A 288,358-nucleotide genomic window follows, 5' to 3' on the forward strand; every position below is an offset into this window, starting at 1 on the left:
TGTTTACTTTCGCCGAGCCACAAATCACATTGTATATTGATGCGCGTCATCATACTAAAGATCTAGACCCCATCGTTGTTGAATACTCCGCGTCACAATCGGGAGATCATATTTCAGCACCGACTACAAATTCTTTGGTTTTGGGAACATTTCTAAATGTCGAAATTTCCAGAGAAGGGTCGCTCGGAAGTGGTAGTTCTGTGTGTGTCTCTGCTAGAGGTGTTGTGGACCCAGGGCCCGACTGATTTGGGGCTCGGCTCCACAGCTCCGCGATTGTTTTTACTGTCTCTACCCCCTCCCCCAGTTGACAGAATCAGTGTGGGCACAGCCTGTAGGTGGATTGAACCAATCATGAGACAATAGGAGGTGAAGACTGCAGCGGTCTTGGAGCTGTCTATGTCTTGTAGAGCACCTTTTCTTCCCATAAAAAAAAAAAAAAAGAAAAAATAGAGGTTTAATTCGGTATCTGCGTTATTATAGTTTTGGGATTTTTTATTTTAAGCATAAATGGTTACTATTTCATTTGTGTTGCTTTAAAATTTGTCAATTAACAGTCAAAATTGGAGCGTTAGCTCGAGGCTTAATTTGTAATCTCGGAACACAGTTAGATATTTGAACTCAGTGAACTCAGCATCACTGGAGTCGGACATCACTCCGTACATCAACCTCCGGGTGCTTTCCCGGAGGTGGACTCATTCTCGCTGATAAGGACAGTTTAGAGTTCTGGCTAGAACCTCACACGCCATCCAATTGGGAACTACGGGACAAAAGTGGTACCATAACTCACAGTTGCGCCCGGCCCCAGTATTTGTGCCCGCCATGGTTGAGCTTAGAGGTTGACCGCCCGGACGGGCAGGTCAAGAGAGGGAATGTGTAGATGGCATGAATTGGATCAAAGTCAGACACTTTCGAGTCTGAACAAAGACGATGACGATGCAAATGTTTAACTTATTGACTATTTTACCTGCTGGCGTGTGCTTTGTGTGGACGATGTTGGCGTTTGAACATAGGATGCGGGATGACAGAAGTGATGGAGCGAAAGGAGCATGTAATGGAATGGTATGGTATGGAGCAGAGCGAGATGATGGTAAGACGCTGACACAGACACAACAACTACTGCTAAATCTGAAATGTAAACAACCGACACAGGTGAACACTTGGGTGACAATTTTAATTGGACACACCCATGGAATGATGTGGGAATAAAAAAGAAAGCCTATTTTTGACACCCAAGTTGCAAAACAAAAGTTCACCTGCCTAAAAGTTAAATGGGACGGGTCCTGAGATTGGAAATATCCAGGAGTCATGGTGTAATGAAAATGTGTCTTTGCCAGTAGGAATCCCTCTCGCTCGTGATGATGTTTGGCTGTGGTGTGGAGAGAAAGTGCTGTACGATAGGCTTCCCACCAATGCCTCAGGTAAGTGCGCCCTGGTAACGCTGATCATGCCAGTTAGTGTGACAGCCTTAGATCTGGCCAAAATGGAGTGGGAAGGTGTTGGACAATGACGAAGAATCCCCTTCCTTAACAGGAAGAGAAGGGACATGCAAGAATGGTTGAATGCAGGAGATCCCACGTATATAGATGCAATTGGAGTTCCAAGAGGGATCCCTGACGAGTATAAATTGGTGGATCAAATTGCGGCAGGATGGGAGAGCCTTTTCCTGTTCGTTACAGTAAACAAAAATGTGGACCGGATTAATTATGTCCACTATAATGTCCAACGATTGGCGAATTTTACCACCTCAGCACTCCAGGCAGTGCATGAGCAATTGGCTGCCACGTCTCTTATGGCATTCCAGAACAGAATAAGCTTAGATATGTTGTTAGCCGAAAGAGGAGGGGTGTGTAGTATTTTTGGGGATCAGTGTTGTACTCTGATTCCCAACAATACATCTCCTGACGGTCGCCTTACCAAGGCATTGGAGGGTCTGCGCACGTTAAGTGACAAAATGAAGGAGCACTCAGGTGTGGACACCAGTTGGTACTCTGACTGGTTAAACATCTTTGGCAAATATAAAAGCTTGATTGCATAAGTACTGATTTCTATCGCTGTGTTTGCCGCTATTATGGTGTTATGTGGATGTTGTTGTATTCCATGTATCAGATCATTAACTGTTAAGACAATTGAACGCACGTTGGGGCCACTCCCTCCTGGTGGCCAGTACATTATGATCCCTCAGAAGGACCCCCAGGAGGGGGGGGGGACAGCTGTGGCCCTACGGGAGTCCGGGATGTGAGTATGTGTAGGTGGCCTCAGCGACCTGAGGCCATGAGGAGGAAATGAAATTTTCTACGGATTTTCTACTAGAATGACATTTTCTATTGATTTTTAAGTTTTACTAATTTTCTATTGATTTTTAATTTTTACTAATTTTCTATTGATTTTTAATTTTTACTAATTTTCTATTGAGCTTTACCTCACCTTCTATGGATTTATAGTTGTTACTAATTTTTCGTTGTTTGATTTTTAGCTCGTGTTTAACAATAAAATAAGGGGTTCGAGTGATGACCTCAGTTGTCTGAGGTCATGAGAGGGAATAAAGGAGTGGAAGAGTTTAAACCTGGCTAGTTTTATTCGATGTCCTGCATCTTGTGTCACTGTTATTCTGTGGAATGCTGAGTGTGTGGCTGGTGAAGTTGGAAAAAGAAAGTGAAAGAATGTGAGGTTTGGGAGGTTTTAGGTCGGTGCCTGGCGCAGACAGATACCTCGAGGGGGAAGGGATGCACAAGAAACTGGACCCTTCAGCCACAAGCAGGAGGGGCCACCACTTGAAGAAAGACCAAGAGAAGCAAGCTAAAGTTAACTGCAGCATACACATAGCCAATAGGATCATGCCAGGATGCCTTTGTCTCTGTGTCATTTGCATATTGTGTCTATAAATTAATGCTGAACAGCGAAGACAAAGAGAGCTGTATTGAGAGGGACCCAAACTCAAGTTGTATATTTGTGTGTTAGGAATAAATCCACTCGTGTGTGAAAATGCCGGCTTCCTGATACCTTTCTATTGCAGAACGAGCGCGCATATTGTTGGATGAATGAGAGTTGGGTAAAGTCACAAATTGGAGTCAGATTATTAATTTGAGTTTACATTGGTTTAAAATTAAATTCTAACATTGATTTAAAGATAAATTCCAACAATATCTATATATATATATATATATATATATATATATATATATATATATATATATATATATATATATATATATACGTATATATATATATATATATATATACGGGGAGAGAGAGAGTGAAATTCATGTTATAACAAAAAAAACAAATTATTATTTAAACGTATTATTTTTTTATTCCCCAGCCATTCTTTTTGTATTTATTTAATTACTCCGACTTTTACCTGCTGGTACGCCGTCCGGTGTGCCCTGTGAAATGAAAGGTGGCATTCTTTATTTATTTATTTATTTATTCATTTATTCATTCATAACTGACAGCTTCGCGCTCCGCTCGTGCCCGGGCGGAAGAGGTGCTCCAATTCGGCTTAACTGTGACACACGCCCACCCTCCTCCCCCGGAGCTTCCATTCGGTTAAACTTAGGGGCCGCTTGGCACCGCCCGTGCCCGGGGAAGGTGCTCCTCTTCGGCTTACTGTGTCGCGAGCATGCCCTCCTCCTCCGGAGCTTCCATTCGGTTAAACTTTGGGGCCGCTTGGAACCGCCCGTGCCCGGGGAAGGTGCTCCTCTTCGGCTTACTGTGACGCGAGCATGCCCTCCTCCTCCGGAGCTTCCATTCGGTTAAACTTAGGGGCCGCTTGGCACCGCCCGTGCCCGGGGAAATTGCTCCTCTACGGCTTAACTGCCACGCACGCCGGCCGGAGCTCTGGTACGGTCCGAACCGCGCGAAACGTCGTCACCGATCGTGTCCGGGGGAACGTGCTCTTCTTCGTCCACTCTCCTCTTCGCCCACGCTCTTCTTCGGCGCACGCCGGCCGTCTAACCGCTCCAGCGCCCCGTCGTGCCGCTCGGCGAAACTACAATGCCCCCGAATATTTTTTATACCCGCGAAGCACTGAACCCGCGAAAGGTGAACCGCGAAGTAGCGAGGGTTCACTGTATGTATAAGACCAAGACCTACAAAAAAGTCTCTTGGAGCAATAAGCTAGGTTTTACAGGAAGTCGGCCATTTTGAATTTACTTAAAAGGGGGCGGGTCACCACAATGGACTTTGTGTAGAAATTATTATTGGGGCCCGAGCAGCGACCGCGGCGAGGTCCCTATTGTTTATGTAGAAATTATTATTAGGGCCCGAGCAGCGACCGCTACGAGGTCCCCATTGTTTTTGTGGAAATTATTATTATTATTATTATTAGGGCCCGAGCAGTGACCGCTGCGAGGTCCCTATTGTTTTTCTAGAAATTGTTATTAGGGCCCGAGCTGCGACGGCTGCGAGGTCCCTATTGTTTTTGTAGAAAATATTATTACTTTTATTATTATTATTATTATTATTATTAGGGCCTGAGCAGCGACCGCTGCGAAGTCCCTGTTGTTTTTGTAGAAATTATTATTATTATTATTTTTCCGATTGTACGATCGCATTTTTGACCCCGAAACATGCACAAAAACTCACCAAACTTGGCAGTCTCATCGGGCATGGCGAGAAATTTGATATTTTAACGTCTAATATGAACAGGAAGTGAGTTATGAATTTTTGAAAGTCCGACTTTTGCCCTTTTTTGCATGTTTACAGGGGTCATTCTTTTGCACCCTGATCCTAAAGGCTTCATCTGATTGCCTTAAAATTCTGTCTGTAGCATCTTAAGACCTGGGACAAACACTGGGGCTAAAATCTTTTGTTTCCGAAATACTATATGACGGGGGCGGGGCTTCAAAGTTTTCACTTAAGATTTCCTTCGCCGCAATGGACAAAATGCTTAATAACTCTCCTGCACATGCTGCTAAAAATCCAAAACTTCACATGTACATAAAGAGTCGGTACCTGAAGACATCTATATGTTTATATTCTGTTATACACCTTGCGCCAATCAATAACATTTTTTACATTTTGACGTACTGCACGGTGCCCTTTTAACGAATCCGATTGAAAATTGGCTAGAAAAGACTCAAGACATTGATCTTACTCTATCCCTATTTTTGTGACTTTCCTTCGAAGGGCGTGGCTATTGCGGTGCCGCAGAGTCTGATTATTCTCCGTGGCAACAAAAGTTCCTGCAAAATGATTCAGATGATCCATCTTCTCGAAATTTTTCACATTTGAGGATATTCAGGCCCTGAAGACGGCTGCCAACTTATTTTTGATCGCAGTGGTAGCGCCATGTCAGGTTCGCCAATTTGACATATCGTGTTCGAAAGCTAAAAGGAGAGACAGACAGCTCAAGTGGAGACAGAAAGGTTAACAAAGTTTATTTGGCAACTTCATCTTCCTTCTGTTCCTCGATGCTTTTCACACATTCCCTTTTATAACATCGGGGAATCAGATTACACTCAAGGGTGGTACAGTTCGTCTTCTCAAAAGCTGGTTTGGTCCGGTTCATCATTGGTGTGTCGTCGTGGGTCGCAGCTGACTTTGACGTCAGCATCTCTTATCAGGACCTAGCACGATGTTGCTTGCTTCAGACTCACTTCTGAAGAAGTGCCACCGCCCTTCTTTTCAACATGATATGTGCACCATGTATTGAAATAAAGTTGCGTCATGGCAAATGTATAATAACCTCCAAATATTATTCTAACATTCCCCCCTGTTTATTCTACATTTGCCCCAAATATTATCATCAATGGAATTTCCAAAGATTTAATTCCATCAAATCATTAGCTTGATAGCAAATGTAAACCCCTCTATTTTTCTTTGTTTAACTTTAATGTATTTGAGCGTTTTGGATTAACGAATAGGATCTCCCAGGTAAATTCAGTCGTCGTCATCAACTTGGTCATCACTGTCTCCTCCATCACCAGCACTTCTGTAATTAATCAAAGGATATATTTCCTGTCGTTTGGAATTTGTTGGAGCGAGAGCTGTTGAGATAAGTCGGAAAAGCAAAACGCGAATGCAGGGAATACAACAACATCCATACAGTACAAGGATTGAGGTGAACATTGTTATAGAAATCATTACAGAAAATACCATATTTTTATATTTACCAAACGTTTTGTTCCACCACTCATCCCATGCAGAGGTAGTCACACCTGAGTGTTCCTTCAGCTTATGCTTCAGGGTGCGCAAGCCTGCAATGGCTCTTGTGAGGGACCCTTCCGGAGAAGTGTTGTTAGGAATGAAAGTACAACCATTGATCCCCAATCATGGCGCAAACCCCTCCTCTCTCTGCCAACAGCATGTCCACCGCGATGCGGTTTTGAAATGCCATGAGTGATGTTGCTGCCAATTGTTCTTTTGGACCAATTTTACGTCACCCCAGATGGAAGGACGACGTAGGACCAATTGTTCTTTAATAGCTATAAATCCTTCTTCAATGAAGTTCCCCAATCTTTGCACGTTATAGTGTATGTAATTTATTCGATCCACATTCTTATTCGGTGTAATCCAAAGAAGAATGGACTCGAACCCCGCTGCGATTTGATTTACCAATTTATACTCATCTGGTACGCCCCTTGGTTGGCCAATTGCATCCAAATAAGTCATATCACCATCCCTCCAGGAAGCACTTCGTCTTTTCCTGGCGTAATAATAGGGGTATTCGTCGGCTTCAACTGCCCTTTGAATATCCCTTGCTGTGGATGGAAAAATAGACACTGGTAAGAGAAGTGACACCAATGCACAAGTTCCAACTGCGTCCTTTAATGAATCAAATAATTTAGTACCCCGCACCACCACCACACATCGCTGCGTGGCAGTAGTGTACCTGCTTGGAGTACAGTTGTCTTACACCACTTGTGTTCCTGTGAGATTAACACAAGTAAAGTTAGCCACTGCCACATCGGTAGAAAAGATAGACTTATCTTTCGTTGCCTTAATCGCAGCGTACACATCATTCCAAGCAATGCAGTCCGCATTAGGTGTTAATTTCATCATTACTTCTAAAAGGCATGTTGATGGAAGCTGTTGGAATTACTCATAGTAATGGTCTCGGACACATGCATGAAACACAGCTTTAAGTGCAACCAAACCTACACAACACAAAATCTCAATTTTTTATCCACGCGAAAATCATGTCAACCGAGAGACCCCTAATAGGGTAGGGTTGAGATGACTTTTTACAATGCACAAGGTGTATGTTGCTTGGGGAAACTGTCCTCGTTTTGGGCTTATGTTTCCCTGACAATTGTGTCGAGCACAGATCATACAGGCTCTTCAAAAAATCTTTTGAGAAAAAATTAAAACCCATATGTTGTATAAAATTGGTTTGGTTTGTCTTACCATACCATCCCTCCTGTTTGACATGTGTGTCAACATGTGTCAATATTGCGAAAAATATTTTTTGGAAGAATTTTTTTTTTTTTTTTTTTTTTTTTTTTTTTCTCTCTCTTCTCTTCGTTTTATTTTGTAAGTATTTTTGTGTACTAAGCTGACCAGTGAATTCATATTTTGTTATCCATGAGTTTAAATGTTTTACTTTTTCCGGACATTGGCTTTCTATAAATTTCTAGTCCTTACACGTCAATTGTTGTTTCGGATCCTTTTTGCTAGCTTTTTTACTGTTTGATTTCCCCATGTTTTCCTAAACTGTTCTCCAATCCCTGAACAGGCTGACAATTACTCTGTTTTAGGTAATTCCCAAGCTTCTGCTTCCCAGACAGTTGTCGGTTAAATTTCCTGTTCCAAAATGAGGTTGCAAGCCTCCATACACACTTATTCATTCACACTATTTTTCCCTTTTTATTTATTTTTTTTTTTCCCTCGTCTTTTTTTTCCCCTTATTTCTCTTTTTTTCCCCTTTCAAACGCGCGTGGAGGATACACCCCTGTTATCCTTTATCAGTGTTATAGACTATCTCTGTCTCTTCACGTAACATTGACTAGTATTCTTACGGTTTTACACAGTTTTAAAGACTTACTCTGTCTAGTCCCCACAATATCCCCACGGAATTTAACTACTTACTTGCAGAGGAGTCCGCCCTCCTGTTAACGCAGAATTTAACTACGTACCCCTTCAAATGCCCACATTTATCACACTCATTCATCACATTCGGACTTCACACACTCACCCAAGATGAGCTGAACGTCTCTCTCCGCAGCCTCCCTTCAACTTTCAGCATCCAGTAGCAAAGTCGAGGACCAGGTCCAAAAAAAGAAAGAATCCTCATCTTGTCGTGGCCACGATTGTCCCCGGTCGTCGGCTTCGCCCCTGGACGCCTCCAGTATGTTGGGTTCACGGCTCTGAAGGACCAATTTTATGTCAGGTTCGCCAATTTGACATATCGTGTTCGAAAGCTAAAAGGAGAGACAGACAGCTCAAGTGGAGACAGAAAGGTTAACAAAGTTTATTTGGCAACTTCATCTTCCTTCTGTTCCTCGATGCTTTTCACACATTCCCTTTTATAACATCGGGGAATCAGATTACACTCAAGGGTGGTACAGTTCGTCTTCTCAAAAGCTGGTTTGGTCCGGTTCATCATTGGTGTGTCGTCGTGGGTCGCAGCTGACTTTGACGTCAGCATCTCTTATCAGGACCTAGCACGATGTTGCTTGCTTCAGACTCACTTCTGAAGAAGTGCCACCGCCCTTCTTTTCAACATGATATGTGCACCATGTATTGAAATAAAGTTGCGTCATGGCAAATGTATAATAACCTCCAAATATTATTCTAACACGCCACCAACTGGTTAAAACAAATACTAATTATTTTCGTTGATGTTTTTCTCCGGGCAGGTTCACAAAATCTACCTTATATTTGCTCGGATGAGTGTTTAGGCCTTGAGGATGTCACAATACGAAAGTCTTTCGCCTTCTTCAGAGTGTCACATGATGGTGTCTTGTGACCCGTCTTTATCAGCTGATGTTCCATGAGGGCGTGACTTACCTGTCACAAGAATGAAGGCAAGTCACACCCCCCGCTGTCCGTTCACTCCGCCAAGATGCTGCTCTAGGTGGTAGAGAGGATGAAGGCTCCCTTGTCTCTGTTCATGGTTTTTATGCCTCGCTTGCAGATCTCAATGGCCTCTCTGATCCAGCGCTGTTGTTTGTTCTCTTCGGTGCGGATGACCCTGCCCTTCTCCCGGTCCATGATGTGGTTTTCCCTTTTGCAGTGGTCAGTGATTGCTGATTTGTAATGTTCATGTTGTGCTTGTTCTTTTACTGCTCTGATTTTTCATTTTTTTGACAGGTAAGTCACACCCTCATGGAACATCAGCTGATAAAGACGGGTCTCAAGACACCATCATGCGACACTCTGAAGAAGGCGAAAGACTCGCCGAAACATGTCAGGTAAAAAATTAACCTAAAACATAATTGTCTGCTTTTAATGAATCAGTCAAATATCAATAATAAGAAGACAAAATGAACCTAATACAAATAAATGAATGCTTAATAACTCCCCTGCACATGCTCCTGAAAATCCAAACCTTCACCTGTAAATAAAACGTCCCGACCTGAAGACATCTTAATGTTATTATTTTGTTATACACACAGCGCCGCCAAGTGGAATCAAAAATGTGTTTTTATTTTAATTTTCACATCCTGCACGGTGCCCTTTTGACAAATCCGACTGAAAATTAGTCAGAAAAGACTCAAGACAATGATCTTTCTCTCTGCCGAATTTTGTGACGTTTTGGCAAAAGGCGTGGCTATTACGGTGCTGAAAAGTCAGATTGTACTCTGTGGCAACAAAAGCTCCGGCAACATGACTCAGATGATCCTATCTTCTCGAAGTTGTACACATTTGAGGATACTTCAGCCCTGAAGACATCTACCAACTTATTTTTCATCGTAGTAGTAGCGCCACCAACTGGTAAAAGCTAATACAAGTTATTTTCTTGGATGTTTTTCTCCGTGCAACTCAACAAGGCCGCCCTCATATATGCTCGGATGACTGTTTCGGCCATGAGGATGTCACAATACGAAATTCGTCCTTTTTCGTGTAAAGTTGTGGGAGTGGCATTGCACTGTTCGGCAATAAAACAACGCTGATTATGAGGTTCTAAATATGAACGACAACTCGTGAAACTTTACACACACATCAGGCCGAGCAAATTTATCAATATTTTATACGTTAGTTGTGCAGCTTTTTTGAAATGGCTCGCCATGGCCCTCGAGAAATGTTAAAAAAAAGCAGCCCTGGTTGAGTGTTTCACCTCGCTTTTTGTAAATTTTATGGAGTACAGTGAACCCTCGGTAATCGCGGTTAATGGGGACAGAGACCACCCGCGAAAACTGAAAATCCGCGAAGTAGCGGCGCACCTTCAAAAATGCTTAAAAAAATATACAATATATATAATAAATATATAAATATATATATATATATATATATATATATATATATATATATACGGGGAGAGAGAGAGTGAAATTCATGTTATAACAAAAAAAAACAAATTATTATTAAAACGTATTATTTTTTTATTCCCCAGCCATTCTTTTTGTATTTATTTAATTACTCCGACTTTTATCTGCTGGTACGCCGTCCGGTGTGCCCTGTGAAATGAAAGGTGGCATTCTTTATTCATTTATTTATTTATTCTTTTATACATTCATAACTGACAGCTTCGCGCTCCGCTCGTGCCCGGGCGGAAGAGGTGCTCCAATTCGGCTTAACTGTGACACACACCCGCCCTCCTCCCCCGGAGCTTCCATTCGGTTAAACTTAGGGGCCGCTTGGCACCGCCCGTGCCCGGGGAAGGTGCTCCTCTTCGGCTTACTGTGACGCGAGCATGCCCTCCTCCTCCGGAGCTTCCATTCGGTTAAACTTAGGGGCCGCTTGGAATCGCCCGTGCCCGGGGAAGGTGCTCCTCTTCGGCTTACTGTGACGCGAGCATGCCCTCCTCCTCCGGAGCTTCCATTCGGTTAAACTTAGGGGCCGGTTGGAACCGCCCGTGCCCGGGGAAGGTTCTCCTCTACGGCTTAACTGCCACGCACGCCGGCCGGAGCTCTGGTACTGTCCGAACCGCGCGAAACGTCGCCACCGATCGTGTCCGGGGGAACGTGCTCTTCTTCGTCCACTCTCCTCTTCGCCCACGCTCTTCTTCGGCGCACACTGGCCGTCTAACCGCTCCAGCGCCCCGTCGTGCCGCTCGGCGAAACTACAATGCCCCCGAATATTTTTTAGACCCGCGAAGCACTGAACCCGCGAAAGGTGAACCGCCAAGTAGCGAGGGTTCACTGTATGTATAAGACCAAGACCTACAAAAAAGTCTCTTGGAGCAATGAGCTAGGTTTTACAGGAAGTCAGCCATTTTGAATTTACTTAAAAGGGGGCGGGTCACCACAATGGACTTTGTGTAGAAATTATAATTGGGGCCCGAGCAGCGACCGCGGCGAGGTCCCCATTGTTTTTGTGGAAATTATTATTATTATTATTATTAGGGCCCGAGCAGTGACCGCTGCGAGGTCCCTATTGTTTTTGTGGAAATTATTATTATTATTATTATTAGGGCCCGAGCAGTGACCGCTGCGAGGTCCCTATTGTTTTTCTAGAAATTGTTATTAGGGCCCGAGCTGCGACGGCTGCAAGGTCCCTATTGTTTTTGTAGAAATTATTATTAGGGCCCGAGCAGCGACCGCTACGAGGTCCCCATTGTTTTTGTGGAAATTATTATTATTATTATTATTAGGGCCCGAGCAGTGACCGCTGCGAGGTCCCTATTGTTTTTCTAGAAATTGTTATTAGGGCCCGAGCTGCGACGGCTGCAAGGTCCCTATTGTTTTTGTAGAAAATATTATTACTTTTATTATTATTATTATTATTATTATTATTAGGGCCTGAGCAGCGACCGCTGCGAAGTCCCTGTTGTTTTTGTAGAAATTATTATTATTATTATTTTTCCGATTGTTCGATTGCATTTTTGACCCCCGAAACATGCACAAAAACTCACCAAACTTGGCAGTCTCATCGGGCATGGCGAGAAATTTGATATTTTAACGTCTAATATGAACAGGAAGTGAGTTATGAATCTTTGAAAGTCCGACTTTTGCCCTTTTTTGCATGTTTACAGGGGTCATTCTTTTGCACCCTGATCCTAAAGGCTTCATCTGATTGCCTTAAAATTCTGTCTGTAGCATCTTAAGACCTGGGACAAACACTGGGGCTAAAATTGGGGCTAAAATCTTTTGTTTCCGAAATACTATATGACGGGGGCGGGGCTTCAAAGTTTTCACTTCAGATTTCCTTCGCCGCAATGGACAAAATGCTTAATAACTCTCCTGCACATGCTGCTAAAAATCCAAAACTTCACATGTACATAAAGAGTCGGTACCTGAAGACATCTATATGTTTATACTCTGTTATACACCTTGCGCCAATCAATATAATTTTTTACATTTTGACGTACTGCACGGTGCCCTTTTAACGAATCCGATTGAAAATTGGCTAGAAAAGACTCAAGACATTGATCTTACTCTATCCCTATTTTTGTGACTTTCCTTCGAAGGGCGTGGCTATTACGGTGCCGCAGAGTCTGATTATTCTCCGTGGCAACAAAAGTTCCTGCAAAATTATTCAGATGATCCATCTTCTCGAAATTTTTCACATTTGAGGATATTCAGGCCCTGAAGACGGCTGCCAACTTATTTTTGATCACAGTGGTAGCGCCACCAACTGGTTAAAACAAATACAAATTATTTTCGTTGATTTTTTTCTCCGGGCAGGTTAACAAAATCTACCTTATATTTGCTCGGATGAGTGTTTAGGCCTTGAGGATGTCACAATACGAAAGTCTTTCGCCTTCTTCAGAGTGTCACATGATGGTGTCTTGTGACCCGTCTTTATCAGCTGATGTTCCATGAGGGCGTGACTTACCTGTCACAAGAATGAAGGCAAGTCACGCCCCCCGCTGTCCGTTCACTCCGCCAAGATGCTGGTCCAGGTGGTAGAGAGGATGAAGGCTCCCTTGTCTCTGTTCATGGTTTTTATGCCTCGCTTGCAGATCTCAATGGCCTCTCTGATCCAGCGCTGTTGTTTGTTCTCTTCGGTGCGGATGACCCTGCCCTTCTCCCGGTCCATGATGTGGTTTTCCCTTTTGCAGTGGTCAGTGATTGCTGATTTGTAATGTTCATGTTGTGCTTGTTCTTTTACTGCTCTGATTTTTCATTTTTTTGACAGGTAAGTCACACCCACATGGAACATCAGCTGATAAAGACGGGTCTCAAGACACCATCATGCGACACTCTGAAGAAGGCGAAAGACTCGCCGAAACATGTCAGGTAAAAAATTCACCTAAAACATAATTGTCTGCTTTTAATGAATCAGTCAAATATCAATAATAAGAAGACAAAATGAACCTAATACAAATAAATGAATGCTTAATAACTCCCCTGCACATGCTCCTGAAAATCCAAACCTTCACCTGTAAATAAAACGTCCCGACCTGAAGACATCTTAATGTTATTATTTTGTTATACACACAGCGCCGCCAAGTGGAATCAAAAATGTGTTTTTATTTTAATTTTCACGTACTGCACGGTGCCCTTTTGACGAATCCGACTGAAAATTAGTCAGAAAAGACTCAAGACAATGATCTTACTCTCTGCCGAATTTTGTGACGTTTTGGCAAAAGGCGTGGCTATTACGGTGCTGAAAAGTCCGATTGTACTTTGTGGCAACAAAAGCTCCGGCAACATGACTCAGATGATCCTATCTTCTCGAAGTTGTACACATTTGAGGATACTTCAGCCCTGAAGACATCTACCAACTTATTTTTCATCGTAGTAGTAGCGCCACCAACTGGTAAAAGCTAATACAAGTTATTTTCTTGGATGTTTTTCTCCGTGCAACTCAACAAGGCCGCCCTCATATATGCTCGGATGACTGTTTCGGCCATGAGGATGTCACAATACGAAATTCGTCCTTTTTCGTGTAAAGTTGTGGGAGTGGCATTGCACTGTTCGGCAATAAAACAACGCTGATTATGAGGTTCTAAATATGAACGACAACTCGTGAAACTTTACACACACATCAGGCAGAGCAAATTTATCAATATTTTATACGTTAGTTGTGCAGCTTTTTTGAAATGGCTCGCCATGGCCCTCGAGAAAAGTTAAAAAAAGAATAGAATAGAAATAGAAATCCCTTTATTGTCATTGTACTCAAGTGTGCAACGAGATTAGAGGGCTCCCCTCTCCAGTGCAATACAACAATAATACAGACAATATATAAATTAGATAAATAAATAAGACAGTGCAATGGAATTCAGTACTGAATAGGGCATATAGAAACACATCACAATGCTGTTTTGCAAGGTTAGGGTGGTCTCGTGTGTGTGTGAGAGTTCAGTATGGAGATGGCTCTCGGAAAGAAACTGTTTCTCAGTCGATTGGTCCTTGATTTGATGCATCTGTAGCGCCTGCCAGAGGGCAACCGGTCGAACAGGTGTGAGTTTGGGTGGGTATTGTCTTTGACGATGTTGAGAGCCCTTCTGAGGCACCGGGCGGTGTAGATGTCCGACAGCGAGGGGAGAGGGCAGCCAATAATCCTTTGCGCTGTTTTGACTGTCCTCTGGAGCCTCACTCTGTCCGCCTCAGTGCAGCCGCTGTACCAGGTGGAGACACAGTACGTCAGCAGGCTCTCGATGGACGAGTGGTAGAAGGCCAGCAGCAGCTTCCTGTCCAGGTTGAATTTCCTGAGGACTCTCAGGAAGTGCAGACGTTGGCGGACCTTCTTTACCACTGCTGTGGTGTTGTGACTCCAAGAAAGGTCATCGGAGATCTGTACTCCCAGGAACTTGAACGTGTGGACCCTCTCCACACACACGCCTTCGATGCAGAGGGGGGGCGGCAGCGTCTTGTTCCTCCTGAAGTCGACGACAATCTCCTTTGTTTTAGCAGAGTTAAGGTGCAGTCTGTTGTCCTTGCACCAAGTTGTCAGTCTCCCTACCTCCTCTCTGTAGGCTGTCTCGTCACCTTCCGAGATCAGACCGACCACTGTCGTGTCGTCAGCAAACTTGACGATGGTGTTGTTGCCGTGGGCCGGGCTGCAGTCGTAGGTGTAGAGGGCGTACAGGAGAGGGCTCAGCACGCATCCTTGGGGGGAACCGGTGCTCACCATGAGGGTGGAGGACGTGTAGGGGCCGAGCAACACAGTCTGGGGTCTGTTGGTCAGAAAGTCCTTAATCCAGAAGTGTGTGAGGGCAGGGAGGCCGAGAGTGTCCAGTTTGGCGACGAGGATGTCTGGGATGATCGTGTTGAATGCCGAGCTGTAGTCCACAAAGAGCATCCTTGCATAGCTCCGCTGTTGTTCCAGGTGGCCCAGCACAACATGCAGAGCAGCCCTGGTTGAGTGTTTCACCTCGCTTTTTGTAAATTTTATGGAGTACAGTGAACCCTCGGTTATCGCGGTTAATGGGGACCGAGACCACCCGCGAAAACTGAAAATCCGCGAAGTAGCGGCGCACCTTCAAAAATGCTTAAAAAAAAAATACAATATATATATATATATATATATATATATATATATACGGGGAGAGAGAGAGTGAAATTCATGTTATAACAAAAAAAACAAATTATTATTAAAACGTATTATTTTTTTATTCCCCAGCCATTCTTTTTGTATTTATTTAATTACTCCGACTTTTACCTGCTGGTACGCCGTCCGGTGTGCCCTCTGCAATGAAAGGTGCCATTCTTTATTTATTTATTTATTTATTCATTTATTCATTCATAACTGACAGCTTCGCGCTCCGCTCGTGCCCGGGCGGAAGAGGTGCTCCAATTCGGCTTAACTGTGACACACGCCCACCCTCCTCCCCCGGAGCTTCCATTCGGTTAAACTTAGGGGCCGCTTGGCACCGCCCGTGCCCGGGGAAGGTGCTCCTCGTCGGCTTACTGTGTCGCGAGCATGCCCTCCTCCTCCGGAGCTTCCATTCGGTTAAACTTAGGGGCCGCTTGGAACCGCCCGTGCCCGGGGAAGGTGCTCCTCTTCGGCTTACTGTGACGCGAGCATGCCCTCCTCCTCCGGAGCTTCCATTCCATTAAACTTAGGGGCCGCTTGGCACCGCCCGTGCCCGGGGAAGGTGCTCCTCTTCGGCTTACTGTGACGCGAGCATGCCCGCCTCCTCCGGAGCTTCCATTCGGTTAAACTTAGGGGCCGCTTGGAACCGCCCGTGCCCGGCAAAGGTGCTCCTCTTCGGCTTACTGTGACGCGAGCATGCCCTCCTCCTCCGGAGCTTCCATTTGGTTAAACTTAGGGGCCGCTTGGAACCGCCCGTGCCTGGGGAAGGTGCTCCTCTTCGGCTTACTGTGACGCGAGCATGCCCTCCTCCTCCGGAGCTTCCATTCGGTTAAACTTAGGGGCCGCTTGGCACCGCCCGTGCCCGGGGACGGTGCTCCTCTACGGCTTAACTGCCACGCACGCCGGCCGGAGCCCTGGTACGGTCCGAACCGCGCGAAACGTCGCCACCGATCGTGTCCGGGGGAACGTGCTCTTCTTCGTCCACTCTCCTCTTCGCCCACGCTCTTCTTCGGCGCACGCCGGCCGTCTAACCGCTCCAGCGCCCGTCGTGCCGCTCGGCGAAACTACAATGCCCCCGAATATTTTTTATACCCGCGAAGCACTGAACCCGCGAAAGGTGAACCGCGAAGTAGCGAGGGTTCACTGTATGTATAAGACCAAGACCTACAAAAAAGTCTCTTGGAGCAATGAGCTAGGTTTTACAGGAAGTCGGCCATTTTGAATTTACTTAAAAGGGGCGGGTCACCACAATGGACTTTGTGTAGAAATTATTATTGGGGCCCGAGCCGCGACCGCGGCGAGGTCCCTATTGTTTATGTAGAAATTATTATTAGGGCCCGAGCAGCGACCGCTACGAGGTCCCCATTGTTTTTGTGGAAATTATTATTATTATTATTATTAGGGCCCGAGCAGTGACCGCTGCGAGGTCCCTATTGTTTTTCTAGAAATTGTTATTAGGGCCCGAGCTTCGACGGCTGCGAGGTCCCTATTGTTTTTGTAGAAAATATTATTACTTTTATTATTATTATTATTATTATTATTAGGGCCTGAGCAGCGACCGCTGCGAAGTCCCTGTTGTTTTTGTAGAAATTATTATTATTATTATTTTTCCGATTGTTCGATCGCATTTTTGACCCCGAAACATGCACAAAAACTCACCAAACTTGGCAGTCTCATCGGGCATGGCGAGAAATTTGATATTTTAACGTCTAATATGAACAGGAAGTGAGTTATGAATTTTTGAAAGTCCGACTTTTGCCCTTTTTTGCATGTTTACAGGGGTCATTCTTTTGCACCCTGATCCTAAAGGCTTCATCTGATTGCCTTAAAATTCTGTCTGTAGCATCTTAAGACCTAGGACAAACACTGGGGCTAAAATTGGGGCTAAAATCTTTTGTTTCCGAAATACTATATGACGGGGGCGGGGCTTCAAAGTTTTCACTTAAGATTTACTTCGCCGCAATGGACAAAATGCTTAATAACTCTCCTGCACATGCTGCTAAAAATCCAAAACTTCACATGTACATAAAGAGTTGGTACCTGAAGACATCTATATGTTTATATTCTGTTATACACCTTGCGCCAATCAATATAATTTTTTACATTTTGACGTACTGCACGGTGCCCTTTTAACGAATCCGATTGAAAATTGGCTAGAAAAGACTCAAGACATTGATCTTACTCTATCCCTATTTTTGTGACTTTCCTTCGAAGGGCGTGGCTATTCGGTGCCGCAGAGTCTGATTATTCTCCGTGGCAACAAAAGTTCCTGCAAAATTATTCAGATGATCCATCTTCTCGAAATTTTTCACATTTGAGGATATTCAGGCCCTGAAGACGGCTGCCAACTTATTTTTGATCGCAGTGGTAGCGCCACCAACTGGTTAAAACAAATACAAATTATTTTCGTTGATTTTTTTCTCCGGGCAGGTTAACAAAATCTACCTTATATTTGCTCGGATGAGTGTTTAGGCCTTGAGGATGTCACAATACGAAAGTCTTTCGCCTTCTTCAGAGTGTCACATGATGGTGTCTTGTGACCCGTCTTTATCAGCTGATGTTCCATGAGGGCGTGACTTACCTGTCACAAGAATGAAGGCAAGTCACGCCCCCCGCTGTCCGTTCACTCCGCCAAGATGCTGCTCCAGGTGGTAGAGAGGATGAAGGCTCCCTTGTCTCTGTTCATGGTTTTTATGCCTCGCTTGCAGATCTCAATGGCCTCTCTGATCCAGCGCTGTTGTTTGTTCTCTTCGGTGCGGATGACCCTGCCCTTCTCCCGGTCCATGATGTGGTTTTCCCTTTTGCAGTGGTTAGTGATTGCTGATTTGTAATGTTCATGTTGTGCTTGTTCTTTTACTGCTCTGATTTTTCATTTTTTTGACAGGTAAGTCACACCCTCATGGAACATCAGCTGATAAAGACGGGTCTCAAGACACCATCATGCGACACTCTGAAGAAGGCGAAAGACTCGCCGAAACATGTCAGGTAAAAAATTAACTGTCGCGGTTCTATGAACCGTGTGGGAAGGAAGGAGGACCCAAAGGCGACAGGTGAGGGGGTAACAGGGTTTATTGAAGGCTGGAGTGGGGAGGCGAGCTGGAGAGAGTCCACCACTAGGCAGGCGTCGTCAGGGACAGCGTTGAATGAAGCCGACGGGCAAGTGCCGGGTGGCACGGACGAGGGGGCGGCCGAGCGGGGCGCGCCGGGAGGCGAAGTCGGGCTGGCGTGGTAGCGGGAAGCACGGCGGAGCGGAGAGCGCTGGCGGGATGCTTGCCGGGCAGGATCTCGGAGGCGCTGGCGTGCGGAGCGGGACCAGACGGGTTCAGGTCGGCTAGAGGGGGGAAACGGAAGAGCAGGGGTCAAGCAGGCACGAGAGCACGACGAGTCAGGCGATCGGGAAACAGGACGAGACATGAGCCAGTACCACGTGAGGTGACGAGATAATCCGGCGTCGGACTCCTGGCGTGGCTGGTTCTTAAGCCGGCGCTGATTGCCGGCAACGAGCTGCAGGTGCGCCGGAGCCGACGCCCACTTTCTCCGGAGGAGGGCCTGGCTGGGTGGATCGCGAATCTGTAAACAAGCAGAACTGCCACGCCCTCCTCCCCGACCCGAACCGTCACAGTACCCCCCCCCTAACGGACGCCTCCTGGCGTCCTACCCGGCTTGTCCGGGTGAAGTGCGTAGAACTCCCTGATGGGGGCGTCGGTCAAAAACAGTTTTCGGGAGATCCAGGAGCGCTCCTCCGGACCGTAGCCCTCCCAGTCCACAAGGTACTGGTAGCCCCGGCCCCGGCGCCGCACGTCCAGGACTTTTGCCACCGTGTAAGCCGGGTGGTCGTCTATTATCATGGGGGGTGGGGGGGGTAAAGCCGGAGGGCTCAGAGGGCTGGAGGATACCGGTTTGAGGAGGGAGACATGGAATGTAGGGTGAATTTTCAGGGAGTCGGGAAGCTTGAGTCGAACAGAGCACGGGTTAATGATTCTCTCGACGGGAAAAGGACCGATAAAGCGAGGGGCCAGCTTACGAGACTCGACTTGGAGGGGAAGGTCGCGTGAGGAGAGCCACACCATCTGGCCAGGCACGTAGTCCGGGGCTGGGGACCGGTGGCGATCAGCCAGTCGTTTGGTCCTCTGGGCTGTTCGGATGAGGGCGGCCCTCGCCTCGGCCCACACCCCCCGGATCCGGCGGAGGTGCTCCTCAACGGATGGAATGGCCACGGTATGCTCCTGGTCTTTGAAGAGAGGTGGTTGGTAACCAAAACAAACCATGAAGGGAGACATACCTGTGGCCGTGGTGGAGAGGGAGTTATGGGCGTACTCGACCCAGGGTAGTGCGTCGCTCCAGGAGTCCGGGTTGCGGGCCACCACGCATCGGAGGGCGGCTTCCAGGTCCTGGTTGGCCCGCTCCGTCTGGCCGTTGGATTGGGGGTGGTAGCCCGAGGAGAGACTGGCGGTGGCCCCGACAGCCTTGCAGAATTCCTGCCAAACTTGTGAAGCGAACTGGGGGCCCCGGTCGGACACGATGTCCTCCGGGATGCCGTGGGGTCGGAAAACGTGTTGGGTGATGAGTTTGGCGGTCTCAAGCGCGGTGGGCAGCTTGGGCAGGGGGACGTAGTGGACGCACTTGGAAAACCTGTCGACCAGGGTGAGGATGACTGTGTGTCCGTTGGACGGAGGGAGGCCGGTGACAAAGTCTAGGGCGATGTGCGACCAGGGACGACTTGGGATAGGCAGGGGCTGGAGGAGGCCGGCGGGGACCGCGTGGGAGGCCTTTCCGCGGGCGCAGACGGAGCAGGCTCGCACGAATTCCCGGGTATCCTTTGCCATCCGGGGCCACCAGAAACGCTGCTGGAGGAAGCGGAGAGTGCGTGCCACCCCCGGGTGGCAGGTGAGTGTGGATGAGTGCCCCCATTGCAGTACCTGTGACCGCACGGTGTCGGGAACGAACAAGCGGTCGGAAGGGACTGGGCGCGGGTCCGGTTGCTGCTCCTGAGCGTTGCGGACGACCTGCTCGATGTCCCAGGTGGCCGCTCCCAGTAGACAGGCCGAGGGAAGAATGGGCTCCGGAGCGTCAGGGCTGGCGGGGGGCGAGAACTGACGTGAGAGGGCGTCCGCCTTCCCATTGTTCGAGCCGGGGCGGAAGGAGAGGGTAAAGTTAAAACGGCTCAAGAACAAGTTCCAGCGTGCCTGGCGGGGGTTGAGTCTCTTGGCGGACTGCAGGTATGCCAGGTTCTTGTGGTCGGTCCAGACCAAGAAGGGGGTCGAGGTGCCCTCGAGCCAGTGCCGCCACTCCTGGAGAGCCCATACCACCGCGAGGAGTTCTCGGTTGCCCACGTCGTAGTTTCGCTCGGCGGGGGATAGGCGCCTGGAAAAAAAGGCACACGGATGGACTACCTGGGTACCGGGATCCCGCTGGGAGAGGACGGCCCCCGCCCCTGTGTCGGAGGCGTCCACCTCCGCGATGAACTGGAGAGCGGGGTCTGGGTGCCGGAGTACGGGGGCGCTGGTGAAGGCCTTCTTCAGGTGGGTGAAGGCCTGGGCGGCCGCCGGGGTCCACTGGAATGTGGTGGCTGTGGACGTAAGCGCGGTGAGTGGACTGGCGACCTTACTGTAGTCCCGGATGAAACGGCGGTAGAAATTTGCGAATCCGAGAAAACGTTGAAGCTCCTTCCGGGTGGTGGGCTGGGGCCACTCCGCCACGGCCTGGATCTTGGCCGGGTCGGGACGAAGTTGCCCCCGGGCGATGATATAGCCCAGGAAGGGCACCGAAGGGACGTGGAACTCGCATTTCTCGGGCTTCACGTAGAGGCGGTTCTCCAGGAGGCGCTGGAGGACCAGTCGGACATGCCGGCGGTGATCTGCGAGAGAGCGGGAGAATATGAGGATGTCGTCGAGATATATGAACACGAACCGGTTGAGCATGTCGCGGAAAACGTCTGTCATGAGGGCCTGGAAGACGGCGGGGGCGTTGGTAAGTCCGAAAGGCATCACCAGATACTCGAAGTGCCCCAATGGTGTGTTGAACGCCGTCTTCCACTCGTCCCCCTCCCTGATGCGGACCAGGTGGTACGCATTTCGTAAGTCCAACTTTGAGAAAATCTGGGCCTCACATAGAGGTTCGAACGACGGGTCGATGAGGGGGAGCGAAGACTTGTTTTTGACAGTTATCTGGTTTAGGGGTTTGAAGTCGATGCAGGGGCGGAACGAGGCGTCCTTCTTTTTCACAAAAAAGAAGCCCGCGCCCAGAGGAGAAGACGAGGGGCGGATGAGACCGGTCGCAAGCGACTCACGGATGTACGTCTCCATGGACTCCTTCTCTGGCCTGGAGATGTTGTATAGGCGGGTGTTGGGCAGGGGGGCCCCCGGGAGGAGGTCGATGGCGCAGTCGTACGGACGATGGGGGGGAAGGGTACGGGCAAGGTCCTTGCTGAAGACCTGCGCCAGGTCGTGGTAGTCCGGGGGGACGGAGGAGACGTCAGGTGGAGGGGGGGGGGGGGGGGCGTAGAGGAAGGGGCCGGATCCGCTGAACGCAGGCAGTGGGAGTGGCAGAACTCACTCCATCCGGTCAGCACGCACCTCCTCCAATCGATGGCGGGGTTGTGGGTCTGGAGCCAGGGGAAACCTAAGACCAGGGGGACCTGGGGAGAGTGGATCAGAAAAAATCTGATGGACTCCCGGTGATTACCCGAGACGATGAGGGTCAGGGGAGCGGTCTGTTGGGAGACCCGGGCGATGAGATGCCCGTCCAGCGCGACCACCCTTCGGGGGGACAGAATGGGTTCCATGGTGATGCCGAGCTGGCGGGCAAGGGTCAGGTCCAAGAAGCTGCCGTCGGCCCCCGAGTCGACCAGCGCGGTGACCGAGCGGGGGGTGTGTTGACCCAGCAGCCGGGCGGAGATGGACATCCGGGAAGAAGAGCCAGAAGCGGATACCAGCAGGCTCGGCGTTGGGCTCTCCCTCAGCGACGAGCCTGCTCTTTTGGTTTACTGGGACAGTGGATCAAGAAGTGGCCGGGGAGACCGCAATACAGGCAGAGCTGATGGGACCGACGGCGCTGGCGCTCCAGAGGGTCCAGAGTAGTTCTTCCTACCTGCATAGGCTCCTCCGCGCCGGTGGATAGCTGAACTGGCGATGGCGAGCGAACCTCGGGTCGGGGAATGGCTGCCCGGGCGGCGACTCTGGAGGGGCGTCGGAACCGATCGGCCTGCCGGTCCCGCAAACGGTGGTCCACCTTGATGGCCAGGGCGATTAATTCTTCAAGAGTCGTGGTTTCGTCACGGATCGCCAGCTCGTCCTTGAGGGCGTCGGTCAGCCCGTTGAGAAACGCCTCGCGGAGAGCCGGCTCGTTCCAACGGCTCTCGTGGGCCAGGATGCGGAATTCCACCGAGAAGTCGGCCGCGGAGCGGGAACCCTGTCGGAGGGAGAGGAGCCGGCGGGACGCCTCGCGCCCCTGCACCGGGTGGTCGAAGACACGGCGTAACTCCTGGCTGAAATCCGCGTAAGTAGACATCACCGGTGACGCCGCCTCCCACAATGCGGTTGCCCACTTGGCGGCGCGGCCGCGAAGCAAGTTGATGGTATAGGCGATCCTGGCCCGCTCGGTAGCGTAACTGTGGGGCTGAAGGGAGGTGCTGAGCAAGAATTGGCTACACGAGCCCAAGTCCCCGGAGTAGGGTTCGGGAGTAGGAACGTGGGGCTCTCGACCGCCCGCATAATGCAATGCGGCGGCCGGGGGAGCCAGGGTCGCGTCCCTGGGGAGGTTGGGGGGGGGAGCGAGTGAACCCACCTGGTTAGAGAGGTGCGAGAGCTGGTGTTGGATGGCCTGGAGGGAGCCCGGAACTTCCTGCAGCATCCGATCATGGCGCTCGAGCACGCTGCCCTGGTGGGCAAGCGCTTCTCCCAGGGGGTCCGTGGTCGCGGGGTCCATTAACTTGGCCGGATTATTCTGTCGCGGTTCTATGAACCGTGTGGGAAGGAAGGAGGACCCAAAGGCGACAGGTGAGGGGGTAACAGGGTTTATTGAAGGCTGGAGTGGGGAGGCGAGCTGGAGAGAGTCCACCACTAGGCAGGCGTCGTCAGGGACAGCGTTGAATGAAGCCGACGGGCAAGTGCCGGGTGGCACGGACGAGGGGGCGGCCGAGCGGGGCGCGCCGGGAGGCGAAGTCGGGCTGGCGTGGTAGCGGGAAGCACGGCGGAGCGGAGAGCGCTGGCGGGATGCTTGCCGGGCAGGATCTCGGAGGCGCTGGCGTGCGGAGCGGGACCAGACGGGTTCAGGTCGGCTAGAGGGGGGAAACGGAAGAGCAGGGGTCAAGCAGGCACGAGAGCACGACGAGTCAGGCGATCGGGAAACAGGACGAGACATGAGCCAGTACCACGTGAGGTGACGAGATAATCCGGCGTCGGACTCCTGGCGTGGCTGGTTCTTAAGCCGGCGCTGATTGCCGGCAACGAGCTGCAGGTGCGCCGGAGCCGACGCCCACTTTCTCCGGAGGAGGGCCTGGCTGGGTGGATCGCGAATCTGTAAACAAGCAGAACTGCCACGCCCTCCTCCCCGACCCGAACCGTCACATTAACCTAAAACATAATTGTCTGCTTTTAATGAATCAGTCAAATATCAATAATAAGAAGACAAAATGAACCTAATACAAATAAATGAATGCTTAATAACTCCCCTGCACATGCTCCTGAAAATCCAAACCTTCACCTGTAAATAAAACGTCCCGACCTGAAGACATCTTAATGTTATTATTTTGTTATACACACAGCGCCGCCAAGTGGAATCAAAAATGTGTTTTTATTTTAATTTTCACATCCTGCACGGTGCCTGTGCTGAAGGTTTGCATGTTTATAGAAAAACCCATTTGAGTTCTGATTAGGAAGGGAATATTTTCTGAATGAATGTTATTTGTTTTGGCTTTATGATATACACAGTTATATGATTAATAATTGTGCATCGTTTGACATTCTGCTGTATTGTTAATACTGTTTGCCTTTGATATTGGTGTGGCGCATATGATGGACAATGTGCTTATTTGCCGGTCGCGGGATGTCTCGCGCGATCCCGATTGATGACTAGATAGATTGTACACTTGAAGAAAGGAGTGTGCACTTGACGAGAAGAGAAGGAAGTGTGCGAGTCGCGGCAAGAAGTCAGTTGGAAATATCCGTTCTCATCGCCGAGAAGGATCCCTAACTCGAACGCCAGCAAAGTGGATCGGCGACGTTAACCCACGTCATCCAACGAACGAAGTGTCGCCTCAGAAAAGGAGGTTTCGGCGCGGAGGATTGTGCCGCCTTGTGTGTGGCGTCTCTGTCGGAGATCGAGCTAGCGAGCATCCGGGCTAGTTAGCTTCAGCGGGCTAAGTACAGCCATTCCCCTCGCGGCAGAGCCCCGTTGTACTCGGACAATTCACCCAAGCCTTTCCCTCGCCAGTGAGGATCGACCTTCGCCCCCCCCCCTCTCGGATTGAGGATCGACCGTCGCCGCCCCCCCCCCCCCCTCTCGGATTAAGACAATTCTCCGCTCGCACCGGCGCATTCTACCCCCCCCCTCGAGAATTGCGCACTTGGATCTACCTTCTTCGCCGCGCATAGCTTGGAATACATCAAAGGGGAGGATTTCCACAACGTCAGCCTCCATTCATGAGCTCCACCAACCCGGGCATCAAATTGGTACCATTTAATGTTATACAAGGACATTGAGTTCAACTGCATTTATATAAGGGTGAATTGGATATTGTAATTTGGCTGAATAATTATTTCTAAGAATATTAAATGTGTATTCTTGCTAATTGAATATTCATGGTGTTATTGTGCCTAAGTGATTGTCATTATTGCATGTTAATTTCCCTCAATTATTATAGCGACAAGTGAAGAGTAAATTATTCGATTGTTAATTTGGTAAATAGGTCATCACCTCAGGTAAATATACAGTCCTCTATAGGCTCCGGCACATTTTGGTCCTTCGAGCCGGATCTGAACTAGGTAGGATGTCCAAAGAGTTAGAGAGTCACACTCTTAGCCCCCCAACCCCTTCCCCTGAAGTACCAACACGCTCTTCCCGAGAGCGCCGATTACCAACCAAGCTAGCGGACTATCACCTGGGCACGCCAGACGAGAATGATAGCCCCAGCAGCGTACAGAGCAACACACAACAGACTAAGGGTGCTACTGTAGCACCAGGGCTTGAGCTGTTTACGCAAGCTAGTCCACCATCCCCTCCCCCACTGCCAAGCGAAGAAGAGGATGCAGCAGGAGATGCCTGCTCGCCGACCGGCGAGGAGATGATTCCTCCCGATATTGTGGTTCCACCAGATGGGCCCAACCCCCTAAGCTTCCAACCAGGAGAGTTCTTCACCGACTCCAATTCCCAAGGCAAACCTAGGAAATCTCATTCATCCCACAGCCGACAGGGCAGCGTCCGTAGCATCCGAACAGGTAGTTATCGTAGTCACCGATCAGAACGATCAAGCATTGCAAGTGCACTCTCAGAGAAGGTAATCCAGCAGATGATTGACACCCAGGAGCATCTGCGCCAGGATGGTCTCGCCAGAGAGGAGCGCCTGCGACAAGAAGCTCGCGCGGACAAGGAGCGCCTGCGACAAGAAGCCCGCGCTGACAAGGAGCGCTTAGAGAGACAAGCACAGATCACGGCGGAGGCACTACAAAGGGCGACTGCCCAGAACTTGGAACTCGCCAAGCTAGCGTTTGTCCGCCGATCAGAGCCCGAGCCCCCCGAACAGATATTAAGAACGCGCCCTAGGCCGGGTTCCCAGCACGACAGTGAGAAGAATAAGGAAGGGTTATGTACCACATGCCAAACCCCCCAGCGCGCCCCTGAGAATGAGCAACAGGAGCTCAACCAACGCCGAGGCTCTTTGCTAGATTGTCCAGTGCAATACACTCCGCCGCTTTCCCCCTCCACACCCTCGCAAGCAACCCGTCACAGTGCCCGGCAATATGACCCGCTCCCTCTTCATCCGCCCGGCTCAATCGTCCCTTTCTTCACCTTAGACGACAGGGAGAACTACAGGGAGATGCGTCTGAGCCTAGAGTACCTGTTAGGAGAACCACAGGCATATCACAGTGAGCAGCAGAAGTGGCTAACGCTCCATCTACACTGCAAACTACCAATAGCTAAGAGATTGTGTTTCTCCCACGCCAAGTCCCTCACCCCCTACACCGACAGCATTCGTGAACTGGACCGTCGCTGGGGATGTCCATGGGACCACATCCTTGATGAGGTTGAGGCACTTGGAGAGTTAGGTGACATCAGAAGTGATGCGGCCCTGGATGACTATGCCCTCCGCATCCGTTCCCTTGTTACAATGCTGAAGCTACAAGGATCAACTGGAGCCAGGGAACTGAACACAGGCTCCACTGTTGAGCGCTTCATAAGGAAGCTCCCCCGACACAGAGAGGAGCGATTCAGACGGCGCCATGACCTGCTATATCCTGATCAGCCAGCAGCCAGCTTAGAGGAGCTGTCTGACTTTCTCCGAGGCGAGGTGAAGCACATCCGTCTCCCTAAGAAAGATGAGCAGAAGAACAACAGAAACGAACGGTCTGCTCGAGCCTTCAACAAGAGGGAAGGATCCGCCCGAGTGTTGACGGCCATCCCAGAGGCTGAGACCAAAGAGAAGGACGTGCCCCAAAGGAAACCGGGTGGCACCCTGCAGGGCGATAAGAGACCTCCACCGCCTTGCCCGTGTTGCTCGGAGTCGCACTGGCTTGACCGCTGTCCTGAGTTCAAGAAGAAGAACACTGATGAAAGGAAACAGTGGATCAAAGACAACAAGCGGTGTTGGAGATGCGCACGTGAACATATGGCCAAACAGTGCACACTGAAGAAGCCTTGCCGCATAAAGGAATGTGGTAGGACACACCTCACAGTCCTTCACGACATCAACACAAGAGAAGCTAAGCCAGAGACTGAGGAGTCCCCCCAAGACCCATCCATTGAGACTGAGGAGGGTCGCACCTACTACGTAGGCCCAGCGCGTGGCCACAACCCCCGAGTGTTACTCAAGATGGTGCCTGTTGTCCTACGCCATGACAGTAAAGAGATGTCAACCTATGCAATCATCGACGATGGTGCAGAGCACACCCTTCTCCTTAAGGAAGCAGCCATCGCTTTGGGACTTAAAGGCCTTCCTTATCAGATGAAGATCCTTACCGTCAGTCCTAAGCCCACCCAAGTCGCGGGTGAGAAAGTGTCCCTGGAAATCATGGCAAGGGGACGACCAGGAGAGGCGCACCCCTTGCGCAATGTGTTCACGGCCGCCGGATTGAGTCTTTCGAAATACGGATATCCTATGAAGGCGCTCAAGGCGAGGTACCCCCATCTGTCGGAGTTGTGTCTTGATCAAGAAGAGGAAGTAGCACCAACTATCCTACTTGGGTCTGATTACGCGAAGCTGACCCTCCCAAGGCGCATTCTCCCGGGCCCGAATGGCTGTCCGTTTGCCCTGGACACCCCACTTGGCTGGACTCTTCAAGGCCCCATCCACCTCAAGAGCCACGAGACCAGCCACACCCGGACTCACTTCCTCGGAGTTGAACACGACGACGGTGTCCTTATGGAGAACGTTCGTAAGTTATGGCAACTGGATGTTACTCCGTTTAAGAATGCGAAGCTGCACATGCGCTCCAAAGAAGATGAGATGGCCATAGCACTTCTGAATGAGAATACCCGTCGTGTAGAGATGCGTGGCGCCCTTCGCTATGCCACACCGCTACTGCGGAGGGAACCTATGCCAACCTTCCGCGTCTCACGTGAAGTGGCCATGCCCTGCTTGCGAAGCACAGAGAAGAGGCTGAGTAAGGACCCAGAATCAGCAGCTGCTTACGCCGAAGAAATGAGGAAGCTAATTGAGTCCGGATTGGTCAAGAAATTGAAACCTGCGGAGGAGGAAGCTACCGCCGAGTCTTGGTACCTCCCACATCATAACGTGAAACACAATGGCAAGAATCGAGTTGTATTCAACTGTAGCTTCCAGGTTCGCGAACAAAACCTAAACAAGCACCTGCTCCCTGGCCCGACGCTGACTCCTTCCCTGCTCGGAGTCATGATGCGCTTTCGCCAGAAGCAGACGGCGATCAGCGGTGACATTAGACGCATGTTCCACCAGGTCCTGTTGCTGGATGAGGATAAACCACTCATGAGGTTTGTGTGGCGAGAGAACCCCAGTGAGACTCCCTCGACCTACCAGTGGGAAGTGCTTCCATTCGGGACCACCTGCAGCCCATGCTGCGCCACATATGCTCTGCAGGCCCATGTGAAGGAGGGAGCTGTACCTGAAGGAGTAGCTGATGTAGTCCTGAACAGTTTTTACGTGGATAACTGTCTCCACAGCACTGAGACCCCAGAAGAGGCACGTCGCCTGATTTCCGATCTGCGTGCCCACCTGGCCACCGCTGGCTTCGATGTTTGCCAGTGGGCAAGCAATGACCCTGAAGTCTTGAGAGACCTCCCTGCCGAAGCAAAGTCTAACAGCAGCGAGACTTGGGTCACTCAGTCGAGTGACGATGTACATGAGATGACATTGGGCCTTCAGTGGAACTTCAAATCAGATAGACTGTGCTATCGGTGTAAAGAGATTGAGCCCCACCGTTATGTCACGATGCGTGCAATCTACCGAACCATGGCCAGCCAATACGACCCCCTCGGCTACATCAATCCATTCACCACCCGAGCAAAGATGCTAGTGAGGGAGCTGTGGACTGAGAAGAGGGGCTGGGATGACCCCCTCCCGGAGTCACTCGGAGCCAGGTGGTCCGAGTGGGAAGAGGAGCTCCCTGCTCTCCGAGAAATCAACTTCCCCAGACGCTACTTTCCCCCCGGTGTGTGCTGGAAGGATAGCCAAGTCTCCCTGCACATCTTCTGCGATGCCTCCGAGCTCGCCTATGGGGCAGTAGCTTACCTACGTGCGGTCGAATCCAACGGCACAATCCATGTGTCATTCACCCTCGCTCGGAGCCGAGTCGCGCCAAAGAAGCTCCAATCAATTCCCCGTCTGGAACTATGCGCCGCAGTCAGTGGAGCACAGATGGGACGCCTGTTGCAGGAGGAGCTACACCTCAAGGAACACGAGGTGTCAATGTGGTCAGACTCGACCACAGTCAAGTCAGTGAAAGCGGCTCTCAACTTCGCACTTGGAGGACAGGTTCCCAAAGCTGAAGTTTTCGCTACAGTATTGGTCGAAGTTGAAGCGATCCTGAACTCTAAACCGTTGGGGTACACTAGTAGTGACCTGGCTGACCTGGATCCCATCACACCAAACTCCCTCCTCATGGGGCGGCCAGACACAGCTCTTTCCCTGGCCACCTATGGATCAACAGATGACATCAGTGATCGTACATGGAGGTACAGTCAGGCCATAGCTGACCAGTTCTGGAAGAGGTACACCTCAGAGTATCTTCCCAATATGCAATGCCGTCGCAAGTGGCAAAGAGAACGCAGTAACTTGGAGATTGGCACTCCCGTCATGATCGTGGATCCAGCGCTACCCAGAGCGCATTGGCTCCTGGGCAGAGTGAAGACAGTCATCAAGGGAAAGGATGGAAGAGTCCGCTCAGCTATGGTAGACACCGGCCATAGAACCTACCACCGACCAGTGGCCCGCCTAATCGAGCTCCCCCCGCACTCCGACCCTGCTCCTACTTGATAGCAAACCTTCATTTAAAACTGATTTCCTTCCCGTAAATCAGGGGGCGGCTGTGCTGAAGGTTTGCATGTTTATAGAAAAACCCATTTGAGTTCTGATTAGGAAGGGAATATTTTCTGAATGAATGTTATTTGTTTTGGCTTTATGATATACACAGTTATATGATTAATAATTGTGCATCGTTTGACATTCTGCTGTATTGTTAATACTGTTTGCCTTTGATATTGGTGTGGCGCATATGATGGACAATGTGCTTATTTGCCGGTCGCGGGATGTCTCGCGCGATCCCGATTGATGACTAGATAGATTGTACACTTGAAGAAAGGAGTGTGCACTTGACGAGAAGAGAAGGAAGTGTGCGAGTCGCGGCAAGAAGTCAGTTGGAAATATCCGTTCTCATCGCCGAGAAGGATCCCTAACTCGAACGCCAGCAAAGTGGATCGGCGACGTTAACCCACGTCATCCAACGAACGAAGTGTCGCCTCAGAAAAGGAGGTTTCGGCGCGGAGGATTGTGCCGCCTTGTGTGTGGCGTCTCTGTCGGAGATCGAGCTAGCGAGCATCCGGGCTAGTTAGCTTCAGCGGGCTAAGTACAGCCATTCCCCTCGCGGCAGAGCCCCGTTGTACTCGGACAATTCACCCAAGCCTTTCCCTCGCCAGTGAGGATCGACCTTCGCCCCCCCCCCCCTCTCGGATTGAGGATCGACCGTCGCCGCCCCCCCCCCCCCCTCTCGGATTAAGACAATTCTCCGCTCGCACCGGCGCATTCTACCCCCCCCCTCGAGAATTGCGCACTTGGATCTACCTTCTTCGCCGCGCATAGCTTGGAATACATCAAAGGGGAGGATTTCCACAACGTCAGCCTCCATTCATGAGCTCCACCAACCCGGGCATCAAATTGGTACCATTTAATGTTATACAAGGACATTGAGTTCAACTGCATTTATATAAGGGTGAATTGGATATTGTAATTTGGCTGAATAATTATTTCTAAGAATATTAAATGTGTATTCTTGCTAATTGAATATTCATGGTGTTATTGTGCCTAAGTGATTGTCATTATTGCATGTTAATTTCCCTCAATTATTATAGCGACAAGTGAAGAGTAAATTATTCGATTGTTAATTTGGTAAATAGGTCATCACCTCAGGTAAATATACAGTCCTCTATAGGCTCCGGCACAGTGCCCTTTTGACGAATCCGACTGAAAATTAGTCAGAAAAGACTCAAGACAATGATCTTACTCTCTGCCGAATTTTGTGACGTTTTGGCAAAAGGCGTGGCTATTACGGTGCTGAAAAGTCAGATTGTACTCTGTGGCAACAAAAGCTCCGGCAACATGACTCAGATGATCCTATCTTCTCGAAGTTGTACACATTTGAGGATACTTCAGCCCTGAAGACATCTACCAACTTATTTTTCATCGTAGTAGTAGCGCCACCAACTGGTAAAAGCTAATACAAGTTATTTTCTTGGATGTTTTTCTCCGTGCAACTCAACAAGGCCGCCCTCATATATGCTCGGATGACTGTTTCGGCCATGAGGATGTCACAATACGAAATTCGTCCTTTTTCGTGTAAAGTTGTGGGAGTGGCATTGCACTGTTCGGCAATAAAACAACGCTGATTATGAGGTTCTAAATATGAACGACAACTCGTGAAACTTTACACACACATCAGGCCGAGCAAATTTATCAATATTTTATACGTTAGTTGTGCAGCTTTTTTGAAATGGCTCGCCATGGCCCTCGAGAAATGTTAAAAAAAGCAGCCCTGGTTGAGTGTTTCACCTCGCTTTTTGTAAATTTTATGGAGTACAGTGAACCCTCGGTAATCGCGGTTAATGGGGACAGAGACCACCCGCGAAAACTGAAAATCCGCGAAGTAGCGGCGCACCTTCAAAAATGCTTAAAAAAATATACAATATATATAATATATATATATATATATATATATATACGGGGAGAGAGAGAGTGAAATTCATGTTATAACAAAAAAACCAAATTATTATTAAAACGTATTATTTTTTTATTCCCCAGCCATTCTTTTTGTATTTATTTAATTACTCCGACCTTTATCTGCTGGTACGCCGTCCGGTGTGCCCTGTGAAATGAAAGGTGGCATTCTTTATTCATTTATTTATTTATTCTTTTATACATTCATAACTGACAGCTTCGCGCTCCGCTCGTGCCCGGGCGGAAGAGGTGCTCCAATTCGGCTTAACTGTGACACACACCCGCCCTCCTCCCCCGGAGCTTCCATTCGGTTAAACTTAGGGGCCGCTTGGCACCGCCCGTGCCCGGGGAAGGTGCTCCTCTTCGGCTTACTGTGACGCGAGCATGCCCTCCTCCTCCGGAGCTTCCATTCGGTTAAACTTAGGGGCCGCTTGGAATCGCCCGTGCCCGGGGAAGGTGCTCCTCTTCGGCTTACTGTGACGCGAGCATGCCCTCCTCCTCCTCCGGAACTTCCATTCGGTTAAACTTAGGGGCCGCTTGGCACCGCCCGTGCCCGGGGAAGGTTCTCCTCTACGGCTTACGGTATATTCCAAGATGGCGGCGCGCATGGACGCAGCGGCTAACAGCTCCCCCTCACAGTGCTCCTTTTTACTTTTTATTAGTGTTTGCTTGCTCTTATTGGCATCAACTGAGGCACAACATCGATATACCCGCCAAGACATCGTGAACATTGGATATCGATGCGAAATAACCATCACAGAGGAATTTTGCTATGATCGCAAAATTCCGAACGAACTGGCGAGGCTGCCCGGCTCACCATGGCTGGTCATCGGGGCCGGGAGGCGGCGCAGGCGACGCAGAGAGAGGAAGCAGAAGCGAGGCTGCAGGTCCGGTGTCTTGCAACGGCTGCGACGGCAGCCCCATAGGCAACCACTACCGAGTCTGCACCTCACCAACGCCAGATCCGTGGTCCACAAAATCGACGACCTGGGATTACAAATCCTGGGAAACCGCTATGTGCGCGATAGCAGTGTGATCGTCGTCACGGAAACCTGGCTGCACGCAGACGTCCCCGACGCTAGCATCCAGCTACATCGCGCGGATCGGACGAGGGACACCGGTAAGAGGAGGGGCGGGGGGCTCTGTGTTTACGTGCATGAGAACTGGTGCGGCGATAGCACGATCGTCGAGAAGCACTCTTCCCCCGACATCGAGTTCATGTCCGTTAAATGCCGGCCTTATTTTCTCCCGAGGGAGCTAACGGTAGTGATTCTCACAGCTGTTTACATCCCTCCCGACGCTAGCACTAGCACGGCGCTCTCGCTACTCGCGTGCGTCATCAATAAACATCAGCGGGCCCACCCTGATGGCGTTCACGTAGTAGCGGGAGACTTTAATAAGGCCAATTTAAAGACTGTACTCCCAGAGTTTCACCAGCATGTCAAGTGCCCAACGAGGGGAGACAACACTCTCGACCATGTGTACTCGAACATCAAGCACGCATACAGAGCCCTCCCACTCGCCCCTCTCGGCCAGTCAGACCACCTGTCCTTGCAGCTCGCACCTGCGTACACCCCTCTCAGGCGCAGATTCAGGCCTACCACAAAGACTGTGAAAACCTGGCGTGACGACGCCATGAGTGAATTACAGGACTGCTTTCATGACACAAACTGGGACCTCTTTGATCATCAGGACCTTGATGTCTACACGCATTGTGTACTGGACTACATCAAGTTCTGCATGGAAACTGTGTCCCAACATAAGACTATACGGACCTTTCCAAATGCGAAGCCCTGGATGTCCAGCAGGGTTCGCTCTCTCCTCAAGGCCCGTGACGCTGCCTTCAGGTCAGGCGACAAAGCCCAGTACAGGGTGGCTCGTGCTGACCTGAGCAAAGGCATCAAGCTAGCCAAGGCAACCTACAAGGGGAGGCTGGAGGCCCACCTTGCCAGTAACAGGCCACGGGAGGTGTGGCAGGGTCTACGGAGCATCACCAACTTCCGTGGCAGCAGCACGACCTCTGTAGACCCGAGTGCATCGCTGGCAGAGGAGCTTAACTGCTTCTTCGCTCGCTTTGACTCGCCCCAACCGTCACACCCCCGCACTTCAAGCTCCAACTCCCCCCCACTCATCGTAGAGGAACACGATGTGAGGCGCGCGCTCCTGGCGGTCAACCCCAGGAAAGCTACTGGACCTGACGGAATACCAGGCAAGGTCCTCAGAGCATGTGCCCACCAACTGTCACATGTTTTCTGCAGGATCTTCAACCGCTCCCTGGCTCAGGCAGTCATCCCCTCCTGCTTGAAAACTTCCACCATTATTCCTGTCCCCAAAAAGTCACCAGCCGTCCACCTGAATGACTACCGTCCTGTTGCTCTCACACCAGTCATTATGAAGTGCTTCGAGAGGCTGGTTCTCCAGCACATCAGGGACTGCCTTCCTCCCACTCTGGACCCCTACCAGTTTGCATACCGGGCTAACAGATCCACTGAGGACGCCATCGACACTGCTCTGCATGTTGTGCTGGGCCACCTGGAACGACAGCAGAGCTATGCAAGGATGCTCTTTGTGGACTACAGCTCGGCATTCAACACGATCATCCCAGACATCCTCGTCGCCAAACTGGACACTCTCGGCCTCCCTGCCCTCACACGCATCTGGATTAAGGACTTTCTGACCAACAGACCCCAGACTGTGTTGCTCGGCCCCTACACGTCCTCCACCCTCATGCTGAGCACCGGTTCCCCCCAAGGATGCGTGCTGAGCCCTCTCCTGTACGCCCTCTACACCTACGACTGCAGCCCGGCCCACGGCAACAACACCATCGTCAAGTTTGCTGACGACACGACAGTGGTCGGTCTGATCTCGGAAGGTGACGAGACAGCCTACAGAGAGGAGGTAAAGAGACTGACAACTTGGTGCAAGGACAACAGACTGCACCTTAACTCTGCTAAAACAAAGGAGATTGTCGTCGACTTCAGGAGGAACAAGACGCTGCCGCCCCCCCTCTGCATCGAAGGCGTGTGTGTGGAGAGGGTCCACACGTTCAAGTTCCTGGGAGTACAGATCTCCGATGACCTTTCTTGGAGTCACAACACCACAGCAGTGGTAAAGAAGGTCCGCCAACGTCTGCACTTCCTGAGAGTCCTCAGGAAATTCAACCTGGACAGGAAGCTGCTGCTGGCCTTCTACCACTCGTCCATCGAGAGCCTGCTGACGTACTGTGTCTCCACCTGGTACAGCGGCTGCACTGAGGCGGACAGAGTGAGGCTCCAGAGGACAGTCAAAACAGCGCAAAGGATTATTGGCTGCCCTCTCCCCCCACTGTCGGACATCTACACCGCCCGGTGCCTCAGAAGGGCTCTCAACATCGTCAATGACAATACCCACCCAAACTCACACCTGTTCGACCTGTTGCCCTCTGGCAGGCGCTACAGATGCATCAAATCAAGGACCAATAGACTGAGAAACAGTTTCTTTCCGAGAGCCATCTCCATACTGAACTCTCACACACACACGAGACCACCCTAACCTCGCAAAACAGCATTGTGATGTGTTTCTATATGCCCTATTCAGTACTGAATTCCATTGCACTGTCTTCTTTATTTATCTAATTTATATATTTGTCTGTATTATTGTTGTATTGCACTGGAGAGGGGAGCCCTCTAATCTCGTTGCACACTTGAGTACAATGACAATAAAGGGATTTCTATTTCTATTCCTATTCTATTCTTAACTGCCACGCACGCCGGCCGGAGCTCTGGTACTGTCCGAACCGCGCGAAACGTCGCCACCGATCGTGTCCGGGGGAACGTGCTCTTCTTCGTCCACTCTCCTCTTCGCCCACGCTCTTCTTCGGCGCACACCGGCCGTCTAACCGCTCCAGCGCCCCGTCGTGCCGCTCGGCGAAACTACAATGCCCCCGAATATTTTTTAGACCCGCGAAGCACTGAACCCGCGAAAGGTGAACCGCCAAGTAGCGAGGGTTCACTGTATGTATAAGACCAAGACCTACAAAAAAGTCTCTTGGAGCAATGAGCTAGGTTTTACAGGAAGTCGGCCATTTTGAATTTACTTAAAAGGGGGCGGGTCACCACAATGGACTTTGTGTAGAAATTATAATTGGGGCCCGAGCAGCGACCGCGGCGAGGTCCCTATTGTTTTTGTAGAAATTATTATTAGGGCCCGAGCAGCGACCGCTACGAGGTCCCCATTGTTTTTGTGGAAATTATTATTATTATTATTATTAGGGCCCGAGCAGTGACCGCTGCGAGGTCCCTATTGTTTTTCTAGAAATTGTTATTAGGGCCCGAGCTGCGACGGCTGCGAGGTCCCTATTGTTTTTCTAGAAAATATTATTACTTTTATTATTATTATTATTATTATTATTAGGGCCTGAGCAGCGACCGCTGCGAAGTCCCTGTTGTTTTTGTAGAAATTATTATTATTATTATTTTTCCGATTGTTCGATCGCATTTTTGACCCCCGAAACATGCACAAAAACTCACCAAACTTGGCAGTCTCATCGGGCATGGCGAGAAATTTGATATTTTAACGTCTAATATGAACAGGAAGTGAGTTATGAATTTTTGAAAGTCCGACTTTTGCCCTTTTTTGCATGTTTACAGGGGTCATTCTTTTGCACCCTGATCCTAAAGGCTTCATCTGATTGCCTTAAAATTCTGTCTGTAGCGTCTTAAGACCTGGGACAAACACTGGGGCTAAAATCTTTTGTTTCCGAAATACGATATGACGGGGGCGGGACTTCAAAGTTTTCACTTAAGATTTCCTTCGCCGCAATGGACAAAATGCTTAATAACTCTCCTGCACATGCTGCTAAAAATCCAAAACTTCACATGTACATAAAGAGTCGGTACCTGAAGACATCTATATGTTTATATTCTGTTATACACCTTGCGCCAATCAATATCATTTTTTACATTTTGACGTACTGCACGGTGCCCTTTTAACGAATCCGATTGAAAATTGGCTAGAAAAGACTCAAGACATTGATCTTACTCTATCCCTATTTTTGTGACTTTCCTTCGAAGGGCGTGGCTATTGCGGTGCCGCAGAGTCTGATTATTCTCCGTGGCAACAAAAGTTCCTGCAAAATGATTCAGATGATCAATCTTCTCGAAAATTTTCACATTTGAGGATATTCAGGCCCTGAAGACGGCTGCCAACTTCTTTTTGATCGCAGTGGTAGCGCCACCAACTGGTTAAAACAAATACAAATTATTTTCGTTGATGTTTTTCTCCGGGCAGGTTCACAAAATCTACCTTATATTTGCTCAGATGAGTGTTTAGGACTTGAGGATGTCACAATACGAAAGTCTTTCGCCTTCTTCAGAGTGTCACATGATGGTGTCTTGTGACCTGTCTTTATCAGCTGATGTTCCATGAGGGCGTGACTTACCTGTCACAAGAATGAAGGCAAGTCACACCCCCCGTTTTCCGTTCACTCCGCCAAGATGCTGCTCCAGGTGGTAGAGAGGATGAAGGCTCCCTTGTCTCTGTTCATGGTTTTTATGCCTCGCTTGCAGATCTCAATGGCCTCTCTGATCCAGCGCTGTTGTTTGTTCTCTTCGGTGCGGATGACCCTGCCCTTCACCCGGTCCATGATGTGGTTTTCCCTTTTGCAGTGGTCAGTGATTGCTGATTTGTAATGTTCATGTTGTGCTTGTTCTTTTACTGCTCTGATTTTTCATTTTTTTGACAGGTAAGTCACACCCTCATGGAACATCAGCTGATAAAGACGGACGGGTCTCAAGACACCATCATGCGACACTCTGAAGAAGGCGAAAGACTCGCCGAAACATGTCAGGTAAAAAATTAACCTAAAACATAATTGTCTGCTTTTAATGAATCAGTCAAATATCAATAATAAGAAGACAAAATGAACCTAATACAAATAAATGAATGCTTAATAACTCCCCTGCACATGCTCCTAAAAATCCAAACCTTCACCTGTAAATAAAACGTCCCGACCTGAAGACATCTTAATGTTATTATTTTGTTATACACACAGCGCCGCCAAGTGGAATCAAAAATGTGTTTTTATTTTAATTTTCACGTACTGCACGGTGCCCTTTTGACGAATCCGACTGAAAATTAGTCAGAAAAGACTCAAGACAATGATCTTACTCTCTGCCGAATTTTGTGACGTTTTGGCAAAAGGCGTGGCTATTACGGTGCTGAAAAGTCCGATTGTACTTTGTGGCAACAAAAGCTCTGGCAACATGACTCAGATGATCCTATCTTCTCGAAGTTGTACATATATATATATATATATATATATATATATATATATATATATATATATATATATATACGGGGAGAGAGAGAGTGAAATTCATGTTATAACAAAAAAAACAAATTATTATTAAAACGTATTATTTTTTTATTCCCCAGCCATTCTTTTTGTATTTATTTAATTACTCCGACTTTTACCTGCTGGTACGCCGTCCGGTGTGCCCTGTGAAATGAAAGGTGGCATTCTTTATTTATTTATTTATTTATTCATTTATTCATTCATAACTGACAGCTTCGCGCTCCGCTCGTGCCCGGGCGGAAGAGGTGCTCCAATTCGGCTTAACTGTGACACACGCCCACCCTCCTCCCCCGGAGCTTCCATTCGGTTAAACTTAGGGGCCGCTTGGCACCGCCCGTGCCCGGGGAAGGTGCTCCTCTTCGGCTTACTGTGTCGCGAGCATGCCCTCCTCCTCCGGAGCTTCCATTCGGTTAAACTTAGGGGCCGCTTGGAACCGCCCGTGCCCGGGGAAGGTGCTCCTCTTCGGCTTACTGTGTCGCGAGCATGCCCTCCTCCTCCGGAGCTTCCATTCGGTTAAACTTAGGGGCCGCTTGGAACCGCCCGTGTACACAAGTTGTACACATTTGAGGATACTTCAGCCCTGAAGACATCTACATACTTATTTTTCATCGTAGTAGTAGCGCCACTAACTGGTAAAAGCTAATACAAGTTATTTTCTTGGATGTTTTTCTCTGTGCAACTCAACAAGGTCGCCCTCATATATGCTCGGATGACTGTTTCGGCCATGAGGATGTCACAATACGAAATTCGTCCTTTTTCGTGAAAAGTTGCGGGAGTGGCATTGCACTGTTCGGCAATAAAACAACGCTGATTATGAGGTTCTAAATATGAACGACAACTCGTGAAACTTTACACACACATCAGGCAGAGCAAATTTATCAATATTTTATACGTTAGTTGTGCAGCTTTTTTTAAATGGCTCGCCATGGCCCTCGAGAAATGTTCAAAAAAGCAGCCCTGGTTGAGTGTTTCACCTCGCTTTTTGTAAATTTTATGGAGTACAGTGAACCCTCGGTTATCGCGGTTAATGGGGACAGAGACCACCCGCGAAAACTGAAAATCCGCGAAGTAGCGGCGCACCTTCAAAAATGCTTAAAAAAAAAATACAATATATATATATATAAATATATATATATACATATATATATATATATATATATATATATATATATATATATATATATATATATATATATACATATATACATATATATATATATATGTATATATATATATATATATATATATATATATATGTATATATATATATGTATATATATATATATATATACGGGGAGAGAGAGAGTGAAAATTCATGTTATAACAAACAAATTATTATTAAAACGTATTATTTTTTTATTCCCCAGCCATTCTTTTTGTATTTATTTAATTACTCCGACTTTTACCTGCTGGTACGCCGTCCGGTGTGCCCTGTGAAATGAAAGGTGGCATTCTTTATTTATTTATTTATTTATTCATTTATTCATTCATAACTGACAGCTTCGCGCTCCGCTCGTGCCCGGGCGCAAGAGGTGCTCCAATTCGGCTTAACTGTGACACACGCCCACCCTCCTCCCCCGGAGCTTCCATTCGGTTAAACTTAGGGGCCGCTTGGCACCGCCCGTGCCCGGGGAAGGTGCTCCTCTTCGGCTTACTGTGTCGCGAGCATGCCCTCCTCCTCCGGAGCTTCCATTCGGTTAAACTTAGGGGCCGCTTGGAACCGCCCGTGCCCGGGGAAGGTGCTCCTCTTCGGCTTACTGTGACGCGAGCATGCCCTCCTCCTCCGGAGCTTCCATTCGGTTAAACTTAGGGGCCGCTTGGCACCGCCCGTGCCCGGGGAAATTGCTCCTCTACGGCTTAACTGCCACGCACGCCGGCCGGAGCTCTGGTACGGTCCGAACCGCGCGAAACGTCGTCACCGATCGTGTCCGGGGGAACGTGCTCTTCTTCGTCCACTCTCCTCTTCGCCCACGCTCTTCTTCGGCGCACGCCGGCCGTCTAACCGCTCCAGCGCCCCGTCGTGCCGCTCGACGAAACTACAATGCCCCCGAATATTTTTTATACCCGCGAAGCACTGAACCCGCGAAAGGTGAACCGCGAAGTAGCGAGGGTTCACTGTATGTATAAGACCAAGACCTACAAAAAAGTCTCTTGGAGCAATAAGCTAGGTTTTACAGGAAGTCGGCCATTTTGAATTTACTTAAAAGGGGGCGGGTCACCACAATGGACTTTGTGTAGAAATTATTATTGGGGCCCGAGCAGCGACCGCGGCGAGGTCCCTATTGTTTATGTAGAAATTATTATTAGGGCCCGAGCAGCGACCGCTACGAGGTCCCCATTGTTTTTGTGGAAATTATTATTATTATTATTATTAGGGCCCGAGCAGTGACCGCTGCGAGGTCCCTATTGTTTTTCTAGAAATTGTTATTAGGGCCCGAGCTGCGACGGCTGCGAGGTCCCTATTGTTTTTGTAGAAAATATTATTACTTTTATTATTATTATTATTATTATTATTAGGGCCTGAGCAGCGACCGCTGCGAAGTCCCTGTTGTTTTTGTAGAAATTATTATTATTATTATTTTTCCGATTGTACGATCGCATTTTTGACCCCGAAACATGCACAAAAACTCACCAAACTTGGCAGTCTCATCGGGCATGGCGAGAAATTTGATATTTTAACATCTAATATGAACAGGAAGTGAGTTATGAATTTTTGAAAGTCCGACTTTTGCCCTTTTTTGCATGTTTACAGGGGTCATTCTTTTGCACCCTGATCCTAAAGGCTTCATCTGATTGCCTTAAAATTCTGTCTGTAGCATCTTAAGACCTGGGACAAACACTGGGGCTAAAATCTTTTGTTTCCGAAATACTATATGACGGGGGCGGGGCTTCAAAGTTTTCACTTAAGATTTCCTTCGCCGCAATGGACAAAATGCTTAATAACTCTCCTGCACATGCTGCTAAAAATCCAAAACTTCACATGTACATAAAGAGTCGGTACCTGAAGACATCTATATGTTTATATTCTGTTATACACCTTGCGCCAATCAATAACATTTTTTACATTTTGACGTACTGCACGGTGCCCTTTTAACGAATCCGATTGAAAATTGGCTAGAAAAGACTCAAGACATTGATCTTACTCTATCCCTATTTTTGTGACTTTCCTTCGAAGGGCGTGGCTATTGCGGTGCCGCAGAGTCTGATTATTCTCCGTGGCAACAAAAGTTCCTGCAAAATGATTCAGATGATCCATCTTCTCGAAATTTTTCACATTTGAGGATATTCAGGCCCTGAAGACGGCTGCCAACTTATTTTTGATCGCAGTGGTAGCGCCACCAACTGGTTAAAACAAATACAAATTATTTTCGTTGATGTTTTTCTCCGGGCAGGTTCACAAAATCTACCTTATATTTGCTCGGATGAGTGTTTAGGCCTTGAGGATGTCACAATACGAAAGTCTTTCGCCTTCTTCAGAGTGTCACATGATGGTGTCTTGTGACCCGTCTTTATCAGCTGATGTTCCATGAGGGCGTGACTTACCTGTCACAAGAATGAAGGCAAGTCACACCCCCCGCTGTCCGTTCACTCCGCCAAGATGCTGCTCTAGGTGGTAGAGAGGATGAAGGCTCCCTTGTCTCTGTTCATGGTTTTTATGCCTCGCTTGCAGATCTCAATGGCCTCTCTGATCCAGCGCTGTTGTTTGTTCTCTTCGGTGCGGATGACCCTGCCCTTCTCCCGGTCCATGATGTGGTTTTCCCTTTTGCAGTGGTCAGTGATTGCTGATTTGTAATGTTCATGTTGTGCTTGTTCTTTTACTGCTCTGATTTTTCATTTTTTTGACAGGTAAGTCACACCCTCATGGAACATCAGCTGATAAAGACGGGTCTCAAGACACCATCATGCGACACTCTGAAGAAGGCGAAAGACTCGCCGAAACATGTCAGGTAAAAAATTAACCTAAAACATAATTGTCTGCTTTTAATGAATCAGTCAAATATCAATAATAAGAAGACAAAATGAACCTAATACAAATAAATGAATGCTTAATAACTCCCCTGCACATGCTCCTGAAAATCCAAACCTTCACCTGTAAATAAAACGTCCCGACCTGAAGACATCTTAATGTTATTATTTTGTTATACACACAGCGCCGCCAAGTGGAATCAAAAATGTGTTTTTATTTTAATTTTCACATCCTGCACGGTGCCCTTTTGACAAATCCGACTGAAAATTAGTCAGAAAAGACTCAAGACAATGATCTTTCTCTCTGCCGAATTTTGTGACGTTTTGGCAAAAGGCGTGGCTATTACGGTGCTGAAAAGTCAGATTGTACTCTGTGGCAACAAAAGCTCCGGCAACATGACTCAGATGATCCTATCTTCTCGAAGTTGTACACATTTGAGGATACTTCAGCCCTGAAGACATCTACCAACTTATTTTTCATCGTAGTAGTAGCGCCACCAACTGGTAAAAGCTAATACAAGTTATTTTCTTGGATGTTTTTCTCCGTGCAACTCAACAAGGCCGCCCTCATATATGCTCGGATGACTGTTTCGGCCATGAGGATGTCACAATACGAAATTCGTCCTTTTTCGTGTAAAGTTGTGGGAGTGGCATTGCACTGTTCGGCAATAAAACAACGCTGATTATGAGGTTCTAAATATGAACGACAACTCGTGAAACTTTACACACACATCAGGCCGAGCAAATTTATCAATATTTTATACGTTAGTTGTGCAGCTTTTTTGAAATGGCTCGCCATGGCCCTCGAGAAATGTTAAAAAAAGCAGCCCTGGTTGAGTGTTTCACCTCGCTTTTTGTAAATTTTATGGAGTACAGTGAACCCTCGGTAATCGCGGTTAATGGGGACAGAGACCACCCGCGAAAACTGAAAATCCGCGAAGTAGCGGCGCACCTTCAAAAATGCTTAAAAAAATATACAATATATATAATAAATATATAAATATATATATATATATATATATTTATATACGGGGAGAGAGAGAGAGAGTGAAATTCATGTTATAACAAAAAAACCAAATTATTATTCAAACGTATTATTTTTTTATTTCCCAGCCATTCTTTTTTAATTTATTTAATTACTCTGACTTTTACCTGCTGGTACGCCGTCCGGTGTGCCCTGTGAAATGAAAGGTGCCATTCTTTATTTATTTATTTATTTATTCATTTATTCATTCATAACTGACAGCTTCGCGCTCCGCTCGTGCGCGGAAGAGGTGCTCCGATTCGGCTTAACTGTGACACACGCCCACCCTCCTCCCCCGGAGCTTCCATTCGGTTAAACTTAGGGGCCGCTTGGCACCGCCCGTGCCCGGGGAAGGTGCTCCTCTTCGGCTTACTGTGTCGCGAGCATGCCCTCCTCCTCCGGAGCTTCCATTCGGTTAAACTTAGGGGCCGCTTGGCACCGCCCGTGCCCGGGGAAGGTGCTCCTCTACGGCTTAACTGCCACGCACGCCGGCCGGAGCTCTGGTACGGTCCGAACCGCGCGAAACGTCGCCACCGATCGTGTCCGGGGGAACGTGCTCTTCTTCGTCGACTCTCCTCTTCGCCCACGCTCTTCTTCGGCGCACGCCGGCCGTCTAACCGCTCCAGCGCCCCGTCGTGCCGCTCGGCGAAACTACAATGCCCCCGAATATTTTTTATACCCGCGAAGCACTGAACCCGCGAAAGGTGAACCGCGAAGTAGCGAGGGTTCACTGTATGTATAAGACCAAGACCTACAAAAAAGTCTCTTGGAGCAATGAGATAGGTTTTACAGGAAGTCGGCCATTTTGAATTTACTTAAAAGGGGGCGGGTCACCACAATGGACTTTGTGTAGAAATTATTATTGGGGCCCGAGCAGCGACCGCGGCGAGGTCCCTATTGTTTATGTAGAAATTATTATTAGGGCCCGAGCAGCGACCGCTACGAGGTCCCCATTGTTTTTGTGGAAATTATTATTATTATTATTATTAGGGCCCGAGCAGTGACCGCTGCGAGGTCCCTATTGTTATTAGGGCCCGAGCTGCGACGGCTGCGAGGTCCCTATTGTTTTTGTAGAAAATATTATTACTTTTATTATTATTATTATTATTATTATTAGGGCCTGAGCAGCGACCGCTGCGAAGTCCCTATTGTTTTTGTAGAAATTATTCTTATTATTATTTTTCCGATTGTTCGATCGCATTTTTGACCCCCGAAACATGCACAAAAATTCACCAAACTTGGCAGTCTCATCGGGCATGGCGAAAAATTTGATATTTTAACGTCTAATATGAACAGGAAGTGAGTTATGAATTTTTGAAAGTCCGACTTTTGCCCTTTTTTGCATGTTTACAGGGGTCATTCTTTTGCACCCTGATCCTAAAGGCTTCATCTGATTGCCTTAAAATTCTGTCTGTAGCATCTTAAGACCTGGGACAAACACTGGGGCTAAAATTTTTTGTTTCCGAAATACTATATGAACGGGGGCGGGGCTTCGAAGTTTTCACTTAAGATTTCCTTCGCCGCAATGGACAAAATGCTTTATAACTCTCCTGCACATGCTGCTAAAAATCCAAAACTTCACATGTACATAAAGAGTCGGTACCTGAAAACATCTATATGTTTATATTCAGTTATACACCTTGCGCCAATCAATATCATTTTTTACATTTTGACGTACTGCACGGTGCCCTTTTAACGAATCCGATTGAAAATTGGCTAGAAAAGACTCAAGACATTGATCTTACTCTATCCCTATTTTTGTGACTTTCCTTCGAAGGGCGTGGCTATTACGGTGCCGCAGAGTCTGATTATTCTCCGTGGCAACAAAAGTTCCTGCAAAATGATTCAGATGATCCATCTTCTTGAAATTTTTCACATTTGAGGATATTCAGGCCCTGAAGACGGCTGCCAACTTATTTTTGATCGCAGTGGTAGCGCCACCAACTGGTTAAAACAAATACAAATTATTTTCGTTGATGTTTTTCTCCGGGCAGGTTAACAAAATCTACCTTATATTTGCTCGGATGAGTGTTTAAGCCTTGAGGATGTCACAATACGAAAGTCTTTCGCCTTCTTCAGAGTGTCACATGATGGTGTCTTGTGGCCCGTCTTTATCAGCTGATGTTCCATGAGGGCGTGACTTACCATTCACAAGAATGAAGGCAAGTCACGCCCCCCGCTGTCCGTTCACTCCGCCAAGATGCTGCTCCAGGTGGTAGAGAGGATGAAGGCTCCCTTGTCTCTGTTCATGGTTTTTATGCCTCGCTTGCAGATCTCAATGGCCTCTCTGATCCAGCGCTGTTGTTTGTTCTCTTCGGTGCGGATGACCCTGCCCTTCTCCCGGTCCATGATGTGGTTTTCCCTTTTGCAGTGGTCAGTGATTGCTGATTTGTAATGTTCATGTTGTGCTTGTTCTTTTACTGCTCTGATTTTTCATTTTTTTGACAGGTAAGTCACACCCTCATGGAACATCAGCTGATAAAGACGGGTCTCAAGACACCATCATGCGACACTCTGAAGAAGGCGAAAGACTCGCCGAAACATGTCAGGTAAAAAATTAACCTAAAACATAATTGTCTGCTTTTAATGAATCAGTCAAATATCAATAATAAGAAGACAAAATGAACCTAATACAAATAAACGAATGCTTAATAACTCCCCTGCACATGCTCCTAAAAATCCAAACCTTCACCTGTAAATAAAACGTCCCGACCTGAAGACATCTTAATGTTATTATTTTGTTATACACACAGCGCCGCCAAGTGGAATCAAAAATCAAAAATGTGTTTTTATTTTAATTTTCACATACTGCACGGTGCCCTTTTGACGAATCCGACTGAAAATTAGTCAGAAAAGACTCAAGACAATGATCTTACTCTCTGCCGAATTTTGTGACGTTTTGGCAAAAGGCGTGGCTATTACGGTGCTGAAAAGTCCGATTGTACTTTGTGGCAACAAAAGCTCCGGCAACATGACTCAGATGATCCTATCTTCTCGAAGTTGTACACATTTGAGGATACTTCAGCCCTGAAGACATCTACCAACTTATTTTTCATCGTAGTAGTAGCGCCACCAACTGGTAAAAGCTAATACAAGTTATTTTCTTGGATGTTTTTCTCCATGCAACTCAACAAGGCCGCCCTCATATATGCTCGGATGACTGTTTCGGCCATGAGGATGTCACAATACGAAATTCGTCCTTTTTCGTGTAAAGTTGTGGGAGTGGCATTGCACTGTTCGGCAATAAAACAACGCTGATTATGAGGTTCTAAATATGAACGACAACTCGTGAAACTTTACACACACATCAGGCAGAGCAAATTTATCAATATTTTATACGTTAGTTGTGCAGCTTTTTTGAAATGGCTCGCCATGGCCCTCGAGAAAAGTTAAAAAAAGAATAGAATAGAAATAGAAATCCCTTTATTGTCATTGTACTCAAGTGTGCAACGAGATTAGAGGGCTCCCCTCTCCAGTGCAATACAACAATAATACAGACAATATATAAATTAGATAAATAAATAAGACAGTGCAATGGAATTCAGTACTGAATAGGGCATATAGAAACACATCACAATGCTGTTTTGCAAGGTTAGGGTGGTCTCGTGTGTGTGTGAGAGTTCAGTATGGAGATGGCTCTCGGAAAGAAACTGTTTCTCAGTCGATTGGTCCTTGATTTGATGCATCTGTAGCGCCTGCCAGAGGGCAACCGGTCGAACAGGTGTGAGTTTGGGTGGGTATTGTCTTTGACGATGTTGAGAGCCCTTCTGAGGCACCGGGCGGTGTAGATGTCCGACAGCGAGGGGAGAGGGCAGCCAATAATCCTTTGCGCTGTTTTGACTGTCCTCTGGAGCCTCACTCTGTCCGCCTCAGTGCAGCCGCTGTACCAGGTGGAGACACAGTACGTCAGCAGGCTCTCGATGGACGAGTGGTAGAAGGCCAGCAGCAGCTTCCTGTCCAGGTTGAATTTCCTGAGGACTCTCAGGAAGTGCAGACGTTGGCGGACCTTCTTTACCACTGCTGTGGTGTTGTGACTCCAAGAAAGGTCATCGGAGATCTGTACTCCCAGGAACTTGAACGTGTGGACCCTCTCCACACACACGCCTTCGATGCAGAGGGGGGGCGGCAGCGTCTTGTTCCTCCTGAAGTCGACGACAATCTCCTTTGTTTTAGCAGAGTTAAGGTGCAGTCTGTTGTCCTTGCACCAAGTTGTCAGTCTCCCTACCTCCTCTCTGTAGGCTGTCTCGTCACCTTCCGAGATCAGACCGACCACTGTCGTGTCGTCAGCAAACTTGACGATGGTGTTGTTGCCGTGGGCCGGGCTGCAGTCGTAGGTGTAGAGGGCGTACAGGAGAGGGCTCAGCACGCATCCTTGGGGGGAACCGGTGCTCACCATGAGGGTGGAGGACGTGTAGGGGCCGAGCAACACAGTCTGGGGTCTGTTGGTCAGAAAGTCCTTAATCCAGAAGTGTGTGAGGGCAGGGAGGCCGAGAGTGTCCAGTTTGGCGACGAGGATGTCTGGGATGATCGTGTTGAATGCCGAGCTGTAGTCCACAAAGAGCATCCTTGCATAGCTCCGCTGTTGTTCCAGGTGGCCCAGCACAACATGCAGAGCAGCCCTGGTTGAGTGTTTCACCTCGCTTTTTGTAAATTTTATGGAGTACAGTGAACCCTCGGTTATCGCGGTTAATGGGGACCGAGACCACCCGCGAAAACTGAAAATCCGCGAAGTAGCGGCGCACCTTCAAAAATGCTTAAAAAAAAAATACAATATATATATATATATATATATATATATATATATACGGGGAGAGAGAGAGTGAAATTCATGTTATAACAAAAAAAACAAATTATTATTAAAACGTATTATTTTTTTATTCCCCAGCCATTCTTTTTGTATTTATTTAATTACTCCGACTTTTACCTGCTGGTACGCCGTCCGGTGTGCCCTCTGCAATGAAAGGTGCCATTCTTTATTTATTTATTTATTTATTCATTTATTCATTCATAACTGACAGCTTCGCGCTCCGCTCGTGCCCGGGCGGAAGAGGTGCTCCAATTCGGCTTAACTGTGACACACGCCCACCCTCCTCCCCCGGAGCTTCCATTCGGTTAAACTTAGGGGCCGCTTGGCACCGCCCGTGCCCGGGGAAGGTGCTCCTCGTCGGCTTACTGTGTCGCGAGCATGCCCTCCTCCTCCGGAGCTTCCATTCGGTTAAACTTAGGGGCCGCTTGGAACCGCCCGTGCCCGGGGAAGGTGCTCCTCTTCGGCTTACTGTGACGCGAGCATGCCCTCCTCCTCCGGAGCTTCCATTCCATTAAACTTAGGGGCCGCTTGGCACCGCCCGTGCCCGGGGAAGGTGCTCCTCTTCGGCTTACTGTGATGCGAGCATGCCCGCCTCCTCCGGAGCTTCCATTCGGTTAAACTTAGGGGCCGCTTGGAACCGCCCGTGCCCGGCAAAGGTGCTCCTCTTCGGCTTACTGTGACGCGAGCATGCCCTCCTCCTCCGGAGCTTCCATTTGGTTAAACTTAGGGGCCGCTTGGAACCGCCCGTGCCTGGGGAAGGTGCTCCTCTTCGGCTTACTGTGACGCGAGCATGCCCTCCTCCTCCGGAGCTTCCATTCGGTTAAACTTAGGGGCCGCTTGGCACCGCCCGTGCCCGGGGACGGTGCTCCTCTACGGCTTAACTGCCACGCACGGCGGCCGGAGCCCTGGTACGGTCCGAACCGCGCGAAACGTCGCCACCGATCGTGTCCGGGGGAACGTGCTCTTCTTCGTCCACTCTCCTCTTCGCCCACGCTCTTCTTCGGCGCACGCCGGCCGTCTAACCGCTCCAGCGCCCGTCGTGCCGCTCGGCGAAACTACAATGCCCCCGAATATTTTTTATACCCGCGAAGCACTGAACCCGCGAAAGGTGAACCGCGAAGTAGCGAGGGTTCACTGTATGTATAAGACCAAGACCTACAAAAAAGTCTCTTGGAGCAATGAGCTAGGTTTTACAGGAAGTCGGCCATTTTGAATTTACTTAAAAGGGGCGGGTCACCACAATGGACTTTGTGTAGAAATTATTATTGGGGCCCGAGCCGCGACCGCGGCGAGGTCCCTATTGTTTATGTAGAAATTATTATTAGGGCCCGAGCAGCGACCGCTACGAGGTCCCCATTGTTTTTGTGGAAATTATTATTATTATTATTATTAGGGCCCGAGCAGTGACCGCTGCGAGGTCCCTATTGTTTTTCTAGAAATTGTTATTAGGGCCCGAGCTTCGACGGCTGCGAGGTCCCTATTGTTTTTGTAGAAAATATTATTACTTTTATTATTATTATTATTATTATTATTAGGGCCTGAGCAGCGACCGCTGCGAAGTCCCTGTTGTTTTTGTAGAAATTATTATTATTATTATTTTTCCGATTGTTCGATCGCATTTTTGACCCCGAAACATGCACAAAAACTCACCAAACTTGGCAGTCTCATCGGGCATGGCGAGAAATTTGATATTTTAACGTCTAATATGAACAGGAAGTGAGTTATGAATTTTTGAAAGTCCGACTTTTGCCCTTTTTTGCATGTTTACAGGGGTCATTCTTTTGCACCCTGATCCTAAAGGCTTCATCTGATTGCCTTAAAATTCTGTCTGTAGCATCTTAAGACCTAGGACAAACACTGGGGCTAAAATTGGGGCTAAAATCTTTTGTTTCCGAAATACTATATGACGGGGGCGGGGCTTCAAAGTTTTCACTTAAGATTTACTTCGCCGCAATGGACAAAATGCTTAATAACTCTCCTGCACATGCTGCTAAAAATCCAAAACTTCACATGTACATAAAGAGTCGGTACCTGAAGACATCTATATGTTTATATTCTGTTATACACCTTGCGCCAATCAATATAATTTTTTACATTTTGACGTACTGCACGGTGCCCTTTTAACGAATCCGATTGAAAATTGGCTAGAAAAGACTCAAGACATTGATCTTACTCTATCCCTATTTTTGTGACTTTCCTTCGAAGGGCGTGGCTATTCGGTGCCGCAGAGTCTGATTATTCTCCGTGGCAACAAAAGTTCCTGCAAAATTATTCAGATGATCCATCTTCTCGAAATTTTTCACATTTGAGGATATTCAGGCCCTGAAGACGGCTGCCAACTTATTTTTGATCGCAGTGGTAGCGCCACCAACTGGTTAAAACAAATACAAATTATTTTCGTTGATTTTTTTCTCCGGGCAGGTTAACAAAATCTACCTTATATTTGCTCGGATGAGTGTTTAGGCCTTGAGGATGTCACAATACGAAAGTCTTTCGCCTTCTTCAGAGTGTCACATGATGGTGTCTTGTGACCCGTCTTTATCAGCTGATGTTCCATGAGGGCGTGACTTACCTGTCACAAGAATGAAGGCAAGTCACGCCCCCCGCTGTCCGTTCACTCCGCCAAGATGCTGCTCCAGGTGGTAGAGAGGATGAAGGCTCCCTTGTCTCTGTTCATGGTTTTTATGCCTCGCTTGCAGATCTCAATGGCCTCTCTGATCCAGCGCTGTTGTTTGTTCTCTTCGGTGCGGATGACCCTGCCCTTCTCCCGGTCCATGATGTGGTTTTCCCTTTTGCAGTGGTTAGTGATTGCTGATTTGTAATGTTCATGTTGTGCTTGTTCTTTTACTGCTCTGATTTTTCATTTTTTTGACAGGTAAGTCACACCCTCATGGAACATCAGCTGATAAAGACGGGTCTCAAGACACCATCATGCGACACTCTGAAGAAGGCGAAAGACTCGCCGAAACATGTCAGGTAAAAAATTAACTGTCGCGGTTCTATGAACCGTGTGGGAAGGAAGGAGGACCCAAAGGCGACAGGTGAGGGGGTAACAGGGTTTATTGAAGGCTGGAGTGGGGAGGCGAGCTGGAGAGAGTCCACCACTAGGCAGGCGTCGTCAGGGACAGCGTTGAATGAAGCCGACGGGCAAGTGCCGGGTGGCACGGACGAGGGGGCGGCCGAGCGGGGCGCGCCGGGAGGCGAAGTCGGGCTGGCGTGGTAGCGGGAAGCACGGCGGAGCGGAGAGCGCTGGCGGGATGCTTGCCGGGCAGGATCTCGGAGGCGCTGGCGTGCGGAGCGGGACCAGACGGGTTCAGGTCGGCTAGAGGGGGGAAACGGAAGAGCAGGGGTCAAGCAGGCACGAGAGCACGACGAGTCAGGCGATCGGGAAACAGGACGAGACATGAGCCAGTACCACGTGAGGTGACGAGATAATCCGGCGTCGGACTCCTGGCGTGGCTGGTTCTTAAGCCGGCGCTGATTGCCGGCAACGAGCTGCAGGTGCGCCGGAGCCGACGCCCACTTTCTCCGGAGGAGGGCCTGGCTGGGTGGATCGCGAATCTGTAAACAAGCAGAACTGCCACGCCCTCCTCCCCGACCCGAACCGTCACAGTACCCCCCCCCTAACGGACGCCTCCTGGCGTCCTACCCGGCTTGTCCGGGTGAAGTGCGTAGAACTCCCTGATGGGGGCGTCGGTCAAAAACAGTTTTCGGGAGATCCAGGAGCGCTCCTCCGGACCGTAGCCCTCCCAGTCCACAAGGTACTGGTAGCCCCGGCCCCGGCGCCGCACGTCCAGGACTTTTGCCACCGTGTAAGCCGGGTGGTCGTCTATTATCATGGGGGGTGGGGGGGGTAAAGCCGGAGGGCTCAGAGGGCTGGAGGATACCGGTTTGAGGAGGGAGACATGGAATGTAGGGTGAATTTTCAGGGAGTCGGGAAGCTTGAGTCGAACAGAGCACGGGTTAATGATTCTCTCGACGGGAAAAGGACCGATAAAGCGAGGGGCCAGCTTACGAGACTCGACTTGGAGGGGAAGGTCGCGTGAGGAGAGCCACACCATCTGGCCAGGCACGTAGTCCGGGGCTGGGGACCGGTGGCGATCAGCCAGTCGTTTGGTCCTCTGGGCTGTTCGGATGAGGGCGGCCCTCGCCTCGGCCCACACCCCCCGGATCCGGCGGAGGTGCTCCTCAACGGATGGAATGGCCACGGTATGCTCCTGGTCTTTGAAGAGAGGTGGTTGGTAACCAAAACAAACCATGAAGGGAGACATACCTGTGGCCGTGGTGGAGAGGGAGTTATGGGCGTACTCGACCCAGGGTAGTGCGTCGCTCCAGGAGTCCGGGTTGCGGGCCACCACGCATCGGAGGGCGGCTTCCAGGTCCTGGTTGGCCCGCTCCGTCTGGCCGTTGGATTGGGGGTGGTAGCCCGAGGAGAGACTGGCGGTGGCCCCGACAGCCTTGCAGAATTCCTGCCAAACTTGTGAAGCGAACTGGGGGCCCCGGTCGGACACGATGTCCTCCGGGATGCCGTGGGGTCGGAAAACGTGTTGGGTGATGAGTTTGGCGGTCTCAAGCGCGGTGGGCAGCTTGGGCAGGGGGACGTAGTGGACGCACTTGGAAAACCTGTCGACCAGGGTGAGGATGACTGTGTGTCCGTTGGACGGAGGGAGGCCGGTGACAAAGTCTAGGGCGATGTGCGACCAGGGACGACTTGGGATAGGCAGGGGCTGGAGGAGGCCGGCGGGGACCGCGTGGGAGGCCTTTCCGCGGGCGCAGACGGAGCAGGCTCGCACGAATTCCCGGGTATCCTTTGCCATCCGGGGCCACCAGAAACGCTGCTGGAGGAAGCGGAGAGTGCGTGCCACCCCCGGGTGGCAGGTGAGTGTGGATGAGTGCCCCCATTGCAGTACCTGTGACCGCACGGTGTCGGGAACGAACAAGCGGTCGGAAGGGACTGGGCGCGGGTCCGGTTGCTGCTCCTGAGCGTTGCGGACGACCTGCTCGATGTCCCAGGTGGCCGCTCCCAGTAGACAGGCCGAGGGAAGAATGGGCTCCGGAGCGTCAGGGCTGGCGGGGGGCGAGAACTGACGTGAGAGGGCGTCCGCCTTCCCATTGTTCGAGCCGGGGCGGAAGGAGAGGGTAAAGTTAAAACGGCTCAAGAACAAGTTCCAGCGTGCCTGGCGGGGGTTGAGTCTCTTGGCGGACTGCAGGTATGCCAGGTTCTTGTGGTCGGTCCAGACCAAGAAGGGGGTCGAGGTGCCCTCGAGCCAGTGCCGCCACTCCTGGAGAGCCCATACCACCGCGAGGAGTTCTCGGTTGCCCACGTCGTAGTTTCGCTCGGCGGGGGATAGGCGCCTGGAAAAAAAGGCACACGGATGGACTACCTGGGTACCGGGATCCCGCTGGGAGAGGACGGCCCCCGCCCCTGTGTCGGAGGCGTCCACCTCCGCGATGAACTGGAGAGCGGGGTCTGGGTGCCGGAGTACGGGGGCGCTGGTGAAGGCCTTCTTCAGGTGGGTGAAGGCCTGGGCGGCCGCCGGGGTCCACTGGAATGTGGTGGCTGTGGACGTAAGCGCGGTGAGTGGACTGGCGACCTTACTGTAGTCCCGGATGAAACGGCGGTAGAAATTTGCGAATCCGAGAAAACGTTGAAGCTCCTTCCGGGTGGTGGGCTGGGGCCACTCCGCCACGGCCTGGATCTTGGCCGGGTCGGGACGAAGTTGCCCCCGGGCGATGATATAGCCCAGGAAGGGCACCGAAGGGACGTGGAACTCGCATTTCTCGGGCTTCACGTAGAGGCGGTTCTCCAGGAGGCGCTGGAGGACCAGTCGGACATGCCGGCGGTGATCTGCGAGAGAGCGGGAGAATATGAGGATGTCGTCGAGATATATGAACACGAACCGGTTGAGCATGTCGCGGAAAACGTCTGTCATGAGGGCCTGGAAGACGGCGGGGGCGTTGGTAAGTCCGAAAGGCATCACCAGATACTCGAAGTGCCCCAATGGTGTGTTGAACGCCGTCTTCCACTCGTCCCCCTCCCTGATGCGGACCAGGTGGTACGCATTTCGTAAGTCCAACTTTGAGAAAATCTGGGCCTCACATAGAGGTTCGAACGACGGGTCGATGAGGGGGAGCGAAGACTTGTTTTTGACAGTTATCTGGTTTAGGGGTTTGAAGTCGATGCAGGGGCGGAACGAGGCGTCCTTCTTTTTCACAAAAAAGAAGCCCGCGCCCAGAGGAGAAGACGAGGGGCGGATGAGACCGGTCGCAAGCGACTCACGGATGTACGTCTCCATGGACTCCTTCTCTGGCCTGGAGATGTTGTATAGGCGGGTGTTGGGCAGGGGGGCCCCCGGGAGGAGGTCGATGGCGCAGTCGTACGGACGATGGGGGGGAAGGGTACGGGCAAGGTCCTTGCTGAAGACCTGCGCCAGGTCGTGGTAGTCCGGGGGGACGGAGGAGACGTCAGGTGGAGGGGGGGGGGGGGGGGCGTAGAGGAAGGGGCCGGATCCGCTGAACGCAGGCAGTGGGAGTGGCAGAACTCACTCCATCCGGTCAGCACGCACCTCCTCCAATCGATGGCGGGGTTGTGGGTCTGGAGCCAGGGGAAACCTAAGACCAGGGGGACCTGGGGAGAGTGGATCAGAAAAAATCTGATGGACTCCCGGTGATTACCCGAGACGATGAGGGTCAGGGGAGCGGTCTGTTGGGAGACCCGGGCGATGAGATGCCCGTCCAGCGCGACCACCCTTCGGGGGGACAGAATGGGTTCCATGGTGATGCCGAGCTGGCGGGCAAGGGTCAGGTCCAAGAAGCTGCCGTCGGCCCCCGAGTCGACCAGCGCGGTGACCGAGCGGGGGGTGTGTTGACCCAGCAGCCGGGCGGAGATGGACATCCGGGAAGAAGAGCCAGAAGCGGATACCAGCAGGCTCGGCGTTGGGCTCTCCCTCAGCGACGAGCCTGCTCTTTTGGTTTACTGGGACAGTGGATCAAGAAGTGGCCGGGGAGACCGCAATACAGGCAGAGCTGATGGGACCGACGGCGCTGGCGCTCCAGAGGGTCCAGAGTAGTTCTTCCTACCTGCATAGGCTCCTCCGCGCCGGTGGATAGCTGAACTGGCGATGGCGAGCGAACCTCGGGTCGGGGAATGGCTGCCCGGGCGGCGACTCTGGAGGGGCGTCGGAACCGATCGGCCTGCCGGTCCCGCAAACGGTGGTCCACCTTGATGGCCAGGGCGATTAATTCTTCAAGAGTCGTGGTTTCGTCACGGATCGCCAGCTCGTCCTTGAGGGCGTCGGTCAGCCCGTTGAGAAACGCCTCGCGGAGAGCCGGCTCGTTCCAACGGCTCTCGTGGGCCAGGATGCGGAATTCCACCGAGAAGTCGGCCGCGGAGCGGGAACCCTGTCGGAGGGAGAGGAGCCGGCGGGACGCCTCGCGCCCCTGCACCGGGTGGTCGAAGACACGGCGTAACTCCTGGCTGAAATCCGCGTAAGTAGACATCACCGGTGACGCCGCCTCCCACAATGCGGTTGCCCACTTGGCGGCGCGGCCGCGAAGCAAGTTGATGGTATAGGCGATCCTGGCCCGCTCGGTAGCGTAACTGTGGGGCTGAAGGGAGGTGCTGAGCAAGAATTGGCTACACGAGCCCAAGTCCCCGGAGTAGGGTTCGGGAGTAGGAACGTGGGGCTCTCGACCGCCCGCATAATGCAATGCGGCGGCCGGGGGAGCCAGGGTCGCGTCCCTGGGGAGGTTGGGGGGGGGAGCGAGTGAACCCACCTGGTTAGAGAGGTGCGAGAGCTGGTGTTGGATGGCCTGGAGGGAGCCCGGAACTTCCTGCAGCATCCGATCATGGCGCTCGAGCACGCTGCCCTGGTGGGCAAGCGCTTCTCCCAGGGGGTCCGTGGTCGCGGGGTCCATTAACTTGGCCGGATTATTCTGTCGCGGTTCTATGAACCGTGTGGGAAGGAAGGAGGACCCAAAGGCGACAGGTGAGGGGGTAACAGGGTTTATTGAAGGCTGGAGTGGGGAGGCGAGCTGGAGAGAGTCCACCACTAGGCAGGCGTCGTCAGGGACAGCGTTGAATGAAGCCGACGGGCAAGTGCCGGGTGGCACGGACGAGGGGGCGGCCGAGCGGGGCGCGCCGGGAGGCGAAGTCGGGCTGGCGTGGTAGCGGGAAGCACGGCGGAGCGGAGAGCGCTGGCGGGATGCTTGCCGGGCAGGATCTCGGAGGCGCTGGCGTGCGGAGCGGGACCAGACGGGTTCAGGTCGGCTAGAGGGGGGAAACGGAAGAGCAGGGGTCAAGCAGGCACGAGAGCACGACGAGTCAGGCGATCGGGAAACAGGACGAGACATGAGCCAGTACCACGTGAGGTGACGAGATAATCCGGCGTCGGACTCCTGGCGTGGCTGGTTCTTAAGCCGGCGCTGATTGCCGGCAACGAGCTGCAGGTGCGCCGGAGCCGACGCCCACTTTCTCCGGAGGAGGGCCTGGCTGGGTGGATCGCGAATCTGTAAACAAGCAGAACTGCCACGCCCTCCTCCCCGACCCGAACCGTCACATTAACCTAAAACATAATTGTCTGCTTTTAATGAATCAGTCAAATATCAATAATAAGAAGACAAAATGAACCTAATACAAATAAATGAATGCTTAATAACTCCCCTGCACATGCTCCTGAAAATCCAAACCTTCACCTGTAAATAAAACGTCCCGACCTGAAGACATCTTAATGTTATTATTTTGTTATACACACAGCGCCGCCAAGTGGAATCAAAAATGTGTTTTTATTTTAATTTTCACATCCTGCACGGTGCCTGTGCTGAAGGTTTGCATGTTTATAGAAAAACCCATTTGAGTTCTGATTAGGAAGGGAATATTTTCTGAATGAATGTTATTTGTTTTGGCTTTATGATATACACAGTTATATGATTAATAATTGTGCATCGTTTGACATTCTGCTGTATTGTTAATACTGTTTGCCTTTGATATTGGTGTGGCGCATATGATGGACAATGTGCTTATTTGCCGGTCGCGGGATGTCTCGCGCGATCCCGATTGATGACTAGATAGATTGTACACTTGAAGAAAGGAGTGTGCACTTGACGAGAAGAGAAGGAAGTGTGCGAGTCGCGGCAAGAAGTCAGTTGGAAATATCCGTTCTCATCGCCGAGAAGGATCCCTAACTCGAACGCCAGCAAAGTGGATCGGCGACGTTAACCCACGTCATCCAACGAACGAAGTGTCGCCTCAGAAAAGGAGGTTTCGGCGCGGAGGATTGTGCCGCCTTGTGTGTGGCGTCTCTGTCGGAGATCGAGCTAGCGAGCATCCGGGCTAGTTAGCTTCAGCGGGCTAAGTACAGCCATTCCCCTCGCGGCAGAGCCCCGTTGTACTCGGACAATTCACCCAAGCCTTTCCCTCGCCAGTGAGGATCGACCTTCGCCCCCCCCCCCTCTCGGATTGAGGATCGACCGTCGCCGCCCCCCCCCCCCCCTCTCGGATTAAGACAATTCTCCGCTCGCACCGGCGCATTCTACCCCCCCCCCTCGAGAATTGCGCACTTGGATCTACCTTCTTCGCCGCGCATAGCTTGGAATACATCAAAGGGGAGGATTTCCACAACGTCAGCCTCCATTCATGAGCTCCACCAACCCGGGCATCAAATTGGTACCATTTAATGTTATACAAGGACATTGAGTTCAACTGCATTTATATAAGGGTGAATTGGATATTGTAATTTGGCTGAATAATTATTTCTAAGAATATTAAATGTGTATTCTTGCTAATTGAATATTCATGGTGTTATTGTGCCTAAGTGATTGTCATTATTGCATGTTAATTTCCCTCAATTATTATAGCGACAAGTGAAGAGTAAATTATTCGATTGTTAATTTGGTAAATAGGTCATCACCTCAGGTAAATATACAGTCCTCTATAGGCTCCGGCACATTTTGGTCCTTCGAGCCGGATCTGAACTAGGTAGGATGTCCAAAGAGTTAGAGAGTCACACTCTTAGCCCCCCAACCCCTTCCCCTGAAGTACCAACACGCTCTTCCCGAGAGCGCCGATTACCAACCAAGCTAGCGGACTATCACCTGGGCACGCCAGACGAGAATGATAGCCCCAGCAGCGTACAGAGCAACACACAACAGACTAAGGGTGCTACTGTAGCACCAGGGCTTGAGCTGTTCACGCAAGCTAGTCCACCATCCCCTCCCCCACTGCCAAGCGAAGAAGAGGATGCAGCAGGAGATGCCTGCTCGCCGACCGGCGAGGAGATGATTCCTCCCGATATTGTGGTTCCACCAGATGGGCCCAACCCCCTAAGCTTCCAACCAGGAGAGTTCTTCACCGACTCCAATTCCCAAGGCAAACCTAGGAAATCTCATTCATCCCACAGCCGACAGGGCAGCGTCCGTAGCATCCGAACAGGTAGTTATCGTAGTCACCGATCAGAACGATCAAGCATTGCAAGTGCACTCTCAGAGAAGGTAATCCAGCAGATGATTGACACCCAGGAGCATCTGCGCCAGGATGGTCTCGCCAGAGAGGAGCGCCTGCGACAAGAAGCTCGCGCGGACAAGGAGCGCCTGCGACAAGAAGCCCGCGCTGACAAGGAGCGCTTAGAGAGACAAGCACAGATCACGGCGGAGGCACTACAAAGGGCGACTGCCCAGAACTTGGAACTCGCCAAGCTAGCGTTTGTCCGCCGATCAGAGCCCGAGCCCCCCGAACAGATATTAAGAACGCGCCCTAGGCCGGGTTCCCAGCACGACAGTGAGAAGAATAAGGAAGGGTTATGTACCACATGCCAAACCCCCCAGCGCGCCCCTGAGAATGAGCAACAGGAGCTCAACCAACGCCGAGGCTCTTTGCTAGATTGTCCAGTGCAATACACTCCGCCGCTTTCCCCCTCCACACCCTCGCAAGCAACCCGTCACAGTGCCCGGCAATATGACCCGCTCCCTCTTCATCCGCCCGGCTCAATCGTCCCTTTCTTCACCTTAGACGACAGGGAGAACTACAGGGAGATGCGTCTGAGCCTAGAGTACCTGTTAGGAGAACCACAGGCATATCACAGTGAGCAGCAGAAGTGGCTAACGCTCCATCTACACTGCAAACTACCAATAGCTAAGAGATTGTGTTTCTCCCACGCCAAGTCCCTCACCCCCTACACCGACAGCATTCGTGAACTGGACCGTCGCTGGGGATGTCCATGGGACCACATCCTTGATGAGGTTGAGGCACTTGGAGAGTTAGGTGACATCAGAAGTGATGCGGCCCTGGATGACTATGCCCTCCGCATCCGTTCCCTTGTTACAATGCTGAAGCTACAAGGATCAACTGGAGCCAGGGAACTGAACACAGGCTCCACTGTTGAGCGCTTCATAAGGAAGCTCCCCCGACACAGAGAGGAGCGATTCAGACGGCGCCATGACCTGCTATATCCTGATCAGCCAGCAGCCAGCTTAGAGGAGCTGTCTGACTTTCTCCGAGGCGAGGTGAAGCACATCCGTCTCCCTAAGAAAGATGAGCAGAAGAACAACAGAAACGAACGGTCTGCTCGAGCCTTCAACAAGAGGGAAGGATCCGCCCGAGTGTTGACGGCCATCCCAGAGGCTGAGACCAAAGAGAAGGACGTGCCCCAAAGGAAACCGGGTGGCACCCTGCAGGGCGATAAGAGACCTCCACCGCCTTGCCCGTGTTGCTCGGAGTCGCACTGGCTTGACCGCTGTCCTGAGTTCAAGAAGAAGAACACTGATGAAAGGAAACAGTGGATCAAAGACAACAAGCGGTGTTGGAGATGCGCACGTGAACATATGGCCAAACAGTGCACACTGAAGAAGCCTTGCCGCATAAAGGAATGTGGTAGGACACACCTCACAGTCCTTCACGACATCAACACAAGAGAAGCTAAGCCAGAGACTGAGGAGTCCCCCCAAGACCCATCCATTGAGACTGAGGAGGGTCGCACCTACTACGTAGGCCCAGCGCGTGGCCACAACCCCCGAGTGTTACTCAAGATGGTGCCTGTTGTCCTACGCCATGACAGTAAAGAGATGTCAACCTATGCAATCATCGACGATGGTGCAGAGCACACCCTTCTCCTTAAGGAAGCAGCCATCGCTTTGGGACTTAAAGGCCTTCCTTATCAGATGAAGATCCTTACCGTCAGTCCTAAGCCCACCCAAGTCGCGGGTGAGAAAGTGTCCCTGGAAATCATGGCAAGGGGACGACCAGGAGAGGCGCACCCCTTGCGCAATGTGTTCACGGCCGCCGGATTGAGTCTTTCGAAATACGGATATCCTATGAAGGCGCTCAAGGCGAGGTACCCCCATCTGTCGGAGTTGTGTCTTGATCAAGAAGAGGAAGTAGCACCAACTATCCTACTTGGGTCTGATTACGCGAAGCTGACCCTCCCAAGGCGCATTCTCCCGGGCCCGAATGGCTGTCCGTTTGCCCTGGACACCCCACTTGGCTGGACTCTTCAAGGCCCCATCCACCTCAAGAGCCACGAGACCAGCCACACCCGGACTCACTTCCTCGGAGTTGAACACGACGACGGTGTCCTTATGGAGAACGTTCGTAAGTTATGGCAACTGGATGTTACTCCGTTTAAGAATGCGAAGCTGCACATGCGCTCCAAAGAAGATGAGATGGCCATAGCACTTCTGAATGAGAATACCCGTCGTGTAGAGATGCGTGGCGCCCTTCGCTATGCCACACCGCTACTGCGGAGGGAACCTATGCCAACCTTCCGCGTCTCACGTGAAGTGGCCATGCCCTGCTTGCGAAGCACAGAGAAGAGGCTGAGTAAGGACCCAGAATCAGCAGCTGCTTACGCCGAAGAAATGAGGAAGCTAATTGAGTCCGGATTGGTCAAGAAATTGAAACCTGCGGAGGAGGAAGCTACCGCCGAGTCTTGGTACCTCCCACATCATAACGTGAAACACAATGGCAAGAATCGAGTTGTATTCAACTGTAGCTTCCAGGTTCGCGAACAAAACCTAAACAAGCACCTGCTCCCTGGCCCGACGCTGACTCCTTCCCTGCTCGGAGTCATGATGCGCTTTCGCCAGAAGCAGACGGCGATCAGCGGTGACATTAGACGCATGTTCCACCAGGTCCTGTTGCTGGATGAGGATAAACCACTCATGAGGTTTGTGTGGCGAGAGAACCCCAGTGAGACTCCCTCGACCTACCAGTGGGAAGTGCTTCCATTCGGGACCACCTGCAGCCCATGCTGCGCCACATATGCTCTGCAGGCCCATGTGAAGGAGGGAGCTGTACCTGAAGGAGTAGCTGATGTAGTCCTGAACAGTTTTTACGTGGATAACTGTCTCCACAGCACTGAGACCCCAGAAGAGGCACGTCGCCTGATTTCCGATCTGCGTGCCCACCTGGCCACCGCTGGCTTCGATGTTTGCCAGTGGGCAAGCAATGACCCTGAAGTCTTGAGAGACCTCCCTGCCGAAGCAAAGTCTAACAGCAGCGAGACTTGGGTCACTCAGTCGAGTGACGATGTACATGAGATGACATTGGGCCTTCAGTGGAACTTCAAATCAGATAGACTGTGCTATCGGTGTAAAGAGATTGAGCCCCACCGTTATGTCACGATGCGTGCAATCTACCGAACCATGGCCAGCCAATACGACCCCCTCGGCTACATCAATCCATTCACCACCCGAGCAAAGATGCTAGTGAGGGAGCTGTGGACTGAGAAGAGGGGCTGGGATGACCCCCTCCCGGAGTCACTCGGAGCCAGGTGGTCCGAGTGGGAAGAGGAGCTCCCTGCTCTCCGAGAAATCAACTTCCCCAGACGCTACTTTCCCCCCGGTGTGTGCTGGAAGGATAGCCAAGTCTCCCTGCACATCTTCTGCGATGCCTCCGAGCTCGCCTATGGGGCAGTAGCTTACCTACGTGCGGTCGAATCCAACGGCACAATCCATGTGTCATTCACCCTCGCTCGGAGCCGAGTCGCGCCAAAGAAGCTCCAATCAATTCCCCATCTGGAACTATGCGCCGCAGTCAGTGGAGCACAGATGGGACGCCTGTTGCAGGAGGAGCTACACCTCAAGGAACACGAGGTGTCAATGTGGTCAGACTCGACCACAGTCAAGTCAGTGAAAGCGGCTCTCAACTTCGCACTTGGAGGACAGGTTCCCAAAGCTGAAGTTTTCGCTACAGTATTGGTCGAAGTTGAAGCGATCCTGAACTCTAAACCGTTGGGGTACACTAGTAGTGACCTGGCTGACCTGGATCCCATCACACCAAACTCCCTCCTCATGGGGCGGCCAGACACAGCTCTTTCCCTGGCCACCTATGGATCAACAGATGACATCAGTGATCGTACATGGAGGTACAGTCAGGCCATAGCTGACCAGTTCTGGAAGAGGTACACCTCAGAGTATCTTCCCAATATGCAATGCCGTCGCAAGTGGCAAAGAGAACGCAGTAACTTGGAGATTGGCACTCCCGTCATGATCGTGGATCCAGCGCTACCCAGAGCGCATTGGCTCCTGGGCAGAGTGAAGACAGTCATCAAGGGAAAGGATGGAAGAGTCCGCTCAGCTATGGTAGACACCGGCCATAGAACCTACCACCGACCAGTGGCCCGCCTAATCGAGCTCCCCCCGCACTCCGACCCTGCTCCTACTTGATAGCAAACCTTCATTTAAAACTGATTTCCTTCCCGTAAATCAGGGGGCGGCTGTGCTGAAGGTTTGCATGTTTATAGAAAAACCCATTTGAGTTCTGATTAGGAAGGGAATATTTTCTGAATGAATGTTATTTGTTTTGGCTTTATGATATACACAGTTATATGATTAATAATTGTGCATCGTTTGACATTCTGCTGTATTGTTAATACTGTTTGCCTTTGATATTGGTGTGGCGCATATGATGGACAATGTGCTTATTTGCCGGTCGCGGGATGTCTCGCGCGATCCCGATTGATGACTAGATAGATTGTACACTTGAAGAAAGGAGTGTGCACTTGACGAGAAGAGAAGGAAGTGTGCGAGTCGCGGCAAGAAGTCAGTTGGAAATATCCGTTCTCATCGCCGAGAAGGATCCCTAACTCGAACGCCAGCAAAGTGGATCGGCGACGTTAACCCACGTCATCCAACGAACGAAGTGTCGCCTCAGAAAAGGAGGTTTCGGCGCGGAGGATTGTGCCGCCTTGTGTGTGGCGTCTCTGTCGGAGATCGAGCTAGCGAGCATCCGGGCTAGTTAGCTTCAGCGGGCTAAGTACAGCCATTCCCCTCGCGGCAGAGCCCCGTTGTACTCGGACAATTCACCCAAGCCTTTCCCTCGCCAGTGAGGATCGACCTTCGCCCCCCCCCCCCTCTCGGATTGAGGATCGACCGTCGCCGCCCCCCCCCCCCCTCTCGGATTAAGACAATTCTCCGCTCGCACCGGCGCATTCTACCCCCCCCCTCGAGAATTGCGCACTTGGATCTACCTTCTTCGCCGCGCATAGCTTGGAATACATCAAAGGGGAGGATTTCCACAACGTCAGCCTCCATTCATGAGCTCCACCAACCCGGGCATCAAATTGGTACCATTTAATGTTATACAAGGACATTGAGTTCAACTGCATTTATATAAGGGTGAATTGGATATTGTAATTTGGCTGAATAATTATTTCTAAGAATATTAAATGTGTATTCTTGCTAATTGAATATTCATGGTGTTATTGTGCCTAAGTGATTGTCATTATTGCATGTTAATTTCCCTCAATTATTATAGCGACAAGTGAAGAGTAAATTATTCGATTGTTAATTTGGTAAATAGGTCATCACCTCAGGTAAATATACAGTCCTCTATAGGCTCCGGCACAGTGCCCTTTTGACGAATCCGACTGAAAATTAGTCAGAAAAGACTCAAGACAATGATCTTACTCTCTGCCGAATTTTGTGACGTTTTGGCAAAAGGCGTGGCTATTACGGTGCTGAAAAGTCAGATTGTACTCTGTGGCAACAAAAGCTCCGGCAACATGACTCAGATGATCCTATCTTCTCGAAGTTGTACACATTTGAGGATACTTCAGCCCTGAAGACATCTACCAACTTATTTTTCATCGTAGTAGTAGCGCCACCAACTGGTAAAAGCTAATACAAGTTATTTTCTTGGATGTTTTTCTCCGTGCAACTCAACAAGGCCGCCCTCATATATGCTCGGATGACTGTTTCGGCCATGAGGATGTCACAATACGAAATTCGTCCTTTTTCGTGTAAAGTTGTGGGAGTGGCATTGCACTGTTCGGCAATAAAACAACGCTGATTATGAGGTTCTAAATATGAACGACAACTCGTGAAACTTTACACACACATCAGGCCGAGCAAATTTATCAATATTTTATACGTTAGTTGTGCAGCTTTTTTGAAATGGCTCGCCATGGCCCTCGAGAAATGTTAAAAAAAGCAGCCCTGGTTGAGTGTTTCACCTCGCTTTTTGTAAATTTTATGGAGTACAGTGAACCCTCGGTAATCGCGGTTAATGGGGACAGAGACCACCCGCGAAAACTGAAAATCCGCGAAGTAGCGGCGCACCTTCAAAAATGCTTAAAAAAATATACAATATATATAATATATATATATATATATATATATATACGGGGAGAGAGAGAGTGAAATTCATGTTATAACAAAAAAACCAAATTATTATTAAAACGTATTATTTTTTTATTCCCCAGCCATTCTTTTTGTATTTATTTAATTACTCCGACTTTTATCTGCTGGTACGCCGTCCGGTGTGCCCTGTGAAATGAAAGGTGGCATTCTTTATTCATTTATTTATTTATTCTTTTATACATTCATAACTGACAGCTTCGCGCTCCGCTCGTGCCCGGGCGGAAGAGGTGCTCCAATTCGGCTTAACTGTGACACACACCCGCCCTCCTCCCCCGGAGCTTCCATTCGGTTAAACTTAGGGGCCGCTTGGCACCGCCCGTGCCCGGGGAAGGTGCTCCTCTTCGGCTTACTGTGACGCGAGCATGCCCTCCTCCTCCGGAGCTTCCATTCGGTTAAACTTAGGGGCCGCTTGGAATCGCCCGTGCCCGGGGAAGGTGCTCCTCTTCGGCTTACTGTGACGCGAGCATGCCCTCCTCCTCCTCCGGAACTTCCATTCGGTTAAACTTAGGGGCCGCTTGGCACCGCCCGTGCCCGGGGAAGGTTCTCCTCTACGGCTTACGGTATATTCCAAGATGGCGGCGCGCATGGACGCAGCGGCTAACAGCTCCCCCTCACAGTGCTCCTTTTTACTTTTTATTAGTGTTTGCTTGCTCTTATTGGCATCAACTGAGGCACAACATCGATATACCCGCCAAGACATCGTGAACATTGGATATCGATGCGAAATAACCATCACAGAGGAATTTTGCTATGATCGCAAAATTCCGAACGAACTGGCGAGGCTGCCCGGCTCACCATGGCTGGTCATCGGGGCCGGGAGGCGGCGCAGGCGACGCAGAGAGAGGAAGCAGAAGCGAGGCTGCAGGTCCGGTGTCTTGCAACGGCTGCGACGGCAGCCCCATAGGCAACCACTACCGAGTCTGCACCTCACCAACGCCAGATCCGTGGTCCACAAAATCGACGACCTGGGATTACAAATCCTGGGAAACCGCTATGTGCGCGATAGCAGTGTGATCGTCGTCACGGAAACCTGGCTGCACGCAGACGTCCCCGACGCTAGCATCCAGCTGGCCGGGCGCTCGCTACATCGCGCGGATCGGACGAGGGACACCGGTAAGAGGAGGGGCGGGGGGCTCTGTGTTTACGTGCATGAGAACTGGTGCGGCGATAGCACGATCGTCGAGAAGCACTCTTCCCCCGACATCGAGTTCATGTCCGTTAAATGCCGGCCTTATTTTCTCCCGAGGGAGCTAACGGTAGTGATTCTCACAGCTGTTTACATCCCTCCCGACGCTAGCACTAGCACGGCGCTCTCGCTACTCGCGTGCGTCATCAATAAACATCAGCGGGCCCACCCTGATGGCGTTCACGTAGTAGCGGGAGACTTTAATAAGGCCAATTTAAAGACTGTACTCCCAGAGTTTCACCAGCATGTCAAGTGCCCAACGAGGGGAGACAACACTCTCGACCATGTGTACTCGAACATCAAGCACGCATACAGAGCCCTCCCACTCGCCCCTCTCGGCCAGTCAGACCACCTGTCCTTGCAGCTCGCACCTGCGTACACCCCTCTCAGGCGCAGATTCAGGCCTACCACAAAGACTGTGAAAACCTGGCGTGACGACGCCATGAGTGAATTACAGGACTGCTTTCATGACACAAACTGGGACCTCTTTGATCATCAGGACCTTGATGTCTACACGCATTGTGTACTGGACTACATCAAGTTCTGCATGGAAACTGTGTCCCAACATAAGACTATACGGACCTTTCCAAATGCGAAGCCCTGGATGTCCAGCAGGGTTCGCTCTCTCCTCAAGGCCCGTGACGCTGCCTTCAGGTCAGGCGACAAAGCCCAGTACAGGGTGGCTCGTGCTGACCTGAGCAAAGGCATCAAGCTAGCCAAGGCAACCTACAAGGGGAGGCTGGAGGCCCACCTTGCCAGTAACAGGCCACGGGAGGTGTGGCAGGGTCTACGGAGCATCACCAACTTCCGTGGCAGCAGCACGACCTCTGTAGACCCGAGTGCATCGCTGGCAGAGGAGCTTAACTGCTTCTTCGCTCGCTTTGACTCGCCCCAACCGTCACACCCCCGCACTTCAAGCTCCAACTCCCCCCCACTCATCGTAGAGGAACACGATGTGAGGCGCGCGCTCCTGGCGGTCAACCCCAGGAAAGCTACTGGACCTGACGGAATACCAGGCAAGGTCCTCAGAGCATGTGCCCACCAACTGTCACATGTTTTCTGCAGGATCTTCAACCGCTCCCTGGCTCAGGCAGTCATCCCCTCCTGCTTGAAAACTTCCACCATTATTCCTGTCCCCAAAAAGTCACCAGCCGTCCACCTGAATGACTACCGTCCTGTTGCTCTCACACCAGTCATTATGAAGTGCTTCGAGAGGCTGGTTCTCCAGCACATCAGGGACTGCCTTCCTCCCACTCTGGACCCCTACCAGTTTGCATACCGGGCTAACAGATCCACTGAGGACGCCATCGACACTGCTCTGCATGTTGTGCTGGGCCACCTGGAACGACAGCAGAGCTATGCAAGGATGCTCTTTGTGGACTACAGCTCGGCATTCAACACGATCATCCCAGACATCCTCGTCGCCAAACTGGACACTCTCGGCCTCCCTGCCCTCACACGCATCTGGATTAAGGACTTTCTGACCAACAGACCCCAGACTGTGTTGCTCGGCCCCTACACGTCCTCCACCCTCATGCTGAGCACCGGTTCCCCCCAAGGATGCGTGCTGAGCCCTCTCCTGTACGCCCTCTACACCTACGACTGCAGCCCGGCCCACGGCAACAACACCATCGTCAAGTTTGCTGACGACACGACAGTGGTCGGTCTGATCTCGGAAGGTGACGAGACAGCCTACAGAGAGGAGGTAAAGAGACTGACAACTTGGTGCAAGGACAACAGACTGCACCTTAACTCTGCTAAAACAAAGGAGATTGTCGTCGACTTCAGGAGGAACAAGACGCTGCCGCCCCCCCTCTGCATCGAAGGCGTGTGTGTGGAGAGGGTCCACACGTTCAAGTTCCTGGGAGTACAGATCTCCGATGACCTTTCTTGGAGTCACAACACCACAGCAGTGGTAAAGAAGGTCCGCCAACGTCTGCACTTCCTGAGAGTCCTCAGGAAATTCAACCTGGACAGGAAGCTGCTGCTGGCCTTCTACCACTCGTCCATCGAGAGCCTGCTGACGTACTGTGTCTCCACCTGGTACAGCGGCTGCACTGAGGCGGACAGAGTGAGGCTCCAGAGGACAGTCAAAACAGCGCAAAGGATTATTGGCTGCCCTCTCCCCCCACTGTCGGACATCTACACCGCCCGGTGCCTCAGAAGGGCTCTCAACATCGTCAATGACAATACCCACCCAAACTCACACCTGTTCGACCTGTTGCCCTCTGGCAGGCGCTACAGATGCATCAAATCAAGGACCAATAGACTGAGAAACAGTTTCTTTCCGAGAGCCATCTCCATACTGAACTCTCACACACACACGAGACCACCCTAACCTCGCAAAACAGCATTGTGATGTGTTTCTATATGCCCTATTCAGTACTGAATTCCATTGCACTGTCTTCTTTATTTATCTAATTTATATATTTGTCTGTATTATTGTTGTATTGCACTGGAGAGGGGAGCCCTCTAATCTCGTTGCACACTTGAGTACAATGACAATAAAGGGATTTCTATTTCTATTCCTATTCTATTCTTAACTGCCACGCACGCCGGCCGGAGCTCTGGTACTGTCCGAACCGCGCGAAACGTCGCCACCGATCGTGTCCGGGGGAACGTGCTCTTCTTCGTCCACTCTCCTCTTCGCCCACGCTCTTCTTCGGCGCACACCGGCCGTCTAACCGCTCCAGCGCCCCGTCGTGCCGCTCGGCGAAACTACAATGCCCCCGAATATTTTTTAGACCCGCGAAGCACTGAACCCGCGAAAGGTGAACCGCCAAGTAGCGAGGGTTCACTGTATGTATAAGACCAAGACCTACAAAAAAGTCTCTTGGAGCAATGAGCTAGGTTTTACAGGAAGTCGGCCATTTTGAATTTACTTAAAAGGGGGCGGGTCACCACAATGGACTTTGTGTAGAAATTATAATTGGGGCCCGAGCAGCGACCGCGGCGAGGTCCCTATTGTTTTTGTAGAAATTATTATTAGGGCCCGAGCAGCGACCGCTACGAGGTCCCCATTGTTTTTGTGGAAATTATTATTATTATTATTATTAGGGCCCGAGCAGTGACCGCTGCGAGGTCCCTATTGTTTTTCTAGAAATTGTTATTAGGGCCCGAGCTGCGACGGCTGCGAGGTCCCTATTGTTTTTCTAGAAAATATTATTACTTTTATTATTATTATTATTATTATTATTAGGGCCTGAGCAGCGACCGCTGCGAAGTCCCTGTTGTTTTTGTAGAAATTATTATTATTATTATTTTTCCGATTGTTCGATCGCATTTTTGACCCCCGAAACATGCACAAAAACTCACCAAACTTGGCAGTCTCATCGGGCATGGCGAGAAATTTGATATTTTAACGTCTAATATGAACAGGAAGTGAGTTATGAATTTTTGAAAGTCCGACTTTTGCCCTTTTTTGCATGTTTACAGGGGTCATTCTTTTGCACCCTGATCCTAAAGGCTTCATCTGATTGCCTTAAAATTCTGTCTGTAGCGTCTTAAGACCTGGGACAAACACTGGGGCTAAAATCTTTTGTTTCCGAAATACGATATGACGGGGGCGGGACTTCAAAGTTTTCACTTAAGATTTCCTTCGCCGCAATGGACAAAATGCTTAATAACTCTCCTGCACATGCTGCTAAAAATCCAAAACTTCACATGTACATAAAGAGTCGGTACCTGAAGACATCTATATGTTTATATTCTGTTATACACCTTGCGCCAATCAATATCATTTTTTACATTTTGACGTACTGCACGGTGCCCTTTTAACGAATCCGATTGAAAATTGGCTAGAAAAGACTCAAGACATTGATCTTACTCTATCCCTATTTTTGTGACTTTCCTTCGAAGGGCGTGGCTATTGCGGTGCCGCAGAGTCTGATTATTCTCCGTGGCAACAAAAGTTCCTGCAAAATGATTCAGATGATCAATCTTCTCGAAAATTTTCACATTTGAGGATATTCAGGCCCTGAAGACGGCTGCCAACTTCTTTTTGATCGCAGTGGTAGCGCCACCAACTGGTTAAAACAAATACAAATTATTTTCGTTGATGTTTTTCTCCGGGCAGGTTCACAAAATCTACCTTATATTTGCTCAGATGAGTGTTTAGGACTTGAGGATGTCACAATACGAAAGTCTTTCGCCTTCTTCAGAGTGTCACATGATGGTGTCTTGTGACCTGTCTTTATCAGCTGATGTTCCATGAGGGCGTGACTTACCTGTCACAAGAATGAAGGCAAGTCACACCCCCCGTTTTCCGTTCACTCCGCCAAGATGCTGCTCCAGGTGGTAGAGAGGATGAAGGCTCCCTTGTCTCTGTTCATGGTTTTTATGCCTCGCTTGCAGATCTCAATGGCCTCTCTGATCCAGCGCTGTTGTTTGTTCTCTTCGGTGCGGATGACCCTGCCCTTCACCCGGTCCATGATGTGGTTTTCCCTTTTGCAGTGGTCAGTGATTGCTGATTTGTAATGTTCATGTTGTGCTTGTTCTTTTACTGCTCTGATTTTTCATTTTTTTGACAGGTAAGTCACACCCTCATGGAACATCAGCTGATAAAGACGGACGGGTCTCAAGACACCATCATGCGACACTCTGAAGAAGGCGAAAGACTCGCCGAAACATGTCAGGTAAAAAATTAACCTAAAACATAATTGTCTGCTTTTAATGAATCAGTCAAATATCAATAATAAGAAGACAAAATGAACCTAATACAAATAAATGAATGCTTAATAACTCCCCTGCACATGCTCCTAAAAATCCAAACCTTCACCTGTAAATAAAACGTCCCGACCTGAAGACATCTTAATGTTATTATTTTGTTATACACACAGCGCCGCCAAGTGGAATCAAAAATGTGTTTTTATTTTAATTTTCACGTACTGCACGGTGCCCTTTTGACGAATCCGACTGAAAATTAGTCAGAAAAGACTCAAGACAATGATCTTACTCTCTGCCGAATTTTGTGACGTTTTGGCAAAAGGCGTGGCTATTACGGTGCTGAAAAGTCCGATTGTACTTTGTGGCAACAAAAGCTCTGGCAACATGACTCAGATGATCCTATCTTCTCGAAGTTGTACATATATATATATATATATATATATATATATATATATATATATATATATATATATATACGGGGAGAGAGAGAGTGAAATTCATGTTATAACAAAAAAAACAAATTATTATTAAAACGTATTATTTTTTTATTCCCCAGCCATTCTTTTTGTATTTATTTAATTACTCCGACTTTTACCTGCTGGTACGCCGTCCGGTGTGCCCTGTGAAATGAAAGGTGGCATTCTTTATTTATTTATTTATTTATTCATTTATTCATTCATAACTGACAGCTTCGCGCTCCGCTCGTGCCCGGGCGGAAGAGGTGCTCCAATTCGGCTTAACTGTGACACACGCCCACCCTCCTCCCCCGGAGCTTCCATTCGGTTAAACTTAGGGGCCGCTTGGCACCGCCCGTGCCCGGGGAAGGTGCTCCTCTTCGGCTTACTGTGTCGCGAGCATGCCCTCCTCCTCCGGAGCTTCCATTCGGTTAAACTTAGGGGCCGCTTGGAACCGCCCGTGCCCGGGGAAGGTGCTCCTCTTCGGCTTACTGTGTCGCGAGCATGCCCTCCTCCTCCGGAGCTTCCATTCGGTTAAACTTAGGGGCCGCTTGGAACCGCCCGTGTACACAAGTTGTACACATTTGAGGATACTTCAGCCCTGAAGACATCTACATACTTATTTTTCATCGTAGTAGTAGCGCCACTAACTGGTAAAAGCTAATACAAGTTATTTTCTTGGATGTTTTTCTCTGTGCAACTCAACAAGGTCGCCCTCATATATGCTCGGATGACTGTTTCGGCCATGAGGATGTCACAATACGAAATTCGTCCTTTTTCGTGAAAAGTTGCGGGAGTGGCATTGCACTGTTCGGCAATAAAACAACGCTGATTATGAGGTTCTAAATATGAACGACAACTCGTGAAACTTTACACACACATCAGGCAGAGCAAATTTATCAATATTTTATACGTTAGTTGTGCAGCTTTTTTTAAATGGCTCGCCATGGCCCTCGAGAAATGTTCAAAAAAGCAGCCCTGGTTGAGTGTTTCACCTCGCTTTTTGTAAATTTTATGGAGTACAGTGAACCCTCGGTTATCGCGGTTAATGGGGACAGAGACCACCCGCGAAAACTGAAAATCCGCGAAGTAGCGGCGCACCTTCAAAAATGCTTAAAAAAAAAATACAATATATATATATATAAATATATATATATACATATATATATATATATATATATATATATATATATATATATATATATATATATATATATATATACATATATACATATATATATATATATGTATATATATATATATATATATATATATATATATGTATATATATATATGTATATATATATATATATATACGGGGAGAGAGAGAGTGAAAATTCATGTTATAACAAACAAATTATTATTAAAACGTATTATTTTTTTATTCCCCAGCCATTCTTTTTGTATTTATTTAATTACTCCGACTTTTACCTGCTGGTACGCCGTCCGGTGTGCCCTGTGAAATGAAAGGTGGCATTCTTTATTTATTTATTTATTTATTCATTTATTCATTCATAACTGACAGCTTCGCGCTCCGCTCGTGCCCGGGCGCAAGAGGTGCTCCAATTCGGCTTAACTGTGACACACGCCCACCCTCCTCCCCCGGAGCTTCCATTCGGTTAAACTTAGGGGCCGCTTGGCACCGCCCGTGCCCGGGGAAGGTGCTCCTCTTCGGCTTACTGTGTCGCGAGCATGCCCTCCTCCTCCGGAGCTTCCATTCGGTTAAACTTAGGGGCCGCTTGGAACCGCCCGTGCCCGGGGAAGGTGCTCCTCTTCGGCTTACTGTGACGCGAGCATGCCCTCCTCCTCCGGAGCTTCCATTCGGTTAAACTTAGGGGCCGCTTGGCACCGCCCGTGCCCGGGGAAATTGCTCCTCTACGGCTTAACTGCCACGCACGCCGGCCGGAGCTCTGGTACGGTCCGAACCGCGCGAAACGTCGTCACCGATCGTGTCCGGGGGAACGTGCTCTTCTTCGTCCACTCTCCTCTTCGCCCACGCTCTTCTTCGGCGCACGCCGGCCGTCTAACCGCTCCAGCGCCCCGTCGTGCCGCTCGACGAAACTACAATGCCCCCGAATATTTTTTATACCCGCGAAGCACTGAACCCGCGAAAGGTGAACCGCGAAGTAGCGAGGGTTCACTGTATGTATAAGACCAAGACCTACAAAAAAGTCTCTTGGAGCAATAAGCTAGGTTTTACAGGAAGTCGGCCATTTTGAATTTACTTAAAAGGGGGCGGGTCACCACAATGGACTTTGTGTAGAAATTATTATTGGGGCCCGAGCAGCGACCGCGGCGAGGTCCCTATTGTTTATGTAGAAATTATTATTAGGGCCCGAGCAGCGACCGCTACGAGGTCCCCATTGTTTTTGTGGAAATTATTATTATTATTATTATTAGGGCCCGAGCAGTGACCGCTGCGAGGTCCCTATTGTTTTTCTAGAAATTGTTATTAGGGCCCGAGCTGCGACGGCTGCGAGGTCCCTATTGTTTTTGTAGAAAATATTATTACTTTTATTATTATTATTATTATTATTATTAGGGCCTGAGCAGCGACCGCTGCGAAGTCCCTGTTGTTTTTGTAGAAATTATTATTATTATTATTTTTCCGATTGTACGATCGCATTTTTGACCCCGAAACATGCACAAAAACTCACCAAACTTGGCAGTCTCATCGGGCATGGCGAGAAATTTGATATTTTAACATCTAATATGAACAGGAAGTGAGTTATGAATTTTTGAAAGTCCGACTTTTGCCCTTTTTTGCATGTTTACAGGGGTCATTCTTTTGCACCCTGATCCTAAAGGCTTCATCTGATTGCCTTAAAATTCTGTCTGTAGCATCTTAAGACCTGGGACAAACACTGGGGCTAAAATCTTTTGTTTCCGAAATACTATATGACGGGGGCGGGGCTTCAAAGTTTTCACTTAAGATTTCCTTCGCCGCAATGGACAAAATGCTTAATAACTCTCCTGCACATGCTGCTAAAAATCCAAAACTTCACATGTACATAAAGAGTCGGTACCTGAAGACATCTATATGTTTATATTCTGTTATACACCTTGCGCCAATCAATAACATTTTTTACATTTTGACGTACTGCACGGTGCCCTTTTAACGAATCCGATTGAAAATTGGCTAGAAAAGACTCAAGACATTGATCTTACTCTATCCCTATTTTTGTGACTTTCCTTCGAAGGGCGTGGCTATTGCGGTGCCGCAGAGTCTGATTATTCTCCGTGGCAACAAAAGTTCCTGCAAAATGATTCAGATGATCCATCTTCTCGAAATTTTTCACATTTGAGGATATTCAGGCCCTGAAGACGGCTGCCAACTTATTTTTGATCGCAGTGGTAGCGCCACCAACTGGTTAAAACAAATACAAATTATTTTCGTTGATGTTTTTCTCCGGGCAGGTTCACAAAATCTACCTTATATTTGCTCGGATGAGTGTTTAGGCCTTGAGGATGTCACAATACGAAAGTCTTTCGCCTTCTTCAGAGTGTCACATGATGGTGTCTTGTGACCCGTCTTTATCAGCTGATGTTCCATGAGGGCGTGACTTACCTGTCACAAGAATGAAGGCAAGTCACACCCCCCGCTGTCCGTTCACTCCGCCAAGATGCTGCTCTAGGTGGTAGAGAGGATGAAGGCTCCCTTGTCTCTGTTCATGGTTTTTATGCCTCGCTTGCAGATCTCAATGGCCTCTCTGATCCAGCGCTGTTGTTTGTTCTCTTCGGTGCGGATGACCCTGCCCTTCTCCCGGTCCATGATGTGGTTTTCCCTTTTGCAGTGGTCAGTGATTGCTGATTTGTAATGTTCATGTTGTGCTTGTTCTTTTACTGCTCTGATTTTTCATTTTTTTGACAGGTAAGTCACACCCTCATGGAACATCAGCTGATAAAGACGGGTCTCAAGACACCATCATGCGACACTCTGAAGAAGGCGAAAGACTCGCCGAAACATGTCAGGTAAAAAATTAACCTAAAACATAATTGTCTGCTTTTAATGAATCAGTCAAATATCAATAATAAGAAGACAAAATGAACCTAATACAAATAAATGAATGCTTAATAACTCCCCTGCACATGCTCCTGAAAATCCAAACCTTCACCTGTAAATAAAACGTCCCGACCTGAAGACATCTTAATGTTATTATTTTGTTATACACACAGCGCCGCCAAGTGGAATCAAAAATGTGTTTTTATTTTAATTTTCACATCCTGCACGGTGCCCTTTTGACAAATCCGACTGAAAATTAGTCAGAAAAGACTCAAGACAATGATCTTTCTCTCTGCCGAATTTTGTGACGTTTTGGCAAAAGGCGTGGCTATTACGGTGCTGAAAAGTCAGATTGTACTCTGTGGCAACAAAAGCTCCGGCAACATGACTCAGATGATCCTATCTTCTCGAAGTTGTACACATTTGAGGATACTTCAGCCCTGAAGACATCTACCAACTTATTTTTCATCGTAGTAGTAGCGCCACCAACTGGTAAAAGCTAATACAAGTTATTTTCTTGGATGTTTTTCTCCGTGCAACTCAACAAGGCCGCCCTCATATATGCTCGGATGACTGTTTCGGCCATGAGGATGTCACAATACGAAATTCGTCCTTTTTCGTGTAAAGTTGTGGGAGTGGCATTGCACTGTTCGGCAATAAAACAACGCTGATTATGAGGTTCTAAATATGAACGACAACTCGTGAAACTTTACACACACATCAGGCCGAGCAAATTTATCAATATTTTATACGTTAGTTGTGCAGCTTTTTTGAAATGGCTCGCCATGGCCCTCGAGAAATGTTAAAAAAAGCAGCCCTGGTTGAGTGTTTCACCTCGCTTTTTGTAAATTTTATGGAGTACAGTGAACCCTCGGTAATCGCGGTTAATGGGGACAGAGACCACCCGCGAAAACTGAAAATCCGCGAAGTAGCGGCGCACCTTCAAAAATGCTTAAAAAAATATACAATATATATAATAAATATATAAATATATATATATATATATATATTTATATACGGGGAGAGAGAGAGAGAGTGAAATTCATGTTATAACAAAAAAACCAAATTATTATTCAAACGTATTATTTTTTTATTTCCCAGCCATTCTTTTTTAATTTATTTAATTACTCTGACTTTTACCTGCTGGTACGCCGTCCGGTGTGCCCTGTGAAATGAAAGGTGCCATTCTTTATTTATTTATTTATTTATTCATTTATTCATTCATAACTGACAGCTTCGCGCTCCGCTCGTGCGCGGAAGAGGTGCTCCGATTCGGCTTAACTGTGACACACGCCCACCCTCCTCCCCCGGAGCTTCCATTCGGTTAAACTTAGGGGCCGCTTGGCACCGCCCGTGCCCGGGGAAGGTGCTCCTCTTCGGCTTACTGTGTCGCGAGCATGCCCTCCTCCTCCGGAGCTTCCATTCGGTTAAACTTAGGGGCCGCTTGGCACCGCCCGTGCCCGGGGAAGGTGCTCCTCTACGGCTTAACTGCCACGCACGCCGGCCGGAGCTCTGGTACGGTCCGAACCGCGCGAAACGTCGCCACCGATCGTGTCCGGGGGAACGTGCTCTTCTTCGTCGACTCTCCTCTTCGCCCACGCTCTTCTTCGGCGCACGCCGGCCGTCTAACCGCTCCAGCGCCCCGTCGTGCCGCTCGGCGAAACTACAATGCCCCCGAATATTTTTTATACCCGCGAAGCACTGAACCCGCGAAAGGTGAACCGCGAAGTAGCGAGGGTTCACTGTATGTATAAGACCAAGACCTACAAAAAAGTCTCTTGGAGCAATGAGATAGGTTTTACAGGAAGTCGGCCATTTTGAATTTACTTAAAAGGGGGCGGGTCACCACAATGGACTTTGTGTAGAAATTATTATTGGGGCCCGAGCAGCGACCGCGGCGAGGTCCCTATTGTTTATGTAGAAATTATTATTAGGGCCCGAGCAGCGACCGCTACGAGGTCCCCATTGTTTTTGTGGAAATTATTATTATTATTATTATTAGGGCCCGAGCAGTGACCGCTGCGAGGTCCCTATTGTTATTAGGGCCCGAGCTGCGACGGCTGCGAGGTCCCTATTGTTTTTGTAGAAAATATTATTACTTTTATTATTATTATTATTATTATTATTAGGGCCTGAGCAGCGACCGCTGCGAAGTCCCTATTGTTTTTGTAGAAATTATTCTTATTATTATTTTTCCGATTGTTCGATCGCATTTTTGACCCCCGAAACATGCACAAAAATTCACCAAACTTGGCAGTCTCATCGGGCATGGCGAAAAATTTGATATTTTAACGTCTAATATGAACAGGAAGTGAGTTATGAATTTTTGAAAGTCCGACTTTTGCCCTTTTTTGCATGTTTACAGGGGTCATTCTTTTGCACCCTGATCCTAAAGGCTTCATCTGATTGCCTTAAAATTCTGTCTGTAGCATCTTAAGACCTGGGACAAACACTGGGGCTAAAATTTTTTGTTTCCGAAATACTATATGAACGGGGGCGGGGCTTCGAAGTTTTCACTTAAGATTTCCTTCGCCGCAATGGACAAAATGCTTTATAACTCTCCTGCACATGCTGCTAAAAATCCAAAACTTCACATGTACATAAAGAGTCGGTACCTGAAAACATCTATATGTTTATATTCAGTTATACACCTTGCGCCAATCAATATCATTTTTTACATTTTGACGTACTGCACGGTGCCCTTTTAACGAATCCGATTGAAAATTGGCTAGAAAAGACTCAAGACATTGATCTTACTCTATCCCTATTTTTGTGACTTTCCTTCGAAGGGCGTGGCTATTACGGTGCCGCAGAGTCTGATTATTCTCCGTGGCAACAAAAGTTCCTGCAAAATGATTCAGATGATCCATCTTCTTGAAATTTTTCACATTTGAGGATATTCAGGCCCTGAAGACGGCTGCCAACTTATTTTTGATCGCAGTGGTAGCGCCACCAACTGGTTAAAACAAATACAAATTATTTTCGTTGATGTTTTTCTCCGGGCAGGTTAACAAAATCTACCTTATATTTGCTCGGATGAGTGTTTAAGCCTTGAGGATGTCACAATACGAAAGTCTTTCGCCTTCTTCAGAGTGTCACATGATGGTGTCTTGTGGCCCGTCTTTATCAGCTGATGTTCCATGAGGGCGTGACTTACCATTCACAAGAATGAAGGCAAGTCACGCCCCCCGCTGTCCGTTCACTCCGCCAAGATGCTGCTCCAGGTGGTAGAGAGGATGAAGGCTCCCTTGTCTCTGTTCATGGTTTTTATGCCTCGCTTGCAGATCTCAATGGCCTCTCTGATCCAGCGCTGTTGTTTGTTCTCTTCGGTGCGGATGACCCTGCCCTTCTCCCGGTCCATGATGTGGTTTTCCCTTTTGCAGTGGTCAGTGATTGCTGATTTGTAATGTTCATGTTGTGCTTGTTCTTTTACTGCTCTGATTTTTCATTTTTTTGACAGGTAAGTCACACCCTCATGGAACATCAGCTGATAAAGACGGGTCTCAAGACACCATCATGCGACACTCTGAAGAAGGCGAAAGACTCGCCGAAACATGTCAGGTAAAAAATTAACCTAAAACATAATTGTCTGCTTTTAATGAATCAGTCAAATATCAATAATAAGAAGACAAAATGAACCTAATACAAATAAACGAATGCTTAATAACTCCCCTGCACATGCTCCTAAAAATCCAAACCTTCACCTGTAAATAAAACGTCCCGACCTGAAGACATCTTAATGTTATTATTTTGTTATACACACAGCGCCGCCAAGTGGAATCAAAAATCAAAAATGTGTTTTTATTTTAATTTTCACATACTGCACGGTGCCCTTTTGACGAATCCGACTGAAAATTAGTCAGAAAAGACTCAAGACAATGATCTTACTCTCTGCCGAATTTTGTGACGTTTTGGCAAAAGGCGTGGCTATTACGGTGCTGAAAAGTCAGATTGTACTCTGTGGCAATAAAAGCTCCGGCAACATGACTCAGATGATCCTATCTTCTCGAAGTTGTACACATTTGAGGATACTTCAGCCCTGAAGACATCTACCAACTTATTTTTCATCGTAGTAGTAGCGCCACCAACTGGTAAAAGCTAATACAAGTTATTTTCTTGGATGTTTTTCTCCGTGCAACTCAACAAGGTCGCCCTCATATATGCTCGGATGACTGTTTCGGCCATGAGGATGTCACAATACGAAATTCGTCCTTTTTCTTGTAAAGTTGTGGGAGTGGCATTGCACTGTTCGGCAATAAAACAACGCTGATTATGAGGTTCTAAATATGAACGACAACTCGTGAAACTTTACACACACATCAGGCCGAGCAAATTTATCAATATTTTATACGTTAGTTGTGCAGCCTTTTTGAAATGGCTCGCCATGGCCCTCGAGAAATGTTAAAAAAAGCAGCCCTGGTTGAGTGTTTCACCTCGCTTTTTGTAAATTTTATGGAGTACAGTGAATCCTCGGTTATCGCGGTTAATGGGGACAGAGACCACCCGCGAAAACTGAAAATCCGCGAAGTAGCGGCGCACCTTCAAAAATGCTTAAAAAAATATACAATATATATAATAAATATATATATATATATATATATATATATATATATATATATATATATACGGGGAGAGAGAGAGTGAAATTCATGTTATAACAAAAAAAACAAATTATTATTAAAACGTATTATTTTTTTATTCCCCAGCCATTCTTTTTGTATTTATTTAATTACTCCGACTTTTACCTGCTGGTACGCCGTCCGGTGTGCCCTGTGAAATGAAAGGTGGCATTCTTTATTTATTTATTTATTTATTCTTTTATACATTCATAACTGACAGCTTCGCGCTCCGCTCGTGCCCGGGCGGAAGAGGTGCTCCAATTCGGCTTAACTGTGACACACACCCGCCCTCCTCCCCCGGAGCTTCCATTCGGTTAAACTTAGGGGCCGCTTGGCACCGCCCGTGCCCGGGGAAGGTGCTCCTCTTCGGCTTACTGTGACGCGAGCATGCCCTCCTCCTCCGGAGCTTCCATTCGGTTAAACTTAGGGGCCGCTTGGAACCGCCCGTGCCCGGGGAAGGTGCTCCTCTTCGGCTTACTGTGTCGCGAGCATGCCCTCCTCCTCCGGAGCTTCCATTCGGTTAAACTTAGGGGCCGCTTGGAACCGCCCGTGCCCGGGGAAGGTGCTCCTCTTCGGCTTACTGTGACGCGAGCATGCCCTCCTCCTCCGGAGCTTCCATTCGGTTAAACTTAGGGGCCGCTTGGCACCGCCCGTGCCCGGGGAAGGTGCTCCTCTACGGCTTAACTGCCACGCACGCCGGCCGGAGCTCTGGTACGGTCCGAACCGCGCGAAACGTCGCCACCGATCGTGTCCGGGGGAACGTGCTCTTCTTCGTCCACTCTCCTCTTCGCCCACGCTCTTCTTCGGCGCACGCCGGCCGTCTAACCGCTCCAGCGCCCCGTCGTGCCGCTCGGCGAAACTACAATGCCCCCGAATATTTTTTATACCCGCGAAGCACTGAACCCGCGAAAGGTGAACCGCGAAGTAGCGAGGGTTCACTGTATGTATAAGACCAAGACCTACAAAAAAGTCTCTTGGAGCAATGAGCTAGGTTTTACAGGAAGTCGGCCATTTTGAATTTATTAAAAGGGGGCGGGTCACCACAATGGACTTTGTGTAGAAATTATTATTGGGGCCCGAGCAGCGACCGCGGCGAGGTCCCTATTGTTTATGTAGAAATTATTATTAGGGCCCGAGCAGCGACCGCTACGAGGTCCCCATTGTTTTTGTGGAAATTATTATTATTATTATTATTAGGGCCCGAGCAGTGACCGCTGCGAGGTCCCTATTGTTTTTCTAGAAATTGTTATTAGGGCCCGAGCTGCGACGGCTGCGAGGTCCCTATTGTTTTTGTAGAAAATATTATTACTTTCAAATTTCCCCATTGTGGGACTAATAAAGGACATCTTATCTTATCTTCTCTTATTATTATTATTATTATTAGGGCCTGAGCAGCGACCGCTGCGAAGTCCCTATTGTTTTTGTAGAAATTATTATTATTATTATTTTTCCGATTGTTCGATTGCATTTTTGACCCCCGAAACATGCACAAAAATTCACCAAACTTGGCAGTCTCATCGGGCATGGCGAAAAATTTGATATTTTAATGTCTAATATGAATAGGAAGTGAGTTATGAATTTTTGAAAGTCCGACTTTTGCCCTTTTTTGCATGTTTACAGGGGTCATTCTTTTGCACCCTGATCCTAAAGGCTTCATCTGATTGCCTTAAAATTCTGTCTGTAGCATCTTAAGACCTGGGACAAACACTGGGGCTAAAATTTTTTGTTTCCGAAATACTATATGACGGGGGCGGGGCTTCGAAGTTTTCACTTAAGATTTCCTTCGCCGCAATGGACAAAATGCTTAATAACTCTCTTGCACATGCTGCTAAAAATCCAAAACTTCACATGTACATAAAGAGTCGGTACCTGAAAACATCTATATGTTTATATTCAGTTATACACCTTGCGCCAATCAATATCATTTTTTACATTTTGACGTACTGCACGGTGCCCTTTTAACGAATCCGATTGAAAATTGGCTAGAAAAGACTCAAGACATTGATCTTACTCTATCCCTATTTTTGTGACTTTCCTTCGAAGGGCGAGGCTATTACGGTGCCGCAGAGTCTGATTATTCTCCGTGGCAACAAAAGTTCCTGCAAAATGATTCAGATGATCCATCTTCTTGAAATTTTTCACATTTGAGGATATTCAGGCCCTGAAGACGGCTGCCAACTTATTTTTGATCGCAGTGGTAGCGCCACCAACTGGTTAAAACAAATACAAATTATTTTCGTTGATGTTTTTCTCCGGGCAGGTTTACAAAATCTACCTTATATTTGCTCGGATGAGTGTTTAAGCCTTGAGGATGTCACAATACGAAAGTCTTTCGCCTTCTTCAGAGTGTCACATGATGGTGTCTTGTGGCCCGTCTTTATCAGCTGATGTTCCATGAGGGCGTGACTTACCATTCACAAGAATGAAGGCAAGTCACGCCCCCCGCTGTCCGTTCACTCCGCCAAGATGTTGCTCCAGGTGGTAGAGAGGATGAAGGCTCCCTTGTCTCTGTTCATGGTTTTTATGCCTCGCTTGCAGATCTCAATGGCCTTCTGATCCAGCGCTGTTGTTTGTTCTCTTCGGTGCGGATGACCCTGCCCTTCTCCCGGTCCATGATGTGGTTTTCCCTTTTGCAGTGGTCAGTGATTGCTGATTTGTAATGTTCATGTTGTGCTTGTTCTTTTACTGCTCTGATTTTTCATTTTTTTGACAGGTAAGTCACACCCTCATGGAACATCAGCTGATAAAGACGGGTCTCAAGACACCATCATGCGACACTCTGAAGAAGGCGAAAGACTCGCCGAAACATGTCAGGTAAAAAATTAACCTAAAACATAATTGTCTGCTTTTAATGAATCAGTCAAATATCAATAATAAGAAGACAAAATGTACCTAATACAAATAAATGAATGCTTAATAACTCCCCTGCACATGCTCCTAAAAATCCAAACCTTCACCTGTAAATAAAACGTCCCGACCTGAAGACATCTTAATGTTATTATTTTGTTATACACACAGCGCCGCCAAGTGGAATAAAAAATGTGTTTTTATTTTAATTTTCACGTACTGCAACGTGCCCTTTTGACGAATCCGACTGAAAATTAGTCAGAAAAGACTCAAGACAATGATCTTACTCTCTGCCGAATTTTGTGACGTTTTGGCAAAAGGCGTGGCTATTACGGTGCTGAAAAGTCCGATTGTACTTTGTGGCAACAAAAGCTCCGGCAACATGACTCAGATGATCCTATCTTCTCGAAGTTGTACACATTTGAGGATACTTCAGCCCTGAAGACATCTACCAACTTATTTTTCATCGTAGTAGTAGCGCCACCAACTGGTAAAAGCTAATACAAGTTATTTTCTTGGATGTTTTTCTCCGTGCAACTCAACAAGGTCGCCCTCATATATGCTCGGATGACTGTTTCGGCCATGAGGATGTCACAATACGAAATTCATCCTTTTTCGTGAAAAGTTGTGGGAGTGGCATTGCACTGTTCGGCAATAAAACAACGCTGATTATGAGGTTCTAAATATGAACGACAACTCGTGAAACTTTACACACACATCAGGCCGAGCAAATTTATCAATATTTTATACGTTAGTTGTGCAGCTTTTTTGAAATGGCTCGCCATGGCCCTCGAGAAATGTTCAAAAAAGCAGCCCTGGTTGAGTGTTTCACCTCGCTTTTTGTAAATTTTATGGAGTACAGTGAATCCTCGGTTATCGCGGTTAATGGGGACCGAGACCACCCGCGAAAACTGAAAATCCGCGAAGTAGCGGCGCACCTTCAAAAATGCTTAAAAAAAATACAATATATATAATAAATATATAAATATATATATATATATATATATATATATACGGGGAGAGAGAGAGAGAGTGAAATTCATGTTATAACAAAAAAACCAAATTATTATTCAAACGTATTATTTTTTTATTCCCCAGCCATTCTTTTTTAATTTATTTAATTACTCTGACTTTTACCTGCTGGTACGCCGTCCGGTGTGCCCTGTGAAATGAAAGGTGCCATTCTTTATTTATTTATTTATTTATTCATTTATTCATTCATAACTGACAGCTTCGCGCTCCGCTCGTGCGCGGAAGAGGTGCTCCGATTCGGCTTAACTGTGACACACGCCCACCCTCCTCCCCCGGAGCTTCCATTCGGTTAAACTTAGGGGCCGCTTGGCACCGCCCGTGCCCGGGGAAGGTGCTCCTCTTCGGCTTACTGTGTCGCGAGCATGCCCTCCTCCTCCGGAGCTTCCATTCGGTTAAACTTAGGGGCCGCTTGGCACCGCCCGTGCCCGGGGAAGGTGCTCCTCTACGGCTTAACTGCCACGCACGCCGGCCGGAGCTCTGGTACGGTCCGAACCGCGCGAAACGTCGCCACCGATCGTGTCCGGGGGAACGTGCTCTTCTTCGTCCACTCTCCTCTTCGCCCACGCTCTTCTTCGGCGCACGCCGGCCGTCTAACCGCTCCAGCGCCCCGTCGTGCCGCTCGGCGAAACTACAATGCCCCCGAATATTTTTTATACCCGCGAAGCACTGAACCCGCGAAAGGTGAACCGCGAAGTAGCGAGGGTTCACTGTATGTATAAGACCAAGACCTACAAAAAAGTCTCTTGGAGCAATGAGATAGGTTTTACAGGAAGTCGGCCATTTTGAATTTACTTAAAAGGGGGCGGGTCACCACAATGGACTTTGTGTAGAAATTATTATTGGGGCCCGAGCAGCGACCGCGGCGAGGTCCCTATTGTTTATGTAGAAATTATTATTAGGGCCCGAGCAGCGACCGCTACGAGGTCCCCATTGTTTTTGTGGAAATTATTATTACTTTTATTATTATTATTATTATTATTATTAGGGCCTGAGCAGCGACCGCTGCGAAGTCGCTATTGTTTTTGTAGAAATTGTTATTAGGGCCCGAGCTGCGACGGCTGCGAGGTCCCTAATGTTTTTGTAGAAAATATTATTACTTTTATTATTATTATTATTATTATTATTAGGGCCTGAGCAGCGACCGCTGCGAAGTCGCTATTGTTTCTGTTGAAATTATTATTATTATTATTTTTCCGATTGTTCGATCGCATTTTTGACCCCCGAAACATGCACAAAAACTCACCAAACTTGGCAGTCTCATCGGGCATGGCGAAAAATTTGATATTTTAACGTCTAATATGAACAGGAAGTGAGTTATGAATTTTTGAAAGTCCGACTTTTGCCCTTTTTTGCATGTTTACAGGGGTCATTCTTTTGCACCCTGATCCTAAAGGCTTCATCTGATTGCCTTAAAATTCTGTCTGTAGCATCTTAAGACCTGGGACAAACACTGGGGCTAAAATCTTTTGTTTCCGAAATACGATATGACGGGGGCGGGGCTTCAAAGTTTTCACTTAAGATTTCCTTCGCCGCAATGGACAAAATGCTTAATAACTCTCATGCACATGCTGCTAAAAATCCAAAACTTCACATGTACATAAAGAGTTGGTACCTGAAGACATCTATATGTTTATATTCGTTTCCTGTCTTTTTTACGTCATAGTGTACATAAGGGTCTGATGCAACCTCTGACTGAGAATCAGCCTTGTCCGCATTGTGAATCATGTAAAAATCACCCAGCAGGGGGCAGAGGTGCAAAAGATCCGCCTTGAATCTGCGCCAGAGGTACAAATGGGGGGCGGGATCCTGGGGTAGACTTATAAGTGTGGAGAGCAGCGTGGGTAGCAGCAGCATCGGCAGCACTAGCAGCAGTCGTATTAGTAGCGTTAGCAATGAAATCCTCCAAGCAAATGACGATCGAGGAATGCTTTTTTGTAAAAAAAAAAAAGCTTCCTAAAAGCATCAAGGCGATGGAGACGCTTTGGTTGAGAGGATGACGCTTCGTCGTCGTCTCAACAAACAGGCGTCTAAAGAGGGTGCGCGTGCCTTGCGGCCTGCATCGCCTGCCTTCGGACAATAGCCAAAGCAGCTGAGAGTCCTCACCAGATCCCCCCGAACGAGGAGGTAAGCGCTCGCAAGTTACCATTGAACATGTGGTTTTACCCCTCATGCTTTTATTGTACATATCATGCATCTTGCGGGCAGAAAATGTCGCATAAATGTGCAGTTAGACGCGAGCGTATCTCCTCCCCGACGAGGAAACAACAATACTGAATGGTGTGGTAATCATGCATACTTTCTAAAATTCACAGATTGTGCATCCCGCGGCAAGAAAGTTCCTCCTCGTCTTGTTGGTGTAAAGAAAGGTAAATTATAATATGAAACTTCACACGCCAGCAATAAAATGCAGCAATAAATATATATTTCCAATTGTTTATATTTCTGTAATTTACAGGTTGTGCATCAGGAAGCAGTGGTTCCGGATGGCGTCACACTGGATGGCAACCGAGGAAAATCGACTTTACAGCAACCCCTGGACCACTGAATGCCGCTGCCCATTTGGAGTCTGAGGAGCCAGCTGATTTCCTGCAGCTGTTTCTCACGGATGAGCTTCTGCAGCACATCGCGGATGCCAGCAATCACTTCCCAGACAATTATTTTCACACAAACCCCAGTGGACAAACACAAGCTCGCCTATTTTCCACGGACCAGCAAAGCCAGACCACAACGAAAGTGTCGGGTCTGTTTGCGCAAAGGCAAACGGAGTGAAACAAGAATGTGGTGTGAACTATGTTGTGTGCCCTTGCATCAAGGCAACTGTTTTATTTTATATCACACAAAAAAAAGTATGTATGACACTGATGTATTTCATTTTTGTACATAGTTCAACAGTTCAGTCGTTTAGTGTTATGTGCAAATAAATTTATTTTATCAAAAACATGTTTTTTGTGCTTTTTTTTATTTTATAGAAGGCATGCATTATTTAGATGTTAGAGGTGTCATAAAAGCCATAAATAATAGTGTCAAAGTTCAAATTATGGTCAAAATGCATCAGTTTACAAAAAGCTCATTTTCTCAGTTTTTTCCCCAGGGATTGGAGTTTTCATGAAATTTAGCTATTTTCAAATGCCGATTGTTCAAGAATGGAAAAAGATAGGAACAAACATTTTTTTTCTGTTGAAAGAAGAGAGTCTCATCTTTCTTCGGGTGTGCTCCATGTCTATATAGCATTAGAATACAATATTCTGTGGGCCTTGCAATATTAGTCAAAACCCAGGAAAACTCTGGGATTGAGTGGGTTGCTCCAGTGAAAATGGCTGGTATTTAATGAGTTAAGACTGGTTAGGACATCCGGCTCGCAGTCCCAAGGTGCAGGGTTCGATCCCGGGACCCAGCTTTCCTGTGTGGGGGTTGCATTTGTGAGTGAGTTTGAGCGCAGATGGTTGTTCGTCTTTGCGTGCCCTGCGATTGGCTGGCAACCACTTCAGGGTGTGCCCCGCCTACTGCCCGTTGACAGCTGGGTAGGCTCCAGCACGCTATCCTTGTGAGAATAAGCGGATTGGATTTTACATGTATGTGTTTATGCCCTAGGCCAGGCGAGGGCAAACTACGGCCCGGGGGCCACATGCGGCCCGTTAAAAGTTTTAATCCGGGCCGCCGAACTTGAAAAAAATTTAATGAATAAACCTTGTTAATGTTTTATTTTCTAAACACTGTGGTTTTCAAAGACAAATATTATTGTTGGAATGCTTTTATTCACTTTCATATAAAATTAAATGTATTTTTTTTCTCAGATGAGGTGAGGTTTCCAAAACACTCCATCCATCTGCTCCTGGTCCGGCCCCTCTGTCATATTTTAGAACCCATTGTGGTCCTCCAATCAAAAAGTTTGCCCGCCCCTGCCCTAGGCTTTGTGTCTTTGCTTGGTTGACTGTGTAATGAGTGTATGAATGCATTTCTTTCTACCAGACACCTTGGACTTCCCATGGCAGATTAATAATCTATTTTATCTATCCATCAGAGTCACGAATGTCATTTGATGAGTAGAGAATTTAGAGTCTCCAATTAACCTAATATACATGGATTTGCGCATGGAAACCTGAGAAAAAGCCCTTAGTCCTACTTTTCCATCTGAACCACTTTATCCTCACGAGGGTCACAGCCGTGACATCCCAGCTGACTTCAGAAAGTAAGTGGGCGACGACTCATGATCTCTTGGTTGAATAATATTGTTAGGGGCTCAAAATGGCCCTCTACAATAAAATGGCAGAAGAATATTACATACTCTCTGGCAGAAGAATATTGCGTTTTTTTGTTTTGTCCAATTAACTTAAATAAAACTTGGGAAAATTTAATGATTACATGTAAACCAGCTGGTCTTCCCCATACCAAGCCCTGGCTAAAACTGACTGAAAAATGCATGATGTGTGCCTTTTAAACTCCTCGGCCCATCCACTATGCCAGGGATGGGCAAACTTTTTGATTGGGAGGGGGGGGGGCACAATGAGTCCTAAAATACATTTAATTTTAAACGAAAGTGAACAAAAGCATTACAACAATATATATGTCTTTGAAAAACCACAGTATTTAGAAAATAAACCATTAACAAGGCTTATTCATTTAATTTTTTTCAAGTTTGGGGGGCTGGATTGAAACGTTTAACGGGCCACAAGTGGCCCCCGGGCCGTAGTTTGCCCAAGTGCCCTAAGCCAATTGATTCTAAAAAATAACAGTTTTCTTCATCAAAACAACATTTTATGATCAACATAAATGTTAGTGAGTACATAAAGGTATACTCATTCGATCTATCATAACCCCATGCACTTAGACTGTACAAAAAAAAGAAAATTTTTATTTTAAAACCTAGTATTTCGCCATGACGTCACACGCTAGCGTCAAGTGCTTGGCGCTAAAAACCCGGAAGTAACAGCGGCGCTCGGTTTGAAAGTGGAGAGTTGTGCATGGTAGGCGAATTCGGGAGAAATGTTTGTTGAACACGAGGACTGTGGCGTAGAAGATGGTTTAACAGCGATCTAGTGCGCACCCAACCGTGATGGCTGACCAACGAAATAAATGCGGACCGACGGAGTGGACTGACAGGACGTGGAAAACAGGTGTGTGGCATGTGTGCGTGTGCACGAATGTGGGAGCGCGTTCACTATGGTGGCAGCGATCGCAAAGCAGCAGCACCACTCCTTGACAAAAGTATTGTACTTTCTCTGATGTTTTGGGTTTGCTCTGCTTTGGGGTTTGTAGTTCTGGCCACGCAAAAGTAACAAAGCAAGTTCTTGGATGTCTGCTTTTTTCTTGAACTGTTAATTGGTTAACATCGTGGCTCTTATTTTTATCTAATGTATGGAGTTTGGTGGCTATCTATATGCACAACTATATTAGTTGCACTTGAAATTGCATACAGAAAATTTGTATAAATAGGTTACGCTATAAAGTATAACAATATTAACAATCGTTATTGTTGTTACTGTTTATTTATTTTATTTTGCAATAACTGTGCTCCAAGCTTAGCTGTTGTGCCAGCTGCCAAGTAAAAATATGTAATCTCACTCAATAATAGGAATAAATACTTAACTAACATCTCAATTTTTCGGGTTGGGCTGTGGGGGAGGGGAGGGTGGCTGCCTGACAAAAAGCAGACTGTCCTGCACATGCGCAGACCAGCCGAGTGTGTGAAGTGTGCGTAAGTGCAGTACCGGGACCGACCACTAGACAGCGATCCTGAGTAATTTTTCGCACACACATTTCTAGCACACTCGTCTTGTTTTTGTGACCTTCCTGGGAAGCCCTGAAACTTTGACAGGACCTCCCCCTGAGCTTCTTATCACTGAATTCAATGCTCTTTTTTTGTGGGGCCCAGATTTTTGGTCCCCACAAAAATTTTGGTCCCCTACAGTGGGTGTGCTGTCCGATGTTGGTCCCCAACATGTAGCTTATACAAACACACACACACACCCCTACTTGTTTTTTTTGACATTGTTGGGCCACCTGAGCAAAACTCACATTGTGGGAACCACCCTTTCTAGTGGTTGTACAGCTCTGAAAAAAATCAGGCAGTGTCCAGGAATTTAGTTAAACACAAAAACCACTTCAAATTACCAATTAATGACCTGGAGGTCAAATGAGTGACTCAAGTGCATGTAATTCAGTCACTGTAGCCCAAAGATTCTCTGGGCCAGTGGATGAACCATTATTCGTCTTGGACAGCATTGAAGCAGGCCGTAGCCTGGTTTCTAAAGCTGAAAGACTTACTGACAGAGTAAAGGAAAATAGAAAGGAGTTAATCACATTAGGTGAAGAAGGCAAGATGAATTTATTCAAGAGAACTGTTAAAGGAAAGTATTTGACCTGCGACGACTTGGATAAAGCAGAAAGAGAACTTGTGAAATACTGTCAAAGGCGAAGTTTCAAAAAAGATTTAGCCATATTTGAAAAACAAAAAAGGGTGAAGAAAAGTAGCCCACTTTACAAGTTCAATATAGTACTTCAAGATGGTGTCATGAGGGTTGGTGGACAGTTGAGCCACGCAGCCATGCCTGAAACAGCAAAACAGCAAGCCATCTTGCCAAGGATTCACATAACACAAAGCTAGTCCTGAGATACATTCATGAGATTACAGCTCACGCTGGAAGGAACCACATGATGGCTAATCTGCATCAACAGTTTTGGATACCTCGAGCTGCTAGAGTCATCAGAAGAGTGCTACCTGACGATCCGCCTTTCAAGAGAATTGGCGTTGATTATTTTGGTCCATTCTAAGTAAGTAGGGTTAGAGGACAAGTAAAGAGATACGGCGTGATTTTTACATGTCTCGCTGTACGAGCCGTACATCTGGAAATTGCATCTTCACGTGACACAGATGCTTGTCTCAACGCAATCCGAAGATTTCTTGTCAGAAGAGGACAAGTGAGAGAGATGTATTCTGATAACGGAACCAACTTTAGATCAGCTGACAGTGAAATGAAGAAATCAATCAAAGAATGGAACACTAAGTAAATCGAGAAACACATGCTGCAAAAAGGTATTCAGTGGCATAGCAATCCCCCAGCAGGTTCCCACCACGGAGGAAGCTGTGAGCGACTTATTTGGTCTGTGAGAAAAATCCTGAATGTCACTGTAAAAGAACAAATTTCGGGTGAAGAAAGTCAATATACCTTGCTTGGTGAGGCTGAAGCAGTTATAAACAGCAGGCCTATCACAAGGACATCTTCCGACCTCAACGACTTGGAAGCACTCACACCCAACACTCTGTTGTGGCTGAAGGTCAAACCTGAGTTACCTCCTGGAGTCTTCTGTAAAGACGACCAATACGCCCCAATACGTACCTCTGGGAATGAGCTGGTCAGCTCTTTAAAGAGTATTATGTAAGTTGAAATACATTAATCCATTTTTCTTTTTTGGACCATCTTTAACTGTGTAGTGTGTAATGTCTAAAATACAAAATGATCTGATTTTAGGGTGCAGTTGACGACTGTGGCACAGGTCCTCGCTCTACAAGTGCTAATAGTCTTCGGCAAAGAGAAAAATCTGCCATAAGGTACAGGCATCAGAGTAAATGGATGCATGTTTTTGCAATGTGCGAGGAAACTGGCGAACTCAGAGAAAACTACGCAGGCTTGGGAGAACATGCAAACTCTACACAGGAAGGCCGGAGCCGGAATCAATCCCACAACCTCTGCATTGTGAGACCATCGTGCTCACAAGTCGCCCACCGTGGCGGCCGTCCATTATGAATGCCATCCCACCATCCATTATCTGTACGGCTTCTCCTCACAAGGGTTGCGGGGGGTGCTGGAGCCTATCCCAGCTATCTTGGGGCAGTAGGTGGGGTACACCCTAAACTGGTTGCCAGCCAATCGCAGGTCACACAAAGACAAACAACCATCCGCGCTCACACTCACACCAATTTAGGGTGTCCAAACAACCTGCCATGCATGTGTTTGGAATGTGGGAGGAAACCGGAGAACCCACGCAGGCGTGTGGGAAACATGCAAACTCCAAACAGGAAAGCCGGAATCAATCCCGCGACCTCTGCATTGTGAGACCATCGTGCTAACAAGTCGCCCACCATGCATCCCTGCTAAATAAATGATTAATTTTTACATTTTAGTATTTGTAAGCGATCTTGTGTTCATGACAGCATTTTCAACAGTGTGGGTGTTTGTATGAAAGCATTTCACTCGTGTATGGGCATGAGCATGTTTCAGTTGTATTTATGAATAACAATAATTTCACAATTGTGCCTGAGCGCCTTTCACTGGTGTGTATGAGAATGTTTCACCTATGTGTATGAGCGCATTTGACGAGTGTATGAGCAACAACTATTTCACTAGTGTGTATGAGAGCGTTTCACTCGTATGTATGATAGCGTTTCATAAGTATGCATGAGCAACAACAATTTCACTGGTGTGTAAGAGTGCATTTCAGAAGTGTGAAGCGATTCCTGACTTTTGTCCCCAACGGCACCTCATACTCCCCATCTCCCGCTCACTTCTCCTGACCCCATGAGCCATCCCCGTTGCTACTACATGGAGATTTGATGTGTTTTTTTGTTTTTTTTGTTATTAGCTTCTTCAACATCTCTTCTGATTCTCATCTCTTCTCTGGCGCTCGTCTCCGCCTGTCTGATTTGAAGTCGACCTCAGAATTTGCACTATTTTGACATGACTTCTGTGGTAATCACTACTGACATATTGTGTCATTTGCTCAATAATACATTAAAATTATAATAAATAATAAAAATCGGTCCGGTGCCGAGCTCTGGCTTCATATCTTTAAAAGTGGTCTTCTCAAATCTGTTACTAATGGCCTCTAAATCGGTTGTGGTAGAGAAGGGGCAAATTAGACCTTATGGCATCTTAATTTGGTCAAGTCTTGTACCCATTTTCAAGGCCAGCGACTATTGCTTTAGCTATATACAAGAAAAGGATTACTCTGAATATACACAACAACAAATCCCAGATGTCCATCCCAAATGTTGTTTCAAAATAATCCAGTTCAGATGATAAACAAATGTATTGGTATGTTGAGGTCATTATTTCAAATCAAAATATACACTTCTTTTTCAGACAATGGGGAGGATCGAAGAAGTGGAAAAGTTGCAGGAGTAACTTCAAAACAATGCAAAGAGACAGAATCTGGAAGAATGTCAAGTTTGTCCATGTTTATATTTCTGGAATTTAGTGGGCGTGCATCTCGAAATGTTTGGGGATGGTTCGGGCTGCCAGACAAGACTTTCACTGCGAGCGCTGGACCACTGGATGCTGCGGCAAACAGCGGACTTCTTGCAGCTATTTATTACCAACAAGCTACTCCTGCACATCAATGATGCGGATGGCACAGACTGCTTTGCAGACAATTATTTTGAGGCAAAACCAAGAGGTCTGTAAGCACTCTGAAAACAAAGTAAAATATTTGACACCCACGGCAAAGAAAGCCATGCTACAGCATAGGGCTGGGCGATAAACCGAAAATTTACCGTTACCGAAATTTATTACAATGACCGAAATCATTTTGCCCATGTCGGTAAATTCGATGAATAAAAAAAGAAAAGCCTTTTGTCTGCGGCAATGTTCATGCCCCTTTAAGACCGCTACAGCGCCTCTAGTCATGTGACTCCACCCGTCTGTCGCTCTCGTTGCTGGCGATTCAAATCCAGAAGCTTTCTCACCACCCACAACACAACCATGCTGTGCTGAAAGTTCAAAGTGAGAAGCAAGGTTCGACAAGTGACAACAGCCCATGAACGGAGGCGACACCATACGAGAGAACGTCTCAGAGGTGGACGCGATAGCCTAGCACATAGCTAAAGATAAAGCTCCTCTAGTTACGTGGCGCGCACAGGATTTAAACGCTTCATGAAAGCCGTATTTCCCTATATGGACTACATCGGGCCGGGAGCTTAGACATGTCAAGCATTTTGCATCTACATCCGACTTGTGGTCGGGTCGCAACATGGATCCCTGATTGAGCCTAACTGTGCATTACATAGATGACAAGTGGCGACTGCGCAGCAGAGTACTCGAGACGGCACATTTTCCCCGATAATACCCACTTGTTTATTTGGCTTGCATTGACATTTTCTTTCATTTTATTTCGCGTTTTTTTATTTGCCATTATTTACATCATGAGAGCATCTTGGCGCAATCTATTTGCAGAAAAAGATTTCGCAAGAGGTACCCTTTTTCTTTGTGACATTGTTCAAGTCATGCAAAGCAAGCTCAGGGTTCGCGGTTAACCGCTTCCCGATTGCCCGGGGCAAGTGAAATTTGGCCACGGGCAAGGTAAAATTATGGGCAACTTGCCCGACCGGGCAAGCATTTTTTAAAGCAGCCAAATATCTTTAATTTTGACGAAAACGGTGGTGTGATCTGTTTGTGTGCACTGTATGGTGATGGTTTAACCCAGACAACCCCTTATGTTTTGGTATGGTCCATTGGCCTCATCGGGGGTAATGGGCGGGCGCTACGGGGATCAGTTAGTTCAGTGAATGTCGAGTTAAAGTGGACGTCAATAAATCCCGCAGTATTGGAACTCGCTGTCGTAGCATCCTCATTTGAAGTTTGAAAAACACAACAAAAACCTACGATATTTTGGCCGAAAATTGACAGCCGGAAGTTTTCTTACCTTCTGCGCATGTTTACGAGTGGCGACGAGTTCGTTCAAATCCGAACATTTCGGATTCCTCTGACATGACTAAAATAGCTCGAATATTTTTAAGTAGACAATTCAGTTGTGAGTAAGGAAGGGAGTAATATTTGATTATTGGCTGTTAATTCATTAGCTCCATGATGTGACCTGACATAGTGTCAGTGACTGTGTTCTGTTTATGCTATGAAACTTATGGAGGCAGCACCACAGGCACTGGTCTTAAAGGAATACACAAATTTGCCACACTCATAATTTACTCATGTGATTCCTCAATTAATACGCTCTCCTGGACTTAAAATTGATCATCTGGATTGCTGTAATATCATTTTCCCAATTTAACATGCAGATTTGTTAATTATTAAAACTGCAATTAACATTTTCAATAACTGCACAGGATGATACATTTGCTCTTGTGAGTAGGGTTTCATGGTTGATGATGAAAACAAGATTAATTTATGCTTATCAGATTATATGTTTATTTACATTTGTGGCGCACATTTTACAACCATAAACATTTTATTCTTAGAGAAAAAAAATTGTCACTTGCCCAAGTCGGGCAAGTAATTTGGCCACTCGGGCAAGGCAAATTTTAGTGGCACTTGCCCTATGGGCAAGCAGTTTTTAAAGTTAACCGCGAACCCTGCAAGCTATTTGGAATGTTCATACAAATGATTTTTGTACTTTTATTTTTCATTGAAAGTAAAGTGTACCAGTTGGTCAATAAAAAAACAGTCAATATGCAATTCCTGCATTTATTTTGATTTTAGTCCACGTGGGAATTTATTGTGCATTTATCGTTATCGAGGTAAAATTGCTCGATTTCTCGCGATATTGATTTGAGGTCATATCGCCCAGCCCTTCTACAGCATGTATACAGTGTGAGACGTGTTGTGTTCACTTGCTCCAAGGCAATTGTTTTTAAGTGTATACCACATACCCAACGAATTGTGTAATTTGTATGGCGGGGTGTACACATGCGTTGCAAAAACACATGCACACACTGTCACTCACGCACTTCCGTATATAGTTTATTTCAGCACCTTTTGTCATGCTGTTTTTATTTTATAGAAGGAAAGCATTATTTTGATGTCTGAGCTGTCACAAAAGAAAAAATAGAACTGTTGAAGTCAAGTCAAGCTTGTGCTTGAAATGTTTGTTCTTAGTTTCTCAGTTTTTCGTGAGCAATGGGAATTCAGTTATATTCAAACGCTGTCAGGTAAAGGCTCCATATTTTTATAGCATTATAGCACACTATTCTGTGGGCGCTAGAATTGAAGGGTTTGCGTTAGTAAAAATAGGTGGGATTAAATGAGCTGAAGTGTATCTCTTGAGTGCTCCTTAAATATTTGCCTGTGTTGGTATATTTTATTTTGGTCGTGTCATGTTTATTCTTACGCTGAAAGAAACATGAGGTGTTCGAAAAAAATAAATGATTTTTTTTTTTCCCGGTCAAAACTACCAATGGTGTCTGTTTTTTTTCCCTCCGTGAAATGTACGAGTTATCACTTTGACGCGCATGATGTCACGTGGCTGGAGGACTGGAAACTTGCACGAACAACATTTACGTTGAAATGTAACAATGACACATATATCGACATCGAACAAACATGCATGGGCATCTAACATTGACACTTACATTGACGTCTATAACATAAACCATTACAATCACATCTAACAAACACGGACATCTAACAGACACATCGACATCCATCATAAACATTTACATAGACATCGACATCTAACCAACCTCTACATAGACATCTTACACACATCGACATCTAACAAACATTTACATAGACATCTAACATAAACACATCTAATATAGACACATAGATTGACATCTAACATCGACACATTGAGATCTAACATAGACATACATTGACATCTAACATAGACTGTTACATCGACAACTAACATCGACACAAGGCTTTGTCAAATGACACGTCATGACGACATATACAGAGACACAAGGCACAACAGCATATTTTTGGTACAAATTGAACCCGATATGTTAGCTACCTCGTTCGACTTAAAGGGTTAACGAACTTGTTATGGTGGTTGAGGCGTGGTGGCTACCCAGCTCGTGTAGTGTATATTAAACTTAAGTTAATAATTTATGACCAGTAAACACGGATGTTGTAACGCAAAACAATGTTCAAATGTTAGTTTTTTTTCAACACATTTCATGAGAAAAAGCTCTACTTGTCTGTGAGAAATGTATGTTGTAGACCCATTATATAACACAATATTACACAATTTTACATTGGAATTTCATTTAATAAAACATTGACAATTATCTTTACAAACACTGTGTATGATTCATCTTTTCATTTGTTGTTCAATGAGCAAAACAGTGGCGATCAAAACAGTGCAAATTAAATGACATTTTATAGGTATCTGGTTGCAATACAGTGAACCCTCGCTACTTCGCGGTTCACCTTTCGCGGGTTCAGTGCTTCGCGGGTCTAAAAAATATTCGGGGGCATTGTAGTTTCGCCGAGCGGCACGACGGGGCGCTGGAGTGGTTAGACGGCTGGCGTCCGCCGAAGAAGAACGTGGGCGAAGAGGAGAGTGGACAAAGAAGAGCACGTTCCCCCGGGCACGATTTGGGGCGACGTTTCGCGCGGTTCGGACCGTACCAGAGCTCCGGCCAGCGTGCGTGGCAGTTAAGCCGAAGAGGAACAACTTCCGCCCGGGCACTAGCGGGGCGACATTTCGCTCCGTTCGGGACCGTGCGAGAGCTCCGGAGGAGACCGGCCGGCGTGCGTGGTTGTTAAGCCGAAGAGGAACACCTTCCGCCCGGGCATGAGCGGAGCGCGAGGCTGTCAGTTATGAATGAATAAATGAATAAATAAATGAAGAATGCCAGGGCACACCGGACGGCGTACCAGCAGGTAAAAGTCGAAGTAATTAAATAAATACAAAAAGAAGTAATTGAATAAATACAAAAATAATGGCTGGGGAATAAAAAAATGTTTTAATAATTTTTTTTTTTTGTTATAACATGAATTTCACCCTCTCTCTGTCTACCCGTATATATATATATATATTATTTTATTTATTTATTTTTTTAAGCATTTTTGAAGGTGCGCCGCTACTTCGCACTTTTTTTTAAAAGCATTTTTGAAGGTGCGCCGCTACTTCGCACTTTTTTTTTTTTAAGCATTTTTGAAGGTGCGCCGCTACTTCGCGGATTTTCAGTTTTCGCGGGTGGTCTCGGTCCCCATTAACCGCGATAACCGAGGGTTCACTGTAGTAAGTTACATTCTAATTTACATTGACAGGTAATGGAAATGACTACTGGTAACCTCAATTGAACTGTATTTCAGTCAGAATGCCTCAAACATCATAAAAAAATAAAACGTTGAGTATTATTTCTCCTTCAAAATGTCAGAAGAAATACTCTATAATGGCCTGACGACATTAACATAGCTTATAGTATATAGCAGGGGTGGGAAAACTTTTTTATTGGCGGGCCACAATGGGTTCTAAAATTTGACAGAGGGGCTGGACCAGGAGCAGATGGATGGAGTGTTTTGGTAACCTCATCTCATCTGAGAAAAAAAATACATTTAATTTTAAATGAAAGTGAACAAAAGCTTGTCTTTGAAAAACCACACTATTTTGAAAATAAAACATTAACAAGGTTTTTTTTTTTTTTTTCAAATTCGGCGGGCCGGATTAAAACGTTTAACGGGCCGCATGTGGCCCCCGGGCCGTAGTTTTCTCACGTCGGTATATAGCATAGCGGCATAGGTTCCCTCGTCAACATCAAGTGAGTTACCCTCTTACCAAGACCAAAATACGGGGCTCTCCATCTCCCGGTCACTTCTCCAGACCCCAACAGTCACCCTCGTTGCGAGAACTTGGAGATTCGATGTTTATTTTTTTTCGCTTCTTCAACTTCGTGTCTGATTCTTTTCTCTTCTCTGGCTCCAGGATTCCGCTGTCAATCAGATGACGATTGAGGCGGGACTTCCGGTTCAAAGTCACCCTCAGAGTTTGCAACCATTTGAGATGGCTTCTGTGGTAATAACAACTGTCATAGGTGCAATTTGCTCTATAAAGCATTAAAAAAAAAAAAATAATAATAAATTACAAAAAATAGTCAAGTACAGCACTCGTCTCATAAACTAGGTAAGAATTTAGCGTTACTAACGTTGCTACACTATAAAGAGTGTTTTACTGACTAGCTAAACCCAGTTTGCTTAAACTGATCGTACACTGGACGAAATCTTACCGTTGTCTTTTTACAAATGGATTATGAAATTGTTGCAGAAATTGTTTTGCTGTGACGGAGGGCAAGTTTTATAAGGTTCGTTCATCGGGAAGGTTTTATATTAGACGAGGATGGTCTTGTTCTTCGGATTTTTTTTTTATTTATAAAAGGCCGAGCATTTGTATTTGCGCTCAGACTGTGTTGCACAGTGCACACGAACCAAAAGCTCTAAAGAAAACACAATACCCGATCCAAACGGAGGGACGTGTTATCTTTATCTTCCACACCGCCTATCTTGTACTGGCTTGCGGGGAGGTGCTGCCGCCTATCCCGTCTGACTTTGGGCGAAATGCGGGAGGGACGACCTGAACAGAGAAATACAAAAAGAAGCAGTACAGCGTCAGTGTAACTCCTTACGGGATAATATCCTCGTCGCATAAAAAAGGTAAGAATTTCACGGTATGCATTTTGGTGAACTATAAAGCGTGCTTTACTGACTGGAGCGACGTCGAGTTAGCCTAAATGTATCGTGCATTGGACTAAATCTAGCAAGTTAGAATTATACGATTTGTTCTTCGGGAAGGTTTTATATTAGAGGAGGAATTAAGATCTTGCCCTTCGGACATTTTTTGTGATAAAAGGCCGAGCATTTGCATTTGCGCACAGTATTAGTCCACGAAACAAGAAATACCCATGTACAAATAACTTGCAATTATAATAGTTGGAGCTGTAACAAAGTGTTTTTCATACGGTGTTGTATAAATTAGCAGGAAATTAGAACACAAATTAAAACACGTACAGTAGATACAAGAAGAACAACGACAGTCACATGTTGAGTCGAAAGCTAAAGAATAAAAATGTGTCTTCAAAACGTTTTAAAAGTGGACAGAGAGGGGGCTTGCCTAACATTCAATGGAGAGTCAGGGAATGGACTCCGAGTGCAAGTTTCAGGCCATCTATCTCAAGAAAGAGCTTCTGATGCACCTCAAACGGGTACTGCAAATTTAGTAAGTTCAGCGCATAGTTAATTCCCATGAGCAGGAGACTGGCAACATTTCCACAACCTCATTTTCTTAAGCAACAATGGAAACAGAGGCATGGGATGTGTCTTCTTGTCCCTCACTTGCTTGGAAGACATAGAGTACGTGTGTCAAACTCAAGGCCCGGGGCCAGATCTGGCCCACAACCTAATTTTATGTTGCCCGCAAAGGGCAAATCATCTGCATCAACTTCCTGTTTCTAGCATATTTTCTTCACAACAACACTGAGATATGAGATATTGCCAATTATTTGTTACCAATCCTCCCCTTTTAAAATAAATTGAAAAATTGTTGAACAATTACTTACTAGCTTCTGATTTCAAAACTGGCTTTCCAATCAATTTATATGGGTTCACAGTCCCTCTGAGGGAAACCACAACTACGATGTGGCCCGTCCATAAAAATGAGTTTGACACCCCTGACATAGACCTTCAGTACTTGCTTGGCCTGGTACTCTTTTGCTTGTTCTCTGCTGACTTCCTGAAAGAGCATATACATCCATGGTTAGGTGCATAATGTCCCAAATTTGTGTTTGCTTTTTATAGTTCTGAATATCGCTGTCTTCAGGCAGTATCCAAGAAGCTCCAGAATCTTCACCTTGCAGGAGACTTCCAATGGCACGTTTTTGCAATCATTAACACTGCATCATCCAAAGAGAGCAAACCATTTTCAACATTTGAGATTGGTCAGTAATATTTACAAGTAACACCCACTCGTGTGGATTGACCAATAGATTAGATCTAGAAAAACATGAAATTACTCAAATTATGACAACATGTTTCAGCCGGACACCAGTGATATGTGACAGTATTTGCAATCTGCATTACATGTTTATAACAGCATATATGAGAATCAAAAAATAAATAAAAAGGGCAATGAAAACGGAAATTAAAATAGAAACCTCAACCTCAAGGATAGGATTTTTGTCGAAATCTCAAAATCGAAACTTTGGACCTTCTGATTTATTTTGTCAATTACCCGAAAGTAACCTTTGCCAAATGCCAACCCTTTAGCCAGAGCAGGTCACATACTGGCAGCAATTAATTTATTTGAATATTGTGACAAATAAAAATGTTTGCTGCACAGTCTATGAGTTAATTGCAGCTTTAAAAACGTAATACTGTTGTAATTTACCTGGTAGTCCGTGATGAGTTCCTCTGCAGACTGTCCGAGGAATTTCATCAAGGAATGGATTATGCCTTCCAGCTTCAACGTTTTGCTATTTAAAAAGACACAAGATGATTAAGTGTCTTAAATAAATAAAAGCTCACATATGCATTGCTTACATCCCAAAAAGTGCATCTCAACTTTAAATAAAAAAAATAGCAAGATATCCATAAGCTCTAACAGATCTTTTATTGTTTTATTCTGTTAATGCTTATGATGGACTTATCCAAAATAGTTTGATGCAAATTATATTTGCAGTAATAAAACACAACCCTCTTACATGACTGAGTGAACTGAGCATAGGTATTATTTCAGTGCCAGTAACTCGGCCTTTTTTTCCAAGTATCTCCTTCAATTCCAGGGTGTAAAGTTCCATCTTGGTTAGCCAGGTTCTCTCAAATTGAACATATGTAATTTGTTTGAACTCTTTCTTAATCTGAAACATTTTTCCCTCAATTAGAACATTTTCAAAATTAAGAAATCTAAATCACGATTTAAATTTTGATTAATCGTCCAGCACTAGAAGATACAGCAGCAGGTATTACTCCTCCTCTAAAATAATAAAGGCAGTACAATCATCACTTAATTTGACACAGAGTTTGGATTAATTGCTGGACAATGGTCTGATATTTGTCCCACTTGAAACTAAATCTGAATATTGGTTATTTGAATGTGAATATCTTAACTTTGATATTTGAATTGAAACCTGAATGTTTTGAATTGAACACTGAATTATTGAATTGAAAAACTGAATTCGAATTACATAAATTGTATATTTTTAATTTGATTCTGAATTTTTCGATCATAATGTTTTTGTTAAGAACTATATCCCAATAAACTTGAATGTAGGACTTTAAAATGCGTTTTTAATTCCTCAAAAAAAAGGTCTCCTCACCAAAAATTCAATACTGCATATGCTCAAATTCAGTTTACTAAGTAAAAATTCAAGACTCAGTGACAGACATACGGGAGCTTTAGGGTGCCTCAAGGATGTGCAATGGATTCCAATCACCTTCCACCTATCACATCAACCCCCCATCCTTCAGCAGATCCACTGGCTTCCAGTCAATCAACAAATCATTTTCAAAATTCTTCTATATATTTTCAAATCTATGGCTGGCGACCAGTTCAGGGTGTAGTGCGCCTTTCGCCCGTAGTCAGCTGGGATAGGCTCCAGCACCCTCCCGTGACCCTGTACCGGATAAGCGGTGTGGATAATGACATGACACATGACTTTCAAATCTCTTCACAACCTCGCCCCTCCCTACCTTTCAGACATCATCCATATTCCCACTCCATCCCGCGCTCTCCGGTCTTCATCCTCCTCACTCCACCCCTTGCCTGCCACCATGGGGGACAGAGCCTTCAGCGATTCGGTTCTCCAGCTCTGGAACTCTCTCCACCTGACCTCTGTAATTGCACCACCCTCCCTGTGTTTAAAACTAAACTCAAAACCAATCTGTTCCGCCTTAATTACTCTCTCCAATTCCAGATATGTCCCTCATCCACTTTATTGTATTTTATCCTGCTTGATTTACGTGTTGGTGTTTCTACCCGTATTTGTGTTTTTACTTTCGTATTTTACTCTGTACAGCGGCCTTGAGTGTCCTGAAAGATGCTTCCAAAAAAAAAAAAAAAAAATATATATATATATATATAAACACACACACACACACACACACACACATATATATGTTGTTTGTTTTTTTTTCATGGTGGAAAAAAATTTCATCTAAATAACTCTAATGAATTTGTCTTTTATCATGGTGGTCTGTAGGATGAATTGGATCAAGAGCCTGCCAAGTGCACCATGGTGGTGTTTGTTGTCCGGGAGGAAGAGGATCTTCAGCCACCACATTACATCGGGGCAGTTATTGTAGGTGTGAAGGTTCTTTGTCAGTTGCCATCTCTTGCACATAGATGTGTGATGCTGTTTGGCCTCATCTCTCCACTAAACCTGTCTTACCTAAGTAAGTTAAAACACGCTTTTGATGCACCACAAAAAAATACTCATGGAGATAGAACCAAACAAATTGACACGAATAGTGTGCGGTTTGAGTGTCAAACTAAATATTTGATAGCCCAAAAAAAACCCATTTCAGAATGTCCTTTTTAACCGTTTGTAGGTTGTATTCAGAGAAAAAAACTACAGCATTTTTCTAAAACAAAATTACATCAATTTAATGTCTTTATTCCAAAGTAACAAATATATATATATATATATATAAATATATATATGTGTATATATATGTGTATATATATATATATACACAGACCAGTTGTCCTTTCATTTTACCATGAAGAGTCCTGAGACCTCTATGGCCCTGGTTAGACGACCACCCACCGCTGTGTTGTTGGGAATAAATGTGCAACATTGTTCACCGAACATAGCACAAACACCACCTCTCTCATTCAACAATACATCAACAGTCATCCTGTTTCGGAATGCCATTAGAGATTGGTTGATAGCCGTTCATGCACAGTTTCAAACCCACTTTGCGTCCAATTACCTAATTTTTGCACGTTGTGATGATGCAGTTGACCTGTCTGCGTTCTTTGTTCTTCGTTCGAGGACTCAAATCCTGTTACTTGATCTGTTAATTTACACTTACTTACTTACTTACACTAAGGAGAACACCGATGGCTTCCATGTATGTTGAATCATTTTTTTTTTTTTTTTTGCCGTGATACTCTGCTTTCTCTTTTTTAACGTCACCGATGTCCTGTCATGACATTGGACAGTTCACACAGTTTATTAACAAACAATATAAAACATACCATTTACGATCAATCAATTACATTTTGTGAAATGGCACTCTCCAGAAACTACCAATAATTTATAAGCAGGGCCTAGTTATGAAAAACACATACAGATATGCACTAAGTCTCAAAACCTTTTACATTTTTGGGTGATTTATCAAATGATCTATCATATCCACACCACCACCAGATTTCCCCTCTTGATAGTGATTGAAGTTTATTTCAACCACTATCAAAACCAGACACAGTGGTGGTGAAAAGATTCCTAACCGCTTAGCTCTGTCAGCAACATTAATGCTATTTAAATTTTCAAGAGCAACTATCATAGAAAACATGTTCATCTACATCAACTCTAGTCACAGGATACACGCTGACCCAATCCATACATGTATTATCAAGATAAGCATTAATATAATATCAATAATACAATTTCATTTGCTTATTTTGGATATCTCGTTGTCCAATTGCTATCTTTTCACGAAAGTACAGACTTTCTCCTGTAACTTTGTTCTGTGGACCAATAGTTGCCCACTTGAGTATTACTCATGGTTCCAACTCAAATCTATCAACATGTCGTCCAAGCTCCACAAATATGTCCCATCACTTTTTTTTTTTCAATTATCTGCTTGGTGTTTGCAAATCCATTTTGATTAGTAATTGGGATTCTTACTGTTGGTATTGTACTATAGTCACATCATAGTTTGTTTATGTAACTCTGGGTTGTTCCCACATATAACACAACAACAAAAATATCAGAATAAAATTGTATACATCCAACATAGAACAGCTGCTTTTAACCACTTCAGGGTCATTTTGTCTGAAATATCCCCTCTACTTAGTCTGGTGTCTTATGAAATAAGACCACCCTATCATCAGACTTCCGCTCATCTCCTTTGTAGGAGATTTCAACCAAAATGACCTTTTTACATGTGTCAAATGAACCAATGTTGACTCTTCTACTATATTTACAGCTGTGAGAGCTGTCAATAAAACTAAACATGGCATTCCCCCTTGGGTAATTACATATGTCTTATCTTCAAACTTCTTTCAAGCATCCAGTCTCCTGGCTCCACTAGTTTAGTGCCCTGCTAGGAGACAGAAAGATCCTCACCACTCTAAATTTGTGCCTGTCTTTGTTTTTCTAACACTTTTCACATGTAGTCAGCTAAAGTTGCTTCAGCATCTATTTCCCATTTGTTCTTAAATTTGAGGTATTCTATAAGGCCTTCCAAACAATGTTTTACAACGTCTCTGTCCTAAATACAATGAAATACAATACAGTGCAACTCTCTGTATATAACTCAAATTAACTCACATAAACACATTTATAGTAGATACCAGAAAAACAACAGAACAGCAACAGTCTCATGCTGAGTCAAAGGCCCGAATATTCATCTTCAAGCGAGGTTTAAAAGTGGACAGAGAGGCGACTCGCATAACATTCAATGGAAAGTCACAGTGCTTGTCGTTTTTACAAACAGTTTTACTAATTTCCATACACTGTGTCCACTGCCTCCCCGTTTCCTCAATGCATAGCCTTTTCACTTTTTTTTTTTTGTTCATTCTTTTCACCAATCCAGAGCTTTGAGGGTGGTAAGCACAATTATCTTTCAAATCAACGTGAAACATTCCTATCTCTTTCACAAGTTAGTTAACAAAATGGGTACTATTATCACTGTTTATTATTTTCAGGAATACCATATCTCGGAATGATATCCTTACAAAGTACTTTTGCCACTGTCAATGCATCTGGATTTGTTGGTTAGAAAGAGTTCTAACCATTTCGAATTCACATCTATGATGACCAAACATTTATTTTATTTTTTTTCTTCACTTTGGTTTTTATCAAATAAGTCCATATGAATAATTTGAAATGGATATTGTGGTGTAGGAAAGCGTCCTCTGCGTGGACTCAAATTACCTTGTGAATTGTGTTTCGCACACGTTAAACATGCCCTACAAAAATGTTTCGAATAAGCATTAAAGCCGTAAGCCGTATAATAACGTAATATCTGATGCACCATTTCCCCTGTTGAGACATGTGTTATCCCATGACTCAATATAGCAGCCCATTTGTAAAGATTATTGTTTGGTCATACAGAGATCACGTAGCGATGTTACACCATTTTCCTCCAAAGCCTTTGTTTAACTTTGGGACTTCTATCACTAAAACGTGTATGTCCGCAACAGCTTCTTTAGCTGTATTGTCTGCAATGTGTATTCAAGGAAAACACTTATGCAATGTATGCGCTACACATTTTAAGACGACTATATGTGTAAATAGTAACACAATTTACTCTCTTTAGTTTACACGCTTTTGTTTAAGATACTAATTCTGTTGCATGAGCTGAGTAATTTGAGGAGTAACTGCTAAGTTCTTTTTCCCAGTGTCATTTGATACAACTACAGTATTTTATTCATTTATTTATTTATTTATTTCCATCTACAAATAGCACTTCTCCGTTTTCTGAAGGCGAATCTTTTTGATGCCTTTACTTTTGGTTACTTTTTTCTACTAACTCATAACAATCTAGTTTTGTACCATCCTCCTGACATAATAATGACAGCCGTGTTTAATGTTGTACATCTCTCTATAATCAGATGTGGTTTTGATAACAATGTATTCATACACTATAAATGTCCCGCCGGTGACAAAAACGTCATGTTCATCAGCAAAAGCAATGCAGAAACCGCACGTGGTACTCTCAAAACCAGAGGATGGAACAAAACTATGGTTGCACTTGTTTCTGCAATTTCCAGATTGTGGGACTAATAAAAGACCATCTTTATCTTAATCTTATATCTACAGCAATAGATACTGCATTAACTGTTCTCATGCAGTGCTTCAATGCACATTCTACGTTGTCTAGTTTGGAATAGAAGTATGCGATTGGTTTCATCTTATCTCCATGTTTCTACACTAAAACTAAGGCCTTTTGCATCTGGACAAAGGGTCAGTGCCATACTTAATACGAACACTTGTTTCCTTTCACAAAAGCTGAATATGCTTTATCAGTCCAGTGTAAGGACAATGTCATTTAGAGGTTTTCCTCATTCATCATTTTACTCAGTGGCACAGTAATTTCTGCATAATTTGGAACTCAGACTTTACAATAATTTGTTAATCTTAAGCATGTTAATTTTATTTTTATTTCCTATTTTTCTAACTTTATGACTCATTTTACTTCAACCAGTTCTACCTCAAAGTGAACAAGTACACATCAATGTTATTTGTAGTCTCTAATTTCTTCTCTGCTTTAATTCCTTGGATGTTAAGATGGCGGCGCGCATGGACGCAGCGGCTAACAGCTCCCCCTCACAGTGCTCCTTATTACTTTTTATTAGTGTTTGCTTGCTCTTATTGGCATCAACTGAGGCACAACATCGATATACCCGCCAGGACATCGTGAACATTGGATATCGATGCGAAATAACCATCACAGAGGAATTTTGCTATGATCGCAAAATTCCGAACAAACTGGCGAGGCTGCCCGGCTCACCGTGGCTGGTCATCGGGACCGGGAGGCGGCGCAGGCGACGCAGAGAGAGGAAGCAGAAGCGAGGCTGCAGGTCCGGTGTCTTGCAACGGCTGCGACGGCAGCCCCATAGGCAACCACTACCGAGTCTGCACCTCACCAACGCCAGATCCGTGGTCCACAAAATCGACGACCTGGGATTACAAATCCTGGGAAACCGCTATGTGCGCGATAGCAGTGTGATCGTCGTCACGGAAACCTGGCTGCACGCAGACGTCCCCGACGCTAGCATCCAGCTGGCCGGGCGCTCGCTACATCGCGCGGATCGGACGAGGGACACCGGTAAGAGGAGGGGCGGGGGGCTCTGTGTTTACGTGCATGAGAACTGGTGCGGCGATAGCACGATCGTCGAGAAGCACTCTTCCCCCGACATCGAGTTCATGTCCGTTAAATGCCGGCCTTATTTTCTCCCGAGGGAGCTAACGGTAGTGATTCTCACAGCTGTTTACATCCCTCCCGACGCTAGCACTAGCACGGCGCTCTCGCTACTCGCGTGCGTCATCAATAAACATCAGCGGGCGCACCCTGATGGCGGTCACATTGTAGCGGGAGACTTTAATAAGGCCAATTTAAAGACTGTACTCCCAGAGTTTCACCAGCATGTCAAGTGCCCGACGAGGGGAGACAACACTCTCGACCATGTGTACTCGAACATCAAGCACGCATACAGAGCCCTCCCACTCGCCCCCCTCGGCCAGTCAGACCACCTGTCCTTGCAGCTCGCACCTGCGTACACCCCTCTCAGGCGCAGATTCAGGCCTACCACAAAGACTGTGAAAACCTGGCGTGACGACGCCATGAGTGAATTACAGGACTGCTTTCATGACACAAACTGGGACCTCTTTGATCATCAGGACCTTGATGTCTACACGCATTGTGTACTGGACTACATCAAGTTCTGCATGGAAACTGTGTCCCAACAAAAGACTATACGGACCTTCCCAAATGCGAAGCCCTGGATGTCCAGCAGGGTTCGCGCTCTCCTCAAGGCCCGTGACGCTGCCTTCAGGTCAGGCGACAAAGCCCAGTACAGGGTGGCTCGTGCTGACCTGAGCAAAGGCATCAAGCTAGCAAAGGCAACCTACAAGGGGAGGCTGGAGGCCCACCTTGCCAGTAACAGACCACGGGAGGTGTGGCAGGGTCTACGGAGCATCACCAACTTCCGTGGCAGCAGCACGACCTCTGTAGACCCGAGTGCATCGCTGGCAGAGGAGCTTAACTGCTTCTTCGCTCGCTTTGACTCGCCCCAACCATCACACCCCCGCACTTCAAGCTCCAACTCCCCCCCACTCATCGTAGAGGAACACGGTCAACCCCAGGAAAAGCTACTGGATCCGACGGAATACCAGGCAAGGTCCTCAGAGCATGTGCCCACCAACTGTCACATGTTTTCTGCAGGATCTTCAACCGCTCCCTGGCTCAGGCAGTCATCCCCTCCTGCTTGAAAACCTCCACCATTATTCCTGTCCCCAAAAAGTCACCAGCCGTCCACCTGAATGACTACCGTCCTGTTGCTCTCACACCAGTCATTATGAAGTGCTTCGAGAGGCTGGTTCTCCAGCACATCAGGGACTGCCTTCCTCCCACTCTGGACCCCTACCAGTTTGCATACCGGGCTAACAGATCCACTGAGGACGCCATCGACACTGCTCTGCATGTTGTACTGGGCCACCTGGAACAACAGCGGAGCTATGCAAGGATGCTCTTTGTGGACTACAGCTCGGCATTCAACACGATCATCCCAGACATCCTCGTCGCCAAACTGGACACTCTCGGCCTCCCTGCCCTCACACGCATCTGGATTAAGGACTTTCTGACCAACAGGCCCCAGACTGTGTTGCTCGGCCCCTACACGTCCTCCACCCTCATGCTGAGCACCGGTTCCCCCCAAGGATGCGTGCTGAGCCCTCTCCTGTACGCCCTCTACACCTACGACTGCAGCCCGGCCCACGGCAACAACACCATCGTCAAGTTTGCTGACGACACGACAGTGGTCGGTCTGATCTCGGAAGGTTACGAGACAGCCTACAGAGAGGAGGTAAAGAGACTGACAACTTGGTGCAAGGACAACAGACTGCACCTTAACTCTGCTAAAACAAAGGAGATTGTCGTCGACTTCAGGAGGAACAAGACGCTGCCGCCCCCCCTCTGCATCGAAGGCGTGTGTGTGGAGAGGGTCCACACGTTCAAGTTCCTGGGAGTACAGATCTCCGATGACCTTTCTTGGAGTCACAACACCACAGCAGTGGTAAAGAAGGTCCGCCAACGTCTGCACTTCCTGAGAGTCCTCAGGAAATTCAACCTGGACAGGAAGCTGCTGCTGGCCTTCTACCACTCGTCCATCGAGAGCCTGCTGACGTACTCTGTCTCCACCTGGTACAGCGGCTGCACTGAGGCGGACAGAGTGAGGCTCCAGAGGACAGTCAAAACAGCGCAAAGGATTATTGGCTGCCCTCTCCCCTCGCTGTCGGACATCTACACCGCCCGGTGCCTCAGAAGGGCTCTCAACATCGTCAAAGACAATACCCACCCAAACTCACACCTGTTCGACCTGTTGCCCTCTGGCAGGCGCTACAGATGCATCAAATCAAGGACCAATAGACTGAGAAACAGTTTCTTTCCGAGAGCCATCTCCATACTGAACTCTCACACACACACGAGACCACCCTAACCTTGCAAAACAGCATTGTGATGTGTTTCTATATGCCCTATTCAGTCTTATTTATTTATCTAATTTATATATTTGTCTGTATTATTGTTGTATTGCACTGGAGAGGGGAGCCCTCTAATCTCGTTGCACACTTGAGTACAATGACAATAAAGGGATTTCTATTTCTATTTCTATTTCTATTTCTAATGTAAATACTAGCCCTTCTTATCAAATTACCATCTTTTTTTTCCGTGTCATTTCCATCTGTGCATTTCATTCCAGTTACTAACTACAGTTACCTTAATAGAAAGATCATCAACTGAAGTATGAAACATAACATATTTATTTCTTCAAATCATCCTTACAGCAGAACCTAATTCTTATCCTTATTCATTTGTTCAAGTCACACCTTCTTCAATCACCAAACTCTCTCTCTGACTTCCTCCCCCTACTTGGGAACGAGCATCTAACTTCAAAGAGCTGTTAACTCTTTGTTACAGCACACTCATGAGTTACGATTACACCAATACCCATTGCCCTCTGTCAAACTTTCCTCACTCCTTTTTTTTTTTTAATTTTCCAAATTCACTGTAGCCTTACCAAAGCCACTCAAAACTATCAAGGTATCAAATCAAAAACTACAAAATCAGGAAACACCTATGCTCCTACAAGGGTTTCTCATGCTCACTTCTTCATTCAATTAAGATTTCACAACACCTACTCCTCTCTTTCTGAAAAAGACACAAGTATACAATTAAGTAAAACAGATCATCAGAATGATATACCTTGTCTGTCGGATCATGTAAGTATAAATTGTGCCATCAATAATCTTTTTCTGTAAATTAATCACATCCCCACAACTTGGGCTCTCATTGTTCTGTAAAAGTAAACCTAATTTCAATTCATGCAACCAACTCAGTGTCCTTCTGGGTCCCTCAACCACACAGGTTCTAATTCTGTTACTCTAGACAGTTTTCCACTTGCAAATCTGACTATGACACATTTCTCTTGCTCTATCATTTGGAATTAATTTATTACAAGCAATCCTACATGCACCAGTGTCACATAAAAAGGTAATTGGTGACCCATTTACCAATAAGGTTATTTCAGCTCAGTTATTTCATCAAAGGCCAATATCTCTTGTAAATTTAGGAGGACCTCTTCATCTAGAAACTCATCTGTTCCTTGATCAGCCTCTAAATCCTGTTTAGATGCTTCCTATCCTAGTCATGCTGAAGGTTGCTTTTTCTCAGGGCAATCTCTTGCTATATGGCCTTCTTTACCACAACGCCAGCAGCCTGATGTATTTTGCCTGTTTGCTCCTCTTCCTATTCTTCCTCCTCTCTGTCGTCTGCCCCTTTGTCCTCTAAAGCTACCTAGGCCCTTTCCACCTCGATAAAAGACCTCCTGTCCTACCTGTCCTACCTGACCTGTCCTGTCTATAGACCTCTGCTTCTTTTTATTTTCTATCTTCTCAGCATGGAGGGCGTGATTTACATACTCCTCCAGGGTACCTGTTGGCAGGCAAATGAAATGTTTATTTACCCACTTATGAATTACCTCTCTTGAGCCTGCATGTAAAGCATTCTTCAACTGCTGTTGAAATGGCCCATTTACATTACCATTTTCCTGTAGCCCGCTGTGATTTTTAAACACAGCTGTCATTCTCACTTTGTGTTGCTCAAAAGTCTCATCATCCTTTTGTTTTACTCTTCCTATTTCAGTGTAATTTGCTCTATCTGACTTTTCGCATTCCTTTCCTTTGCTTATTTTGTTTTCATTCTCTTTTTGTTTCCTGTATCCCTCTTCTCTTTTTAAGGCTACCCTCATCCAATATTCTGTTTCCTCAAAGCCATTTTTCTTCATCTTTTTGGGGTCTTTTTCGTCTTTCCTATGATTGATCCCTGCAATGCGGCTATTTTTTGTGTATTTAACTGACCATTAAAGCCATGTTCAGTTATCCATGTATCTAAATACTGAGTTTTATCAGGATCCTGTTTTTCGATGAACTTCCAATCTCTACACTGCAGCGTATCCCTGGGTTTTATTTTACTACCTAATATCCCCATTTTAGAAAATTTGGACCAGTTTGTCAACACCTAAGGTGTTCTAAAAACTGGTTTCTCATCAGTAGGACAGCAACTCAAATTTCCTGTTGTGGTAATTCTCAATTCAACCTTTTCAGGTGGAGAATTATTGCCTTTGCATCCACACCAGTCTGCTGTGTACAACCCTACTGTATTACATCGGATAAAATACCAAGTGGTATTTGTAATCCCCAATCACACCGTTCACTCACTTTACATACGGTTTGCGCAAACATTCACACACGGAATTTAAGTGTACACACAGACTCCGCCGTCCTACTTTCTCCACGGAATTTCTCGGACTCCGCCGTCATATACCTGCCATTGACTAGTATTCACAGGGTTTTTTTATTTCTCACTCCACTGTCCTTCATGGACCTGCCATCGACTAGTATGCACAGGATTTCTTATCTATACACAATTTCTTTCTCTTTTCTCTATCTATCTTTCTTTCTTTCTCTTTTCTTATTTCATCTCTACTTCATGTCTTTCTTTGCTTTTTTTTCTTTTTTATGTTTTATTTTTATTTATTTATTCTTAATGCTCATTTATTTATTCTGAACACTTATTTATTTATTCTTAACGCGCAATGACCTCCAGTCAGTCACTTCCCCCCTAAAAAAAAATATCTCACCACTGTTGTCTTCCCTCCATTGGATCGCCGTCAACCGCCAGATCCCAGCTGGTGGGGTGAGGTCCAGTCCTGGAAAAGGATTTTTAGGCTCTCTCTAGTGAGCCTGCCATGGCCATGGTCTTTCTGGAGTTCACCACACCCGCTGGAATCCTCAGGTATCTTGGCTTCCCGCTCGAAGGACCAAAATAATGTCAGGTTCAATCACCTAAGCATTCACTGAACAAAGGCAAAATGAATGAAAGGAAGACAAGAGTTGATCTTTTACTCGCGAGGAGAACGAACGGAGGTGTGCTCAGTTACATCTCCAACTTCGTTCTGGAGCACACTCCGCCGAGCCCTCTATTTTATTTGGGAAGTCCCTAAACAATACAATGTATTTGCACTAAGGAACGAAGGGGGGAGCACCAGCAGGAACATGTAAACATTTCAGACACAAGAGGAAAGACAGACATCAATGGCAGTCATTTACTGATTGAAAAGGCAGATATGCCTTTTAGTGCTCTGGCACTAAAGTCTCAGTCCTTTTGGTTCAGAGGTGTGTCTCGGCACACCTCCTTTGATGTTGTAGACGTTGATCCTGTCTTCAGGCATCCGCTTCTCTTGAAGTCTTCTCATCCATATGGTCAAACATAGGTCACGCTGTGGAACAATTCTTTTGCAATACTAATAGAGTAAAATATGGGATAAAATATATCTTCAACCTAACAATAGTGTAAACTGACATACTGAAGACTGGACAGTCATTAATTTGATTGTCCAGTCTTTCCCTCATGAGATAATGCTTCACTTAGAAAATGTGTACAGCGCGAGCTGAAAATGCATTTGCAGTACTAAACTACCACATTTCTATAACACTTAATTCAACGTTTCCAATGTAAATTTCTTCCTTTATATAGTGTAAACTGACATACTGAAGACTGGACAGTCATTAATTTGATTGTCCAGTATTTCCCTTATGAGATATTGCCTCACTTTGCAAATGTGCACAGCGCAAGCTGAAAATGCATTTGCAGCACAATAAAAACCCAAACTTCTATAACAGCTAAACCAAACGTTTCCAATGAAAGATTCCACCTTTATATCGTGGAAAAAGACATCCTGAAGCCTGGACAGTCATTAATTTGATTGTCCAGTATTTCCCTTATGAGATAATGCCTCACATAGCAGAATCATAAAAACATGGACGTGATGGTAAACTGTCCATTGTGCCGATAGATGGTATTCTCATGAGGTTAGGCTTGCTATGGAGAGTGGCATGGGGGTTGTGTCTCATGGTTGGAATGGGAAAGATGTCAATTTGGGACACATCGTCAGTAGTGTTCCATCAAATCACTGGGTGTTTCGGCCTTTATCACTAGACACCCTCATCGATGGTGGCCAGCGGCCGGTTGATCACGCCCGCGCTTATGTCCCATGCCCAATTAACTGTGGTGGATGGTTCTGCCCTGGGTACTCAAGTGGGATGACGCAGATTAGTGGTGGGATGGGGAGGGGGGACGGGGGTCATGTTGCTGATCTATGAGCCCAGTAGGGGTCCTTCCTCTTCATCCAGATCCACTGGCTGCTTCTTTCAGCCGCTTTAGAGAGCGATCTGACTGTGTGCCGCAGAGCCTGTCCATGGATTCCCAGGTCTTTCAGCAGCTTGATGGTTGATGAGGCCAGAAACCCTCTGCATCCAACTTCGACGGGATAGACCTTGGCTTTCCACCCTCGTTGTTGTGCGTCCGCCGCCAGTTCAGTGTAGCGCAACTTCTTACGCTCATAGGCCTCTTCAACTGCATTTTCCCACGGGACTGTGAGCTCTGCAATGTAGACAGTCTTCAATGAATGGGACCACAGCACTAAGTCTGGCCTTAGGGTGGTGGTTGCAATCTCTGCTGGGAAGATTAGTTGCTGACCTATATCGACCAGCATCTTCCAATCCCGAGCCTTGGTTAGCTGACCAACTTCTGGCTTGAGAAAAGGATGGTTGGGCTTTTCCTGTCCCTCTCGGACAAATTTTGGTGCTGTAATGGTAGTGGTGGCTCTTAAGGGCAAGGAGTTGATGGTAGTTCTCCTGCTTTCAAGCACTGCTGCCAAGCTCTTGAGGACCTGGTTGTGCCTCCAGGTATAGCGGCCTTGTGTGAGGCTGGTCTTACAACCAGTCAGGATGTGTTTGAGAGTTGCTGGTGTTGGGCAGAGGGCACAGGTTGGATCTTCGCCATACCACTGGTGGAGGTTTTTTGGGGATGGCAGCACGTCATTGGTAGCTCTGATGATGAAGCTGATGTTGCTAGCTTCCATCTCCCAGAGATCCCTCCAGCCAAGCTTTCTTTTCTCCAGGCCTTCCCACCTCATCCACTGTCCCTGCTTGGCAAGCGAGACAGCCTTTGCAGACCTTTCAGCCTCTTCCTGGCGGCGCACCTCCTCCACGACCATTTTTTTCCTCTCTGCGGTTGAGGCCTTACACCAAGTTGGTTTGCTTGCTGTAAGGCCAAAGCCTCCTCTTCCCCTCTGGACGTGTCCCACAATATCGCTGTGCCTCAGGGCTGCTGTGGCATGCTGCACTGCACTGGATGGTGTCCATTTCCGTGCAGTTGACAGGGGTGGTGCCGTTTCACTGATGGTCCGGTCTCTGGAGTCCGTCAGCGTCATCTGTAGTCTCACTTTAGAGCACTTGTATTCTTCAGTGAGACTTGTGATGGGCAGTTCGAGGACTCCTTTGCCATAGAGGCTGATGTTATTCAGACAGCGTGGGACACCAAGCCACTGTTTCACATATACTGTGATGGCTCGCTCCATCTTCTCCACAGTTGTTAGTGGGACCTCGTAGACAGTGAGTGGCCACATCACGAGAGGGAGAAGCCCAAATTGCAGACACCAGAGCTTGAGCTTCCCTGGTAGTGGAGTCTTGTTGATGTTGTTCAGGTCGTTGATGATATCCTGTCTTAGCTGCTGCACCTGGTTTTTATCCTTAAGACTTGAGTCATACCATCTGCCCAGGCTTTTGACAGGTTGTTCTGCCACCGTTGGTATTGGTTCGTCACCAATGCAGAACTTCACGTCTTTTAGCTCTCCCTTGATTATCGAGATGCTACGTGACTTGTTCGGCTTGATTTTCATCCGGGCCCAGCTGATGTTTTCCTGCAGCTTACCAAGTAGCCGCCTGGTGCAAGCTGCAGTGGTGGTCAGAGTGGTCATGTCGTCCATATATACTCGGACGGTGGAAGGCGGATCCCGTTCCTGGTTCGCTCACCCCGCCACCCATTTTGAGGCCCTGATGATGACCTCCATGGCCATTGTAAAGGCCAGGGGTGAGATCGTGCAACCTGCCATGATGCCTACTTCTACTTGCTGCCATGATGTTTTGAAGTCGGGTGTTGTGAAGCACAGCTGCAGGTCTTCAAAGTAGGATTTTACCAAGGTAGTGATGGATGTTGGAACGCGGAAGAAGTTGAAGGACTCCCAGAGAAGGCTATGCGGAACTGAACCAAAGGCATTGGCTAGGTCGAGAAAGATGACATGAAGATCCCCTTTGTTCTTCTTCGCTGCTTGAATCTGATGCCAGATCATACTGGTGTGCTCCAAGCAGCCAGAGAATCCAGAAATTCCAGCCTTTTGTACGGATGTGTCAATGTACTCGTTTTTTCTCCAGGTAGGTGGTGTGTGTCAAGACGCTGAAAAAGATTTTCCCTTCAACGTTGAGAAGGCTGATTGGCCGAAATTGACTGATATCTGCGTCCTTCTCTTTTGGAATTAGTACACCTCCAGCCCTTCGCCATGCCTTTGGTATTATCCCCTTCTGCCAGACGATTCTCATTAGCCTCCAAAGATAGCGTAGGACATCTGGTGAGTTCTTGTAGAGCTTATATGACACTCCATTTGGTCCTGGTGCAGATCCTGATCTTGCACGCCCACCATGTTCTCCACTTCTTTCCATTTTGGAGGGCCGGTCTCGATGTTGACCTCTGGTGGTCGAATGGGGGGGATATCATGTGGGATGGCTAGCTGTTCATGCCTTTTCGTGTCTTGGTAGACCTTTTCCAGGTGCTCTTCAAGTTCCTTCTTTGAAGTTTGCAGGAACCCGCTTTTGTCCTTAGCGAAGAGATCTTTGACAAACTTGAAGGGATTTTTATAGAACAGGGTTCTTGTGTGTTCCTTCTTCCTGCGAAGTTTCCTCAAGTTCTCTGCTCTTCGTAAGGTTTTCAACCGGAGCTTGATGTCCCCATGGAGCAGCATGAGACCTTCTCTCTCTGGATCAGAGGCTTTTCTCCACTGTTTCCGCAGGTCCCTTCTTTCCCTGATCAGTCTCTCTATCTCTTGTTGCCTCCTAGGTTTGGTTGGTGGTGGTATTTTGTTGGTGGTTTTCCAGCTGTTCACTCCAAAGCGCTCCTCTCCATAGTGGTAGATGATGTCACCGATGTGTTCCAGCTTTCTCTCTGCAGTGCCCACTTGTTGCTCCAACATTTTCACCAGGTCGTTATTGACGGTTTCCCACTCTCTCTTCTCAATAGTTTTGGGCCACCTCACACTCTGTCTGTGCCCTTTGATCTTGTTCTCTTTGGGAGGTCTCTGTGGCTGGGTGGGTTCTACCTCCTGCAATTCTGTGTTTATAATACCCTCCTCAGTGACAGGGGGGCTGATGCTCTGCGAACTTTGGTTTTTTTCCCGTCGCTGTGCTTCACTCGACTGATTTGACGCATTACTTCGTAAGAAGTATTGGTCAATGCGAGGCCCTTGACTCGGCTTTCCCAAACACCGCTTCTTTCCTTGGTGGATCTTCAACCCTGTAACTGATGTTACTTTTGCCCAGCCACAGGTGCAGACCTGAAGTGAGTGTCCTGCTGCCATTGTCTCATGCACCGTGTTCTTGCTCGTAGTCATGTTTGTTCCTAGGTCTGTAACCGTGTGGTCAGTCATTGAGCCATCTTGCGCCCCCGCTCTCGCAGGCTGTAGGGGTGTCATTCTTTGTAGACTTTCTGTAGCACTTGGCGGGTGTCTCCAACAAACTGAACACAGTGTCAGAGACTGCCAGCATGGGTAGCTAGCCCATGTCAGCCCCAGTGGGGTCTATTCCCTCCTGTCAGCAGTCTCTCCAGGCTGTCACACAGACTTTTTCTAAGTGTTGCTGTATCTCATGAAGGAAATACTGGACAAAGAAATTAATGACTTCCCAGGCTTCAGGATGCATTTTTACACTATATAAATGTGGAAATTTACATTGGAAACGTTTGGTTTAGCTGTTAATGAAGTTTCGTTTTTTTAGTGCTGCAAATTCATTGTCTGCTGGCGCTGTACACTTTTTCTAAGTGTTGCAATATCTCATGAAGGAAATACTGGACAATCAAATTAATGACTTCCCAGGCTTCAGGATGCCTTTTTACACTATATAAATGTGGAAATTTACATTGGAAACGTTTGGTTTAGCTGTTAATGAAGTTTCGTTTTTTTAGTGCTGCAAATTCATTGTCTGCTGGCGCTGTACACTTTTTCTAAGTGTTGCAATATCTCATGAAGGAAATACTGGACAATCAAATTAATGACTTTCCAGGCTTCAGGATGCCTTTCTACACTATATAAAGGTGGAAATTTACATTGGAAACGTTTGGTTTAGCTGTTATAAAAGTTTGTTTTTTTAGTGCTGTAAATGCATTCTCAGCTCGCGCTGTACACATTTGCTATGTGAGGCATTATCTCATAAGGGAAATACTGGACAATCAAATTAATGACTTCCCAGGCTTCAGGATGCCTTTTTACACTATATAAAGGTGGAAATTTACATTGGAAACGTTTGGTTTAGCTGTTATAAAAGTTTGGTTTTTTAGTGCTGTAAATGCATTTTCAGCTCGCGCTGTACACATTTGCTATGTGAGGCATTATCTCAAAAGGGAAATACTGGACAATCAAATTAATGACTTCCCAGGCTTCAGGATGCCTTTTTACACTATATAAAGGTGGAAATTTACATTGGAAACGTTTGGTTTAGCTGTTATAAAAGTTTGGTTTTTTAGTGCTGTAAATGCATTTTCAGCTCGCGCTGTACACATTTGCTATGGTGAGGCATTATCTCATAAGGGAAATACTGGACAATCAAATTAATGACTTCCCAGGCTTCAGGATGTCTTTTTACACTATATAAAGGTGAAAATTTACATTGGAAACGTTTAGTTTAGCTGTTATAAAAGTTTGTTTTTTTAGTGCTGTAAATGCATTTTCAGCTCGCGCTGTACACATTTGCTATGTGAGGCATTATCTCATAAGGGAAATACTGGACAATCAAATTAATGACTTCCCAGGCTTCAGGATGCCTTTTTACACTATATAAATGTGGAAATTTACATTGGAAACGTTTGGTTTAGCTGGAAATGAAGTTTCGTTTTTTTAGTGCTGCAAATTCATTGTCTGCTGGCGCTGTACACTTTTTCTAAGTGTTGCAATATCTCATGAAGGAAATACTGGACAATCAAATTAATGACTTCCCAGGCTTCAGGATGCCTTTTTACACTATATAAAGGTGGAAATGTACATTGGAAACGTTTGGTTTAGCTGTTATAAAAGTTTGGTTTTTTAGTGCTGTAAATGCATTTTCAGCTCGCGCTGTACTCATTTTCTATGTGAGGCATTATCTCATAAGGGAAATACTGGACAATCAAATTAATGACTTCCCAGGGTTCAGGATGCCTTTTTACACTATATAAATGTGGAAATTTATATTGGAAACGTTTGGTTTAGCTGTTAATGAAGTTTCGTTTTTTTAGTGCTGAAAATTCATTGTCTGCTGGCGCTGTACACTTTTTCTAAGTGTTGCAATATCTCATGAAGGAAATACTGGACAATCAAATTAATGACTTTCCAGGCTTCAGGATGCCTTTCTACACTATATATAGGTGGAAATTTACATTGGAAACGTTTGGTTTAGCTGTTATAAAAGTTTGGTTTTTAGTGCTGTAAATGCTATGTGAGGCATTATCTCATAAGGGAAATATTGGACAATCAAATTAATGACTGCCCAGGCTTCAGGATGTCTTTTTTACACTATATAAAGGTGGAAATTTACATTGGAAACGTTTAGTTTAGCTGTTATAAAAGTTAGTTTTTTTAGTGCTGTAAATGCATTTTCAGCTCGCGCTGTACACATTTGCTATGTGAGGCATTATCTCATAAGGGAAATACTGGACAATCAAATTAATGACTTCCCAGGCTTCAGGATGCCTTTTTACACTATATAAATGTGGAAATTTACATTGGAAACGTTTGGTTTAGCTGTTAATGAAGTTTCGTTTTTTTAGTGCTGCAAATTCATTGTCTGCTGGCGCTGTACACTTTTTCTAAGTGTTGCAATATCTCATGAAGGAAATACTGGACAATCAAATTAATGACTTCCCAGGCTTCAGGATGCCTTTTTACACTATATAAATGTGGAAATTTACATTGGAAACGTTTGGTTTAGCTGTTAATGAAGTTTCGTTTTTTTAGTGCTGCAAATTCATTGTCTGCTGGCGCTGTACACTTTTTCTAAGTGTTGCAATATCTCATGAAGGAAATACTGGACAATCAAATTAATGACTTTCCAGGCTTCAGGATGCCTTTTTACACTATATAAAGGTGGAAATTTACATTGGAAACGTTTGGTTTAGCTGTTATAAACATAAGATAAGATAAGATAAGATAAGATAAGATAAGATGTCCTTTATTAGTCCCACAATGGGGAAATTTGAGGTGTTACAGCAGCAAAGATATAGATCACACAGAGTCGGCGGCGTAATGTAGCCGTTAATGTATAACATTAGCAGCAGACATTCAGAAAAAGCATGCAAATATACACAGTATAAACGTATCTAAGTGTAAGGAAACACTCCTAACGTTTGGTTTTTTAGTGCTGTAAATGCATTTTCAGCTCGCGCTGTACACATTTGCTATGTGAGGCATTATCCCATAAGGGAAATACTGGACAATCAAATTAATGACTTACCAGGCTTCAGTAGACCTTTTTACACTATATAGAGGTGGAAATTTACATTGGAAACGTTTAGTTTAGCTGTTATAAAAGTTTGTTTTTTTAGTGCTGTAAATGCATTTTCAGCTCGCGCTGTACACATTTGCTATGTGAGGCATTATCTCATAAGGGAAATAATGGACAATCAAATTAATGACTTCCCAGGCTTCAGGATGCCTTTTTACACTATATAAATGTGGAAATTTACATTGGAAACGTTTGGTTTAGCTGTTAATGAAGTTTCGTTTTTTTAGTGCTGCATATTCATTGTCTGCTGGCGCTGTACACTTTTTCTAAGTGTTGCATTTTCTCATGAAGGAAATACTGGACAATCAAATTAATGACTTTCCAGGCTTCAGGATGCCTTTTTACACTATATAAAGGTGGAAATTTACATTGTAAACGTTTGGTTTAGCTGTTATAAAAGTTTGGTTTTTTAGTGCTGTAAATGCATTTTCAGCTCGCGCTGTACACATTTGCTATGTGAGACATTATCTCATAATGGAAATGCTGGACAATCAAATTAATGACTTCCCAGGCTTCAGGAGACCTTTTTACACTATATAATTGTGGAAATTTACATTGGAAACGTTTGGTTTAGCTGTTATAAAAGTTTGGTTTTTTAGTGCTGTAAATGCATTTTCAGCTCGCGCTGTACACATTTGCTATGAGAGGCATTATCTCATAAGGAAAATATTGGACAATCAAATTAATGACTGCCCAGGCTTCAGGATATCTTTTTACACTATATAAAGGTGGAAATTTACATTGGAAACGTTTGGTTTAGCTGTTAATGAAGTTTCGTTTTTTTAGTGCTGCAAATTCATTGTCTGCTGGCGCTGTACACTTTTTCTAAGTGTTGCAATATCTCATGAAGGAAATACTGGACAATCAAATTAATGACTTTCCAGGCTTCAGGATGCCTTTCTACACTATATAAAGGTGGAAATTTACATTGGAAACGTTTGGTTTAGCTGTTATAAAAGTTTGGTTTTTTAGTGCTGTAAATGCATTTTCAGCTCGCGCTGTACACATTTGCTATGAGAGGCATTATCTCATTAGGGAAATATTGGACAATCAAATTAATGACTGCCCATGCTTCAGGATGTCTTTTTACACTATATAAAGGTGAAAATTTACATTGGAAACGTTTAGTTTAGCTGTTATAAAAGTTTGTTTTTTTAGTGCTGTAAATGCATTTTCAGCTCGCGCTGTACACATTTGCTATGTGAGGCATTATCTCATAAGGGAAATACTGGACAATCAAATTATTTGACTTCCCAGGCTTCAGGATGCCTTTTTACACTATATAAATGTGGAAATTTACATTGGAAACGTTTGGTTTAGCTGTAAATGAAGTTTCGTTTTTTTAGTGCTGCAAATTCATTGTCTGCTGGCGCTGTACACTTTTTCTAAGTGTTGCAATATCTCATGTAGGAAATACTGGACAATCAAATTAATGACTTTCCAGGCTTCAGGATGCCTTTCTACACTATATAAAGGTGGAAATTTACATTGGAAACGTTTGGTTTAGCTGTTATAAAAGTTTGGTTTTTTAGTGCTGTAAATGCATTTTCAGCTCGCGCTGTACACATTTGCTATGAGAGGCATTATCTCATAAGGGAAATATTGGACAATCAAATTAATGACTGCCCAGGCTTCAGGATGTTTTTTTACACTATATAAAGGTGGAAATTTACATTGGAAACGTTTGGTTTAGCTGTTATAAAAGTTTGGTTTTTTAGTGCTGTAAATGCATTTTCAGCTCGCGCTGTACACATTTTCTATGAGAGGCATTATCTCATAAGGGAAATATTGGACAATCAAATTAATGACTGCCCAGGCTTCAGGATGTCTTTTTACACTATATAAAGGTGGAAATTTACATTGGAAACGTTTAGTTTAGCTGTTATAAAAGTTTGTTTTTTTAGTGCTGTAAATGCATTTTCAGCTCGCGCTGTACACATTTGCTATGTGAGGCATTATCTCATAAGGGAAATACTGGACAATCAAATTAATGACTTCCCAGGCTTCAGGATGCCTTTTTACACTATATAAATGTGGAAATTTACATTGGAAACGTTTGGTTTAGCTGTTATAAAAGTTTGTTTTTTTCGTGCTGTAAATGCATTTTCAGCACTAAAAAACCATACTTTTATAACAGCTAAACCAAACGTTTCCAATGTAAATTTCCACCTTTATATAGTGTAAAAAGACATCCTGAAGCCTGGGCAGTCATTAATTTGATTGTCCAATATTTCCCTTATGAGATAATGCCTCTCATAGCAAATGTGTACAGCGCGAGCTGAAAATGCATTTACAGCACTAAAAAACCAAACTTTTATAACAGCTAAACCAAACGTTTCCAATGTAAATTTCCACCTTTATATAGTGTAAAAAGGCATCCTGAAGCCTGGAAAGTCATTAATTTGATTGTCCAGTATTTCCTTCATGAGATATTGCAACACTTAGAAAAAGTGTACAGCGCCAGCAGACAATGAATTTTCAGCACTAAAAAAACGAAACTTCATTAACAGCTAAACCAAACGTTTCCAATGTAAATTTCCACATTTATAGAGTGTAAAAAGGCATCCTGAAGCCTGGGAAGTCATTAATTTGATTGTCCAGTATTTCCCTTATGAGATAATGCCTCACATAGCAAATGTGTACAGTGCGAGCTGAAAATGCATTTTCAGCACTAAAAAACCAAACTTTTATTACAGCTAAACCAAACGTTTCCAATGTAAATTTCCACCTTTATATAGTGTAAAAAGACATCCTGAAGCCTGGGCAGTCATTAATTTGATTATCCAGTATTTCCCTTATGAGATAATGCCTCACATAGCAAATGTGTACAGCGCGAGCTGAAAATGCATTTACAGCACTAAAAAAACAAACTTTTATAACAGCTAAACCAAACGTTTCCAATGTAAATTTCCACCTTTATATAGTGTAGAAAGGCATCCTGAAGCCTGGGCAGTCATTAATTTGATTGTCCAATATTTCCCTTATGAGATAATGCCTCTCATAGCAAATGTGTACAGCGCGAGCTGAAAATGCATTTACAGCACTAAAAAACCAAACTTTTATAACAGCTAAACCAAACGTTTCCAATGTAAATTTCCACCTTTATAAAGTGTAGAAAGGCATCCTGAAGCCTGGAAAGTCATTAATTTGATTGTCCAGTATTTCCTACATGAGATATTGCAAAACTTAGAAAAAGTGTACAGCGCCAGCAGACAATGAATTTTCAGCAATAAAAAAACGAAACTTCATTAACAGCTAAACCAAACGTTTCCAATGTAAATTTCCACATTTATAGAGTGTAAAAAGGCATCCTGAAGCCTGGGAAGTCATTAATTTGATTGTCCAGTATTTCCCTTATGAGATAATGCCTCACATAGCAAATGTGTACAGTGCGAGCTGAAAATGCATTTTCAGCACTAAAAAACCAAACTTTTATAACTCCTAAACCAAACGTTTCCAATGTAAATTTCCACCTTTATATAGTGTAAAAAGACATCCTGAAGCCTGGGCAGTCATTAATTTGATTGTCCAACATTTCCCTTATGAGATAATGCCTCTCATAGCAAATGTGTACAGCGCGAGCTGAAAATGCATTTACAGCACTAAAAAACCAAACTTTTATAACAGCTAAACCAAACGTTTCCAATGTACATTTCCACCTTTATATAGTGTAGAAAGGCATCCTGAAGCCTGGAAAGTCATTAATTTGATTGTCCAGTATTTCCTTCATGAGATATTGCAACATTTAGAAAAATTGTACAGCGCCAGCAGACAATGAATTTTCAGCACTAAAAAAACGAAACTTCATTAACAGCTAAACTAAACGTTTCCAATGTAAATTTCCACCTTTATATAGTGTAAAAAGACATCCTGAAGCCCGGGCAGCCATTAATTTGATTGTCCAATATTTCCCTTATGAGATAATGCCTCTCATAGCAAATGTGTACAGCGCGAGCTGAAAATGCATTTACAGCACTAAAAAACCAAACTTTTATAACAGCTAAACCAAACGTTTCCAAAGTAAATTTCCACATTTATATAGTGTAAAAAGACATCCTGAAGCCTGGGCAGTCATTAATTTCATTGTCCAATATTTCCCTTATGAGATAATGCCTCTCATAGCAAATGTGTACAGCGCGAGCTGAAAATGCATTTACAGCACTAAAATTTACATTTTAAGGACTTTTGCCCTTTTTTGCATGTTTACAGGGGTCATTCTTTTGCACCCTGATCCTAAAGGCTTCATCTGATTGCCTTAAAATTCTGTCTGTAGCATCTTAAGACCTGGGACAAACACTGGGGCTAAAATTTTTTGTTTCCGAAATACTATATGAACGGGGGCGGGGCTTCGAAGTTTTCACTTAAGATTTCCTTCGCCGCAATGGACAAAATGCTTAATAACTCTCCTGCACATGCTGCTAAAAATCCAAAACTTCACATGTACATAAAGAGTCGGTACCTGAAGACATCTATATGTTTATATTCAGTTATACACCTTGCGCCAATCAATATCATTTTTTACATTTTGACGTACTGCACGGTGCCCTTTTAACGAATCCGATTGAAAATTGGCTAGAAAAGACTCAAGACATTGATCTTACTCTATCCCTATTTTTGTGACTTTCCTTCGAAGGGCGTGGCTATTACGGTGCCGCAGAGTCTGATTAATCTCCGTGGCAACAAAAGTTCCTGCAAAATGATTCAGATGATCCATCTTCTCGAAATTTTTCACATTTGAGGATATTCAGGCCCTGAAGACGGCTGCCAACTTATTTTTGATCGCAGTGGTAGCGCCACCAACTGGTTAAAACAAATACAAATTATTTTCGTTGATGTTTTTCTCCGGGCAGGTTAACAAAATCTACCTTATATTTGCTCGGATGAGTGTTTAGGCCTTGAGGATGTCACAATACGAAAGTCTTTCGCCTTCTTCAGAGTGTCACATGATGGTGTCTTGTGACCCGTCTTTATCAGCTGATGTTCCATGAGGGCGTGACTTACCTGTCACAAGAATGAAGGCAAGTCACGCCCCCCGCTGTCCGTTCACTCCGCCAAGATGCTGCTCCAGGTGGTAGAGAGGATGAAGGCTCCCTTGTCTCTGTTCATGGTTTTTATGCCTCGCTTGCAGATCTCAATGGCCTCTCTGATCCAGCGCTGTTGTTTGTTCTCTTCGGTGCGGATGACCCTGCCCTTCTCCCGGTCCATGATGTGGTTTTCCCTTTTGCAGTGGTCAGTGATTGCTGATTTGTAATGTTCATGTTGTGCTTGTTCTTTTACTGCTATGATTTTTCATTTTTTTGACAGGTAATTCACACCCTCATGGAACATCAGCTGATAAAGACGGGTCTCAAGACACCATCATGCGACACTCTGAAGAAGGCGAAAGACTCGCCGAAACATGTCAGGTAAAAAATTTACCTAAAACATAATTGTCTGCTTTTAATGAATCTGTCAAATATCAATAATAAGAAGACAAAATGAACCTAATACAAATAAATGAATGCTTAATAACTCCCCTGCACATGCTCCTAAAAATCCAAACCTTCACCTGTAAATAAAATGTCCCGACCTGAAGACATCTTAATGTTATTATTTTGTTATACACACAGCGCCGCCAAGTGGAATAAAAAATTTGTTTTTATTTTAATTTTCACGTACTGCACGGTGCCCTTTTGACGAATCCGACTGAAAATTAGTCAGAAAAGACTCAAGACAATGATCTTACTCTCTGCGGAGTTTTGTGACGTTTTGGCAAAAGGCGTGGCTATTACGGTGCTGAAAAGTCCGATTGTACTTTGTGGCAACAAAAGCTCCGGCAACATGACTGAGATGATCCTATCTTCTCGAAGTTGTACACATTTGAGGATACTTCAACCCTGAAGACATCTACCAACCTATTTTTCATCGTAGTAGTAGCGCCACCAACTGGTAAAAGCTAATACAAGTTATTTTCTTGGATGTTTTTCTCCGTGCAACTCAACAAGGTCGCCCTCATATATGCTCGGAGGACTGTTTCGTCCATGAGGATGTCACAATACGAAATTCATCCTTTTTCGTGAAAAGTTGTGGGAGTGGCATTGCACTGTTCGGCAATAAAACAACGCTGATTATGAGGTTCTAAATATGAACGACAACTCGTGAAACTTGACACACACATCAGGCAGAGCAAATTTATCAATATTTTATACGTTAGTTGTGCAGCTTTTTTTAAATGGCTCGCCATGGCCCTCGAGAAATGTTCAAAAAAGCAGCCCTGGTTGAGTGTTTCACCTCGCTTTTTGTAAATTTTATGGAGTACAGTGAACCCTCGGTTGTCGCGGTTAATGGGGACCGAGACCACCATCGGAAACTGAAAATCCGCGAAGTAGCGGCGCACCTTCAAAAATGCTTAAAAAAAAATACAATATATATAATAAATATATATATATATATATATATATATATATATATATATATATATATATATATATATATATATATATATATACACAGAGAGAGAGAGAGAGTGAAATTCATGTGATAACAAAAAAACCAAATTATTATTAAAACGTATTATTTTTTTATTCCCCAGCCATTCTTTTTGTATTTATTTAATTACTCCGACTATTACCTGCTGGTACGCCGTCCGGTGTGCCCTGTGAAATGAAAGGTGGCATTCTTTATTTATTTATTTATTTATTCATTTATTCATTCATAACTGACAGCTTCGCGCTCCGTTCGTGCCCGGGCGGAAGAGGTGTTCCAATTCGGCTTAACTGTGACACACGCCCGCCCTCCTCCCCCGGAGCTTCCATTCGGTTAAACTTAGGGGCCGCTTGGCACCGCCCGTGCCCGGGGAAGGTGCTCCTCTTCGGCTTACTGTGACGCGAGCATGCCCGCCTCCTCCGGAGCTTCCATTCGGTTAAACTTAGGGGCCGCTTGGAACCGCCCGTGCCCGGCGAAGGTGCTCCTCTTCGGCTTACTGTGACGCGAGCATGCCCTCCTCCTCCGGAGCTTCCATTTGGTTAAACTTAGGGGCCGCTTGGAACCGCCCGTGCCCGGGGAAGGTGCTCCTCTTCGGCTTACTGTGACGCGAGCATGCCCTCCTCCTCCGGAGCTTCCATTCGGTTAAACTTCGGGGCCGCTTGGCACCGCCCGTGCCCGGGGAAGGTGCTCCTCTACGGCTTAACTGCCACGCACGCCGGCCGGAGCTCTGGTACGGTCCGAACCGCGCGAAACGTCGCCACCGATCGTGTCCGGGGGAACGTGCTCTTCTTCGTCCACTCTCCTCTTCGCCCACGCTCTTCTTCGGCGCACGCCGGCCGTCTAACCGCTCCAGCGCCCGTCGTGCCGCTCGGCGAAACTACAATGCCCCCGAATATTTTTTATACCCGCGAAGCACTGAACCCGCGAAAGGTGAACCGCGAAGTAGCGAGGGTTCACTGTATGTATAAGACCAAGACCTACAAAAAAGTCTCTTGGAGCAATGAGCTAGGTTTTACAGGAAGTCGGCCATTTTGAATTTACTTAAAAGGGGCGGGTCACCACAATGGACTTTGTGTAGAAATTATTATTGGGGCCCGAGCAGCGACCGCGGCGAGGTCCCTATTGTTTATGTAGAAATTATTATTAGGGCCCGAGCAGCGACCGCTACGAGGTCCCCATTGTTTTTGTGGAAATTATTATTATTATTATTATTAGGGCCCGAGCAGTGACCGCTGCGAGGTCCCTATTGTTTTTCTAGAAATTGTTATTAGGGCCCGAGCTGCGACGGCTGCGAGGTCCCTATTGTTTTTGTAGAAAATATTAATACTTTTATTATTATTGTTATTATTATTATTAGGGCCTGAGCAGCGACCGCTGCGAAGTCCCTGTTGTTTTTGTAGAAATTATTATTATTATTTTTCCGATTGTTCGATTACATTTTTGCCCCCCCGAAACATGCACAAAAATTCACCAAACTTGGCAGTCTCATCGGGCATGGCGAAAAATTTGATATTTTAACGTCTAATATGAATAGGAAGTGAGTTATGAATTTTTGAAAGTCCGACTTTTGCCCTTTTTTGCATGTTTACAGGGGTCATTCTTTTGCACCCTGATCCTAAAGGCTTCATCTGATTGCCTTAAAATTCTGTCTGTAGCATCTTAAGACCTGGGACAAACACTGGGGCTAAAATTTTTTGTTTCCGAAATACTATATGACGGGGGCGGGGCTTTGAAGTTTTCACTTAAGATTTCCTTCGCCGCAATGGACAAAATGCTTAATAACTCTCTTGCACATGCTGCTAAAAATCCAAAACTTCACATGTACATCAAGAGTCGGTACCTGAAGACATCTATATGTTTATATTCTGTTATACACCTTGCGCCAATCAATATCATTTTTTACATTTTGACGTCCTGCACGGTGCCCTTTTAACGAATCCGATTGAAAATTGGCTAGAAAAGACTCAAGACATTGATCTTACTCTATCCCTATTTTTGTGACTTTCCTTCGAAGGGCGTGGCTATTACGGTGCCGCAGAGTCTGATTATTCTCCGTGGCAACAAAAGTTCCTGCAAAATGATTCAGATGATCCATCTTCTCGAAATTTTTCACATTTGAGGATATTCAGGCCCTGAAGACGGCTGCCAACTTATTTTTGATCGCAGTGGTAGCGCCACCAACTGGTTAAAACAAATACAAATTATTTTCGTTGATGTTTTTCTCCGGGCAGGTTCACAAAATCTACCTTATATTTGCTCGGATGAGTGTTTAGGCCTTGAGGATGTCACAATACGAAAGTCTTTCGCCTTCTTCAGAGTGTCACATGATGGTGTCTTGTGACCCGTCTTTATCAGCTGATGTTCCATGAGGGCGTGACTTACCTGTCACAAGAATGAAGGCAAGTCACACCCCCCGCTGTCCGTTCACTCCGCCAAGATGCTGCTCTAGGTGGTAGAGAGGATGAAGGCTCCCTTGTCTCTGTTCATGGTTTTTATGCCTCGCTTGCAGATCTCAATGGCCTCTCTGATCCAGCGCTGTTGTTTGTTCTCTTCGGTGCGGATGACCCTGCCCTTCTCCCGGTCCATGATGTGGTTTTCCTTGCAGTGGTCAGTGATTGCTGATTTGTAATGTTCATGTTGTGCTTGTTCTTTTACTGCTCTGATTTTTCATTTTTTTGACAGGTAAGTCACACCCTCATGGAACATCAGCTGATAAAGACGGGTCTCAAGACACCATCATGCGACACTCTGAAGAAGGCGAAAGACTCGCCGAAACATGTCAGGTAAAAAATTAACCTAAAACATAATTGTCTGCTTTTAATGAATCAGTCAAATATCAATAATAAGAAGACAAAATGAACCTAATACAAATAAATGAATGCTTAATAACGCCCCTGCACATGCTCCTAAAAATCCAAACCTTCACCTGTAAATAAAACGTCCCGACCTGAAGACATCTTAATGTTATTATTTTGTTATACACACAGCGCCGCCAAGTGGAATCAAAAATGTGTTTTTATTTTAATTTTCACGTACTGCACGGTGCCCTTTTGACGAATCCGACTGAAAATTAGTCAGAAAAGACTCAAGACAATGATCTTACTCTCTGCCGAATTTTGTGACGTTTTGGCAAAAGGCGTGGCTATTACGGTGCTGAAAAGTCCGATTGTACTTTGTGGCAACAAAAGCTCCGGCAACATGACTCAGATGATCCTATCTTCTCGAAGTTGTACACATTTGAGGATACTTCAGCCCTGAAGACATCTACCAACTTATTTTTCATCGTAGTAGTAGCGCCACCAACTGGTAAAAGCTAATACAAGTTATTTTCTTGGATGTTTTTCTCCGTGCAACTCAACAAGGTCGCCCTCATATATGCTCGGATGACTGTTTCGGCCATGAGGATGTCACAATACGAAATTCATCCTTTTTCGTGAAAAGTTGTGGGAGTGGCATTGCACTGTTCGGCAATAAAACAACGCTGATTATGAGGTTCTAAATATGAACGACAACTCGTGAAACTTTACACACACATCAGGCAGAGCAAATTTATCAATATTTTATACGTTAGTTGTGCAGCTTTTTTGAAATGGCTCGCCATGGCCCTCGAGAAATGTTCAAAAAAGCAGCCCTGGTTGAGTGTTTCACCTCGCTTTTTGTAAATTTTATGGAGTACAGTGAACCCTCGGTTGTCGCGGTTAATGGGGACCGAGACCACCCGCGGAAACTGAAAATCCGCGAAGTAGCGGCGCACCTTCAAAAATGCTTAAAAAAAAATACAATATATATAATAAATATATATATATATCTATATATATATAGATATATATATATAGATATATATATATATATACAGAGAGAGAGAGAGAGTGAAATTCATGTTATAACAAAAAAAACAAATTATTATTAAAACGTATTATTTTTTTATTCCCCAGCCATTCTTTTTGTATTTATTTAATTACTCCGACTTTTACCTGCTGGTACGCCGTCCGGTGTGCCCTGTGAAATGAAAGGTGGCATTCTTTATTTATTTATTTATTTATTCATTTATTCATTCATAACTGACAGCTTCGCGCTCCGTTCGTGCCCGGGCGGAAGAGGTGTTCCAATTCGGCTTAACTGTGACACACGCCCGCCCTCCTCCCCCGGAGCTTCCATTCGGTTAAACTTAGGGGCCGCTTGGCACCGCCCGTGCCCGGGGAAGGTGCTCCTCTTCGGCTTACTGTGACGCGAGCATGCCCGCCTCCTCCGGAGCTTCCATTCGGTTAAACTTAGGGGCCGCTTGGAACCGCCCGTGCCCGGCGAAGGTGCTCCTCTTCGGCTTACTGTGACGCGAGCATGCCCTCCTCCTCCGGAGCTTCCATTCGGTTAAACTTAGGGGCCGCTTGGCACCGCCCGTGCCCGGGGAAGGTGCTCCTCTTCGGCTTACTGTGACGCGAGCATGCCCGCCTCCTCCGGAGCTTCCATTCGGTTAAACTTAGGGGCCGCTTGGAACCGCCCGTGCCCGGCGAAGGTGCTCCTCTTCGGCTTACTGTGACGCGAGAATGCCCTCCTCCTCCGGAGCTTCCATTTGGTTAAACTTAGGGGCCGCTTGGAACCGCCCGTGCCCGGGGAAGGTGCTCCTCTTCGGCTTACTGTGACGCGAGCATGCCCTCCTCCTCCGGAGCTTCCATTCGGTTAAACTTAGGGGCCGCTTGGCACCGCCCGTGCCCGGGGAAGGTGCTCCTCTACGGCTTAACTGCCACGCACGCCGGCCGGAGCTCTGGTACGGTCCGAACCGCGCGAAACGTCGCCACCGATCGTGTCCGGGGGAACGTGCTCTTCTTCGTCCACTCTCCTCTTCGCCCACGCTCTTCTTCGGCGCACGCCGGCCGTCTAACCGCTCCAGCGCCCGTCGTGCCGCTCGGCGAAACTACAATGCCCCCGAATATTTTTTATACCCGCGAAGCACTGAACCCGCGAAAGGTGAACCGCGAAGTATCGAGGGTTCACTGTATGTATAAGACCAAGACCTACAAAAAAGTCTCTTGGAGCAATGAGCTAGGTTTTACAGGAAGTCGGCCATTTTGAATTTACTTAAAAGGGGCGGGTCACCACAATGGACTTTGTGTAGAAATTATTATTGGGGCCCGAGCAGCGACTGCGGCGAGGTCCCTATTGTTTATGTAGAAATTATTATTAGGGCCCGAGCAGCGACCGCTACGAGGTCCCCATTGTTTTTGTGGAAATTATTATTATTATTATTATTAGGGCCCGAGCAGTGACCGCTGCGAGGTCCCTATTGTTTTTCTAGAAATTGTTATTAGGGCCCGAGCTGCGACGGCTGCGAGGTCCCTATTGTTTTTCTAGAAAATATTATTACTTTTATTATTATTATTATTATTATTATTAGGGCCTGAGCAGCGACCGCTGCGAAGTCCCTGTTGTTTTTGTAGAAATTATTATTATTATTATTTTTCCGATTGTTCGATCGCATTTTTGACCCCCGAAACATGCACAAAAACTCACCAAACTTGGCAGTCTCATCGGGCATGGCGAGAAATTTGATATTTTAACGTCTAATATGAACAGGAAGTGAGTTATGAATTTTTGAAAGTCCGACTTTTGCCCTTTTTTGCATGTTTACAGGGGTCATTCTTTTGCACCCTGATCCTAAAGGCTTCATCTGATTGCCTTAAAATTCTGTCTGTAGCGTCTTAAGACCTGGGACAAACACTGGGGCTAAAATCTTTTGTTTCCGAAATACGATATGACGGGGGCGGGACTTCAAAGTTTTCACTTAAGATTTCCTTCGCCGCAATGGACAAAATGCTTAATAACTCTCCTGCACATGCTGCTAAAAATCCAAAACTTCACATGTACATAAAGAGTCGGTACCTGAAGACATCTATATGTTTATATTCTGTTATACACCTTGCGCCAATCAATATCATTTTTTACATTTTGACGTACTGCACGGTGCCCTTTTAACGAATCCGATTGAAAATTGGCTAGAAAAGACTCAAGACATTGATCTTACTCTATCCCTATTTTTGTGACTTTCCTTCGAAGGGCGTGGCTATTGCGGTGCCGCAGAGTCTGATTATTCTCCGTGGCAACAAAAGTTCCTGCAAAATGATTCAGATGATCAATCTTCTCGAAAATTTTCACATTTGAGGATATTCAGGCCCTGAAGACGGCTGCCAACTTCTTTTTGATCGCAGTGGTAGCGCCACCAACTGGTTAAAACAAATACAAATTATTTTCGTTGATGTTTTTCTCCGGGCAGGTTCACAAAATCTACCTTATATTTGCTCAGATGAGTGTTTAGGACTTGAGGATGTCACAATACGAAAGTCTTTCGCCTTCTTCAGAGTGTCACATGATGGTGTCTTGTGACCTGTCTTTATCAGCTGATGTTCCATGAGGGCGTGACTTACCTGTCACAAGAATGAAGGCAAGTCACACCCCCCGTTTTCCGTTCACTCCGCCAAGATGCTGCTCCAGGTGGTAGAGAGGATGAAGGCTCCCTTGTCTCTGTTCATGGTTTTTATGCCTCGCTTGCAGATCTCAATGGCCTCTCTGATCCAGCGCTGTTGTTTGTTCTCTTCGGTGCGGATGACCCTGCCCTTCACCCGGTCCATGATGTGGTTTTCCCTTTTGCAGTGGTCAGTGATTGCTGATTTGTAATGTTCATGTTGTGCTTGTTCTTTTACTGCTCTGATTTTTCATTTTTTTGACAGGTAAGTCACACCCTCATGGAACATCAGCTGATAAAGACGGACGGGTCTCAAGACACCATCATGCGACACTCTGAAGAAGGCGAAAGACTCGCCGAAACATGTCAGGTAAAAAATTAACCTAAAACATAATTGTCTGCTTTTAATGAATCAGTCAAATATCAATAATAAGAAGACAAAATGAACCTAATACAAATAAATGAATGCTTAATAACTCCCCTGCACATGCTCCTAAAAATCCAAACCTTCACCTGTAAATAAAACGTCCCGACCTGAAGACATCTTAATGTTATTATTTTGTTATACACACAGCGCCGCCAAGTGGAATCAAAAATGTGTTTTTATTTTAATTTTCACGTACTGCACGGTGCCCTTTTGACGAATCCGACTGAAAATTAGTCAGAAAAGACTCAAGACAATGATCTTACTCTCTGCCGAATTTTGTGACGTTTTGGCAAAAGGCGTGGCTATTACGGTGCTGAAAAGTCCGATTGTACTTTGTGGCAACAAAAGCTCTGGCAACATGACTCAGATGATCCTATCTTCTCGAAGTTGTACATATATATATATATATATATATATATATATATATATATATATATATATATACGGGGAGAGAGAGAGTGAAATTCATGTTATAACAAAAAAAACAAATTATTATTAAAACGTATTATTTTTTTATTCCCCAGCCATTCTTTTTGTATTTATTTAATTACTCCGACTTTTACCTGCTGGTACGCCGTCCGGTGTGCCCTGTGAAATGAAAGGTGGCATTCTTTATTTATTTATTTATTTATTCATTTATTCATTCATAACTGACAGCTTCGCGCTCCGCTCGTGCCCGGGCGGAAGAGGTGCTCCAATTCGGCTTAACTGTGACACACGCCCACCCTCCTCCCCCGGAGCTTCCATTCGGTTAAACTTAGGGGCCGCTTGGCACCGCCCGTGCCCGGGGAAGGTGCTCCTCTTCGGCTTACTGTGTCGCGAGCATGCCCTCCTCCTCCGGAGCTTCCATTCGGTTAAACTTAGGGGCCGCTTGGAACCGCCCGTGCCCGGGGAAGGTGCTCCTCTTCGGCTTACTGTGTCGCGAGCATGCCCTCCTCCTCCGGAGCTTCCATTCGGTTAAACTTAGGGGCCGCTTGGAACCGCCCGTGTACACAAGTTGTACACATTTGAGGATACTTCAGCCCTGAAGACATCTACATACTTATTTTTCATCGTAGTAGTAGCGCCACTAACTGGTAAAAGCTAATACAAGTTATTTTCTTGGATGTTTTTCTCTGTGCAACTCAACAAGGTCGCCCTCATATATGCTCGGATGACTGTTTCGGCCATGAGGATGTCACAATACGAAATTCGTCCTTTTTCGTGAAAAGTTGCGGGAGTGGCATTGCACTGTTCGGCAATAAAACAACGCTGATTATGAGGTTCTAAATATGAACGACAACTCGTGAAACTTTACACACACATCAGGCAGAGCAAATTTATCAATATTTTATACGTTAGTTGTGCAGCTTTTTTTAAATGGCTCGCCATGGCCCTCGAGAAATGTTCAAAAAAGCAGCCCTGGTTGAGTGTTTCACCTCGCTTTTTGTAAATTTTATGGAGTACAGTGAACCCTCGGTTATCGCGGTTAATGGGGACAGAGACCACCCGCGAAAACTGAAAATCCGCGAAGTAGCGGCGCACCTTCAAAAATGCTTAAAAAAAAAATACAATATATATATATATAAATATATATATATACATATATATATATATATATATATATATATATATATATATATATATATATATATATATACATATATACATATATATATATATATATGTATATATATATATATATATATATATATATATATGTATATATATATATGTATATATATATATATATATACGGGGAGAGAGAGAGTGAAAATTCATGTTATAACAAACAAATTATTATTAAAACGTATTATTTTTTTATTCCCCAGCCATTCTTTTTGTATTTATTTAATTACTCCGACTTTTACCTGCTGGTACGCCGTCCGGTGTGCCCTGTGAAATGAAAGGTGGCATTCTTTATTTATTTATTTATTTATTCATTTATTCATTCATAACTGACAGCTTCGCGCTCCGCTCGTGCCCGGGCGCAAGAGGTGCTCCAATTCGGCTTAACTGTGACACACGCCCACCCTCCTCCCCCGGAGCTTCCATTCGGTTAAACTTAGGGGCCGCTTGGCACCGCCCGTGCCCGGGGAAGGTGCTCCTCTTCGGCTTACTGTGTCGCGAGCATGCCCTCCTCCTCCGGAGCTTCCATTCGGTTAAACTTAGGGGCCGCTTGGAACCGCCCGTGCCCGGGGAAGGTGCTCCTCTTCGGCTTACTGTGACGCGAGCATGCCCTCCTCCTCCGGAGCTTCCATTCGGTTAAACTTAGGGGCCGCTTGGCACCGCCCGTGCCCGGGGAAATTGCTCCTCTACGGCTTAACTGCCACGCACGCCGGCCGGAGCTCTGGTACGGTCCGAACCGCGCGAAACGTCGTCACCGATCGTGTCCGGGGGAACGTGCTCTTCTTCGTCCACTCTCCTCTTCGCCCACGCTCTTCTTCGGCGCACGCCGGCCGTCTAACCGCTCCAGCGCCCCGTCGTGCCGCTCGACGAAACTACAATGCCCCCGAATATTTTTTATACCCGCGAAGCACTGAACCCGCGAAAGGTGAACCGCGAAGTAGCGAGGGTTCACTGTATGTATAAGACCAAGACCTACAAAAAAGTCTCTTGGAGCAATAAGCTAGGTTTTACAGGAAGTCGGCCATTTTGAATTTACTTAAAAGGGGGCGGGTCACCACAATGGACTTTGTGTAGAAATTATTATTGGGGCCCGAGCAGCGACCGCGGCGAGGTCCCTATTGTTTATGTAGAAATTATTATTAGGGCCCGAGCAGCGACCGCTACGAGGTCCCCATTGTTTTTGTGAAAATTATTATTATTATTATTATTAGGGCCCGAGCAGTGACCGCTGCGAGGTCCCTATTGTTTTTCTAGAAATTGTTATTAGGGCCCGAGCTGCGACGGCTGCGAGGTCCCTATTGTTTTTGTAGAAAATATTATTACTTTTATTATTATTATTATTATTATTATTAGGGCCTGAGCAGCGACCGCTGCGAAGTCCCTGTTGTTTTTGTAGAAATTATTATTATTATTATTTTTCCGATTGTACGATCGCATTTTTGACCCCGAAACATGCACAAAAACTCACCAAACTTGGCAGTCTCATCGGGCATGGCGAGAAATTTGATATTTTAACATCTAATATGAACAGGAAGTGAGTTATGAATTTTTGAAAGTCCGACTTTTGCCCTTTTTTGCATGTTTACAGGGGTCATTCTTTTGCACCCTGATCCTAAAGGCTTCATCTGATTGCCTTAAAATTCTGTCTGTAGCATCTTAAGACCTGGGACAAACACTGGGGCTAAAATCTTTTGTTTCCGAAATACTATATGACGGGGGCGGGGCTTCGAAGTTTTCACTTAAGATTTCCTTCGCCGCAATGGACAAAATGCTTTATAACTCTCTTGCACATGCTGCTAAAAATCCAAAACTTCACATGTACATAAAGAGTCGGTACCTGAAAACATCTATATGTTTATATTCAGTTATACACCTTGCGCCAATCAATATCATTTTTTACATTTTGACGTACTGCACGGTGCCCTTTTAACGAATCTGATTGAAAATTGGCTAGAAAAGACTCAAGACATTGATCTTACTCTATCCCTATTTTTGTGACTTTCCTTCGAAGGGCGTGGCTATTACGGTGCCGCAGAGTCTGATTATTCTCCGTGGCAACAAAAGTTCCTGCAAAATGATTCAGATGATCCATCTTCTTGAAATTTTTCACATTTGAGGATATTCAGGCCCTGAAGACGGCTGCCAACTTATTTTTGATCGCAGTGGTAGCGCCACCAACTGGTTAAAACAAATACAAATTATTTTCGTTGATGTTTTTCTCCGGGCAGGTTAACAAAATCTACCTTATATTTGCTCGGATGAGTGTTTAAGCCTTGAGGATGTCACAATACGAAAGTCTTTCGCCTTCTTCAGAGTGTCACATGATGGTGTCTTGTGGCCCGTCTTTATCAGCTGATGTTCCATGAGGGCGTGACTTACCATTCACAAGAATGAAGGCAAGTCACGCCCCCCGCTGTCCGTTCACTCCGCCAAGATGCTGCTCCAGGTGGTAGAGAGGATGAAGGCTCCCTTGTCTCTGTTCATGGTTTTTATGCCTCGCTTGCAGATCTCAATGGCCTCTCTGATCCAGCGCTGTTGTTTGTTCTCTTCGGTGCGGATGACCCTGCCCTTCTCCCGGTCCATGATGTGGTTTTCCCTTTTGCAGTGGTCAGTGATTGCTGATTTGTAATGTTCATGTTGTGCTTGTTCTTTTACTGCTCTGATTTTTCATTTTTTTGACAGGTAAGTCACACCCTCATGGAACATCAGCTGATAAAGACGGGTCTTTAGACACCATCATGCGACACTCTGAAGAAGGCGAAAGACTCGCCGAAACATGTCAGGTAAAAAATTAACCTAAAACATAATTGTCTGCTTTTAATGAATCAGTCAAATATCAATAATAAGAAGACAAAATGAACCTAATACAAATAAACGAATGCTTAATAACTCCCCTGCACATGCTCCTAAAAATCCAAACCTTCACCTGTAAATAAAACGTCCCGACCTGAAGACATCTTAATGTTATTATTTTGTTATACACACAGCGCCGCCAAGTGGAATCAAAAATCAAAAATGTGTTTTTATTTTAATTTTCACATACTGCACGGTGCCCTTTTGACGAATCCGACTGAAAATTAGTCAGAAAAGACTCAAGACAATGATCTTACTCTCTGCCGAATTTTGTGACGTTTTGGCAAAAGGCGTGGCTATTACGGTGCTGAAAAGTCAGATTGTACTCTGTGGCAATAAAAGCTCCGGCAACATGACTCAGATGATCCTATCTTCTCGAAGTTGTACACATTTGAGGATACTTCAGCCCTGAAGACATCTACCAACTTATTTTTCATCGTAGTAGTAGCGCCACCAACTGGTAAAAGCTAATACAAGTTATTTTCTTGGATGTTTTTCTCCGTGCAACTCAACAAGGTCGCCCTCATATATGCTCGGATGACTGTTTCGGCCATGAGGATGTCACAATACGAAATTCGTCCTTTTTCTTGTAAAGTTGTGGGAGTGGCATTGCACTGTTCGGCAATAAAACAACGCTGATTATGAGGTTCTAAATATGAACGACAACTCGTGAAACTTTACACACACATCAGGCCGAGCAAATTTATCAATATTTTATACGTTAGTTGTGCAGCCTTTTTGAAATGGCTCGCCATGGCCCTCGAGAAATGTTAAAAAAAGCAGCCCTGGTTGAGTGTTTCACCTCGCTTTTTGTAAATTTTATGGAGTACAGTGAATCCTCGGTTATCGCGGTTAATGGGGACAGAGACCACCCGCGAAAACTGAAAATCCGCGAAGTAGCGGCGCACCTTCAAAAATGCTTAAAAAAATATACAATATATATAATAAATATATATATATATATATATATATATATATATATATATATACGGGGAGAGAGAGAGTGAAATTCATGTTATAACAAAAAAAACAAATTATTATTAAAACGTATTATTTTTTTATTCCCCAGCCATTCTTTTTGTATTTATTTAATTACTCCGACTTTTACCTGCTGGTACGCCGTCCGGTGTGCCCTGTGAAATGAAAGGTGGCATTCTTTATTTATTTATTTATTTATTCTTTTATACATTCATAACTGACAGCTTCGCGCTCCGCTCGTGCCCGGGCGGAAGAGGTGCTCCAATTCGGCTTAACTGTGACACACACCCGCCCTCCTCCCCCGGAGCTTCCATTCGGTTAAACTTAGGGGCCGCTTGGCACCGCCCGTGCCCGGGGAAGGTGCTCCTCTTCGGCTTACTGTGACGCGAGCATGCCCTCCTCCTCCGGAGCTTCCATTCGGTTAAACTTAGGGGCCGCTTGGAACCGCCCGTGCCCGGGGAAGGTGCTCCTCTTCGGCTTACTGTGTCGCGAGCATGCCCTCCTCCTCCGGAGCTTCCATTCGGTTAAACTTAGGGGCCGCTTGGAACCGCCCGTGCCCGGGGAAGGTGCTCCTCTTCGGCTTACTGTGACGCGAGCATGCCCTCCTCCTCCGGAGCTTCCATTCGGTTAAACTTAGGGGCCGCTTGGCACCGCCCGTGCCCGGGGAAGGTGCTCCTCTACGGCTTAACTGCCACGCACGCCGGCCGGAGCTCTGGTACGGTCCGAACCGCGCGAAACGTCGCCACCGATCGTGTCCGGGGGAACGTGCTCTTCTTCGTCCACTCTCCTCTTCGCCCACGCTCTTCTTCGGCGCACGCCGGCCGTCTAACCGCTCCAGCGCCCCGTCGTGCCGCTCGGCGAAACTACAATGCCCCCGAATATTTTTTATACCCGCGAAGCACTGAACCCGCGAAAGGTGAACCGCGAAGTAGCGAGGGTTCACTGTATGTATAAGACCAAGACCTACAAAAAAGTCTCTTGGAGCAATGAGCTAGGTTTTACAGGAAGTCGGCCATTTTGAATTTATTAAAAGGGGGCGGGTCACCACAATGGACTTTGTGTAGAAATTATTATTGGGGCCCGAGCAGCGACCGCGGCGAGGTCCCTATTGTTTATGTAGAAATTATTATTAGGGCCCGAGCAGCGACCGCTACGAGGTCCCCATTGTTTTTGTGGAAATTATTATTATTATTATTATTAGGGCCCGAGCAGTGACCGCTGCGAGGTCCCTATTGTTTTTCTAGAAATTGTTATTAGGGCCCGAGCTGCGACGGCTGCGAGGTCCCTATTGTTTTTGTAGAAAATATTATTACTTTCAAATTTCCCCATTGTGGGACTAATAAAGGACATCTTATCTTATCTTCTCTTATTATTATTATTATTATTAGGGCCTGAGCAGCGACCGCTGCGAAGTCCCTATTGTTTTTGTAGAAATTATTATTATTATTATTTTTCCGATTGTTCGATTGCATTTTTGACCCCCGAAACATGCACAAAAATTCACCAAACTTGGCAGTCTCATCGGGCATGGCGAAAAATTTGATATTTTAATGTCTAATATGAATAGGAAGTGAGTTATGAATTTTTGAAAGTCCGACTTTTGCCCTTTTTTGCATGTTTACAGGGGTCATTCTTTTGCACCCTGATCCTAAAGGCTTCATCTGATTGCCTTAAAATTCTGTCTGTAGCATCTTAAGACCTGGGACAAACACTGGGGCTAAAATTTTTTGTTTCCGAAATACTATATGACGGGGGCGGGGCTTCGAAGTTTTCACTTAAGATTTCCTTCGCCGCAATGGACAAAATGCTTAATAACTCTCTTGCACATGCTGCTAAAAATCCAAAACTTCACATGTACATAAAGAGTCGGTACCTGAAAACATCTATATGTTTATATTCAGTTATACACCTTGCGCCAATCAATATCATTTTTTACATTTTGACGTACTGCACGGTGCCCTTTTAACGAATCCGATTGAAAATTGGCTAGAAAAGACTCAAGACATTGATCTTACTCTATCCCTATTTTTGTGACTTTCCTTCGAAGGGCGTGGCTATTACGGTGCCGCAGAGTCTGATTATTCTCCGTGGCAACAAAAGTTCCTGCAAAATGATTCAGATGATCCATCTTCTTGAAATTTTTCACATTTGAGGATATTCAGGCCCTGAAGACGGCTGCCAACTTATTTTTGATCGCAGTGGTAGCGCCACCAACTGGTTAAAACAAATACAAATTATTTTCGTTGATGTTTTTCTCCGGGCAGGTTTACAAAATCTACCTTATATTTGCTCGGATGAGTGTTTAAGCCTTGAGGATGTCACAATACGAAAGTCTTTCGCCTTCTTCAGAGTGTCACATGATGGTGTCTTGTGGCCCGTCTTTATCAGCTGATGTTCCATGAGGGCGTGACTTACCATTCACAAGAATGAAGGCAAGTCACGCCCCCCGCTGTCCGTTCACTCCGCCAAGATGTTGCTCCAGGTGGTAGAGAGGATGAAGGCTCCCTTGTCTCTGTTCATGGTTTTTATGCCTCGCTTGCAGATCTCAATGGCCTTCTGATCCAGCGCTGTTGTTTGTTCTCTTCGGTGCGGATGACCCTGCCCTTCTCCCGGTCCATGATGTGGTTTTCCCTTTTGCAGTGGTCAGTGATTGCTGATTTGTAATGTTCATGTTGTGCTTGTTCTTTTACTGCTCTGATTTTTCATTTTTTTGACAGGTAAGTCACACCCTCATGGAACATCAGCTGATAAAGACGGGTCTCAAGACACCATCATGCGACACTCTGAAGAAGGCGAAAGACTCGCCGAAACATGTCAGGTAAAAAATTAACCTAAAACATAATTGTCTGCTTTTAATGAATCAGTCAAATATCAATAATAAGAAGACAAAATGTACCTAATACAAATAAATGAATGCTTAATAACTCCCCTGCACATGCTCCTAAAAATCCAAACCTTCACCTGTAAATAAAACGTCCCGACCTGAAGACATCTTAATGTTATTATTTTGTTATACACACAGCGCCGCCAAGTGGAATAAAAAATGTGTTTTTATTTTAATTTTCACGTACTGCAACGTGCCCTTTTGACGAATCCGACTGAAAATTAGTCAGAAAAGACTCAAGACAATGATCTTACTCTCTGCCGAATTTTGTGACGTTTTGGCAAAAGGCGTGGCTATTACGGTGCTGAAAAGTCCGATTGTACTTTGTGGCAACAAAAGCTCCGGCAACATGACTCAGATGATCCTATCTTCTCGAAGTTGTACACATTTGAGGATACTTCAGCCCTGAAGACATCTACCAACTTATTTTTCATCGTAGTAGTAGCGCCACCAACTGGTAAAAGCTAATACAAGTTATTTTCTTGGATGTTTTTCTCCGTGCAACTCAACAAGGTCGCCCTCATATATGCTCGGATGACTGTTTCGGCCATGAGGATGTCACAATACGAAATTCATCCTTTTTCGTGAAAAGTTGTGGGAGTGGCATTGCACTGTTCGGCAATAAAACAACGCTGATTATGAGGTTCTAAATATGAACGACAACTCGTGAAACTTTACACACACATCAGGCCGAGCAAATTTATCAATATTTTATACGTTAGTTGTGCAGCTTTTTTGAAATGGCTCGCCATGGCCCTCGAGAAATGTTCAAAAAAGCAGCCCTGGTTGAGTGTTTCACCTCGCTTTTTGTAAATTTTATGGAGTACAGTGAATCCTCGGTTATCGCGGTTAATGGGGACCGAGACCACCCGCGAAAACTGAAAATCCGCGAAGTAGCGGCGCACCTTCAAAAATGCTTAAAAAAAAATACAATATATATAATAAATATATAAATATATATATATATATATATATATATATATACGGGGAGAGAGAGAGAGAGTGAAATTCATGTTATAACAAAAAAACCAAATTATTATTCAAACGTATTATTTTTTTATTCCCCAGCCATTCTTTTTTAATTTATTTAATTACTCTGACTTTTACCTGCTGGTACGCCGTCCGGTGTGCCCTGTGAAATGAAAGGTGCCATTCTTTATTTATTTATTTATTTATTCATTTATTCATTCATAACTGACAGCTTCGCGCTCCGCTCGTGCGCGGAAGAGGTGCTCCGATTCGGCTTAACTGTGACACACGCCCACCCTCCTCCCCCGGAGCTTCCATTCGGTTAAACTTAGGGGCCGCTTGGCACCGCCCGTGCCCGGGGAAGGTGCTCCTCTTCGGCTTACTGTGTCGCGAGCATGCCCTCCTCCTCCGGAGCTTCCATTCGGTTAAACTTAGGGGCCGCTTGGCACCGCCCGTGCCCGGGGAAGGTGCTCCTCTACGGCTTAACTGCCACGCACGCCGGCCGGAGCTCTGGTACGGTCCGAACCGCGCGAAACGTCGCCACCGATCGTGTCCGGGGGAACGTGCTCTTCTTCGTCCACTCTCCTCTTCGCCCACGCTCTTCTTCGGCGCACGCCGGCCGTCTAACCGCTCCAGCGCCCCGTCGTGCCGCTCGGCGAAACTACAATGCCCCCGAATATTTTTTATACCCGCGAAGCACTGAACCCGCGAAAGGTGAACCGCGAAGTAGCGAGGGTTCACTGTATGTATAAGACCAAGACCTACAAAAAAGTCTCTTGGAGCAATGAGATAGGTTTTACAGGAAGTCGGCCATTTTGAATTTACTTAAAAGGGGGCGGGTCACCACAATGGACTTTGTGTAGAAATTATTATTGGGGCCCGAGCAGCGACCGCGGCGAGGTCCCTATTGTTTATGTAGAAATTATTATTAGGGCCCGAGCAGCGACCGCTACGAGGTCCCCATTGTTTTTGTGGAAATTATTATTACTTTTATTATTATTATTATTATTATTATTAGGGCCTGAGCAGCGACCGCTGCGAAGTCGCTATTGTTTTTGTAGAAATTGTTATTAGGGCCCGAGCTGCGACGGCTGCGAGGTCCCTAATGTTTTTGTAGAAAATATTATTACTTTTATTATTATTATTATTATTATTATTAGGGCCTGAGCAGCGACCGCTGCGAAGTCGCTATTGTTTCTGTTGAAATTATTATTATTATTATTTTTCCGATTGTTCGATCGCATTTTTGACCCCCGAAACATGCACAAAAACTCACCAAACTTGGCAGTCTCATCGGGCATGGCGAAAAATTTGATATTTTAACGTCTAATATGAACAGGAAGTGAGTTATGAATTTTTGAAAGTCCGACTTTTGCCCTTTTTTGCATGTTTACAGGGGTCATTCTTTTGCACCCTGATCCTAAAGGCTTCATCTGATTGCCTTAAAATTCTGTCTGTAGCATCTTAAGACCTGGGACAAACACTGGGGCTAAAATCTTTTGTTTCCGAAATACGATATGACGGGGGCGGGGCTTCAAAGTTTTCACTTAAGATTTCCTTCGCCGCAATGGACAAAATGCTTAATAACTCTCATGCACATGCTGCTAAAAATCCAAAACTTCACATGTACATAAAGAGTCGGTACCTGAAGACATCTATATGTTTATATTCGTTTCCTGTCTTTTTTACGTCATAGTGTACATAAGGGTCTGATGCAACCTCTGACTGAGAATCAGCCTTGTCCGCATTGTGAATCATGTAAAAATCACCCAGCAGGGGGCAGAGGTGCAAAAGATCCGCCTTGAATCTGCGCCAGAGGTACAAATGGGGGGCGGGATCCTGGGGTAGACTTATAAGTGTGGAGAGCAGCGTGGGTAGCAGCAGCATCGGCAGCACTAGCAGCAGTCGTATTAGTAGCGTTAGCAATGAAATCCTCCAAGCAAATGACGATCGAGGAATGCTTTTTTGTAAAAAAAAAAGCTTCCTAAAAGCATCAAGGCGATGGAGACGCTTTGGTTGAGAGGATGACGCTTCGTCGTCGTCTCAACAAACAGGCGTCTAAAGAGGGTGCGCGTGCCTTGCGGCCTGCATCGCCTGCCTTCGGACAATAGCCAAAGCAGCTGAGAGTCCTCACCAGATCCCCCCGAACGAGGAGGTAAGCGCTCGCAAGTTACCATTGAACATGTGGTTTTACCCCTCATGCTTTTATTGTACATATCATGCATCTTGCGGGCAGAAAATGTCGCATAAATGTGCAGTTAGACGCGAGCGTATCTCCTCCCCGACGAGGAAACAACAATACTGAATGGTGTGGTAATCATGCATACTTTCTAAAATTCACAGATTGTGCATCCCGCGGCAAGAAAGTTCCTCCTCGTCTTGTTGGTGTAAAGAAAGGTAAATTATAATATGAAACTTCACACGCCAGCAATAAAATGCAGCAATAAATATATATTTCCAATTGTTTATATTTCTGTAATTTACAGGTTGTGCATCAGGAAGCAGTGGTTCCGGATGGCGTCACACTGGATGGCAACCGAGGAAAATCGACTTTACAGCAACCCCTGGACCACTGAATGCCGCTGCCCATTTGGAGTCTGAGGAGCCAGCTGATTTCCTGCAGCTGTTTCTCACGGATGAGCTTCTGCAGCACATCGCGGATGCCAGCAATCACTTCCCAGACAATTATTTTCACACAAACCCCAGTGGACAAACACAAGCTCGCCTATTTTCCACGGACCAGCAAAGCCAGACCACAACGAAAGTGTCGGGTCTGTTTGCGCAAAGGCAAACGGAGTGAAACAAGAATGTGGTGTGAACTATGTTGTGTGCCCTTGCATCAAGGCAACTGTTTTATTTTATATCACACAAAAAAAAGTATGTATGACACTGATGTATTTCATTTTTGTACATAGTTCAACAGTTCAGTCGTTTAGTGTTATGTGCAAATAAATTTATTTTATCAAAAACATGTTTTTTGTGCTTTTTTTTATTTTATAGAAGGCATGCATTATTTAGATGTTAGAGGTGTCATAAAAGCCATAAATAATAGTGTCAAAGTTCAAATTATGGTCAAAATGCATCAGTTTACAAAAAGCTCATTTTCTCAGTTTTTTCCCCAGGGATTGGAGTTTTCATGAAATTTAGCTATTTTCAAATGCCGATTGTTCAAGAATGGAAAAAGATAGGAACAAACATTTTTTTTCTGTTGAAAGAAGAGAGTCTCATCTTTCTTCGGGTGTGCTCCATGTCTATATAGCATTAGAATACAATATTCTGTGGGCCTTGCAATATTAGTCAAAACCCAGGAAAACTCTGGGATTGAGTGGGTTGCTCCAGTGAAAATGGCTGGTATTTAATGAGTTAAGACTGGTTAGGACATCCGGCTCGCAGTCCCAAGGTGCAGGGTTCGATCCCGGGACCCAGCTTTCCTGTGTGGGGGTTGCATTTGTGAGTGAGTTTGAGCGCAGATGGTTGTTCGTCTTTGCGTGCCCTGCGATTGGCTGGCAACCACTTCAGGGTGTGCCCCGCCTACTGCCCGTTGACAGCTGGGTAGGCTCCAGCACGCTATCCTTGTGAGAATAAGCGGATTGGATTTTACATGTATGTGTTTATGCCCTAGGCCAGGCGAGGGCAAACTACGGCCCGGGGGCCACATGCGGCCCGTTAAAAGTTTTAATCCGGGCCGCCGAACTTGAAAAAAATTTAATGAATAAACCTTGTTAATGTTTTATTTTCTAAACACTGTGGTTTTCAAAGACAAATATTATTGTTGGAATGCTTTTATTCACTTTCATATAAAATTAAATGTATTTTTTTTCTCAGATGAGGTGAGGTTTCCAAAACACTCCATCCATCTGCTCCTGGTCCGGCCCCTCTGTCATATTTTAGAACCCATTGTGGTCCTCCAATCAAAAAGTTTGCCCGCCCCTGCCCTAGGCTTTGTGTCTTTGCTTGGTTGACTGTGTAATGAGTGTATGAATGCATTTCTTTCTACCAGACACCTTGGACTTCCCATGGCAGATTAATAATCTATTTTATCTATCCATCAGAGTCACGAATGTCATTTGATGAGTAGAGAATTTAGAGTCTCCAATTAACCTAATATACATGGATTTGCGCATGGAAACCTGAGAAAAAGCCCTTAGTCCTACTTTTCCATCTGAACCACTTTATCCTCACGAGGGTCACAGCCGTGACATCCCAGCTGACTTCAGAAAGTAAGTGGGCGACGACTCATGATCTCTTGGTTGAATAATATTGTTAGGGGCTCAAAATGGCCCTCTACAATAAAATGGCAGAAGAATATTACATACTCTCTGGCAGAAGAATATTGCGTTTTTTTGTTTTGTCCAATTAACTTAAATAAAACTTGGGAAAATTTAATGATTACATGTAAACCAGCTGGTCTTCCCCATACCAAGCCCTGGCTAAAACTGACTGAAAAATGCATGATGTGTGCCTTTTAAACTCCTCGGCCCATCCACTATGCCAGGGATGGGCAAACTTTTTGATTGGGAGGGGGGGGGGCACAATGAGTCCTAAAATACATTTAATTTTAAACGAAAGTGAACAAAAGCATTACAACAATATATATGTCTTTGAAAAACCACAGTATTTAGAAAATAAACCATTAACAAGGCTTATTCATTTAATTTTTTTCAAGTTTGGGGGGCTGGATTGAAACGTTTAACGGGCCACAAGTGGCCCCCGGGCCGTAGTTTGCCCAAGTGCCCTAAGCCAATTGATTCTAAAAAATAACAGTTTTCTTCATCAAAACAACATTTTATGATCAACATAAATGTTAGTGAGTACATAAAGGTATACTCATTCGATCTATCATAACCCCATGCACTTAGACTGTACAAAAAAAAGAAAATTTTTATTTTAAAACCTAGTATTTCGCCATGACGTCACACGCTAGCGTCAAGTGCTTGGCGCTAAAAACCCGGAAGTAACAGCGGCGCTCGGTTTGAAAGTGGAGAGTTGTGCATGGTAGGCGAATTCGGGAGAAATGTTTGTTGAACACGAGGACTGTGGCGTAGAAGATGGTTTAACAGCGATCTAGTGCGCACCCAACCGTGATGGCTGACCAACGAAATAAATGCGGACCGACGGAGTGGACTGACAGGACGTGGAAAACAGGTGTGTGGCATGTGTGCGTGTGCACGAATGTGGGAGCGCGTTCACTATGGTGGCAGCGATCGCAAAGCAGCAGCACCACTCCTTGACAAAAGTATTGTACTTTCTCTGATGTTTTGGGTTTGCTCTGCTTTGGGGTTTGTAGTTCTGGCCACGCAAAAGTAACAAAGCAAGTTCTTGGATGTCTGCTTTTTTCTTGAACTGTTAATTGGTTAACATCGTGGCTCTTATTTTTATCTAATGTATGGAGTTTGGTGGCTATCTATATGCACAACTATATTAGTTGCACTTGAAATTGCATACAGAAAATTTGTATAAATAGGTTACGCTATAAAGTATAACAATATTAACAATCGTTATTGTTGTTACTGTTTATTTATTTTATTTTGCAATAACTGTGCTCCAAGCTTAGCTGTTGTGCCAGCTGCCAAGTAAAAATATGTAATCTCACTCAATAATAGGAATAAATACTTAACTAACATCTCAATTTTTCGGGTTGGGCTGTGGGGGAGGGGAGGGTGGCTGCCTGACAAAAAGCAGACTGTCCTGCACATGCGCAGACCAGCCGAGTGTGTGAAGTGTGCGTAAGTGCAGTACCGGGACCGACCACTAGACAGCGATCCTGAGTAATTTTTCGCACACACATTTCTAGCACACTCGTCTTGTTTTTGTGACCTTCCTGGGAAGCCCTGAAACTTTGACAGGACCTCCCCCTGAGCTTCTTATCACTGAATTCAATGCTCTTTTTTTGTGGGGCCCAGATTTTTGGTCCCCACAAAAATTTTGGTCCCCTACAGTGGGTGTGCTGTCCGATGTTGGTCCCCAACATGTAGCTTATACAAACACACACACACACCCCTACTTGTTTTTTTTGACATTGTTGGGCCACCTGAGCAAAACTCACATTGTGGGAACCACCCTTTCTAGTGGTTGTACAGCTCTGAAAAAAATCAGGCAGTGTCCAGGAATTTAGTTAAACACAAAAACCACTTCAAATTACCAATTAATGACCTGGAGGTCAAATGAGTGACTCAAGTGCATGTAATTCAGTCACTGTAGCCCAAAGATTCTCTGGGCCAGTGGATGAACCATTATTCGTCTTGGACAGCATTGAAGCAGGCCGTAGCCTGGTTTCTAAAGCTGAAAGACTTACTGACAGAGTAAAGGAAAATAGAAAGGAGTTAATCACATTAGGTGAAGAAGGCAAGATGAATTTATTCAAGAGAACTGTTAAAGGAAAGTATTTGACCTGCGACGACTTGGATAAAGCAGAAAGAGAACTTGTGAAATACTGTCAAAGGCGAAGTTTCAAAAAAGATTTAGCCATATTTGAAAAACAAAAAAGGGTGAAGAAAAGTAGCCCACTTTACAAGTTCAATATAGTACTTCAAGATGGTGTCATGAGGGTTGGTGGACAGTTGAGCCACGCAGCCATGCCTGAAACAGCAAAACAGCAAGCCATCTTGCCAAGGATTCACATAACACAAAGCTAGTCCTGAGATACATTCATGAGATTACAGCTCACGCTGGAAGGAACCACATGATGGCTAATCTGCATCAACAGTTTTGGATACCTCGAGCTGCTAGAGTCATCAGAAGAGTGCTACCTGACGATCCGCCTTTCAAGAGAATTGGCGTTGATTATTTTGGTCCATTCTAAGTAAGTAGGGTTAGAGGACAAGTAAAGAGATACGGCGTGATTTTTACATGTCTCGCTGTACGAGCCGTACATCTGGAAATTGCATCTTCACGTGACACAGATGCTTGTCTCAACGCAATCCGAAGATTTCTTGTCAGAAGAGGACAAGTGAGAGAGATGTATTCTGATAACGGAACCAACTTTAGATCAGCTGACAGTGAAATGAAGAAATCAATCAAAGAATGGAACACTAAGTAAATCGAGAAACACATGCTGCAAAAAGGTATTCAGTGGCATAGCAATCCCCCAGCAGGTTCCCACCACGGAGGAAGCTGTGAGCGACTTATTTGGTCTGTGAGAAAAATCCTGAATGTCACTGTAAAAGAACAAATTTCGGGTGAAGAAAGTCAATATACCTTGCTTGGTGAGGCTGAAGCAGTTATAAACAGCAGGCCTATCACAAGGACATCTTCCGACCTCAACGACTTGGAAGCACTCACACCCAACACTCTGTTGTGGCTGAAGGTCAAACCTGAGTTACCTCCTGGAGTCTTCTGTAAAGACGACCAATACGCCCCAATACGTACCTCTGGGAATGAGCTGGTCAGCTCTTTAAAGAGTATTATGTAAGTTGAAATACATTAATCCATTTTTCTTTTTTGGACCATCTTTAACTGTGTAGTGTGTAATGTCTAAAATACAAAATGATCTGATTTTAGGGTGCAGTTGACGACTGTGGCACAGGTCCTCGCTCTACAAGTGCTAATAGTCTTCGGCAAAGAGAAAAATCTGCCATAAGGTACAGGCATCAGAGTAAATGGATGCATGTTTTTGCAATGTGCGAGGAAACTGGCGAACTCAGAGAAAACTACGCAGGCTTGGGAGAACATGCAAACTCTACACAGGAAGGCCGGAGCCGGAATCAATCCCACAACCTCTGCATTGTGAGACCATCGTGCTCACAAGTCGCCCACCGTGGCGGCCGTCCATTATGAATGCCATCCCACCATCCATTATCTGTACGGCTTCTCCTCACAAGGGTTGCGGGGGGTGCTGGAGCCTATCCCAGCTATCTTGGGGCAGTAGGTGGGGTACACCCTAAACTGGTTGCCAGCCAATCGCAGGTCACACAAAGACAAACAACCATCCGCGCTCACACTCACACCAATTTAGGGTGTCCAAACAACCTGCCATGCATGTGTTTGGAATGTGGGAGGAAACCGGAGAACCCACGCAGGCGTGTGGGAAACATGCAAACTCCAAACAGGAAAGCCGGAATCAATCCCGCGACCTCTGCATTGTGAGACCATCGTGCTAACAAGTCGCCCACCATGCATCCCTGCTAAATAAATGATTAATTTTTACATTTTAGTATTTGTAAGCGATCTTGTGTTCATGACAGCATTTTCAACAGTGTGGGTGTTTGTATGAAAGCATTTCACTCGTGTATGGGCATGAGCATGTTTCAGTTGTATTTATGAATAACAATAATTTCACAATTGTGCCTGAGCGCCTTTCACTGGTGTGTATGAGAATGTTTCACCTATGTGTATGAGCGCATTTGACGAGTGTATGAGCAACAACTATTTCACTAGTGTGTATGAGAGCGTTTCACTCGTATGTATGATAGCGTTTCATAAGTATGCATGAGCAACAACAATTTCACTGGTGTGTAAGAGTGCATTTCAGAAGTGTGAAGCGATTCCTGACTTTTGTCCCCAACGGCACCTCATACTCCCCATCTCCCGCTCACTTCTCCTGACCCCATGAGCCATCCCCGTTGCTACTACATGGAGATTTGATGTGTTTTTTTGTTTTTTTTGTTATTAGCTTCTTCAACATCTCTTCTGATTCTCATCTCTTCTCTGGCGCTCGTCTCCGCCTGTCTGATTTGAAGTCGACCTCAGAATTTGCACTATTTTGACATGACTTCTGTGGTAATCACTACTGACATATTGTGTCATTTGCTCAATAATACATTAAAATTATAATAAATAATAAAAATCGGTCCGGTGCCGAGCTCTGGCTTCATATCTTTAAAAGTGGTCTTCTCAAATCTGTTACTAATGGCCTCTAAATCGGTTGTGGTAGAGAAGGGGCAAATTAGACCTTATGGCATCTTAATTTGGTCAAGTCTTGTACCCATTTTCAAGGCCAGCGACTATTGCTTTAGCTATATACAAGAAAAGGATTACTCTGAATATACACAACAACAAATCCCAGATGTCCATCCCAAATGTTGTTTCAAAATAATCCAGTTCAGATGATAAACAAATGTATTGGTATGTTGAGGTCATTATTTCAAATCAAAATATACACTTCTTTTTCAGACAATGGGGAGGATCGAAGAAGTGGAAAAGTTGCAGGAGTAACTTCAAAACAATGCAAAGAGACAGAATCTGGAAGAATGTCAAGTTTGTCCATGTTTATATTTCTGGAATTTAGTGGGCGTGCATCTCGAAATGTTTGGGGATGGTTCGGGCTGCCAGACAAGACTTTCACTGCGAGCGCTGGACCACTGGATGCTGCGGCAAACAGCGGACTTCTTGCAGCTATTTATTACCAACAAGCTACTCCTGCACATCAATGATGCGGATGGCACAGACTGCTTTGCAGACAATTATTTTGAGGCAAAACCAAGAGGTCTGTAAGCACTCTGAAAACAAAGTAAAATATTTGACACCCACGGCAAAGAAAGCCATGCTACAGCATAGGGCTGGGCGATAAACCGAAAATTTACCGTTACCGAAATTTATTACAATGACCGAAATCATTTTGCCCATGTCGGTAAATTCGATGAATAAAAAAAGAAAAGCCTTTTGTCTGCGGCAATGTTCATGCCCCTTTAAGACCGCTACAGCGCCTCTAGTCATGTGACTCCACCCGTCTGTCGCTCTCGTTGCTGGCGATTCAAATCCAGAAGCTTTCTCACCACCCACAACACAACCATGCTGTGCTGAAAGTTCAAAGTGAGAAGCAAGGTTCGACAAGTGACAACAGCCCATGAACGGAGGCGACACCATACGAGAGAACGTCTCAGAGGTGGACGCGATAGCCTAGCACATAGCTAAAGATAAAGCTCCTCTAGTTACGTGGCGCGCACAGGATTTAAACGCTTCATGAAAGCCGTATTTCCCTATATGGACTACATCGGGCCGGGAGCTTAGACATGTCAAGCATTTTGCATCTACATCCGACTTGTGGTCGGGTCGCAACATGGATCCCTGATTGAGCCTAACTGTGCATTACATAGATGACAAGTGGCGACTGCGCAGCAGAGTACTCGAGACGGCACATTTTCCCCGATAATACCCACTTGTTTATTTGGCTTGCATTGACATTTTCTTTCATTTTATTTCGCGTTTTTTTATTTGCCATTATTTACATCATGAGAGCATCTTGGCGCAATCTATTTGCAGAAAAAGATTTCGCAAGAGGTACCCTTTTTCTTTGTGACATTGTTCAAGTCATGCAAAGCAAGCTCAGGGTTCGCGGTTAACCGCTTCCCGATTGCCCGGGGCAAGTGAAATTTGGCCACGGGCAAGGTAAAATTATGGGCAACTTGCCCGACCGGGCAAGCATTTTTTAAAGCAGCCAAATATCTTTAATTTTGACGAAAACGGTGGTGTGATCTGTTTGTGTGCACTGTATGGTGATGGTTTAACCCAGACAACCCCTTATGTTTTGGTATGGTCCATTGGCCTTATCGGGGGTAATGGGCGGGCGCTACGGGGATCAGTTAGTTCAGTGAATGTCGAGTTAAAGTGGACGTCAATAAATCCCGCAGTATTGGAACTCGCTGTCGTAGCATCCTCATTTGAAGTTTGAAAAACACAACAAAAACCTACGATATTTTGGCCGAAAATTGACAGCCGGAAGTTTTCTTACCTTCTGCGCATGTTTACGAGTGGCGACGAGTTCGTTCAAATCCGAACATTTCGGATTCCTCTGACATGACTAAAATAGCTCGAATATTTTTAAGTAGACAATTCAGTTGTGAGTAAGGAAGGGAGTAATATTTGATTATTGGCTGTTAATTCATTAGCTCCATGATGTGACCTGACATAGTGTCAGTGACTGTGTTCTGTTTATGCTATGAAACTTATGGAGGCAGCACCACAGGCACTGGTCTTAAAGGAATACACAAATTTGCCACACTCATAATTTACTCATGTGATTCCTCAATTAATACGCTCTCCTGGACTTAAAATTGATCATCTGGATTGCTGTAATATCATTTTCCCAATTTAACATGCAGATTTGTTAATTATTAAAACTGCAATTAACATTTTCAATAACTGCACAGGATGATACATTTGCTCTTGTGAGTAGGGTTTCATGGTTGATGATGAAAACAAGATTAATTTATGCTTATCAGATTATATGTTTATTTACATTTGTGGCGCACATTTTACAACCATAAACATTTTATTCTTAGAGAAAAAAAATTGTCACTTGCCCAAGTCGGGCAAGTAATTTGGCCACTCGGGCAAGGCAAATTTTAGTGGCACTTGCCCTATGGGCAAGCAGTTTTTAAAGTTAACCGCGAACCCTGCAAGCTATTTGGAATGTTCATACAAATGATTTTTGTACTTTTATTTTTCATTGAAAGTAAAGTGTACCAGTTGGTCAATAAAAAAACAGTCAATATGCAATTCCTGCATTTATTTTGATTTTAGTCCACGTGGGAATTTATTGTGCATTTATCGTTATCGAGGTAAAATTGCTCGATTTCTCGCGATATTGATTTGAGGTCATATCGCCCAGCCCTTCTACAGCATGTATACAGTGTGAGACGTGTTGTGTTCACTTGCTCCAAGGCAATTGTTTTTAAGTGTATACCACATACCCAACGAATTGTGTAATTTGTATGGCGGGGTGTACACATGCGTTGCAAAAACACATGCACACACTGTCACTCACGCACTTCCGTATATAGTTTATTTCAGCACCTTTTGTCATGCTGTTTTTATTTTATAGAAGGAAAGCATTATTTTGATGTCTGAGCTGTCACAAAAGAAAAAATAGAACTGTTGAAGTCAAGTCAAGCTTGTGCTTGAAATGTTTGTTCTTAGTTTCTCAGTTTTTCGTGAGCAATGGGAATTCAGTTATATTCAAACGCTGTCAGGTAAAGGCTCCATATTTTTATAGCATTATAGCACACTATTCTGTGGGCGCTAGAATTGAAGGGTTTGCGTTAGTAAAAATAGGTGGGATTAAATGAGCTGAAGTGTATCTCTTGAGTGCTCCTTAAATATTTGCCTGTGTTGGTATATTTTATTTTGGTCGTGTCATGTTTATTCTTACGCTGAAAGAAACATGAGGTGTTCGAAAAAAATAAATGATTTTTTTTTTTCCCGGTCAAAACTACCAATGGTGTCTGTTTTTTTTCCCTCCGTGAAATGTACGAGTTATCACTTTGACGCGCATGATGTCACGTGGCTGGAGGACTGGAAACTTGCACGAACAACATTTACGTTGAAATGTAACAATGACACATATATCGACATCGAACAAACATGCATGGGCATCTAACATTGACACTTACATTGACGTCTATAACATAAACCATTACAATCACATCTAACAAACACGGACATCTAACAGACACATCGACATCCATCATAAACATTTACATAGACATCGACATCTAACCAACCTCTACATAGACATCTTACACACATCGACATCTAACAAACATTTACATAGACATCTAACATAAACACATCTAATATAGACACATAGATTGACATCTAACATCGACACATTGAGATCTAACATAGACATACATTGACATCTAACATAGACTGTTACATCGACAACTAACATCGACACAAGGCTTTGTCAAATGACACGTCATGACGACATATACAGAGACACAAGGCACAACAGCATATTTTTGGTACAAATTGAACCCGATATGTTAGCTACCTCGTTCGACTTAAAGGGTTAACGAACTTGTTATGGTGGTTGAGGCGTGGTGGCTACCCAGCTCGTGTAGTGTATATTAAACTTAAGTTAATAATTTATGACCAGTAAACACGGATGTTGTAACGCAAAACAATGTTCAAATGTTAGTTTTTTTTCAACACATTTCATGAGAAAAAGCTCTACTTGTCTGTGAGAAATGTATGTTGTAGACCCATTATATAACACAATATTACACAATTTTACATTGGAATTTCATTTAATAAAACATTGACAATTATCTTTACAAACACTGTGTATGATTCATCTTTTCATTTGTTGTTCAATGAGCAAAACAGTGGCGATCAAAACAGTGCAAATTAAATGACATTTTATAGGTATCTGGTTGCAATACAGTGAACCCTCGCTACTTCGCGGTTCACCTTTCGCGGGTTCAGTGCTTCGCGGGTCTAAAAAATATTCGGGGGCATTGTAGTTTCGCCGAGCGGCACGACGGGGCGCTGGAGTGGTTAGACGGCTGGCGTCCGCCGAAGAAGAACGTGGGCGAAGAGGAGAGTGGACAAAGAAGAGCACGTTCCCCCGGGCACGATTTGGGGCGACGTTTCGCGCGGTTCGGACCGTACCAGAGCTCCGGCCAGCGTGCGTGGCAGTTAAGCCGAAGAGGAACAACTTCCGCCCGGGCACTAGCGGGGCGACATTTCGCTCCGTTCGGGACCGTGCGAGAGCTCCGGAGGAGACCGGCCGGCGTGCGTGGTTGTTAAGCCGAAGAGGAACACCTTCCGCCCGGGCATGAGCGGAGCGCGAGGCTGTCAGTTATGAATGAATAAATAAATGAAGAATGCCAGGGCACACCGGACGGCGTACCAGCAGGTAAAAGTCGAAGTAATTAAATAAATACAAAAAGAAGTAATTGAATAAATACAAAAATAATGGCTGGGGAATAAAAAAATGTTTTAATAATTTTTTTTTTTTGTTATAACATGAATTTCACCCTCTCTCTGTCTACCCGTATATATATATATATATATATATATATATATTATTTTATTTATTTATTTTTTTAAGCATTTTTGAAGGTGCGCCGCTACTTCGCACTTTTTTTTAAAAGCATTTTTGAAGGTGCGCCGCTACTTCGCACTTTTTTTTTTTTAAGCATTTTTGACGGTGCGCCGCTACTTCGCGGATTTTCAGTTTTCGCGGGTGGTCTCGGTCCCCATTAACCGCGATAACCGAGGGTTCACTGTAGTAAGTTACATTCTAATTTACATTGACAGGTAATGGAAATGACTACTGGTAACCTCAATTGAACTGTATTTCAGTCAGAATGCCTCAAACATCATAAAAAAATAAAACGTTGAGTATTATTTCTCCTTCAAAATGTCAGAAGAAATACTCTATAATGGCCTGACGACATTAACATAGCTTATAGTATATAGCAGGGGTGGGAAAACTTTTTTATTGGCGGGCCACAATGGGTTCTAAAATTTGACAGAGGGGCTGGACCAGGAGCAGATGGATGGAGTGTTTTGGTAACCTCATCTCATCTGAGAAAAAAAATACATTTAATTTTAAATGAAAGTGAACAAAAGCTTGTCTTTGAAAAACCACACTATTTTGAAAATAAAACATTAACAAGGTTTTTTTTTTTTTTTTCAAATTCGGCGGGCCGGATTAAAACGTTTAACGGGCCGCATGTGGCCCCCGGGCCGTAGTTTTCTCACGTCGGTATATAGCATAGCGGCATAGGTTCCCTCGTCAACATCAAGTGAGTTACCCTCTTACCAAGACCAAAATACGGGGCTCTCCATCTCCCGGTCACTTCTCCAGACCCCAACAGTCACCCTCGTTGCGAGAACTTGGAGATTCGATGTTTATTTTTTTTCGCTTCTTCAACTTCGTGTCTGATTCTTTTCTCTTCTCTGGCTCCAGGATTCCGCTGTCAATCAGATGACGATTGAGGCGGGACTTCCGGTTCAAAGTCACCCTCAGAGTTTGCAACCATTTGAGATGGCTTCTGTGGTAATAACAACTGTCATAGGTGCAATTTGCTCTATAAAGCATTAAAAAAAAAAAAATAATAATAAATTACAAAAAATAGTCAAGTACAGCACTCGTCTCATAAACTAGGTAAGAATTTAGCGTTACTAACGTTGCTACACTATAAAGAGTGTTTTACTGACTAGCTAAACCCAGTTTGCTTAAACTGATCGTACACTGGACGAAATCTTACCGTTGTCTTTTTACAAATGGATTATGAAATTGTTGCAGAAATTGTTTTGCTGTGACGGAGGGCAAGTTTTATAAGGTTCGTTCATCGGGAAGGTTTTATATTAGACGAGGATGGTCTTGTTCTTCGGATTTTTTTTTTATTTATAAAAGGCCGAGCATTTGTATTTGCGCTCAGACTGTGTTGCACAGTGCACACGAACCAAAAGCTCTAAAGAAAACACAATACCCGATCCAAACGGAGGGACGTGTTATCTTTATCTTCCACACCGCCTATCTTGTACTGGCTTGCGGGGAGGTGCTGCCGCCTATCCCGTCTGACTTTGGGCGAAATGCGGGAGGGACGACCTGAACAGAGAAATACAAAAAGAAGCAGTACAGCGTCAGTGTAACTCCTTACGGGATAATATCCTCGTCGCATAAACAAGGTAAGAATTTCACGGTATGCATTTTGGTGAACTATAAAGCGTGCTTTACTGACTGGAGCGACGTCGAGTTAGCCTAAATGTATCGTGCATTGGACTAAATCTAGCAAGTTAGAATTATACGATTTGTTCTTCGGGAAGGTTTTATATTAGAGGAGGAATTAAGATCTTGCCCTTCGGACATTTTTTGTGATAAAAGGCCGAGCATTTGCATTTGCGCACAGTATTAGTCCACGAAACAAGAAATACCCATGTACAAATAACTTGCAATTATAATAGTTGGAGCTGTAACAAAGTGTTTTTCATACGGTGTTGTATAAATTAGCAGGAAATTAGAACACAAATTAAAACACGTACAGTAGATACAAGAAGAACAACGACAGTCACATGTTGAGTCGAAAGCTAAAGAATAAAAATGTGTCTTCAAAACGTTTTAAAAGTGGACAGAGAGGGGGCTTGCCTAACATTCAATGGAGAGTCAGGGAATGGACTCCGAGTGCAAGTTTCAGGCCATCTATCTCAAGAAAGAGCTTCTGATGCACCTCAAACGGGTACTGCAAATTTAGTAAGTTCAGCGCATAGTTAATTCCCATGAGCAGGAGACTGGCAACATTTCCACAACCTCATTTTCTTAAGCAACAATGGAAACAGAGGCATGGGATGTGTCTTCTTGTCCCTCACTTGCTTGGAAGACATAGAGTACGTGTGTCAAACTCAAGGCCCGGGGCCAGATCTGGCCCACAACCTAATTTTATGTTGCCCGCAAAGGGCAAATCATCTGCATCAACTTCCTGTTTCTAGCATATTTTCTTCACAACAACACTGAGATATGAGATATTGCCAATTATTTGTTACCAATCCTCCCCTTTTAAAATAAATTGAAAAATTGTTGAACAATTACTTACTAGCTTCTGATTTCAAAACTGGCTTTCCAATCAATTTATATGGGTTCACAGTCCCTCTGAGGGAAACCACAACTACGATGTGGCCCGTCCATAAAAATGAGTTTGACACCCCTGACATAGACCTTCAGTACTTGCTTGGCCTGGTACTCTTTTGCTTGTTCTCTGCTGACTTCCTGAAAGAGCATATACATCCATGGTTAGGTGCATAATGTCCCAAATTTGTGTTTGCTTTTTATAGTTCTGAATATCGCTGTCTTCAGGCAGTATCCAAGAAGCTCCAGAATCTTCACCTTGCAGGAGACTTCCAATGGCACGTTTTTGCAATCATTAACACTGCATCATCCAAAGAGAGCAAACCATTTTCAACATTTGAGATTGGTCAGTAATATTTACAAGTAACACCCACTCGTGTGGATTGACCAATAGATTAGATCTAGAAAAACATGAAATTACTCAAATTATGACAACATGTTTCAGCCGGACACCAGTGATATGTGACAGTATTTGCAATCTGCATTACATGTTTATAACAGCATATATGAGAATCAAAAAATAAATAAAAAGGGCAATGAAAACGGAAATTAAAATAGAAACCTCAACCTCAAGGATAGGATTTTTGTCGAAATCTCAAAATCGAAACTTTGGACCTTCTGATTTATTTTGTCAATTACCCGAAAGTAACCTTTGCCAAATGCCAACCCTTTAGCCAGAGCAGGTCACATACTGGCAGCAATTAATTTATTTGAATATTGTGACAAATAAAAATGTTTGCTGCACAGTCTATGAGTTAATTGCAGCTTTAAAAACGTAATACTGTTGTAATTTACCTGGTAGTCCGTGATGAGTTCCTCTGCAGACTGTCCGAGGAATTTCATCAAGGAATGGATTATGCCTTCCAGCTTCAACGTTTTGCTATTTAAAAAGACACAAGATGATTAAGTGTCTTAAATAAATAAAAGCTCACATATGCATTGCTTACATCCCAAAAAGTGCATCTCAACTTTAAATAAAAAAAATAGCAAGATATCCATAAGCTCTAACAGATCTTTTATTGTTTTATTCTGTTAATGCTTATGATGGACTTATCCAAAATAGTTTGATGCAAATTATATTTGCAGTAATAAAACACAACCCTCTTACATGACTGAGTGAACTGAGCATAGGTATTATTTCAGTGCCAGTAACTCGGCCTTTTTTTCCAAGTATCTCCTTCAATTCCAGGGTGTAAAGTTCCATCTTGGTTAGCCAGGTTCTCTCAAATTGAACATATGTAATTTGTTTGAACTCTTTCTTAATCTGAAACATTTTTCCCTCAATTAGAACATTTTCAAAATTAAGAAATCTAAATCACGATTTAAATTTTGATTAATCGTCCAGCACTAGAAGATACAGCAGCAGGTATTACTCCTCCTCTAAAATAATAAAGGCAGTACAATCATCACTTAATTTGACACAGAGTTTGGATTAATTGCTGGACAATGGTCTGATATTTGTCCCACTTGAAACTAAATCTGAATATTGGTTATTTGAATGTGAATATCTTAACTTTGATATTTGAATTGAAACCTGAATGTTTTGAATTGAACACTGAATTATTGAATTGAAAAACTGAATTCGAATTACATAAATTGTATATTTTTAATTTGATTCTGAATTTTTCGATCATAATGTTTTTGTTAAGAACTATATCCCAATAAACTTGAATGTAGGACTTTAAAATGCGTTTTTAATTCCTCAAAAAAAAGGTCTCCTCACCAAAAATTCAATACTGCATATGCTCAAATTCAGTTTACTAAGTAAAAATTCAAGACTCAGTGACAGACATACGGGAGCTTTAGGGTGCCTCAAGGATGTGCAATGGATTCCAATCACCTTCCACCTATCACATCAACCCCCCATCCTTCAGCAGATCCACTGGCTTCCAGTCAATCAACAAATCATTTTCAAAATTCTTCTATATATTTTCAAATCTATGGCTGGCGACCAGTTCAGGGTGTAGTGCGCCTTTCGCCCGTAGTCAGCTGGGATAGGCTCCAGCACCCTCCCGTGACCCTGTACCGGATAAGCGGTGTGGATAATGACATGACACATGACTTTCAAATCTCTTCACAACCTCGCCCCTCCCTACCTTTCAGACATCATCCATATTCCCACTCCATCCCGCGCTCTCCGGTCTTCATCCTCCTCACTCCACCCCTTGCCTGCCACCATGGGGGACAGAGCCTTCAGCGATTCGGTTCTCCAGCTCTGGAACTCTCTCCACCTGACCTCTGTAATTGCACCACCCTCCCTGTGTTTAAAACTAAACTCAAAACCAATCTGTTCCGCCTTAATTACTCTCTCCAATTCCAGATATGTCCCTCATCCACTTTATTGTATTTTATCCTGCTTGATTTACGTGTTGGTGTTTCTACCCGTATTTGTGTTTTTACTTTCGTATTTTACTCTGTACAGCGGCCTTGAGTGTCCTGAAAGATGCTTCCAAAAAAAAAAAAAAAAAATATATATATATATATATAAACACACACACACACACACACACACACATATATATGTTGTTTGTTTTTTTTTCATGGTGGAAAAAAATTTCATCTAAATAACTCTAATGAATTTGTCTTTTATCATGGTGGTCTGTAGGATGAATTGGATCAAGAGCCTGCCAAGTGCACCATGGTGGTGTTTGTTGTCCGGGAGGAAGAGGATCTTCAGCCACCACATTACATCGGGGCAGTTATTGTAGGTGTGAAGGTTCTTTGTCAGTTGCCATCTCTTGCACATAGATGTGTGATGCTGTTTGGCCTCATCTCTCCACTAAACCTGTCTTACCTAAGTAAGTTAAAACACGCTTTTGATGCACCACAAAAAAATACTCATGGAGATAGAACCAAACAAATTGACACGAATAGTGTGCGGTTTGAGTGTCAAACTAAATATTTGATAGCCCAAAAAAAAACCATTTCAGAATGTCCTTTTTAACCGTTTGTAGGTTGTATTCAGAGAAAAAAACTACAGCATTTTTCTAAAACAAAATTACATCAATTTAATGTCTTTATTCCAAAGTAACAAATATATATATATATATATATAAATATATATATGTGTATATATATGTGTATATATATATATATACACAGACCAGTTGTCCTTTCATTTTACCATGAAGAGTCCTGAGACCTCTATGGCCCTGGTTAGACGACCACCCACCGCTGTGTTGTTGGGAATAAATGTGCAACATTGTTCACCGAACATAGCACAAACACCACCTCTCTCATTCAACAATACATCAACAGTCATCCTGTTTCGGAATGCCATTAGAGATTGGTTGATAGCCGTTCATGCACAGTTTCAAACCCACTTTGCGTCCAATTACCTAATTTTTGCACGTTGTGATGATGCAGTTGACCTGTCTGCGTTCTTTGTTCTTCGTTCGAGGACTCAAATCCTGTTACTTGATCTGTTAATTTACACTTACTTACTTACTTACACTAAGGAGAACACCGATGGCTTCCATGTATGTTGAATCATTTTTTTTTTTTTTTTTGCCGTGATACTCTGCTTTCTCTTTTTTAACGTCACCGATGTCCTGTCATGACATTGGACAGTTCACACAGTTTATTAACAAACAATATAAAACATACCATTTACGATCAATCAATTACATTTTGTGAAATGGCACTCTCCAGAAACTACCAATAATTTATAAGCAGGGCCTAGTTATGAAAAACACATACAGATATGCACTAAGTCTCAAAACCTTTTACATTTTTGGGTGATTTATCAAATGATCTATCATATCCACACCACCACCAGATTTCCCCTCTTGATAGTGATTGAAGTTTATTTCAACCACTATCAAAACCAGACACAGTGGTGGTGAAAAGATTCCTAACCGCTTAGCTCTGTCAGCAACATTAATGCTATTTAAATTTTCAAGAGCAACTATCATAGAAAACATGTTCATCTACATCAACTCTAGTCACAGGATACACGCTGACCCAATCCATACATGTATTATCAAGATAAGCATTAATATAATATCAATAATACAATTTCATTTGCTTATTTTGGATATCTCGTTGTCCAATTGCTATCTTTTCACGAAAGTACAGACTTTCTCCTGTAACTTTGTTCTGTGGACCAATAGTTGCCCACTTGAGTATTACTCATGGTTCCAACTCAAATCTATCAACATGTCGTCCAAGCTCCACAAATATGTCCCATCACTTTTTTTTTTTCAATTATCTGCTTGGTGTTTGCAAATCCATTTTGATTAGTAATTGGGATTCTTACTGTTGGTATTGTACTATAGTCACATCATAGTTTGTTTATGTAACTCTGGGTTGTTCCCACATATAACACAACAACAAAAATATCAGAATAAAATTGTATACATCCAACATAGAACAGCTGCTTTTAACCACTTCAGGGTCATTTTGTCTGAAATATCCCCTCTACTTAGTCTGGTGTCTTATGAAATAAGACCACCCTATCATCAGACTTCCGCTCATCTCCTTTGTAGGAGATTTCAACCAAAATGACCTTTTTACATGTGTCAAATGAACCAATGTTGACTCTTCTACTATATTTACAGCTGTGAGAGCTGTCAATAAAACTAAACATGGCATTCCCCCTTGGGTAATTACATATGTCTTATCTTCAAACTTCTTTCAAGCATCCAGTCTCCTGGCTCCACTAGTTTAGTGCCCTGCTAGGAGACAGAAAGATCCTCACCACTCTAAATTTGTGCCTGTCTTTGTTTTTCTAACACTTTTCACATGTAGTCAGCTAAAGTTGCTTCAGCATCTATTTCCCATTTGTTCTTAAATTTGAGGTATTCTATAAGGCCTTCCAAACAATGTTTTACAACGTCTCTGTCCTAAATACAATGAAATACAATACAGTGCAACTCTCTGTATATAACTCAAATTAACTCACATAAACACATTTACAGTAGATACCAGAAAAACAACAGAACAGCAACAGTCTCATACTGAGTCAAAGGCCCGAATATTCATCTTCAAGCGAGGTTTAAAAGTGGACAGAGAGGCGACTCGCATAACATTCAATGGAAAGTCACAGTGCTTGTCGTTTTTACAAACAGTTTTACTAATTTCCATACACTGTGTCCACTGCCTCCCCGTTTCCTCAATGCATAGCCTTTTCACTTTTTTTTTTTTGTTCATTCTTTTCACCAATCCAGAGCTTTGAGGGTGGTAAGCACAATTATCTTTCAAATCAACGTGAAACATTCCTATCTCTTTCACAAGTTAGTTAACAAAATGGGTACTATTATCACTGTTTATTATTTTCAGGAATACCATATCTCGGAATGATATCCTTACAAAGTACTTTTGCCACTGTCAATGCATCTGGATTTGTTGGTTAGAAAGAGTTCTAACCATTTCGAATTCACATCTATGATGACCAAACATTTATTTTATTTTTTTTCTTCACTTTGGTTTTTATCAAATAAGTCCATATGAATAATTTGAAATGGATATTGTGGTGTAGGAAAGCGTCCTCTGCGTGGACTCAAATTACCTTGTGAATTGTGTTTCGCACACGTTAAACATGCCCTACAAAAATGTTTCGAATAAGCATTAAAGCCGTAAGCCGTATAATAACGTAATATCTGATGCACCATTTCCCCTGTTGAGACATGTGTTATCCCATGACTCAATATAGCAGCCCATTTGTAAAGATTATTGTTTGGTCATACAGAGATCACGTAGCGATGTTACACCATTTTCCTCCAAAGCCTTTGTTTAACTTTGGGACTTCTATCACTAAAACGTGTATGTCCGCAACAGCTTCTTTAGCTGTATTGTCTGCAATGTGTATTCAAGGAAAACACTTATGCAATGTATGCGCTACACATTTTAAGACGACTATATGTGTAAATAGTAACACAATTTACTCTCTTTAGTTTACACGCTTTTGTTTAAGATACTAATTCTGTTGCATGAGCTGAGTAATTTGAGGAGTAACTGCTAAGTTCTTTTTCCCAGTGTCATTTGATACAACTACAGTATTTTATTCATTTATTTATTTATTTATTTCCATCTACAAATAGCACTTCTCCGTTTTCTGAAGGCGAATCTTTTTGATGCCTTTACTTTTGGTTACTTTTTTCTACTAACTCATAACAATCTAGTTTTGTACCATCCTCCTGACATAATAATGACAGCCGTGTTTAATGTTGTACATCTCTCTATAATCAGATGTGGTTTTGATAACAATGTATTCATACACTATAAATGTCCCGCCGGTGACAAAAACGTCATGTTCATCAGCAAAAGCAATGCAGAAACCGCACGTGGTACTCTCAAAACCAGAGGATGGAACAAAACTATGGTTGCACTTGTTTCTGCAATTTCCAGATTGTGGGACTAATAAAAGACCATCTTTATCTTAATCTTATATCTACAGCAATAGATACTGCATTAACTGTTCTCATGCAGTGCTTCAATGCACATTCTACGTTGTCTAGTTTGGAATAGAAGTATGCGATTGGTTTCATCTTATCTCCATGTTTCTACACTAAAACTAAGGCCTTTTGCATCTGGACAAAGGGTCAGTGCCATACTTAATACGAACACTTGTTTCCTTTCACAAAAGCTGAATATGCTTTATCAGTCCAGTGTAAGGACAATGTCATTTAGAGGTTTTCCTCATTCATCATTTTACTCAGTGGCACAGTAATTTCTGCATAATTTGGAACTCAGACTTTACAATAATTTGTTAATCTTAAGCATGTTAATTTTATTTTTATTTCCTATTTTTCTAACTTTATGACTCATTTTACTTCAACCAGTTCTACCTCAAAGTGAACAAGTACACATCAATGTTATTTGTAGTCTCTAATTTCTTCTCTGCTTTAATTCCTTGGATGTTAAGATGGCGGCGCGCATGGACGCAGCGGCTAACAGCTCCCCCTCACAGTGCTCCTTATTACTTTTTATTAGTGTTTGCTTGCTCTTATTGGCATCAACTGAGGCACAACATCGATATACCCGCCAGGACATCGTGAACATTGGATATCGATGCGAAATAACCATCACAGAGGAATTTTGCTATGATCGCAAAATTCCGAACAAACTGGCGAGGCTGCCCGGCTCACCGTGGCTGGTCATCGGGACCGGGAGGCGGCGCAGGCGACGCAGAGAGAGGAAGCAGAAGCGAGGCTGCAGGTCCGGTGTCTTGCAACGGCTGCGACGGCAGCCCCATAGGCAACCACTACCGAGTCTGCACCTCACCAACGCCAGATCCGTGGTCCACAAAATCGACGACCTGGGATTACAAATCCTGGGAAACCGCTATGTGCGCGATAGCAGTGTGATCGTCGTCACGGAAACCTGGCTGCACGCAGACGTCCCCGACGCTAGCATCCAGCTGGCCGGGCGCTCGCTACATCGCGCGGATCGGACGAGGGACACCGGTAAGAGGAGGGGCGGGGGGCTCTGTGTTTACGTGCATGAGAACTGGTGCGGCGATAGCACGATCGTCGAGAAGCACTCTTCCCCCGACATCGAGTTCATGTCCGTTAAATGCCGGCCTTATTTTCTCCCGAGGGAGCTAACGGTAGTGATTCTCACAGCTGTTTACATCCCTCCCGACGCTAGCACTAGCACGGCGCTCTCGCTACTCGCGTGCGTCATCAATAAACATCAGCGGGCGCACCCTGATGGCGGTCACATTGTAGCGGGAGACTTTAATAAGGCCAATTTAAAGACTGTACTCCCAGAGTTTCACCAGCATGTCAAGTGCCCGACGAGGGGAGACAACACTCTCGACCATGTGTACTCGAACATCAAGCACGCATACAGAGCCCTCCCACTCGCCCCCCTCGGCCAGTCAGACCACCTGTCCTTGCAGCTCGCACCTGCGTACACCCCTCTCAGGCGCAGATTCAGGCCTACCACAAAGACTGTGAAAACCTGGCGTGACGACGCCATGAGTGAATTACAGGACTGCTTTCATGACACAAACTGGGACCTCTTTGATCATCAGGACCTTGATGTCTACACGCATTGTGTACTGGACTACATCAAGTTCTGCATGGAAACTGTGTCCCAACAAAAGACTATACGGACCTTCCCAAATGCGAAGCCCTGGATGTCCAGCAGGGTTCGCGCTCTCCTCAAGGCCCGTGACGCTGCCTTCAGGTCAGGCGACAAAGCCCAGTACAGGGTGGCTCGTGCTGACCTGAGCAAAGGCATCAAGCTAGCAAAGGCAACCTACAAGGGGAGGCTGGAGGCCCACCTTGCCAGTAACAGACCACGGGAGGTGTGGCAGGGTCTACGGAGCATCACCAACTTCCGTGGCAGCAGCACGACCTCTGTAGACCCGAGTGCATCGCTGGCAGAGGAGCTTAACTGCTTCTTCGCTCGCTTTGACTCGCCCCAACCATCACACCCCCGCACTTCAAGCTCCAACTCCCCCCCACTCATCGTAGAGGAACACGGTCAACCCCAGGAAAAGCTACTGGATCCGACGGAATACCAGGCAAGGTCCTCAGAGCATGTGCCCACCAACTGTCACATGTTTTCTGCAGGATCTTCAACCGCTCCCTGGCTCAGGCAGTCATCCCCTCCTGCTTGAAAACCTCCACCATTATTCCTGTCCCCAAAAAGTCACCAGCCGTCCACCTGAATGACTACCGTCCTGTTGCTCTCACACCAGTCATTATGAAGTGCTTCGAGAGGCTGGTTCTCCAGCACATCAGGGACTGCCTTCCTCCCACTCTGGACCCCTACCAGTTTGCATACCGGGCTAACAGATCCACTGAGGACGCCATCGACACTGCTCTGCATGTTGTACTGGGCCACCTGGAACAACAGCGGAGCTATGCAAGGATGCTCTTTGTGGACTACAGCTCGGCATTCAACACGATCATCCCAGACATCCTCGTCGCCAAACTGGACACTCTCGGCCTCCCTGCCCTCACACGCATCTGGATTAAGGACTTTCTGACCAACAGACCCCAGACTGTGTTGCTCGGCCCCTACACGTCCTCCACCCTCATGCTGAGCACCGGTTCCCCCCAAGGATGCGTGCTGAGCCCTCTCCTGTACGCCCTCTACACCTACGACTGCAGCCCGGCCCACGGCAACAACACCATCGTCAAGTTTGCTGACGACACGACAGTGGTCGGTCTGATCTCGGAAGGTTACGAGACAGCCTACAGAGAGGAGGTAAAGAGACTGACAACTTGGTGCAAGGACAACAGACTGCACCTTAACTCTGCTAAAACAAAGGAGATTGTCGTCGACTTCAGGAGGAACAAGACGCTGCCGCCCCCCCTCTGCATCGAAGGCGTGTGTGTGGAGAGGGTCCACACGTTCAAGTTCCTGGGAGTACAGATCTCCGATGACCTTTCTTGGAGTCACAACACCACAGCAGTGGTAAAGAAGGTCCGCCAACGTCTGCACTTCCTGAGAGTCCTCAGGAAATTCAACCTGGACAGGAAGCTGCTGCTGGCCTTCTACCACTCGTCCATCGAGAGCCTGCTGACGTACTCTGTCTCCACCTGGTACAGCGGCTGCACTGAGGCGGACAGAGTGAGGCTCCAGAGGACAGTCAAAACAGCGCAAAGGATTATTGGCTGCCCTCTCCCCTCGCTGTCGGACATCTACACCGCCCGGTGCCTCAGAAGGGCTCTCAACATCGTCAAAGACAATACCCACCCAAACTCACACCTGTTCGACCTGTTGCCCTCTGGCAGGCGCTACAGATGCATCAAATCAAGGACCAATAGACTGAGAAACAGTTTCTTTCCGAGAGCCATCTCCATACTGAACTCTCACACACACACGAGACCACCCTAACCTTGCAAAACAGCATTGTGATGTGTTTCTATATGCCCTATTCAGTCTTATTTATTTATCTAATTTATATATTTGTCTGTATTATTGTTGTATTGCACTGGAGAGGGGAGCCCTCTAATCTCGTTGCACACTTGAGTACAATGACAATAAAGGGATTTCTATTTCTATTTCTATTTCTATTTCTAATGTAAATACTAGCCCTTCTTATCAAATTACCATCTTTTTTTTCCGTGTCATTTCCATCTGTGCATTTCATTCCAGTTACTAACTACAGTTACCTTAATAGAAAGATCATCAACTGAAGTATGAAACATAACATATTTATTTCTTCAAATCATCCTTACAGCAGAACCTAATTCTTATCCTTATTCATTTGTTCAAGTCACACCTTCTTCAATCACCAAACTCTCTCTCTGACTTCCTCCCCCTACTTGGGAACGAGCATCTAACTTCAAAGAGCTGTTAACTCTTTGTTACAGCACACTCATGAGTTACGATTACACCAATACCCATTGCCCTCTGTCAAACTTTCCTCACTCCTTTTTTTTTTTTAATTTTCCAAATTCACTGTAGCCTTACCAAAGCCACTCAAAACTATCAAGGTATCAAATCAAAAACTACAAAATCAGGAAACACCTATGCTCCTACAAGGGTTTCTCATGCTCACTTCTTCATTCAATTAAGATTTCACAACACCTACTCCTCTCTTTCTGAAAAAGACACAAGTATACAATTAAGTAAAACAGATCATCAGAATGATATACCTTGTCTGTCGGATCATGTAAGTATAAATTGTGCCATCAATAATCTTTTTCTGTAAATTAATCACATCCCCACAACTTGGGCTCTCATTGTTCTGTAAAAGTAAACCTAATTTCAATTCATGCAACCAACTCAGTGTCCTTCTGGGTCCCTCAACCACACAGGTTCTAATTCTGTTACTCTAGACAGTTTTCCACTTGCAAATCTGACTATGACACATTTCTCTTGCTCTATCATTTGGAATTAATTTATTACAAGCAATCCTACATGCACCAGTGTCACATAAAAAGGTAATTGGTGACCCATTTACCAATAAGGTTATTTCAGCTCAGTTATTTCATCAAAGGCCAATATCTCTTGTAAATTTAGGAGGACCTCTTCATCTAGAAACTCATCTGTTCCTTGATCAGCCTCTAAATCCTGTTTAGATGCTTCCTATCCTAGTCATGCTGAAGGTTGCTTTTTCTCAGGGCAATCTCTTGCTATATGGCCTTCTTTACCACAACGCCAGCAGCCTGATGTATTTTGCCTGTTTGCTCCTCTTCCTATTCTTCCTCCTCTCTGTCGTCTGCCCCTTTGTCCTCTAAAGCTACCTAGGCCCTTTCCACCTCGATAAAAGACCTCCTGTCCTACCTGTCCTACCTGACCTGTCCTGTCTATAGACCTCTGCTTCTTTTTATTTTCTATCTTCTCAGCATGGAGGGCGTGATTTACATACTCCTCCAGGGTACCTGTTGGCAGGCAAATGAAATGTTTATTTACCCACTTATGAATTACCTCTCTTGAGCCTGCATGTAAAGCATTCTTCAACTGCTGTTGAAATGGCCCATTTACATTACCATTTTCCTGTAGCCCGCTGTGATTTTTAAACACAGCTGTCATTCTCACTTTGTGTTGCTCAAAAGTCTCATCATCCTTTTGTTTTACTCTTCCTATTTCAGTGTAATTTGCTCTATCTGACTTTTCGCATTCCTTTCCTTTGCTTATTTTGTTTTCATTCTCTTTTTGTTTCCTGTATCCCTCTTCTCTTTTTAAGGCTACCCTCATCCAATATTCTGTTTCCTCAAAGCCATTTTTCTTCATCTTTTTGGGGTCTTTTTCGTCTTTCCTATGATTGATCCCTGCAATGCGGCTATTTTTTGTGTATTTAACTGACCATTAAAGCCATGTTCAGTTATCCATGTATCTAAATACTGAGTTTTATCAGGATCCTGTTTTTCGATGAACTTCCAATCTCTACACTGCAGCGTATCCCTGGGTTTTATTTTACTACCTAATATCCCCATTTTAGAAAATTTGGACCAGTTTGTCAACACCTAAGGTGTTCTAAAAACTGGTTTCTCATCAGTAGGACAGCAACTCAAATTTCCTGTTGTGGTAATTCTCAATTCAACCTTTTCAGGTGGAGAATTATTGCCTTTGCATCCACACCAGTCTGCTGTGTACAACCCTACTGTATTACATCGGATAAAATACCAAGTGGTATTTGTAATCCCCAATCACACCGTTCACTCACTTTACATACGGTTTGCGCAAACATTCACACACGGAATTTAAGTGTACACACAGACTCCGCCGTCCTACTTTCTCCACGGAATTTCTCGGACTCCGCCGTCATATACCTGCCATTGACTAGTATTCACAGGGTTTTTTTATTTCTCACTCCACTGTCCTTCATGGACCTGCCATCGACTAGTATGCACAGGATTTCTTATCTATACACAATTTCTTTCTCTTTTCTCTATCTATCTTTCTTTCTTTCTCTTTTCTTATTTCATCTCTACTTCATGTCTTTCTTTGCTTTTTTTTCTTTTTTATGTTTTATTTTTATTTATTTATTCTTAATGCTCATTTATTTATTCTGAACACTTATTTATTTATTCTTAACGCGCAATGACCTCCAGTCAGTCACTTCCCCCCTAAAAAAAAATATCTCACCACTGTTGTCTTCCCTCCATTGGATCGCCGTCAACCGCCAGATCCCAGCTGGTGGGGTGAGGTCCAGTCCTGGAAAAGGATTTTTAGGCTCTCTCTAGTGAGCCTGCCATGGCCATGGTCTTTCTGGAGTTCACCACACCCGCTGGAATCCTCAGGTATCTTGGCTTCCCGCTCGAAGGACCAAAATAATGTCAGGTTCAATCACCTAAGCATTCACTGAACAAAGGCAAAATGAATGAAAGGAAGACAAGAGTTGATCTTTTACTCGCGAGGAGAACGAACGGAGGTGTGCTCAGTTACATCTCCAACTTCGTTCTGGAGCACACTCCGCCGAGCCCTCTATTTTATTTGGGAAGTCCCTAAACAATACAATGTATTTGCACTAAGGAACGAAGGGGGGAGCACCAGCAGGAACATGTAAACATTTCAGACACAAGAGGAAAGACAGACATCAATGGCAGTCATTTACTGATTGAAAAGGCAGATATGCCTTTTAGTGCTCTGGCACTAAAGTCTCAGTCCTTTTGGTTCAGAGGTGTGTCTCGGCACACCTCCTTTGATGTTGTAGACGTTGATCCTGTCTTCAGGCATCCGCTTCTCTTGAAGTCTTCTCATCCATATGGTCAAACATAGGTCACGCTGTGGAACAATTCTTTTGCAATACTAATAGAGTAAAATATGGGATAAAATATATCTTCAACCTAACAATAGTGTAAACTGACATACTGAAGACTGGACAGTCATTAATTTGATTGTCCAGTCTTTCCCTCATGAGATAATGCTTCACTTAGAAAATGTGTACAGCGCGAGCTGAAAATGCATTTGCAGTACTAAACTACCACATTTCTATAACACTTAATTCAACGTTTCCAATGTAAATTTCTTCCTTTATATAGTGTAAACTGACATACTGAAGACTGGACAGTCATTAATTTGATTGTCCAGTATTTCCCTTATGAGATATTGCCTCACTTTGCAAATGTGCACAGCGCAAGCTGAAAATGCATTTGCAGCACAATAAAAACCCAAACTTCTATAACAGCTAAACCAAACGTTTCCAATGAAAGATTCCACCTTTATATCGTGGAAAAAGACATCCTGAAGCCTGGACAGTCATTAATTTGATTGTCCAGTATTTCCCTTATGAGATAATGCCTCACATAGCAGAATCATAAAAACATGGACGTGATGGTAAACTGTCCATTGTGCCGATAGATGGTATTCTCATGAGGTTAGGCTTGCTATGGAGAGTGGCATGGGGGTTGTGTCTCATGGTTGGAATGGGAAAGATGTCAATTTGGGACACATCGTCAGTAGTGTTCCATCAAATCACTGGGTGTTTCGGCCTTTATCACTAGACACCCTCATCGATGGTGGCCAGCGGCCGGTTGATCACGCCCGCGCTTATGTCCCATGCCCAATTAACTGTGGTGGATGGTTCTGCCCTGGGTACTCAAGTGGGATGACGCAGATTAGTGGTGGGATGGGGAGGGGGGACGGGGGTCATGTTGCTGATCTATGAGCCCAGTAGGGGTCCTTCCTCTTCATCCAGATCCACTGGCTGCTTCTTTCAGCCGCTTTAGAGAGCGATCTGACTGTGTGCCGCAGAGCCTGTCCATGGATTCCCAGGTCTTTCAGCAGCTTGATGGTTGATGAGGCCAGAAACCCTCTGCATCCAACTTCGACGGGATAGACCTTGGCTTTCCACCCTCGTTGTTGTGCGTCCGCCGCCAGTTCAGTGTAGCGCAACTTCTTACGCTCATAGGCCTCTTCAACTGCATTTTCCCACGGGACTGTGAGCTCTGCAATGTAGACAGTCTTCAATGAATGGGACCACAGCACTAAGTCTGGCCTTAGGGTGGTGGTTGCAATCTCTGCTGGGAAGATTAGTTGCTGACCTATATCGACCAGCATCTTCCAATCCCGAGCCTTGGTTAGCTGACCAACTTCTGGCTTGAGAAAAGGATGGTTGGGCTTTTCCTGTCCCTCTCGGACAAATTTTGGTGCTGTAATGGTAGTGGTGGCTCTTAAGGGCAAGGAGTTGATGGTAGTTCTCCTGCTTTCAAGCACTGCTGCCAAGCTCTTGAGGACCTGGTTGTGCCTCCAGGTATAGCGGCCTTGTGTGAGGCTGGTCTTACAACCAGTCAGGATGTGTTTGAGAGTTGCTGGTGTTGGGCAGAGGGCACAGGTTGGATCTTCGCCATACCACTGGTGGAGGTTTTTTGGGGATGGCAGCACGTCATTGGTAGCTCTGATGATGAAGCTGATGTTGCTAGCTTCCATCTCCCAGAGATCCCTCCAGCCAAGCTTTCTTTTCTCCAGGCCTTCCCACCTCATCCACTGTCCCTGCTTGGCAAGCGAGACAGCCTTTGCAGACCTTTCAGCCTCTTCCTGGCGGCGCACCTCCTCCACGACCATTTTTTTCCTCTCTGCGGTTGAGGCCTTACACCAAGTTGGTTTGCTTGCTGTAAGGCCAAAGCCTCCTCTTCCCCTCTGGACGTGTCCCACAATATCGCTGTGCCTCAGGGCTGCTGTGGCATGCTGCACTGCACTGGATGGTGTCCATTTCCGTGCAGTTGACAGGGGTGGTGCCGTTTCACTGATGGTCCGGTCTCTGGAGTCCGTCAGCGTCATCTGTAGTCTCACTTTAGAGCACTTGTATTCTTCAGTGAGACTTGTGATGGGCAGTTCGAGGACTCCTTTGCCATAGAGGCTGATGTTATTCAGACAGCGTGGGACACCAAGCCACTGTTTCACATATACTGTGATGGCTCGCTCCATCTTCTCCACAGTTGTTAGTGGGACCTCGTAGACAGTGAGTGGCCACATCACAAGAGGGAGAAGCCCAAATTGCAGACACCAGAGCTTGAGCTTCCCTGGTAGTGGAGTCTTGTTGATGTTGTTCAGGTCGTTGATGATATCCTGTCTTAGCTGCTGCACCTGGTTTTTATCCTTAAGACTTGAGTCATACCATCTGCCCAGGCTTTTGACAGGTTGTTCTGCCACCGTTGGTATTGGTTCGTCACCAATGCAGAACTTCACGTCTTTTAGCTCTCCCTTGATTATCGAGATGCTACGTGACTTGTTCGGCTTGATTTTCATCCGGGCCCAGCTGATGTTTTCCTGCAGCTTACCAAGTAGCCGCCTGGTGCAAGCTGCAGTGGTGGTCAGAGTGGTCATGTCGTCCATATATACTCGGACGGTGGAAGGCGGATCCCGTTCCTGGTTCGCTCACCCCGCCACCCATTTTGAGGCCCTGATGATGACCTCCATGGCCATTGTAAAGGCCAGGGGTGAGATCGTGCAACCTGCCATGATGCCTACTTCTACTTGCTGCCATGATGTTTTGAAGTCGGGTGTTGTGAAGCACAGCTGCAGGTCTTCAAAGTAGGATTTTACCAAGGTAGTGATGGATGTTGGAACGCGGAAGAAGTTGAAGGACTCCCAGAGAAGGCTATGCGGAACTGAACCAAAGGCATTGGCTAGGTCGAGAAAGATGACATGAAGATCCCCTTTGTTCTTCTTCGCTGCTTGAATCTGATGCCAGATCATACTGGTGTGCTCCAAGCAGCCAGAGAATCCAGAAATTCCAGCCTTTTGTACGGATGTGTCAATGTACTCGTTTTTTCTCCAGGTAGGTGGTGTGTGTCAAGACGCTGAAAAAGATTTTCCCTTCAACGTTGAGAAGGCTGATTGGCCGAAATTGACTGATATCTGCGTCCTTCTCTTTTGGAATTAGTACACCTCCAGCCCTTCGCCATGCCTTTGGTATTATCCCCTTCTGCCAGACGATTCTCATTAGCCTCCAAAGATAGCGTAGGACATCTGGTGAGTTCTTGTAGAGCTTATATGACACTCCATTTGGTCCTGGTGCAGATCCTGATCTTGCACGCCCACCATGTTCTCCACTTCTTTCCATTTTGGAGGGCCGGTCTCGATGTTGACCTCTGGTGGTCGAATGGGGGGGATATCATGTGGGATGGCTAGCTGTTCATGCCTTTTCGTGTCTTGGTAGACCTTTTCCAGGTGCTCTTCAAGTTCCTTCTTTGAAGTTTGCAGGAACCCGCTTTTGTCCTTAGCGAAGAGATCTTTGACAAACTTGAAGGGATTTTTATAGAACAGGGTTCTTGTGTGTTCCTTCTTCCTGCGAAGTTTCCTCAAGTTCTCTGCTCTTCGTAAGGTTTTCAACCGGAGCTTGATGTCCCCATGGAGCAGCATGAGACCTTCTCTCTCTGGATCAGAGGCTTTTCTCCACTGTTTCCGCAGGTCCCTTCTTTCCCTGATCAGTCTCTCTATCTCTTGTTGCCTCCTAGGTTTGGTTGGTGGTGGTATTTTGTTGGTGGTTTTCCAGCTGTTCACTCCAAAGCGCTCCTCTCCATAGTGGTAGATGATGTCACCGATGTGTTCCAGCTTTCTCTCTGCAGTGCCCACTTGTTGCTCCAACATTTTCACCAGGTCGTTATTGACGGTTTCCCACTCTCTCTTCTCAATAGTTTTGGGCCACCTCACACTCTGTCTGTGCCCTTTGATCTTGTTCTCTTTGGGAGGTCTCTGTGGCTGGGTGGGTTCTACCTCCTGCAATTCTGTGTTTATAATACCCTCCTCAGTGACAGGGGGGCTGATGCTCTGCGAACTTTGGTTTTTTTCCCGTCGCTGTGCTTCACTCGACTGATTTGACGCATTACTTCGTAAGAAGTATTGGTCAATGCGAGGCCCTTGACTCGGCTTTCCCAAACACCGCTTCTTTCCTTGGTGGATCTTCAACCCTGTAACTGATGTTACTTTTGCCCAGCCACAGGTGCAGACCTGAAGTGAGTGTCCTGCTGCCATTGTCTCATGCACCGTGTTCTTGCTCGTAGTCATGTTTGTTCCTAGGTCTGTAACCGTGTGGTCAGTCATTGAGCCATCTTGCGCCCCCGCTCTCGCAGGCTGTAGGGGTGTCATTCTTTGTAGACTTTCTGTAGCACTTGGCGGGTGTCTCCAACAAACTGAACACAGTGTCAGAGACTGCCAGCATGGGTAGCTAGCCCATGTCAGCCCCAGTGGGGTCTATTCCCTCCTGTCAGCAGTCTCTCCAGGCTGTCACACAGACTTTTTCTAAGTGTTGCTGTATCTCATGAAGGAAATACTGGACAAAGAAATTAATGACTTCCCAGGCTTCAGGATGCATTTTTACACTATATAAATGTGGAAATTTACATTGGAAACGTTTGGTTTAGCTGTTAATGAAGTTTCGTTTTTTTAGTGCTGCAAATTCATTGTCTGCTGGCGCTGTACACTTTTTCTAAGTGTTGCAATATCTCATGAAGGAAATACTGGACAATCAAATTAATGACTTCCCAGGCTTCAGGATGCCTTTTTACACTATATAAATGTGGAAATTTACATTGGAAACGTTTGGTTTAGCTGTTAATGAAGTTTCGTTTTTTTAGTGCTGCAAATTCATTGTCTGCTGGCGCTGTACACTTTTTCTAAGTGTTGCAATATCTCATGAAGGAAATACTGGACAATCAAATTAATGACTTTCCAGGCTTCAGGATGCCTTTCTACACTATATAAAGGTGGAAATTTACATTGGAAACGTTTGGTTTAGCTGTTATAAAAGTTTGTTTTTTTAGTGCTGTAAATGCATTCTCAGCTCGCGCTGTACACATTTGCTATGTGAGGCATTATCTCATAAGGGAAATACTGGACAATCAAATTAATGACTTCCCAGGCTTCAGGATGCCTTTTTACACTATATAAAGGTGGAAATTTACATTGGAAACGTTTGGTTTAGCTGTTATAAAAGTTTGGTTTTTTAGTGCTGTAAATGCATTTTCAGCTCGCGCTGTACACATTTGCTATGTGAGGCATTATCTCAAAAGGGAAATACTGGACAATCAAATTAATGACTTCCCAGGCTTCAGGATGCCTTTTTACACTATATAAAGGTGGAAATTTACATTGGAAACGTTTGGTTTAGCTGTTATAAAAGTTTGGTTTTTTAGTGCTGTAAATGCATTTTCAGCTCGCGCTGTACACATTTGCTATGGTGAGGCATTATCTCATAAGGGAAATACTGGACAATCAAATTAATGACTTCCCAGGCTTCAGGATGTCTTTTTACACTATATAAAGGTGAAAATTTACATTGGAAACGTTTAGTTTAGCTGTTATAAAAGTTTGTTTTTTTAGTGCTGTAAATGCATTTTCAGCTCGCGCTGTACACATTTGCTATGTGAGGCATTATCTCATAAGGGAAATACTGGACAATCAAATTAATGACTTCCCAGGCTTCAGGATGCCTTTTTACACTATATAAATGTGGAAATTTACATTGGAAACGTTTGGTTTAGCTGGAAATGAAGTTTCGTTTTTTTAGTGCTGCAAATTCATTGTCTGCTGGCGCTGTACACTTTTTCTAAGTGTTGCAATATCTCATGAAGGAAATACTGGACAATCAAATTAATGACTTCCCAGGCTTCAGGATGCCTTTTTACACTATATAAAGGTGGAAATGTACATTGGAAACGTTTGGTTTAGCTGTTATAAAAGTTTGTTTTTTTAGTGCTGTAAATGCATTTTCAGCTCGCGCTGTACTCATTTTCTATGTGAGGCATTATCTCATAAGGGAAATACTGGACAATCAAATTAATGACTTCCCAGGGTTCAGGATGCCTTTTTACACTATATAAATGTGGAAATTTACATTGGAAACGTTTGGTTTAGCTGTTAATGAAGTTTCGTTTTTTTAGTGCTGAAAATTCATTGTCTGCTGGCGCTGTACACTTTTTCTAAGTGTTGCAATATCTCATGAAGGAAATACTGGACAATCAAATTAATGACTTTCCAGGCTTCAGGATGCCTTTCTACACTATATATAGGTGGAAATTTACATTGGAAACGTTTGGTTTAGCTGTTATAAAAGTTTGGTTTTTAGTGCTGTAAATGCTATGTGAGGCATTATCTCATAAGGGAAATATTGGACAATCAAATTAATGACTGCCCAGGCTTCAGGATGTCTTTTTTACACTATATAAAGGTGGAAATTTACATTGGAAACGTTTAGTTTAGCTGTTATAAAAGTTAGTTTTTTTAGTGCTGTAAATGCATTTTCAGCTCGCGCTGTACACATTTGCTATGTGAGGCATTATCTCATAAGGGAAATACTGGACAATCAAATTAATGACTTCCCAGGCTTCAGGATGCCTTTTTACACTATATAAATGTGGAAATTTACATTGGAAACGTTTGGTTTAGCTGTTAATGAAGTTTCGTTTTTTTAGTGCTGCAAATTCATTGTCTGCTGGCGCTGTACACTTTTTCTAAGTGTTGCAATATCTCATGAAGGAAATACTGGACAATCAAATTAATGACTTCCCAGGCTTCAGGATGCCTTTTTACACTATATAAATGTGGAAATTTACATTGGAAACGTTTGGTTTAGCTGTTAATGAAGTTTCGTTTTTTTAGTGCTGCAAATTCATTGTCTGCTGGCGCTGTACACTTTTTCTAAGTGTTGCAATATCTCATGAAGGAAATACTGGACAATCAAATTAATGACTTTCCAGGCTTCAGGATGCCTTTTTACACTATATAAAGGTGGACATTTACATTGGAAACGTTTGGTTTAGCTGTTATAAACATAAGATAAGATAAGATAAGATAAGATAAGATAAGATGTCCTTTATTAGTCCCACAATGGGGAAATTTGAGGTGTTACAGCAGCAAAGATATAGATCACACAGAGTCGGCGGCGTAATGTAGCCGTTAATGTATAACATTAGCAGCAGACATTCAGAAAAAGCATGCAAATATACACAGTATAAACGTATCTAAGTGTAAGGAAACACTCCTAACGTTTGGTTTTTTAGTGCTGTAAATGCATTTTCAGCTCGCGCTGTACACATTTGCTATGTGAGGCATTATCCCATAAGGGAAATACTGGACAATCAAATTAATGACTTACCAGGCTTCAGTAGACCTTTTTACACTATATAGAGGTGGAAATTTACATTGGAAACGTTTAGTTTAGCTGTTATAAAAGTTTGTTTTTTTAGTGCTGTAAATGCATTTTCAGCTCGCGCTGTACACATTTGCTATGTGAGGCATTATCTCATAAGGGAAATAATGGACAATCAAATTAATGACTTCCCAGGCTTCAGGATGCCTTTTTACACTATATAAATGTGGAAATTTACATTGGAAACGTTTGGTTTAGCTGTTAATGAAGTTTCGTTTTTTTAGTGCTGCATATTCATTGTCTGCTGGCGCTGTACACTTTTTCTAAGTGTTGCATTTTCTCATGAAGGAAATACTGGACAATCAAATTAATGACTTTCCAGGCTTCAGGATGCCTTTTTACACTATATAAAGGTGGAAATTTACATTGTAAACGTTTGGTTTAGCTGTTATAAAAGTTTGGTTTTTTAGTGCTGTAAATGCATTTTCAGCTCGCGCTGTACACATTTGCTATGTGAGACATTATCTCATAATGGAAATGCTGGACAATCAAATTAATGACTTCCCAGGCTTCAGGAGACCTTTTTACACTATATAATTGTGGAAATTTACATTGGAAACGTTTGGTTTAGCTGTTATAAAAGTTTGGTTTTTTAGTGCTGTAAATGCATTTTCAGCTCGCGCTGTACACATTTGCTATGAGAGGCATTATCTCATAAGGAAAATATTGGACAATCAAATTAATGACTGCCCAGGCTTCAGGATATCTTTTTACACTATATAAAGGTGGAAATTTACATTGGAAACGTTTGGTTTAGCTGTTAATGAAGTTTCGTTTTTTTAGTGCTGCAAATTCATTGTCTGCTGGCGCTGTACACTTTTTCTAAGTGTTGCAATATCTCATGAAGGAAATACTGGACAATCAAATTAATGACTTTCCAGGCTTCAGGATGCCTTTCTACACTATATAAAGGTGGAAATTTACATTGGAAACGTTTGGTTTAGCTGTTATAAAAGTTTGGTTTTTTAGTGCTGTAAATGCATTTTCAGCTCGCGCTGTACACATTTGCTATGAGAGGCATTATCTCATTAGGGAAATATTGGACAATCAAATTAATGACTGCCCATGCTTCAGGATGTCTTTTTACACTATATAAAGGTGAAAATTTACATTGGAAACGTTTAGTTTAGCTGTTATAAAAGTTTGTTTTTTTAGTGCTGTAAATGCATTTTCAGCTCGCGCTGTACACATTTGCTATGTGAGGCATTATCTCATAAGGGAAATACTGGACAATCAAATTATTTGACTTCCCAGGCTTCAGGATGCCTTTTTACACTATATAAATGTGGAAATTTACATTGGAAACGTTTGGTTTAGCTGTAAATGAAGTTTCGTTTTTTTAGTGCTGCAAATTCATTGTCTGCTGGCGCTGTACACTTTTTCTAAGTGTTGCAATATCTCATGTAGGAAATACTGGACAATCAAATTAATGACTTTCCAGGCTTCAGGATGCCTTTCTACACTATATAAAGGTGGAAATTTACATTGGAAACGTTTGGTTTAGCTGTTATAAAAGTTTGGTTTTTTAGTGCTGTAAATGCATTTTCAGCTCGCGCTGTACACATTTGCTATGAGAGGCATTATCTCATAAGGGAAATATTGGACAATCAAATTAATGACTGCCCAGGCTTCAGGATGTTTTTTTACACTATATAAAGGTGGAAATTTACATTGGAAACGTTTGGTTTAGCTGTTATAAAAGTTTGGTTTTTTAGTGCTGTAAATGCATTTTCAGCTCGCGCTGTACACATTTTCTATGAGAGGCATTATCTCATAAGGGAAATATTGGACAATCAAATTAATGACTGCCCAGGCTTCAGGATGTCTTTTTACACTATATAAAGGTGGAAATTTACATTGGAAACGTTTAGTTTAGCTGTTATAAAAGTTTGTTTTTTTAGTGCTGTAAATGCATTTTCAGCTCGCGCTGTACACATTTGCTATGTGAGGCATTATCTCATAAGGGAAATACTGGACAATCAAATTAATGACTTCCCAGGCTTCAGGATGCCTTTTTACACTATATAAATGTGGAAATTTACATTGGAAACGTTTGGTTTAGCTGTTATAAAAGTTTGTTTTTTTCGTGCTGTAAATGCATTTTCAGCACTAAAAAACCATACTTTTATAACAGCTAAACCAAACGTTTCCAATGTAAATTTCCACCTTTATATAGTGTAAAAAGACATCCTGAAGCCTGGGCAGTCATTAATTTGATTGTCCAATATTTCCCTTATGAGATAATGCCTCTCATAGCAAATGTGTACAGCGCGAGCTGAAAATGCATTTACAGCACTAAAAAACCAAACTTTTATAACAGCTAAACCAAACGTTTCCAATGTAAATTTCCACCTTTATATAGTGTAAAAAGGCATCCTGAAGCCTGGAAAGTCATTAATTTGATTGTCCAGTATTTCCTTCATGAGATATTGCAACACTTAGAAAAAGTGTACAGCGCCAGCAGACAATGAATTTTCAGCACTAAAAAAACGAAACTTCATTAACAGCTAAACCAAACGTTTCCAATGTAAATTTCCACATTTATAGAGTGTAAAAAGGCATCCTGAAGCCTGGGAAGTCATTAATTTGATTGTCCAGTATTTCCCTTATGAGATAATGCCTCACATAGCAAATGTGTACAGTGCGAGCTGAAAATGCATTTTCAGCACTAAAAAACCAAACTTTTATTACAGCTAAACCAAACGTTTCCAATGTAAATTTCCACCTTTATATAGTGTAAAAAGACATCCTGAAGCCTGGGCAGTCATTAATTTGATTATCCAGTATTTCCCTTATGAGATAATGCCTCACATAGCAAATGTGTACAGCGCGAGCTGAAAATGCATTTACAGCACTAAAAAAACAAACTTTTATAACAGCTAAACCAAACGTTTCCAATGTAAATTTCCACCTTTATATAGTGTAGAAAGGCATCCTGAAGCCTGGGCAGTCATTAATTTGATTGTCCAATATTTCCCTTATGAGATAATGCCTCTCATAGCAAATGTGTACAGCGCGAGCTGAAAATGCATTTACAGCACTAAAAAACCAAACTTTTATAACAGCTAAACCAAACGTTTCCAATGTAAATTTCCACCTTTATAAAGTGTAGAAAGGCATCCTGAAGCCTGGAAAGTCATTAATTTGATTGTCCAGTATTTCCTACATGAGATATTGCAAAACTTAGAAAAAGTGTACAGCGCCAGCAGACAATGAATTTTCAGCAATAAAAAAACGAAACTTCATTAACAGCTAAACCAAACGTTTCCAATGTAAATTTCCACATTTATAGAGTGTAAAAAGGCATCCTGAAGCCTGGGAAGTCATTAATTTGATTGTCCAGTATTTCCCTTATGAGATAATGCCTCACATAGCAAATGTGTACAGTGCGAGCTGAAAATGCATTTTCAGCACTAAAAAACCAAACTTTTATAACTCCTAAACCAAACGTTTCCAATGTAAATTTCCACCTTTATATAGTGTAAAAAGACATCCTGAAGCCTGGGCAGTCATTAATTTGATTGTCCAACATTTCCCTTATGAGATAATGCCTCTCATAGCAAATGTGTACAGCGCGAGCTGAAAATGCATTTACAGCACTAAAAAACCAAACTTTTATAACAGCTAAACCAAACGTTTCCAATGTACATTTCCACCTTTATATAGTGTAGAAAGGCATCCTGAAGCCTGGAAAGTCATTAATTTGATTGTCCAGTATTTCCTTCATGAGATATTGCAACATTTAGAAAAATTGTACAGCGCCAGCAGACAATGAATTTTCAGCACTAAAAAAACGAAACTTCATTAACAGCTAAACTAAACGTTTCCAATGTAAATTTCCACCTTTATATAGTGTAAAAAGACATCCTGAAGCCCGGGCAGCCATTAAAATTTATTGTCCAATATTTCCCTTATGAGATAATGCCTCTCATAGCAAATGTGTACAGCGCGAGCTGAAAATGCATTTACAGCACTAAAAAACCAAACTTTTATAACAGCTAAACCAAACGTTTCCAAAGTAAATTTCCACATTTATATAGTGTAAAAAGACATCCTGAAGCCTGGGCAGTCATTAATTTCATTGTCCAATATTTCCCTTATGAGATAATGCCTCTCATAGCAAATGTGTACAGCGCGAGCTGAAAATGCATTTACAGCACTAAAATTTACATTTTAAGGACTTTTGCCCTTTTTTGCATGTTTACAGGGGTCATTCTTTTGCACCCTGATCCTAAAGGCTTCATCTGATTGCCTTAAAATTCTGTCTGTAGCATCTTAAGACCTGGGACAAACACTGGGGCTAAAATTTTTTGTTTCCGAAATACTATATGAACGGGGGCGGGGCTTCGAAGTTTTCACTTAAGATTTCCTTCGCCGCAATGGACAAAATGCTTAATAACTCTCCTGCACATGCTGCTAAAAATCCAAAACTTCACATGTACATAAAGAGTCGGTACCTGAAGACATCTATATGTTTATATTCAGTTATACACCTTGCGCCAATCAATATCATTTTTTACATTTTGACGTACTGCACGGTGCCCTTTTAACGAATCCGATTGAAAATTGGCTAGAAAAGACTCAAGACATTGATCTTACTCTATCCCTATTTTTGTGACTTTCCTTCGAAGGGCGTGGCTATTACGGTGCCGCAGAGTCTGATTAATCTCCGTGGCAACAAAAGTTCCTGCAAAATGATTCAGATGATCCATCTTCTCGAAATTTTTCACATTTGAGGATATTCAGGCCCTGAAGACGGCTGCCAACTTATTTTTGATCGCAGTGGTAGCGCCACCAACTGGTTAAAACAAATACAAATTATTTTCGTTGATGTTTTTCTCCGGGCAGGTTAACAAAATCTACCTTATATTTGCTCGGATGAGTGTTTAGGCCTTGAGGATGTCACAATACGAAAGTCTTTCGCCTTCTTCAGAGTGTCACATGATGGTGTCTTGTGACCCGTCTTTATCAGCTGATGTTCCATGAGGGCGTGACTTACCTGTCACAAGAATGAAGGCAAGTCACGCCCCCCGCTGTCCGTTCACTCCGCCAAGATGCTGCTCCAGGTGGTAGAGAGGATGAAGGCTCCCTTGTCTCTGTTCATGGTTTTTATGCCTCGCTTGCAGATCTCAATGGCCTCTCTGATCCAGCGCTGTTGTTTGTTCTCTTCGGTGCGGATGACCCTGCCCTTCTCCCGGTCCATGATGTGGTTTTCCCTTTTGCAGTGGTCAGTGATTGCTGATTTGTAATGTTCATGTTGTGCTTGTTCTTTTACTGCTATGATTTTTCATTTTTTTGACAGGTAATTCACACCCTCATGGAACATCAGCTGATAAAGACGGGTCTCAAGACACCATCATGCGACACTCTGAAGAAGGCGAAAGACTCGCCGAAACATGTCAGGTAAAAAATTTACCTAAAACATAATTGTCTGCTTTTAATGAATCTGTCAAATATCAATAATAAGAAGACAAAATGAACCTAATACAAATAAATGAATGCTTAATAACTCCCCTGCACATGCTCCTAAAAATCCAAACCTTCACCTGTAAATAAAATGTCCCGACCTGAAGACATCTTAATGTTATTATTTTGTTATACACACAGCGCCGCCAAGTGGAATAAAAAATTTGTTTTTATTTTAATTTTCACGTACTGCACGGTGCCCTTTTGACGAATCCGACTGAAAATTAGTCAGAAAAGACTCAAGACAATGATCTTACTCTCTGCGGAGTTTTGTGACGTTTTGGCAAAAGGCGTGGCTATTACGGTGCTGAAAAGTCCGATTGTACTTTGTGGCAACAAAAGCTCCGGCAACATGACTGAGATGATCCTAAATTCTCGAAGTTGTACACATTTGAGGATACTTCAACCCTGAAGACATCTACCAACCTATTTTTCATCGTAGTAGTAGCGCCACCAACTGGTAAAAGCTAATACAAGTTATTTTCTTGGATGTTTTTCTCCGTGCAACTCAACAAGGTCGCCCTCATATATGCTCGGAGGACTGTTTCGTCCATGAGGATGTCACAATACGAAATTCATCCTTTTTCGTGAAAAGTTGTGGGAGTGGCATTGCACTGTTCGGCAATAAAACAACGCTGATTATGAGGTTCTAAATATGAACGACAACTCGTGAAACTTGACACACACATCAGGCAGAGCAAATTTATCAATATTTTATACGTTAGTTGTGCAGCTTTTTTTAAATGGCTCGCCATGGCCCTCGAGAAATGTTCAAAAAAGCAGCCCTGGTTGAGTGTTTCACCTCGCTTTTTGTAAATTTTATGGAGTACAGTGAACCCTCGGTTGTCGCGGTTAATGGGGACCGAGACCACCATCGGAAACTGAAAATCCGCGAAGTAGCGGCGCACCTTCAAAAATGCTTAAAAAAAAATACAATATATATAATAAATATATATATATATATATATATATATATATATATATATATATATATATATATATATATATATATATATATACACAGAGAGAGAGAGAGAGTGAAATTCATGTGATAACAAAAAAACCAAATTATTATTAAAACGTATTATTTTTTTATTCCCCAGCCATTCTTTTTGTATTTATTTAATTACTCCGACTATTACCTGCTGGTACGCCGTCCGGTGTGCCCTGTGAAATGAAAGGTGGCATTCTTTATTTATTTATTTATTTATTCATTTATTCATTCATAACTGACAGCTTCGCGCTCCGTTCGTGCCCGGGCGGAAGAGGTGTTCCAATTCGGCTTAACTGTGACACACGCCCGCCCTCCTCCCCCGGAGCTTCCATTCGGTTAAACTTAGGGGCCGCTTGGCACCGCCCGTGCCCGGGGAAGGTGCTCCTCTTCGGCTTACTGTGACGCGAGCATGCCCGCCTCCTCCGGAGCTTCCATTCGGTTAAACTTAGGGGCCGCTTGGAACCGCCCGTGCCCGGCGAAGGTGCTCCTCTTCGGCTTACTGTGACGCGAGCATGCCCTCCTCCTCCGGAGCTTCCATTTGGTTAAACTTAGGGGCCGCTTGGAACCGCCCGTGCCCGGGGAAGGTGCTCCTCTTCGGCTTACTGTGACGCGAGCATGCCCTCCTCCTCCGGAGCTTCCATTCGGTTAAACTTCGGGGCCGCTTGGCACCGCCCGTGCCCGGGGAAGGTGCTCCTCTACGGCTTAACTGCCACGCACGCCGGCCGGAGCTCTGGTACGGTCCGAACCGCGCGAAACGTCGCCACCGATCGTGTCCGGGGGAACGTGCTCTTCTTCGTCCACTCTCCTCTTCGCCCACGCTCTTCTTCGGCGCACGCCGGCCGTCTAACCGCTCCAGCGCCCGTCGTGCCGCTCGGCGAAACTACAATGCCCCCGAATATTTTTTATACCCGCGAAGCACTGAACCCGCGAAAGGTGAACCGCGAAGTAGCGAGGGTTCACTGTATGTATAAGACCAAGACCTACAAAAAAGTCTCTTGGAGCAATGAGCTAGGTTTTACAGGAAGTCGGCCATTTTGAATTTACTTAAAAGGGGCGGGTCACCACAATGGACTTTGTGTAGAAATTATTATTGGGGCCCGAGCAGCGACCGCGGCGAGGTCCCTATTGTTTATGTAGAAATTATTATTAGGGCCCGAGCAGCGACCGCTACGAGGTCCCCATTGTTTTTGTGGAAATTATTATTATTATTATTATTAGGGCCCGAGCAGTGACCGCTGCGAGGTCCCTATTGTTTTTCTAGAAATTGTTATTAGGGCCCGAGCTGCGACGGCTGCGAGGTCCCTATTGTTTTTGTAGAAAATATTAATACTTTTATTATTATTGTTATTATTATTATTAGGGCCTGAGCAGCGACCGCTGCGAAGTCCCTGTTGTTTTTGTAGAAATTATTATTATTATTTTTCCGATTGTTCGATTACATTTTTGCCCCCCCGAAACATGCACAAAAATTCACCAAACTTGGCAGTCTCATCGGGCATGGCGAAAAATTTGATATTTTAACGTCTAATATGAATAGGAAGTGAGTTATGAATTTTTGAAAGTCCGACTTTTGCCCTTTTTTGCATGTTTACAGGGGTCATTCTTTTGCACCCTGATCCTAAAGGCTTCATCTGATTGCCTTAAAATTCTGTCTGTAGCATCTTAAGACCTGGGACAAACACTGGGGCTAAAATTTTTTGTTTCCGAAATACTATATGACGGGGGCGGGGCTTTGAAGTTTTCACTTAAGATTTCCTTCGCCGCAATGGACAAAATGCTTAATAACTCTCTTGCACATGCTGCTAAAAATCCAAAACTTCACATGTACATCAAGAGTCGGTACCTGAAGACATCTATATGTTTATATTCTGTTATACACCTTGCGCCAATCAATATCATTTTTTACATTTTGACGTCCTGCACGGTGCCCTTTTAACGAATCCGATTGAAAATTGGCTAGAAAAGACTCAAGACATTGATCTTACTCTATCCCTATTTTTGTGACTTTCCTTCGAAGGGCGTGGCTATTACGGTGCCGCAGAGTCTGATTATTCTCCGTGGCAACAAAAGTTCCTGCAAAATGATTCAGATGATCCATCTTCTCGAAATTTTTCACATTTGAGGATATTCAGGCCCTGAAGACGGCTGCCAACTTATTTTTGATCGCAGTGGTAGCGCCACCAACTGGTTAAAACAAATACAAATTATTTTCGTTGATGTTTTTCTCCGGGCAGGTTCACAAAATCTACCTTATATTTGCTCGGATGAGTGTTTAGGCCTTGAGGATGTCACAATACGAAAGTCTTTCGCCTTCTTCAGAGTGTCACATGATGGTGTCTTGTGACCCGTCTTTATCAGCTGATGTTCCATGAGGGCGTGACTTACCTGTCACAAGAATGAAGGCAAGTCACACCCCCCGCTGTCCGTTCACTCCGCCAAGATGCTGCTCTAGGTGGTAGAGAGGATGAAGGCTCCCTTGTCTCTGTTCATGGTTTTTATGCCTCGCTTGCAGATCTCAATGGCCTCTCTGATCCAGCGCTGTTGTTTGTTCTCTTCGGTGCGGATGACCCTGCCCTTCTCCCGGTCCATGATGTGGTTTTCCTTGCAGTGGTCAGTGATTGCTGATTTGTAATGTTCATGTTGTGCTTGTTCTTTTACTGCTCTGATTTTTCATTTTTTTGACAGGTAAGTCACACCCTCATGGAACATCAGCTGATAAAGACGGGTCTCAAGACACCATCATGCGACACTCTGAAGAAGGCGAAAGACTCGCCGAAACATGTCAGGTAAAAAATTAACCTAAAACATAATTGTCTGCTTTTAATGAATCAGTCAAATATCAATAATAAGAAGACAAAATGAACCTAATACAAATAAATGAATGCTTAATAACGCCCCTGCACATGCTCCTAAAAATCCAAACCTTCACCTGTAAATAAAACGTCCCGACCTGAAGACATCTTAATGTTATTATTTTGTTATACACACAGCGCCGCCAAGTGGAATCAAAAATGTGTTTTTATTTTAATTTTCACGTACTGCACGGTGCCCTTTTGACGAATCCGACTGAAAATTAGTCAGAAAAGACTCAAGACAATGATCTTACTCTCTGCCGAATTTTGTGACGTTTTGGCAAAAGGCGTGGCTATTACGGTGCTGAAAAGTCCGATTGTACTTTGTGGCAACAAAAGCTCCGGCAACATGACTCAGATGATCCTATCTTCTCGAAGTTGTACACATTTGAGGATACTTCAGCCCTGAAGACATCTACCAACTTATTTTTCATCGTAGTAGTAGCGCCACCAACTGGTAAAAGCTAATACAAGTTATTTTCTTGGATGTTTTTCTCCGTGCAACTCAACAAGGTCGCCCTCATATATGCTCGGATGACTGTTTCGGCCATGAGGATGTCACAATACGAAATTCATCCTTTTTCGTGAAAAGTTGTGGGAGTGGCATTGCACTGTTCGGCAATAAAACAACGCTGATTATGAGGTTCTAAATATGAACGACAACTCGTGAAACTTTACACACACATCAGGCAGAGCAAATTTATCAATATTTTATACGTTAGTTGTGCAGCTTTTTTGAAATGGCTCGCCATGGCCCTCGAGAAATGTTCAAAAAAGCAGCCCTGGTTGAGTGTTTCACCTCGCTTTTTGTAAATTTTATGGAGTACAGTGAACCCTCGGTTGTCGCGGTTAATGGGGACCGAGACCACCCGCGGAAACTGAAAATCCGCGAAGTAGCGGCGCACCTTCAAAAATGCTTAAAAAAAAATACAATATATATAATAAATATATATATATATATATATATATATAGATATATATATATAGATATATATATATATATACAGAGAGAGAGAGAGAGTGAAATTCATGTTATAACAAAAAAAACAAATTATTATTAAAACGTATTATTTTTTTATTCCCCAGCCATTCTTTTTGTATTTATTTAATTACTCCGACTTTTACCTGCTGGTACGCCGTCCGGTGTGCCCTGTGAAATGAAAGGTGGCATTCTTTATTTATTTATTTATTTATTCATTTATTCATTCATAACTGACAGCTTCGCGCTCCGTTCGTGCCCGGGCGGAAGAGGTGTTCCAATTCGGCTTAACTGTGACACACGCCCGCCCTCCTCCCCCGGAGCTTCCATTCGGTTAAACTTAGGGGCCGCTTGGCACCGCCCGTGCCCGGGGAAGGTGCTCCTCTTCGGCTTACTGTGACGCGAGCATGCCCGCCTCCTCCGGAGCTTCCATTCGGTTAAACTTAGGGGCCGCTTGGAACCGCCCGTGCCCGGCGAAGGTGCTCCTCTTCGGCTTACTGTGACGCGAGCATGCCCTCCTCCTCCGGAGCTTCCATTCGGTTAAACTTAGGGGCCGCTTGGCACCGCCCGTGCCCGGGGAAGGTGCTCCTCTTCGGCTTACTGTGACGCGAGCATGCCCGCCTCCTCCGGAGCTTCCATTCGGTTAAACTTAGGGGCCGCTTGGAACCGCCCGTGCCCGGCGAAGGTGCTCCTCTTCGGCTTACTGTGACGCGAGAATGCCCTCCTCCTCCGGAGCTTCCATTTGGTTAAACTTAGGGGCCGCTTGGAACCGCCCGTGCCCGGGGAAGGTGCTCCTCTTCGGCTTACTGTGACGCGAGCATGCCCTCCTCCTCCGGAGCTTCCATTCGGTTAAACTTAGGGGCCGCTTGGCACCGCCCGTGCCCGGGGAAGGTGCTCCTCTACGGCTTAACTGCCACGCACGCCGGCCGGAGCTCTGGTACGGTCCGAACCGCGCGAAACGTCGCCACCGATCGTGTCCGGGGGAACGTGCTCTTCTTCGTCCACTCTCCTCTTCGCCCACGCTCTTCTTCGGCGCACGCCGGCCGTCTAACCGCTCCAGCGCCCGTCGTGCCGCTCGGCGAAACTACAATGCCCCCGAATATTTTTTATACCCGCGAAGCACTGAACCCGCGAAAGGTGAACCGCGAAGTATCGAGGGTTCACTGTATGTATAAGACCAAGACCTACAAAAAAGTCTCTTGGAGCAATGAGCTAGGTTTTACAGGAAGTCGGCCATTTTGAATTTACTTAAAAGGGGCGGGTCACCACAATGGACTTTGTGTAGAAATTATTATTGGGGCCCGAGCAGCGACTGCGGCGAGGTCCCTATTGTTTATGTAGAAATTATTATTAGGGCCCGAGCAGCGACCGCTACGAGGTCCCCATTGTTTTTGTGGAAATTATTATTATTATTATTATTAGGGCCCGAGCAGTGACCGCTGCGAGGTCCCTATTGTTTTTCTAGAAATTGTTATTAGGGCCCGAGCTGCGACGGCTGCGAGGTCCCTATTGTTTTTGTAGAAAATATTATTACTTTCAAATTTCCCCATTGTGGGACTAATAAAGGACATCTTATCTTATCTTCTCTTATTATTATTATTATTATTAGGGCCTGAGCAGCGACCGCTGCGAAGTCCCTATTGTTTTTGTAGAAATTATTATTATTATTATTTTTCCGATTGTTCGATTGCATTTTTGACCCCCGAAACATGCACAAAAATTCACCAAACTTGGCAGTCTCATCGGGCATGGCGAAAAATTTGATATTTTAATGACTAATATGAATAGGAAGTGAGTTATGAATTTTTGAAAGTCCGACTTTTGCCCTTTTTTGCATGTTTACAGGGGTCATTCTTTTGCACCCTGATCCTAAAGGCTTCATCTGATTGCCTTAAAATTCTGTCTGTAGCATCTGAAGACCTGGGACAAACACTGGGGCTAAAATTTTTTGTTTCCGAAATACTATATGACGGGGGCGGGGCTTCGAAGTTTTCACTTAAGATTTCCTTCGCCGCAATGGACAAAATGCTTAATAACATTCCTGCACATGCTGCTAAAAATCCAAAACTTCACATGTACATAAAGAGTCTGTACCTGAAGACATCTATATGTTTATATTCAGTTATACACCTTGCGCCAATCAATATCATTTTTTACATTTTGACGTACTGCACGGTGCCCTTTTAACGAATCTGATTGAAAATTGGCTAGAAAAGACTCAAGACATTGATCTTACTCTATCCCTATTTTTGTGACTTTCCTTCGAAGGGCGTGGCTATTACGGTGCCGCAGAGTCTGATTATTCTCCGTGGCAACAAAAGTTCCTGCAAAATGATTCAGATGATCCATCTTCTGGAAATCTTTCACATTTGAGGATATTCAGGCCCTGAAGACGGCTGCCAACTTATTTTTGATCGCAGTGGTAGCGCCACCAACTGGTTAAAACAAATACAAATTATTTTCGTTGATGTTTTTCTCCGGGCAGGTTAACAAAATCTACCTTATATTTGCTCGGATGAGTGTTTAGGCCTTGAGCATGTCACAATACGAAAGTCTTTCGCCTTCTTCAGAGTGTCACATGATGGTGTCTTGTGACCCGTCTTTATCAGCTGATGTTCCATGAGGGCGTGACTTACCTGTCACAAGAATGAAGGCAAGTCACGCCCCCCGCTGTCCGTTCACTCCGCCAAGATGCTGGTCCAGGTGGTAGAGAGGATGAAGGCTCCCTTGTCTCTGTTCATGGTTTTTATGCTTCGCTTGCAGATCTCAATGGCCTCTCTGATCCAGCGCTGTTGTTTGTTCTCTTCTGTGCGGATGACCCTGCCCTTCTCCCGGTCCATGATGTGGTTTTCCCTTTTGCAGTGGTCAGTGATTGCTGATTTGTAATGTTCATGTTGTGCTTGTTCTTTTACTGCTCTGATTTTTCATTTTTTTGACAGGTAAGTCACACCCTCATGGAACATCAGCTGATAAAGACGGGTCTCAAGACACCATCATGCGACACTCTGAAGAAGGCGAAAGACTCGCCGAAACATGTCAGGTAAAAAATTTACCGAAAACATAATTGTCTGCTTTTAATGAATCTGTCAAATATCAATAATAAGAAGACAAAATGAACCTAATACAAATAAATGAATGCTTAATAACTCCCCTGCACATGCTCCTAAAAATCCAAACCTTCACCTGTAAATAAAATGTCCCGACCTGAAGACATCTTAATGTTATTATTTTGTTATACACACAGCGCCGCCAAGTGGAATCAAAAATTTGTTTTTATTTTAATTTTCACGTACTGCAACGTGCCCTTTTGACGAATCCGACTGAAAATTAGTCAGAAAAGACTCAAGACAATGATCTTACTCTCTGCCGAGTTTTGTGACGTTTTGGCAAAAGGCGTGGCTATTACGGTGCTGAAAAGTCCGATTGTACTTTGTGGCAACAAAAGCTCCGGCAACATGACTCAGATGATCCTATCTTCTCGAAGTTGTACACATTTGAGGATACTTCAGCCCTGAAGACATCTACCAACTTATTTTTCATCGTAGTAGTAGCGCCACCAACTGGTAAAAGCTAATACAAGTTATTTTCTTGGATGTTTTTCTCCGTGCAACTCAACAAGGTCGCCCTCATATATGCTCGGAGGACTGTTTCGACCATGAGGATGTCACAATACGAAATTCATCCTTTTTCGTGAAAAGTTGTGGGAGTGGCATTGCACTGTTTGGCAATAAAACAACGCTGATTATGAGGTTCTAAATATGAACGACAACTCGTGAAACGACACACACATCAGGCAGAGCAAATTTATCAATATTTTATACGTTAGTTGCGCAGCTTTTTTGAAATGGCTCGCCATGGCCCTCGAGAAAAGTTAAAAAAAGAATAGAATAGAAATAGAAATCCCTTTATTGTCATTGTACTCAAGTGTGCAACGAGATTAGAGGGCTCCCCTCTCCAGTGCAATACAACAATAATACAGACAATATATAAATTAGATAAGAAAATAAGACAGTGCAATGGAATTCAGTACTGAATAGGGCATATAGAAACACATCACAATGCTGTTTTGCAAGGTTAGGGTGGTCTCGTGTGTGTGTGAGAGTTCAGTATGGAGATGGCTCTCGGAAAGAAACTGTTTCTCAGTCGATTGGTCCTTGATTTGATGCATCTGTAGCGCCTGCCAGAGGGCAACCGGTCGAACAGGTGTGAGTTTGGGTGGGTATTGTCTTTGACGATGTTGAGAGCCCTTCTGAGGCACCGGGCGGTGTAGATGTCCGACAGCGAGGGGAGAGGGCAGCCAATAATCCTTTGCGCTGTTTTGACTGTCCTCTGGAGCCTCACTCTGTCCGCCTCAGTGCAGCCGCTGTACCAGGTGGAGACAAAGTACGTCAGCAGGCTCTCGATGGACGAGTGGTAGAAGGCCAGCAGCAGCTTCCTGTCCAGGTTGAATTTCCTGAGGACTCTCAGGAAGTGCAGACGTTGGCGGACCTTCTTTACCACTGCTGTGGTGTTGTGACTCCAAGAAAGGTCATCGGAGATCTGTACTCCCAGGAACTTGAACGTGTGGACCCTCTCCACACACACGCCTTCGATGCAGAGGGGGGGCGGCAGCGTCTTGTTCCTCATGAAGTCGACGACAATCTCCTTTGTTTTAGCAGAGTTAAGGTGCAGTCTGTTCTCCTTGCACCAAGTTGTCAGTCTCCCTACCTCCTCTCTGTAGGCTGTCTCGTCACCTTCCGAGATCAGACCGACCACTGTCGTGTCGTCAGCAAACTTGACGATGGTGTTGTTGCCGTGGGCCGGGCTGCAGTCGTAGGTGTAGAGGGCGTACAGGAGAGGGCTCAGCACGCATCCTTGGGGGGAACCGGTGCTCAGCATGAGGGTGGAGGACGTGTAGGGGCCGAGCAACACAGTCTGGGGTCTGTTGGTCAGAAAGTCCTTAATCCAGATGCGTGTGAGGGCAGGGAGGCCGAGAGTGTCCAGTTTGGCGACGAGGATGTCTGGGATGATCGTGTTGAATGCCGAGCTGTAGTCCACAAAGAGCATCCTTGCATAGCTCCGCTGTTGTTCCAGGTGGCCCAGCACAACATGCAGAGCAGCCCTGGTTGAGTGTTTCACCTCGCTTTTTGTAAATTTTATGGAGTACAGTGAACCCTCGGTTATTGCGGTTAATGGGGACCGAGACCACCCGCGAAAACTGAAAATCCGCGAAGTAGCGGCGCACCTTCAAAAATGCTTAAAAAAAAAATACAATATATATATATATATATATATATATATATATATATATATATATATATATATACGGGGAGAGAGAGAGTGAAATTCATGTTATAACAAAAAAAACAAATCATTATTAAAACGTATTATTTTTTTATTCCCCAGCCATTCTTTTTGTATTTATTTAATTACTCAGACTTTTACCTGCTGGTACGCCGTCTGGTGTTCCCTGTGAAATGAAAGGTGCCATTCTTTATTTATTTATTTATTTATTCATTTATTCATTCATAACTGACAGCTTCGCGCTCCGCTCGTGCCCGGGCGGAAGAGGTGCTCCAATTCGGCTTAACTGTGACACACGCCCACCCTCCTCCCCCGGAGCTTCCATTCGGTTAAACTTAGGGGCCGCTTGGCACCGCCCGTGCCCGGGGAAGGTGCTCCTCTTCGGCTTACTGTGTCGCGAGCATGCCCTCCTCCTCCGGAGCTTCCATTCGGTTAAACTTAGGGGCCGCTTGGAACCGCCCGTGCCCGGGGAAGGTGCTCCTCTTCGGCTTACTGTGACGCGAGCATGCCCTCCTCCTCCGGAGCTTCCATTCGGTTAAACTTAGGGGCCGCTTGGCACCGCCCGTGCCCGGGGAAGGTGCTCCTCTACGGCTTAACTGCCACGCACGCCGGCCGGAGCTCTGGTACGGTCCGAACCGCGCGAAACGTCGCCACCGATCGTGTCCGGGGGAACGTGCTCTTCTTCGTCCACTCTCCTCTTCGCCCACGCTCTTCTTCGGCGCACGCCGGCCGTCTAACCGCTCCAGCGCCCCGTCGTGCCGCTCGGCGAAACTACAATGCCCCCGAATATTTTTTATACCCGCGAAGCACTGAACCCGCGAAAGGTGAACCGCGAAGTAGCGAGGGTTCACTGTATGTATAAGACCAAGACCTACAAAAAAGTCTCTTGGAGCAATGAGCTAGGTTTTACAGGAAGTCGGCCATTTTGAATTTATTAAAAGGGGGCGGGTCACCACAATGGACTTTGTGTAGAAATTATTATTGGGGCCCGAGCAGCGACCGCGGCGAGGTCCCTATTGTTTATGTAGAAATTATTATTAGGGCCCGAGCAGCGACCGCTACGAGGTCCCCATTGTTTTTGTGGAAATTATTATTATTATTATTATTAGGGCCCGAGCAGTGACCGCTGCGAGGTCCCTATTGTTTTTCTAGAAATTGTTATTAGGGCCCGAGCTGCGACGGCTGCGAGGTCCCTATTGTTTTTGTAGAAAATATTATTACTTTCAAATTTCCCCATTGTGGGACTAATAAAGGACATCTTATCTTATCTTCTCTTATTATTATTATTATTATTAGGGCCTGAGCAGCGACCGCTGCGAAGTCCCTATTGTTTTTGTAGAAATTATTATTATTATTATTTTTCCGATTGTTCGATTGCATTTTTGACCCCCGAAACATGCACAAAAATTCACCAAACTTGGCAGTCTCATCGGGCATGGCGAAAAATTTGATATTTTAATGTCTAATATGAATAGGAAGTGAGTTATGAATTTTTGAAAGTCCGACTTTTGCCCTTTTTTGCATGTTTACAGGGGTCATTCTTTTGCACCCTGATCCTAAATACACACAGCGCCGCCAAGTGGAATCAAAAATTTGTTTTTATTTAAATTTTCACATTATGCACGGTGCCCTTTTGACGAATCCGACTGAAAATTAGTCAGAAAAGACTCAAGACAATGATCTTACTCTCTGCCGAATTTTGTGACGTTTTGGCAAAAGGCGTGGCTATTACGGTGCTGAAAAGTCAGATTGTACTCTGTGGCAATAAAAGCTCCGGCAACATGACTCAGATGATCCTATCTTCTCGAAGTTGTACACATTTGAGGATACTTCAGCCCTGAAGACATCTACCAACTTATTTTTCATCGTAGTAGTAGCGCCACCAACTGGTAAAAGCTAATACAAGTTATTTTCTTGGATGTTTTTCTCCGTGCAACTCAACAAGGTCGCCCTCATATATGCTCGGATGACTGTTTCGGCCATGAGGATGTCACAATACGAAATTCGTCCTTTTTCTTGTGACAAAATGCTTAATAACTCTCCTGCACATGCTGCTAAAAATCCAAAACTTCACATGTACATAAAGAGTCGGTACCTGAAGACATCTATATGTTTATATTCTGTTATACACCTTGCGCCAATCAATATCATTTTTTACATTTTGACGTACTGCACGGTGCCCTTTTAACGAATCCGATTGAAAATTGGCTAGAAAAGACTCAAGACATTGATCTTACTCTATCCCTATTTTTGTGACTTTCCTTCGAAGGGCGTGGCTATTACGGTGCCGCAGAGTCTGATTATTCTCCGTGGCAACAAAAGTTCCTGCAAAATGATTCAGATGATCCATCTTCTCGAAATTTTTCACATTTGAGGATATTCAGGCCCTGAAGACGGCTGCCAACTTATTTTTGATCGCAGTGGTAGCGCCACCAACTGGTTAAAACAAATACAAATTATTTTCGTTGATGTTTTTCTCCGGGCAGGTTAACAAAATCTACCTTATATTTGCTCGGATGAGTGTTTAGGCCTTGAGGATGTCACAATACGAAAGTCTTTCGCCTTCTTCAGAGTGTCACATGATGGTGTCTTGTGGCCCGTCTTTATCAGCTGATGTTCCATGAGGGCGTGACTTACCTGTCACAAGAATGAAGGCAAGTCACGCCCCCCGCTGTCCGTTAACTCCGCCAAGATGCTGGTCCAGGTGGTAGAGAGGATGAAGGCTCCCTTGTCTCTGTTCATGGTTTTTATGCCTTGCTTGCAGATCTCAATGGCCTCTCTGATCCAGCGCTGTTGTTTGTTCTCTTCTGTGCGGATGACCCTGCCCTTCTCCCGGTCCATGATGTGGTTTTCCCTTTTGCAGTGGTCAGTGATTGCTGATTTGTAATGTTCATGTTGTGCTTGTTCTTTTACTGCTCTGATTTTTCATTTTTTTGACAGGTAAGTCACACCCTCATGGAACATCAGCTGATAAAGACGGGTCTCAAGACACCATCATGCGACACTCTGAAGAAGGCGAAAGACTCGCCGAAACATGTCAGGTAAAAAATTTACCGAAAACATAATTGTCTGCTTTTAATGAATCTGTCAAATATCAATAATAAGAAGACAAAATGAACCTAATACAAATAAATGAATGCTTAATAACTCCCCTGCACATGCTCCTAAAAATCCAAACCTTCACCTGTAAATAAAATGTCCCGACCTGAAGACATCTTAATGTTATTATTTTGTTATACACACAGCGCCGCCAAGTGGAATCAAAAATTTGTTTTTATTTTAATTTTCACGTACTGCACCGTGCCCTTTTGACGAATCCGACTGAAAATTAGTCAGAAAAGACTCAAGACAATGATCTTACTCTCTGCCGAGTTTTGTGACGTTTTGGCAAAAGGCGTGGCTATTACGGTGCTGAAAATTCCGATTGTACTTTGTGGGAACAAAAGCTCCGGCAACATGACTCAGATGATCCTATCTTCTCGAAGTTGTACACATTTGAGGATACTTCAGCCCTGAAGACATCTACCAACTTATTTTTCATCGTAGTAGTAGCGCCACCAACTGGTAAAAGCTAATACAAGTTATTTTCTTGGATGTTTTTCTCCGTGCAACTCAACAAGGTCGCCCTCATATATGCTCGGAGGACTGTTTCGGCCATGAGGATGTCACAATACGAAATTCATCCTTTTTCGTGAAAAGTTGTGGGAGTGGCATTGCACTGTTTGGCAATAAAACAACGCTGATTATGAGGTTCTAAATATGAACGACAACTCGTGAAACTTGACACACACATCAGGCAGAGCAAATTTATCAATATTTTATACGTTAGTTGTGCAGCTTTTTTGAAATGGCTCGCCATGGCCCTCGAGAAATGTTCAAAAAAGCAGCCCTGGTTGAGTGTTTCACCTCGCTTTTTGTAAATTTTATGGAGTACAGTGAACCCTCGGTTATCGCGGTTAATGGGGACCGAGACCACCCGCGGAAACTGAAAATCCGCGAAGTAGCGGCGCACCTTCAAAAATGCTTAAAAGAAAATACAATATATATAATAAATATATATATATATATATATATATATATATATATATATATATATATATATATATATACGGGGAGAGAGAGAGAGAGAGAGAGTGAAATTCATGTTATAACAAAAAAACCAAATTATTATTAAAACGTATTATTTTTTTATTCCCCAGCCATTCTTTTTGTATTTATTTAATTACTCCGACTTTTACCTGCTGGTACGCCGTCCGGTGTTCCCTGTGAAATGAAAGGTGGCATTCTTTAATTATTTATTTATTTATTCATTTATTAATTCATAACTGACAGCTTCGCGCTCCGTTCGTGTCCGGGCGGAAGAGGTGTTCCAATTCGGCTTAACTGTGACACACGCCCGCCCTCCTCCCCCGGAGCTTCCATTCGGTTAAACTTAGGGGCCGCTTGGCACCGCCCGTGCCCGGGGAAGGTGCTCCTCTTCGGCTTACTGTGACGCGAGCATGCCCGCCTCCTCCGGAGCTTCCATTCGGTTAAACTTAGGAGCCGCTTGGAACCGCCCGTGCCCGGCAAAGGTGCTCCTCTTCGGCTTACTGTGACGCGAGCATGCCCTCCTCCTCCGGAGCTTCCATTTGGTTAAACTTAGGGGCCGCTTGGAACCGCCCGTGCCTGGGGAAGGTGCTCCTCTTCGGCTTACTGTGACGCGAGCATGCCCTCCTCCTCCGGAGCTTCCATTCGGTTAAACTTAGGGGCCGCTTGGCACCGCCCGTGCCCGGGGACGGTGCTCCTCTACGGCTTAACTGCCACGCACGCCGGCCGGAGCCTTGGTACGGTCCGAACCGCGCGAAACGTCGCCACCGATCGTGTCCGGGGGAACGTGCTCTTCTTCGTCCACTCTCCTCTTCGCCCACGCTCTTCTTCGGCGCACGCCGGCCGTCTAACCGCTCCAGCGCCCGTCGTGCCGCTCGGCGAAACTACAATGCCCCCGAATATTTTTTATACCCGCGAAGCACTGAACCCGCGAAAGGTGAACCGCGAAGTAGCGAGGGTTCACTGTATGTATAAGACCAAGACCTACAAAAAAGTCTCTTGGAGCAATGAGCTAGGTTTTACAGGAAGTCGGCCATTTTGAATTTACTTAAAAGGGGCGGGTCACCACAATGGACTTTGTGTAGAAATTATTATTGGGGCCCGAGCAGCGACCGCGGCGAGGTCCCTATTGTTTATGTAGAAATTATTATTATTATTATTATTAGGGCCCGAGCAGTGACCGCTGCGAGGTCCCTATTGTTTTTCTAGAAATTGTTATTAGGGCCCGAGCTGCGACGGCTGCGAGGTCCCTATTGTTTTTGTAGAAAATATTATTACTTTTATTATTATTATTATTATTATTATTAGGGCCTGAGCAGCGACCGCTGCGAAGTCCCTGTTGTTTTTGTAGAAATTATTATTATTATTATTTTTCCGATTGTACGATCGCATTTTTGACCCCGAAACATGCACAAAAACTCACCAAACTTGGCAGTCTCATCGGGCATGGCGAGAAATTTGATATTTTAACGTCTAATATGAACAGGAAGTGAGTTATGAATTTTTGAAAGTCCGACTTTTGCCCTTTTTTGCATGTTTACAGGGGTCATTCTTTTGCACCCTGATCCTAAAGGCTTCATCTGATTGCCTTAAAATTCTGTCTGTAGCATCTTAAGACCTGGGACAAACACTGGGGCTAAAATCTTTTGTTTCCGAAATACTATATGACGGGGGCGGGGCTTCAAAGTTTTCACTTAAGATTTCCTTCGCCGCAATGGACAAAATGCTTAATAACTCTCCTGCACATGCTGCTAAAAATCCAAAACTTCACATGTACATAAAGAGTCGGTACCTGAAGACATCTATATGTTTATATTCTGTTATACACCTTGCGCCAATCAATAACATTTTTTACATTTTGACGTACTGCACGGTGCCCTTTTCACGAATCCGATTGAAAATTGGCTAGAAAAGACTCAAGACATTGATCTTACTCTATCCCTATTTTTGTGACTTTCCTTCGAAGGGCGTGGCTATTGCGGTGCCGCAGAGTCTGATTATTCTCCGTGGCAACAAAAGTTCCTGCAAAATGATTCAGATGATCCATCTTCTCGAAATTTTTCACATTTGAGGATATTCAGGCCCTGAAGACGGCTGCCAACTTATTTTTGATCGCAGTGGTAGCGCCACCAACTGGTTAAAACAAATACAAATTATTTTCGTTGATGTTTTTCTCCGGGCAGGTTCACAAAATCTACCTTATATTTGCTCGGATGAGTGTTTAGGCCTTGAGGATGTCACAATACGAAAGTCTTTCGCCTTCTTCAGAGTGTCACATGATGGTGTCTTGTGACCCGTCTTTATCAGCTGATGTTCCATGAGGGCGTGACTTACCTGTCACAAGAATGAAGGCAAGTCACACCCCCCGCTGTCCGTTCACTCCGCCAAGATGCTGCTCTAGGTGGTAGAGAGGATGAAGGCTCCCTTGTCTCTGTTCATGGTTTTTATGCCTCGCTTGCAGATCTCAATGGCCTCTCTGATCCAGCGCTGTTGTTTGTTCTCTTCGGTGCGGATGACCCTGCCCTTCTCCCGGTCCATGATGTGGTTTTCCCTTTTGCAGTGGTCAGTGATTGCTGATTTGTAATGTTCATGTTGTGCTTGTTCTTTTACTGCTCTGATTTTTCATTTTTTTGACAGGTAAGTCACACCCTCATGGAACATCAGCTGATAAAGACGGGTCTCAAGACACCATCATGCGACACTCTGAAGAAGGCGAAAGACTCGCCGAAACATGTCAGGTAAAAAATTAACCTAAAACATAATTGTCTGCTTTTAATGAATCAGTCAAATATCAATAATAAGAAGACAAAATGAACCTAATACAAATAAATGAATGCTTAATAACTCCCCTGCACATGCTCCTGAAAATCCAAATCTTCACCTGTAAATAAAACGTCCCGACCTGAAGACATCTTAATGTTATTATTTTGTTATACACACAGCGCCGCCAAGTGGAATCAAAAATGTGTTTTTATTTTAATTTTCACATCCTGCACGGTGCCCTTTTGACAAATCCGACTGAAAATTAGTCAGAAAAGACTCAAGACAATGATCTTTCTCTCTGCCGAATTTTGTGACGTTTTGGCAAAAGGCGTGGCTATTACGGTGCTGAAAAGTCAGATTGTACTCTGTGGCAACAAAAGCTCCGGCAACATGACTCAGATGATCCTATCTTCTCGAAGTTGTACACATTTGAGGATACTTCAGCCCTGAAGACATCTACCAACTTATTTTTCATCGTAGTAGTAGCGCCACCAACTGGTAAAAGCTAATACAAGTTATTTTCTTGGATGTTTTTCTCCGTGCAACTCAACAAGGCCGCCCTCATATATGCTCGGATGACTGTTTCGGCCATGAGGATGTCACAATACGAAATTCGTCCTTTTTCGTGTAAAGTTGTGGGAGTGGCATTGCACTGTTCGGCAATAAAACAACGCTGATTATGAGGTTCTAAATATGAACGACAACTCGTGAAACTTTACACACACATCAGGCCGAGCAAATTTATCAATATTTTATACGTTAGTTGTGCAGCTTTTTTGAAATGGCTCGCCATGGCCCTCGAGAAATGTTAAAAAAAGCAGCCCTGGTTGAGTGTTTCACCTCGCTTTTTGTAAATTTTATGGAGTACAGTGAACCCTCGGTAATCGCGGTTAATGGGGACAGAGACCACCCGCGAAAACTGAAAATCCGCGAAGTAGCGGCGCACCTTCAAAAATGCTTAAAAAAATATACAATATATATAATAAATATATAAATATATATATATATATATATATATATACATACGGGGAGAGAGAGAGTGAAATTCATGTTATAACAAAAAAACCAAATTATTATTAAAACGTATTATTTTTTTATTCCCCAGCCATTCTTTTTGTATTTATTTAATTACTCCGACTTTTATCTGCTGGTACGCCGTCCGGTGTGCCCTGTGAAATGAAAGGTGGCATTCTTTATTCATTTCTTTATTTATTCTTTTATACATTCATAACTGACAGCTTCGCGCTCCGCTCGTGCCCGGGCGGAAGAGGTGCTCCAATTCGGCTTAACTGTGACACACACCCGCCCTCCTCCCCCGGAGCTTCCATTCGGTTAAACTTAGGGGCCGCTTGGCACCGCCCGTGCCCGGGGAAGGTGCTCCTCTTCGGCTTACTGTGACGCGAGCATGCCCTCCTCCTCCGGAGCTTCCATTCGGTTAAACTTAGGGGCCGCTTGGAATCGCCCGTGCCCGGGGAAGGTGCTCCTCTTCGGCTTACTGTGACGCGAGCATGCCCTCCTCCTCCGGAGCTTCCATTCGGTTAAACTTAGGGGCCGGTTGGCACCGCCCGTGCCCGGGGAAGGTTCTCCTCTACGGCTTAACTGCCACGCACGCCGGCCGGAGCTCTGGTACTGTCCGAACCGCGCGAAACGTCGCCACCGATCGTGTCCGGGGGAACGTGCTCTTCTTCGTCCACTCTCCTCTTCGCCCACGCTCTTCTTCGGCGCACACCGGCCGTCTAACCGCTCCAGCGCCCCGTCGTGCCGCTCGGCGAAACTACAATGCCCCCGAATATTTTTTAGACCCGCGAAGCACTGAACCCGCGAAAGGTGAACCGCCAAGTAGCGAGGGTTCACTGTATGTATAAGACCAAGACCTACAAAAAAGTCTCTTGGAGCAATGAGCTAGGTTTTACAGGAAGTCGGCCATTTTGAATTTACTTAAAAGGGGGCGGGTCACCACAATGGACTTTGTGTAGAAATTATAATTGGGGCCCGAGCAGCGACCGCGGCGAGGTCCCTTATTGTTTTTGTAGAAATTATTATTAGGGCCCGAGCAGCGACCGCTACGAGGTCCCCATTGTTTTTGTGGAAATTATTATTATTATTATTATTAGGGCCCGAGCAGTGACCGCTGCGAGGTCCCTATTGTTTTTCTAGAAATTGTTATTAGGGCCCGAGCTGCGACGGCTGCGAGGTCCCTATTGTTTTTGTAGAAAATATTATTACTTTTATTATTATTATTATTATTATTATTAGGGCCTGAGCAGCGACCGCTGCGAAGTCCCTGTTGTTTTTGTAGAAATTATTATTATTATTATTTTTCCGATTGTTCGATTGCATTTTTGACCCCCGAAACATGCACAAAAACTCACCAAACTTGGCAGTCTCATCGGGCATGGCGAGAAATTTGATATTTTAAACGTCTAATATGAACAGGAAGTGAGTTATGAATTTTTGAAAGTCCGACTTTTGCCCTTTTTTGCATGTTTACAGGGGTCATTCTTTTGCACCCTGATCCTAAAGGCTTCATCTGATTGCCTTAAAATTCTGTCTGTAGCATCTTAAGACCTGGGACAAACACTGGGGCTAAAATTGGGGCTAAAATCTTTTGTTTCGGAAATACTATATGACGGGGGCGGGGCTTCAAAGTTTTCACTTAAGATTTCCTTCGCCGCAATGGACAAAATGCTTAATAACTCTCTTGCACATGCTGCTAAAAATCCAAAACTTCACATGTACATAAAGAGTCGGTACCTGAAGACATCTATATGTTTATATTCAGTTATACACCTTGCGCCAATCAATATCATTTTTTACATTTTGACGTACTGCACGGTGCCCTTTTAACGAATCCGATTGAAAATTGGCTAGAAAAGACTCAAGACATTGATCTTACTCTATCCCTATTTTTGTGACTTTCCTTCGAAGGGCGTGGCTATTACGGTGCCGCAGAGTCTGATTATTCTCCGTGGCAACAAAAGTTCCTGCAAAATGATTCAGATGATCCATCTTCTCGAAATTCTTCACATTTGAGGATATTCAGGCCCTGAAGACGGCTGCCAACTTATTTTTGATCGCAGTGGTAGCGCCACCAACTGGTTAAAACAAATACAAATTATTTTCGTTGATGTTTTTCTCCGGGCAGGTTAACAAAATCTACCTTATATTTGCTCGGATGAGTGTTTAGGCCTTGAGGATGTCACAATACGAAAGTCTTTCGCCTTCTTCAGAGTGTCACATGATGGTGTCTTGTGGCCCGTCTTTATCAGCTGATGTTCCATGAGGGCGTGACTTACCTGTCACAAGAATGAAGGCAAGTCACGCCCCCCGCTGTCCGTTAACTCCGCCAAGATGCTGGTCCAGGTGGTAGAGAGGATGAAGGCTCCCTTGTCTCTGTTCATGGTTTTTATGCCTTGCTTGCAGATCTCAATGGCCTCTCTGATCCAGCGCTGTTGTTTGTTCTCTTCTGTGCGGATGACCCTGCCCTTCTCCCGGTCCATGATGTGGTTTTCCCTTTTGCAGTGGTCAGTGATTGCTGATTTGTAATGTTCATGTTGTGCTTGTTCTTTTACTGCTCTGATTTTTCATTTTTTTGACAGGTAAGTCACACCCTCATGGAACATCAGCTGATAAAGACGGGTCTCAAGACACCATCATGCGACACTCTGAAGAAGGCGAAAGACTCGCCGAAACATGTCAGGTAAAAAATTTACCGAAAACATAATTGTCTGCTTTTAATGAATCTGTCAAATATCAATAATAAGAAGACAAAATGAACCTAATACAAATAAATGAATGCTTAATAACTCCCCTGCACATGCTCCTAAAAATCCAAACCTTCACCTGTAAATAAAATGTCCCGACCTGAAGACATCTTAATGTTATTATTTTGTTATACACACAGCGCCGCCAAGTGGAATCAAAAATTTGTTTTTATTTTAATTTTCACGTACTGCACCGTGCCCTTTTGACGAATCCGACTGAAAATTAGTCAGAAAAGACTCAAGACAATGATCTTACTCTCTGCCGAGTTTTGTGACGTTTTGGCAAAAGGCGTGGCTATTACGGTGCTGAAAAGTCCGATTGTACTTTGTGGCAACAAAAGCTCCGGCAACATGACTCAGATGATCCTATCTTCTCGAAGTTGTACACATTTGAGGATACTTCAGCCCTGAAGACATCTACCAACTTATTTTTCATCGTAGTAGTAGCGCCACCAACTGGTAAAAGCTAATACAAGTTATTTTCTTGGATGTTTTTCTCCGTGCAACTCAACAAGGCCGCCCTCATATATGCTCGGATGACTGTTTCGGCCATGAGGATGTCACAATACGAAATTCGTCCTTTTTCGTGTAAAGTTGTGGGAGTGGCATTGCACTGTTCGGCAATAAAACAACGCTGATTATGAGGTTCTAAATATGAACGACAACTCGTGAAACTTTACACACACATCAGGCCGAGCAAATTTATCAATATTTTATACGTTAGTTGTGCAGCTTTTTTGAAATGGCTCGCCATGGCCCTCGAGAAAAGTTAAAAAAAGAATAGAATAGAAATAGAAATCCCTTTATTGTCATTGTACTCAAGTGTGCAACGAGATTAGAGGGCTCCCCTCTCCAGTGCAATACAACAATAATACAGACAATATATAAATTAGATAAATAAATAAGACAGTGCAATGGAATTCAGTACTGAATAGGGCATATAGAAACACATCACAATGCTGTTTTGCAAGGTTAGGGTGGTCTCGTGTGTGTGTGAGAGTTCAGTATGGAGATGGCTCTCGGAAAGAAACTGTTTCTCAGTCTATTGGTCCTTGATTTGATGCATCTGTAGCGCCTGCCAGAGGGCAACCGGTCGAACAGGTGTGAGTTTGGGTGGGTATTGTCTTTGACGATGTTGAGAGCCCTTCTGAGGCACCGGGCGGTGTAGATGTCCGACAGCGAGGGGAGAGGGCAGCCAATAATCCTTTGCGCTGTTTTGACTGTCCTCTGGAGCCTCACTCTGTCCGCCTCAGTGCAGCCGCTGTACCAGGTGGAGACACAGTACGTCAGCAGGCTCTCGATGGACGAGTGGTAGAAGGCCAGCAGCAGCTTCCTGTCCAGGTTGAATTTCCTGAGGACTCTCAGGAAGTGCAGACGTTGGCGGACCTTCTTTACCACTGCTGTGGTGTTGTGACTCCAAGAAAGGTCATCGGAGATCTGTACTCCCAGGAACTTGAACGTGTGGACCCTCTCCACACACACGCCTTCGATGCAGAGGGGGGGCGGCAGCGTCTTGTTCCTCCTGAAGTCGACGACAATCTCCTTTGTTTTAGCAGAGTTAAGGTGCAGTCTGTTGTCCTTGCACCAAGTTGTCAGTCTCCCTACCTCCTCTCTGTAGGCTGTCTCGTCACCTTCCGAGATCAGACCGACCACTGTCGTGTCGTCAGCAAACTTGACGATGGTGTTGTTGCCGTGGGCCGGGCTGCAGTCGTAGGTGTAGAGGGCGTACAGGAGAGGGCTCAGCACGCATCCTTGCGGGGAACCGGTGCTCACCATGAGGGTGGAGGACGTGTAGGGGCCGAGCAACACAGTCTGGGGTCTGTTGGTCAGAAAGTCCTTAATCCAGAAGTGTGTGAGGGCAGGGAGGCCGAGAGTGTCCAGTTTGGCGACGAGGATGTCTGGGATGATCGTGTTGAATGCCGAGCTGTAGTCCACAAAGAGCATCCTTGCATAGCTCCGCTGTTGTTCCTGGTGGCCCAGCACAACATGCAGAGCAGCCCTGGTTGAGTGTTTCACCTCGCTTTTTGTAAATTTTATGGAGTACAGTGAACCCTCGGTTATCGCGGTTAATGGGGACCGAGACCACCCGCGAAAACTGAAAATCCGCGAAGTAGCGGCGCACCTTCAAAAATGCTTAAAAAAAAAATACAATATATATATATATATATATATATATATATACGGGGAGAGAGAGAGTGAAATTCATGTTATAACAAAAAAAACAAATTATTATTAAAACGTATTATTTTTTTATTCCCCAGCCATTCTTTTTGTATTTATTTAATTACTCCGACTTTTACCTGCTGGTACGCTGTCCGGTGTGCCCTCTGCAATGAAAGGTGCCATTCTTTATTTATTTATTTATTTATTCATTTATTCATTCATAACTGACAGCTTCGCGCTCCGCTCGTGCCCGGGCGGAAGAGGTGCTCCAATTCGGCTTAACTGTGACACACGCCCACCCTCCTCCCCCGGAGCTTCCATTCGGTTAAACTTAGGGGCCGCTTGGCACCGCCCGTGCCCGGGGAAGGTGCTCCTCTTCGGCTTACTGTGTCGCGAGCATGCCCTCCTCCTCCGGAGCTTCCATTCGGTTAAACTTAGGGGCCGCTTGGAACCGCCCGTGCCCGGGGAAGGTGCTCCTCTTCGGCTTACTGTGACGCGAGCATGCCCTCCTCCTCCGGAGCTTCCATTCCATTAAACTTAGGGGCCGCTTGGCACCGCCCGTGCCCGGGGAAGGTGCTCCTCTTCGGCTTACTGTGACGCGAGCATGCCCGCCTCCTCCGGAGCTTCCATTCGGTTAAACTTAGGGGCCGCTTGGAACCGCCCGTGCCCGGCAAAGGTGCTCCTCTTCGGCTTACTGTGACGCGAGCATGCCCTCCTCCTCCGGAGCTTCCATTTGGTTAAACTTAGGGGCCGCTTGGAACCGCCCGTGCCTGGGGAAGGTGCTCCTCTTCGGCTTACTGTGACGCGAGCATGCCCTCCTCCTCCGGAGCTTCCATTCGGTTAAACTTAGGGGCCGCTTGGCACCGCCCGTGCCCGGGGACGGTGCTCCTCTACGGCTTAACTGCCACGCACGCCGGCCGGAGCCCTGGTACGGTCCGAACCGCGCGAAACGTCGCCACCGATCGTGTCCGGGGGAACGTGCTCTTCTTCGTCCACTCTCCTCTTCGCCCACGCTCTTCTTCGGCGCACGCCGGCCGTCTAACCGCTCCAGCGCCCGTCGTGCCGCTCGGCGAAACTACAATGCCCCCGAATATTTTTTATACCCGCGAAGCACTGAACCCGCGAAAGGTGAACCGCGAAGTAGCGAGGGTTCACTGTATGTATAAGACCAAGACCTACAAAAAAGTCTCTTGGAGCAATGAGCTAGGTTTTACAGGAAGTCGGCCATTTTGAATTTACTTAAAAGGGGCGGGTCACCACAATGGACTTTGTGTAGAAATTATTATTGGGGCCCGAGCAGCGACCGCGGCGAGGTCCCTATTGTTTATGTAGAAATTATTATTAGGGCCCGAGCAGCGACCGCTACGAGGTCCCCATTGTTTTTGTGGAAATTATTATTATTATTATTATTAGGGCCCGAGCAGTGACCGCTGCGAGGTCCCTATTGTTTTTCTAGAAATTGTTATTAGGGCCCGAGCTGCGACGGCTGCGAGGTCCCTATTGTTTTTGTAGAAAATATTATTACTTTTATTATTATTATTATTATTATTATTAGGGCCTGAGCAGCGACCGCTGCGAAGTCCCTGTTGTTTTTGTAGAAATTATTATTATTATTATTTTTCCGATTGTTCGATCGCATTTTTGACCCCGAAACATGCACAAAAACTCACCAAACTTGGCAGTCTCATCGGGCATGGCGAGAAATTTGATATTTTAACGTCTAATATGAACAGGAAGTGAGTTATGAATTTTTAAAAGTCCGACTTTTGCCCTTTTTTGCATGTTTACAGGGGTCATTCTTTTGCACCCTGATCCTAAAGGCTTCATCTGATTGCCTTAAAATTCTGTCTGTAGCATCTTAAGACCTAGGACAAACACTGGGGCTAAAATTGGGGCTAAAATCTTTTGTTTCCGAAATACTATATGACGGGGGCGGGGCTTCAAAGTTTTCACTTAAGATTTACTTCGCCGCAATGGACAAAATGCTTAATAACTCTCCTGCACATGCTGCTAAAAATCCAAAACTTCACATGTACATAAAGAGTCGGTACCTGAAGACATCTATATGTTTATATTCTGTTATACACCTTGCGCCAATCAATATAATTTTTTACATTTTGACGTACTGCACGGTGCCCTTTTAACGAATCCGATTGAAAATTGGCTAGAAAAGACTCAAGACATTGATCTTACTCTATCCCTATTTTTGTGACTTTCCTTCGAAGGGCGTGGCTATTACGGTGCCGCAGAGTCTGATTATTCTCCGTGGCAACAAAAGTTCCTGCAAAATGATTCAGATGATCCATCTTCTCGAAATTTTTCACATTTGAGGATATTCAGGCCCTGAAGACGGCTGCCAACTTATTTTTGATCGCAGTGGTAGCGCCACCAACTGGTTAAAACAAATACAAATTATTTTCGTTGATTTTTTTCTCCGGGCAGGTTCACAAAATCTACCTTATATTTGCTCGGATGAGTGTTTAGGCCTTGAGGATGTCACAATACGAAAGTCTTTCGCCTTCTTCAGAGTGTCACATGATGGTGTCTTGTGACCCGTCTTTATCAGCTGATGTTCCATGAGGGCGTGACTTACCTGTCACAAGAATGAAGGCAAGTCACGCCCCCCGCTGTCCGTTCACTCCGCCAAGATGCTGCTCCAGGTGGTAGAGAGGATGAAGGCTCCCTTGTCTCTGTTCATGGTTTTTATGCCTCGCTTGCAGATCTCAATGGCCTCTCTGATCCAGCGCTGTTGTTTGTTCTCTTCGGTGCGGATGACCCTGCCCTTCTCCCGGTCCATGATGTGGTTTTCCCTTTTGCAGTGGTCAGTGATTGCTGATTTGTAATGTTCATGTTGTGCTTGTTCTTTTACTGCTCTGATTTTTCATTTTTTTGACAGGTAAGTCACACCCTCATGGAACATCAGCTGATAAAGACGGGTCTCAAGACACCATCATGCGACACTCTGAAGAAGGCGAAAGACTCGCCGAAACATGTCAGGTAAAAAATTAACCTAAAACATAATTGTCTGCTTTTAATGAATCAGTCAAATATCAATAATAAGAAGACAAAATGAACCTAATACAAATAAATGAATGCTTAATAACTCCCCTGCACATGCTCCTGAAAATCCAAACCTTCACCTGTAAATAAAACGTCCCGACCTGAAGACATCTTAATGTTATTATTTTGTTATACACACAGCGCCGCCAAGTGGAATCAAAAATGTGTTTTTATTTTAATTTTCACATCCTGCACGGTGCCCTTTTGACGAATCCGACTGAAAATTAGTCAGAAAAGACTCAAGACAATGATCTTTCTCTCTGCCGAATTTTGTGACGTTTTGGCAAAAGGCGTGGCTATTACGGTGCTGAAAAGTCAGATTGTACTCTGTGGCAACAAAAGCTCCGGCAACATGACTCAGATGATCCTATCTTCTCGAAGTTGTACACATTTGAGGATACTTCAGCCCTGAAGACATCTACCAACTTATTTTTCATCGTAGTAGTAGCGCCACCAACTGGTAAAAGCTAATACAAGTTATTTTCTTGGATGTTTTTCTCCGTGCAACTCAACAAGGCCGCCCTCATATATGCTCGGATGACTGTTTCGGCCATGAGGATGTCACAATACGAAATTCGTCCTTTTTCGTGTAAAGTTGTGGGAGTGGCATTGCACTGTTCGGCAATAAAACAACGCTGATTATGAGGTTCTAAATATGAACGACAACTCGTGAAACTTTACACACACATCAGGCCGAGCAAATTTATCAATATTTTATACGTTAGTTGTGTAGCTTTTTTGAAATGGCTCGCCATGGCCCTCGAGAAAAGTTAAAAAAAGAATAGAATAGAAATAGAAATCCCTTTATTGTCATTGTACTCAAGTGTGCAACGAGATTAGAGGGCTTCCCTCTCCAGTGCAATACAACAATAATACAGACAATATATAAATTAGATAAATAAATAAGACAGTGCAATGGAATTCAGTACTGAATAGGGCATATAGAAACACATCACAATGCTGTTTTGCAAGGTTAGGGTGGTCTCGTGTGTGTGTGAGAGTTCAGTATGGAGATGGCTCTCGGAAAGAAACTGTTTCTCAGTCTATTGGTCCTTGATTTGATGCATCTGTAGCGCCTGCCAGAGGGCAACCGGTCGAACAGGTGTGAGTTTGGGTGGGTATTGTCTTTGACGATGTTGAGAGCCCTTCTGAGGCACCGGGCGGTGTAGATGTCCGACAGCGAGGGGAGAGGGCAGCCAATAATCCTTTGCGCTGTTTTGACTGTCCTCTGGAGCCTCACTCTGTCCGCCTCAGTGCAGCCGCTGTACCAGGTGGAGACACAGTACGTCAGCAGGCTCTCGATGGACGAGTGGTAGAAGGCCAGCAGCAGCTTCCTGTCCAGGTTGAATTTCCTGAGGACTCTCAGGAAGTGCAGACGTTGGCGGACCTTCTTTACCACTGCTGTGGTGTTGTGACTCCAAGAAAGGTCATCGGAGATCTGTACTCCCAGGAACTTGAACGTGTGGACCCTCTCCACACACACGCCTTCGATGCAGAGGGGGGGCGGCAGCGTCTTGTTCCTCCTGAAGTCGACGACAATCTCCTTTGTTTTAGCAGAGTTAAGGTGCAGTCTGTTGTCCTTGCACCAAGTTGTCAGTCTCCCTACCTCCTCTCTGTAGGCTGTCTCGTCACCTTCCGAGATCAGACCGACCACTGTCGTGTCGTCAGCAAACTTGACGATGGTGTTGTTGCCGTGGGCCGGGCTGCAGTCGTAGGTGTAGAGGGCGTACAGGAGAGGGCTCAGCACGCATCCTTGGGGGGAACCGGTGCTCACCATGAGGGTGGAGGACGTGTAGGGGCCGAGCAACACAGTCTGGGGTCTGTTGGTCAGAAAGTCCTTAATCCAGATGTGTGTGAGGGCAGGGAGGCCGAGAGTGTCCAGTTTGGCGACGAGGATGTCTGAGATGATCGTGTTGAATGCCGAGCTGTAGTCCACAAAGAGCATCCTTGCATAGCTCCGCTGTTGTTCCAGGTGGCCCAGCACAACATGCAGAGCAGACCTGGTTGAGTGTTTCACCTCGCTTTTTGTAAATTTTATGGAGTACAGTGAACCCTCGGTTATCGCGGTTAATGGGGACCGAGACCACCCGCGAAAACTGAAAATCCGCGAAGTAGCGGCGCACCTTCAAAAATGCTTAAAAAAAAATACAATATATATATATATATATATATATACGGGGAGAGAGAGAGTGAAATTCATGTTATAACAAAAAAAACAAATTATTATTAAAACGTATTATTTTTTTATTCCCCAGCCATTCTTTTTGTATTTATTTAATTACTCCGACTTTTACCTGCTGGTACGCCGTCCGGTGTGCCCTCTGCAATGAAAGGTGCCATTCTTTATTTATTTATTTATTTATTCATTTATTCATTCATAACTGACAGCTTCGCGCTCCGCTCGTGCCCGGGCGGAAGAGGTGCTCCAATTCGGCTTAACTGTGACACACGCCCACCCTCCTCCCCCGGAGCTTCCATTCGGTTAAACTTAGGGGCCGCTTGGCACCGCCCGTGCCCGGGGAAGGTGCTCCTCTTCGGCTTACTGTGTCGCGAGCATGCCCTCCTCCTCCGGAGCTTCCATTCGGTTAAACTTAGGGGCCGCTTGGAACCGCCCGTGCCCGGGGAAGGTGCTCCTCTTCGGCTTACTGTGACGCGAGCATGCCCTCCTCCTCCGGAGCTTCCATTCCATTAAACTTAGGGGCCGCTTGGCACCGCCCGTGCCTGGGGAAGGTGCTCCTCTACGGCTTAACTGCCACGCACGCCGGCCGGAGCTCTGGTACGGTCCGAACCGCGCGAAACGTCGCCACCGATCGTGTCCGGGGGAACGTGCTCTTCTTCGTCCACTCTCCTCTTCGCCCACGCTCTTCTTCGGCGCACGCCGGCCGTCTAACCGCTCCAGCGCCCCGTCGTGCCGCTCGGCGAAACTACAATGCCCCCGAATATTTTTTATACCCGCGAAGCACTGAACCCGCGAAAGGTGAACTGCGAAGTAGCGAGGGTTCACTGTATGTATAAGACCAAGACCTACAAAAAAGTCTCTTGGAGCAATGAGCTAGGTTTTACAGGAAGTCGGCCATTTTGAATTTACTTAAAAGGGGCGGGTCACCACAATGGACTTTGTGTAGAAATTATTATTGGGGCCCGAGCAGCGACCGCGGCGAGGTCCCTATTGTTTCTGGAGAAATTATTATTAGGGCCCGAGCAGCGACCGCTACGAGGTCCCCATTGTTTTTGTGGAAATTATTATTATTATTATTATTAGGGCCCGAGCAGTGACCGCTGCGAGGTCCCTATTGTTTTTCTAGAAATTGTTATTAGGGCCCGAGCTGCGACGGCTGCGAGGTCCCTATTGTTTTTGTAGAAAATATTATTACTTTTATTATTATTATTATTAGGGCCTGAGCAGCGACCGCTGCGAAGTCCCTGTTGTTTTTGTAGAAATTATTATTATTATTATTTTTCCGATTGTTCGATCGCATTTTTGACCCCCGAAACATGCACAAAAACTCACCAAACTTGGCAGTCTCATCGGGCATGGCGAGAAATTTGATATTTTAACATCTAATATGAACAGGAAGTGAGTTATGAATTTTTGAAAGTCCGACTTTTGCCCTTTTTTGCATGTTTACAGGGGTCATTCTTTTGCACCCTGATCCTAAAGGCTTCATCTGATTGCCTTAAAATTCTGTCTGTAGCATCTTAAGACCTGGGACAAACACTGGGGCTAAAATCTTTTGTTTCCGAAATACGATATGACGGGGGCGGGGCTTCAAAGTTTTCACTTAAGATTTCCTTCGCCGCAATGGACAAAATGCTTAATAACTCTCCTGCACATGCTGCTAAAAATCCAAAACTTCACATGTACATAAAGAGTCGGTACCTGAAGACATCTATATGTTTATATTCTGTTATACACCTTGCGCCAATCAATATCATTTTTTACATTTTGACGTACTGCACGGTGCCCTTTTAACGAATCCGATTGAAAATTGGCTAGAAAAGACTCAAGACATTGATCTTACTCTATCCCTATTTTTGTGACTTTCCTTCGAAGGGCGTGGCTATTGCGGTGCCGCAGAGTCTGATTATTCTCCGTGGCAACAAAAGTTCCTGCAAAATGATTCAGATGATCAATCTTCTCGAAAATTTTCACATTTGAGGATATTCAGGCCCTGAAGACGGCTGCCAACTTCTTTTTGATCGCAGTGGTAGCGCCACCAACTGGTTAAAACAAATACAAATTATTTTCGTTGATGTTTTTCTCCGGGCAGGTTCACAAAATCTACCTTATATTTGCTCGGATGAGTGTTTAGGACTTGAGGATGTCACAATACGAAAGTCTTTCGCCTTCTTCAGAGTGTCACATGATGGTGTCTTGTGACCTGTCTTTATCAGCTGATGTTCCATGAGGGCGTGACTTACCTGTCACAAGAATGAAGGCAAGTCACACCCCCCGTTTTCCGTTCACTCCGCCAAGATGCTGCTCCAGGTGGTAGAGAGGATGAAGGCTCCCTTGTCTCTGTTCATGGTTTTTATGCCTCGCTTGCAGATCTCAATGGCCTCTCTGATCCAGCGCTGTTGTTTGTTCTCTTCGGTGCGGATGACCCTGCCCTTCACCCGGTCCATGATGTGGTTTTCCCTTTTGCAGTGGTCAGTGATTGCTGATTTGTAATGTTCATGTTGTGCTTGTTCTTTTACTGCTCTGATTTTTCATTTTTTTGACAGGTAAGTCACACCCTCATGGAACATCAGCTGATAAAGACGGACGGGTCTCAAGACACCATCATGCGACACTCTGAAGAAGGCGAAAGACTCGCCGAAACATGTCAGGTAAAAAATTAACCTAAAACATAATTGTCTGCTTTTAATGAATCAGTCAAATATCAATAATAAGAAGACAAAATGAACCTAATACAAATAAATGAATGCTTAATAACTCCCCTGCACATGCTCCTAAAAATCCAAACCTTCACCTGTAAATAAAACGTCCCGACCTGAAGACATCTTAATGTTATTATTTTGTTATACACACAGCGCCGCCAAGTGGAATCAAAAATGTGTTTTTATTTTAATTTTCACGTACTGCACGGTGCCCTTTTGACGAATCCGACTGAAAATTAGTCAGAAAAGACTCAAGACAATGATCTTACTCTCTGCCGAATTTTGTGACGTTTTGGCAAAAGGCGTGGCTATTACGGTGCTGAAAAGTCCGATTGTACTTTGTGGCAACAAAAGCTCCGGCAACATGACTCAGATGATCCTATCTTCTCGAAGTTGTACATATATATATATATATATATATATATATATATATATATATATATATATATATATATATACGGGGAGAGAGAGAGTGAAATTCATGTTATAACAAAAAAAACAAATTATTATTAAAACGTATTATTTTTTTATTCCCCAGCCATTCTTTTTGTATTTATTTAATTACTCCGACTTTTACCTGCTGGTACGCCGTCCGGTGTGCCCTGTGAAATGAAAGGTGGCATTCTTTATTTATTTATTTATTTATTCATTTATTCATTCATAACTGACAGCTTCGCGCTCCGCTCGTGCCCGGGCGGAAGAGGTGCTCCAATTCGGCTTAACTGTGACACACGCCCACCCTCCTCCCCCGGAGCTTCCAATCGGTTAAACTTAGGGGCCGCTTGGCACCGCCCGTGCCCGGGGAAGGTGCTCCTCTTCGGCTTACTGTGTCGCGAGCATGCCCTCCTCCTCCGGAGCTTCCATTCGGTTAAACTTAGGGGCCGCTTGGAACCGCCCGTGCCCGGGGAAGGTGCTCCTCTTCGGCTTACTGTGTCGCGAGCATGCCCTCCTCCTCCGGAGCTTCCATTCGGTTAAACTTAGGGGCCGCTTGGAACCGCCCGTGTACACAAGTTGTACACATTTGAGGATACTTCAGCCCTGAAGACATCTACATACTTATTTTTCATCGTAGTAGTAGTGCCACTAACTGGTAAAAGCTAATACAAGTTATTTTCTTGGATGTTTTTCTCTGTGCAACTCAACAAGGTCGCCCTCATATATGCTCGGATGACTGTTTCGGCCATGAGGATGTCACAATACGAAATTCGTCCTTTTTCGTGAAAAGTTGTGGGAGTGGCATTGCACTGTTCGGCAATAAAACAACGCTGATTATGAGGTTCTAAATATGAACGACAACTCGTGAAACTTTACACACACATCAGGCAGAGCAAATTTATCAATATTTTATACGTTAGTTGTGCAGCTTTTTTTAAATGGCTCGCCATGGCCCTCGAGAAATGTTCAAAAAAGCAGCCCTGGTTGAGTGTTTCACCTCGCTTTTTGTAAATTTTATGGAGTACAGTGAACCCTCGGTTATCGCGGTTAATGGGGACAGAGACCACCCGCGAAAACTGAAAATCCGCGAAGTAGCGGCGCACCTTCAAAAATGCTTAAAAAAAAAATACAATATATATATATATAAATATATATATATACATATATATATATATATATATATATATATATATATATATATATATATATATATATATACATATATATATATATATATATATATATATGTATATATATATATATATATATATATACGGGGAGAGAGAGAGTGAAATTCATGTTATAACAAAAAAAACAAATTATTATTAAAACGTATTATTTTTTTATTCCCCAGCCATTCTTTTTGTATTTATTTAATTACTCCGACTTTTACCTGCTGGTACGCCGTCCGGTGTGCCCTGTGAAATGAAAGGTGGCATTCTTTATTTATTTATTTATTTATTCATTTATTCATTCATAACTGACAGCTTCGCGCTCCGCTCGTGCCCGGGCGGAAGAGGTGCTCCAATTCGGCTTAACTGTGACACACGCCCACCCTCCTCCCCCGGAGCTTCCATTCGGTTAAACTTAGGGGCCGCTTGGCACCGCCCGTGCCCGGGGAAGGTGCTCCTCTTCGGCTTACTGTGTCGCGAGCATGCCCTCCTCCTCCGGAGCTTCCATTCGGTTAAACTTAGGGGCCGCTTGGAACCGCCCGTGCCCGGGGAAGGTGCTCCTCTTCGGCTTACTGTGACGCGAGCATGCCCTCCTCCTCCGGAGCTTCCATTCGGTTAAACTTAGGGGCCGCTTGGCACCGCCCGTGCCCGGGGAAATTGCTCCTCTACGGCTTAACTGCCACGCACGCCGGCCGGAGCTCTGGTACGGTCCGAACCGCGCGAAACGTCGTCACCGATCGTGTCCGGGGGAACGTGCTCTTCTTCGTCCACTCTCCTCTTCGCCCACGCTCTTCTTCGGCGCACGCCGGCCGTCTAACCGCTCCAGCGCCCCGTCGTGCCGCTCGGCGAAACTACAATGCCCCCGAATATTTTTTATACCCGCGAAGCACTGAACCCGCGAAAGGTGAACCGCGAAGTAGCGAGGGTTCACTGTATGTATAAGACCAAGACCTACAAAAAAGTCTCTTGGAGCAATAAGCTAGGTTTTACAGGAAGTCGGCCATTTTGAATTTACTTAAAAGGGGGCGGGTCACCACAATGGACTTTGTGTAGAAATTATTATTGGGGCCCGAGCAGCGACCGCGGCGAGGTCCCTATTGTTTATGTAGAAATTATTATTAGGGCCCGAGCAGCGACCGCTACGAGGTCCCCATTGTTTTTGTGGAAATTATTATTATTATTATTATTAGGGCCCGAGCAGTGACCGCTGCGAGGTCCCTATTGTTTTTCTAGAAATTGTTATTAGGGCCCGAGCTGCGACGGCTGCGAGGTCCCTATTGTTTTTGTAGAAAATATTATTACTTTTATTATTATTATTATTATTATTATTAGGGCCTGAGCAGCGACCGCTGCGAAGTCCCTGTTGTTTTTGTAGAAATTATTATTATTATTATTTTTCCGATTGTACGATCGCATTTTTGACCCTGAAACATGCACAAAAACTCACCAAACTTGGCAGTCTCATCGGGCATGGCGAGAAATTTGATATTTTAACGTCTAATATGAACAGGAAGTGAGTTATGAATTTTTGAAAGTCCGACTTTTGCCCTTTTTTGCATGTTTACAGGGGTCATTCTTTTGCACCCTGATCCTAAAGGCTTCATCTGATTGCCTTAAAATTCTGTCTGTAGCATCTTAAGACCTGGGACAAACACTGGGGCTAAAATTGGGGCTAAAATCTTTTGTTTCCGAAATACTATATGACGGGGGCGGGGCTTCAAAGTTTTCACTTAAGATTTCCTTCGCCGCAATGGACAAAATGCTTAATAACTCTCCTGCACATGCTGCTAAAAATCCAAAACTTCACATGTACATAAAGAGTCGGTACCTGAAGACATCTATATGTTTATATTCTGTTATACACCTTGCGCCAATCAATATCATTTTTTACATTTTGACGTACTGCACGGTGCCCTTTTAACGAATCCGATTGAAAATTGGCTAGAAAAGACTCAAGACATTGATCTTACTCTATCCCTATTTTTGTGACTTTCCTTCGAAGGGCGTGGCTATTGCGGTGCCGCAGAGTCTGATTATTCTCCGTGGCAACAAAAGTTCCTGCAAAATGATTCAGATGATCAATCTTCTCGAAAATTTTCACATTTGAGGATATTCAGGCCCTGAAGACGGCTGCCAACTTCTTTTTGATCGCAGTGGTAGCGCCACCAACTGGTTAAAACAAATACAAATTATTTTCGTTGATGTTTTTCTCCGGGCAGGTTCACAAAATCTACCTTATATTTGCTCGGATGAGTGTTTAGGACTTGAGGATGTCACAATACGAAAGTCTTTCGCCTTCTTCAGAGTGTCACATGATGGTGTCTTGTGACCTGTCTTTATCAGCTGATGTTCCATGAGGGCGTGACTTACCTGTCACAAGAATGAAGGCAAGTCACACCCCCCGCTGTCCGTTCACTCCGCCAAGATGCTGCTCCAGGTGGTAGAGAGGATGAAGGCTCCCTTGTCTCTGTTCATGGTTTTTATGCCTCGCTTGCAGATCTCAATGGCCTCTCTGATCCAGCGCTGTTGTTTGTTCTCTTCGGTGCGGATGACCCTGCCCTTCACCCGGTCCATGATGTGGTTTTCCCTTTTGCAGTGGTCAGTGATTGCTGATTTGTAATGTTCATGTTGTGCTTGTTCTTTTACTGCTCTGATTTTTCATTTTTTTGACAGGTAAGTCACACCCTCATGGAACATCAGCTGATAAAGACGGACGGGTCTCAAGACACCATCATGCGACACTCTGAAGAAGGCGAAAGACTCGCCGAAACATGTCAGGTAAAAAATTAACCTAAAACACAATTGTCTGCTTTTAATGAATCAGTCAAATATCAATAATAAGAAGACAAAATGAACCTAATACAAATAAATGAATGCTTAATAACTCCCCTGCACATGCTCCTAAAAATCCAAACCTTCACCTGTAAATAAAACGTCCCGACCTGAAGACATCTTAATGTTATTATTTTGTTATACACACAGCGCCGCCAAGTGGAATCAAAAATGTGTTTTTATTTTAATTTTCACGTACTGCACGGTGCCCTTTTGACGAATCCGACTGAAAATTAGTCAGAAAAGACTCAAGACAATGATCTTACTCTCTGCCGAATTTTGTGACGTTTTGGCAAAAGGCGTGGCTATTACGGTGCTGAAAAGTCCGATTGTACTTTGTGGCAACAAAAGCTCCGGCAACATGACTCAGATGATCCTATCTTCTCGAAGTTGTACATATATATATATATATATATATATATATATATATATATATATATATATATATATACGGGGAGAGAGAGAGTGAAATTCATGTTATAACAAAAAAAACAAATTATTATTAAAACGTATTATTTTTTTATTCCCCAGCCATTCTTTTTGTATTTATTTAATTACTCCGACTTTTACCTGCTGGTACGCCGTCCGGTGTGCCCTGTGAAATGAAAGGTGGCATTCTTTATTTATTTATTTATTTATTCATTTATTCATTCATAACTGACAGCTTCGCGCTCCGCTCGTGCCCGGGCGGAAGAGGTGCTCCAATTCGGCTTAACTGTGACACACGCCCACCCTCCTCCCCCGGAGCTTCCATTCGGTTAAACTTAGGGGCCGCTTGGCACCGCCCGTGCCCGGGGAAGGTGTTCCTCTTCGGCTTACTGTGTCGCGAGCATGCCCTCCTCCTCCGGAGCTTCCATTCGGTTAAACTTAGGGGCCGCTTGGAACCGCCCGTGCCCGGGGAAGGTGCTCCTCTTCGGCTTACTGTGTCGCGAGCATGCCCTCCTCCTCCGGAGCTTCCATTCGGTTAAACTTAGGGGCCGCTTGGAACCGCCCGTGTACACAAGTTGTACACATTTGAGGATACTTCAGCCCTGAAGACATCTACCAACTTATTTTTCATCGTAGTAGTAGCGCCACCAACTGGTAAAAGCTAATACAAGTTATTTTCTTGGATGTTTTTCTCCGTGCAACTCAACAAGGTCGCCCTCATATATGCTCGGAGGACTGTTTCGGCCATGAGGATGTCACAATACGAAATTCATCCTTTTTCGTGAAAAGTTGTGGGAGTGGCATTGCACTTTTTGGCAATAAAACAACGCTGATTATGAGGTTCTAAATATGAACGACAACTCGTGAAACTTGACACACACATCAGGCAGAGCAAATTTATCAATATTTTATACGTTAGTTGTGCAGCTTTTTTGAAATGGCTCGCCATGGCCCTCGAGAAATGTTCAAAAAAGCAGCCCTGGTTGAGTGTTTCACCTCGCTTTTTGTAAATTTTATGGAGTACAGTGAACCCTCGGTTATCGCGGTTAATGGGGACCGAGACCACCCGCGGAGACTGAAAATCCGCGAAGTAGCGGCGCACCTTCAAAAATGCTTAAAAGAAAATACAATATATATAATAAATATATATATATATATATATATATATATATATATATATATATATATATATATATATATATATATATACGGGGGGAGAGAGAGAGAGAGAGAGAGAGTGAAATTCATGTTATAACAAAAAAACCAAATTATTATTAAAACGTATTATTTTTTTATTCCCCAGCCATTCTTTTTGTATTTATTTAATTACTTTTACCTGCTGGTACGCCGTCCGGTGTGCCCTGTGAAATGAAAGGTGGCATTCTTTATTTATTTATTTATTTATTCTTCTATACATTCATAACTGACAGCTTCGCGCTCCGCTCGTGCCCGGGCGGAAGAGGTGCTCCAATTCGGCTTAACTGTGACACACACCCGCCCTCCTCCCCCGGAGCTTCCATTCGGTTAAACTTAGGGGCCGCTTGGCACCGCCCGTGCCCGGGGAAGGTGCTCCTCTTCGGCTTACTGTGACGCGAGCATGCCCTCCTCCTCCGGAGCTTCCATTCGGTTAAACTTAGGGGCCGCTTGGAACCGCCCGTGCCCGGGGAAGGTGCTCCTCTTCGGCTTACTGTGACGCGAGCATGCCCTCCTCCTCCGGAGCTTCCATTCGGTTAAACTTAGGGGCCGCTTGGCACCGCCCGTGCCCTGGGAAGGTTCTCCTCTACGGCTTAACTGCCACGCAGGCCGGCCGGAGCTCTGGTACTGTCCGAACCGCGCGAAACGTCGCCACCGATCGTGTCCGGGGGAACGTGCTCTTCTTCGTCCACTCTCCTCTTCGCCCACGCTCTTCTTCGGCGCACACCGGCCGTCTAACCGCTCCAGCGCCCCGTCGTGCCGCTCGGCGAAACTATAATGCCCCCGAATATTTTTTAGACCCGCGAAGCACTGAACCCGCGAAAGGTGAACCGCCAAGTAGCGAGGGTTCACTGTATGTATAAGACCAAGACCTACAAAAAAGTCTCTTGGAGCAATGAGCTAGGTTTTACAGGAAGTCGGCCATTTTGAATTTATTAAAAGGGGGCGGGTCACCACAATGGACTTTGTGTAGAAATTATTATTGGGGCCCGAGCAGCGACCGCGGCGAGGTCCCTATTGTTTATGTAGAAATTATTATTAGGGCCCGAGCAGCGACCGCTACGAGGTCCCCATTGTTTTTGTGGAAATTATTATTATTATTATTATTAGGGCCCGAGCAGTGACCGCTGCGAGGTCCCTATTGTTTTTCTAGAAATTGTTATTAGGGCCCGAGCTGCGACGGCTGCGAGGTCCCTATTGTTTTTGTAGAAAATATTATTACTTTCAAATTTCCCCATTGTGGGACTAATAAAGGACATCTTATCTTATCTTCTCTTATTATTATTATTATTATTAGGGCCTGAGCAGCGACCGCTGCGAAGTCCCTATTGTTTTTGTAGAAATTATTATTATTATTATTTTTCCGATTGTTCGATTGCATTTTTGACCCCCGAAACATGCACAAAAATTCACCAAACTTGGCAGTCTCATCGGGCATGGCGAAAAATTTGATATTTTAATGTCTAATATGAATAGGAAGTGAGTTATGAATTTTTGAAAGTCCGACTTTTGCCCTTTTTTGCATGTTTACAGGGGTCATTCTTTTGCACCCTGATCCTAAAGGCTTCATCTGATTGCCTTAAAATTCTGTCTGTAGCATCTTAAGACCTGGGACAAACACTGGGGCTAAAATTTTTTGTTTCCGAAATACTATATGACGGGGGCGGGGCTTCGAAGTTTTCACTTAAGATTTCCTTCGCCGCAATGGACAAAATGCTTAATAACTCTCTTGCACATGCTGCTAAAAATCCAAAACTTCACATGTACATAAAGAGTCGGTACCTGAAAACATCTATATGTTTATATTCAGTTATACACCTTGCGCCAATCAATATCATTTTTTACATTTTGACGTACTGCACGGTGCCCTTTTAACGAATCCGATTGAAAATTGGCTAGAAAAGACTCAAGACATTGATCTTACTCTATCCCTATTTTTGTGACTTTCCTTCGAAGGGCGTGGCTATTACGGTGCTGCAGAGTCTGATTATTCTCCGTGGCAACAAAAGTTCCTGCAAAATGATTCAGATGATCCATCTTCTTGAAATTTTTCACATTTGAGGATATTCAGGCCCTGAAGACGGCTGCCAACTTATTTTTGATCGCAGTGGTAGCGCCACCAACTGGTTAAAACAAATACAAATTATTTTCGTTGATGTTTTTCTCCGGGCAGGTTAACAAAATCTACCTTATATTTGCTCGGATGAGTGTTTAAGCCTTGAGGATGTCACAATACGAAAGTCTTTCGCCTTCTTCAGAGTGTCACATGATGGTGTCTTGTGGCCCGTCTTTATCAGCTGATGTTCCATGAGGGCGTGACTTACCATTCACAAGAATGAAGGCAAGTCACGCCCCCCGCTGTCCGTTCACTCCGCCAAGATGCTGCTCCAGGTGGTAGAGAGGATGAAGGCTCCCTTGTCTCTGTTCATGGTTTTTATGCCTCGCTTGCAGATCTCAATGGCCTCTCTGATCCAGCGCTGTTGTTTGTTCTCTTCGGTGCGGATGACCCTGCCCTTCTCCCGGTCCATGATGTGGTTTTCCCTTTTGCAGTGGTCAGTGATTGCTGATTTGTAATGTTCATGTTGTGCTTGTTCTTTTACTGCTCTGATTTTTAATTTTTTTGACAGGTAAGTCACACCCTCATGGAACATCAGCTGATAAAGACGGGTCTCAAGACACCATCATGCGACACTCTGAAGAAGGCGAAAGACTCGCCGAAACATGTCAGGTAAAAAATTAACCTAAAACATAATTGTCTGCTTTTAATGAATCAGTCAAATATCAATAATAAGAAGACAAAATGAACCTAATACAAATAAACGAATGCTTAATAACTCCCCTGCACATGCTCCTAAAAATCCAAACCTTCACCTGTAAATAAAACGTCCCGACCTGAAGACATCTTAATGTTATTATTTTGTTATACACACAGCGCCGCCAAGTGGAATCAAAAATTTGTTTTTATTTAAATTTTCACATTATGCACGGTGCCCTTTTGACGAATCCGACTGAAAATTAGTCAGAAAAGACTCAAGACAATGATCTTACTCTCTGCCGAATTTTGTGACGTTTTGGCAAAAGGCGTGGCTATTACGGTGCTGAAAAGTCAGATTGTACTCTGTGGCAATAAAAGCTCCGGCAACATGACTCAGATGATCCTATCTTCTCGAAGTTGTACACATTTGAGGATACTTCAGCCCTGAAGACATCTACCAACTTATTTTTCATCGTAGTAGTAGCGCCACCAACTGGTAAAAGCTAATACAAGTTATTTTCTTGGATGTTTTTCTCCGTGCAACTCAACAAGGTCGCCCTCATATATGCTCGGATGACTGTTTCGGCCATGAGGATGTCACAATACGAAATTCGTCCTTTTTCTTGTAAAGTTGTGGGAGTGGCATTGCACTGTTCGGCAATAAAACAACGCTGATTATGAGGTTCTAAATATGAACGACAACTCGTGAAACTTTACACACACATCAGGCCGAGCAAATTTATCAATATTTTATACGTTAGTTGTGCAGCCTTTTTGAAATGGCTCGCCATGGCCCTCGAGAAATGTTAAAAAAAGCAGCCCTGGTTGAGTGTTTCACCTCGCTTTTTGTAAATTTTATGGAGTACAGTGAATCCTCGGTTATCGCGGTTAATGGGGACAGAGACCACCCGCGAAAACTGAAAATCCGCGAAGTAGCGGCGCACCTTCAAAAATGCTTAAAAAAATATACAATATATATAATAAATATATATATATATATATATATATATATATATATATACGGGGAGAGAGAGAGTGAAATTCATGTTATAACAAAAAAAACAAATTATTATTAAAACGTATTATTTTTTTATTCCCCAGCCATTCTTTTTGTATTTATTTAATTACTCCGACTTTTACCTGCTGGTACGCCGTCCGGTGTGCCCTGTGAAATGAAAGGTGGCATTCTTTATTTATTTATTTATTTATTCTTTTATACATTCATAACTGACAGCTTCGCGCTCCGCTCGTGCCCGGGCGGAAGAGGTGCTCCAATTCGGCTTAACTGTGACACACACCCGCCCTCCTCCCCCGGAGCTTCCATTCGGTTAAACTTAGGGGCCGCTTGGCACCGCCCGTGCCCGGGGAAGGTGCTCCTCTTCGGCTTACTGTGACGCGAGCATGCCCTCCTCCTCCGGAGCTTCCATTCGGTTAAACTTAGGGGCCGCTTGGAACCGCCCGTGCCCGGGGAAGGTGCTCCTCTTCGGCTTACTGTGTCGCGAGCATGCCCTCCTCCTCCGGAGCTTCCATTCGGTTAAACTTAGGGGCCGCTTGGAACCGCCCGTGCCCGGGGAAGGTGCTCCTCTTCGGCTTACTGTGACGCGAGCATGCTCTCCTCCTCCGGAGCTTCCATTCGGTTAAACTTAGGGGCCGCTTGGCACCGCCCGTGCCCGGGGAAGGTGCTCCTCTACGGCTTAACTGCCACGCACGCCGGCCGGAGCTCTGGTACGGTCCGAACCGCGCGAAACGTCGCCACCGATCGTGTCCGGGGGAACGTGCTCTTCTTCGTCCACTCTCCTCTTCGCCCACGCTCTTCTTCGGCGCACGCCGGCCGTCTAACCGCTCCAGCGCCCCGTCGTGCCGCTCGGCGAAACTACAATGCCCCCGAATATTTTTTATACCCGCGAAGCACTGAACCCGCGAAAGGTGAACCGCGAAGTAGCGAGGGTTCACTTTATGTATAAGACCAAGACCTACAAAAATGTCTCTTGGAGCAATGAGCTAGGTTTTACAGGAAGTCGGCCATTTTGAATTTATTAAAAGGGGGCGGGTCACCACAATGGACTTTGTGTAGAAATTATTATTGGGGCCCGAGCAGCGACCGCGGCGAGGTCCCTATTGTTTATGTAGAAATTATTATTAGGGCCCGAGCAGCGACCGCTACGAGGTCCCCATTGTTTTTGTGGAAATTATTATTATTATTATTATTAGGGCCCGAGCAGTGACCGCTGCGAGGTCCCTATTGTTTTTCTAGAAATTGTTATTAGGGCCCGAGCTGCGACGGCTGCGAGGTCCCTATTGTTTTTGTAGAAAATATTATTACTTTCAAATTTCCCCATTGTGGGACTAATAAAGGACATCTTATCTTATCTTCTCTTATTATTATTATTATTATTAGGGCCTGAGCAGCGACCGCTGCGAAGTCCCTATTGTTTTTGTAGAAATTATTATTATTATTATTTTTCCGATTGTTCGATTGCATTTTTGACCCCCGAAACATGCACAAAAATTCACCAAACTTGGCAGTCTCATCGGGCATGGCGAAAAATTTGATATTTTAATGTCTAATATGAATAGGAAGTGAGTTATGAATTTTTGAAAGTCCGACTTTTGCCCTTTTTTGCATGTTTACAGGGGTCATTCTTTTGCACCCTGATCCTAAAGGCTTCATCTGATTGCCTTAAAATTCTGTCTGTAGCATCTTAAGACCTGGGACAAACACTGGGGCTAAAATTTTTTGTTTCCGAAATACTATATGAACGGGGGCGGGGCTTCGAAGTTTTCACTTAAGATTTCCTTCGCCGCAATGGACAAAATGCTTAATAACTCTCTTGCACATGCTGCTAAAAATCCAAAACTTCACATGTACATAAAGAGTCGGTACCTGAAAACATCTATATGTTTATATTCAGTTATACACCTTGCGCCAATCAATATCATTTTTTACATTTTGACGTACTGCACGGTGCCCTTTTAACGAATCCGATTGAAAATTGGCTAGAAAAGACTCAAGACATTGATCTTACTCTATCCCTATTTTTGTGACTTTCCTTCGAAGGGCGTGGCTATTACGGTGCCGCAGAGTCTGATTATACTCCGTGGCAACAAAAGTTCCTGCAAAATGATTCAGATGATCCATCTTCTTGAAATTTTTCACATTTGAGGATATTCAGGCCCTGAAGACGGCTGCCAACTTATTTTTGATCGCAGTGGTAGCGCCACCAACTGGTTAAAACAAATACAAATTATTTTCGTTGATGTTTTTCTCCGGGCAGGTTAACAAAATCTACCTTATATTTGCTCGGATGAGTGTTTAAGCCTTGAGGATGTCACAATACGAAAGTCTTTCGCCTTCTTCAGAGTGTCACATGATGGTGTCTTGTGGCCCGTCTTTATCAGCTGATGTTCCATGAGGGCGTGACTTACCATTCACAAGAATGAAGGCAAGTCACGCCCCCCGCTGTCCGTTCACTCCGCCAAGATGTTGCTCCAGGTGGTAGAGAGGATGAAGGCTCCCTTGTCTCTGTTCATGGTTTTTATGCCTCGCTTGCAGATCTCAATGGCCTTCTGATCCAGCGCTGTTGTTTGTTCTCTTCGGTGCGGATGACCCTGCCCTTCTCCCGGTCCATGATGTGGTTTTCCCTTTTGCAGTGGTCAGTGATTGCTGATTTGTAATGTTCATGTTGTGCTTGTTCTTTTACTGCTCTGATTTTTCATTTTTTTGACAGGTAAGTCACACCCTCATGGAACATCAGCTGATAAAGACGGGTCTCAAGACACCATCATGCGACACTCTGAAGAAGGCGAAAGACTCGCCGAAACATGTCAGGTAAAAAATTAACCTAAAACATAATTGTCTGCTTTTAATGAATCAGTCAAATATCAATAATAAGAAGACAAAATGTACCTAATACAAATAAATGAATGCTTAATAACTCCCCTGCACATGCTCCTAAAAATCCAAACCTTCACCTGTAAATAAAACGTCCCGACCTGAAGACATCTTAATGTTATTATTTTGTTATACACACAGCGCCGCCAAGTGGAATAAAAAATGTGTTTTTATTTTAATTTTCACGTACTGCAACGTGCCCTTTTGACGAATCCGACTGAAAATTAGTCAGAAAAGACTCAAGACAATGATCTTACTCTCTGCCGAATTTTGTGACGTTTTGGCAAAAGGCGTGGCTATTACGGTGCTGAAAAGTCCGATTGTACTTTGTGGCAACAAAAGCTCCGGCAACATGACTCAGATGATCCTATCTTCTCGAAGTTGTACACATTTGAGGATACTTCAGCCCTGAAGACATCTACCAACTTATTTTTCATCGTAGTAGTAGCGCCACCAACTGGTAAAAGCTAATACAAGTTATTTTCTTGGATGTTTTTCTCCGTGCAACTCAACAAGGTCGCCCTCATATATGCTCGGATGACTGTTTCGGCCATGAGGATGTCACAATACGAAATTCATCCTTTTTCGTGAAAAGTTGTGGGAGTGGCATTGCACTGTTCGGCAATAAAACAACGCTGATTATGAGGTTCTAAATATGAACGACAACTCGTGAAACTTTACACACACATCAGGCAGAGCAAATTTATCAATATTTTATACGTTAGTTGTGCAGCTTTTTTGAAATGGCTCGCCATGGCCCTCGAGAAATGTTCAAAAAAGCAGCCCTGGTTGAGTGTTTCACCTCGCTTTTTGTAAATTTTATGGAGTACAGTGAACCCTCGGTTATCGCGGTTAATGGGGACCGAGACCACCCGCGGAGACTGAAAATCCGCGAAGTAGCGGCGCACCTTCAAAAATGCTTAAAAAAAAATACAATATATATAATAAATATATAAATATATATATATATATATATATATATACGGGGAGAGAGAGAGAGAGTGAAATTCATGTTATAACAAAAAAACCAAATTATTATTCAAACGTATTATTTTTTTATTCCCCAGCCATTCTTTTTTAATTTATTTAATTACTCTGACTTTTACCTGCTGGTACGCCGTCCGGTGTGCCCTGTGAAATGAAAGGTGCCATTCTTTATTTATTTATTTATTTATTCATTTATTCATTCATAACTGACAGCTTCGCGCTCCGCTCGTGCGCGGAAGAGGTGCTCCGATTCGGCTTAACTGTGACACACGCCCACCCTCCTCCCCCGGAGCTTCCATTCGGTTAAACTTAGGGGCCGCTTGGCACCGCCCGTGCCCGGGGAAGGTGCTCCTCTTCGGCTTACTGTGTCGCGAGCATGCCCTCCTCCTCCGGAGCTTCCATTCGGTTAAACTTAGGGGCCGCTTGGCACCGCCCGTGCCCGGGGAAGGTGCTCCTCTACGGCTTAACTGCCACGCACGCCGGCCGGAGCTCTGGTACGGTCCGAACCGCGCGAAACGTCGCCACCGATCGTGTCCGGGGGAACGTGCTCTTCTTCGTCCACTCTCCTCTTCGCCCACGCTCTTCTTCGGCGCACGCCGGCCGTCTAACCGCTTCAGCGCCCCGTCGTGCCGCTCGGCGAAACTACAATGCCCCCGAATATTTTTTATACCCGCGAAGCACTGAACCCGCGAAAGGTGAACCGCGAAGTAGCGAGGGTTCACTGTATGTATAAGACCAAGACCTACAAAAAAGTCTCTTGGAGCAATGAGCTAGGTTTTACAGGAAGTCGGCCATTTTGAATTTACTTAAAAGGGGGCGGGTCACCACAATGGACTTTGTGTAGAAATTATTATTGGGGCCCGAGCAGCGACCGCGGCGAGGTCCCTATCGTTTATGTAGAAATTATTATTAGGGCCCGAGCAGCGACCGCTACGAGGTCCCCATTGTTTTTGTGGAAATTATTATTATTATTATTATTAGGGCCCGAGCAGTGACCGCTGCGAGGTCCCTATTGTTATTAGGGCCCGAGCTGCGACGGCTGCGAGGTCCCTATTGTTTTTGTAGAAAATATTATTACTTTTATTATTATTATTATTATTATTATTAGGGCCTGAGCAGCGACCGCTGCGAAGTCCCTATTGTTTTTGTAGAAATTATTCTTATTATTATTTTTCCGATTGTTCGATCGCATTTTTGACCCCCGAAACATGCACAAAAATTCACCAAACTTGGCAGTCTCATCGGGCATGGCGAAAAATTTGATATTTTAACGTCTAATAGGAACAGGAAGTGAGTTATGAATTTTTGAAAGTCCGACTTTTGCCCTTTTTTGCATGTTTACAGGGGTCATTCTTTTGCACCCTGATCCTAAAGGCTTCATCTGATTGCCTTAAAATTCTGTCTGTAGCATCTTAAGACCTGGGACAAACACTGGGGCTAAAATTTTTTGTTTCCGAAATACTATATGAACGGGGGCGGGGCTTCGAAGTTTTCACTTAAGATTTCCTTCGCCGCAATGGACAAAATGCTTAATAACTCTCCTGCACATGCAGCTAAAAATCCAAAACTTCACATGTACATAAAGAGTCGGTACCTGAAGACATCTATATGTTTATATTCAGTTATACACCTTGCGCCAATCAATATCATTTTTTACATTTTGACGTACTGCACGGTGCCCTTTTAACGAATCCGATTGAAAATTGGCTAGAAAAGACTCAAGACATTGATCTTACTCTATCCCTATTTTTGTGACTTTCCTTCGAAGGGCGTGGCTATTACGGTGCCGCAGAGTCTGATTAATCTCCGTGGCAACAAAAGTTCCTGCAAAATGATTCAGATGATCCATCTTCTCGAAATTTTTCACATTTGAGGATATTCAGGCCCTGAAGACGGCTGCCAACTTATTTTTGATCGCAGTGGTAGCGCCACCAACTGGTTAAAACAAATACAAATTATTTTCGTTTATGTTTTTCTCCGGGCAGGTTAACAAAATCTACCTTATATTTGCTCGGATGAGTGTTTAGGCCTTGAGGATGTCACAATACGAAAGTCTTTCGCCTTCTTCAGAGTGTCACATGATGGTGTCTTGTGACCCGTCTTTATCAGCTGATGTTCCATGAGGGCGTGACTTACCTGTCACAAGAATGAAGGCAAGTCACGCCCCCCGCTGTCCGTTCACTCTGCCAAGATGCTGCTCCAGGTGGTAGAGAGGATGAAGGCTCCCTTGTCTCTGTTCATGGTTTTTATGCCTCGCTTGCAGATCTCAATGGCCTCTCTGATCCAGCGCTGTTGTTTGTTCTCTTCGGTGCGGATGACCCTGCCCTTCTCCCGGTCCATGATGTGGTTTTCCCTTTTGCAGTGGTCAGTGATTGCTGATTTGTAATGTTCATGTTGTGCTTGTTCTTTTACTGCTCTGATTTTTAATTTTTTTGACAGGTAAGTCACACCCTCATGGAACATCAGCTGATAAAGACGGGTCTCAAGACACCATCATGCGACACTCTGAAGAAGGCGAAAGACTCGCCGAAACATGTCAGGTAAAAAATTAACCTAAAACATAATTGTCTGCTTTTAATGAATCAGTCAAATATCAATAATAAGAAGACAAAATGAACCTAATACAAATAAATGAATGCTTAATAACTCCCCTGCACATGCTCCTAAAAATCCAAACCTTCACCTGTAAATAAAACGTCCCGACCTGAAGACATCTTAATGTTATTATTTTGTTATACACACAGCGCCGCCAAGTGGAATCAAAAATGTGTTTTTATTTTAATTTTCACATACTGCACGGTGCCCTTTTGACGAATCCGACTGAAAATTAGTCAGAAAAGACTCAAGACAATGATCTTACTCTCTGCCGAATTTTGTGACGTTTTGGCAAAAGGCGTGGCTATTACGGTGCTGAAAAGTCAGATTGTACTCTGTGGCAACAAAAGCTCCGGCAACATGACTCAGATGATCCTATCTTCTCGAAGTTGTACACATTTGAGGATACTTCAGCCCTGAAGACATCTACCAACTTATTTTTCATCGTAGTAGTAGCGCCACCAACTGGTAAAAGCTAATACAAGTTATTTTCTTGGATGTTTTTCTCCGTGCAACTCAACAAGGTCGCCCTCATATATGCTCGGAGGACTGTTTCGGCCATGAGGATGTCACAATACGAAATTCATCCTTTTTCGTGAAAAGTTGTGGGAGTGGCATTGCACTTTTTGGCAATAAAACAACGCTGATTATGAGGTTCTAAATATAAACGACAACTCGTGAAACTTGACACACACATCAGGCAGAGCAAATTTATCAATATTTTATACGTTAGTTGTGCAGCTTTTTTGAAATGGCTCGCCATGGCCCTCGAGAAATGTTCAAAAAAGCAGCCCTGGTTGAGTGTTTCACCTCGCTTTTTGTAAATTTTATGGAGTACAGTGAACCCTCGGTTATTGCGGTTAATGGGGACCGAGACCACCCGCGGAAACTGAAAATCCGCGAAGTAGCGGCGCACCTTCAAAAATGCTTAAAAGAAAATACAATATATATAATAAATATATATATATATATATATATATATATATATATATATATATATCTGTATATATATATATATATATATATATATGTATATATATATATATATATATGTATATATATATATATATATATATGTATATATATATACGGGGAGAGAGAGAGAGTGAAATTCATGTTATAACAAAAAAAACAAATTATTATTAAAACGTATTATTTTTTTATTCCCCAGCCATTCTTTTTGTATTTATTTAATTACTCCGACTTTTACCTGCTGGTACGCCGTCCGGTGTTCCCTGTGAAATGAAAGGTGGCATTCTTTATTTATTTATTTATTTATTCATTTATTCATTCATAACTGACAGCTTCGCGCTCCGTTCGTGCCCGGGCGGAAGAGGTGTTCCAATTCGGCTTAACTGTGACACACGCCCGCCCTCCTCCCCCGGAGCTTCCATTCGGTTAAACTTAGGGGCCGCTTGGCACCGCCCGTGCCCGGGGAAGGTGCTCCTCTTCGGCTTACTGTGACGCGAGCATGCCCGCCTCCTCCGGAGCTTCCATTCGGTTAAACTTAGGGGCCGCTTGGAACCGCCCGTGCCCGGCGAAGGTGCTCCTCTTCGGCTTACTGTGACGCGAGCATGCCCTCCTCCTCCGGAGCTTCCATTTGGTTAAACTTAGGGGCCGCTTGGAACCGCCCGTGCCCGGGGAAGGTGCTCCTCTTCGGCTTACTGTGACGCGAGCATGCCCTCCTCCTCCAGAGCTTCCATTCGGTTAAACTTAGGGGCCGCTTGGCACCGCCCGTGCCCGGGGACGGTGCTCCTCTACGGCTTAACTGCCACGCACGCCGGCCGGAGCCCTGGTACGGTCCGAACCGCGCGAAACGTCGCCACCGATCGTGTCCGGGGGAACGTGCTCTTCTTCGTCCACTCTCCTCTTCGCCCACGCTCTTCTTCGGCGCACGCCGGCCGTCTAACCGCTCCAGCGCCCGTCGTGCCGCTCGGCGAAACTACAATGCCCCCGAATATTTTTTATACCCGCGAAGCACTGAACCCGCGAAAGGTGAACCGCGAAGTAGCGAGGGTTCACTGTATGTATAAGACCAAGACCTACAAAAAAGTCTCTTGGAGCAATGAGCTAGGTTTTACAGGAAGTCGGCCATTTTGAATTTACTTAAAAGGGGCGGGTCACCACAATGGACTTTGTGTAGAAATTATTATTGGGGCCCGAGCAGCGACCGCGGCGAGGTCCCTATTGTTTATGTAGAAATTATTATTAGGGCCCGAGCAGCAACCGCTACGAGGTCCCCATTGTTTTTGTGGAAATTATTATTACTTTTATTATTATTATTATTATTATTATTAGGGCCTGAGCAGCGACCGCTGCGAAGTCGCTATTGTTTTTGTAGAAATTGTTATTAGGGCCCGAGCTGCGACGGCTGCGAGGTCCCTAATGTTTTTGTAGAAAATATTATTACTTTTATTATTATTATTATTATTATTATTATTAGGGCCTGAGCAGCGACCGCTGCGAAGTCGCTATTGTTTTTGTTGAAATTATTATTATTATTATTTTTCCGATTGTTCGATCGCATTTTTGACCCCCGAAACATGCACAAAAACTCACCAAACTTGGCAGTCTCATCGGGCATGGCGAAAAATTTGATATTTTAACGTCTAATATGAACAGGAAGTGAGTTATGAATTTTTGAAAGTCCGACTTTTGCCCTTTTTTGCATGTTTACAGGGGTCATTCTTTTGCACCCTGATCCTAAAGGCTTCATCTGATTGCCTTAAAATTCTGTCTGTAGCATCTTAAGACCTGGGACAAACACTGGGGCTAAAATCTTTTGTTTCCGAAATACTATATGACGGGGGCGGGGCTTCAAAGTTTTCACTTAAGATTTCCTTCGCCGCAATGGACAAAATGCTTAATAACTCTCATGCACATGCTGCTAAAAATCCAAAACTTCACATGTACATAAAGAGTCGGTACCTGAAGACATCTATATGTTTATATTCGTTTCCTGTCTTTTTTACGTCATAGTGTACATAAGGGTCTGATGCAACCTCTGACTGAGAATCAGCCTTGTCCGCATTGTGAATCATGTAAAAATCACCCAGCAGGGGGCAGAGGTGCAAAAGATCCGCCTTGAATCTGCGCCAGAGGTACAAATGGGGGGCGGGATCCTGGGGTAGACTTATAAGTGTGGAGAGCAGCGTGGGTAGCAGCAGCATCGGCAGCACTAGCAGCAGTCGCATTAGTAGCGTTAGCAATGAAATCCTCCAAGCAAATGACGATCGAGGAATGCTTTTTTTGTAAAAAAAAAAAGCTTCCTAAAAGCATCAAGGCGATGGAGACGCTTTGGTTGAGAGGATGACGCTTCGTCGTCGTCTCAACAAACAGGCGTCTAAAGAGGGTGCGCGTGCCTTGCGGCCTGCATCGCCTGCCTTCGGACAATAGCCAAAGCAGCTGAGAGTCCTCACCAGATCCCCCCGAACGAGGAGGTAAGCGCTCGCAAGTTACCATTGAACATGTGGTTTTACCCCTCGTGCTTTTATTGTACATATCATGCATCTTGCGGGCAGAAAATGTCGCATAAATGTGCAGTTAGACGCGAGCGTATCTCCTCCCCGACGAGGAAACAACAATACTGAATGGTGTGGTAATCATGCATACTTTCTAAAATTCACAGATTGTGCATCCCGCGGCAAGAAAGTTCCTCCTCGTCTTGTTGGTGTAAAGAAAGGTAAATTATAATATGAAACTTCACACGCCAGCAATAAAATGCAGCAATAAATATATATTTCCAATTGTTTATATTTCTGTAATTTACAGGTTGTGCATCAGGAAGCAGTGGTTCCGGATGGCGTCACACTGGATGGCAACCGAGGAAAATCGACTTTACAGCAACCCCTGGACCACTGAATGCCGCTGCCCATTTGGAGTCTGAGGAGCCAGCTGATTTCCTGCAGCTGTTTCTCACGGATGAGCTTCTGCAGCACATAGCGGATGCCAGCAATCACTTCCCAGACAATTATTTTCACACAAACCCCAGTGGACAAACACAAGCTCGCCTATTTTCCACGGACCAGCAAAGCCAGACCACAACGAAAGTGTCGGGTCTGTTTGCGCAAAGGCAAACGGAGTGAAACAAGAATGTGGTGTGAACTATGTTGTGTGCCCTTGCATCAAGGCAACTGTTTTATTTTATATCACACAAAAAAAAAGTATGTATGACACTGATGTATTTCATTTTTGTACATAGTTCAACAGTTCAGTCGTTTAGTGTTATGTGCAAATAAATTTATTTTATCAAAAACATATTTTTTGTGCTTTTTTTTATTTTATAGAAGGCATGCATTATTTAGATGTTAGAGGTGTCATAAAAGCCATAAATAATAGTGTCAAAGTTCAAATTATGGTCAAAATGCATCAGTTTACAAAAAGCTCATTTTCTCAGTTTTTTCCCCAGGGATTGGAGTTTTCATGAAATTTAGCTATTTTCAAATGCCGATTGTTCAAGAATGGAAAAAGATAGGAACAAACATTTTTTTTCTGTTGAAAGAAGAGAGTCTCATCTTTCTTCGGGTGTGCTCCATGTCTATATAGCATTAGAATACAATATTCTGTGGGCCTTGCAATATTAGTCAAAACCCAGGAAAACTCTGGGATTGAGTGGGTTGCTCCAGTGAAAATGGCTGGTATTTAATGAGTTAAGACTGGTTAGGACATCCGGCTCGCAGTCCCAAGGTGCAGGGTTCGATCCCGGGACCCAGCTTTCCTGTGTGGAGGTTGCATTTGTGAGTGAGTTTGAGCGCAGATGGTTGTTCGTCTTTGCGTGCCCTGCGATTGGCTGGCAACCACTTCAGGGTGTGCCCCGCCTACTGCCCGTTGACAGCTGGGTAGGCTCCAGCACGCTATCCTTGTGAGAATAAGCGGATTGGATATTACATGTATGTGTTTATGCCCTAGGCCAGGCGAGGGCAAACTACGGCCCGGGGGCCACATGCGGCCCGTTAAAAGTTTTAATCCGGGCCGCCGAACTTGAAAAAAATTTAATGAATAAACCTTGTTAATGTTTTATTTTCTAAACACTGTGGTTTTCAAAGACAAATATTATTGTTGGAATGCTTTTATTCACTTTCATATAAAATTAAATGTATTTTTTTTCTCAGATGAGGTGAGGTTTCCAAAACACTCCATCCATCTGCTCCTGGTCCGGCCCCTCTGTCATATTTTAGAACCCATTGTGGTCCTCCAATCAAAAAGTTTGCCCGCCCCTGCCCTAGGCTTTGTGTCTTTGCTTGGTTGACTGTGTAATGAGTGTATGAATGCATTTCTTTCTACCAGACACCTTGGACTTCCCATGGCAGATTAATAATCTATTTTATCTATCCATCAGGGTCACGAATGTCATTTGATGAGTAGAGAATTTAGAGTCTCCAATTAACCTAATATACATGGATTTGCGCATGGAAACCTGAGAAAAAGCCCTTAGTCCTACTTTTCCATCTGAACCACTTTATCCTCACGAGGGTCACAGCCGTGACATCCCAGCTGACTTCAGAAAGTAAGTGGGCGACGACTCATGATCTCTTGGTTGAATAATATTGTTAGGGGCTCAAAATGGCCCTCTACAATAAAATGGCAGAAGAATATTACATACTCTCTGGCAGAAGAATATTGCGTTTTTTTGTTTTGTCCAATTAACTTAAATAACTTGGGAAAATTTAATGATTACATGTAAACCAGCTGGTCTTCCCCATACCAAGCCCTGGCTAAAACTGACTGAAAAATGCATGATGTGTGCCTTTTAAACTCCTCGGCCCATCCACTATGCCAGGGATGGGCAAACTTTTTGATTGGGAGGGGGGGGGGCACAATGAGTCCTAAAATACATTTAATTTTAAACGAAAGTGAACAAAAGCATTCCAACAATATATATGTCTTTGAAAAACCACAGTATTTAGAAAATAAACCATTAACAAGGCTTATTCATTTAATTTTTTTCAAGTTTGGGGGGCTGGATTGAAACGTTTAACGGGCCACAAGTGGCCCCCGGGCCGTAGTTTGCCCAAGTGCCCTAAGCCAATTGATTCTAAAAAATAACAGTTTTCTTCATCAAAACAACATTTTATGATCAACATAAATGTTAGTGAGTACATAAAGGTATACTCATTCGATCTATCATAACCCCATGCACTTAGACTGTACAAAAAAAAGAAAATTTTTATTTTAAAACCTAGTATTTCGCCATGACGTCACACGCTAGCGTCAAGTGCTTGGCGCTAAAAACCCGGAAGTAACAGCGGCGCTCGGTTTGAAAGTGGAGAGTTGTGCATGGTAGGCGAATTCGGGAGAAATGTTTGTTGAACACGAGGACTGTGGCGTAGAAGATGGTTTAACAGCGATCTAGTGCGCACCCAACCGTGATGGCTGACCAACGAAATAAATGCGGACCGACGGAGTGGACTGACAGGACGTGGAAAACAGGTGTGTGGCATGTGTGCGTGTGCACGAATGTGGGAGTGCGTTCACTATGGTGGCAGCGATCGCAAAGCAGCAGCACCACTCCTTGACAAAAGTATTGTACTTTCTCTGATGTTTTGGGTTTGCTCTGCTTTGGGGTTTGTAGTTCTGGCCACGCAAAAGTAACAAAGCAAGTTCTTGGATGTCTGCTTTTTTCTTGAACTGTTAATTGGTTAACATCGTGGCTCTTATTTTTATCTAATGTATGGAGTTTGGTGGCTATCTATATGCACAACTATATTAGTTGCACTTGAAATTGCATACAGAAAATTTGTATAAATAGGTTACGCTATAAAGTATAACAATATTAACAATCGTTATTGTTGTTACTGTTTATTTATTTTATTTTGCAATAACTGTGCTCCAAGCTTAGCTGTTGTGCCAGCTGCCAAGTAAAAATATGTAATCTCACTCAATAATAGGAATAAATACTTAACTAACATCTCAATTTTTCGGGTTGGGCTGTGGGGGAGGGGAGGGTGGCTGCCTGACAAAAAGCAGACTGTCCTGCACATGCGCAGACCAGCCGAGTGTGTGAAGTGTGCGTAAGTGCAGTACCGGGACCGACCACTAGACAGCGATCCTGAGTAATTTTTCCGCACACACATTTCTAGCACACTCGTCTTGTTTTTGTGACCTTCCTGGGAAGCCCTGAAACTTTGACAGGACCTCCCCCTGAGCTTCTTATCACTGAATTCAATGCTCTTTTTTGTGGGGCCCAGATTTTTGGTCCCCACAAAAATTTTGGTCCCCTACAGTGGGTGTGCTGTCCGATGTTGGTCCCCAACATGTAGCTTATACAAACACACACACACACCCCTACTTGTTTTTTTTGACATTGTTGGGCCACCTGAGCAAAACTCACATTGTGGGAACCACCCTTTCTAGTGGTTGTACAGCTCTGAAAAAAATCAGGCAGTGTCCAGGAATTTAGTTAAACACAAAAACCACTTCAAATTACCAATTAATGACCTGGAGGTCAAATGAGTGACTCAAGTGCATGTAATTCAGTCACTGAAGCCCAAAGATTCTCTGGGCCAGTGGATGAACCATTATTCGTCTTGGACAGCATTGAAGCAGGCCGTAGCCTGGTTTCTAAAGCTGAAAGACTTACTGACAGAGTAAAGGAAAATAGAAAGGAGTTAATCACATTAGGTGAAGAAGGCAAGAAGAATTTATTCAAGAGAACTGTCAAAGGAAAGTATTTGACCTGCGACGACTTGGATAAAGCAGAAAGAGAACTTGTGAAATACTGTCAAAGGCGAAGTTTCAAAAAAGATTTAGCCATATTTGAAAAACAAAAAAGGGTGAAGAAAAGTAGCCCACTTTACAAGTTCAATATAGTACTTCAAGATGGTGTCATGAGGGTTGGTGGACAGTTGAGCCACGCAGCCATGCCTGAAACAGCAAAACAGCAAGCCATCTTGCCAAGGATTCACATAACACAAAGCTAGTCCTGAGATACATTCATGAGATTCCAGCTCACGCTGGAAGGAACCACATGATGGCTAATCTGCATCAACAGTTTTGGATACCTCGAGCTGCTAGAGTCATCAGAAGAGTGCTACCTGACGATCCGCCTTTCAAGAGAATTGGCGTTGATTATTTTGGTCCATTCTAAGTAAGTAGGGTTAGAGGACAAGTAAAGAGATACGGCGTGATTTTTACATGTTTCGCTGTACGAGCCGTACATCTGGAAATTGCATCTTCACGTGACACAGATGCTTGTCTCAACGCAATCCGAAGATTTCTTGTCAGAAGAGGACAAGTGAGAGAGATGTATTCTGATAACGGAACCAACTTAAGATCAGCTGACAGTGAAATGAAGAAATCAATCAAAGAATGGAACACTAAGTAAATCGAGAAACACTTGCTGCAAAAAGGTATTCAGTGGCATAGCAATCCCCCAGCAGGTTCCCACCACGGAGGAAGCTGTGAGCGACTTATTTGGTCTGTGAGAAAAATCCTGAATGTCACTGTAAAAGAACAAATTTCGGGTGAAGAAAGTCAATATACCTTGCTTGGTGAGGCTGAAGCAGTTATAAACAGCAGGCCTATCACAAGGACATCTTCCGACCTCAACGACTTGGAAGCACTCACACCCAACACTCTGTTGTGGCTGAAGGTCAAACCTGAGTTACCTCCTGGAGTCTTCTGTAAAGACGACCAATACGCCCCAATACGTACCTCTGGGAATGAGCTGGTCAGCTCTTTAAAGAGTATTATGTAAGTTGAAATACATTAATCCATTTTTCTTTTTTGGACCATCTTTAACTGTGTAGTGTGTAATGTCTAAAATACAAAATGATCTGATTTTAGGGTGCAGTTGACGACTGTGGCACAGGTCCTCGCTCTACAAGTGCTAATAGTCTTCGGCAAAGAGAAAAATCTGCCATAAGGTACAGAAAACATTGGCATCAGAGTATGGATGCATGTTTTTGCAATGTGCGAGGAAACTGGCGAACTCAGAGAAAACTACGCAGGCTTGGGAGAACATGCAAACTCTACACAGGAAGGCCGGAGCCGGAATCGATCCCACAACCTCTGCATTGTGAGACCATCGTGCTCACAAGTCGCCCACCGTGGCGGCCGTCCATTATGAATGCCATCCCACCATCCATTATCTGTACGGCTTCTCCTCACAAGGGTTGCAGGGGGTGCTGGAGCCTATCCCAGCTATCTTGGGGCAGTAGGTGGGGTACACCCTAAACTGGTTGCCAGCCAATCGCAGGTCACACAAAGACAAACAACCATCCGCGCTCACACTCACACCAATTTAGGGTGTCCAAACAACCTGCCATGCATGTGTTTGGAATGTGGGAGGAAACCGGAGAACCCACGCAGGCGTGTGGGAAACATGCAAACTCCAAACAGGAAAGCCGGAATCAATCCCGCGACCTCTGCATTGTGAGACCATCGTGCTAACAAGTCGCCCACCATGCATCCCTGCTAAATAAATGATTAATTTTTACATTTTAGTATTTGTAAGCGATCTTGTGTTCATGACAGCATTTTCAACAGTGTGGGTGTTTGTATGAAAGCATTTCACTCGTGTATGGGCATGAGCATGTTTCAGTTGTATTTATGAATAACAATAATTTCACAATTGTGCCTGAGCGCCTTTCACTGGTGTGTATGAGAATGTTTCACCTATGTGTATGAGCGCATTTGACGAGTGTATGAGCAACAACTATTTCACTAGTGTGTATGAGAGCGTTTCACTCGTATGTATGATAGCGTTTCATAAGTATGCATGAGCAACAACAATTTCACTGGTGTGTAAGAGTGCATTTCAGAAGTGTGAAGCGATTCCTGACTTTTGTCCCCAACGGCACCTCATACTCCCCATCTCCCGCTCACTTCTCCTGACCCCATGAGCCATCCCCGTTGCTACTACATGGAGATTTGATGTGTTTTTTTGTTTTTTTTGTTATTAGCTTCTTCAACATCTCTTCTGATTCTCATCTCTTCTCTGGCGCTCGTCTCCGCCTGTCTGATTTGAAGTCGACCTCAGAATTTGCACTATTTTGACATGACTTCTGTGGTAATCACTACTGACATATTGTGTCATTTGCTCAATAATACATTAAAATTATAATAAATAATTAAAATGGGTCCGGTGCCGAGCTCTGGCTTCATATCTTTAAAAGTGGTCTTCTCAAATCTGTTACTAATGGCCTCTAAATCAGTTGTGGTAGAGAAGGGGCAAATTAGACCTTATGGCATCTTAATTTGGTCAAGTCTTGTACCCATTTTCAAGGCCAGCGACTATTGCTTTAGCTATATACAAGAAAAGGATTACTCTGAATATACACAACAACAAATCCCAGATGTCCAACCCAAATGTTGTTTCAAAATAATCCAGTTCAGATGATAAACAAATGTATTGGTATGTTGAGGTCATTATTTCAAATCAAAATATACACTTCTTTTTCAGACAATGGGGAGGATCGAAGAAGTGGAAAAGTTGCAGGAGTAACTTCAAAACAATGCAAAGAGACAGAATCTGGAAGAATGTCAAGTTTGTCCATGTTTATATTTCTGGAATTTAGTGGACGTGCATCTCGAAATGTTTGGGGATGGTTCGGGCTGCCAGACAAGACTTTCACTGCGAGCGCTGGACCACTGGATGCTGCGGCAAACAGCGGACTTCTTGCAGCTATTTATTACCAACAAGCTACTCCTGCACATCAATGATGCGGATGGCACAGACTGCTTTGCAGACAATTATTTTGAGGCAAAACCAAGAGGTCTGTAAGCACTCTGAAAACAAAGTAAAATATTTGACACCCACGGCAAAAAAAGCCATGCTACAGCATAGGGCTGGGCGATAAACCGAAAATTTACCGTTACCGAAATTTATTACAATGACCGAAATCATTTTGCCCATGTCGGTAAATTCGATGAATAAAAAAAGAAAAGCCTTTTGTCTGCGGCAATGTTCATGCCCCTTTAAGACCGCTACAGCGCCTCTAGTCATGTGACTCCACCCGTCTGTCGCTCTCGTTGCTGGCGATTCAAATCCAGAAGCTTTCTCACCACCCACAACACAACCATGCTGTGCTGAAAGTTCAAAGTGAGAAGCAAGGTTCGACAAGTGACAACAGCCCATGAACGGAGGCGACACCATACGAGAGAACGTCTCAGAGGTGGACGCGATAGCTTAGCACATAGCTAAAGATAAAGCTCCTCTAGTTACGTGGCGCGCACAGGATTTAAACGCTTCATGAAAGCCGTATTTCCCGATATGGACTACATCGGGCCGGGAGCTTAGACATGTCAAGCATTTTGCATCTACATCCGACTTGTGGTCGGGTCGCAACATGGATCCCTGATTGAGCCTAACTGTGCATTACATAGATGACAAGTGGCGACTGCGCAGCAGAGTACTCGAGACGGCACATTTTCCCCGATAATACCCACTTGTTTATTTGGCTTGCATTGACATTTTCTTTCATTTTATTTCGCGTTTTTTTATTTGCCATTATTTACATCACGAGAGCATCTTGGCGCAATCTATTTGCAGAAAAAGATTTCGCAAGAGGTACCCTTTTTCTTTGTGACATTGTTCAAGTCATGCAAAGCAAGCTCAGGGTTCGCGGTTAACCGCTTCCCGATTGCCCGGGGCAAGTGAAATTTGGCCACGGGCAAGGTAAAATTATGGGCAACTTGCCCAACCGGGCAAGCATTTTTTAAAGCAGCCAAATATCTTTAATTTTGACGAAAACGGTGGTGTGATCTGTTTGTGTGCACTGTATGGTGATGGTTTAACCCAGACAACCCCTTATGTTTTGGTATGGTCCATTGGCCTTATCGGGGGTAATGGGCGGGCGCTACGGGGATCAGTTAGTTCAGTGAATGTCGAGTTAAAGTGGACGTCAATAAATCCCGCAGTATTGGAACTCGCTGTCGTAGCATCCTCATTTGAAGTTTGAAAAACACAACAAAAACCTACGATATTTTGGCCGAAAATTGACAGCCGGAAGTTTTCTTACCTTCTGCGCATGTTTACGAGTGGCGACGAGTTCGTTCAAATCCGAACATTTCGGATTCCTCTGACATGACTAAAATAGCTCGAATATTTTTAAGTAGACAATTCAGTTGTGAGTAAGGAAGGGAGTAATATTTGATTATTGGCTGTTAATTCATTAGCTCCATGATGTGACCTGACATAGTGTCAGTGACTGTGTTCTGTTTATGCTATGAAACTTATGGAGGCAGCACCACAGGCACTGGTCTTAAAGGAATACACAAATTTGCCACACTCATAATTTACTCATGTGATTCCTCAATTAATACGCTCTCCTGGACTTAAAATTGATCATCTGGATTGCTGTAATATCATTTTCCCAATTTAACATGCAGATTTGTTAATTATTAAAACTACAATTAACATTTTCAATAACTGCACAGGATGATACATTTGCTCTTGTGAGTAGGGTTTCATGGTTGATGATGAAAACAAGATTAATTTATGCTTATCAGATTATATGTTTATTTACATTTGTGGCGCACATTTTACAACCATAAACATTTTATTCTTAGAGAAAAAAAATTGTCACTTGCCCAAGTCGGGCAAGTAATTTGGCCACTCGGGCAAGGCAAATTTTAGTGGCACTTGCCCTATGGGCAAGCAGTTTTTAAAGTTAACCGCGAACCCTGCAAGCTATTTGGAATGTTCATACAAATGATTTTTGTACTTTTATTTTTCATTGAAAGTAAAGTGTACCAGTTGGTCAATAAAAAAAACAGTCAATATGCAATTCCTGCATTTATTTTGATTTTAGTCCACGTGGGAATTTATTGTGCATTTATCGTTATCGAGGTAAAATTGCTCGATTTCTCGCGATATTGATTTGAGGTCATATCGCCCAGCCCTTCTACAGCATGTATACAGTGTGAGACGTGTTGTGTTCACTTGCTCCAAGGCAATTGTTTTTAAGTGTATACCACATACCCAACGAATTGTGTAATTTGTATGGCGGGGTGTACACATGCGTTGCAAAAACACATGCACACACTGTCACTCACGCACTTCCGTATATAGTTTATTTCAGCACCTTTTGTCATGCTGTTTTTATTTTATAGAAGGAAAGCATTATTTTGATGTCTGAGCTGTCACAAAAGAAAAAATAGAACTGTTGAAGTCAAGTCAAGCTTGTGCTTGAAATGTTTGTTCTTAGTTTCTCAGTTTTTCGTGAGCAATGGGAATTCAGTTATATTCAAACGCTGTCAGGTAAAGGCTCCATATTTTTATAGCATTATAGCACACTATTCTGTGGGCGCTAGAATTGAAGGGTTTGCGTTAGTAAAAATAGGTGGGATTAAATGAGCTGAAGTGTATCTCTTGAGTGCTCCTTAAATATTTGCCTGTGTTGGTATATTTTATTTTGGTCGTGTCATGTTTATTCTTACGCTGAAAGAGACATGAGGTGTTCGAAAAAAATAAATGATTTTTTTTTTCCCGGTCAAAACTACCAATGGTGTCTGTTTTTTTTCCCTCCGTGAAATGTACGAGTTATCACTTTGACGCGCATGATGTCACGTGGCTGGAGGACTGGAAACTTGCACGAACAACATTTACGTTGAAATGTAACAATGACACATATATCGACATCTAACAAACATGCATGGGCATCTAACATTGACACTTACATTGACGTCTATAACATAAACCATTACAATCACATCTAACAAACACGGACATCTAACAGACACATCGACATCCATCATAAACATTTACATAGACATCGACATCTAACCAACCTCTACATAGACATCTTACACACATCGACATCTAACAAACATTTACATAGACATCTAACATAAACACATCTAATATAGACACATAGATTGACATCTAACATCGACACATTGAGATCTAACATAGACATACATTGACATCTAACATAAGACTGTTACATCGACAACTAACATCGACACAAGGCTTTGTCAAATGACACGTCATGACGACATATACAGAGACACAAGGCACAACAGCATATTTTTGGTACAAATTGAACCCGATATGTTAGCTACCTCGTTCGACTTAAAGGGTTAGCGAACTTGTTATGGTGGTTGAGGCGTGGTGGCTACCCAGCTCGTGTAGTGTATATTAAACTTAAGTTAATAATTTATGACCAGTAAACACGGATGTTGTAACGCAAAACAATGTTCAAATGTTAGTTTTTTTTCAACACATTTCATGAGAAAAAGCTCTACTTGTCTGTGAGAAATGTATGTTGTAGACCCATTATATAACACAATATTACACAATTTTACATTGGAATTTCATTTAATAAAACATTGACAATTATCTTTACAAACACTGTGTATGATTCATCTTTTCATTTGTTGTTCAATGAGCAAAACAGTGGCGATCAAAACAGTGCAAATTAAATGACATTTTATAGGTATCTGGTTGCAATACAGTGAACCCTCGCTACTTCGCGGTTCACCTTTCGCGGGTTCAGTGCTTCGCGGGTCTAAAAAATATTCGGGGGCATTGTAGTTTCGCCGAGCGGCACGACGGGGCGCTGGAGTGGTTAGACGGCCGGCGTCCGCCGAAGAAGAACGTGGGCGAAGAGGAGAGTGGACAAAGAAGAGCACGTTCCCCCGGGCACGATTTGGGGCGACGTTTCGCGCGGTTCGGACCGTACCAGAGCTCCGGCCAGCGTGCGTGGCAGTTAAGCCGAAGAGGAACAACTTCCGCCCGGGCACTAGCGGGGCGACATTTCGCTCCGTTCGGGACCGTGCGAGAGCTCCGGAGGAGACCGGCCGGCGTGCGTGGTTGTTAAGCCGAAGAGGAACACCTTCCGCCCGAGGCTGTCAGTTATGAATGAATAAATGAATAAATAAATGAAGAATGCCAGGGCACACCGGACGGCGTACCAGCAGGTAAAAGTCGAAGTAATTAAATAAATACAAAAAGAAGTAATTGAATAAATACAAAAATAATGGCTGGGGAATAAAAAAATGTTTTAATAATTTTTTTTTTTTGTTATAACATGAATTTCACCCTCTCTCTCTCTACCCGTATATATATATATATATATATATATATATTATTATTTTATTTATTTATTTTTTTAAGCATTTTTGAAGGTGCGCCGCTACTTCGCACTTTTTTTTAAAAGCATTTTTGAAGGTGCGCCGCTACTTCGCACTTTTTTTTTTTTAAGCATTTTTGAAGGTGCGCCGCTACTTCGCGGATTTTCAGTTTTCGCGGGTGGTCTCGGTCCCCATTAACCGCGATAACCGAGGGTTCACTGTAGTAAGTTACATTCTAATTTACATTGACAGGTAATGGAAATGACTACTGGTAACCTCAATTGAACTGTATTTCAGTCAGAATGCCTCAAACATCATAAAAAAATAAAACGTTGAGTATTATTTCTCCTTCAAAATGTCAGAAGAAATACTCTATAATGGCCTGACGACATTAACATAGCTTATAGTATATAGCAGGGGTGGGAAAACTTTTTTATTGGCGGGCCACAATGGGTTCTAAAATTTGACAGAGGGGCTGGACCAGGAGCAGATGGATGGAGTGTTTTGGTAACCTCATCTCATCTGAGAAAAAAAATACATTTAATTTTAAATGAAAGTGAACAAAAGCTTGTCTTTGAAAAACCACACTATTTTGAAAATAAAACATTAACAAGGTTTTTTTTTTTTTTTTTCAAATTCGGCGGGCCGGATTAAAACGTTTAACGGGCCGCATGTGGCCCCCGGGCCGTAGTTTTCTCACGTCGGTATATAGCATAGCGGCATAGGTTCCCTCGTCAACATCAAGTGAGTTACCCTCTTACCAAGACCAAAATACGGGGCTCTCCATCTCCCGGTCACTTCTCCAGACCCCAACAGTCACCCTCGTTGCGAGAACTTGGAGATTCGATGTTTATTTTTTTTCGCTTCTTCAACTTCGTGTCTGATTCTTTTCTCTTCTCTGGCTCCAGGATTCCGCTGTCAATCAGATGACGATTGAGGCGGGACTTCCGGTTCAAAGTCACCCTCAGAGTTTGCAACCATTTGAGATGGCTTCTGTGGTAATAACAACTGTCATAGGTGCAATTTGCTCTATAAAGCATTAAAAAAAAATAATAATAATAAATTACAAAAAATAGTCAAGTACAGCACTCGTCTCATAAACTAGGTAAGAATTTAGCGTTACTAACGTTGCTACACTATAAAGAGTGTTTTACTGACTAGCTAAACCCAGTTTGCTTAAACTGATCGTACACTGGACGAAATCTTACCGTTGTCTTTTTACAAATGGATTATGAAATTGTTGCAGAAATTGTTTTGCTGTGACGGAGGGCAAGTTTTATAAGGTTCGTTCATCGGGAAGGTTTTATATTAGACGAGGATGGTCTTGTTCTTCGGATTTTTTTTTTATTTATAAAAGGCCGAGCATTTGTATTTGCGCTCAGACTGTGTTGCACAGTGCACACGAACCAAAAGCTCTAAAGAAAACACAATACCCGATCCAAACGGAGGGACGTGTTATCTTTATCTTCCACACCGCCTATCTTGTACTGGCTTGCGGGGAGGTGCTGCCGCCTATCCCGTCTGACTTTGGGCGAAATGCGGGAGGGACGACCTGAACAGAGAAATACAAAAAGAAGCAGTACAGCGTCAGTGTAACTCCTTACGGGATAATATCCTCGTCGCATAAACAAGGTAAGAATTTCACGGTATGCATTTTGGTGAACTATAAAGCGTGCTTTACTGACTGGAGCGACGTCGAGTTAGCCTAAATGTATCGTGCATTGGACTAAATCTAGCAAGTTAGAATTATACGATTTGTTCTTCGGGAAGGTTTTATATTAGAGGAGGAATTAAGATCTTGCCCTTCGGACATTTTTTGTGATAAAAGGCCGAGCATTTGCATTTGCGCACAGTATTAGTCCACGAAACAAGAAATACCCATGTACAAATAACTTGCAATTATAATAGTTGGAGCTGTAACAAAGTGTTTTTCATACGGTGTTGTATAAATTAGCAGGAAATTAGAACACAAATTAAAACACGTACAGTAGATACAAGAAGAACAACGACAGTCACATGTTGAGTCGAAAGCTAAAGAATAAAAATGTGTCTTCAAAACGTTTTAAAAGTGGACAGAGAGGGGGCTTGCCTAACATTCAATGGAGAGTCAGGGAATGGACTCCGAGTGCAAGTTTCAGGCCATCTATCTCAAGAAAGAGCTTCTGATGCATCTCAAACGGGTACTGCAAATTTAGTAAGTTCAGCGCATAGTTAATTCCCATGAGCAGGAGACTGGCAACATTTCCACAACCTCATTTTCTTAAGCAACAATGGAAACAGAGGCATGGGATGTGTCTTCTTGTCCCTCACTTGCTTGGAAGACATAGAGTACGTGTGTCAAACTCAAGGCCCGGGGCCAGATCTGGCCCACAACCTAATTTTATGTTGCCCGCAAAGGGCAAATCATCTGCATCAACTTCCTGTTTCTAGCATATTTTCTTCACAACAACACTGAGATATGAGATATTGCCAATTATTTGTTACCAATCCTCCCCTTTTAAAATAAATTGAAAAATTGTTGAACAATTACTTACTAGCTTCTGATTTCAAAACTGGCTTTCCAATCAATTTATATGGGTTCACAGTCCCTCTGAGGGAAACCACAACTACGATGTGGCCCGTCCATAAAAATGAGTTTGACACCCCTGACATAGACCTTCAGTACTTGCTTGGCCTGGTCCTCTTTTGCTTGTTCTCTGCTGACTTCCTGAAAGAGCATATACATCCATGGTTAGGTGCATAATGTCCCAAATTTGTGTTTGCTTTTTATAGTTCTGAATATCGCTGTCTTCAGGCAGTATCCAAGAAGCTCCAGAATCTTCACCTTGCAGGAGACTTCCAATGGCACGTTTTTGCAATCATTAACACTGCATCATCCAAAGAGAGCAAACCATTTTCAACATTTGAGATTGGTCAGTAATATTTACAAGTAACACCCACTCGTGTGGATTGACCAATAGATTAGATCTAGAAAAACATGAAATTACTCAAATTATGACAACATGTTTCAGCCGGACACCAGTGATATGTGACAGTATTTGCAATCTGCATTACATGTTTATAACAGCATATATGAGAATCAAAAAATAAATAAAAAGGGCAATGAAAACGGAAATTAAAATAGAAACCTCAACCTCAAGGATAGGATTTTTGTCGAAATCTCAAAATCGAAACTTTGGACCTTCTGATTTATTTTGTCAATTACCCGAAAGTAACCTTTGCCAAATGCCAACCCTTTAGCCAGAGCAGGTCACATACTGGCAGCAATTAATTTATTTGAATATTGTGACAAATAAAAATGTTTGCTGCACAGTCTATGAGTTAATTGCAGCTTTAAAAACGTAATACTGTTGTAATTTACCTGGTAGTCCGTGATGAGTTCCTCTGCAGACTGTCCGAGGAATTTCATCAAGGAATGGATTATGCCCTCCCTTCCAGCTTCAACGTTTTGCTATTTAAAAAGACACAAGATGATTAAGTGTCTTAAATAAATAAAAGCTCACATATGCATTGCTTACATCCCAAAAAGTGCATCTCAACTTTAAATAAAAAAAATAGCAAGATATCCATAAGCTCTAACAGATCTTTTATTGTTTTATTCTGTTAATGCTTATGATGGACTTATCCAAAATAGTTTGATGCAAATTATATTTGCAGTAATAAAACACAACCCTCTTACATGACTGAGTGAACTGAGCATAGGTCTTATTTCAGTGCCAGTAACTCGGCCTTTTTTTCCAAGTATCTCCTTCAATTCCAGGGTGTAAAGTTCCATCTTGGTTAGCCAGGTTCTCTCAAATTGAACATATGTAATTTGTTTGAACTCTTTCTTAATCTGAAACATTTTTCCCTCAATTAGAACATTTTCAAAATTAAGAAATCTAAATCACGATTTAAATTTTGATTAATCGTCCAGCACTAGAAGATACAGCAGCAGGTATTACTCCTCCTCTAAAATAATAAAGGCAGTACAATCATCACTTAATTTGACACAGAGTTTGGATTAATTGCTGGACTATGGTCTGATATTTGTCCCACTTGAAACTAAATCTGAATATTGGTTATTTGAATGTGAATATCTTAACTTTGATATTTGAATTGAAACCTGAATGTTTTTAATTGAACACTGAATTATTGAATTGAAAAACTGAATTCGAATTACATAAATTGTATATTTTTAATTTGATTCTGAATTTTTCGATCATAATGTTTTTGTTAAGAACTATATCCCAATAAACTTGAATGTAGGACTTTAAAATGCGTTTTTAATTCCTCAAAAAAAAGGTCTCCTCACCAAAAATTCAATACTGCATATGCTCAAATTCAGTTTACTAAGTAAAAATTCAAGACTCAGTGACAGACATACGGGAGCTTTAGGGTGCCTCAAGGATGTGCAATGGATTCCAATCACCTTCCACCTATCACATCAACCCCCCATCCTTCAGCAGATCCACTGGCTTCCAGTCAATCAACAAATCATTTTCAAAATTCTTCTATATATTTTCAAATCTATGGCTGGCGACCAGTTCAGGGTGTAGTGCGCCTTTCGCCCGTAGTCAGCTGGGATAGGCTCCAGCACCCTCCCGTGACCCTGTACCGGATAAGCGGTGTGGATAATGACATGACACATGACTTTCAAATCTCTTCACAACCTCGCCCCTCCCTACCTTTCAGACATCATCCATATTCCCACTCCATCCCGCGCTCTCCGGTCTTCATCCTCCTCACTCCACCCCTTGCCTGCCACCATGGGGGACAGAGCCTTCAGCGATTCGGTTCTCCAGCTCTGGAACTCTCTCCACCTGACCTCTGTAATTGCACCACCCTCCCTGTGTTTAAAACTAAACTCAAAACCAATCTGTTCCGCCTTAATTACTCTCTCCAATTCCAGATATGTCCCTCATCCACTTTATTGTATTTTATCCTGCTTGATTTACGTGTTGGTGTTTCTACCCGTATTTGTGTTTTTACTTTCGTATTTTACTCTGTACAGCGGCCTTGAGTGTCCTGAAAGATGCTTCCAAAAAAAAAAAAAAAAAAAATATATATATATATATATAAACACACACACACACACACACACACACACACACATATATATGTTGTTTGTTTTTTTTTCATGGTGGAAAAAAATTTCATCTAAATAACTCTAATGAATTTGTCTTTTATCATGGTGGTCTGTAGGATGAATTGGATCAAGAGCCTGCCAAGTGCACCATGGTGGTGTTTGTTGTCCGGGAGGAAGAGGATCTTCAGCCACCACATTACATCGGGGCAGTTATTGTAGGTGTGAAGGTTCTTTGTCAGTTGCCATCTCTTGCACATAGATGTGTGATGCTGTTTGGCCTCATCTCTCCACTAAACCTGTCTTACCTAAGTAAGTTAAAACACGCTTTTGATGCACCACAAAAAAATACTCATGGAGATAGAACCAAACAAATTGACACGAATAGTGTGCGGTTTGAGTGTCAAACTAAATATTTGATAGCCCAAAAAAAAACCATTTCAGAATGTCCTTTTTAACCGTTTGTAGGTTGTATTCAGAGAAAAAAACTACAGCATTTTTCTAAAACAAAATTACATCAATTTAATGTCTTTATTCCAAAGTAACAAATATATATATATATATATATATATATATATATATGTGTATATATATATATATACACAGACCAGTTGTCCTTTCATTTTACCATGAAGAGTCCTGAGACCTCTATGGCCCTGGTTAGACGACCACCCACCGCTGTGTTGTTGGGAATAAATGTGCAACATTGTTCACCGAACATAGCACAAACACCACCTCTCTCATTCAACAATACATCAACAGTCATCCTGTTTCGGAATGCCATTAGAGATTGGTTGATAGCCGTTCATGCACAGTTTCAAACCCACTTTGCGTCCAATTACCTAATTTTTGCACGTTGTGATGATGCAGTTGACCTGTCTGCGTTCTTTGTTCTTCGTTCGAGGACTCAAATCCTGTTACTTGATCTGTTAATTTACACTTACTTACTTACTTACACTAAGGAGAACACCGATGGCTTCCATGTATGTTGAATCATTTATTTATTTTTTTTTGCCGTGATACTCTGCTTTCTCTTTTTTAACGTCACCGATGTCCTGTCATGACATTGGACAGTTCACACAGTTTATTAACAAACAATATAAAACATACCATTTACGATCAATCAATTACATTTTGTGAAATGGCACTCTCCAGAAACTACCAATAATTTATAAGCAGGGCCTAGTTATGAAAAACACATACAGATATGCACTAAGTCTCAAAACCTTTTACATTTTTGGGTGATTTATCAAATGATCTATCATATCCACACCACCACCAGATTTCCCCTCTTGATAGTGATTGAAGTTTATTTCAACCACTATCAAAACCAGACACAGTGGTGGTGAAAAGATTCCTAACCGCTTAGCTCTGTCAGCAACATTAATGCTATTTAAATTTTCAAGAGCAACTATCATAGAAAACATGTTCATCTACATCAACTCTAGTCACAGGATACACGCTGACCCAATCCATACATGTATTATCAAGATAAGCATTAATATAATATCAATAATACAATTTCATTTGCTTATTTTGGATATCTCGTTGTCCAATTGCTATCTTTTCACGAAAGTACAGACTTTCTCCTGTAACTTTGTTCTGTGGACCAATAGTTGCCCACTTGAGTATTACTCATGGTTCCAACTCAAATCTATCAACATGTCGTCCAAGCTCCACAAATATGTCCCATCACTTTTTTTTTTTTCAATTATCTGCTTGGTGTTTGCAAATCCATTTTGATTAGTAATTGGGATTCTTACTGTTGGTATTGTACTATAGTCACATCATAGTTTGTTTATGTAACTCTGGGTTGTTCCCACATATAACACAACAACAAAAATATCAGAATAAAATTGTATACATCCAACATAGAACAGCTGCTTTTAACCACTTCAGGGTCATTTTGTCTGAAATATCCCCTCTACTTAGTCTGGTGTCTTATGAAATAAGACCACCCTATCATCAGACTTCCGCTCATCTCCTTTGTAGGAGATTTCAACCAAAATGACCTTTTTACATGTGTCAAATGAACCAATGTTGACTCTTCTACTATATTTACAGCTGTGAGAGCTGTCAATAAAACTAAACATGGCATTCCCCCTTGGGTAATTACATATGTCTTATCTTCAAACTTCTTTCAAGCATCCAGTCTCCTGGCTCCACTAGTTTAGTGCCCTGCTAGGAGACAGAAAGATCCTCACCACTCTAAATTTGTGCCTGTCTTTGTTTTTCTAACACTTTTCACATGTAGTCAGCTAAAGTTGCTTCAGCATCTATTTCCCATTTGTTCTTAAATTTGAGGTATTCTATAAGGCCTTCCAAACAATGTTTTACAACGTCTCGGTCCTAAATACAATGAAATACAATACAGTGCAACTCTCTGTATATAACTCAAATTAACTCACATAAACACATTTACAGTAGATACCAGAAAAACAACAGAACAGCAACAGTCTCATGCTGAGTCAAAGGCCCGAATATTCATCTTCAAGCGAGGTTTAAAAGTGGACAGAGAGGCGACTCGCATAACATTCAATGGAAAGTCACAGTGCTTGTCGTTTTTACAAACAGTTTTACTAATTTCCATACACTGTGTCCACTGCCTCCCCGTTTCCTCAATGCATAGCCTTTTCACTTTTTTTTTTTTTGTTCATTCTTTTCACCAATCCAGAGCTTTGAGGGTGGTAAGCACAATTATCTTTCAAATCAACGTGAAACATTCCTATCTCTTTCACAAGTTAGTTAACAAAATGGGTACTATTATCACTGTTTATTATTTTCAGGAATACCATATCTCGGAATGATATCCTTACAAAGTACTTTTGCCACTGTCAATGCATCTGGATTTGTTGGTTAGAAAGAGTTCTAACCATTTCGAATTCACATCTATGATGACCAAACATTTATTTTATTTTTTTTCTTCACTTTGGTTTTTATCAAATAAGTCCATATGAATAATTTGAAATGGATATTGTGGTGTAGGAAAGCGTCCTCTGCGTGGACTCAAATTACCTTGTGAATTGTGTTTCGCACACGTTAAACATGCCCTACAAAAATGTTTCGAATAAGCATTAAAGCCGTAAGCCGTATAATAACGTAATATCTGATGCACCATTTCCCCTGTTGAGACATGTGTTATCCCATGACTCAATATAGCAGCCCATTTGTAAAGATTATTGTTTGGTCATACAGAGATCACGTAGCGATGTTACACCATTTTCCTCCAAAGCCTTTGTTTAACTTTGGGACTTCTATCACTAAAACGTGTATGTCCGCAACAGCTTCTTTAGCTGTATTGTCTGCAATGTGTATTCAAGGAAAACACTTATGCAATGTATGCGCTACACATTTTAAGACGACTATATGTGTAAATAGTAACACAATTTACTCTCTTTAGTTTACACGCTTTTGTTTAAGATACTAATTCTGTTGCATGAGCTGAGTAATTTGAGGAGTAACTGCTAAGTTCTTTTTCCCAGTGTCATTTGATACAACTACAGTATTTTATTTATTTATTTATTTATTTATTTCCATCTACAAATAGCACTTCTCCGTTTTCTGAAGGCGAATCTTTACTTTTGGTTACTTTTTTCTACTAACTCATAACAATCTAGTTTTGTACCATCCTCCTGACATAATAATGACAGCCGGGTTTAATGTTGTACATCTCTCTATAATCAGATGTGGTTTTGATAACAATGTATTCATACACTATAAATGTCCCGCCGGTGACAAAAACGTCATGTTCATCAGCAAAAGCAATGCAGAAACCGCACGTGGTACTCTCAAAACCAGAGGATGGAACAAAACTATGGTTGCACTTGTTTCTGCAATTTCCAGATTGTGGGACTAATAAAAGACCATCTTTATCTTAATCTTATATCTACAGCAATAGATACTGCATTAACTGTTCTCATGCAGTGCTTCAATGCACATTCTACGTTGTCTAGTTTGGAATAGCTGCCAGGATGGCCGAGTGGTCTAAGGCGCCGCGTTCAGGACCCAGTCTCCCCAGGAGGCCTGGGTTCGAATCTCGAATTTCCCCATTGTGGGACTAATAAAGGCAATATTATTATTATTATTATAGAAGTATGCGATTGGTTTCATCTTATCTCCATGTTTCTACACTAAAACTAAGGCCTTTTGCATCTGGACAAAGGGTCAGTGCCATACTTAATACGAACACTTGTTTCCTTTCACAAAAGCTGAATATGCTTTATCAGTCCAGTGTAAGGACAATGTCATTTAGAGGTTTTCCTCATTCATCATTTTACTCAGTGGCACAGTAATTTCTGCATAATTTGGAACTCAGACTTTACAATAATTTGTTAATCTTAAGCATGTTAATTTTATTTTTATTTCCTATTTTTCTAACTTTATGACTCATTTTACTTCAACCAGTTCTACCTCAAAGTGAACAAGTACACATCAATGTTATTTGTAGTCTCTAATTTCTTCTCTGCTTTAATTCCTTGGATGTTAAGATGGCGGCGCGCATGGACGCAGCGGCTAACAGCTCCCCCTCACAGTGCTCCTTATTACTTTTTATTAGTGTTTGCTTGCTCTTATTGGCATCAACTGAGGCACAACATCGATATACCCGCCAGGACATCGTGAACATTGGATATCGATGCGAAATAACCATCACAGAGGAATTTTGCTATGATCGCAAAATTCCGAACAAACTGGCGAGGCTGCCCGGCTCACCGTGGCTGGTCATCGGGACCGGGAGGCGGCGCAGGCGACGCAGAGAGAGGAAGCAGAAGCGAGGCTGCAGGTCCGGTGTCTTGCAACGGCTGCGACGGCAGCCCCATAGGCAACCACTACCGAGTCTGCACCTCACCAACGCCAGATCCGTGGTCCACAAAATCGACGACCTGGGATTACAAATCCTGGGAAACCGCTATGTGCGCGATAGCAGTGTGATCGTCGTCACGGAAACCTGGCTGCACGCAGACGTCCCCGACGCTAGCATCCAGCTGGCCGGGCGCTCGCTACATCGCGCGGATCGGACGAGGGACACCGGTAAGAGGAGGGGCGGGGGGCTCTGTGTTTACGTGCATGAGAACTGGTGCGGCGATAGCACGATCGTCGAGAAGCACTCTTCCCCCGACATCGAGTTCATGTCCGTTAAATGCCGGCCTTATTTTCTCCCGAGGGAGCTAACGGTAGTGATTCTCACAGCTGTTTACATCCCTCCCGACGCTAGCACTAGCATGGCGCTCTCGCTACTCGCGTGCGTCATCAATAAACATCAGCGGGCGCACCCTGATGGCGGTCACATTGTAGCGGGAGACTTTAATAAGGCCAATTTAAAGACTGTACTCCCAGAGTTTCACCAGCATGTCAAGTGCCCGACGAGGGGAGACAACACTCTCGACCATGTGTACTCGAACATCAAGCACGCATACAGAGCCCTCCCACTCGCCCCCCTCGGCCAGTCAGACCACCTGTCCTTGCAGCTCGCACCTGCGTACACCCCTCTCAGGCGCAGATTCAGGCCTACCACAAAGACTGTGAAAACCTGGCGTGACGACGCCATGAGTGAATTACAGGACTGCTTTCATGACACAAACTGGGACCTCTTTGATCATCAGGACCTTGATGTCTACACGCATTGTGTACTGGACTACATCAAGTTCTGCATGGAAACTGTGTCCCAACAAAAGACTATACGGACCTTCCCAAATGCGAAGCCCTGGATGTCCAGCAGGGTTCGCGCTCTCCTCAAGGCCCGTGACGCTGCCTTCAGGTCAGGCGACAAAGCCCAGTACAGGGTGGCTCGTGCTGACCTGAGCAAAGGCATCAAGCTAGCAAAGGCAACCTACAAGGGGAGGCTGGAGGCCCACCTTGCCAGTAACAGACCACGGGAGGTGTGGCAGGGTCTACGGAGCATCACCAACTTCCGTGGCAGCAGCACGACCTCTGTAGACCCGAGTGCATCGCTGGCAGAGGAGCTTAACTGCTTCTTCGCTCGCTTTGACTCGCCCCAACCATCACACCCCCGCACTTCAAGCTCCAACTCCCCCCCACTCATCGTAGAGGAACACGGTCAACCCCAGGAAAAGCTACTGGATCCGACGGAATACCAGGCAAGGTCCTCAGAGCATGTGCCCACCAACTGTCACATGTTTTCTGCAGGATCTTCAACCGCTCCCTGGCTCAGGCAGTCATCCCCTCCTGCTTGAAAACCTCCACCATTATTCCTGTCCCCAAAAAGTCACCAGCCGTCCACCTGAATGACTACCGTCCTGTTGCTCTCACACCAGTCATTATGAAGTGCTTCGAGAGGCTGGTTCTCCAGCACATCAGGGACTGCCTTCCTCCCACTCTGGACCCCTACCAGTTTGCATACCGGGCTAACAGATCCACTGAGGACGCCATCGACACTGCTCTGCATGTTGTACTGGGCCACCTGGAACAACAGCGGAGCTATGCAAGGATGCTCTTTGTGGACTACAGCTCGGCATTCAACACGATCATCCCAGACATCCTCGTCGCCAAACTGGACACTCTCGGCCTCCCTGCCCTCACACGCATCTGGATTAAGGACTTTCTGACCAACAGACCCCAGACTGTGTTGCTCGGCCCCTACACGTCCTCCACCCTCATGCTGAGCACCGGTTCCCCCCAAGGATGCGTGCTGAGCCCTCTCCTGTACGCCCTCTACACCTACGACTGCAGCCCGGCCCACGGCAACAACACCATCGTCAAGTTTGCTGACGACACGACAGTGGTCGGTCTGATCTCGGAAGGTTACGAGACAGCCTACAGAGAGGAGGTAAAGAGACTGACAACTTGGTGCAAGGACAACAGACTGCACCTTAACTCTGCTAAAACAAAGGAGATTGTCGTCGACTTCAGGAGGAACAAGACGCTGCCGCCCCCCCTCTGCATCGAAGGCGTGTGTGTGGAGAGGGTCCACACGTTCAAGTTCCTGGGAGTACAGATCTCCGATGACCTTTCTTGGAGTCACAACACCACAGCAGTGGTAAAGAAGGTCCGCCAACGTCTGCACTTCCTGAGAGTCCTCAGGAAATTCAACCTGGACAGGAAGCTGCTGCTGGCCTTCTACCACTCGTCCATCGAGAGCCTGCTGACGTACTCTGTCTCCACCTGGTACAGCGGCTGCACTGAGGCGGACAGAGTGAGGCTCCAGAGGACAGTCAAAACAGCGCAAAGGATTATTGGCTGCCCTCTCCCCTCGCTGTCGGACATCTACACCGCCCGGTGCCTCAGAAGGGCTCTCAACATCGTCAAAGACAATACCCACCCAAACTCACACCTGTTCGACCTGTTGCCCTCTGGCAGGCGCTACAGATGCATCAAATCAAGGACCAATAGACTGAGAAACAGTTTCTTTCCGAGAGCCATCTCCATACTGAACTCTCACACACACACGAGACCACCCTAACCTTGCAAAACAGCATTGTGATGTGTTTCTATATGCCCTATTCAGTCTTATTTATTTATCTAATTTATATATTTGTCTGTATTATTGTTGTATTGCACTGGAGAGGGGAGCCCTCTAATCTCGTTGCACACTTGAGTACAATGACAATAAAGGGATTTCTATTTCTATTTCTATTTCTATTTCTAATGTAAATACTAGCCCTTCTTATCAAATTACCATCTTTTTTTTCCGTGTCATTTCCATCTGTGCATTTCATTCCAGTTACTAACTACAGTTACCTTAATAGAAAGATCATCAACTGAAGTATGAAACATAACATATTTATTTCTTCAAATCATCCTTACAGCAGAACCTAATTCTTATCCTTATTCATTTGTTCAAGTCACACCTTCTTCAATCACCAAACTCTCTCTCTGACTTCCTCCCCCTACTTGGGAACGAGCATCTAACTTCAAAGAGCTGTTAACTCTTTGTTACAGCACACTCATGAGTTACGATTACACCAATACCCATTGCCCTCTGTCAAACTTTCCTCACTCCTTTTTTTTTTTTAATTTTCCAAATTCACTGTAGCCTTACCAAAGCCACTCAAAACTATCAAGGTATCAAATCAAAAACTACAAAATCAGGAAACACCTATGCTCCTACAAGGGTTTCTCATGCTCACTTCTTCATTCAATTAAGATTTCACAACACCTACTCCTCTCTTTCTGAAAAAGACACAAGTATACAATTAAGTAAAACCCATCATCAGAATGATATACCTTGTCTGTCGGATCATGTAAGTATAAATTGTGCCATCAATAATCTTTTTCTGTAAATTAATCACATCCCCACAACTTGGGCTCTCATTGTTCTGTAAAAGTAAACCTAATTTCAATTCATGCAACCAACTCAGTGTCCTTCTGGGTCCCTCAACCACACAGGTTCTAATTCTGTTACTCTAGACAGTTTTCCACTTGCAAATCTGACTATGACACATTTCTCTTGCTCTATCATTTGGAATTAATTTATTACAAGCAATCCTACATGCACCAGTGTCACATAAAAAGGTAATTGGTGACCCATTTACCAATAAGGTTATTTCAGCTCAGTTATTTCATCAAAGGCCAATATCTCTTGTAAATTTAGGAGGACCTCTTCATCTAGAAACTCATCTGTTCCTTGATCAGCCTCTAAATCCTGTTTAGATGCTTCCTATCCTAGTCATGCTGAAGGTTGCTTTTTCTCAGGGCAATCTCTTGCTATATGGCCTTCTTTACCACAACGCCAGCAGCCTGATGTATTTTGCCTGTTTGCTCCTCTTCCTATTCTTCCTCCTCTCTGTCGTCTGCCCCTTTGTCCTCTAAAGCTACCTAGGCCCTTTCCACCTCGATAAAAGACCTCCTGTCCTACCTGTCCTACCTGACCTGTCCTGTCTATAGACCTCTGCTTCTTTTTATTTTCTATCTTCTCAGCATGGAGGGCGTGATTTACATACTCCTCCAGGGTACCTGTTGGCAGGCAAATGAAATGTTTATTTACCCACTTATGAATTACCTCTCTTGAGCCTGCATGTAAAGCATTCTTCAACTGCTGTTGAAATGGCCCATTTACATTACCATTTTCCTGTAGCCCGCTGTGATTTTTAAACACAGCTGTCATTCTCACTTTGTGTTGCTCAAAAGTCTCATCATCCTTTTGTTTTACTCTTCCTATTTCAGTGTAATTTGCTCTATCTGACTTTTCGCATTCCTTTCCTTTGCTTATTTTGTTTTCATTCTCTTTTTGTTTCCTGTATCCCTCTTCTCTTTTTAAGGCTACCCTCATCCAATATTCTGTTTCCTCAAAGCCATTTTTCTTCATCTTTTTGGGGTCTTTTTCGTCTTTCCTATGATTGATCCCTGCAATGCGGCTATTTTTTGTGTATTTAACTGACCATTAAAGCCATGTTCAGTTATCCATGTATCTAAATACTGAGTTTTATCAGGATCCTGTTTTTCGATGAACTTCCAATCTCTACACTGCAGCGTATCCCTGGGTTTTATTTTACTACCTAATATCCCCATTTTAGAAAATTTGGACCAGTTTGTCAACACCTAAGGTGTTCTAAAAACTGGTTTCTCATCAGTAGGACAGCAACTCAAATTTCCTGTTGTGGTAATTCTCAATTCAACCTTTTCAGGTGGAGAATTATTGCCTTTGCATCCACACCAGTCTGCTGTGTACAACCCTACTGTATTACATCGGATAAAATACCAAGTGGTATTTGTAATCCCCAATCACACCGTTCACTCACTTTACATACGGTTTGCGCAAACATTCACACACGGAATTTAAGTGTACACACAGACTCCGCCGTCCTACTTTCTCCACGGAATTTCTCGGACTCCGCCGTCATATACCTGCCATTGACTAGTATTCACAGGGTTTTTTTATTTCTCACTCCACTGTCCTTCATGGACCTGCCATCGACTAGTATGCACAGGATTTCTTATCTATACACAATTTCTTTCTCTTTTCTCTATCTATCTTTCTTTCTTTCTCTTTTCTTATTTCATCTCTACTTCATGTCTTTCTTTGCTTTTTTTTCTTTTTTATGTTTTATTTTTATTTATTTATTCTTAATGCTCATTTATTTATTCTGAACACTTATTTATTTATTCTTAACGCGCAATGACCTCCAGTCAGTCACTTCCCCCCTAAAAAAAAATATCTCACCACTGTTGTCTTCCCTCCATTGGATCGCCGTCAACCGCCAGATCCCAGCTGGTGGGGTGAGGTCCAGTCCTGGAAAAGGATTTTTAGGCTCTCTCTAGTGAGCCTGCCATGGCCATGGTCTTTCTGGAGTTCACCACACCCGCTGGAATCCTCAGGTATCTTGGCTTCCCGCTCGAAGGACCAAAATAATGTCAGGTTCAATCACCTTAGCATTCACTGAACAAAGGCAAAATGAATGAAAGGAAGACAAGAGTTGATCTTTTACTCGCGAGGAGAACGAACGGAGGTGTGCTCAGTTACATCTCCAACTTCGTTCTGGAGCACACTCCGCCGAGCCCTCTATTTTATTTGGGAAGTCCCTAAACAATACAATGTATTTGCACTAAGGAACGAAGGGGGGAGCACCAGCAGGAACATGTAAACATTTCAGACACAAGAGGAAAGACAGACATCAATGGCAGTCATTTACTGATTGAAAAGGCAGATATGCCTTTTAGTGCTCTGGCACTAAAGTCTCAGTCCTTTTGGTTCAGAGGTGTGTCTCGGCACACCTCCTTTGATGTTGTAGACGTTGATCCTGTCTTCAGGCATCCGCTTCTCTTGAAGTCTTCTCATCCATATGGTCAAACATAGGTCACGCTGTGGAACAATTCTTTTGCAATACTAATAGAGTAAAATATGGGATAAAATATATCTTCAACCTAACAATAGTGTAAACTGACATACTGAAGACTGGACAGTCATTAATTTGATTGTCCAGTCTTTCCCTCATGAGATAATGCTTCACTTAGAAAATGTGTACAGCGCGAGCTGAAAATGCATTTGCAGTACTAAACTACCACATTTCTATAACAGCTTAATTCAACGTTTCCAATGTAAATTTCTTCCTTTATATAGTGTAAACTGACATACTGAAGACTGGACAGTCATTAATTTGATTGTCCAGTATTTCCCTTATGAGATATTGCCTCACTTTGCAAATGTGCACAGCGCAAGCTGAAAATGCATTTGCAGCACAATAAAAACCCAAACTTCTATAACAGCTAAACCAAACGTTTCCAATGAAAGATTCCACCTTTATATCGTGGAAAAAGACATCCTGAAGCCTGGACAGTCATTAATTTGATTGTCCAGTATTTCCCTTATGAGATAATGCCTCACATAGCAGAATCATAAAAACATGGACGTGATGGTAAACTGTCCATTGTGCCGATAGATGGTATTCTCATGAGGTTAGGCTTGCTATGGAGAGTGGCATGGGGGTTGTGTCTCATGGTTGGAATGGGAAAGATGTCAATTTGGGACACATCGTCAGTAGTGTTCCATCAAATCACTGGGTGTTTCGGCCTTTATCACTAGACACCCTCATCGATGGTGGCCAGCGGCCGGTTGATCACGCCCGCGCTTATGTCCCATGCCCAATTAACTGTGGTGGATGGTTCTGCCCTGGGTACTCAAGTGGGATGACGCAGATTAGTGGTGGGATGGGGAGGGGGGACGGGGGTCATGTTGCTGATCTATGAGCCCAGTAGGGGTCCTTCCTCTTCATCCAGATCCACTGGCTGCTTCTTTCAGCCGCTTTAGAGAGCGATCTGACTGTGTGCCGCAGAGCCTGTCCATGGATTCCCAGGTCTTTCAGCAGCTTGATGGTTGATGAGGCCAGAAACCCTCTGCATCCAACTTCGACGGGATAGACCTTGGCTTTCCACCCTCGTTGTTGTGCGTCCGCCGCCAGTTCAGTGTAGCGCAACTTCTTACGCTCATAGGCCTCTTCAACTGCATTTTCCCACGGGACTGTGAGCTCTGCAATGTAGACAGTCTTCAATGAATGGGACCACAGCACTAAGTCTGGCCTTAGGGTGGTGGTTGCAATCTCTGCTGGGAAGATTAGTTGCTGACCTATATCGACCAGCATCTTCCAATCCCGAGCCTTGGTTAGCTGACCAACTTCTGGCTTGAGAAAAGGATGGTTGGGCTTTTCCTGTCCCTCTCGGACAAATTTTGGTGCTGTAATGGTAGTGGTGGCTCTTAAGGGCAAGGAGTTGATGGTAGTTCTCCTGCTTTCAAGCACTGCTGCCAAGCTCTTGAGGACCTGGTTGTGCCTCCAGGTATAGCGGCCTTGTGTGAGGCTGGTCTTACAACCAGTCAGGATGTGTTTGAGAGTTGCTGGTGTTGGGCAGAGGGCACAGGTTGGATCTTCGCCATACCACTGGTGGAGGTTTTTTGGGGATGGCAGCACGTCATTGGTAGCTCTGATGATGAAGCTGATGTTGCTAGCTTCCATCTCCCAGAGATCCCTCCAGCCAAGCTTTCTTTTCTCCAGGCCTTCCCACCTCATCCACTGTCCCTGCTTGGCAAGCGAGACAGCCTTTGCAGACCTTTCAGCCTCTTCCTGGCGGCGCACCTCCTCCACGACCATTTTTTTCCTCTCTGCGGTTGAGGCCTTACACCAAGTTGGTTTGCTTGCTGTAAGGCCAAAGCCTCCTCTTCCCCTCTGGACGTGTCCCACAATATCGCTGTGCCTCAGGGCTGCTGTGGCATGCTGCACTGCACTGGATGGTGTCCATTTCCGTGCAGTTGACAGGGGTGGTGCCGTTTCACTGATGGTCCGGTCTCTGGAGTCCGTCAGCGTCATCTGTAGTCTCACTTTAGAGCACTTGTATTCTTCAGTGAGACTTGTGATGGGCAGTTCGAGGACTCCTTTGCCATAGAGGCTGATGTTATTCAGACAGCGTGGGACACCAAGCCACTGTTTCACATATACTGTGATGGCTCGCTCCATCTTCTCCACAGTTGTTAGTGGGACCTCGTAGACAGTGAGTGGCCACATCACGAGAGGGAGAAGCCCAAATTGCAGACACCAGAGCTTGAGCTTCCCTGGTAGTGGAGTCTTGTTGATGTTGTTCAGGTCGTTGATGATATCCTGTCTTAGCTGCTGCACCTGGTTTTTATCCTTAAGACTTGAGTCATACCATCTGCCCAGGCTTTTGACAGGTTGTTCTGCCACCGTTGGTATTGGTTCGTCACCAATGCAGAACTTCACGTCTTTTAGCTCTCCCTTGATTATCGAGATGCTACGTGACTTGTTCGGCTTGATTTTCATCCGGGCCCAGCTGATGTTTTCCTGCAGCTTACCAAGTAGCCGCCTGGTGCAAGCTGCAGTGGTGGTCAGAGTGGTCATGTCGTCCATATATACTCGGACGGTGGAAGGCGGATCCCGTTCCTGGTTCGCTCACCCCGCCACCCATTTTGAGGCCCTGATGATGACCTCCATGGCCATTGTAAAGGCCAGGGGTGAGATCGTGCAACCTGCCATGATGCCTACTTCTACTTGCTGCCATGATGTTTTGAAGTCGGGTGTTGTGAAGCACAGCTGCAGGTCTTCAAAGTAGGATTTTACCAAGGTAGTGATGGATGTTGGAACGCGGAAGAAGTTGAAGGACTCCCAGAGAAGGCTATGCGGAACTGAACCAAAGGCATTGGCTAGGTCGAGAAAGATGACATGAAGATCCCCTTTGTTCTTCTTCGCTGCTTGAATCTGATGCCAGATCATACTGGTGTGCTCCAAGCAGCCAGAGAATCCAGAAATTCCAGCCTTTTGTACGGATGTGTCAATGTACTCGTTTTTTCTCCAGGTAGGTGGTGTGTGTCAAGACGCTGAAAAAGATTTTCCCTTCAACGTTGAGAAGGCTGATTGGCCGAAATTGACTGATATCTGCGTCCTTCTCTTTTGGAATTAGTACACCTCCAGCCCTTCGCCATGCCTTTGGTATTATCCCCTTCTGCCAGACGATTCTCATTAGCCTCCAAAGATAGCGTAGGACATCTGGTGAGTTCTTGTAGAGCTTATATGACACTCCATTTGGTCCTGGTGCAGATCCTGATCTTGCACGCCCACCATGTTCTCCACTTCTTTCCATTTTGGAGGGCCGGTCTCGATGTTGACCTCTGGTGGTCGAATGGGGGGGATATCATGTGGGATGGCTAGCTGTTCATGCCTTTTCGTGTCTTGGTAGACCTTTTCCAGGTGCTCTTCAAGTTCCTTCTTTGAAGTTTGCAGGAACCCGCTTTTGTCCTTAGCGAAGAGATCTTTGACAAACTTGAAGGGATTTTTATAGAACAGGGTTCTTGTGTGTTCCTTCTTCCTGCGAAGTTTCCTCAAGTTCTCTGCTCTTCGTAAGGTTTTCAACCGGAGCTTGATGTCCCCATGGAGCAGCATGAGACCTTCTCTCTCTGGATCAGAGGCTTTTCTCCACTGTTTCCGGAGGTCCCTTCTTTCCCTGATCAGTCTCTCTATCTCTTGTTGCCTCCTAGGTTTGGTTGGTGGTGGTATTTTGTTGGTGGTTTTCCAGCTGTTCACTCCAAAGCGCTCCTCTCCATAGTGGTAGATGATGTCACCGATGTGTTCCAGCTTTCTCTCTGCAGTGCCCACTTGTTGCTCCAACATTTTCACCAGGTCGTTATTGACGGTTTCCCACTCTCTCTTCTCAATAGTTTTGGGCCACCTCACACTCTGTCTGTGCCCTTTGATCTTGTTCTCTTTGGGAGGTCTCTGTGGCTGGGTGGGTTCTACCTCCTGCAATTCTGTGCTTATAATACCCTCCTCAGTGACAGGGGGGCTGATGCTCTGCGAACTTTGGGTTTTTTCCCGTCGCTGTGCTTCACTCGACTGATTTGACGCATTACTTCGTAAGAAGTATTGGTCAATGCGAGGCCCTTGACTCGGCTTTCCCAAACACCGCTTCTTTCCTTGGTGGATCTTCAACCCTGTAACTGATGTTACTTTTGCCCAGCCACAGGTGCAGACCTGAAGTGAGTGTCCTGCTGCCATTGTCTCATGCACCGTGTTCTTGCTCGTAGTCATGTTTGTTCCTAGGTCTGTAACCGTGTGGTCAGTCATTGAGCCATCTTGCGCCCCCGCTCTCGCAGGCTGTAGGGGTGTCATTCTTTGTAGACTTTCTGTAGCACTTGGCGGGTGTCTCCAACAAACTGAACACAGTGTCAGAGACTGCCAGCATGGGTAGCTAGCCCATGTCAGCCCCAGTGGGGTCTATTCCCTCCTGTCAGCAGTCTCTCCAGGCTGTCACACAGACTTTTTCTAAGTGTTGCTGTATCTCATGAAGGAAATACTGGACAAAGAAATTAATGACTTCCCAGGCTTCAGGATGCATTTTTACACTATATAAATGTGGAAATTTACATTGGAAACGTTTGGTTTAGCTGTTAATGAAGTTTCGTTTTTTTAGTGCTGCAAATTCATTGTCTGCTGGCGCTGTACACTTTTTCTAAGTGTTGCAATATCTCATGAAGGAAATACTGGACAATCAAATTAATGACTTCCCAGGCTTCAGGATGCCTTTTTACACTATATAAATGTGGAAATTTACATTGGAAACGTTTGGTTTAGCTGTTAATGAAGTTTCGTTTTTTTAGTGCTGCAAATTCATTGTCTGCTGGCGCTGTACACTTTTTCTAAGTGTTGCAATATCTCATGAAGGAAATACTGGACAATCAAATTAATGACTTCCCAGGCTTCAGGATGCCTTTTTACACTATATAAAGGTGGAAATTTACATTGGAAACGTTTGGTTTAGCTGTTATAAAAGTTTGGTTTTTTAGTGCTGTAAATGCATTTTCAGCTCGCGCTGTACACATTTGCTATGTGAGGCATTATCTCAAAAGGGAAATACTGGACAATCAAATTAATGACTTCCCAGGCTTCAGGATGCCTTTTTACACTATATAAAGGTGGAAATTTACATTGGAAACGTTTGGTTTAGCTGTTATAAAAGTTTGGTTTTTTAGTGCTGTAAATGCATTTTCAGCTCGCGCTGTACACATTTGCTATGGTGAGGCATTATCTCATAAGGGAAATACTGGACAATCAAATTAATGACTTCCCAGGCTTCAGGATGTCTTTTTACACTATATAAAGGTGGAAATTTACATTGGAAACGTTTGGTTTAGCTGTTATAAAAGTTTGTTTTTTTTGTGCTGTAAATGCATTTTCAGCTCACGCTGTACACATTTGCTATGAGAGGCATTATCTCATAAGGGAAATATTGGACAATCAAATTAATGACTGCCCAGGCTTCAGGATGCCTTTCTACACTATATAAAGGTGGAAATTTACATTGGAAACGTTTGGTTTAGCTGTTAATGAAGTTTCGTTTTTTTAGTGCTGCAAATTCATTGTCTGCTGGCGCTGTACACTTTTTCTAAGTGTTGCAATATCTCATGAAGGAAATACTGGACAATCAAATTAATGACTTTCCAGGCTTCAGGATGCCTTTCTACACTATATAAAGGTGGAAATTTACATTGGAAACGTTTGGTTTAGCTGTTATAAAAGTTTGGTTTTTTAGTGCTGTAAATGCATTTTCAGCTCGCGCTGTACACATTTGCTATGAGAGGCATTATCTCATAAGGGAAATATTGGACAATCAAATTAATGACTGCCCAGGCTTCAGGATGTCTTTTTACACTATATAAAGGTGAAAATTTACATTGGAAACGTTTAGTTTAGCTGTTATAAAAGTTTGTTTTTTTAGTGCTGTAAATGCATTTTCAGCTCGCGCTGTACACATTTGCTATGTGAGGCATTATCTCATAAGGGAAATACTGGACAATCAAATTAATGACTTCCCAGGCTTCAGGATGCCTTTTTACACTATATAAATGTGGAAATTTACATTGGAAACGTTTGGTTTAGCTGGAAATGAAGTTTCGTTTTTTTAGTGCTGCAAATTCATTGTCTGCTGGCGCTGTACACTTTTTCTAAGTGTTGCAATATCTCATGAAGGAAATACTGGACAATCAAATTCATGACTTTCCAGGCTTCAGGATGCCTTTCTACACGATATAAAGGTGGAAATTTACATTGGACACGTTTGGTTTAGCTGTTATAAAAGTTTGGTTTTTTAGTGCTGTAAATGCATTTTCAGCTCGCGCTGTACACATTTGCTATGTGAGGCATTATCTCATAAGGGAAATACTGGACAATCAAATTAATGACTTCCCAGGCTTCAGGATGCCTTTTTACACTATATAAATGTGGAAATTTACATTGGAAACGTTTGGTTTAGCTGTTATAAAAGTTTGTTTTTTTCGTGCTGTAAATGCATTTTCAGCTCGCACTGTACACATTTGCTATGTGAGGCATTATCTCATAAGGGAAATACTGGACAATCAAATTAATGACTTCCCAGGCTTCAGGATGCCTTTTTACACTATATAAAGGTGGAAATGTACATTGGAAACGTTTGGTTTAGCTGTTATAAAAGTTTGGTTTTTTAGTGCTGTAAATGCATTTTCAGCTCGCGCTGTACTCATTTGCTATGTGAGGCATTATCTCATAAGGGAAATACTGGACAATCAAATTAATGACTTCCCAGGGTTCAGGATGCCTTTTTACACTATATAAATGTGGAAATTTACATTGGAAACGTTTGGTTTAGCTGTTAATGAAGTTTTGTTTTTTTAGTGCTGAAAATTCATTGTCTGCTGGCGCTGTACACTTTTTCTAAGTGTTGCAATATCTCATGAAGGAAATACTGGACAATCAAATTAATGACTTTCCAGGCTTCAGGATGCCTTTCTACACTATATAAAGGTGGAAATTTACATTGGAAACGTTTGGTTTAGCTGTTATAAAACTTTGGTTTTTTAGTGCTGTAAATGCTATGTGAGGCATTATCTCATAAGTGAAATATTGGACAATCAAATTAATGACTGCCCAGGCTTCAGGATGTCTTTTTTACACTATATAAAGGTGGAAATTTACATTGGAAACGTTTAGTTTAGCTGTTATAAAAGTTAGTTTTTTTAGTGCTGTAAATGCATTTTCAGCTCGCGCTGTACACATTTGCTATGTGAGGCATTATCTCATAAGGGAAATACTGGACAATCAAATTAATGACTTCCCAGGCTTCAGGATGCCTTTTTACACTATATAAATGTGGAAATTTACATTGGAAACGTTTGGTTTAGCTGTTAATGAAGTTTCGTTTTTTTAGTGCTGCAAATTCATTGTCTGCTGGCGCTGTACACTTTTTCTAAGTGTTGCAATATCTCATGAAGGAAATACTGGACAATCAAATTAATGACTTCCCAGGCTTCAGGATGCCTTTTTACACTATATAAATGTGGAAATTTACATTGGAAACGTTTGGTTTAGCTGTTAATGAAGTTTCGTTTTTTTAGTGCTGCAAATTCATTGTCTGCTGTCGCTGTACACTTTTTCTAAGTGTTGCAATATCTCATGAAGGAAATACTGGACAATCAAATTAATGACTTTCCAGGCTTCAGGATGCCTTTTTACACTATATAAAGGTGGAAATTTACATTGGAAACGTTTGGTTTAGCTGTTATAAACGTTTGTTTTTTTAGTGCTGTAAATGCATTTTCAGCTCGCGCTGTACACATTTGCTATGTGAGGCATTATCCCATAAGGGAAATACTGGACAATCAAATTAATGACTTACCAGGCTTCAGGAGACCTTTTTACACTATATAGAGGTGGAAATTTACATTGGAAACGTTTAGTTTAGCTGTTATAAAAGTTTGTTTTTTTAGTGCTGTAAATGCATTTTCAGCTCGCGCTGTACACATTTGCTATGTGAGGCATTATCTCATAAGGGAAATAATGGACAATCAAATTAATGACTTCCCAGGCTTCAGGATGCCTTTTTACACTATATAAATGTGGAAATTTACATTGGAAACGTTTGGTTTAGCTGTTAATGAAGTTTCGTTTTTTTAGTGCTGCAAATTCATTGTCTGCTGGCGCTGTACACTTTTTCTAAGTGTTGCATTTTCTCATGAAGGAAATACTGGACAATCAAATTAATGACTTTCCAGGCTTCAGGATGCCTTTTTACACTATATAAAGGTGGAAATTTACATTGTAAACGTTTGGTTTAGCTGTTATAAAAGTTTGTTTTTTTAGTGCTGTAAATGCATTTTCAGCTCGCGCTGTACACATTTGCTATGTGAGACATTATCTCATAATGGAAATGCTGGACAATCAAATTAATGACTTCCCAGGCTTCAGGAGACCTTTTTACACTATATAATTGTGGAAATTTACATTGGAAACGTTTGGTTTAGCTGTTATAAAAGTTTGGTTTTTTAGTGCTGTAAATGCATTTTCAGCTCGCGCTGTACACATTTGCTATGAGAGGCATTATCTCATAAGGAAAATATTGGACAATCAAATTAATGACTGCCCAGGCTTCAGGATATCTTTTTACACTATATAAAGGTGGAAATTTACATTGGAAACGTTTGGTTTAGCTGTTAATGAAGTTTCGTTTTTTTAGTGCTGCAAATTCATTGTCTGCTGGCGCTGTACACTTTTTCTAAGTGTTGCAATATCTCATGAAGGAAATACTGGACAATCAAATTAATGACTTTCCAGGCTTCAGGATGCCTTTCTACACTATATAAAGGTGGAAATTTACATTGGAAACGTTTGGTTTAGCTGTTATAAAAGTTTGGTTTTTTAGTGCTGTAAATGCATTTTCAGCTCGCGCTGTACACATTTGCTATGAGAGGCATTATCTCATAAGGGAAATATTGGACAATCAAATTAATGACTGCCCAGGCTTCAGGATGTCTTTTTACACTATATAAAGGTGAAAATTTACATTGGAAACGTTTAGTTTAGCTGTTATAAAAGTTTGTTTTTTTAGTGCTGTAAATGCATTTTCAGCTCGCGCTGTACACATTTGCTATGTGAGGCATTATCTCATAAGGGAAATACTGGACAATCAAATTAATGACTTCCCAGGCTTCAGGATGCCTTTTTACACTATATAAATGTGGAAATTTACATTGGAAACGTTTGGTTTAGCTGTAAATGAAGTTTCGTTTTTTTAGTGCTGCAAATTCATTGTCTGCTGGCGTTGTACACTTTTTCTAAGTGTTGCAATATCTCATGTAGGAAATACTGGACAATCAAATTAATGACTTTCCAGGCTTCAGGATGCCTTTCTACACTATATAAAGGTGGAAATTTACATTGGAAACGTTTGGTTTAGCTGTTATAAAAGTTTGGTTTTTTTAGTGCTGTAAATGCATTTTCAGCTCGCGCTGTACACATTTGCTATGAGAGGCATTATCTCATAAGGGAAATATTGGACAATCAAATTAATGACTGCCCAGGCTTCAGGATGTTTTTTTTACACTATATAAAGGTGGAAATTTACATTGGAAACGTTTGGTTTAGCTGTTATAAAAGTTTGGTTTTTTAGTGCTGTAAATGCATTTTCAGCTCGCGCTGTACACATTTTCTATGAGAGGCATTATCTCATAAGGGAAATATTGGACAATCAAATTAATGACTGCCCAGGCTTCAGGATGTCTTTTTACACTATATAAAGGTGGAAATTTACATTGGAAACGTTTAGTTTAGCTGTTATAAAAGTTTGTTTTTTTAGTGCTGTAAATGCATTTTCTGCTCGCGCTGTACACATTTGCTATGTGAGGCATTATCTCATAAGGGAAATACTGGACAATCAAATTAATGACTTCCCAGGCTTCAGGATGCCTTTTTACACTATATAAATGTGGAAATTTACATTGGAAACGTTTGGTTTAGCTGTTATAAAAGTTTGTTTTTTTCGTGCTGTAAATGCATTTTCAGCACTAAAAAAACATACTTTTATAACAGCTAAACCAAACGTTTCCAATGTAAATTTCCACCTTTATATAGTGTAAAAAGACATCCTGAAGCCTGGGCAGTCATTAATTTGATTGTCCAATATTTCCCTTATGAGATAATGCCTCTCATAGCAAATGTGTACAGCGCGAGCTGAAAATGCATTTACAGCACTAAAAAAACAAACTTTTATTACAGCTAAACCAAACGTTTCCAATGTAAATTTCCACCTTTATATAGTGTAAAAAGGCATCCTGAAGCCTGGAAAGTCATTAATTTGATTGTCCAGTATTTCCTTCATGAGATATTGCAACACTTAGAAAAAGTGTACAGCGCCAGCAGACAATGAATTTTCAGCACTAAAAAACGAAACTTCATTAACAGCTAAACCAAACGTTTCCAATGTAAATTTCCACATTGATAGAGTGTAAAAAGGCATCCTGAAGCCTGGGAAGTCATTAATTTGATTGTCCAGTATTTCCCTTATGAGATAATGCCTCACATAGGAAATGTGTACAGTGCGAGCTGAAAATGCATTTTCAGCACTAAAAAACCAAACTTTTATAACAGCTAAACCAAACGTTTCCAATGTAAATTTCCACCTTTATATAGTGTAAAAAGACATCCTGAAGCCTGGGCAGTCATTCATTTGATTGTCCAATATTTCCCTTATGAGATAATGCCTCTCATAGCAAATGTGTACAGCGCGAGCTGAAAATGCATTTACAGCACTAAAAAACCAAACTTTTATAACAGCTAAACCAAACGTTTCCAATGTACATTTCCACCTTTATATAGTGTAGAAAGGCATCCTGAAGCCTGGAAAGTCATTAATTTGATTGTCCAGTATTTCCTTCATGAGATATTGCAACACTTAGAAAAAGTGTACAGCGCCAGCAGACAATGAATTTTCAGCACTAAAAAAACGAAACTTCATTAACAGCTAAACTAAACGTTTCCAATGTAAATTTCCACCTTTATATAGTGTAAAAAGACATCCTGAAGCCTGGGCAGTCATTAATTTGATTGTCCAATATTTCCCTTATGAGATAATGCCTCTCATAGCAAATGTGTACAGCGCGAGCTGAAAATGCATATACAGCACTAAAAAACCAAACTTTTATAACAGCTAAACCAAACGTTTCCAATGTAAATTTCCACCTTTATATAGTGTAGAAAGGCATCCTGAAGCCTGGAAAGTCATTAAATTGATTGTCCAGTATTTCCTTCATGAGAAATTGCAACACTTAGAAAAAGTGTACAGCGCCAGCAGACAATGAATTTTCAGCACTAAAAAAACGAAACTTCATTAACAGCTAAACCAAACGTTTCCAATGTAAATGTCCACATTTATAGAGTGTAAAAAGGCATCCTGAAGCCTGGGAAGTCATTAATTTGATTGTCCAGTATTTCCCTTATGAGATAATGCCTCACATAGCAAATGTGTACAGTGCGAGCTGAAAATGCATTTTCAGCACTAAAAAACCAAACTTTTATAACAGCTAAACCAAACGTTTCCAATGTAAATTTCCACCTTTATATAGTGTAAAAAGACATCCTGAAGCCTGGGCAGTCATTAATTTGATTGTCCAATATTTCCCTTATGAGATAATGCCTCTCATAGCAAATGTGTACAGCGCGAGCTGAAAATGCATTTACAGCACTAAAAAACCAAACTTTTATAACAGCTAAACCAAACGTTTCCAATGTAAATTTCCACCTTTATATAGTGTAGAAAGGCATCATGAAGCCTGGAAAGTCATTAATTTGATTGTCCAGTATTTCCTTCATGAGATATTGCAACACTTAGAAAAAGTGTACAGCGCCAGCAGACAATGAATTTTCAGCACTAAAAAAACGAAACTTCATTAACAGCTAAACCAAACGTTTCCAATGTAAATTTCCACATTTATAGAGTGTAAAAAGGCATCCTGAAGCCTGGGAAGTCATTAATTTGATTGTCCAGTATTTCCCTTATGAGATAATGCCTCACATAGCAAATGTGTACAGTGCGAGCTGAAAATGCATTTTCAGCACTAAAAAACCAAACTTTTATAACAGCTAAACCAAACGTTTCCAATGTAAATTTCCACCTTTATATAGTGTAAAAAGACATCCTGAAGCCTGGGCAGTCATTAATTTGATTGTCCAGTATTTCCCTTATGAGATAATGCCTCACATAGCAAATGTGTACAGCGCGAGCTGAAAATGCATTTACAGCACTAAAAGAACAAACTTTTATAACAGCTAAACCAAACGTTTCCAATGTAAATTTCCACCTTTATATAGTGTAGAAAGGCATCCTGAAGCCTGGGCAGTCATTAATTTGATTGTCCAATATTTCCCTTATGAGATAATGCCTCTCATAGCAAATGTGTACAGCGCGAGCTGAAAATGCATTTACAGCACTAAAAAACCAAACTTTTATAACAGCTAAACCAAACGTTTCCAATGTAAATTTCCACCTTTATAAAGTGTAGAAAGGCATCCTGAAGCCTGGAAAGTCATTAATTTGATTGTCCAGTATTTCCTACATGAGATATTGCAAAACTTAGAAAAAGTGTACAGCGCCAGCAGACAATGAATTTTCAGCAATAAAAAAACGAAACTTCATTAACAGCTAAACCAAACGTTTCCAATGTAAATTTCCACATTTATAGAGTGTAAAAAGGCATCCTGAAGCCTGGGAAGTCATTAATTTGATTGTCCAGTATTTCCCTTATGAGATAATGCCTCACATTGCAAATGTGTACAGTGCGAGCTGAAAATGCATTTTCAGCACTAAAAAACCAAACTTTTATAACACCTAAACCAAACGTTTCCAATGTAAATTGCCACCTTTATATAGTGTAAAAAGACATCCTGAAGCCTGGGCAGTCATTAATTTGATTGTCCAATATTTCCCTTATGAGATAATGCCTCTCATAGCAAATGTGTACAGCGCGAGCTGAAAATGCATTTACAGCACAAAAAAAACAAACTTTTATAACAGCTAAACCAAACGTTTCCAATGTAAATTTCCACCTTTATATAGTGTAGAAAGGCATCCTGAAGCCTGGAAAGTCATTAATTTGATTGTCCAGTATTTCCTTCATGAGATATTGCAACACTTAGAAAAGGTGTACAGCGCCAGCAGACAATGAATTTTCAGCACTAAAAAAACGAAACTTCATTAACAGCTAAACCAAACGTTTCCAATGTACATTTCCACCTTTATATAGTGTAGAAAGGCATCCTGAAGCCTGGGCAGTCATTAATTTGATTGTCCAGTATTTCCCTTATGAGATAATGCCTCACATAGCAAATGTGTACAGCGCGAGCTGAAAATGCATTTACAGCACTAAAAAACCAAACTTTTATAACAGCTAAACCAAACGTTTCCAATGTAAATTTCCACCTTTATATAGTGTAAAAAGACATCCTGAAGCCTGGGCAGTCATTAATTTGATTGTCCAATATTTCCCTTATGAGATAATGCCTCTCATAGCAAATGTGTACAGCGCGAGCTGAAAATGCATTTACAGCACTAAAAAAACAAACTTTTATAACAGCTAAACCAAACGTTTCCAATGTAAATTTCCACCTTTATATAGTGTAGAAAGGCATCCTGAAGCCTGGAAAGTCATTAATTTGATTGTCCAGTATTTCCTTCATGAGATATTGCAACACTTAGAAAAAGTGTACAGCGCCAGCAGACAATGAATTTTCAGCACTAAAAAAACGAAACTTCATTAACAGCTAAACTAAACGTTTCCAATGTATATTTCCACCTTTATATAGTGTAAAAAGACATCCTGAAGCCTGGGCAGTCATTAATTTGATTGTCCAATATTTCCCTTATGAGATAATGCCTCTCATAGCAAATGTGTACAGCGCGAGCTGAAAATGCATTTACAGCACTAAAAAACCAAACTTTTATAACAGCTAAACCAAACGTTTCAAATGTAAATTTCCACCTTTATATAGTGTAGAAAGGCATCCTGAAGCCTGGAAAGTCATTAATTTGATTGTCCAGTATTTCCTTCATGAGATATTGCAACACTTAGAAAAAGTGTACAGCGCCAGCAGACAATGAATTTTCAGCACTAAAAAAACGAAACTTCATTAACAGCTAAACCAAACGTTTCCAATATAAATTTCCACATTTATAGAGTGTAAAAAGGCATCCTGAAGCCTGGGAAGTCATTAATTTGATTGTCCAGTATTTCCCTTATGAGATAATGCCTCACATAGCAAATGTGTACAGTGCGAGCTGAAAATGCATTTTCAGCACTAAAAAACCAAACTTTTATAACAGCTAAACCAAACGTTTCCAATGTAAATTTCCACCTTTAGATAGTGTAAAAAGACATCCTGAAGCCTGGGCAGTCATTAATTTGATTGTCCAGTATTTCCCTTATGAGATAATGCCTCACATAGCAAATGTGTACAGTGCGAGCTGAAAATGCATTTTCAGCACTAAAAAAACCAAACTTTTATAACAGCTAAACCAAACGTTTCCAATGTAAATTTCCACCTTTATATAGTGTAAAAAGACATCCTGAAGCCTGGGCAGTCATTAATTTGATTGTCCAATATTTCCCTTATGAGATAATGCCTCTCATAGCAAATGTGTACAGCGCGAGCTGAAAATGCATTTACAGCACTAAAAAACCAAACTTTTATAACAGCTAAACCAAACGTTTCCAATGTAAATTTCCACCTTTATATAGTGTAGAAAGGCATCCTGAAGCCTGGAAAGTCATTAATTTGATTGTCCAGTATTTCCTTCATGAGATATTGCAACACTTAGAAAAAGTGTACAGCGCCAGCAGACAATGAATTTTCAGCACTAAAAAAACGAAACTTCATTAACAGCTAAACCAAACGTTTCCAATGTAAATTTCCACATTTATAGAGTGTAAAAAGGCATCCTGAAGCCTGGGAAGTCATTAATTTGATTGTCCAATATTTCCCTTATGAGATAATGCCTCTCATAGCAAATGTGTACAGCGCGAGCTGAAAATGCATTTACAGCACTAAAAAACAAACTTTTATTACAGCTAAACCAAACGTTTCCAATGTAAATTTCCACCTTTATATAGTGTAAAAAGGCATCCTGAAGCCTGGAAAGTCATTAATTTGATTGTCCAGTATTTCCTTCATGAGATATTGCAACACTTAGAAAAAGTGTACAGCGCCAGCAGACAATGAATTTTCAGCACTAAAAAACGAAACTTCATTAACAGCTAAACCAAACGTTTCCAATGTAAATTTCCACATTTATAGAGTGTAAAAAGGCATCCTGAAGCCTGGGAAGTCATTAATTTGATTGTCCAGTATTTCCCTTATGAGATAATGCCTCACATAGGAAATGTGTACAGTGCGAGCTGAAAATGCATTTTCAGCACTAAAAAACCAAACTTTTATAACAGCTAAACCAAACGTTTCCAATGTAAATTTCCACCTTTATATAGTGTAAAAAGACATCCTGAAGCCTGGGCAGTCATTCATTTGATTGTCCAATATTTCCCTTATGAGATAATGCCTCTCATAGCAAATGTGTACAGCGCGAGCTGAAAATGCATTTACAGCACTAAAAAACCAAACTTTTATAACAGCTAAACCAAACGTTTCCAATGTACATTTCCACCTTTATATAGTGTAGAAAGGCATCCTGAAGCCTGGAAAGTCATTAATTTGATTGTCCAGTATTTCCTTCATGAGATATTGCAACACTTAGAAAAAGTGTACAGCGCCAGCAGACAATGAATTTTCAGCACTAAAAAAACGAAACTTCATTAACAGCTAAACTAAACGTTTCCAATGTAAATTTCCACCTTTATATAGTGTAAAAAGACATCCTGAAGCCTGGGCAGTCATTAATTTGATTGTCCAATATTTCCCTTATGAGATAATGCCTCTCATAGCAAATGTGTACAGCGCGAGCTGAAAATGCATATACAGCACTAAAAAACCAAACTTTTATAACAGCTAAACCAAACGTTTCCAATGTAAATTTCCACCTTTATATAGTGTAGAAAGGCATCCTGAAGCCTGGAAAGTCATTAAATTGATTGTCCAGTATTTCCTTCATGAGAAATTGCAACACTTAGAAAAAGTGTACAGCGCCAGCAGACAATGAATTTCAGCACTAAAAAAACGAAACTTCATTAACAGCTAAACCAAACGTTTCCAATGTAAATTTCCACATTTATAGAGTGTAAAAAGGCATCCTGAAGCCTGGGAAGTCATTAATTTGATTGTCCAGTATTTCCCTTATGAGATAATGCCTCACATAGCAAATGTGTACAGTGCGAGCTGAAAATGCATTTTCAGCACTAAAAAACCAAACTTTTATAACAGCTAAACCAAACGTTTCCAATGTAAATTTCCACCTTTATATAGTGTAAAAAGACATCCTGAAGCCTGGGCAGTCATTAATTTGATTGTCCAATATTTCCCTTATGAGATAATGCCTCTCATAGCAAATGTGTACAGCGCGAGCTGAAAATGCATTTACAGCACTAAAAAACCAAACTTTTATAACAGCTAAACCAAACGTTTCCAATGTAAATTTCCACCTTTATATAGTGTAGAAAGGCATCATGAAGCCTGGAAAGTCATTAATTTGATTGTCCAGTATTTCCTTCATGAGATATTGCAACACTTAGAAAAAGTGTACAGCGCCAGCAGACAATGAATTTTCAGCACTAAAAAAACGAAACTTCATTAACAGCTAAACCAAACGTTTCCAATGTAAATTTCCACATTTATAGAGTGTAAAAAGGCATCCTGAAGCCTGGGAAGTCATTAATTTGATTGTCCAGTATTTCCCTTATGAGATAATGCCTCACATAGCAAATGTGTACAGTGCGAGCTGAAAATGCATTTTCAGCACTAAAAAACCAAACTTTTATAACAGCTAAACCAAACGTTTCCAATGTAAATTTCCACCTTTATATAGTGTAAAAAGACATCCTGAAGCCTGGGCAGTCATTAATTTGATTGTCCAGTATTTCCCTTATGAGATAATGCCTCACATAGCAAATGTGTACAGCGCGAGCTGAAAATGCATTTACAGCACTAAAAAAACAAACTTTTATAACAGCTAAACCAAACGTTTCCAATGTAAATTTCCACCTTTATATAGTGTAGAAAGGCATCCTGAAGCCTGGGCAGTCATTAATTTGATTGTCCAATATTTCCCTTATGAGATAATGCCTCTCATAGCAAATGTGTACAGCGCGAGCTGAAAATGCATTTACAGCACTAAAAAACCAAACTTTTATAACAGCTAAACCAAACGTTTCCAATGTAAATTTCCACCTTTATAAAGTGTAGAAAGGCATCCTGAAGCCTGGAAAGTCATTAATTTGATTGTCCAGTATTTCCTACATGAGATATTGCAAAACTTAGAAAAAGTGTACAGCGCCAGCAGACAATGAATTTTCAGCACTAAAAAAACGAAACTTCATTAACAGCTAAACCAAACGTTTCCAATGTAAATTTCCACATTTATAGAGTGTAAAAAGGCATCCTGAAGCCTGGGAAGTCATTAATTTGATTGTCCAGTATTTCCCTTATGAGATAATGCCTCACATAGCAAATGTGTACAGTGCGAGCTGAAAATGCATTTTCAGCACTAAAAAACCAAACTTTTATAACACCTAAACCAAACGTTTCCAATGTAAATTTCCTTCTTTATATAGTGTAAAAAGACATCCTGAAGCCTGGGAAGTCATTAATTTGATTGTCCAATATTTCCCTTATGAGATAATGCCTCTTATAGCAAATGTGTACAGCGCGAGCTGAAAATGCATTTACAGCACAAAAAAAACAAACTTTTATAACAGCTAAACCAAACGTTTCCAATGTAAATTTCCACCTTTATATAGTGTAGAAAGGCATCCTGAAGCCTGGAAAGTCATTAATTTGATTGTCCAGTATTTCCTTCATGAGATATTGCAACACTTAGAAAAGGTGTACAGCGCCAGCAGACAATGAATTTTCAGCACTAAAAAAACGAAACTTCATTAACAGCTAAACCAAACGTTTCCAATGTACATTTCCACCTTTATATAGTGTAGAAAGGCATCCTGAAGCCTGAAAAGTCATTAATTTGATTGTCCAGTATTTCCCTTATGAGATAATGCCTCACATAGCAAATGTGTACAGCGCGAGCTGAAAATGCATTTACAGCACTAAAAAACCAAACTTTTATAACAGCTAAACCAAACGTTTCCAATGTAAATTTCCACCTTTATATAGTGTAAAAAGACATCCTGAAGCCTGGGCAGTCATTAATTTGATTGTCCAATATTTCCCTTATGAGATAATGCCTCTCATAGCAAATGTGTACAGCGCGAGCTGAAAATGCATTTACAGCACTAAAAAAACAAACTTTTATAACAGCTAAACCAAACGTTTCCAATGTAAATTTCCACCTTTATATAGTGTAGAAAGGCATCCTGGAGCCTGGAAAGTCATTAATTTGATTGTCCAGTATTTCCTTCATGAGATATTGCAACACTTAGAAAAAGTGTACAGCGCCAGCAGACAATGAATTTTCAGCACTAAAAAAACGAAACTTCATTAACAGCTAAACTAAACGTTTCCAATGTATATTTCCACCTTTATATAGTGTAAAAAGACATCCTGAAGCCTGGGCAGTCATTAATTTGATTGTCCAATATTTCCCTTATGAGATAATGCCTCTCATAGCAAATGTGTACAGCGCGAGCTGAAAATGCATTTACAGCACTAAAAAACCAAACTTTTATAACAGCTAAACCAAACGTTTCAAATGTAAATTTCCACCTTTATATAGTGTAGAAAGGCATCCTGAAGCCTGGAAAGTCATTAATTTGATTGTCCAGTATTTCCTTCATGAGATATTGCAACACTTAGAAAAAGTGTACAGCGCCAGCAGACAATGAATTTTCAGCACTAAAAAAACGAAACTTCATTAACAGCTAAACCAAACGTTTCCAATGTAAATTTCCACATTTATAGAGTGTAAAAAGGCATCCTGAAGCCTGGGAAGTCATTAATTTGATTGTCCAGTATTTCCCTTATGAGATAATGCCTCACATAGCAAATGTGTACAGTGCGAGCTGAAAATGCATTTTCAGCACTAAAAAACCAAACTTTTATAACAGCTAAACCAAACGTTTCCAATGTAAATTTCCACCTTTATATAGTGTAAAAAGACATCCTGAAGCCTGGGCAGTCATTAATTTGATTGTCCAATATTTCCCTTTTGAGATAATGCCTCTCATAGCAAATGTGTACAGCGCGAGCTGAAAATGCATTTACAGCACTAAAAAACCAAACTTTTATAACAGCTAAACCAAACGTTTCCAATGTACATTTCCACCTTTATATAGTGTAGAAAGGCATCCTGAAGCCTGGAAAGTCATTAATTTGATTGTCCAGTATTTCCTTCATGAGATATTGCAACACTTAGAAAAAGTGTACAGCGCCAGCAGACAATGAATTTTCAGCACTAAAAAAACGAAACTTCATTAACAGCTAAACTAAACGTTTCCGATGTAAATTTCCACCCTTATATAGTGTAAAAAGACATCCTGAAGCCTGGGCAGTCATTAATTTGATTGTCTAATATTTCCCTTATGAGATAATGCCTCTCATAGCAAATGTGTACAGCGCGAGCTGAAAATGCATTTACAGCACTAAAAAACCAAACTTTTATAACAGCTAAACCAAACGTTTCCAATGTACATTTCCACCTTTATATAGTGTAGAAAGGCATCCTGAAGCCTGGAAAGTCATTAATTTGATTGTCCAGTATTTCCTTCATGAGATATTGCAACACTTAGAAAAAGTGTACAGCGCCAGCAGACAATGAATTTTCAGCACTAAAAAAACGAAACTTCATTAACAGCTAAACTAAACGTTTCCAATGTATATTTCCACCTATATATAGTGTAAAAAGACATCCTGAAGCCTGGGCAGTCATTAATTTGATTGTCCAATATTTCCCTTATGAGATAATGCCTCTCATAGCAAATGTGTACAGCGCGAGCTGAAAATGCATTTACAGCACTAAAAAAACAAACTTTTATAACAGCTAAACCAAACGTTTCCAATGTAAATTTCCACCTTTATATAGTGTAAAAAGACATCCTGAAGCCTGGGCAGTCATTAATTTGATTGTCCAGTATTTCCCTTATGAGATAATGCCTCACATAGCAAATGTGGACAGTGCGAGCTGAAAATTCATTTTCAGCACTAAAAAAACCAAACTTTTATAACAGCTAAACCAAACGTTTCCAATGTAAATTTCCACCTTTATATAGTGTAAAAAGACATCCTGAAGCCTGGGCAGTCATTAATTTGATTGTCCAGTATTTCCCTTATGAGATAATGCCTCACACAGCAAATGTGTACAGTGCGAGCTGAAAATGCATTTTCAGCACTAAAAAAACCAAACTTTTATAACAGCTAAACCAAACGTTTCCAATGTAAATTTCCACCTTTATATAGTGTAAAAAGACATCCTGAAGCCTGGGCAGTCATTAATTTGATTGTCCAATATTTCCCTTCTGAGATAATGCCTCTCATAGCAAATGTGTACAGCGCGAGCTGAAAATGCATTTACAGCACTAAAAAACCAAACTTTTATAACAGCTAAACCAAACGTTTCCAATGTACATTTCCACCTTTATATAGTGTAGAAAGGCATCCTGAAGCCTGGAAAGTAATTAATTTGATTGTCCAGTATTTCCTTCATGAGATATTGCAACACATAGAAAAAGTGTACAGCGCCAGCAGACAATGAATTTTCAGCACTAAAAAAACGAAACTTCATTAAGAGCTAAACTAAACGTTTCCAATGTAAATTTCCACCTTTATATAGTGTAGAAAGGCATCCTGAAGCCTGGAAAGTCATTAATTTGATTGTCCAGTATTTCCTTCATGAGATATTGCAACACTTAGAAAAAGTGTACAGCGCCAGCAGACAATGAATTTTCAGCACTAAAAAAACGAAACTTCATTAACAGCTAAACTAAACGTTTCCAATGTAAATTTCCACCCTTATATAGTGTAAAAAGACATCCTGAAGCCTGGGCAGTCATTAATTTGATTGTCCAATATTTCCCTTATGAGATAATGCTTCTCATAGCAAATGTGTACAGCGCGAGCTGAAAATGCATTTACAGCACTAAAAAACCAAACTTTTATAACAGCTAAACCAAACGTTTCCAATGTAAATTTCCACCTTTATATAGTGTAGAAAGGCATCCTGAAGCCTGGAAAGTCATTAATTTGATTGTCCAGTATTTCCTTCATGAGATATTGCAACACTTAGAAAAAGTGTACAGCGCCAGCAGACAATGAATTTTCAGCACTAAAAAAACGAAACTTCATTAACAGCTAAACCAAACGTTTCCAATGTAAATTTCCACATTTATAGAGTGTAAAAAGGCATCCTGAAGCCTGGGAAGTCATTAATTTGATTGTCCAGTATTTCCCTTATGAGATAATGCCTCACATAGCAAATGTGTACAGCGCGAGCTGAAAATGCATTTTCAGCACTAAAAAAACCAAACTTTTATAACAGCTAAACCAAACGTTTCCAATGTAAATTTCCACCTTTATATAGTGTAAAAAGACATCCTGAAGCCTGGGCAGTCATAAATTTGATTGTCCAATATTTCCCTTATGAGATAATGCCTCTCATAGCAAATGTGTACAGCGCGAGCTGAAAATGCATTTACAGCACTAAAAAACCAAACTTTTATAACAGCTAAACCAAACGTTTCCAATATAAATTTCCACCTTTATATAGTGTAGAAAGGCATCCTGAAGCCTGGAAAGTCATTAATTTGATTGTCCAGTATTTCCTTCATGAGATTTTGCAACACTTACAAAAAGTGTACAGCGCCAGCAGACAATGAATTTTCAGCATTAAAAAAACGAAACTTCATTAACAGCTAAACCAAACGTTTCCAATGTAAATTTCCACATTTATAGAGTGTAAAAAGGCATCCTGAAGCCTGGGAAGTCATTAATTTGATTGTCCAGTATTTCCCTTATGAGATAATGCCTCACATAGCAAATGTGTACAGTGCGAGCTGAAAATGCATTTTCAGCACTAAAAAAACCAAACTTTTATAACAGCTAAACCAAACGTTTCCAATGTAAATTTCCACCTTTATATAGTGTAAAAAGACATCCTGAAGCCTGGGCAGTCATTAATTTGATTGTCCAATATTTCCCTTCTGAGATAATGCCTCTCATAGCAAATGTGTACAGCGCGAGCTGAAAATGCATTTACAGCACTAAAAAACCAAACTTTTATAACAGCTAAACCAAACGTTTCCAATGTACATTTCCACCTTTATATAGTGTAGAAAGGCATCCTGAAGCCTGGAAAGTAATTAATTTGATTGTCCAGTATTTCCTTCATGAGATATTGCAACACATAGAAAAAGTGTACAGCGCCAGCAGACAATGAATTTTCAGCACTAAAAAAACGAAACTTCATTAACAGCTAAACTAAACGTTTCCAATGTAAATTTCCACCTTTATATAGTGTAGAAAGGCATCCTGAAGCCTGGAAAGTCATTAATTTGATTGTCCAGTATTTCCTTCATGAGATATTGCAACACTTAGAAAAAGTGTACAGCGCCAGCAGACAATGAATTTTCAGCACTAAAAAAACGAAACTTCATTAACAGCTAAACTAAACGTTTCCAATGTAAATTTCCACCCTTATATAGTGTAAAAAGACATCCTGAAGCCTGGGCAGTCATTAATTTGATTGTCCAATATTTCCCTTATGAGATAATGCTTCTCATAGCAAATGTGTACAGCGCGACCTGAAAATGCATTTACAGCACTAAAAAAACAAACTTTTATAACAGCTAAACCAAACGTTTCCAATGTAAATTTCCACCTTTATATAGTGTAGAAAGGCATCCTGAAGCCTGGAAAGTCATTAATTTGATTGTCCAGTATTTCCTTCATGAGATATTGCAACACTTAGAAAAAGTGTACAGCGCCAGCAGACAATGAATTTTCAGCACTAAAAAAACGAAACCATTAACAGCAAAACCAAACGTTTCCAATGTAAATTTCCACATTTATAGAGTGTAAAAAGGCATCCTGAAGCCTGGGAAGTCATTAATTTGATTGTCCAGTATTTCCCTTATGAGATAATGCCTCACATAGCAAATGTGTACAGTGCGAGCTGAAAATGCATTTTCAGCACTAAAAAACCAAACTTTTATAACAGCTAAACCAAACGTTTCCAATGTAAATTTCCACCTTTATATAGTGTAAAAAGACATCCTGAAGCCTGGGCAGTCATTAATTTGATTGTCCAGTATTTCCCTTATGAGATAATGCCTCACACAGCAAATGTGTACAGTGCGAGCTGAAAATGCATTTTCAGCACTAAAAAAACCAAACTTTTATAACAGCTAAACCAAACGTTTCCAATGTAAATTTCCACCTTTATATAGTGTAAAAAGACATCCTGAAGCCTGGGCAGTCATTAATTTGATTGTCCAATATTTCCCTTCTGAGATAATGCCTCTCATAGCAAATGTGTACACGCGAGCTGAAAATGCATTTACAGCACTAAAAAACCAAACTTTTATAACAGCTAAACCAAACGTTTCCAATGTACATTTCCACCTTTATATAGTGTAGAAAGGCATCCTGAAGCCTGGAAAGTCATTAATTTGATTGTCCAGTATTTCCTTCATGAGATATTGCAACACTTAGAAAAAGTGTACAGCGCCAGCAGACAATGAATTTTCAGCACTAAAAAAACGAAACTTCATTAACAGCTAAACCAAACGTTTCCAATGTAAATTTCCACATTTATAGAGTGTAAAAAGGCATCCTGAAGCCTGGGAAGTCATTAATTTGATTGTCCAGTATTTCCCTTATGAGATAATGCCTCACATAGCAAATGTGTACAGTGCGAGCTGAAAATGCATTTTCAGCACTAAAAAACCAAACTTTTATAACAGCTAAACCAAACGTTTCCAATGTAAATTTCCACCTTTATATAGTGTAAAAAGACATCCTGAAGCCTGGGCAGTCATTAATTTGATTGTCCAGTATTTCCCTTATGAGATAATGCCTCACACAGCAAATGTGTACAGTGCGAGCTGAAAATGCATTTTCAGCACTAAAAAAACCAAACTTTTATAACAGCTAAACCAAACGTTTCCAATGTAAATTTCCACCTTTATATAGTGTAAAAAGACATCCTGAAGCCTGGGCAGTCATTAATTTGATTGTCCAATATTTCCCTTCTGAGATAATGCCTCTCATAGCAAATGTGTACAGCGCGAGCTGAAAATGCATTTACAAGCACTAAAAAACCAAACTTTTATAACAGCTAAACCAAACGTTTCCAATGTACATTTCCACCTTTATATAGTGTAGAAAGGCATCCTGAAGCCTGGAAAGTCATTAATTTGATTGTCCAGTATTTCCTTCATGAGATATTGCAACACTTAGAAAAAGTGTACAGCGCCAGCAGACAATGAATTTTCAGCACTAAAAAAACGAAACTTCATTAACAGCTAAACTAAACGTTTCCAATGTAAATTTCCACCCTTATATAGTGTAAAAAGACATCGTGAAGCCTGGGCAGTCATTAATTTGATTGTCCAATATTTCCCTTATGAGATAATGCCTCTCATAGCAAATGTGTACAGCGCGAGCTGAAAATGCATTTACAGCACTAAAAAACCAAACTTTTATAACAGCTAAACCAAACGTTTCCAATGTAAATTTCCACCTTTATATAGTGTAGAAAGGCATCCTGAAGCCTGGAAAGTCATTAATTTGATTGTCCAGTATTTCCTTCATGAGATATTGCAACACTTAGAAAAAGTGTACAGCGCCAGCAGACAATGAATTTTCAGCACTAAAAAAACGAAACTTCATTAACAGCTAAACCAAACGTTTCCAATGTAAATTTCCACATTTATAGAGTGTAAAAAGGCATCCTGAAGCCTGGGAAGTCATTAATTTGATTGTCC

This window comes from Idiotropiscis lumnitzeri, unplaced genomic scaffold, assembly GCF_059441095.1.
Source record: "Idiotropiscis lumnitzeri isolate Australia: NSW breed Sydney's pygmy pipehorse unplaced genomic scaffold, RoL_Ilum_1.0 HiC_scaffold_31, whole genome shotgun sequence".
Classification (NCBI taxonomy): Eukaryota; Metazoa; Chordata; class Actinopteri; order Syngnathiformes; family Syngnathidae; genus Idiotropiscis; species Idiotropiscis lumnitzeri.